Below are 288,358 nucleotides of genomic sequence, written 5' to 3' on the forward strand. Positions count from 1 at the left end.
CAGACTTAGTCCACTAGATGGAGGAATAGGGTGTAACACTGTCCTGCTGGTCAGACTTAGTCCACTAGATAGAGGAATAGGGTGTAACACTGTCCCCCTGATCAGACTTAGTCCACTAGATGGAGGAATAGGGTGTAACACTGTCCTGCTGGTCAGACTTAGTCCACTAGATGGAGGAATAGGGTGTAACACTGTCCTGCTGGTCAGACTTAGTCCACTAGATGGAGGAATAGGGTGTAACACTGTCCTCCTGGTCAGACTTAGTCCACTAGATGGAGGAATAGGGTGTAACACTGTCCTCCTGGTCAGACTTAGTCCACTAGATAGAGGAATAGGGTGTAACACTGTCCTGCTGGTCAGACTTAGTCCACTAGATGGAGGAATAGGGTGTAACACTGTCCTGCTGGTCAGACTTAGTCCACTAGATGGAGGAATAGGATGTAACACTGTCCTGCTGGTCAGACTTAGTCCACTAGATGGAGGAATAGGGTGTAACACTGTCCCCTGATCAGACTTAGTCCACTAGATGGTGAATAGGGTGTAACACTGTCCTGCCCTGGTCAGACCTAGTCCACTAGATGGAGGAATAGGGGTAACACTGTCCTGCTGGTCAGACTTAGTCCACTAGATGGAGGAATAGGGGAAACACTGTCCTCCTGGTCAGACTTAGTCCACTAGATGGAGGAATAGTCTCATGTGTAACACTGTCCTGCTGGTCAGACTTAGTCCACTAGATAGAGGAATCTGGTGTAACACTGTCCTTCTGGTCAGACTTAGTCCACTAGATTGAATTTAACACTGTCCTACAATCAGACTTAGTCCACTAGATGGAGGAATAGGGTGTAACACTGTCCTGCTGGTCAGACTTAGTCCACTAGATGGAGGAATAGGGTGTAACACTGTCCTGCTGGTCAGACTTAGTCCACTAGATGGAGGAATAGGGTGTAACACTGTCCTCCTGGTCATGTCTTAGTCCACTAGATGGAGGAATAGGGTGTAACACTGTCCCCCTGATCAGACTTAGTCCACTAGATGGAGGAATAGGGTGTAACATTGTCCTCCTGGTCAGACTTAGTCCACTAGATGGAGGAATAGGGTGTAACACTGTCCTCCTGGTCAGACTTAGTCCACTAGATGGAGGAATGGGGTGTAACACTGTCCTCCTGGTCAGACTTAGTCCACTAGATAGAGGAATAGGGTGTAACACTGTCCTCCTGGTCAGACTTAGTCCACTAGATGGAGGAATAGGGTGTAACACTGTCCTCCTGGTCAGAAGTAGTCCACTAGATAGAGGAATAGGGTGTAACACTGTCCTCCTGGTCAGACTTAGTCCACTAGATGGAGGAAAAGGATGTAACACTGTCCTGCTGGTCAGATTTAGTCCACTAGATGGAGGAATAGGGTTTAACACTGTCCTCCTGGTCAGACGTAGTCCACTAGATGGAGGAATAGGGTGTAACACTGTCCTGCTGGTCAGACTTAGTCCACTAGATGGAGGAATAGGGTGTAACACTGTCCTCCTGGTCAGACTTAGTCCACTAGATGGAGGAAAAGGATGTAACACTGTCTTCCTGGTCAGACTTAGTCCACTAGATGGAGGAATAGGGTGTAATTTAAGACCTAGCTATAGTCACTGATGGTGTCCCCTGTCCCTCCCTGCCCTAGGTGAACCTGTCCCATGCTGAGGCTTTTGCAGGGGCCTATAACGGAGAGTACTGGGCCGTCATCGGGTTTGGAAAGAATTTTACCAGCTACCTGACCAAGAGGTGAGACCTACCTCTGGACCTGTCTCTAGTCTAGTCTCATCTTCTTCCCTTGTTCTTCTGTTCTCCTCCCTTCTCTTCTGTTCTCCTGTCTTCTCTTCTGTTGATTTAATCAATTTTACAATAAGGCTGTAACGTAACAAAATGTAGAAAAAGAGAAGGTGTCTGAATACTTTACCAATGCACTGTAATGTTGCCAAGCCATAAAGTACTCATGTCTGTTCTGTGGTGTGTGTTGTATTATACAGGATCCTTACTGTATCATGTCTGTTCTGTGGTGTGTGTTGTATTATACAGGATCCTTACTGTATCATGTCTCTGTGGTGTGTGTTGTATTATACAGGATCCTTACTGTATCATGTCTGTTCTGTGGTGTGTGTTGTATTATACAGGATCCTTACTGTATCATGTCTGTTCTGTGGTGTGTGTTGTATTATACAGGATCCTTACTGTATCATGTCTCTGTGGTGTGTGTTGTATTATACATTATCCTTACAGTATCATGTTTGTTCTGTGTGGTATTATACAGGATCCTTACTGTATCATGTCTGTTCTGTGGTGTGTGTTGTATTATACAGGATCCTTACTGTATCATGTCTGTTCTGTGGTGTGTGTTGTATTATACAGGATCCTTACTGTATCATGTCTGTTCTGTGGTGTGTGTTGTATTATACAGGATCCTTACAGTATCATGTTTGTTCTGTGTGTTGTATTATACAGGATCCTTACTGTATCATGTCTGTTCTGTGGTGTGTGTTGTATTATACAGGATCCTTACTGTATCATGTCTCTGTGGTGTGTGTTGTATTATACAGGATCCTTACTGTATCATGTCTGTTCTGTGGTGTGTGTTGTATTATACAGGATCCTTACTGTATCATGTCTGTTCTGTGGTGTGTGTTGTACTATACAGGATCCTTACTGTATCATGTCTGTTCTGTGGTGTGTGTTGTATTATACAGGATCCTTACTGTATCATGTCTCTGTGGTGTGTGTTGTGTGTTGTTATACAGGATCCTTACTGTATCATGTCTGTTCTGTGGTGTGTGTTGTATTATACAGGATCCTTACTGTATCATGTCTGTTCTGTGGTGTGTGTTGTATTATACAGGATCCTTACTGTATCATGTCTCTGGTGTGTGTTGTATTATACAGGATCCTTACTGTATCATGTCTGTTCTGTGGTGTGTGTTGTATTATACAGGATCCTTACAGTATCATGTTTGTTCTGTGTTGTATTATGCAGGATGATCCAGAGGCAGGTCTCTAAGGAGGTGGTGGATGGAGGGTCGGTGCACGTCTGGTTGGACCTGACCAGTAAGCTTTCACTCCGCAGTCTGTTGGCATTTGTCAATGTGTGAAAGAATTCACCCTTAGAGAGACTAGAGTAGAATATAATACAATACAATACAATACAATACAATACAATACAATACAATACAATACAATACAATACAATACAATGGAATAGATACGTTGTCTGTGAAAATGACCACTAGGTGGTAGTGTAACTGTGGGTCTTCTGAATGATGGTTTATCTCCCAAATGATGGAGATTGGAAAAGGCATTTTAATGATGATTAATCTTGAGACGTTTTTTTTATGTTTATTAAATTGATCAATCAAAAGTGTTTTTTCAAGCGATAATAGACTTGATAATGATGCCATTGTTTTCACCTCGTAGTGTGTTTTTGTCACCAGATCAACAGATCGCCATGATGCTTCAGAAGAAACTAGCAGATGCCTTTGAGGTACAACCAGAGTTCCCTGTTGTTTCCACCCTGCAGATCAACCTGCTCTTTCTTCAATGTGAACGGAGCCTTATTGTTTAATGGCGCCGTCTGGCTTTCAAAACCTCATACAGATGATATCTTTATCTAGTGTAATACACACTGACTGCATGGCAGCAGGGTCTTTCTCTGTTCTGCTCATCTGGACTGATCTAAAAACACCATGGATGAAAGTAACATGGCAAATCAATGCCTACTAGAAACGCTTTCAACCTGTCCAGTTCTTTTTTACATCAGTGCAGATTCACTTGTTTAGACTGTTGAGATGCAGCCCAGCTGTTAAGGTAGCTTGTTCAGACTGTTGAGATGCAGCCCAGCTGTTGAAGTAGCTTGTTCAGACTGTTGAGATGCAGCCCAGCTGTTGAAGTAGCTTGTTCAGACTGTTGAGATGCAGCCCAGCTGTTGAAGTAGATTGTTCAGACTGTTGAGATGCAGCCCAGCTGTTGAAGTAGCTTGTTCAGACTGTTGAGATGCAGCCCAGCTGTTGAAGTAGCTTGTTCAGACTGTTGAGATGCAGCCCAGCTGTTGAAGTAGCTTGTTCAGACTGTTGAGATGCAGCCCAGCTGTTGAAGTAGCTTGTTCAGACTGTTGAGATGTAGCCCAGCTGTTGAAGTAGATTGTTCAGACTGTTGAGATGCAGCCCAGCTGTTGAAGTAGATTGTTCAGACTGTTGAGATGCAGCCCAGCTGTTGAAGTAGCTTGTTCAGACTGTTGAGATGCAGCCCAGCTGTTGAAGTAGCTTGTTCAGACTGTTGAGATGCAGCCCAGCTGTTGAAGTAGCTTGTTCAGACTGTTGAGATGCAGCCCAGCTGTTGAAGTAGCTTGTTCAGACTGTTGAGATGTAGCCCAGCTGTTGAAGTAGATTGTTCAGACTGTTGAGATGCAGCCCAGCTGTTGAAGTAGATTGTTCAGACTGTTGAGATGTAGCCCAGCTGTTGAAGTAGATTGTTCAGACTGTTGAGATGTAGCCCAGCTGTTGAAGTCGCTTGTTCAGACTGTTGAGATGCAGCCCAGCTGTTGAAGTAGCTTGTTCAGACTGTTGCGATGCAGCCCAGCTGTTGAAGTAGCTTGTTCAGACTGTTGAGATGCAGCCCAGCTGTTGAAGTAGCTTGTTCAGACTGTTGAGATGCAGCCCAGCTGTTGGAGTAGCTTGTTCAGACTGTTGAGATGCAGCCCAGCTGTTGAAGTAGCTTGTTCAGACTGTTGAGATGCAGCCCAGCTGTTGAAGTAGCTTGTTCAGACTGTTGAGATGCAGCCCAGCTGTTGATAAAGATACATCCAGTAGTGAAGTGAAACAGTCTGTTCCCTCCTCAGGACTTCGTCCAGTATAAGATGGGGAGCATGTCTTACCTGGTCTCTCTTCCTGTCAAGGTAGGACAACAATAACCCCTTAAAACACTCACTGCACCCTTAAAGGCACCCTATTTCCATAAGGCTCTGGTCAAAAGTAGTGCACAATGTAGGGAATAGGGTGCTATTTGGGGATCACACTCTGTTGATAGTATTTTGCCATCCCCATCCACTAGCCTTGATGCTAAGCTAGCTTCCTTATGCTATAGCAACATGTTGTTGTCTTGCCAAGACCATTGATTCTAACAAGGGCCATTGATGGTTGAAACGTCATGATTTTAACTCAAATTAGATGAAGTATGAAGTTCTTAAATGTGAGCGAGAGTCGCACCTATTCCTTCTGAAGGACTGTGATGTAGCCTGTGTTATTGAATGTATAACCGTGGTCCGTTCCACTGGTCCCTGATCAATACACAGATGCACACTGGGAGGAAAATATTCTACTGACTATTTCTCTTTGTCCCGTTTCTCTTTCCAGTTTGAGGAGCCCATCTATGGCAGCATGAACTCAGACTTCACCACGTTTGTGACGCCAGGCGCCGTTCTGAGGTAGAGATTCAGTCCACGTCTGAACGTTTATCCTCTCTTTTCCTGCTTTCCTTGTCTCTCATATTTCCCCCTCCCTTCTGCTCTCTCTCCCCCCTCCCTTCTCTCTCTCTCCCCTCTCCTCCTCCCTTCTCTCTCTCCCCCTCCCCTCTCTCTCTCCTCCTCCCTTCTCTCTCTCCCCCTCCCTTCTCTCTCTCCCCTCCCTTCTCTCTCTCCCCTCCTTCTCTCTCTCCCCCTCCCTTCTGCTCTCTCTCCCCCTCCCTTCTCTCTCTCTCCCCTCCCTTCTCTCTCCCCCTCCCTTCTCTCTCTCCCCCTCCCTTCTGCTCGCTCTCCCCTCCCTTCTCTCTCTCCCCCTCCCTTCTCTCTCTCCCCCTCCCTCCCTTCTGCTCTCTCCCCTCCCTCTCTCTCTCTCCCCCTTCCTTCTCTCTCTTACCCTCCCTTCTTTCTCTCCCTCCCCTCTCTCTCCCCTCCCTTCTCTCTCTCCCCTCCCTTCTCTCTCTCTCCCCTCCCTTCTCTCTCTCCCCTCCCTCCTCTCTCTCTCCCCCTCCCTTCTGCTCTCTCTCCCCCTCCCTCTCTCTCTCTCCCCCCTCTCCCTCCTTCTCTCTCTCCCCTCTCCTCCTTCTCTCTCCCCTCATTCTCTCCCTTCCCTCCTTCTCTCTCCCCTCATTCTCTCCCTTCCCTTCTTCTCTCTCCCGCACGCCTTCTTCTCTCCCCCCCTCCCTCCTTCTCTCTCTCCCCTCCCTTCTCCCTCATTCTCCCCTCCCTTCTCCCTCATTCTCTCCCTTCCCTTCTTCTCTCTCCCGCACGCCTTTTCTCTCTACACAGCATCACGTTCTACCTGGCAGTGGGCTTGACGGCTCTGTCCTTCGTGATAGAGAGGAAGGAGGGACTAATGGACAGGTGCTGGGTTGCAGGTAAGAGGTTCATCAAGTGGATAACAGACTGTGTTCCAAATGGCACCCTATACCCTATTTAGTGCACTACTGTTGACAAGGGCCCAATGCCACCCTGTTATCTATATAGCGCACCGGACAAAACTAGTGCACTATATAGCCCCGGGGTATTCAACTCTTACCCTGCTGGTTTTCTGTTCTACCTGATCATTAATATCACCCACCTGGTGTCCCAGGTCTAAACCAGTCCCTGATTAGAGGGGAATCACCCACCTGGTGTCCCAGGTCTAAACCAGTCCCTGATTAGAGGGGAATCACCCACCTGGTGTCCCAGGTCTAAACCAGTCCCTGATTAGAGGGGAATCACCCACCTGGTGTCCCAGGTCTAAACCAGTCCCTGATTAGAGGGGAATCACCCACCTGGTGTCCCAGGTCTAAATCAGTCCCTGATTAGAGGGGAATCACCCACCTGGTGTCCCAGGTCTAAATCAGTCCCTGATTAGAGGGGAACAATGACAAAACACAGTGAAACTGGCTTGGATATAGGGAATATGGTTCCATTTTTAGATGCATTGACAGTTTGTGGTCATTATCTATGTAGTGACCAGTACAGACCACTAGGGGGAGGTGGATTATCCTGACCAATAATCAGAACATCTGGTTAAATCACCATGGGCCAGTTTGTCAGAACATTAAATGATCTTCTCCCCACCTTCTTCTTCCTTTTCTCCTGTCCCACTATTCTCTCCCTCTCTCTCTCTCCCTCCCTTTCTCCTCTCTTCTATTTCACTCTCTCCTTTGTTCTCTCTCTCGCTGTCTCCTCTCTCTCTCCCTCCCTTTCTCCTCTCCTCTATTTCACTCTCTTCTTCGTTCTCTCTCTCTCTCTGTCTCCTCTCTCTCCCTCTCTCTCTCTCCTTTGTTCTCTCTCTCCCTGTCTCCTCTCTCTCTCTCCCTCCCTTTCTCCTCTCTATTTCACTCTCTCCTTCGTTCTCCCTCGCTCCCTTTCTCCTCTCTCTCCCTCTCTCTCTCTCCTTTGTTCTCTCTCTCCCTGTCTCCTCTCTCTCTCTCCCTCCCTTTCTCCTCTCTATTTCACTCTCTCCTTCGTTCTCTCTCTCGCTGTCTCCTCTCTCTCTCTCTCCCTCCCTCCCTTTCTCCTCTCCTCTATTTCACTCTCTCCTTCGTTCTCCTTCTCTCTCTCTGTCTCCTCTCTCTTCTTCGTTCTCCTTCTCTCTCTCTGTCTCCTCTCTCTCTCCAGGTGTTAGTTCGTTGGAGACTGTGCTGGCCCATCTCATCTCCCAGCTGTTTGTCATCAGCATCCAGGTCATTCTACTACTGCTCTTAATGCTGCTCGTCTTCAAGGTAACACACACACACACGTAGACACACACCCATACACACATACAAACACACACACACACGTAGGCACACACCCATACACACATACAAACACACACACACACACACACACACAGACACAGACACACACACACATACACAGCAGCCTCCATCCGTCTTCATCAGCAAGGCTTATCATGACTCCTGAATGATTGAAAATCCCTGTCTCATGTTCACATGGTGTGCCACTGGTGTTGTACACACACTGAGCAGCACGGTGTGACTGTGGAGATGTATATATGGTGTTGTACACACACTGAGCAGCACGATGTGACTGTGGAGATGTATATATGGTGTTGTACACACACTGAGCAGCACGGTGTGACTGTGGAGATGTATATATGGTGTTGTACACACACTGAGCAGCACGATGTGACTGTGGAGATGTATATGGTGTTGTACACACACTGAGCAGCACGGTGTGACTGTGGAGATGTATATATTGTGGAGTGTTAGGGAATATGGGGGATAGTCAGATGTTGACTTGTAATGCAGAGTTGACTTCAAAAGCTCCTCTGTGGCTGCAGAACCTGAGTTCTGGCTTGACTACTTCAATACCACACGGTACGGTACCCTGCATTACCTTATGTAATGGGGCGGCAGCGTAGCCTAGTGGTTAGAGCGTTGGACTAGTAACCGGAAGGTTGCAAGTTCAAACCCCCGAGCTGACAAGGTACAAATCTGTCGTTCTGCCCCTGAACAGGCAGTTAACCCACTGTTCCCAGGCCGTCATTGAAAATAAGAATGTGTTCTTAACTGACTTGCCTGGTTAAATAAAGGTAAAAAAAAAAAAATGTAGTGGTCCTACACCTCCATCTAGTGGCCGCTTGGTGGTATTACTGCACTGATACTGTAAATTGAGAAATTGTTCAGAAAAAGGGGAAGCAGGTCAAGTCTAATTAGTAAAATGTTGAAGGGACATTCTGTGTTTTCCACATCCATGTGTTTTATTTAAAAATGAATGATACACCCATTTCTTTTTGAAGAATATAACTGACTTGCCTAGTTAAAAAAATAAAATGTCTCACACACCAAACAATTAATGTTAAATGTCACCCAACAACAGTTCCATCCACGTGCCTATCGACAATCAATGGAGTCTGAAGTTTCTATTCATCCATTGACCTCAGGTTGACCTTTCCAGACCTGGGTTAAAATCTTTCACATTCTTTTACTTTCATTTTTCTAACACAGTGTTGAAGAAACGTTTTTAAATGTAATTACGCTGCCAGATTATATTGAGATTTATGGGGGAAAAAAAAAATCCAAGGTAGAGGAGAAAAGAATGTGTCTATTTTAAAGCTATAAATTATAGCAACGTTTTATAAAATAAACAAAGTATCTCTCATGCTATAAAGGAGAAGCGTGACATTGATCCTTAAGAGGTTATTAAGAACAAATTCTTATTTTCAATGACGGCCTAGTGGGTTAACTGCCTGTTCAGGGGCAGAACGACAGATTTGTACCTTGTCAGCTCTAAAGCCTCTAGGGGGCAGAATTTTCACTTTTGGATAAATAGAGTGCCCAATTTCAACTTTCTGCTACTCATGCCAAGAATATCAGATATGCATAGTATTATAGATTTGGATAGAAAACACTCTGAAGTTTCTAAAACTGTTTGAATCATGTCTGTGAGTATAACAAAACTTATGTAGCAGGCAAAACCCAGAGGACTAACTGTTCAGATTTTTTTTGTCTCTCTGTTCCCTGTGTTGTCATTGCCCAGGGATATTTCTTAGGAACCTGTTTTCAGTTCCTACCGCTTCCACTGGATGTCACCAGTCTTTGGAATTTGGTTGAGGTTATTCCTTTGTGCAATGAAGAAGTAGGCTAACTAGGAACTGGGTAACACTGTTGAGAGCGCTGGTTTGTTGTCTTCCTGTATTGAACAAGACTTTTGAAAATTTTGTAGCGTTGCATTTTTTTGGTTTTTTGTCTTCCTGTACTGACACTTTTGTGACAGATTGCTGGTTTGTTTTCCCTGTATTCTACAATTTGATCGGTTATTAACGTTTAAAAAATACCTAAAGTTGTATTACAAAGTAGTTTGAAATATTTTGGCCAAGTTTATAGGCAACTTTTGAAATATTTTGTAGTGACGTTGCGTTTTTTTGTAAGCTGTTTTTTTCTGGATCAAAAGCGCTTTATAAATGGACATTTAGGATACATATGGATGGAATGAATCAAACAAAAGGACCAATTGTGATGTTTATGGGACATATTGGAGTGCAAACAAAAGAAGCTTGTCAAAGGTAATGCGTGTTTTATATTTTATTTCAGTGTTTTGTGTAGCGCCTGCAGGGTTGTAATATGACTCCTTTGTTTACTGCTGGTGCAGATGGTGCAGGCTATCAGATAATAGCTTCTTATGCTTTCGCCAAAAAATATTTTTTAAATCTGACATGTTGGCTGGATTCACAACGAGTGTAGCTTTAATTGAGTATCTTACATGTGAGATTTAATGAACGTTTGAATTTTATAGTATTTTATTTGAATCTGGCGCTCTGCCATTGGCCAGTTGAGACATTTGCGTCCCGCCTCTCCCTAACTAGGCTACCCTGCCGCCACATAGTCCAAAGAGGTGTCTGGAGTATAGATTTATATTCTTACCCGTACCTGAGTCCATCATCTCCAAGGATCACTACTGAATCACCACGACAACAGCCTTTGATTGCTGTGGCAACCGAGCAGCCATGTGCTTTCTCCCTGCAGTCTATTTTTACACCTTGTCAGTGGAGACAGATACACACACACACACACACTCACATCCACACACACACACACACACACACACACACACACACACACACACACACACACACACACACACAGGTCTCTGTATTGTGACAATGTAACAGCTCTTTTACCTTCCTCTCTTGTTACCATCCCTCCTTTTCTGTCTTTCTCACTTTTTACTGTCTCCTCCCATACAACATATTCTCACTCTCTCTCTCTCTCTTTCTCTCTCTCTCCCCTTCCACCTCTCCCCATCCCACCCATCTTTCCCCTACACCTCCACCTCTCCACCCTCCCTCCCCCTCATCTGCCTCTCCCTCCCTCCCCCCTCCTCTGACTCTCCCCCTCCTCTGCCTCTCCCCCTCCCTCCCTCCCCCTCCCTCTGCCTCTCCCCCTCCCCTCCTCCGCCTCTCCCCCTCCCCCCCCCTCCCCCCCCCCTCCCTCCCTCCCCCTCCCTCTCCCCCTCCCTCTGCCTCTCTCCCTCCCTCCAGATCCCTAATGAGGGGAGCCTGGTGTTGGTTATAGCTCTGATCGGCCTGCAGGGTGTGACTGGAATCTCCTTTGGTCTGGTCATCTCATCTGCCATCGATGACGAACAGAACGCCAACCAGGCTGCTCTTGGTATCTTCTACCCCAACCTCATCGTTAGTGGTACGTCACACACGGACGCACATATACACACGCTAGCACACAGAGACACACGCACACACTGTCTTTTACCTCAACCTCATCGTTAGTGGTACGTCACACACGGACGCACATACACACGCTAGCACACAGAGGCACACGCACACACGGCCTTTTACCTCAACCTCATTGTTAGTGGTACGTCACACACGGACGCACATACACACGCTAGCACACAGAGACACACGCACACACTGTCTTTTACCTCAACCTCATCGTTAGTGGTACGTCACACACGGACGCACATACACACGCTAGCACACAGAGACACACGCACACACTGTCTTTTACCTCAACCTCATCGTTAGTGGTACGTCAAACACGGACAAACATACACACGCTAGCACACAGAGGCACACACACACACTCTAGCACGCACACACACCAAACCTGGGTTCAAATACATGTGTATTTGTTATTTAAATACTTATTTTCTGTGTATTTAATCATGTTGCCTGAATCAATTTCTGTTGAAAGTTTTTGAAAGTGTTTTCAAATGATTTCCTATAAATAGCCTACTATTTGCAAGTTTTTTCAAAAACTATTTTCAAATGCCCTGGTTAAATGCATGGGAGTGTTTGAGTATTTTCAGCTAATTGTCTTATCAAATACAAAATATCTCAATTATTCTAAATGTCTTTGAAAGTAATTCACATACCCTTAATATTATTTGAACCCAGGTCTTACACACACACACACACACACACACACACACACACACACACACCTCAGTAGTATTTTATGGGGGGGTCACTTTGTAAATCTACAATATTAGCTCTTACATGTTCTCACAATGAAGTTTAATAAAATGTTATTCAGTTAAATTCTAGTTAAGTTCTTTCAACTCTTTCTCTAAGTCTCTCTCTTTGTCTAAGTCTCTCTGTCTTTGTCTTTCTTTCTCTAAGACTCTCTCTTTCTCTAAGTCTCTCTTTCTCTAAGTCTCTCTCTTTCTCTAAGTCTCTCTCTCTTTCTCCGTCTCTCTCTTTCTCTGTCTCTCTCTTTCTCTGTCTCTCTCTCTTTCTCGAAGTCTCTCTCTCTGTCTCTCTCTTTCTCTAAGTCTTTCTCTTTCTCTGTCTCTCTCTCTTTCTCGAAGTCTCTCTCTCTGTCTCTCTCTTTCTCTAAGTCTTTCTCTAAGTCTCTCTCTTTCTCTAAGTCTCTCTCTTTCTCTGTCTCTCTCTTTCTCTGTCTCTCTCTTTCTCTAAGTCTCTCTCTTTCTCTAAGTCTCTCTCTTTCTCTAAGTCTCCCTCTTTCCTCCTCTAAGTCTCTCTCTCTTTCTCTAAGACAGTCTCTTTCCTCCTCTCTCTACAGGTATAATCTGGCCTGTGGAGTGCATCCCCTATCCACTACGTTACATCAGTCTGGCCCTGCCCCAGACCTACGCTTCTGAAGCCCTACGATGCATCATGTACAGAGGTAACACACACACACACACGTTATCCAATAGCAATTAGCTACACAACACAGTACATTGAAGCTTATATCTTGTCTGCACCGAGTCAGCCCTTAACACACACACACACAAACATGTGTTACCTGAGACTTTAGACACCTGATTTGTCCGGAATCAGCAGTGAACTGTTCTAAATGATTCACAATGCCAGTAGTCACACAGTGTTCTAAATGATTCACAATGCCAGTAGTCACACAGTGTTCTAAATGATTCACAATGCCAGTAGTCACAGTGTTCTAAATGATTCACAATGCCAGTAGTCACACAGTGTTCTAAATGATTCACAATGCAGTAGTCACACAGTGTTCTAAATGATTCACAATGCAGTAGTCACACAGTGTTCTAAATGATTCACAATGCAGTAGTCTCACAGTGTTCTAAATTATTCACAATGCCAGTAGTCACACAGTGTTCTAAATTATTCACAATGCAGTAGTCACACAGTGTTCTAAATTATTCACAATGCAGTAGTCACACAGTGTTCTAAATTATTCACAATGCAGTAGTCACACAGTGTTCTAAATTATTCACAATGCAGTAGTCACACAGTGTTCTAAATGATTCACAATGCAGTAGTCACACAGTGTTCTAAATGATTCACAATGCAGTAGTCACACAGTGTTCTAAATGATTCACAATGCAGTAGTCACATAGTGTTCTAAATTATTCACAATGCCAGTAGTCACACATTGTTCTAAATGATTCACAATGCAGTAGTCACACAGTGTTCTAAATGATTCACAATGCAGTAGTCACACAGTGTTCTAAATGATTCACAATGCAGTAGTCACACAGTGTTCTAAATGATTCACAATGCAGTAGTCACACAGTGTTCTAAATGATTCACAATGCAGTAGTCACACAGTGTTCTAAATGATTCACAATGCAGTAGTCACACAGTGTTCTAAATTATTCACAATGCCAGTAGTCAGACAGTGTTCTAAATTATTCACAATGAAAGTGACTTAGTCATGGGCTTCTAGTGGAGGACAGATATCCTGCTCTCTGTCTGTCTGTCTGTCTGTCTGTCTGTCTGTCTGTCTGTCTGTCTGTCTGTCTGTCTGTCTGTCTGTCTGTCTGTCTGTCTTGGCTTCTAGTGGAGGACAGATATCCTGCTCTCTGTCTGTCTGTCTGTCTGTCTGTCTGTCTGTCTGTCTGTCTGTCTGTCTGTCTGTCTTGCTTTCTAGTGGAGGAGATATCTGACAGTTCTAAAATATCTGCCAGTCTGTCTGTCTGTCTTCTGTCTGTCTGTCTGTCTGTCTGTCTGTCTGTCTGTCTGTCTGTCTGTCTGTCTTGGCTTCTAGTGGAGGACAGATATCCTGCTCTCTGTCTGTCTGTCTGTCTGTCTGTCTGTCTGTCTGTCTGTCTGTCTGTCTGTCTGTCTGTCTGTCTGTCTGTCTGTCTTGGCTTCTAGTGGAGGACAGATATCCTGCTCTCTGTCTGTCTGTCTGTCTGTCTGTCTGTCTGTCTGTCTGTCTGTCTGTCTGTCTGTCTCATCTTCACGTCACAGTAGGACCTGAGCTTCCATGTCAAACTGACACAACACACACATCATGTGATGACGTCTCTCCCTCAGGCTGGGGTCTCTCCAGGATGATGGTGTGGCGAGGCTTCGCTGTCACCCTGGGCTGGAACACTTTCTTCGTCATCCTGGCCATCGTCATCCTCAAGCTGAGGACCTGAGACGTCTACCTGGGGGGGGATTCCTAGTCTCGGGATGTCTGTGTCGGGGGACACTGTGCTTTAAGGGAGAAAGTGCTGGTTTTCCAGAGTTCATCTTGCAGACAGACCCACACCGACACGCACAATCACACCCCCTCCTCCCCCCTCCTGCTTGCCAACTAGCCAACCCTGAGAACCAGAGTCTATGGGTGAAGGACCACTAGGTGGGGCGATTCATTCCAAATCTTGCAGGTAGAAATCTACTTCATAGAAAGGATAGCGTTCTCTATTCCATTAGAGAGTTGTGGCTGCTCTTTTATGTTGTCGTCTTTCATGCTGCGATGCTTTGAATGTTTCAACCGCCTCAATCTGCCCTGCAGGCAATGTTTCTCAACCCAGTTGTTTTACAGCCTATTCTATTACATACAGCCCAGCTAGCACATTTGGTTCCTTTGAAGTTGTAGGAACGTATGTTTTTGGTTTCACATTGGTTGTGGGAAGGAAGCCATAGTTTCCTGACCGGTAAAACTGAAACGTTCTTCAAACATTCTGAGAAGAGAAGTTCCAGGAACAAGATGAATTGTCACGTCGTACTTCTCTGAACTATCTGAGAACGTTCCCAACGTCATACCAGTTGGAGAACATTACCAACATTGAAATGAAATGTAGCTGTATTTGAACTTATATGAAACGTTGAAATACATAACGTAATGAAATAACAAAATACGTTTTTGTTGTTGTCAAGTTCATTAAATGGGCTGAGAATGTTCCAAAGCCAAACAACTATCCTGCACCATTCCCAGGAAGTTGTGGGAAGGTTGTATGGTAAATAACCATAGGACAACCACTCTCTCACCAAGGTCTAAGATACATATGGTTCTCAGAACGTTGTGTGCTTGCTGGGAGTATTGTCTGATTCACAGTGCAGGGCCGGGCCAACTGTACTGGACTGACCTGATGACACGTCCACCATAGCTGCTGAAACCATGTTGGAAAGGATCATGTGAAGATAAAATATCAGAGCCAGTACAGTTCAGGTCGTTGCTATAGTGTGAATCAGACATCAGTCAAACGGCTGGTGGACCCAGAGAACTGAGGTTGAGAAACACTGTAGAGTAGAAGTGCTGATCTAGGGTCAGGTCCTCCCTGTCCATAATAATGATATATTATGATGCAAACGGCTAAACTGATCCTAGATCAACACCCTTACTCTGAGACGCTTGATAATAGGGTTCCTGATCACTGTCATGTATGATCTGCTCCAGAACACACTGTACACAGTACAGGTTATTATAGGCATGTTTAACTTGTACCACCTGTTCTCAACATAACAATGCATTGATTGGAGGTTTATATTTACAGTTGCTGTTGAGGGTTTATGAATAACCTCTTCTACAGTATATGTTGACTGTATTTACACAAATGATAGAGAGATATATTATACTATATATTTCATATTTTTTGAGGGAACTGTGTGTAAAAAAGAAATAATACAATTTGAATGTTTTTGGTATTGTGGTGTTACTAGATAGAGCTCTTCCTAGCTACTGGTGTGTGGGTAAAGAATGGCCACGACAAGAAGGACTCCCGTTTCACAGACGTTTTACTGAAGGATGTTCTCTGATGATGGGAATTCCTGTTCAGTAGATGTTCTTCTACAACTGGTGGCGACACCGGCTCTGTCCAGGGGCTCGGCCCGGCTCTGTCCAGGGGCTCGGTCCTGCTCTGTCCAGGCGCTCGGTCCTGCTCTGTCCAGGCGCTCGGTCCTGCTCTGTCCAGGTGCTCGGCCCGGCTCTGTCCAGGAGCCAGCTCGTTCAGGCTCTGTCCAGGGCTCGGCCCGGCTCTGTCCAGGGGCTCGGACCCTGCTCTGTCCAGGGCTGGCCCGGCTCTGTCCAGGGGCTCGGTCCGGCTCTGTCCAGGGGCTCGGCCCGGCTCTGTCCAGGGGCTCGGCCCGGCTCTGTCCAGGGGCTCGGTCCTGCTCTGTCCAGGGGCTCGGCCCGGCTCTGTCCAGGGGCTCGGCCCGGCTCTGTCCAGGGGCTCGGCCCGGCTCTGTCCAGGCCCGGCTCTGTCCAGGGGCTCGGTCCTGCTCTGTCCAGGGGCTCGGCCCGGCTCTGTCCAGGGGCTCGGCCCGGCTCTGTCCAGGGGCTCGGCCCGGCTCTGTCCAGGGGCTCGGTCCTGCTCTGTCCAGGGGCTCGGGCCCGGCTCTGTCCAGGGGCTCGGCCCGGCTCTGTCCAGGCCCGGCTCTGTCCAGGGGCTCGGCCCGGCTCTGTCCAGGCACCTGGCCCGGCTCTGTCCAGGGGCTCGGCCCGGCTCTGTCCAGGGGCTGGGCCCGGCTCTGTCCAGGGGCTCGGCCCGGCTCTGTCCAGGTGCTCGGCCCGGCTCTGTCCAGGGGCTCGGCCCGGCTCTGTCCAGGGGCTCGGCCCGGCTCTGTCCAGGGGCTCGGCCCGGCTCTGTCCAGGCACCTGGCCCGGCTCTGTCCAGACAACTGACTAACCTCATCATGGCACGCCCACCAACCAATGAGCGACTAGCAGAAGGTGGACAGTAGAACCCACGGGGGAGGAGCTATGCCATCTGCACTACAGTATGGATAGAAGTGTATTTTGATGAACTGAATTGCTAAACTCAATGTCGGACAAAAAAAACGAAACTTATTTTTGTCCTCCGCTATTTCCAGGGGCCTCTGAGTCTGAATTCATAAAGCAGAGTGGAAGTGCTGATCTAGGACCAGTTTTGCCATTTAAATCATAATGAATAAGATTACCTGGACAGGAGGGGACCTGATCCTAGACCAGCCTACCAATTCTGAGGTTATTTGTGGATATGAGCTCTGGTCTCATATCTGTATTTTGTTCTGTTTTGCTTCCTGTTGCCTGTTTTGACAGGAAGTGGTGACCCTGTCTCTATTGGTTACCAGGTGATCTAACCTCACAGTATTGGCTTGCTGCTGAAGTAGCCTTGGCTTCTGGTTATTGGTGGAATGCTGTATTTCTGGAGTGTGTTGTGTGCCTGTGCTTGCAGCATACCCCTTATAAAAAGGGCAGTTTGATTGATTGTCCTGATGGTGATTGCATTGTCCCGTCGTGGTTGACTGTTCTGTCAGTGATCGTGTTTGTTTATTGGGATCCCTGTTATCTTTTGCAGAAGCAGCAGCTACTCTTCCTGGGGTCCACCAAAAACACAAAACATGACAAGTAACAAAACACTGGTACACTGATAGACAAGGACAGTCACACACCTAAAATACATGAATATACAACAATAAAGTGTGTGTGTGTGTGTGTTACCTGAGAAGGTCATCAGCTTTTAATGACTTTTGTCTTCCCATCACCCCCCTGCTGCTGGACAGAGTGGTGGCTGCTGGGTAAAGCCCTTGGACATGTACCACAGCAAAGAGTATCCAGTCAGTTCTGTTTTAATGACATCTCTCCAGCATGTCCATTCATTGTGTTTTATTACTGCTGGTATTATAATGTATTATTCCATATGTGAAATCAAAGTGTCCAAAAACAGATATTGAGGTCTCTTAACTTCCCTGGGCGGGATCAATCAATTTCTCTGATCCAATGGGAGCTCTCTATATATTTCAGAGTTTCTATTGGGTTTGGGGATGATTGACAGCAGCCCGTGGTATTCCGGGGGTTCTGAGATTTCATATCTTGAATTTCTAGTGTCCATCCTTCAAAGTCGTGCCATTGACCACTATTACTGAATGAGAAATATGTTTACACGCATCGAACCGACAAAGTGCTGATGACTTGAACCGACAAAAGGCTGAAAATAGAAGGAGCTAGTTCACGTCACTCGGTTTGTGGTTTATAAATATGATAATAGAGAAGGTACCATGTTAAGTTATGAAGCTAAAGCATCTACACCAGCATGTGTGTTACTGTATGAATCACAATTGATTGATGTTTTCTGAAGAATTGTGAATGTTCGACCGTAAGGCAACTTTTCAAGGTGACTGCAGAAGTTACATTTACTGTGCTTCCCAAATGGCACCCTATTCCCTACATAGTGCACTATTTTTGACCAAACCCCTATGGGCCCTGGTCAAAAGTAGTGCACGATATATATATATAAGGAATAGGGTTGTCATTTGGGGTGCATTCCTAAACGTTCTTGTTTAACGTGGCATATTTTAGAAAAGTCAAGTTTGTATTATAGAGAGAGAGTGTTATACAAATCAAGTTTCAATTGAGGAAAGTGACATAAATATTTATATGTACCGCATTGGGGTCAAGAGGTCAAGGACCATCACGGCTGAACCTTTGAGTTTATTAAGTGTTAATTCCTGTGGAACTCCATATGTATTGTGTTTCCTGTATTGCTCACGGTCCGTTGCCTTTTATGTGTTTGCTTGTGCTGCTATTTCCCACATCTTAAGGGACACATCCACATTCATCTGGAATGTATGTGTCTTACAAATGACATAACAGGTGTTATAAACACGTGTGACTGCAAATGACTTATGACTTATCTTATGACGACTGACATAACACAAACTGGAGTTGGGGTTGGAAATCCATCAAATCCTTCATTAGATTGTAGCCCTGTTATAACAGACATAATATATATATATATATAACCTGTTATGTCAGCTTATGACAACTGACTTAACACTGTCATGACACCAAACTGTTATCTAGTTCAGCTAGTTACCACTAGCCAACTAGCTTATAGATCATTTTAAGACTATTCATGTCATTTGTTTTGTCAATGATATGTAGGCCTTATGCCAGGGCATAGGGTTCAGGTAACGTGTTAGCTGCCATAATGACACCTAGGTTGCGTCCCAAATGGCACCCTATTCTCTACATAGTGCACTCATTTTTACCAGAGGCCTATGGGTACTGGTCAAAGGTAGTGCACTATAAAGGCAATAGGGTGGCATTTGGAACACAGCCATAGCGTCAGCTCTGCTGGTGTCTGTGACCCTATACTTCTACCTCCTCCATGTTCCCCCCCAAAGGGCCTTTTATATATGTATCCATACCAGACCTGGGTTCAAATACTATTTGGAATCTTTCGAATCATTTCATCCTTTGCTTTTAGCCTGTCTGGAATGCGAGATGGGCGGGGTTTGCAGTTTTGCAACTATTCTATTGGTTCCATTGTGCCAGGCAAACATGATCGAGCCCTGCTAAAGGATTTTAAGTTACTGTATTTTGAATATACTGAACAAAAATAAGTGCAAGAAGTGTTGGTCCTATGTTTTATGAGCTGAAATAAAAGTTCCCAGAAATTTTCCATGTGCACAAAAAGCTTATTTCTCTCAAATTTTGTTCACTATTTTTTTCCCATCCCAGTTAGTGAGCATTTCTCTTTTGTCAAGATAATCCATCCACCTGACAGGCATATCAAGAAGCTGATTAAACAGCATGATCATTACACAGGTACACCTTGTGCTGGGGACAATAAAAGGCCACTCTAAAATGTTCAGTTTTGCCACAGATGTCTCAAGTTTTGAGGGAGCGTGCAATTGGCATGCTGACTGCAGGAATCTCCACCAGAGCTGTTGTTAGAGAATTTAATTTTAATTTCTCTACCATAAGCCGCCTCCAACATCATTTTAGAGAATTTGGCATTCCGTCCAACCGGCCTCACAACCACAGACCACGTGTAACCACGCTAGCCCAGGACCTCCACGTCCGGCTTCTTCACCTGTGGGATCGTCTGAGACCAGCCACCTGGACAGCTGAAGAAACTGGGTTTGCACCAAAAAAATATTTGTGCACAAACTGTCAGAAACCGCCTCAGGGTAGATCATCAGTATGCTCGTCGTCCTCACCAGGGTCCTGACCTGACTGCAGTTTGGCGTCGTAACCGACTTCAGTGGGCAAATGCTCACCTTCGATGGCCACTGGCACAATGGAGAAGTGTGCTCTTCACAGATGTATCCTGGTTTCAACTATACTGGGCAGATAGCAGACAGTGTGTATGGCTTCATGTGGGTGAGCAGTTTGCTGTCAATGTTGTGAACAGCGTGCCACATGGTGCTGGTGGTGTTGTGGTATGGGCAGGCCTAAGCTACGGACAACAAACACAATTGCATTTATTGATTGTAATTTGAATGCACAGATACCGTGACAACATCCTAAGGCCCATTGTCATGCCATTCATCCACCGCCATCACCTCATGTTTCAGCATGATAACGCACATCCCCATGTCACAAGGATCTGTACACAATTCCTGGAAGCTGAAAATGTTCCAGTTCCTCCATGGCCTGCATGCTCACCAGACATCTCACCACCCATTGAGCATCTTTGGGATGTGTGTTCCAGCTCCCGCCAATATTCATCAACTCCCCCCAGCCATGGAAGAGGAGCGGGAGAACATTCCTCTGGCCACAATCAACAACCTGATCAACTCTATGTGAAGGAGATGTGTCGCGCTGCATGAGGCAAACGATGGTCCCACCAGATACTGACTGGTTTAATGATCCACGCCTTACCTTTGTTTTTTAAAGGTATCTGTGACCAACAGATGCATATCTGTATTCCCAGTCATGTGAAATCTATAGATTAGGGCCTAATTAATATATTTCAATTGACTGATTTCCTTATATGAACTGTAACTCAGTAAAATCTTTGAAATTGTTGCATGTTGCATTTATATTCTGGTTCAGTGTAGTATTTGTACCCAGGTCTGATCCATACTCCTCTGTGACGTCATGTATATGCTGTGACAGCAAACGTGCTGAACCCAGGTCTGATCCACACTCCTCTGTGATGTCATGTATATGCTGTGACAGCAAACGTGCTCTGAAATACTCTTTATGTCTCTGAAACAATAAAACCTTCATGAGTAACGTGTCTTTTGTTGGGTTGTTTTTCCTGCTGATGGTGGTCTACTGACTCATGTTGCATGGTTTATACCTGGGGGTGTTTCTCTGTCAGGGTGTAGTCACCTGCATGGTTTATACCTGGGGGCGTTTCTCAGTCAGGGTGTAGTCACCTGCATGGTTTATACCTGGGGGCGTTTCACAGTCAGGGTGTAGTCACCTGCATGGTTTATACCTGGGGGCGTTTCACAGTCAGGTGTAGTCACCTGCATGGTTTATACCTGGGGGCGTTTCCCAGTCAGGTGTAGTCACCTGCATGGTTTATACCTGGGGGCGTTTCTCTGTCAGGGTTTAGTCACCTGCATGGTTTATACCTGGGGGCGTTTCTCAGTCAGGGTGTAGTCACCTGCATGGTTTATACCTGGGGGCGTTTCTCAGTCAGGGTGTAGTCACCTGCATGGTTTATACCTGGGGGTGTTTCTCTGTCAGGGTTTAGTCACCTGCATGGTTTATACCTGGGGGCGTTTCCCAGTCAGGTGTAGTCACCTGCATGGTTTATACCTGGGGGCGTTTCTCAGTCAGGGTTTAGTCACCTGCATGGTTTATACCTGGGGGCGTTTCCCAGTCAGGTGTAGTCACCTGCATGGTTTATACCTGGGGGCGTTTCCCAGTCAGGTGTAGTCACCTGCATGGTTTATACCTGGGGGCGTTTCTCTGTCAGGGTTTAGTCACCTGCATGGTTTATACCTGGGGGCGTTTCACAGTCAGGTGTAGTCAAATGCATGGTTTATACCTGGGGGCGTTTCACAGTCAGGTGTAGTCACCTGCATGGTTTATACCTGGGGGAGTTTCTCAGTCAGGTGTAGTCACCTGCATGGTTTATACCTGGGGGCGTTTCTCTGTCAGGGTTTAGTCACCTGCATGGTTTATACCTGGGGGCGTTTCTCAGTCAGGTGTAGTCAAATGCATGGTTTATACCTGGGGGCGTTTCACAGTCAGGTGTAGTCACCTGCATGGTTTATACCTGGGGGCGTTTCTCAGTCAGGTGTAGTCACCTGCATTGTTTATACCTGGGGGCGTTTCACAGTCAGGTGTGGTCACATGCATGGTTTATACCTGGGGGCGTTTCCCAGTCAGGTGTAGTCACCTGCATGGTTTATACCTGGGGGTGTTTCTCAGTCAGGTGTAGTCACATGCATGGTTCTATGTGAAATGGGGAGAGAGGCAAGGGGGGAGAGAAATAAAGAGGGATGGGGAGGAAGAGGGTAACAGGGGAGTGAGAAAGAGAAGGCGTGATCTTATTGCATAGAGAGGGTCATTGTGTTCTCCTCCAGTCTATGGCACCCTACAGATACTTGCTGGCTGCAAATATATGCGTGCCTCTATGGGGGTTAGGCCTGCCCTTATTGAGCTCTATGGGGGTTACTGTAGCAAACATTTTCAAAATGTGCAACAGAAAACAAAATTGTGGGTTTCTTACGGGCCTCCCGAGTGGCACAGCGGTCTAAGGCACCTCATTGCAGTGCTGGAGGTGTCACTACAGATCCGGGTTGGATCCTGGGCTGTGTTGCAGCCGGTTGCGACCGGGAGATCCATGAGGTGGCACACAATTGACCCAGCGTCATCCGGGTTATGGGAGGGTTTGGCCTAGCCGTCCTTACAGGAGTTTCAGCAATGGGACAAGACTGTAGCTACCAATTGGTTTTCATGAAAAAGAGGTCAAATGTTTTTAGAATGATAATGAGGGTTTGTTACTGGACAATTTCAGGCAGTCCTTGTCTGTTTGTTTACTCTTGTTTGGTGCCTATTGAGCCTTTAAAAGGGTATTCTGTAACTCATTCTGACCTGGTTTGATCTTATTCAAATCTAGATTTTGATTGGTCGTTGTTTCTGTTGATGTCTGACGGTATTGGTCCTGGATCAAAAGTCAAGGACACTTTATTTAAATTGGATGTCTTATTTAGAGCATGGGCTTTTCCTATTGGTGTGAATCCCTTGGTGTCATGTGATCTACAGACGACCAACACTTGAACTTCTACTAATAGCTTCTCTCTCACCAAACTGTGTTACACAAATACAGGTAGATCAGGTATGTGACTCTGCCCAGTCATCCGCATGCTCCCTGTAAATTCCCTGCATTATGCTAAACATTATAAAAACGTGTTCCTGGTTACGGTCTCCATGGCAGCCTGACAACAGTGCACGAGCCGGCCCCTAAACACCAGAGCCTGTGATAATCCTGTGACACCACCAGGCTTCCCTCCACACACACACACACACACACGTTCTTTAGGTGCCCTTTGCGCTGCTGAATGCAATCCTGTTGTTGCTATGTTTTGTCACTTTAGCCCCGAGAACAACAACAACACCCTGAAATGCACTCTTAGTACGAGCAGAACAGAACACAGTGGTCTCTTTGAATTGAGCCCCTTCAGGATGTAACTCCTGAGTTCCAATTTGATGTTTCACGAGTCCTCATACAGAGGAGTATTCACTTCAGTGGCCTTTTGGAAAGATAACTATTTGCTAAACATCCATCAGACCTGAAGCAGCCTGTGTGCTTTTGCATGTGGAGTCAAAGCGCCTGAGTCAGACCTGCTGTGTTCAAATACCATTTGCAACCTTTTAAATACTTGTAGCACTTTCCCCTAGCCTGCCTGGCGTTTCCCCCTAGCCTGCCTGGCGTTTTCCCCCTAGCCTGCCTGGCGTTTTCCCCCTAGCCTGCCTGGCGTTTTCCCCTAGCCTGCCTGGCGTTTTCCCCTAGCCTGCCTGGCGTTTTCCCCTAGCCTGCCTGGCGTTTCCCCCTAGCCTGCCTGGCGTTTTCCCCCTAGCCTGCCTGGCGTTTTCCCCTAGCCTGCCTGGCGTTTTCCCCCTAGCCTGCCTGGCGTTTTCCCCCTAGCCTGCCTGGCGTTTTCCCTAGCCTTCCCCTAGCCTGCCTGGCGTTTTCCCCTAGCCTGCCTGGCGTTTCCCTAGCCCCTAGCCTGCCTGGCGTTTTCCCCTAGCCTGCCTGGCGTTTCCCCCTAGCCTGCCTGGCGTTTTCCCCTAGCCTGCCTGGCGTTTCCCCTAGCCTGCCTGGCGTTTTCCCCTAGCCTGCCTGGCGTTCCCCCAGCCTGCCCCCTAGCCTGCCTGTTTCCCAGCCTGCCTGGCGTTTTCCCTAGCCTGCCTTTCCCCTAGCCTGCCTGGCTCCCTAGCCTGCCTGGCGTTTCCCCCTAGCCTGCCTGGCGTTTCCCCCTAGCCTGCCTGGCGTTTTCCCCTAGCCTGCCTGGCGTAGAGACCACGTGCCACATGGGTGAAGTTTGCATGTTGCAACTATTCTATTGGTCGATTGCGCCAGGCAAGCTCAATCAAGGACCAGCTAGTATTTACAATTATTTCAAATAGTATTTGAACCCAGGTCTTGACTCTAGAGGTGCTCTGTCCCAACGTTGGAAGTGTTAAAGGGAGGTGTTGTGTTGGTGTTGTAGCTATGGCAACATAAACAGGAGTAGCAGGTTGTTTGTCAACAGAGACTAGAACATGGGCCTATATACTGTATGTTCCCGTGTGGCTCGGTTGGTAGAGCGTGGCACTTGCAACGCCTGGGCTGTGGATTTGATTCTCACGGGGGACCAGTATGAAAATGTATGCACTCACTACTGTAAGTTGCAGAGCGTCTGATAAATGACTAAAATATACATTTTTATGTAAGCGTGTTAGGTAAAGGCTTAGAGAGAGAGTATGTGTGTAGTCCCTGCTGTAGTCCCATGTCCCATCCTATTCCCTATGTAGTGCCCAGAGCTCTGGTTAAAAGTAGGGAATAGGGGGCCGTAGCTGTCCCGACCCACAGTTTAGGAACCACTGGTGTAGGAGACACGCACGCACGCAGGCTAAGTTACTTTCTATAGTTATAGTTACTAGTTAGCTATCCAAATTATAATCAGTTACATATATTTTGCATTACCCAAACTCAGTAACGTAATCTTATTACTTTCAGTTACTTTCGGATTACTTTCCCCTTAAGAGGCATTAGAAGAAGAGAGAAAGGATCCATCTCAACACATTTGATGACTTGTGGTCAGACTCGCTCAGGTGGAGCAAACTTAAACTTGTATATTTTTTCAATGCTGAATTTGTCATTGACAAAACAGAAAGGTGTCATAATGTTGTTGTTTTTTCCCGCAAACATCCTTTCTGAATTTAAAAGTAATCCAAGAAGTAATCATCTAGTTTTTCAAAAGTATCTGTAATCTGATTACAATATTTTTTTCTGGTAGCAAAACTGATTACATTTACAGTTTTGTTTTGTAATCAGATGACATGTAACTGATGGTATGTAATGAGTTACTCCCCAACCCTGCACAGACGGACAAACGCTGGCATGGACACACACACACTATCTCACTCTCTCTCTCAAACACACACACACATGCATGTATGAGCCAGGGGACTGGGTAAGAGACATGATGTGATGAGGTAAACAAGGTAGTGATCAAAGGGATGATGGTGCATTCGTTCCCTTCACACAAACATTTCACACACTTTCCTTTTCACCTTCCTTTTACAGCTTTTGGATGCATTTTGTCTTTGTGTAACGGGACCAATGGAAGTGCATGGAAAAAATGCACACAAAAAGTCACAGAACAATGCAAGGAAAAAGTGACATACGCAGAAAAAGGCAAACACACACAAACAAGCACACACACCCTCCTAGGGAATGAGAAGGAAAGCCCTCTCTGCCTGTAGGCTTATGTTATGACTCCATTCAACTTCACCCTTCCAATGACATCTAGGCTGCTGGCATCTATAGAACAGGTTCACACGGGTGACATATTTGTCACACACGATGAGTGTCCACCATCGGCTGTGAGGGCAGTAAGACCGTGAGTCCCATGCAACCAGACTTCTGTCTCAAACTCCTCTGTGGGAGAAAGAGAGAGTCCCAAATGAAGTTAGCAGCCTAGTATTCCCTATATAGTATACTACATTTGAGGGAATTTGCCACGTATACAATGATACATCTGTGTGGCATGAAGGTCTGGAGTAGAGCGAGATTATATAACGGGCTAGGATCTATCGAACCCAAGATCTATACCTCAGCAAAAAGGGAGGGAGTTCTGTATCATGAATATGGTCACAGGTAGATGTTGTTCAGCCCGGCACAACAGCGGAGGGCCAGTCAACCCATAAAGTCCTTATACTCTTGCATAAGGGCCTTATCTTTTATATCAGTGAGAATTTATTAAAACATTTTTTAAAAAGGTTCAATTGATACACGCCCTCATAAGATTAGGGTTAGTGCTTCCACACATATCTCCATGTTACAGTGCTTGTTTATGGAAAACAGACGGAAGACTGAGGCGACCACCTGTGCTAAAATGGCTATCTAGTGTGCTCCGAACACCTGTGTGGAAGTGTTAACTGGAGAATAGTTCAGGCGGTTGGAGGCACCCATAGCTGTGTGGATCTGTGCAAAACTGTTGCAGTAAGTATCATTTTTATTTAAAAGATGATTCCTCGCTGATGAAAGGGCCATATGTTTCGAAAGCAGTATCGCAAGCAATGATTATTGACATTTCTCAACAGCATCGGGATTGTAGTTCACATGAGCCAATCATGGGCGAAGTTAACTGCTGAAAACTGTAGGGAGAAGGCAGAATTCTGCCTAGAGTTTGAGAGCTAGGATCTATCCACAGAAACATGCCCTGATGTTCAAGCGCCTACGGCTCACTACGAACAAGCACTGACAAAGAAACATACCATCTCAGAACACAGGACCACACCCCACAACATAAATGTACATAGCAACCATTCAGCATGGACGACACATCACAAAAACGTTCATCTGCACAAGTTCATGGGGTGTGGTTTAATTCCATTTTAAATGCTCCCCAGTAAGTAGCGTCCCTTGGGAAACACTGACCAAAACTTTGGTTCCTGCCTTGTCACATACGATTTGATTGACATAAGACCAGTAAATTACTAGGTTCACCTGAATGAGCAATATTATATTGCCCTTTTCTGCTTTTTAAAAAACTTTTACTTAACTAGGCAAGTCTGTTAAGAACAAATTCTTATTTACAATGAAGGCCTAACAAAATACCTACTGTGGGGACAGTGTTAAATAAAAAATAAAAATATAGGACAAAATACACATCACGACAAGAGAGACAACACTGCATAAAGAGAGACCTTAGACAACAACAATGCATGTCAACAACACATGACAACACAGCATGGTAGCAACACAACATGACAACACAGCATGGTAGAAACACAACATGACAACACAGCATGGTAGCAACACAACATGACAACACAGCATGGTAGAAACACAACATGACAACACAGCATGGTAGCAACACAACATGACAACATAGCATGGTAGCAACACAACATGACAACACAGCATGGTAGCAACACAACATGACAACATAGCATGGTAGCAACACAACATGACAACACAGCATGGTAGCAACACGACATGACAACACAGCATGGTATCAACACGACATGACAACACAGCATGGTAGCAACACGACATGACAACACAGCATGGTAGCAACACGACATGACAACAACATGGCAGCAGCACAAAACGTGGTACAAACATGATTGGGCACAGACAACAGCACAAAGGGCAAGAAGGTAGAGACAACAGCACAAAGGGCAAGAAGGTAGAGACAACAGCACAAAGGGCAAGAAGGTAGAGACAACAGCACAAAGGGCAAGAAGGTAGAGACAACAGCACAAAGGGCAAGAAGGTAGAGACAACAGCACAAAGGGCAAGAAGGTAGAGACAACAGCACAAAGGGCAAGAAGGCAGAGACAACAGCACAAAGGGCAAGAAGGTAGAGACAACAGCACAAAGGGCAAGAAGGTAGAGACAACAGCACAAAGGGCAAGAAGGTAGAGACAACAGCACAAAGGGCAAGAAGGTAGAGAGAACAGCACAAAGGGCAAGAAGGCAGAGACAACAGCACAAAGGGCAATAAGGTAGAGACAACAGCACAAAGGGCAAGAAGGCAGAGACAACAATGCATCAGGTGAAGCAGTCCAACTGTCACTAAGAGGGTCCATGATTGAGTCTTTGAATGAAGAGATACAACTGTCACTAAGAGGGTCCATGATTGAGTCTTTGAATGAAGAGATACAACTGTCACTAAGAGGGTCCATGATTGAGTCTTTGAATGAAGAGATACAACTGTCACTAAGAGGGTCCATGATTGAGTCTTTGAATGAAGAGATACAACTGTCACTAAGAGGGTCCATGATTGAGTCTTTGAATGAAGAGATACAACTGTCACTAAGAGGGTCCATGATTGAGTCTTTGAATGAAGAGATACAACTGTCCAGTGTGTGTTGCAGCTGGTTCCAGTCGCTAGCTGCAGAGAGCTGAAAAGAGGAGCACCGCAGGGATGTGTGCTTTGGGGACTAGAGGGCTGCAGTAGGTATCTCAGATAGGTGGGAGTTAGGCCTAAGAGGGTACATGATTTGTCGTCTTCTTTGACGGACTGCGTGGTTTTACTCAGTTTCATTACATTCGCTGTAGGCTACCACATGAATGCATAATATATAAACAACTTGCACGTCACATTTCAAAACAAGTACTTGCATGGTGGCTTCAATGACCGGTTTAGATACTCTGCGGTGCCTTGTTGGGTCGAGAGCTCAACTACGATATCCACAATCCCTTTCGCATCATACGCGGCAGGTTTTTCTCGGATCAGAGTACGCTACAATTCAAAACGAGACGTCTCTGTTTATGTTCAACACACCTCCAACATATTATTCTGCTGTCCGCACGGAGAGCGAAGCATTAAAAAAAAAACATTTTGGGGAATGTAACTTTGTACAGGAAGAGAGCTAACACGTCGTATGATTGGCCATTCTGACAGTTTTTTTTGTATCAAACATTGAGATTTGTTGACAAATTGCCTTTGTTAGCTGGTAAACAAGCTAACTCAACGAACTTGGTCTGAAGCGGCGGGTGGTAGATGGTTGTCACCCGCTCACTGAGCGGTGTGTCTCGGCAGGAGGAGCGCATCGACTCCGCTGTAAGTAAAACTACCTAACAATAACCTTCCTCTCATTTACACAAGATAACTAACCATATTAGCTTGCCAATCAGTTGACAATCTCCTGTTTTCCTTTGTGAACCCGCTGGCTAGCTAACACAAGGGACAGTAGGCTAGCTAGCAAATATGATTGCTTGCTGGTGGAGAGATGTGCCAGGTAACGTTAACGTTACAGTAGCTGGTTATTCTTCTCAAAAACCTAGCTAGCTAACTAATAATGGTCATAATTTAGGCTATAACCAAATATTCTCTTAACGTTAATCATAACTATTTATTTGTGGGTCACTGTAATGTATCCAAAGCTATTTAGTCATAAATCCTTACGTTTTTACGCATGGTGGTCCCGGGAATCGAACGCACTATTCCGGCTTTGTCTACCAACTGAGCTAACTAACAAACTAGGTTTTGCATGTCAAGTTGGAATGGGATATCATTCCTTCGATCAAACATCTGATCTGTTGGCTAGCCCTGCTTCTGCCTTTGTTGGTCCGGTCTGGCGATGACTTGGATCCGCCTTTTTGACATCCATGTCTCGTTGTCGTATCAATCATCCGGTTCCCCCTTTCCAATTATCTTATCTCTTATTTCTTTGCGGATCAATAGCTCGAATGGTGATTTGACTTGCCACTCAGCTATTGTTTAGCTACAAACGTTGTCGTCATTGCATTGCCACGGGTAAACATGTTGTTTACAAACTGATTTTTGGTCAGAATATGTTTTGTTTTTAAACTTGTGGATGTACACACCACCACCATATATTTTACTATCCTTGTGGGTACCTAGCCTTAACCTGACTCCTGAACTTAGCCCCAATTGTAACCAAAACAAAAAACCTAACCCCTAAACTTAAAATAGCGTTTGTCCTTCTGGGGATGTGGGAAATGTCCCCACTAGGGATAATGTGCCTTGTTTTACTATCCTAGTGGGGACTTGTTTTACTATCCTAGTGAGAACTTGTTTTACTATCCTAGTGAGGACTTATTTTACTATCCTACCGGGGACTTGTTTTACTATCCTACCGGGGACTTGTTTTACTATCCTACCAGGGACTTGTTTTACTATCCTAGTGGGGACTTGTTTTACTATCCTAGTGAGGACTTGTTTTACTATCCTAGTGAGGACTTGTTTTACTATCCTACCGGGGACTTGTTTTACTATCCTAGTGGGGACTTGTTTTACTATCCTAGTGAGGACTTGTTTTACTATCCTAGTGAGGACTTGTTTTACTATCCTACCGGGGACTTGTTTTACTATCCTAGCGGGGACTTGTTTTACTATCCTAGCGGGGACTTGTTTTACTATCCTAGTGGGGACTTGTTTTACTATCCTAGTGGGGACTTGTTTTACTATCCTAGTGGGGACTTGTTTTACTATCCTACCGGGGACTTGTTTTACTATCCTAGCGGGGACTTGTTTTACTATCCTAGCGGGGACTTGTTTTACTATCCAAGTGGCGACTTGTTTTACTATCCTACCGGGGACTTGTTTTACTATCCTACCGGGGACTTGTTTTACTATCCTACCGGGGACTTGTTTTACTATCCTACCGGGGACTTGTTTTACTATCCTAGCGGGGACTTGTTTTACTATCCTAGTGGGGACTTGTTTTACTATCCTAGCGGGGACTTGTTTTACTATCCTAGCGGGGACTTGTTTTACTATCCTAGTGGGGACTTGTTTTACTATCCTAGTGGGGACTTGTTTTACTATCCTAGTGGGGACTTGTTTTACTATCCTAGTGGGGACTTGTTTTACTATCCTAGTGGGGACTTGTTTTACTATCCTAGTGGGGACTTGTTTTACTATCCTAGTGGGGACTGGTTTTACTATCCCAGTGGGGACTGGTTTTACTATCCTAGCGGGGACTTGTTTTACTATCCTAGCGGGGACTTGTTTTACTATCCTAGCGGGGACTTGTTTTACTATCCTAGTGGGGACTGGTTTTACTATCCTAGCGGGGACTTGTTTTACTATCCTAGTGGGGACTTGTTTTACTATCCTAGTGGGGACTTGTTTTACTATCCTAGTGGGGACTTGTTTTACTATCCTAGTGGGGACTTTTGGGCATTTCCATTACCCTCAAGGATAGTAATACACACACCTTCCCACCCCAGAGGATCTGAGGGAGGGGGGGGGTCTGTCCCACTCCAGAGGGTCTGAAGGGGGGTCTGTCCCACTCCAAAGGCTCTGGGGGGTCTGTCCCACTAAAGATGGTCTGGGGGTCTGTCTCACTCCAGAGGGTCAGAGGGTCTGGGGGGGGGGTTGTCCTCTATTGAATCTGTAGGTCTGTAGGAACCCCCACCTATCCAGCGTGTCTGTAGGAACCCCCACCTATCCAGCGTGTCTGTAGGAACCCCCACCTATCCAGAGTGTCTGTAGGAACCCCCACCTATCCAGCGTGTCTATAGGAACCCCCACCTATCCAGAGTGTCTGTAGGAACCCCCACCTATCCAGAGTGTCTGTAGGAACCCCCACCTATCCAGAGTGTCTGTAGGAACCCCCACCCCAGCCTATCCAGAGTGTCTGTAGGAACCCCCACCTATCCAGCGTGTCTAGGAACCCCCACCTATAGGAACCCCCACCTATCCAGAGTGTCTGTAGGAACCCCCACCTATCCAGAGTGTCTGTAGGAACCCCCACCTATCCAGAGTGTAAGATATCCATCAATCCGGTTTTCAATTTGGGCATTCTGTGTATGTATGTACGTTATGTGTGCTGTTCTCTGGAGCTGTTGCGTCATGAGGCTTGGTACTGTGTGTTTGTGTTAACACACTGTAGGCCTGTGTGTTTTGGCCTGTGTGTGTGCACTCTGTATGTGCCTGGACTCTGAATGGAATGCCTGGGTAGTTCCCCAGGTCATAACTGTGGGTGTGTACGTGTGTGTTTTTTGCTTACGTTTGTGCATACTGTAAGCTTATGAATCTGTACTCTGAATGACATGCCTGGGTAAGTTCCCCAGGTCGTAACTGTGCGTGTATGAGGCTAGGGACATCTGAGCAGCTTAGGCTAGGCTGTAGGCCACACTCTGCACTGTATGTGAAGCTTGGCACACTACTACTCTTCAGTTCAGCTTATTCGCTCCATTCAGTGTGCTGGGTTTGTGCATGTGAGATGGAGGATTACCAGGGTTTGTCATGGAAAGTGGGTCAGACAGTGGGTATGTTTTTACTGTCGTTTCTGTTATAGTGGGGATAGAAAGACAAAGGCCTGGTAAAACATCATCAGACGTTTTTCCAAATTGCTGGGAGCAGATTAGACTGTTAGACTCAAGGTGTAGAGACTAAGAAAGAGAGACCATCTCAGTATCTCTCTCGGTCTCTCTCTCTCTCTCTACTTCTACCCTTCTAATTCTTTAGGTATATTCCAAACAGTCTCTCTCTCTGTCTCTCTCTACTTCTACCCTTCTAATTCTTTAGGTATATTCCAAACAGTCTCTCTCTGTCTCTCTCTACTTCTACCCTTCTAATTCTTTAGGTATATTCCAAACAGTCTCTCTCTCGGTCTCTGTCTCTCTCTACTTCTACCCTTCTAATTCTTTAGGTATATTCCAAACAGTCTCCCTCTCGGTCTCTCTACTTCTACCCTTCTAATTCTTTAGGTATATTCCAAACAGTCTCTCTCTCTCTCTCTCTCTCTCTACTTCTTCCCTTCTAATTCTTTAGGTATATTCCAGTCTCTCTCTCTCTCTACTTCTTCCCTTCTAATTACATTTACATTTACATTTAAGTCATTTAGCAGACGCTCTTATCCAGAGCGACTTACAAATTGGTGCGTTCACCTTATGACATCCAGTGGAACTGCCACTTTACAATAGTGCATCTAAATCTTTTAAGGGGGGTGGGAAGGATTACTTTATCCTATCCTAGGTATTCCTTAAAGAGGTGGGGTTTCAGGTGTCTCCGGAAGGTGGTGATTGACTCCGCTGTCCTGGCGTCGTGAGGGAGTTTGTTCCACCATTGGGGGGCCAGAGCAGCGAACAGTTTTGACTGGGCTGAGCGGGAACTGTACTTCCTCAGTGGTAGGGAGGCGAGCAGGCCAGAGGTGGATGAACGCAGTGCCCTTGTTTGGGTGTAGGGCCTGATCAGAGCCTGGAGGTACTGAGGTGCCGTTCCCCTCACAGCTCCGTAGGCAAGCACCATGGTCTTGTAGCGGATGCGAGCTTCAACTGGAAGCCAGTGGAGAGAGCGGAGGAGCGGGGTGACGTGAGAGAACTTGGGAAGGTTGAACACCAGACGGGCTGCGGCGTTCTGGATGAGCTGTAGGGGTTTAATGGCACAGGCAGGGAGCCCAGCCAACAGCGAGTTGCAGTAATCCAGACGGGAGATGACAAGTGCCTGGATTAGGACCTGCGCCGCTTCCTGTGTGAGGCAGGGTCGTACTCTGCGGATGTTGTAGAGCATGAACCTACAGGAACGGGCCACCGCCTTGATGTTATTTGAGAACGACAGGGTGTTGTCCAGGATCACGCCAAGGTTCTTAGCGCTCTGGGAGGAGGACACAATGGAGTTGTCAACCGTGATGGCGAGATCATGGAACGGGCAGTCCTTCCCGGGAGGAAGAGCAGCTCCGTCTTGCCGAGGTTCAGCTTGAGGTGATGATCCGTCATCCACACTGATATGTCTGCCAGACATGCAGAGATGCGATTCGCCACCTGGTCGTCAGAAGGGGGAAAGGAGAAGATTAATTGTGTGTCGTCTGCATAGCAATGATAGGAGAGACCATGTGAGGTTATGACAGAGCCAAGTGACTTGGTGTATAGCGAGAATAGGAGAGGGCCTAGAACAGAGCCCTGGGGACACCAGTGGTGAGAGCACGTGGTGAGGAGACAGATTCTCGCCACGCCACCTGGTAGGAGCGACCTGTCAGGTAGGACGCAATCCAAGCGTGGGCCGCGCCGGAGATGCCCAACTCGGAGAGGGTGGAGAGGAAGATCTGATGGTTCACAGTATCGAAGGCAGCCGATAGGTCTAGAAGGATGAGAGCAGAGGAGAGAGAGTTAGCTTTAGCAGTGCGGAGCGCCTCCGTGATACAGAGAAGAGCAGTCTCAGTTGAATGACTAGTCTTGAAACCTGACTGATTTGGATCAAGAAGGTCATTCTGAGAGAGATAGCGGGAGAGCTGGCCAAGGACGGCACGTTCAAGAGTTTTGGAGAGAAAAGAAAGAAGGGATACTGGTCTGTAGTTGTTGACATCGGAGGGATCGAGTGTAGGTTTTTTCAGAAGGGGTGCAACTCTCGCTCTCTTGAAGACGGAAGGGACGTAGCCAGCGGTCAGGGATGAGTTGATGAGCGAGGTGAGGTAAGGGAGAAGGTCTCCGGAAATGGTCTGGAGAAGAGAGGAGGGGATAGGGTCAAGCGGGCAGGTTGTTGGGCGGCCGGCCGTCACAAGACGCGAGATTTCATCTGGAGAGAGAGGGGAGAAAGAGTTCCAGCACAGGGTAGGGCAGTGTGAGCAGAACCAGCGGTGTCGTTTGACTTAGCAAACGAGGATCGGATGTCGTCGACCTTCTTTCCAAAATGGTTGACGAAGTCATCTGCAGAGAGGGAGGAGGGGGGGGGGAGGAGGATTCAGGAGGGAGGAGAAGGTGGCAAAGAGCTTCCTAGGGTTAGAGGCAGATGCTTGGAATTTAGAGTGGTAGAAAGTGGCTTTAGCAGCAGAGAGAGAAGAGGAAAATGTAGAGAGGAGGGAGTGAAAGGATGCCAGGTCCGCAGGGAGGCGAGTTTTCCTCCATTTCCGCTCGGCTGCCCGGAGCCCTGTTCTGTGAGCTCGCAATGAGTCGTCGAGCCACGGAGCGGGAGGGGAGGACCGAGCCGGCCTGGAGGATAGGGGACATAGAGAGTCAAAGGATGCAGAAAGGGAGGAGAGGAGGGTTGAGGAGGCAGAATCAGGAGATAGGTTGGAGAAGGTTTGAGCAGAGGGAAGAGATGATAGGATGGAAGAGGAGAGAGTAGCGGGGGAGAGAGAGCGAAGGTTGGGACGGCGCGATACCATCCGAGTAGGGGCAGTGTGGGAAGTGTTGGATGAGAGCGAGAGGGAAAAGGATACAAGGTAGTGGTCGGAGACTTGGAGGGAGTTGCAATGAGGTTAGTGGAAGAACAGCATCTAGTAAAGATGAGGTTGAGCGTATTGCCTGCCTTGTGAGTAGGGGGAAGGTGAGAGGGTGAGGTCAAAGAGGAGAGGAGTGGAAAGAAGGAGGCAGAGAGGAATGAGTCAAAGGTAGACGTGGGGAGGTTAAAGTCACCCAGAACTGTGAGAGGTGAGCCGTCCTCAGGAAATGAGCTTATCAAGGCATCAAGCTCATTGATGAACTCTCCGAGGGAACTTGGAGGGCGATAAATGATAAGGATGTTAAGCTTGAAAGGGCTGGTAACTGTGACAGCATGGAATTCAAAGGAGGCGATAGACAGATGGGTAAGGGGAGAAAGAGAGAATGACCACTTGGGAGAGATGAGGATCCCGGTGCCACCACCCCGCTGACCAGAAGCTCTCGGGGTGTGCGAGAACACGTGGGCGGACGAAGAGAGAGCAGTAGGAGTAGCAGTGTTATCTGTGGTGATCCATGTTTCCGTCAGTGCCAAGAAGTCGAGGGACTGGAGGGAGGCATAGGCTGAGATGAACTCTGCCTTGTTGGCCGCAGATCGGCAGTTCCAGAGGCTACCGGAGACCTGGAACTCCACGTGGGTCGTGCGCGCTGGGACCACCAGATTAGGGTGGCCGCGGCCACGCGGTGTGGAGCGTTTGTATGGTCTGTGCAGAGAGGAGAGAACAGGGATAGACAGACACATAGTTGACAGGCTACAGAAGAGGCTACGCTAATGCAAAGGAGATTGGAATGACAAGTGGACTACACGTCTCGAATGTTCAGAAAGTTAAGCTTACGTAGCAAGAATCTTATTGACTAAAATGATTAAAATGATACAGTACTGCTGAAGTAGGCTAGCTGGCAGTGGCTGCGTTGTTGACTTTGTAGGCTAGCTGGCAGTGGCTGCGTTGTTGACACTACACTAATCAAGTCGTTCCGTTGGGTGTGATAGTTTCGACAGTGCTGCTATACAGGGGGCTAGCTGGCTAGCTAGCAGTGTTGATTACGTTACGTTGCGTTAAAAGAACGACAATAGCTGGCTAGCTAACCTAGAAAATCGCTCTAGACTACACAATTATCTTTGATACAAAGACGGCTATGTAGCTAGCTATGTAGCTAGCTACGATCAAACAAATCAAACCGTTGTACTGTAATGAAATGAAATGAAAATGTGATACTACCTGTGGAGCGAAGCGGAATGCGACCGGGTTGTTGAGTGAGGAAGTTCAATTCGGTGGACGTTGGCTAGCTGTTGGCTAGCTAGCAGTGTCTCCTACGTTAAGGACGACAAATAGCTGGCTAGCTAACCTCGGTAAATTAAGATAATCACTCTAAGACTACACACTCTAAACTACACAATTATCTTGGATACGAAGACAGCAAAGACAACTATGTAGCTAGCTAACACTACACTAATCAGGTCATTCAGTTGAGTGTAATAGTTTTTAGTGCTGCTATTCGATAGACGGTGGACGTTGGCTAGCTGGCTAGCTGCTGGGCAGATAGCAGTGTAGACTGCGTTAGGACGACGAAATACGATAATTACGCAATTATCTTTGATACAAAGACGGCTATGTAGCTAGCTAAGAAGAAATTGCTAAGATTAGACAAATCAAACCGTTGTACTATAGTGAAATGTAATGAAATGTAATGAAAAGTTATACAACCTGCGGCCGAAGTGCGAATGCGACCGCTCGCTCCAACCCGGAAGTAATTCTTTAGGTATATTCCAAACAGTCTCTCTCTCGGTCTCTGTCTCTCTCTACTTCTTCCCTTCTAATTCTTTAGGTATATTCCAAACAGTCCCTCACCCTCTCTGCTTCCCTCTTTCCCCACTTCTCCATCCCTCTCGGTCTTAATTACGCACATGAGGTCATTCATACATGGAAGGACATACCTGCCAACACCTGAGCTGAAAGAAAATGTCAAATCTGGACACGGGGCAGTTTGCTTCTGCACCTGACTGGAGAAACATTCAACAGGGAAAACACAACTAAGTCTGTTTGTGTTCTGAAGCTCTACCTTTTAGTCTAATAGCAGTTCACAACATTACAAATGTTGCTCCTGTGAAGTTTCCCCTGGGTTTTATATATATTATTTAACCTTTATTTAACTAGGCAAGTCAGTTAAGAACATATTCTTATTTACAGTGACGGCCTACACCGACCAAATCCGAACGACACTGGGCAAGTTGTGCGCTGCCCTATGGGACTCCCAATCACGGCCGGTTTTGATATAGCCTGGATTCGAACCAGGGTGTCTCTAGTGATGCCTCTAAAACTGAGATGCAGTGTCTTAGACCGCTGCGCCACTCGGGTGCCCAAGGTACAGATCTAGGATCAGCTTTCCCTCCCCCAATGCTAACTAAAACCATTAGGGGGGATGCTAAACTGTCCCAAAATCAGCATTTAGGAACAACTTCACTCAACTCCAATAAGGTTAGCCTTACTGAAATGAAGTAGTTTGTATTGTGAACACAACATTTATGATGTTGTCTTTAACTTTCACCCCTCAGATTTGGAAAGTGAAAAACAAAGAGCTGGGTGGTGGTATTAGTAGTGAGGGCTGGTAGTAGTAGTTAGGGTTAGAGAGGAGGGCTGGTAGTAGTAGTTAGGGTTAGAGAGGAGGGCTGGTAGTAGTAGTTAGGGTTAGAGAGGAGGGCTGGTAGTAGTAGTTGGGGTTAGAGAGGAGGGCTGGGAGTAGTAGTTGGGGTTAGAGAGGAGGGCTGGGAGTAGTAGTTGGGGTTAGAGAGGAGGGCTGGGAGTAGTAGTTGGGGTTAGAGAGGAGGGCTGGGAGTAGTAGTTGGGGTTAGAGAGGAGGGCTGGGAGTAGTAGTTGGGGGTTAGAGAAGAGGGCTGGGAGAAGTAGTTGGGGGTTAGAGAGGAGGGCTGGGAGTAGTAGTTGGGGTTAGAGAGGAGGGCTGGTAGGAGTAGTAGTTGGGGTTAGAGAGGAGGGCTGGTAGGAGTAGTAGTTGGGGTTAGAGAGGAGGGCTGGTAGGAGTAGTAGTTGGGGTTAGAGAGGAGGGCTGGTAGGAGTAGTAGTTGGGGTTAGAGAGGAGGGCTGGTAGGAGTAGTAGTTGGGGTTAGAGAGGAGGGCTGGTAGGAGTAGTAGTTGGGGTTAGAGAGGAGGGCTGGTAGGAGTAGTAGTTGGGGTTAGAGGGCTGGTAGGAGTAGGCTGGGGTTAGAGAGGAGGGCTGGTAGGAGTAGTAGTAGTTGGGGTTAGTTGGGGTTAGAGAGGAGGGCTGGTAGGAGTAGTAGTTGGGGTTAGAGAGGAGGGCTGGTAGGAGTAGTAGTTGGGGGTTAGAGAGGAGGGCTGGTAGGAGTAGTAGTTGGGGGTTAGAGAGGAGGGCTGGTAGGAGTAGTAGTTGGGGTTAGAGAGGAGGGCTGGGAGTAGTAGTTGGGGTTAGAGAGGAGGGCTGGGAGTAGTTCTCTCCTCCCCATATCCCCCAGTCTCTCCTCCATCTCTCTCAGGGGCTGCTGCTGCCAGTACAGGCTGTGCTTTAGGCACAGATTTATGATCAGTCTTCTCCCATCAGGTCAGCCCCCCTCCCTGCTGTCTTCCTGTGCAGAGTGAGTCAAGTGAGCCACACTTTCCTCAAACTGCTGGTCACTGGAACGGTTGGTTGGTTTCTGGGAAGGTCACACAGTGTGTTTTCTACTGGCAGGAGGTAGTACCTAGGCAGGATGTGAGTGTGTCCATGTGGTTTTGAGTGCATGCGGTGTGTGTGTGTGTGCCGTTTGTTGTCTGTCTGCTGTCGGACTGTGTTCACCTCAGTGAATTATTGATGAGCCTGTAACTTGAACGCCTCCCCTCTCCATCTCCCAGTCTCTCCATCTGTCACCAGTAGCCTACATCCCAGTACTGCCTACTGGAGTCAGTACATCTCTCTCTCTCTCGGCCCTCTCTCTCTCTCTCTGCCCTCTCTCTCTCTCTCTCTCTCTCTCTCGGCCCCTCTCTCTCTCTCTCTCTCTCTCGGCCCCTCTCTCCCCTCCCCTGGGTGTGTTTGATGGGGATTACCTACCTAGTGACAATCATTTACTGTTAATGCGGCCACACACACACACACACACACATGGTGGTGGTATGGTGGGGCTGTATAATCGGTGCCAGATGGCCTTTGAAGATGGAAGGTGGGGGTCTCTGTACCTAATTACATTGACCTACACTGCGTTGTGTAGTTTTCATGCGTTTCAGGTCCATTACAGCATGTGACTGGGCTGAGTGGATAGAAACATTGCTCTGAATACGAGTTCAGGTCAGCTACAGCCCACGTTTCCATTCTATGGAATACAGTGTCTAAGATGAAGTCAACCTCTGCCTTTTGAGTAGTCCACAGAAACATGTCTGCTATTGGAAGTCTTTCTTCTGTTACTCTTATAGGCTATTAAATAGGATTCTGGGAAATTTCAATAAATTCCCTGGTTTTCCAGAAATCGCGTTTCCGGATTTCCCTCTTATTCCCTTCCGATTCCGTGAATCTTCCAGCCAGGATTTCTGGAAAACCAGGGAATTTATTGAAAGTACCATGAATTTTGCAGCCCTAGTTTTAGATATCTGGAGTGTGTTTTATAAATGTCTGAAAGCATTTGGGAACCAACCACTAGTGAAATTCACCCTCTGTTCAGTGTATTAGACCTTGTGATAATGTCTAGGTCATTTGACTCCCTCCTCTGTGGTCAATCTGTTACTGCTTGGCACTCAGCATTAAGGGGTGAACGCCCTGTGATAGACTAGTGTCCTGTCCAGGGGTGTACTGAGATGATAGACTAGTGTCTTGTCCAGGGGGTATACTGAGGTGATAGACTAGTGTCCTGTCCAGGGGGTGTACTGAGGTGATAGACTAGTGTCCTATCCAGGGGGTGTACTGAGGTGATAGACTAGTGTCCTGTCCAGGGGGTGTACTGAGGTGATAGACTAGTGTCCTGTCCAGGGGGTGTACTGAGGTGATAGACTAGTGTCCTGTCCAGGGGGTGTACTGAGGTGATAGACTAGTGTCCTGTCCAGGGGGTGTACTGAGGTGATAGACTAGTGTCCTGTCCAGGGGGTGTACTTGAACATCAAGCTGCCTCACTACAGAAACAGGAAATGGGCTCCGGCTCGTACAAGGCTACTTACTTACTGTGGTCAGTCAGTCCATTTCCCCCAATGGGCAAACGTCCAGTCATCCAAGACCTCAGCTGCCACGGATGACCCAGTTGTCGTGGGAATGGCACCGATTGGTCCCAGATTCTCTTGGCAAGCAGGTCCAGCTGGAACATGGTTTATTTAACCAAGCTAATTTAATACTGAGAAGTATTTCAACCTGCTCAGATAGATGGGGGTTATGTCAAACACAACAACAATCAGCATTACATTGGTAGATCATAGATCCGAGGATGAGGAAGATTCTGGCAATCACAGACACAGAGATTGATTGAAAGCCTGAGAAATGTTTGAAATTGTGAAAAGCGTCATTCAATTTTCATACATTCACCTACATTCAGGAAACCATTTTTTTTTTTAGGTCAGAGAGCTTGGCAATGGTCACAATGGACCTGTTCTGATACATTTCCCTTAGACAAGCTGGTGGCTGTGTGGGAGAATGTTCTGAGTTGAGTTGGCCACGTCTACTGCTGTTTAACCCTTTTCATCAGGTTAGTTCGGTTGAGATTAACATCTCTGTTTCCAGAGAGACCAGGATAGCAGCATCAGCACAGCAGTATCAGACAATCCACCACATGACATCAGCCAGAGGACAATGACATAAATACAATAAACTGCATGTTCCCATGTCTGGAGGCGAACTACGCCATCTAGACTCGCCCACAACAATGCATCTCATCCTTTGTAGTCACTGGGTGCCCACTGGTAGATTCCACTGTCTGTGTTGGTTAAAATGGACACTTCACCACTTTTTCACCTAATATTTACTATGCTGTCTTCAGCACCATACCAGTGTCTGTCTATTACATAGCCTAGCCTACGTGTAGGCCTATGTAACAAGAAGATTAGAACATAAAATATATTGAGTGTTGTTCTTGTGAGGTTTGTGCTCCAGTCTTCTGACCGTTAGGCTGGTTTGTGCTCCAGTCTTCTGACAGTTAGGCTGGTTTGTGCTCCAGTCTTCTGACAGTTAGGCTGGTTTGTGCTCCAGTCTTCTGACAGTTAGGCTGGTTTGTGCTCCAGTCGTCTGACAGTTAGGCTGGTTTGTACTCCAGTCTTCTGACAGTTAGGCTGGTTTGTACTCCAGTCTTCTGACAGTTAGGCTGGTTTGTGCTCCAGTCTTCTGACAGTTAGGCTGGTTTGTGCTCCAGTCTTCTGACAGTTAGGCTGGTTTGTACTCCAGTCTTCTGACAGTTAGGCTGGTTTGTACTCCAGTCTTCTGACAGTTAGGCTGGTTTGTACTCCAGTCTTCTGACAGTTAGGCTGGTTTGTACTCCAGTCTTCTGACAGTTAGGCTGGTTTGTACTCCAGTCTTCTGACAGTTAGGCTGGGTTGTGCTCCAGTCTTCTGACCGTTAGGCTGGTTTGTACTCCAGTCTTCTGACCGTTAGGCTGGTTTGTGCTCCAGTCTTCTGACAGTTAGGCTGGGTTGTGCTCCAGTCTTCTGACAGTTAGGCTGGTTTGTATTCCAGTCTTCTGACAGTTTGGCTGGTTTGTACTCCAGTCTTCTGACAGTTAGGCTGGTTTGTGCTCCAGTCTTCTGACAGTTAGGCTGGTTTGTACTCCAGTCTTCTGACAGTTAGGCTGGTTTGTGCTCCAGTCTTCTGACCGTTAGGCTGGTTTGTACTCCAGTCTTCTGACAGTTAGGCTGGTTTGTACTCCAGTCTTCTGACAGTTTGGCTGGTTTGTACTCCAGTCTTCTGACAGTTAGGCTGGTTTGTACTCCAGTCTTCTGACAGTTAGGCTGGGTTGTGCTCCAGTCTTCTGACCGTTAGGCTGGTTTGTACTCCAGTCTTCTGACCGTTAGGCTGGTTTGTGCTCCAGTCTTCTGACAGTTAGGCTGGGTTGTGCTCCAGTCTTCTGACAGTTAGGCTGGTTTGTATTCCAGTCTTCTGACAGTTTGGCTGGTTTGTACTCCAGTCTTCTGACAGTTAGGCTGGTTTGTGCTCCAGTCTTCTGACAGTTAGGCTGGTTTGTACTCCAGTCTTCTGACAGTTAGGCTGGTTTGTGCTCCAGTCTTCTGACCGTTAGGCTGGTTTGTACTCCAGTCTTCTGACAGTTAGGCTGGTTTGTACTCCAGTCTTCTGACAGTTAGGCTGGTTTGTACTCCAGTCTTCTGACAGTTTGGCTGGTTTGTGTGTGCAAGTGTTTGAGGCTATCTAACTTCCTGTCTCATTAAATGGCGCCCGTATTCACTTTCTTCTTGTTTCGGATACTCAGGGGGACATCACACAGACAGGCACACACATCCTCACCAAACTAAAAAAAAATAACTTCAACCAGTAAAATGGCTCTTTGGCTAGTTTTTGCTACAGCCTATATCAATGAGCGTTAGCATTCTAGCTAACAACTGCTGCATCCAAAACAGTTATTTTGCAAAAGATCACAACCGAATATAATTTTAGCGACTGTTCAAGCAAGAATCAAAACATCATTGTAAGCGTAAGTTATTTTGTTTAGCCTAAGATTGATGTTTTTATTTTTTTCTATGTTGAATGGGTGCAGAGTGCGATGGCTTCCTTACAGCCGCGTGCATCTGTGTGTGACGTCAGTGTGTCGTGTTCTGGAAAGTTGTCTATAGCCTGTTGTCCATCCTCTTTTTAAATAGTCATCATGTTTTCAGCACTATTATTTCCCTGATTGATCAACACGTTTTCTCGTGTTCTCTCTGTCTCTCTGAAGCAGTCATATAGTGAGCAATACGTTTCAACATCAAATTGCAATAAAATCGCAGTATCGAATTGTATCGACACCTAATTATGATGATATCACAGTGCCATCCGTTTTGTCACCAAAGCCCCATATACTACCCACCACTGTGACCTGTACGCTCTCGTTGGCTGGCCCTCGCTTCATACTCGTCGCCAAACCCACTGGCTCCAGGTCATCCACAAGACCTGTAGCACGCGCTCCAGCAGGTATATCTCTCTGGTCACCCCCAAAACCAACCGTAGCAATGGTAGATTTGCAGTAGAAGAATGTGCAAAGTAGAAATAATGGAGCTAGCTAAATAAATAAATAAATACAGTAGGGGAAGGGGTAGTTGTTTGGGCTAAATTATAGATGGGTTATGTACAGGTGCAGTAATCTGAGCTACTCTGACAGCTGGTGCTTAAAGCTAGTGAGGGAGATAAGTGTTTCCAGTTTCAGAGATTTTTGTAGTTCTTTCCAGTCATTGGCATTCCATTCATTTCCATTCTTATTTACAATGACGGTCTTCTGGGGAACAGTGGGTTAACTGCCTTGTTCAGGGGCAGAATGACAGATTTGAACCTTGTCAGCTCAGGGATTCGATCTAGCAAGTTACTAGTTACTGGTCCAACGCTCTAACCACTAGGCTACCTGCCGCCCCAATGCAGGGGGTCAGACGGCCTTCCTAACCCACAGGTTAGTTTCATAATACAGATGGCCTTCCTGCTCTCCCAGCCAGGCCCCAGTCCAGTGCTCCAGAACCCCATCCCAGTCCAGTGCTCCAGAACCCCATCCCAGTCCAGTGCTCCAGAACCCCATCCCAGACCAGTGCTCCAGAACCCCATCCCAGTCCAGTGCTCCAGAACCCCATCCCAGTCCAGTGCTCCAGAACCCCATCCCAGTCCAGTGCTCCAGAACCCCCAGTCCAGTGCCCCATCCCAGTCCAGTGCTCCAGAACCCCATCCCAGTCCAGTGCTCCAGAACCCCATCCCAGTCCAGTGCTCCAGAACCCCATCCCAGACCAGTGCTCCAGAACCCCATCCCAGACCAGTGCTCCAGAACCCCATCCCAGACCAGTGCTCCAGAACCCCATCCCAGACCAGTGCTCCAGAACCCCATCCCGGTCCAGAGTAAAAACATTGTTTATCATCCGTATGGAACATCACAGGAGACACAAGTAGCCTGCACACATCCCTTCTCCCTGTCTGGAACACGAATTCCCTCCCAAATCCCAGGTAGCCTACACACATCCCTTCTCCCTGTCTGGAACACGATTTCCCTCCCAAATCCCAGGTAGCCTACACACACACACATCCCTTCTCCCTGTCTGGAACACGATTTCCCTCCCAAATCCCAGGTAGCCTGCACACATCCCTTCTCCCTGTCTGGAACACGATTTCCCTCCCAAATCCCAGGTAGCCTACACACACACACATCCCTTCTCCCTGTCTGGAACACGATTTCCCTCCCAAATCCCAGGTAGCTTACACACATCCCCTTCTCCCTGTCTGGAACACGATTTCCCTCCCAAATCCCAGGTAGCTTACACACATCCCCTTCTCCCTGTCTGGAACACGATTTCCCTCCCAAATCCCAGGTAGCTTACACACATCCCCTTCTCCCTGTCTGGTACACCATTTCCCTCCCAAATCCCAGGTAGCCTACACACATCCCTTCTCCCTGTCTGGAACACAATTTCCCTCCCAAATCCCAGGTGACTGAGATATGATTCCTCCTCTCATTCTTCTCCTTCCCTCTCTTTTGATATTTTACACATCCCTGCTCATCGATTAGATGGGTTACACAGGAAGAATGAGGGAGGGAGGCAAAGACGGGGAGTCTGTTAGCGGGAGGGAAAGAGAGACTGTGAGAGGTATCGTTAGTGTCGATCTCCTTTCCCGAGAGTCCCCTCAGATCGATTACCTGGTCATCAGACTTGTAATCTTCAGCGTGTGCAAACCAATCCTCCTCCTCTGATCCCTCCATGCAACCAACACACTCAGGAGTCCAGACCGGACGCAGAGCGTAAGCAACAACCAACACACTCAGGAGTCCAGACCGGACGCAGAGCGCAAGCAACAACCAACACACTCAGGAGTCCAGACCGGACGCAGGGCGTAAGCAACAACCAACACACTCAGGAGTCCAGACCGGACGCAGGGCGTAAGCAACAACCAACACACTCAGGAGTCCAGACCGGACGCAGAGCGTAAGCAACAACCAACACACTCAGGAGTCCAGACCGGATGCAGGGCGTAAGCAACAACCAACACACTCAGGAGTCCGGACCGGACGCAGAGCGCGAGCAACAACCAACACACTCAGGAGTCCGGACCGGACGCAGGGCGTAAGCAACAACCAACAAACTCAGGGCGTAAGCAACAACCAACAAACTCAGGGCGTAAGCAACAACCAACACACTCAGGAGTCCAGACCGGACGCAGAGCGTAAGCAACAACCAACAAACTCAGGGCGTAAGCAACAACCAACAAACTCAGGGCGTAAGCAACAACCAACACACTCAGGGCGTAAGCAACAACCAACACACTCAGGAGTCCAGACCGGACGCAGAGCGCAAGCAACAACCAACACACTCAGGAGTCCAGACCGGACGCAGAGCGTAAGCAACAACCAACACACTCAGGAGTCCAGACCGGACGCAGGGCGTGAGCAACAACCAACACACTCAGGAGTCCAGACCGGACGCAGGGCGTGAGCAACAACCAACACACTCAGGAGTCCAGACCGGACGCAGGGCGTAAGCAACAACCAACACACTCAGGAGTCCAGACCGGACTCAGGGCGTAAGCAACAACCAACACACTCAGGAGTCCAGACCGGACGCAGGGCGTAAGCAACAACCAACACACTCAGGAGTCCAGACCAGACGCAGGGCGTAAGCAACAACCAACACACTCAGGAGTCCAGACCGGACGCAGGGCGTAAGCAACAACCAACACACTCAGGAGTCCAGACCGGACGCAGAGCGAGCAACAGCAATGCAGTGCCTTAGAGCGCTGCGCCACTTGGAGACCCGGCCCAATGCGCTTCACTGCTACCATACCTGCCGTTGTAGCAGCATCCCATCTAACAGTGCCTGTCCTGACTGGAGTAGCCTACGTTCTGCACCTTCTCCCCAACCCCATTCAGAGATCAATGTTCAACAGCAGCTTACCTCTTAGCCTGCTCGTTCTCATTTAACATCCACTAACGTTTGTAAGTGTGTAGTTTTAATTTCATCTTGCATTGCATTAGTGAACTCTTATATCACTTACTACACATGGAGTCTATTTTATGGGTGGTTTAACCCACTGTTCCCCGGTAGGCTGTTTTTTGGGTGGTTTAACCCACTGTTCCCCGGTAGGCTGTTTGTTGGGTGGTTTAACCCACTGTTCCCCGGTAGGCTGTTTGTTGGGTGGTTTAACCCACTGTTCCCCGGTAGGCTGTTTGTTGGGTGGTTTAACCCACTGTTCCCCGGTAGGCCGTCATTGTAAATAAGAATTTGTTCTTAACTGACTTGCCTAGTTAAATAAAAAAAATAATTTAGAAAATCCCTCATTTTTTTGTATATGTATCAATTATATATATATATATTTTCCCCTAACCCTACCATCCCTCCCTAATTGGAGTAAACTAATGGACAACACTTAGGCTTCCAGCTTATACATACTATATACATTTTACAGACACAGTATATGTTACGCTAGTTATCTTTTGTTTGTTTTTAGTCCCATCCTTCAACTACCCTCAACCCCTCCCATCTGTCTCTGAACACCATCCAGTCCCATCCTTCAGCTCCCCTCAACCCCTCCCATCTATCTCTGAACACCATCCAGTCCCATCCTTCAGCTCCCCTCAACCCCTCCCATCTGTCTCTGAACACCATCCAGTCCCATCCTTCAGCTACCCTCAACCCCTCCCATCCATCTCTGAACACCATCCAGTCCAATCCTTCAGCTCCCCTCAACCCCTCCCATCTATCTCTGAACACCATCCAGTCCCATCCTTCAGCTCCCCTCAACCCCTCCCATCTATCTCTGAACACCATCCAGTCCCATCCTTCAGCTCCCCTCAACCCCTCCCATCTATCTCTGAACACCATCCAGTCCCATCCTTCAGCTACCTTCAACCCTCCCATCTGTCTCTGAACACCATCCAGTCCCATCCTTCAGCTCCCCTCAACCCCTCCCATCTATCTCTGAACACCATCCAGTCCCATCCTTCAGCTCCCCTCAACCCCTCCCATCTATCTCTGAACACCATCCAGTCCCATCCTTCAGCTCCCCTCAACCCCTCCCATCTATCTCTGAACACCATCCAGTCCCATCCTTCAGCTATCTCTGAACCCTCAATCCTTCCTCCCCTCCCATCCCATCTATCTCTGAACACCATCCAGTCCCATCCTTCAGCTCCCCTCAACCCCTCCCATCTATCTCTGAACACCATCCAGTCCCATCCTTCAGCTCCCCTCAACCCTTCCCATCTATCTCTGAACACCATCCAGTCCCATCCTTCAGCTCCCCTCAACCCTTCCCATCTATCTCTGAACACCATCCAGTCCCATCCTTCAGCTCCCCTCAACCCCTCCCATCTATCTCTGAACATCATCCAGTTTTGATTTCTATTTGCCTGTGGTGTGATATTTCACCAATGTTCTGAACCTTTCTATTCTCATAGATTTTACCAATTTTAAATTAAACATCAACATTTTTGCTAAGAGTTTTATTGTATTATTGATCGATTTGACTATGACTTTTTACATCACCCAGCAGTGCTATTTGCAGAGTTGGCTCCAGTTAAATGTTGCAATTCTTCAGCCATTCCTGAACTTGTGACCAAAAACAAGAAAATCTCTTCCCAACTATTGTGGAGTCATATGGCACAGCTGTCAATTTTTTTGTCCCTAAATGAAAATGGTATACTTTTTTTTTATTTATCACTATTTTCTTTAACCAATTTTTGGTTTTTAATGTAGGGCCAACAGGCAAGGTCCTTACTTGCTCCCCCTTCCACTTGCCTCTTCCATTTCTGCCGTAATGCTGCAATTAGTTGGTTGTATTTTTGATTAGAGCAAACATTTACGTATTTTTATAATATACAAAGATTATACTCTTTTTAATATATATATATATATATTTTTTTAAATACATTTTTAATCCATTCGTATATTTGAGGTTAACCATAATATTTGTTTTGTCTTTTCTGATTAAACTGAAATTGCAACCAGCTTTCTATGGTTTGTTTTCAAAATAGCAATATTTTTATTTTTCATTTTCATTTTTTTTTTCATTTCATTTTTCATTTTTTAATAACCGAAAGTGAGAGGTTGTAATCTGAATAAATGGGGGAAAAAAAACATTCTTGAACATGGGGTGAGACATTCTTACTAATCTGCTATAGAAACAGTTCGGATTTAAGGTCTAATGCTTTGATATTGAATCATTTCTGCCTTCCAAATTCATATTCATTATATAAATAGGCCCATTTTAATTTTGTTTGGCTTGCTGTTCCAAATAAAATTGAATATTTCTGCAAATAGATAAACTGGGATATGACTAAAGAGTTAATCAGTTTTTCACGAATAGACAGGTATTTTCCTTTCCACGGCAGCAAGAGCTTCTCTATTTTTGCTAACTTCCTATTAAAATGTATTGTATTGAGCCTCTTTGACTGTAGGCCTAGTGAAGCTTTGATTGGCTAACAAAAACAATCATGTGTGAAGGCGCCTGTCTTTATGAGGTGCATGTCATAAAAATGACTTTTAAAAGTCGTTTTATTAAATTAAGAATTTGAAATATCGTGGTATATCCTTGTATGCAGCAATGTAACATGGATATTTTCATTTTTTTTTTTTTAAATAGGCCTGTAATTTTTACTTATGAATACTCACACAAGTAATCAAATACTAATGTCTGTTCAGATATTTCAATAACTGTGCCCATCCCCAGTTGAGAGTAAACAACCTAAGTACAGGAGTGTTCTCGCTGAAGGTTGAGAGTTGGTTGAGAGTTGCCCTTAATGGAGGCTGAAGTGCAGAGAGTTGATAGCCATCAACGAGACTGGCTTAACTATAATATATTCCGCTTAGCAGAACGTTTTGGGATTTGAACCCACTATCCTGCCGTTACAAGTGCCAGGCTCTACCAACTGAGCTGTAGAGGACCCCTGTTACTCATTTAACCAGCCAGCCAATTAGCCAGTCTACAAACCATTTAGACAGCGAGTCAGCTAACCAGCCAGGCCTCCAGCCAGCCAGCAGCACTAAGTGAAAGTAAGATGACTGATACTGACTTAGCTTAGTACTCTCTCTTAGTGGTGCTGGTAGACTGGGTGCCTGAAAGGTTCGCAGACTGACTAAATGGTTGACTGGCAGGCTGTCTGGTTGGTTGGTCGACTGGCAGGTTGACTGTGATTGACTGGTTAGCTGGCTGTCTGGCTAGTTTGTTGGCTGTCTGGTTGACTTATTGGCTGGTTAGCAGGCTGGCCTGTTGGATATCCCAGGAGGCAGCTGGGGCCACTGATGTGGTTCTCCTTCCCCATGGAGGTCCTCCACCACGCCTAGTCTATGTCTGCTTCCTCACCACCAGCCCTTCATCTGGAAACACGTCGCCTCTCTCTCTCTCTCTCTGTCTCTGTCTCTGTCTCTCACTCACACACTCACACACTCTCTCACTCACACACTCTCACTCCTATATGAAGGGACTTTTCTCTCTCTCTCTCATGAAATTACTTTTCTCCACTGAGCTGATAACCTAAAAGTTAATTGAGATTCAGACACTTCCTAAAAGAGAGTGTTTGGACTCCTGTCGTCAGATTTTGGGTGAGATCTTTGAGTTGAGTAGCTCCGACCCCTGAGCCTTAGGCTACCCCACACCAGGGGTTCACCAGTGTTTATGTTGATGTGGGCACTAGTGTTATTTTGGGGGGGGACTGTTTCCATCAGGAGGGTGTCGTTAAAGACTTGGGGTGAGCCGGATCAACAACCTCTGCATCATCAAGACAGTTGCTTTGTGAGAAGGTGTTAACAGTTAGCCATCTCAGTTGGAAGTTCTCCATTAGTGTTTTTGTGGTTAGTGTGGTGGGGAGTAACATTATTTTAACTTGATGTGAGTTGAGGCCTTCGCTTTTTGCAAATGATGCCTTGGCAGCTGAGAGGTATGAAATTGGTTGTGTGTGAATCTGTTTCTAGGAAACTGGCCTGATATATTCCATTTGTGAATCACCTCAACTCCCATTTGAAGTGACTTCATCATCGCAGTTCTCACAAGCGTCTCGATCAACAGCCAGTCCAGTGTGCATTCTGAACACTCAAAAGTGTGGTTGAAGAATAGCACACCTTTCCCTTTCCTTGAACTGTTGAAGGACGGGACTCAACCTGCGTGCCAAACAGGACACAGGCAAATTGTTGCTGTTGTTTTTAGGGGGGGGGGGGACTGCCTGGCTGCACAAAGGCACCGTTGTCTGAGGAAGTGAGGTCACTGTGAAATCCCTGGGTCGTATTCATTAGGGGAAACGGTAGCAAAACCTTTTGCAACTTGAAACTTTAAGCACCCCTTGTTTTTCTGCCGGGCGCATTTGGTGACCGCGTGGGGGAGTTTGGTGACCGCGTGGGGGGAGTTTGGTGACCGCGTGGGGGAGTTTGGTGACCGCGTGGGGGAGTTTGGTGACCGCGTGGGGGGAGTTTGGTGACCGCGTGGGGAGTTTGGTGACCGCGTGGGGGAGTTTGGTGACCGCGTGGGGGAGTTTGGTGACCGCGTGGGGGAAGTTTGGTGACCGCGTGGGGGGAGTTTGGTGACCGCGTGGGGGAGTTTGGTGACCGCGTGGGGGAGTATAAACCTATCCTAAGGGGATACACAGACACACAGCAGCAACCGTTTCAACCCCAGACCACATAGCGAACACACACACACACACACACACACACGTATGGGTGTAGTTATCCTTTAATGCAGGTGGCACCAGCCAGAGACCCTTGTTTGGTTAGCGGTGTTTCTGTAGCCCTCATGAGATTGCAGAGTTTTCTAAGCAAATGGCCACTGGGTTGATGCAAATAGTCATGGTATCATTCTGCCAGGTAGGTAGCAGATAGGCTGCTTTGTAGTTAACATTAAATTGAGAAGGTTTTTGGGAAAGCCTTTTCATCTACAGGTAGATGGTTATCATTAGCATCATCGCTAACGGCTACACTAAGTGTAGACTAGACATAAGAGCACCACAACACAGACAGGCATTCCTGAGCCCTTTCAGAAAGATGCAAGAAATTACTAATCAATGATTTTATTTTACCTTTATTGAACTAAGCAAGTCAGTTAAAGAACAAATTCTTATTTTCAACGACGGCCTAGAAACAGTGGGTTAACTGCCTGTTCAGGGGCTGAACGACAGATTTGTACCTTGTCAACTCGGGGGTTTGAACTTGCAACTAGTCCAACGCTCTAACCACTAGGCTACCCTGCCGCCCCGCTACCCTGATGCATTTTCTTCATGTCTTGTGAGTCACATGGGGCAATTTTTAAGGAATGTTCTAGTAAGTTCAATACATTTTTGGAGTATTGTTTAATTCGGGTTTAATGTCTGGATTCCAAGCTTGGCGCAACGCAGATGTTTTTTTTTCTAGGGCCCTATTTGTGTGTGTGTCTTAATGGGTGTGTGGTGGTGTAACTGTCAGTGACTTCCTGTTCAGTGTAAGGTGAGACCTGAGAGATCAGGTGACTTCCTGATGTTGTGAGCTGTGTTGTCCACGTGTGACTGACCTCACGCGCTCTCTCTCTCTTATCTCTATCTAGGGTTGCAGCGGCGACAACCAACAGGCACATGCAGGATGAGGAGGCGGAGCTGAAGCTCAGCTGACCCCACCCATTTAGTGTGACCTCCCTCCTACCCTCACCCATCCAGCCAGTCGGGCCCATGTTCTCTCCAGAGCAGGAAAATATCTCCCCCTCCTCCACCTCCTCCTCCAAAGTGCCGGTGAAATATGGAGAGCTCATGGTGCTGGGGTAAGGAGCCAACCACATTATAACACTGGATGTCATAAGGTGAAAGCACCAATTTGTAAGTCGCTCTGGATAAGAGCGTCTGCTAAATGACTTAAATGTAATGTAAATGATAACACTTCACCACTTAGATACTAACTCAGATACTTATGGCTGGTCCTCTATGTTGATGATACTCAGATACTTATGGCTGGTCCTCTATGTTGATGATACTCAGATACTTATGGCTGTTCCTCTATGTTGATGATACTCAGATACTTATGGCTGGTCCTCTATGTTGATGATACTCAGATACTTATGGCTGGTCCTCTATGTTGATGATACTAACTCAGATACTTATGGCTGTTCCTCTATGTTGATGATACTAACTCAGATGCTTATGGCTGTTCCTCTATGTTGATGATACTAACTCAGATGCTTATGGCTGTTCCTCTATGTTGATGATACTAACTTAGATGTTATGGCTGTTCCTCTATTTGTTGATGATAGACTTTCAGATACTTATTACTGGTAGCCTCCATGTTGATGATACTCAGATACTTATGGCTGTTCCTCAGGTAGATGATTGTATGATGGTCTCAGATACTTATGGCTGTTCCTCCAGGGAGATGTATGATGATACTCAGATATTATAACAGGCTGTTGGTCTCTAGGGAGTTGATTATAACTAGATGCTTTGGTCTCCAGGTCCAGGTGATGATTATAACAGTAGTGTTGGTCTCCATGTTGAGATACTTATAACTTAGTAGTGTTGGTCTCTAGATGATTATGAGTGTTGGTCTCCAGGTAGATGATTATAACAGTAGTGTTGGTCTCCAGGAGATGATTATGAGTGTTGGTCTCAGGTAGATGATTATAACAGTAGTGTTGGTCTCCAGGGAGATGATTATAACAGTAGTGTTGGTCTCAGATGATTATAACAGTAGTGTTGGTCTCAGGGAGATGATTATGATGTTGGTCTCAGGGAGATATTATAACAGTGTGTTGGTCTCCAGGGAGATGATTAGAACAAAGTGTTGGTCTCAAATTTCAGTAGTGTTGGTCTACATGGAGATGATTATAAAAGTGTTGGTCTCCAGGGAGATGATTATAACAGTAGTGTTGGTCTCCAAGATGATTATAACAGTAGTGTTGGTCTCAGGGAGATGATTATAACAGTAGTGTTGGTCTCCAGGAGATGAAAAGTGTTGGTCCCAGGGAGATGATTATAACAGTAGTGTTGGTCTCAGGTAGATGATTATAACAGTAGTGTTGGTCTCCAGGTAGATGATTATAACAGTAGTGTTGGTCTCCAGGGAGATGATTATAACAGTAGTGTTGGTCTCCAGGGAGATGATTATAACAGTAGTGTTGGTCTCCAGGGAGATGATTATAACAGTAGTGTTGGTCTCCAGGGAGATGATTATAACAGTAGTGTTGGTCTCCAGGGAGATGATTATAACAGTAGTGTTGGTCTCCAGGGAGATGATTATAACAGTAGTGTTGGTCTCCAGGGAGATGATTATAACAGTAGTGTTGGTCTCCAGGGAGATGATTATAACAGTAGTGTTGGTCTCCAGGGAGATGATTATAACAGTAGTGTTGGTCTCCAGGGAGATGATTATAACAGTAGTGTTGGTCTCCAGGGAGATGATTATAACAGTAGTGTTGGTCTCCAGGCTGTCAGGTAGATGATTATAACAGTAGTGTTGGTCTCCAGGGAGATGATTATAACAGTAGTGTTGGTCTCCAGGGAGGTGATTATAACAGTAGTGTTGGTCTCCAGGGAGATGATTATAACAGTAGTGTTGGTCCTGGTCTCCAATGGAAAACAGTGATGAGATATCAGCAGAGCTGGATCACACACACTCATATCTTAAACCTATCTTTAAATCTAGCCTTTGTACTCATGGGGACCTGGGAAATACTTTTGGGGATTTCCAGTACCCACAAAGATAGTAATGCACACACACACACAATACAGGCATGTCTGTGAACTCACAGCAACTCTCCCTGCCTGCTCTAGGAACACTTCTTGCTTCCAACATGGCATCCTATCCCCTTGTTTATCTCTCTCTCGGTGTGTCTGTCTCTTTAGGTACAATGGCTCTCTACCCAACGGTGATCGAGGCAGGAGGAAAAGCCGTTTCAGTCTGTCTAAGAGACCCAAGGCTAATGGGGTCAAACCCAGCACAGTGCACGCTGCCTGCACCGCACAGGCAGCTAAGGTAAGACACACACACACACACACACCCCTACCAGTATCTCTTGTCGTGATTTGTGTTTTGTCTTATATTTGTATTTTTAATTCCAGCACCCTGTCCCTGCAGGAGGCCTTTACCCTGTCCCTGCAGGAGGCCTTTACCCTGTCCCTGCAGGAGGCCTTTACCCTGTCCCTGCAGGAGGCCTTTACCCTGTCCCTGCAGGAGGCCTTTACCCTGTCCTTGCAGGAGGCCTTTACCCTGTCCCTGCAGGAGGCCTTTCTACCCTGTCCTTGCAGGAGGCCTTTACCCTGTCCCTGCAGGAGGCCTTTACCCTGTCCCTGCAGGAGGCCTTTACCCTGTCCCTGCAGGAGGCCTTTACCCTGTCCCTGCAGGAGGCCTTTACCCTGTCCCCTGCAGGAGGCCTTTACCCTGTCCCTGCAGGAGGCCTTTTACCCTGTCCCTGCAGGAGGCCTTTTACCCTGTCCCTGTAGGAGGCCTTTTACCCTGTCCCTGTAGGAGGTATTTTACCCTGTCCCTGCAGGAGGCCTTTCTACCCTGTCCCTGCAGGAGGCCTTTCTACCCAGTCCCTGCAGGCCTTTCTACCCTGTCCTTGCAGGAGGCCTTTCTACCCTGTCCTTGCAGGAGGCCTTTCTACCCTGTCCTTGCAGGAGGCCTTTCTACCCTGTCCCTGCAGGAGGCCTTTCTACCCTGTCCTTGCAGGAGGCCTTTCTCCCCTGTCCCTGCAGGAGGCCTTTCTCCCCTGTCCCTGCAGGAGGCCTTTCTCCCCTGTCCCTGCAGGAGGCCTTTCTCCCCTGTCCCTGCAGGAGGCCTTTCTCCCCTGTCCCTGCAGGAGGCCTTTCTCCCCTGTCCCTGCAGGAGGCCTTTCTCCCCTGTCCCTGCAGGAGGCCTTTCTCCCCTGTCCCTGCAGGAGGCCTTTCTCCCCTGTCCCTGCAGGAGGCCTTTAACCCTGTCCCTGCAGGAGGCCTTTAACCCTGTCCCTGCAGGAGGCCTTTAACCCTGTCCCTGCAGGAGGCCTTTAACCCTGTCCCTGCAGGAGGCCTTTCTACCCTGTCCCTGCAGGAGGCCTTTCTACCCTGTCCCTGCAGGAGGCCTTTCTACCCTGTCCCTGCAGGAGGCCTTTCTACCCTGTCCCTGCAGGAGGCCTTTCTACCCTGTCCCTGCAGGAGGCCTTTCTACCCTGTCCCTGCAGGAGGCCTTTCTACCCTGTCCCTGCAGGAGACCTTTCTACCCTGTCCCTGCAGGAGGCCTTTCTACCCTGTCCCTGCAGGAGGCCTTTCTACCCTGTCCCTGCAGGAGGCCTTTCTACCCTGTCCCTGCAGGAGGCCTTTCTACCCTGTCACTGCAGGAGGCCTTTCTACCCTGTCACTGCAGGAGGCTTTTCTACCCTGTCCCTGCAGGAGGCCTTTCTACCCTGTCACTGCAGGAGGCCTTTCTCCCCTGTCCCTGCAGGAGGCCTTTGTGTCCTTTGTTAGGCCGTCGTTGTATATAAGATTTTTTTCTTAACTGACTTGACTAGTTAAATAAAGGTAATAAAAAAAAATTGTAATTAAATTAAAAACCTACACACAACACCATAACACTCCTGCCTTGGTTAACAGTGGAAGTATGTGAACCATGCCTTTACGAACACACGGAACACCCTGGCTGTTTACGCCAGAGTTAAGTGTGAACTGACCAATGAAGGGCAGCAGAGAGATGTCCTACAAAGTGTGTGTGTGTCCTTGGAAACACATGTCTGTTTCCATCCTCTTAATTAATTCTTTAAACAGGCCTGTTAAACCACAAGGCTGGGATTGTTGGGGACCATTTGGATTAGTGATTGAGGTGTGTGGGTGGGAGGGGAAAATGTTTAGAACACTACTTAGCAGATAGAAATTTAACAAAAAGAGCTGAGGACAGAACCTTCTCTGTTCAACATTTCTATACTGATCGTTCCTCATTTCTCCATTCCTCCCCCGTCTTTCCCTGTCTCCGTCCCCCCCTATCCCGCCCTCCCTCTGTCCCTCCCTCCCTCTGTCCCTCCCTCCCCTCTCCAGGCTATCAGCAACAAGGACCAACACAGCATCTCCTACACGTTATCCAGAGGTCAGACGGTGGTGGTGGAATATACTCATGATAACAGCACAGACATGTTCCAGGTAACTACAAACTCATCCTTCTGGGCCCAGTTGCAGAAAACATCCTTAAGGACATTTTCTCTTAAACTTTCCTTCACTTTTAAGTCGGTTGCAAAAAAACAAACATTTTAAGGCAAATGTCCCCTCTTAAATGAAGTGAAAAAGTTTCGGGTGTCCGTGAGGTCTCTTTTTCTAAGTGCTTCATTCAGTATGGATATCAATGTAAACAGTGTTTTGTGGAGGGGACTGTTGCTTTCATTTGCCCACCAGCAGATTTGCAACTTAGTAGTGTTTCTGTTGTCTATACAAAATACTCAGATATCAGTTCAATTAGCCTACCTTTAAAAGCATAGATATATATTATAGTCGTATCAAGTGTAGGCTGTTATTTAGTCTGGATCATCAGGGTGGGGGGAAGAGGGGGGGGGAGAGGGGATGAGGGGGGGGAGAGGGGATGGGGGGAAGAGGGGATGGGGGGAACCTGTTAGGGCAGATCTGAGATGTTACACTGCTTTGGTGCTCTTCACTCTTTCTACATGTTGGAGAGGGGAGAGGGGGGGGAGAGGGGATGGGGGGGAGAGGGGATGGGGGGGGGGAACCTGTTAGGGCAGATCTGAGATGTTACACTGCTTTGGTGCTCTTCACTCTTTCTACATGTTGGAGAGGGGAGAGGGGATGGGGGAGAGGGGATGGGGGGGGGGGAGAGGGGATGGGGGGAAGAGGGGATGGGGGAGAGAGGGGATGGGGAGGAGAGGGGATGGGGGGGGAACCTGTTAGGGCAGATCTGAGATGTTACACTGCTTTGGTGCTCTTCACTCTACATGGTTCTGTTGCTTTATGTTAATAACTACCACATATTTTGAACATTTCGGCAGTTAGGTAAAAAGGGCATTTGGCATGTCGCCGTGATGTCAGACTCTGGTGCTGCGGTCCAGTTTTAAATATAACGATAGCTGTCACACATCGATAGACGATAAAATCTTAGTCACCCAACCCTAATGTAGTGCACATCTTTTAACCAGGGCCCATAGGGCTCTGTAGTGCACCCTATTCCAAGTAGTGCACTTCTTTCAACCAGGGGCCATAGGACTATTAGGGAATAGAGCGCCATTTGGGACCTATCCATATTCTTATATATTTATGTGAATGTATTGGCTTGTGTTTGTACTTTCAAATGTGTTGTGTGTTAACTAGTTACAGTATGAAGTTAGTAAGTATTGTCTGAGTCAGAATGACCCATAGGGCAGGAGCCTGTTTCTGTGAGGCAGTCTGAAGTATAAGTAAACCCCCTTGATAAGACATGAGTTATGAGCATAAATAACATACTACCTGTTTTGAATGGAATTAGATTTAAATCTACCTGTGCGGTCAATGTCTCTAAACACATTTACGTCCTCTGTCTTTCTCTCTCCCCATTTCTCTCCCTCTCTCTGTCTGTCTCCCACATAAAGTCAACCTACTTGTAACATATTGTCTTTTCTCTCCCACCGTTCCCCTCCCTCCTCCTGTCAGATTGGTCGTTCCACAGAGAGCCCCATAGACTTTGTGGTAACCGACACGGTGGCAGGGAGCCAGAGTAACTCAGACACCCAGTCAGTCCAGAGCACCATCTCTCGCTTCGCCTGCCGTGTCATGTGTCAGAGGACGCCCCCCTACACCGCACGCATCTACGCTGCCGGCTTCGACAGCTCCAAGAACATCTTCCTAGGGGTGAGTGGGGAGGGGGGAGGTGTGTGTGGGTCGGGGGAGTGGTGAGTGGGTCGGGGGAGGTGTGAGTGGGTCGGGGGAGTGGGGAGGGGGGCAGGTGTGTGTCACTAAAATGAAAATGGGGGGGATTTTCACCTCCCTCTTTGATTTGTTAAAATGTTCAGAAAGGTACATGCATACCACACAGTACAGTAAATCTTGACACTAAATTAACAATTTACTTTCTATTTCCCTCTCTAAACCCCCCCGCCCCCGTCAGGAGAAGGCGGCTAAATGGAAGACGTGTGACGGTCAGATGGACGGGCTGACCACCAACGGCGTGCTGGTGATGCACCCTCGCCACGGCTTCACGGAGGACTCCAAACCGGGCGTCTGGAGAGAGATCTCCGTCTGCGGTAACGTCTTCACCCTCCGAGAGACCCGCTCCGCTCAGCAGCGGGGCAAGATGGTGAGACACACACACACACACACACACACACACACACACACACACACACACACACACACAGGGCAAGATGGTGAGACACACACACAGGGCAAGATGGTGAGACACACACACACACACAGGGCAAGATGGTGAGACACACACACACACACACACACAGGGCAAGATGGTGAGACACACACACACAGGGCAAGATGGTGAGACACACACACACACACAGGGCAAGATGGTGAGAGACACACACACAGGGCAAGATGGTGAGACACACACACACACACACACACAGGGCAAGATGGTGAGACACACACACACAGGGCAAGATGGTGAGAGACACACACACACACACACACACACACACAGGGCAAGAAGGTGAGACACACACACAGGGCAAGATGGTGAGAGACACACACACACACACACACACACAGGGCAAGATGGTGAGACACACACAGGGCAAGATGGAGAGGGGTAACGTGAAAACACATTCTACTCTAAAGAGAGAGGGATAGAGAGAGAATGAGAGAGAGAGAGATATATGATTCCACAAGCGTTTTTTTCACGACTTGTTAGCAATTCCAAATGGCAGCACAGGTCTTTATCAAGCATCATCCCACTCTTTCACCTCTCTTCCTCTCATCCCTCTCCGTCTCTCATCCCTCTCTTCATGTCTCCCAATGCAGAAACAAATGAAGGAGAACATTATGTGGAGCTTTCAATAGTGAAGAGTTAACCATGTGCTCCAGCATTAAAGAACCCACTTCCTATTTCACAGCTGATTGGCTGTTTTAGATACTGGGCGGGCACCAATAGAAACATCTTCATATTTATCTGTCTCAAAAGGAAATCTAAAAAGGCATTAAATTAGATTTGTGTCCTTTCCGATCTACACAACCTATTTTTCCAAATGAATAAAAAGGAAGATGTATTGATTGTGTGTCTTCACAGCCCAGAGTTCATACTTGGTGAAAGCACCGTTTGACAGTCGCTACAGCTGTGAATCCTTCTGAATAAGATTCTACCGAGCTTGAACAACTCTTAGCCCACATGAAAGTAAGGCCTGAGGGAGTGTGGTATATGACCAATATACCATGGCTAAGGGCTGTTCTTAGACACAAAGCAACGCGTCAGAAAGAGAAAAATGTAGCTCCGGTCTTGTAGTTTTGAACGGGTTTGGGCTGGAGACGAGCGGTGTCCTGCATTGTAAAGGTGCAACCACGGAGACACAGACATTCTCTGTGTGTTTCTATGGCAGTGGCTCTGGTATAGCTAAGCCCAGACCCATACAGTACCAGAGGCTCTGGTATAGCTAAGCCCAGAGCCATACAGTACCAGAGGTTCTGGTATAGCTAAGCCCAGACCCATACAGTACCAGAGGCTCTGGTATAGCTAAGCCCAGACCCATACAGTACCAGAGGCTCTAGTATAGCTAAGCCCAGAGCCATACGGTACCAGGGGTTCTGGTATAGCTAAGCCCAGACCCATACAGTACCAGAGGTTCTGGTATAGCTAAGCCCAGACCCATACAGTACCAGAGGCTCTGGTATAGCTAAGCCCAGACCCATACGGTACCAGAGGTTCTGGTATAGCTAAGCCCAGACCCATACAGTACCAGGGTTAAGCCCAGACCCTGGTACCAGAGGTTCTAAGCTAAGCCCAGAGCCAGACCCATACAGTACCAGAGGTTCTGGTATAGCTAAGCCCAGACCCATACAGTACCAGAGGTTCTGGTATAGCTAAGCCCAGACCCATACAGTACCAGAGGTTCTGGTATAGCTAAGCCCAGACCCATACAGTACCAGAGGTTCTGGTATAGCTAAGCCCAGACCCATACAGTACCCCAGTACCAGGTTCTGGTATAGCTAAGCCCAGACCCAGACCAGAGGTTCTGGTATAGCTAAGCCCAGAGCCATACGGTACCAGGGGTTCTGGTATAGCTAAGCCCAGACCCATACAGTACCAGAGGTTCTGGTATAGCTAAGCCCAGACCCATACAGTACCAGAGGTTCTGGTATAGCTAAGCCCAGACCCATACAGTACCAGAGGTTCTGGTATAGCTAAGCCCAGACCCATACGGTACCAGAGGCTCTGGTATAGCTAAGCCCAGACCCATACAGTACCAGAGGTTCTGGTATAGCTAAGCCCAGACCCATACAGTACCAGAGGTTCTGGTATAGCTAAGCCCAGACCCATACGGTACCAGAGGTTCTGGTATAGCTAAGCCCAGACCCATACAGTACCAGAGGTTCTGGTATAGCTAAGCCCAGACCCATACAGTACCAGAGGTTCTGGTATAGCTAAGCCCAGACCCATACAGTACCAGAGGTTCTGGTATAGCTAAGCCCAGACCCATACAGTACCAGAGGTTCTGGTATAGCTAAGCCCAGACCCATACAGTACCAGAGGTTCTGGTATAGCTAAGCCCAGACCCATACAGTACCAGAGGTTCTGGTATAGCTAAGCCCAGACCCATACAGTACCAGAGGTTCTGGTATAGCTAAGCCCAGACCCATACAGTACCAGAGGGTTCTGGTATAGCTAAGCCCAGACCCATACAGTACCAGAGGTTCTGTATAGCTAAGCCCAGACCCATACAGTACCAAGGTTCTGGTATAGCTAAGCCCAGACCCATACAGTACCAGAGGTTCTGGTAGCTAGCTAAGCCCAGACCCATACAGTACCAGAGGTTCTGGTATAGCTAAGCCCAGACCCATACAGTACCAGAGGTTCTGGTATAGCTAAGCCCAGACCCATACAGTACCAGAGGTTCTGGTATAGCTAAGCCCAGACCCATACAGTACCAGAGGTTCTGGTATAGCTAAGCCCAGACCCATACAGTACCAGAGGACCCTCTACCAGAGGTTAGCTAAGCCCAGAGCCATACAGTACCAGAGGTTCTGGTATAGCTAAGCCCAGACCCATACAGTACCAGAGGTTCTGGTATAGCTAAGCCCAGACCCATACAGTACCAGAGCCATATATTAAGAAATGAATGACTCTGGCTAAATCTCATCAGACTTGTCTGTGCTAACAGTTTTCACAGACAAAGTAAAATTATACAAATTACTTTTGCTCCTGATGCTCACCTCTCAAATGTAACATCAGCCTGAGAACACTGGACCTAAAACAACCACACAGATATAACCAAGTGACGTCTAATGTTTCACCTGACCGCCACTAGTGCTCCCAAATCAAAAGTCCACTGGTCTCGTTAATAAGTGAGTGTTTAAAAAAGAAAGTTTCCCAGCACACCTGAGACTTCCTCAAGGCCTCGGCACACCGGTTGGGAACCACGGATCTACAGAATGCCACAGGAAAATGACCTCTTGTGTAAAGTAGTGCAGTCACCTACCTTCCCTGTACCCTCCTGTATAATGTAGTGGAGTCACCTACCTTCCCTGTGTTCTCCTGTATAAAGTAGTGTAGTCACCTACCTTCCCTGTACCCTCCTGTATAATGTAGTGGAGTCACCTACCTTCCCTGTACCCTCCTGTATAATGTAGTGGAGTCACCTACCTTCCCTGTTTTCTCCTGTATAAAGTAGTGTAGTCACCTACCTTCCCTGTTCCCTCCTGTATAAAGTAGTGTAGTCACCTACCTTCCCTGTACCCTCCTGTATAAAGTAGTGTACTCCCTCACCTTCCCTGGTCCCTCCTGTATAATATAGTGCAGTCACCTACCTTCCCTGTACCCTCCTGTATAAAGTAGTGTACTCCCTCACCTTCCCTGGTCCCTCCTGTATAAAGTAGTGTAGTCACCCACCTTCCCTGTACCCTCTTGTATAAAGTAGTGTAGTCACCTACCTTCCCTGTACCCTCCTGTATAAAGTAGTGTAGTCACCTACCTTCCCTGTACCCTCCTGTATAAAGTAGTGCAGTCACCCACCTTCCCTGTACCCTCCTGTATAAAGTAGTGTAGTCACCCACCTTCCCTGTACCCTCCTGTATAATGTAGTGTAGTCACCTACCTTCCCTGTACCCTCCTGTATAATGTAGTGTAGTCACCTACCTTCCCTGTACCCTCCTGTATAGTGTAGTGTAGTCACCTACCTTCCCTGTACCCTCCTGTATAGTGTAGTGTAGTCACCTACCTTCCCTGTACCCTCCTGTATAATGTAGTGTAGTCACCTACCTTCCCTGTACCCTCCTGTATAAAGTAGTGTAGTCACCTACCTTCCCTGTACCCTCCTGTATAATATAATGCAGTCACCCACCTTCCCTGTACCCTCCTGTATAATGTAGTGTAGTCACCTACCTTCCCTGTTCCCTCCTGAATAATGTAGTGTAGTCACCTACCTTCCCTGTACCCTCCTGTATAATGTAATGCAGTCACCCACCTTCCCTGTACCCTCCTGTATAATGTAGTGTAGTCACCTACCTTCCCTGAGCCCTCCTGTATAATGTAATGTAGTCACCTACCTTCCCTGTACCCTCCTGTATACCCTCCTGTAGCCTATGGCAGTATACCCAGCCTGTAGTTGATTTGAGGCTGTAGCCTATGGCAGTATACCCAGCCTGTAGTTGATTTGAGGCTGGCTGTATACCCAGCCTGTAGTTGATTTGAGGCTGTAACCTATGGCAGTATACCCAGCCTGTAGTTGATTTGAGGCTGTAGCCTATGGCAGTATACCCAGCCTGTAGTTGATTTGAGGCTGTTTGAGTATACCCAGCCTGTAGTTGATTTGAGGCTACCCAGCCTGTAGTTGATTTGGCAGTATACCCAGCCTGTAGTTGATTTGAGGCTGTAGCCTATGGCAGTATACCCAGCCTGTAGTTGATTTGAGGCTGTAGCCTATGGCAGTATACCCAGCCTGTAGTTGATTTGAGGCTGTAGCCTATGGCAGTATACCCAGCCTGTAGTTGATTTGAGGCTGTAACCTATGGCAGTATACCCAGCCTGTAGTTGATTTGAGGCTGTAGCCTATGGCAGTATACCCAGCCTGTAGTTGATTTGAGGCTGTAGCCTATGGCAGTATACCCAGCCTGTAGTTGATTTTAGCCTATGGCAGTATACCCAGCCTGTAGTTGATTTGAGGCTGTAGCCTATGGCAGTATACCCAGCCTGTAGTTGATTTGAGGCTGTAGCCTATGGCAGTATACCCAGCCTGTAGTTGATTTGAGGCTGTAACCTATGGCAGTATACCCAGCCTGTAGTTGATTTGAGGCTGTAGCCTATGGCAGTATACCCAGCCTGTAGTTGATTTGAGGCTGTAACCTATGGCAGTATACCCAGCCTGTAGTTGATTTGAGGCTGTAGCCTATGGCAGTATACCCAGCCTGTAGTTGATTTGAGGCTGTAGCCTATGGCAGTATACCCAGCCTGTAGTTGATTTTAGCCTATGGCAGTATACCCAGCCTGTAGTTGATTTGAGGCTGTAGCCTATGGCAGTATACCCAGCCTGTAGTTGATTTGAGGCTGTAACCTATGGCCCAGCCTGTAGTTGATTTGAGGCTGTAACCTATGGCAGTATACCCAGCCTGTAGTTGATTTTAGCCTGTAGCCTATGGCAGTATACCCAGCCTGTAGTTGATTTGAGGCTGTAGCCTATGGCAGTATACCCAGCCTGTAGTTGATTTGAGGCTGTAGCCTATGGCAGTATACCCAGCCTGTAGTTGATTTGAGGCTGTAGCCTATGGCAGTATACCCAGCCTGTAGTTGATTTGAGGCTGTAACCTATGGCAGTATACCCAGCCTGTAGTTGATTTGAGGCTGTAGCCTATGGCAGTATACCCAGCCTGTAGTTGATTTGAGGCTGTAACCTATGGCAGTATACCCAGCCTGTAGTTGATTTGAGGCTGTAGCCTATGGCAGTATACCCAGCCTGTAGTTGATTTTAGCCTATGGCAGTATACCCAGCCTGTAGTTGATTTGAGGCTGTAGCCTATGGCAGTATACCCAGCCTGTAGTTGATTTGAGGCTGTAACCTATGGCCCAGCCTGTAGTTGATTTGAGGCTGTAACCTATGGCAGTATACCCAGCCTGTAGTTGATTTGAGGCTGTAACCTATGGCCCAGCCTGTAGTTGATTTGAGGCTGTAGCCTATGGCAGTATACCCAGCCTGTAGTTGATTTTAGCCTATGGCAGTATACCCAGCCTGTAGTTGATTTTAGCCTGTAGCCTATGGCAGTATACCCAGCCTGTAGTTGATTTGAGGCTGTAGCCTATGGCAGTATACCCAGCCTGTAGTTGATTTGAGGCTGTAGCCTATGGCAGTATACCCAGCCTGTAGTTGATTTGAGGCTGTAGCCTATGGCAGTATACCCAGCCTGCCCAGTTGATTTGAGGCTGTAGCCTATGGGCCCAGCCTGTAGTTGATTTGAGGCTGTAGCCTATGGCAGTATACCCAGCCTGTAGTTGATTTGAGGCTGTAGCCTATGGCAGTATACCCAGCCTGTAGTTGATTTTAGCCTGTAGCCTATGGCAGTATACCCAGCCTGTAGTTGATTTTGAGGCTGTAGCCTATGGCAGTATACCCAGCCTGTAGTTGATTTGAGGCTGTAGCCTATGGCAGTATACCCAGCCTGTAGTTGATTTGAGGCTGTAGCCTATGGCAGTATACCCAGCCTGTAGTTGATTTGAGGCTGTAGCCTATGGCAGTATACCCAGCCTGTAGTTGATTTGAGGCTGTAGCCTATGGCAGTATACCCAGCCTGTAGTTGATTTGAGGCTGTAGCCTATGGCAGTATACCCAGCCTGTAGTTGATTTGAGGCTGTAGCCTATGGTAGTATACCCAGCCTGTAGTTGATTTGAGGCTGTAGCCTATGGCAGTATACCCAGCCTGTAGTTGATTTGAGGCTGTAGCCTATGGCAGTATACCCAGCCTGTAGTTGATTTGAGGCTGTAACCTATGGCCCAGCCTGTAGTTGATTTGAGGCTGTAGCCTATGGCAGTATACCCAGCCTGTAGTTGATTTGAGGCTGTAGCCTATGGCAGTATACCCAGCCTGTAGTTGATTTTAGCCTGTAGCCTATGGCAGTATACCCAGCCTGTAGTTGATTTTAGCCTGTAGCCTATGGCAGTATACCCAGCCTGTAGTTGATTTGAGGCTGTAGCCTATGGCAGTATACCCAGCCTGTAGTTGATTTGAGGCTGTAGCCTATGGCAGTATACCCAGCCTGTAGTTGATTTGAGGCTGTAACCTATGGCCCAGCCTGTAGTTGATTTGAGGCTGTAGCCTATGGCAGTATACCCAGCCTGTAGTTGATTTGAGGCTGTAGCCTATGGCAGTATACCCAGCCTGTAGTTGATTTGAGGCTGTAACCTATGGCCCAGCCTGTAGTTGATTTGAGGCTGTAGCCTATGGCAGTATACCCAGCCTGTAGTTGATTTGAGGCTGTAGCCTATGGCAGTATACCCAGCCTGTAGTTGATTTGAGGCTGTAACCTATGGCCCAGCCTGTAGTTGATTTGAGGCTGTAGCCTATGGCAGTATACCCAGCCTGTAGTTGATTTGAGGCTGTAACCTATGGCCCAGCCTGTAGTTGATTTGAGGCTGTAGCCTATGGCAGTATACCCAGCCTGTAGTTGATTTGAGGCTGTAGCCTATGGCAGTATACCCAGCCTGTAGTTGATTTTAGCCTGTAGCCTATGGCAGTATACCCAGCCTGTAGTTGATTTTAGCCTGTAGCCTATGGCAGTATACCCAGCCTGTAGTTGATTTGAGGCTGTAACCTATGGCAGTATACCCAGCCTGTAGTTGATTTGAGTCTGTAGCCTATAGCAGTATACCCAGCCTGTAGTTGATTTGAGGCTGTAGCCTATGGCAGTATACCCAGCCTGTAGTTGATTTGAGGCTGTAGCCTATGGTAGTATACCCAGCCTGTAGTTGATTTGAGGCTGTAGCCTATGGCAGTATACCCAGCCTGTAGTTGATTTGAGGCTGTAGCCTATGGCAGTATACCCAGCCTGTAGTTGATTTGAGGCTGTAACCTATGGCCCAGCCTGTAGTTGATTTGAGGCTGTAGCCTATGGCAGTATACCCAGCCTGTAGTTGATTTGAGGCTGTAGCCTATACCCAGCCAGTTGTATACCCAGCCTGTAGTTGATTTTAGCCTGTAGCCTATGGCAGTATACCCAGCCTGTAGTTGATTTGAGGCTGTAGCCTATGGCAGTATACCCAGCCTGTAGTTGATTTGAGGCTGTAGCCTATGGCAGTATACCCAGCCTGTAGTTGATTTGAGGCTGTAACCTATGGCCCAGCCTGTAGTTTATTTGAGGCTGTAGCCTATGGCAGTATACCCAGCCTGTAGTTGATTTGAGGCTGTAGCCTATGGCAGTATACCCAGCCTGTAGTTGATTTGAGGCTGTAACCTATGGCCCAGCCTGTAGTTGATTTGAGGCTGTAGCCTATGGCAGTATACCCAGCCTGTAGTTGATTTGAGGCTGTAGCCCAGCCTGGCAGTATACCCAGCCTGTAGTTGATTTTAGCCTGTAGCCTATGGCAGTATACCCAGCCTGTAGTTGATTTTAGCCTGTAGCCTATGGCAGTATACCCAGCCTGTAGTTGATTTGAGGCTGTAGCCTATGGCAGTATACCCAGCCTGTAGTTGATTTGAGGCTGTAGCCTATGGCAGTATACCCAGCCTGTAGTTGATTTGAGGCTGTAACCTATGGCCCAGCCTGTAGTTGATTTGAGGCTGTAGCCTATGGCAGTATACCCAGCCTGTAGTTGATTTGAGGCTGTAGCCTATGGCAGTATACCCAGCCTGTAGTTGATTTGAGGCTGTAACCTATGGCCCAGCCTGTAGTTGATTTGAGGCTGTAGCCTATGGCAGTATACCCAGCCTGTAGTTGATTTGAGGCTGTAACCTATGGCCCAGCCTATAGGTGATTTGATGCTGTAGCCTATTGCAGTATACCCAGCCTGTAGTTGATTTTAGCCTGTAGCCTATGGCAGTATACCCAGCCTGTAGTTGATTTTAGCCTGTAGCATATGGCAGTATACCCAGCCTGTAGTTGATTTGAGGCTGTAGCCTATGGCAGTATACCCAGCCTGTAGTTGATTTGAGGCTGTAGCCTATGGCAGTATACCCAGCCTGTAGTTGATTTGAGGCTGTAACCTATGGCCCAGCCTGTAGTTGATTTGAGGCTGTAGCCTATGGCAGTATACCCAGCCTGTAGTTGATTTGAGACTGTAACCTATGGCCCAGCCTGTAGTTGATTTGAGGCTGTAGCCTATGGCAGTATACCCAGCCTGTAGTTGATTTGAGGCTGTAGCCTATGGCAGTATACCCAGCCTGTAGTTGATTTGAGGCTGTAACCTATGGCCCAGCCTGTAGTTGATTTGAGGCTGTAACCTATGGCAGTATACCCAGCCTGTAGTTGATTTGAGGCTGTAACCTATGGCCCAGCCTGTAGTTGATTTGAGGCTGTAGCCTATGGCAGTATACCCAGCCTGTAGTTGATTTGAGGCTGTAGCCTATGGCAGTATACCCAGCCTGTAGTTGATTTTAGCCTGTAGCCTATGGCAGTATACCCAGCCTGTAGTTGATTTTAGCCTGTAGCAGTATACCCAGCCTGTAGTTGATTTGAGGCTGTAACCTATGGCAGTATACCCAGCCTGTAGTTGATTTGAGGCTGTAGCCTATGGCAGTATACCCAGCCTGTAGTTGATTTGAGGCTGTAGCCTATGGCAGTATACCCAGCCTGTAGTTGATTTGAGGCTGTAGCCTATGGCAGTATACCCAGCCTGTAGTTGATTTGAGGCTGTAGCCTATGGCCTGTAGTTGATTTGAGGCTGTAGCCTACCCAGCCTGTAGTTGATTTGAGGCTGTAGCCTATGGCAGTATACCCAGCCTGTAGTTGATTTGAGGCTGTAGCCTATGGCAGTATACCCAGCCTGTAGTTGATTTGAGGCTGTAGCCTATGGCAGTATACCCAGCCTGTAGTTGATTTGAGGCTGTAACCTATGGCCCAGCCTGTAGTTGATTTGAGGCTGTAGCCTATGGCAGTATACCCAGCCTGTAGTTGATTTGAGGCTGTAGCCTATGGCAGTATACCCAGCCTGTAGTTGATTTGAGGCTGTAGCCTATGGCAGTATACCCAGCCTGTAGTTGATTTTAGCCTGTAGCCTATGGCAGTATACCCAGCCTGTAGTTGATTTGAGGCTGTAGCCTATGGCAGTATACCCAGCCTGTAGTTGATTTGAGGCTGTAACCTATGGCAGTATACCCAGCCTGTAGTTGATTTGAGGCTGTAGCCTATGGCAGTATACCCAGCCTGTAGTTGATTTGAGGCTGTAACCTATGGCCCAGCCTGTAGTTGATTTGAGGCTGTAGCCTATGGCAGTATGTATACCCAGCCTGTAGTTGATTTGAGGCTGTAGCCTATGGCAGTATACCCAGCCTGTAGTTGATTTGAGGCTGTAGCCTATGGCAGTATACCCAGCCTGTAGTTGATTTGAGGCTGTAACCTATTGCCCAGCCTGTAGTTGATTTGAGGCTGTAGCCTATGGCAGTATACCCAGCCTGTAGTTGATTTGAGGCTGTAGCCTATGGCAGTATACCCAGCCTGTAGTTGATTTGAGGCTGTAGCCTATGGCAGTATACCCAGCCTGTAGTTGATTTGAGGCTGTAGCCTATGGCAGTATACCCAGCCTGTAGTTGATTTGAGGCTGTAACCTATGCAGCCCAGCCTGTAGTTGATTTGAGGCTGTATAGCCCATTTGAGGCTGTAGCCTACCCAGCCTGTAGTTGATTTGAGGCTGTAGCCTATGGCAGTATACCCAGCCTGTAGTTGATTTGAGGCTGTAACCTATGGCCCAGCCTGTAGTTGATTTGAGGCTGTAGCCTATGGCAGTATACCCAGCCTGTAGTTGATTTGAGGCTGTAGCCTATGGCAGTATACCCAGCCTGTAGTTGATTTGAGGCTGTAGCCTATTGCCCAGCCTGTAGTTGATTTGAGGCTGTAGCCTATGGCAGTATACCCAGCCTGTAGTTGATTTGAGTCTGTAGCCTATGGCAGTATACCCAGCCTGTAGTTGATTTGAGGCTGTAGCCTATGGCAGTATACCCAGCCTGTTGTTGATTTGAGGCTGTAGCCTATGGCAGTATACCCAGCCTGTAGTTGATTTTAGCTGTAGTTGATTTGAGGCTGTAGCCTATGGCAGTATACCCAGCCTGTAGTTGATTTGAGGCTGTAGCCTATGGCAGTATACCCAGCCTGTAGTTGATTTGAGGCTGTAACCTATGGCAGTATACCCAGCCTGTAGTTGATTTGAGGCTGTAGCCTATGGCAGTATACCCAGCCTGTAGTTGATTTGAGGCTGTAACCTATGGCCCAGCCTGTAGTTGATTTGAGGCTGTAGCCTATGGCAGTATACCCAGCCTGTAGTTGATTTGAGGCTGTAGCCTATGGCAGTATACCCAGCCTGTAGTTGATTTTAGCCTGTAGCCTATGGCAGTATACCCAGCCTGTAGTTGATTTGAGTCTGTAGCCTATGGCAGTATACCCAGCCTGTAGTTGATTTGAGGCTGTAGCCTATGGCAGTATACCCAGCCTGTAGTTGATTTGAGGCTGTAGCCTATGGTAGTATACCCAGCCTGTAGTTGATTTGAGGCTGTAGCCTATGGCAGCCCAGCCTGTAGTTGATTTGAGGCTGTAGCCTATGGCAGTATACCCAGCCTGTAGTTGATTTGAGGCTGTAACCTATGGCCCAGCCTGTAGTTGATTTGAGGCTGTAGCCTATGGCAGTATACCCAGCCTGTAGTTGATTTGAGGCTGTAGCCTGTAGTTGATTTGAGGCTGTAGGCAGTATACCCAGCCTGTAGTTGATTTGAGCCTGTAGCCTATGGCAGTATACCCAGCCTGTAGTTGATTTTAGCCTGTAGCCTATGGCAGTATACCCAGCCTGTAGTTGATTTGAGGCTGTAGCCTATGGCAGTATACCCAGCCTGTAGTTGATTTGAGGCAGTATACCCAGCCTGTAGTTGATTTGAGGCTGTAGCCTATGGCAGTATACCCAGCCTGTAGTTGATTTGAGGCTGTAGCCTGTAGTTGATTTAGGCTGTAGCCTATGGCAGTATACCCAGCCTGTAGTTGATTTGAGGCTGTAGCCTATGGCAGTATACCCAGCCTGTAGTTGATTTGAGGCTGTAGCCTATGGCAGGCCCAGCCTGTAGTTGATTTGAGGCTGTAGCCTATGGCAGTATACCCAGCCTGTAGTTGATTTGAGGCTGTAGCCTATGGCAGTATACCCAGCCTGTAGTTGATTTGAGGCTGTAGCCTATGGCAGTATACCCAGCCTGTAGTTGATTTGAGGCTGTAGCCTATGGCAGTATACCCAGCCTGTAGTTGATTTGAGGCTGTAACCTATGGCCCAGCCTGTAGTTGATTTGAGGCTGTAGCCTATGGCAGTATACCCAGCCTGTAGTTGATTTGAGGCTGTAGCCTATGGCAGTATACCCAGCCTGTAGTTGATTTGAGAGCCTGTAACCCCTATGGCCCAGCCTGTAGTTGATTTGAGGCTGTAGCCTATGGCAGTATACCCAGCCTGTAGTTGATTTGAGGCTGTAGCCTATGGCAGTATACCCAGCCTGTAGTTGATTTGAGGCTGTAACCTATGGCAGTATACCCAGCCTGTAGTTGATTTGAGGCTGTAGCCTATGGCAGTATACCCAGCCTGTAGTTGATTTTAGGCTGTAGCCTATGGCAGTATACCCAGCCTGTAGTTGATTTGAGGCTGTAGCCTATGGCAGTATACCCAGCCTGTAGTTGATTTGAGGCTGTAGCCTATGGCAGTATACCCAGCCTGTAGTTGATTTGAGGCTGTAGCCTATGGCAGTATACCCAGCCTGTAGTTGATTTGAGGCTGTAGCCTATGGCAGTATACCCAGCCTGTAGTTGATTTGAGGCTGTAACCTATGGCCCAGCCTGTAGTTGATTTGAGGCTATGGCAGTATACCCAGCCTGTAGTTGATTTGAGGCTGTAGCCTATGGCAGTATACCCAGCCTGTAGTTGATTTGAGGCTGTAACCTATGGCCCAGCCTGTAGTTGATTTGAGGCTGTAACCTATGGCAGTATACCCAGCCTGTAGTTGATTTTAGCTGTAGCCTATGGCAGTATACCCAGCCTGTAGTTGATTTGAGGCTGTAGCCTGCAGTATACCCAGCCTGTAGTTGATTTGAGCAGCCTATATACCCCCAGCCTGTAGTTGATTTGAGGCTGTAGCCTATGGCAGTATACCCAGCCTGTAGTTGATTTGAGGCTGTAGCCTATGGCAGTATACCCAGCCTGTAGTTGATTTGAGGCTGTAGCCTATGGCAGTATACCCAGCCTGTAGTTGATTTGAGGCTGTAGCCTATGGCAGTATACCCAGCCTGTAGTTGATTTGAGGCTGTAGCCTATGGCAGTATACCCAGCCTGTAGTTGATTTGAGGCTGTAGCCTATGGCAGTATACCCAGCCTGTAGTTGATTTGAGGCTGTAGCCTATGGCAGTATACCCAGCCTGTAGTTGATTTGAGGCTGTAGCCTATGGCAGTATACCCAGCCTGTAGTTGATTTGAGGCTGTAGTTGATTTGAGGCTGTAGCCTATGGCAGTATACCCAGCCTGTAGTTGATTTGAGGCTGTAACCTATGGCCCAGCCTGTAGTTGATTTGAGGCTGTAGCCTATGGCAGTATACCCAGCCTGTAGTTGATTTGAGGCTGTAGCCTATGGCAGTATACCCAGCCTGTAGTTGATTTGAGGCTGTAGCCTATGGCAGTATACCCAGCCTGTAGTTGATTTGAGGCTGTGGCAGTATACCCAGCCTATTTGGCAGTATACCCAGCCTGTAGTTGATTTGAGGCTGTAGCCTATGGCAGTATACCCAGCCTGTAGTTGATTTGAGGCTGTAGCCTATGGCAGTATACCCAGCCTGTAGTTGATTTGAGGCTGTAGCCTATGGCAGTATACCCAGCCTGTAGTTGATTTGAGGCTGTAGCCTATGGCAGTATACCCAGCCTGTAGTTGATTTGAGGCTGTAGCCTATGGCAGTATACCCAGCCTGTAGTTGATTTGAGGCTGTAGCCTATGTATACCCAGCCTGTAGTTGATTTGAGGCTGTACCCAGCTGTAGTTGATTTGTAACCTATGGTATACCCAGCCTGTAGTTGATTTGAGGCTGTAACCTATGGTATACCCAGCCTGTAGTTGATTTGAGGCTGTAGCCTATGGCAGTATACCCAGCCTGTAGTTGATTTGAGGCTGTAACCTATGGCCCAGCCTGTAGTTGATTTGAGGCTGTAGCCTATGGCAGTATACCCAGCCTGTAGTTGATTTGAGGCTGTAGCCTATGGCAGTATACCCAGCCTGTAGTTGATTTTAGCCTGTAGCCTATGGCAGTATACCCAGCCTGTAGTTGATTTGAGGCTGTAGCCTATGGCAGTATACCCAGCCTGTAGTTGATTTGAGGCTGTAGCCTATGGCAGTATACCCAGCCTGTAGTTGATTTGAGGCTGTAGCCTATGGCAGTATACCCAGCCTGTAGTTGATTTGAGGCTGTAACCTATGGCCCAGCCTGTAGTTGATTTGAGGCTGTAGCCTATGGCAGTATACCCAGCCTGTAGTTGATTTGAGGCTGTAGCCTATGGCAGTATACCCAGCCTGTAGTTGATTTGAGGCTGTAGCCTATGGCAGTATACCCAGCCTGTAGTTGATTTTAGCCTGTATACCCAGCCTGTAGTTGATTTGAGGCTGTATATGGCCCAGCCTGTAGTTGATTTTGAGGCTGTAGCCTATGGCAGTATACCCAGCCTGTAGTTGATTTGAGGCTGTAACCTATGGCAGTATACCCAGCCTGTAGTTGATTTGAGTCTGTAGCCTATGGCAGTATACCCAGCCTGTAGTTGATTTGAGGCTGTAGCCTATGGCAGTATACCCAGCCTGTAGTTGATTTGAGGCTGTAGCCTATGGCAGTATACCCAGCCTGTAGTTGATTTGAGGCTGTAGCCTATGGCAGTATACCCAGCCTGTAGTTGATTTGAGGCTGTAGCCTATGGCAGTATACCCAGCCTGTAGTTGATTTGAGGCTGTAACCTATGGCCCAGCCTGTAGTTGATTTGAGGCTGTAGCCTATGGCAGTATACCCAGCCTGTAGTTGATTTGAGGCTGTAGCCTATGGCAGTATACCCAGCCTGTAGTTGATTTTAGCCTGTAGCCTATGGCAGTATACCCAGCCTGTAGTTGATTTGAGGCTGTAGCCTATGGCAGTATACCCAGCCTGTAGTTGATTTGAGGCTGTAGCCTATGGCAGTATACCCAGCCTGTAGTTGATTTGAGGCTGTAGCCTATGGCAGTATACCCAGCCTGTAGTTGATTTGAGGCTTTAGGCCCAGCAGTATACCCAGCCTGTAGTTGATTTGAGGCTGTAGCCTATGGCAGTATACCCAGCCTGTAGTTGATTTGAGGCTGTAGCCTATGGCAGTATACCCAGCCTGTAGTTGATTTGAGGCTGTAGCCTATGGCAGTATACCCAGCCTGTAGTTGATTTGAGCCTGTAGCCTATGGCAGTATACCCAGCCTGTAGTTGATTTGAGGCTGTAGCCTATGGCAGTATACCCAGCCTGTAGTTGATTTGAGGCTGTAGCCTATGGCAGTATACCCAGCCTGTAGTTGATTTGAGGCTGTAACCTATGGCCCAGCCTGTAGTTGATTTGAGGCTGTAGCCTATGGCAGTATACCCAGCCTGTAGTTGATTTGAGGCTGTAGCCTGGCAGTATACCCAGCCTGTAGTTGATTTGAGGCTGTAACCTATGGCCCAGCCTGTAGTTGATTTGAGGCTGTAGCCTATGGCAGTATACCCAGCCTGTAGTTGATTTGAGGCTGTAGCCTGGCAGTATACCCAGCCTGTAGTTGATTTGAGGCTGTAACCCCAGCCTGTAGTTGATTTGAGGCTGTAGCCTATGGCAGTATACCCAGCCTGTAGTTGATTTGAGGCTGTAACCTATGGCCCAGCCTGTAGTTGATTTGAGGCTGTAGCCTATGGCAGTATACCCAGCCTGTAGTTGATTTGAGGCTGTAGCCTATGGCAGTATACCCAGCCTGTAGTTGATTTTAGCCTGTAGCCTGTAGTTGATGGCAGTATACCCAGCCTGTAGTTGATTTTAGCCTGTAGCCTATGGCAGTATACCCAGCCTGTAGTTGATTTGAGGCTGTAACCTATGGCAGTATACCCAGCCTGTAGTTGATTTGAGTCTGTAGCCTATAGCAGTATACCCAGCCTGTAGTTGATTTGAGGCTGTAGCCTATGGCAGTATACCCAGCCTGTAGTTGATTTGAGGCTGTAGCCTATGGTAGTATACCCAGCCTGTAGTTGATTTGAGGCTGTAGCCTATGGCAGTATACCCAGCCTGTAGTTGATTTGAGGCTGTAGCCTATGGCAGTATACCCAGCCTGTAGTTGATTTGAGGCTGTAACCTATGGCCCAGCCTGTAGTTGATTTGAGGCTGTAGCCTATGGCAGTATACCCAGCCTGTAGTTGATTTGAGGCTGTAGCCTATGGCAGTATACCCAGCCTGTAGTTGATTTTAGCCTGTAGCCTATGGCAGTATACCCAGCCTGTAGTTGATTTTAGCCTGTAGCCTATGGCAGTATACCCAGCCTGTAGTTGATTTGAGGCTGTAGCCTATGGCAGTATACCCAGCCTGTAGTTGATTTGAGGCTGTAGCCTATGGCAGTATACCCAGCCTGTAGTTGATTTGAGGCTGTAACCTATGGCCCAGCCTGTAGTTGATTTGAGGCTGTAGCCTATGGCAGTATACCCAGCCTGTAGTTGATTTGAGGCTGTAGCCTATGGCAGTATACCCAGCCTGTAGTTGATTTGAGGCTGTAACCTATGGCCCAGCCTGTAGTTGATTTGAGGCTGTAGCCTATGGCAGTATACCCAGCCTGTAGTTGATTTGAGGCTGTAGCCTATGGCAGTATACCCAGCCTGTAGTTGATTTTAGCCTGTAGCCTATGGCAGTATACCCAGCCTGTAGTTGATTTTAGCCTGTAGCCTATGGCAGTATACCCAGCCTGTAGTTGATTTGAGGCTGTAGCCTATGGCAGTATACCCAGCCTGTAGTTGATTTGAGGCTGTAGCCTATGGCAGTATACCCAGCCTGTAGTTGATTTGAGGCTGTAACCTATGGCCCAGCCTGTAGTTGATTTGAGGCTGTAGCCTATGGCAGTATACCCAGCCTGTAGTTGATTTGAGGCTGTAGCCTATGGCAGTATACCCAGCCTGTAGTTGATTTGAGGCTGTAACCTATGGCCCAGCCTGTAGTTGATTTGAGGCTGTAGCCTATGGCAGTATACCCAGCCTGTAGTTGATTTGAGGCTGTAACCTATGGCCCAGCCTGTAGTTGATTTGAGGCTGTAGCCTATGGCAGTATACCCAGCAGTATACCCAGCCTGTAGTTGATTTTAGCCTGTAGCCTATGGCAGTATACCCAGCCTGTAGTTGATTTGAGGCTGTAGCCTATGGCAGTATACCCAGCCTGTAGTTGATTTGAGGCTGTAGCCTATGGCAGTATACCCAGCCTGTAGTTGATTTGAGGCTGTAGCCTATACCCAGCCTGTAGTTGATTTGAGGCTGTAGCCAGCCTGTAGTTGATTTGAGGCTGTAACCTATGGCCCAGCCTGTAGTTGATTTGAGGCTGTAGCCTATGGCAGTATACCCAGCCTGTAGTTGATTTGAGGCTGTAGCCTATGGCAGTATACCCAGCCTGTAGTTGATTTGAGGCTGTAACCTATGGCCCAGCCTGTAGTTGATTTGAGGCTGTAGCCTATGGCAGTATACCCAGCCTGTAGTTGATTTGAGGCTGTAGCCTATGGCAGTATACCCAGCCTGTAGTTGATTTGAGGCTGTAACCTATGGCCCAGCCTGTAGTTGATTTTAGCCTGTAGCCTATGGCAGTATACCCAGCCTGTAGTTGATTTGAGGCTGTAGCCTATGGCAGTATACCCAGCCTGTAGTTGATTTGAGGCTGTAGCCTATGGCAGTATACCCAGCCTGTAGTTGATTTGAGGCTGTAGCCTATGGCAGTATACCCAGCCTGTAGTTGATTTGAGGCTGTAGCCTATGGCAGTATACCCAGCCTGTAGTTGATTTGAGGCTGTAGCCTATGGCAGTATACCCAGCCTGTAGTTGATTTGAGGCTGTAACCTATGGCCCAGCCTGTAGTTGATTTGAGGCTGTAGCCTATGGCAGTATACCCAGCCTGTAGTTGATTTGAGGCTGTAGCCTATGGCAGTATACCCAGCCTGTAGTTGATTTGAGGCTGTAGCCTATGGCAGTATACCCAGCCTGTAGTTGATTTTAGGCTGTAGCCTATGGCAGTATACCCAGCCTGTAGTTGATTTGAGGCTGTAGCCTATGGCAGTATACCCAGCCTGTAGTTGATTTGAGGCTGTAACCTATGGCAGTATACCCAGCCTGTAGTTGATTTGAGGCTGTAGCCTATGGCAGTATACCCAGCCTGTAGTTGATTTGAGGCTGTAACCTATGGCAGCCCAGCCTGTAGTTGATTTGAGGCTGTAGCCTATGGCAGTATACCCAGCCTGTAGTTGATTTGAGGCTGTAGCCTATGGCAGTATACCCAGCCTGTAGTTGATTTGAGGCTGTAACCTATGGCCCAGCCTGTAGTTGATTTGAGGCTGTAGCCTATGGCAGTATACCCAGCCTGTAGTTGATTTGAGGCTGTAGCCTATGGCAGTATACCCAGCCTGTAGTTGATTTGAGGCTGTAACCTATGGCCCAGCCTGTAGTTGATTTGAGGCTGTAGCCTATGGCAGTATACCCAGCCTGTAGTTGATTTGAGGCTGTAACCTATGGCCCAGCCTGTAGTTGATTTGAGGCTGTAGCCTATGGCAGTATACCCAGCCTGTAGTTGATTTGAGGCTGTAGCCTATGGCAGTATACCCAGCCTGTAGTTGATTTGAGGCTGTAGCCTATGGCAGTATACCCAGCCTGTAGTTGATTTTAGCCTGTAGCCTATGGCAGTATACCCAGCCTGTAGTTGATTTGAGGCTGTAACCTATGGCAGTATACCCAGCCTGTAGTTGATTTGAGTCTGTAGCCTATAGCAGTATACCCAGCCTGTAGTTGATTTGAGGCTGTAGCCTATGGCAGTATACCCAGCCTGTAGTTGATTTGAGGCTGTAGCCTATGGTAGTATACCCAGCCTGTAGTTGATTTGAGGCTGTAGCCTATGGCAGTATACCCAGCCTGTAGTTGATTTGAGGCTGTAGCCTATGGCAGTATACCCAGCCTGTAGTTGATTTGAGGCTGTAACCTATGGCCCAGCCTGTAGTTGATTTGAGGCTGTAGCCTATGGCAGTATACCCAGCCTGTAGTTGATTTGAGGCTGTAGCCTATGGCAGTATACCCAGCCTGTAGTTGATTTTAGCCTGTAGCCTATGGCAGTATACCCAGCCTGTAGTTGATTTGAGGCTGTAGCCTATGGCAGTATACCCAGCCTGTAGTTGATTTGAGGCTGTAGCCTATGGCAGTATACCCAGCCTGTAGTTGATTTGAGGCTGTAACCTATGGCCCAGCAGCCTGTAGTTGATTTGAGGCTGTAGCCTATGGCAGTATACCCAGCCTGTAGTTGATTTGAGGCTGTAGCCTATGGCAGTATACCCAGCCTGTAGTTGATTTGAGGCTGTAACCTATGGCCCAGCCTGTAGTTGATTTGAGGCTGTAGCCTATGGCAGTATACCCAGCCTGTAGTTGATTTGAGGCTGTAGCCTATGGCAGTATACCCAGCCTGTAGTTGATTTGAGGCTGTAACCTATGGCCCAGCCTGTAGTTGATTTGAGGCTGTAGCCTATGGCAGTATACCCAGCCTGTAGTTGATTTGAGGCTGTAACCTATGGCCCAGCCTGTAGTTGATTTGAGGCTGTAGCCTATGGCAGTATACCCAGCCTGTAGTTGATTTGAGGCTGTAGCCTATGGCAGTATACCCAGCCTGTAGTTGATTTTAGCCTGTAGCCTATGGCAGTATACCCAGCCTGTAGTTGATTTTAGCCTGTAGCCTATGGCAGTATACCCAGCCTGTAGTTGATTTGAGGCTGTAACCTATGGCAGTATACCCAGCCTGTAGTTGATTTGAGTCTGTAGCCTTGCAGTATACCCAGCCTGTAGTTGATTTGAGGCTGTAGCCTATGGCAGTATACCCAGCCTGTAGTTGATTTGAGGCTGTAGCCTATGGCAGTATACCCAGCCTGTAGTTGATTTGAGGCTGTAGCCTATGGCAGTATACCCAGCCTGTAGTTGATTTGAGGCTGTAGCCTATGGCAGTATACCCAGCCTGTAGTTGATTTGAGGCTGTAACCTATGGCCCAGCCTGTAGTTGATTTGAGGCTGTAGCCTATGGCAGTATACCCAGCCTGTAGTTGATTTGAGGCTGTAGCCTATGGCAGTATACCCAGCCTGTAGTTGATTTTAGCCTGTAGCCTATGGCAGTATACCCAGCCTGTAGTTGATTTTAGCCTGTAGCCTATGGCAGTATACCCAGCCTGTAGTTGATTTGAGGCTGTAGCCTATGGCAGTATACCCAGCCTGTAGTTGATTTGAGGCTGTAGCCTATGGCAGTATACCCAGCCTGTAGTTGATTTGAGGCTGTAACCTATGGCCCAGCCTGTAGTTGATTTGAGGCTGTAGCCTATGGCAGTATACCCAGCCTGTAGTTGATTTGAGGCTGTAGCCTATGGCAGTATACCCAGCCTGTAGTTGATTTGAGGCTGTAACCTATGGCCCAGCCTGTAGTTGATTTGAGGCTGTAGCCTATGGCAGTATACCCAGCCTGTAGTTGATTTGAGGCTGTAGCCTATGGCAGTATACCCAGCCTGTAGTTGATTTTAGCCTGTAGCCTATGGCAGTATACCCAGCCTGTAGTTGATTTTAGGCTGTAGCCTATGGCAGTATACCCAGCCTGTAGTTGATTTGAGGCTGTAGCCTATGGCAGTATACCCAGCCTGTAGTTGATTTGAGGCTGTAGCCTATGGCAGTATACCCAGCCTGTAGTTGATTTGAGGCTGTAACCTATGGCCCAGCCTGTAGTTGATTTGAGGCTGTAGCCTATGGCAGTATACCCAGCCTGTAGTTGATTTGAGGCTGTAGCCTATGGCAGTATACCCAGCCTGTAGTTGATTTGAGGCTGTAACCTATGGCCCAGCCTGTAGTTGATTTGAGGCTGTAGCCTATGGCAGTATACCCAGCCTGTAGTTGATTTGAGGCTGTAACCTATGCAGTATACCCAGCCTGTAGGTGATTTGATGCTGTAGCCTATTGCAGTATACCCAGCCTGTAGTTGATTTTAGCCTGTAGCCTATGGCAGTATACCCAGCCTGTAGTTGATTTTAGCCTGTAGCATATGGCAGTATACCCAGCCTGTAGTTGATTTGAGGCTGTAGCCTATGGCAGTATACCCAGCCTGTAGTTGATTTGAGGCTGTAGCCTATGGCAGTATACCCAGCCTGTAGTTGATTTGAGGCTGTAACCTATGGCCCAGCCTGTAGTTGATTTGAGGCTGTAGCCTATGGCAGTATACCCAGCCTGTAGTTGATTTGAGGCTGTAGCCTATGGCAGTATACCCAGCCTGTAGTTGATTTGAGACTGTAACCTATGGCCCAGCCTGTAGTTGATTTGAGGCTGTAGCCTATGGCAGTATACCCAGCCTGTAGTTGATTTGAGGCTGTAGCCTATGGCAGTATACCCAGCCTGTAGTTGATTTGAGGCTGTAACCTATGGCCCAGCCTGTAGTTGATTTGAGGCTGTAGCCTATGGCAGTATACCCAGCCTGTAGTTGATTTGAGGCTGTAGCCTATGGCAGTATACCCAGCCTGTAGTTGATTTGAGGCTGTAGCCTATGGCAGTATACCCAGCCTGTAGTTGATTTGAGGCTGTAGCCTATGGCAGTATACCCAGCCTGTAGTTGATTTGAGGCTGTAGCCTATGGCAGTATACCCAGCCTGTAGTTGATTTGAGGCTGTAGCCTATGGCAGTATACCCAGCCTGTAGTTGATTTGAGGCTGTAACCTATGGCAGTATACCCAGCCTGTAGTTGATTTGAGGCTGTAGCCTATGGCAGTATACCCAGCCTGTAGTTGATTTTAGCCTATGGCAGTATACCCAGCCTGTAGTTGATTTTAGCCTATGGCAGTATACAGCCAGCCTGTAGTTGATTTGAGGCTGTAGCCTATGGCAGTATACCCAGCCTGTAGTTGATTTGAGGCTGTAGCCTATGGCAGTATACCCAGCCAGCTGTAACCTATGGCCCAGCCTGTAGTTGATTTGAGGCTGTAGCCTATGGCAGTATACCCAGCCTGTAGTTGATTTGAGGCTGTAGCCTATGGCAGTATACCCAGCCTGTGTTGATTTAGGCTGTAGCCTATGGCAGTATACCCAGCCTGTAGTTGATTTGAGGCTGTAGCCTATGGCAGTATACCCAGCCTGTAGTTGATTTTAGCCTGTAGCCTATGGCAGTATACCCAGCCTGTAGTTGATTTTAGGCTGTAGCCTATGGCAGTATACCCAGCCTGTAGTTGATTTGAGGCTGTAGCCTATGGCAGTATACCCAGCCTGTAGTTGATTTGAGGCTGTAGCCTAGGCTGGCAGTATACCCAGCCTGTAGTTGATTTGAGGCTGTAACCTATGGCCCAGCCTGTAGTTGATTTGAGGCTGTAGCCTATGGCAGTATACCCAGCCTGTAGTTGATTTGAGGCTGTAGCCTATGGCAGTATACCCAGCCTGTAGTTGATTTGAGGCTGTAACCTATGGCCCAGCCTGTAGTTGATTTGAGGCTGTAGCCTATGGCAGTATACCCAGCCTGTAGTTGATTTGAGGCTGTAGCCTATGGCAGTATACCCAGCCTGTAGTTGATTTGAGGCTGTAACCTATGGCCCAGCCTGTAGTTGATTTGAGGCTGTAGCCTATGGCAGTATACCCAGCCTGTAGTTGATTTGAGGCTGTAACCTATGGCCCAGCCTGTAGTTGATTTGAGGCTGTAGCCTATGGCAGTATACCCAGCCTGTAGTTGATTTGAGGCTGTAGCCTATGGCAGTATACCCAGCCTGTAGTTGATTTTAGCCTGTAGCCTATGGCAGTATACCCAGCCTGTAGTTGATTTTAGCCTGTAGCCTATGGCAGTATACCCAGCCTGTAGTTGATTTGAGGCTGTAACCTATGGCAGTATACCCAGCCTGTAGTTGATTTGAGGCTGTAGCCTATGGCAGTATACCCAGCCTGTAGTTGATTTGAGGCTGTAGCCTATGGCAGTATACCCAGCCTGTAGTTGATTTGAGGCTGTAGCCTATGGCAGTATACCCAGCCTGATTTGAGGCTGTAGTTGACCCAGCCTGTAGTTGATTTGAGGCTGTAGCCTATGGCAGTATACCCAGCCTGTAGTTGATTTGAGGCTGTAGCCTATGGCAGTATACCCAGCCTGTAGTTGATTTGAGGCTGTAGCCTATGGCAGTATACCCAGCCTGTAGTTGATTTGAGGCTGTAGCCTATGGCAGTATACCCAGCCTGTAGTTGATTTGAGGCTGTAGCCTATGGCAGTATACCCAGCCTGTAGTTGATTTTGGCAGTATACCCAGCCTGATTTTAGCTGTAGCCTATGGCAGTATACCCAGCCTGTAGTTGATTTGAGGCTGTAGCCTATGGCAGTATACCCAGCCTGTAGTTGATTTGAGGCTGTAGCCTATGGCAGTATACCCAGCCTGTAGTTGATTTGAGGCTGTAACCTATGGCCCAGCCTGTAGTTGATTTGAGGCTGTAGCCTATGGCAGTATACCCAGCCTGTAGTTGATTTGAGGCTGTAGCCTATGGCAGTATACCCAGCCTGTAGTTGATTTGAGGCTGTAACCTATGGCCCAGCCTGTAGTTGATTTGAGGCTGTAGCCTATGGCAGTATACCCAGCCTGTAGTTGATTTGAGGCTGTAGCCTATGGCAGTATACCCAGCCTGTAGTTGATTTTAGCCTGTAGCCTATGGCAGTATACCCAGCCTGTAGTTGATTTTAGCCTGTAGCCTATGGCAGTATACCCAGCCTGTAGTTGATTTGAGGCTGTAGCCTATGGCAGTATACCCAGCCTGTAGTTGATTTGAGGCTGTAGCCTATGGCAGTATACCCAGCCTGTAGTTGATTTGAGGCTGTAACCTATGGCCCAGCCTGTAGTTGATTTGAGGCTGTAGCCTATGGCAGTATACCCAGCCTGTAGTTGATTTGAGGCTGTAGCCTATGGCAGTATACCCAGCCTGTAGTTGATTTGAGGCTGTAACCTATGGCCCAGCCTGTAGTTGATTTGAGGCTGTAGCCTATGGCAGTATACCCAGCCTGTAGTTGATTTGAGGCTGTAACCTATGGCCCAGCCTATAGGTGATTTGATGCTGTAGCCTATTGCAGTATACCCAGCCTGTAGTTGATTTTAGCCTGTAGCCTATGGCAGTATACCCAGCCTGTAGTTGATTTTAGCCTGTAGCCTATGGCAGTATACCCAGCCTGTAGTTGATTTGAGGCTGTAGCCTATGGCAGTATACCCAGCCTGTAGTTGATTTGAGGCTGTAGCCTATGGCAGTATACCCAGCCTGTAGTTGATTTGAGGCTGTAACCTATGGCCCAGCCTGTAGTTGATTTGAGGCTGTAGCCTATGGCAGTATACCCAGCCTGTAGTTGATTTGAGGCTGTAGCCTATGGCAGTATACCCAGCCTGTAGTTGATTTGAGGCTGTAACCTATGGCCCAGCCTGTAGTTGATTTGAGGCTGTAGCCTATGGCAGTATACCCAGCCTGTAGTTGATTTGAGGCTGTAGCCTATGGCAGTATACCCAGCCTGTAGTTGATTTGAGGCTGTAACCTATGGCCCAGCCTGTAGTTGATTTGAGGCTGTAGCCTATGGCAGTATACCCAGCCTGTAGTTGATTTGAGGCTGTAACCTATGGCCCAGCCTGTAGTTGATTTGAGGCTGTAGCCTATGGCAGTATACCCAGCCTGTAGTTGATTTGAGGCTGTAGCCTATGGCAGTATACCCAGCCTGTAGTTGATTTTAGCCTGTAGCCTATGGCAGTATACCCAGCCTGTAGTTGATTTTAGCCTGTAGCCTATGGCAGTATACCCAGCCTGTAGTTGATTTGAGGCTGTAGCCTATGGCAGTATACCCAGCCTGTAGTTGATTTGAGGCTGTAGCCTATGGCAGTATACCCAGCCTGTAGTTGATTTGAGGCTGTAGCCTATGGCAGTATACCCAGCCTGTAGTTGATTTGAGGCTGTAGCCTATGGCAGTATACCCAGCCTGTAGTTGATTTGAGGCTGTAGCCTATGGCAGTATACCCAGCCTGTAGTTGATTTGAGGCTGTAGCCTATGGCAGTATACCCAGCCTGTAGTTGATTTGAGGCTGTAGCCTATGGCAGTATACCCAGCCTGTAGTTGATTTGAGGCTGTAGCCTATGGCAGTATACCCAGCCTGTAGTTGATTTGAGGCTGTAACCTATGGCCCAGCCTGTAGTTGATTTGAGGCTGTAGCCTATGGCAGTATACCCAGCCTGTAGTTGATTTGAGGCTGTAGCCTATGGCAGTATACCCAGCCTGTAGTTGATTTGAGGCTGTAGCCTATGGCAGTATACCCAGCCTGTAGTTGATTTTAGCCTGTAGCCTATGGCAGTATACCCAGCCTGTAGTTGATTTTAGGCTGTAGCCTATGGCAGTATACCCAGCCTGTAGTTGATTTGAGGCTGTAACCTATGGCAGTATACCCAGCCTGTAGTTGATTTGAGGCTGTAGCCTATGGCAGTATACCCAGCCTGTAGTTGATTTGAGGCTGTAACCTATGGCCCAGCCTGTAGTTGATTTGAGGCTGTAGCCTATGGCAGTATACCCAGCCTGTAGTTGATTTGAGGCTGTAGCCTATGGCAGTATACCCAGCCTGTAGTTGATTTGAGGCTGTAGCCTATGGCAGTATACCCAGCCTGTAGTTGATTTGAGCCTGTAGCCTATGGCAGTATACCCAGCCTGTAGTTGATTTGAGGCTGTAACCTATGGCAGTATACCCAGCCTGTAGTTGATTTGAGGCTGTAGCCTATGGCAGTATACCCAGCCTGTAGTTGATTTGAGGCTGTAGCCTATGGCAGTATACCCAGCCTGTAGTTGATTTGAGGCTGTAGCCTATGGCAGTATACCCAGCCTGTAGTTGATTTGAGGCTGTAGCCTATGGCAGTATACCCAGCCTGTAGTTGATTTGAGGCTGTAGCCTATGGCAGTATACCCAGCCTGTAGTTGATTTGAGGCTGTAGCCTATGGCAGTATACCCAGCCTGTAGTTGATTTGAGGCTGTAGCCTATGGCAGTATACCCAGCCTGTAGTTGATTTGAGCCTGTAGCCTATGGCAGTATACCCAGCCTGTAGTTGATTTTAGCCTGTAGCCTATGGCAGTATACCCAGCCTGTAGTTGATTTGAGGCTGTAGCCTATGGCAGTATACCCAGCCTGTAGTTGATTTGAGGCTGTAGCCTATGGCAGTATACCCAGCCTGTAGTTGATTTGAGGCTGTAACCTATGGCCCAGCCTGTAGTTGATTTGAGGCTGTAGCCTATGGCAGTATACCCAGCCTGTAGTTGATTTGAGGCTGTAGCCTATGGCAGTATACCCAGCCTGTAGTTGATTTGAGGCTGTAACCTATGGCCCAGCCTGTAGTTGATTTGAGGCTGTAGCCTATGGCAGTATACCCAGCCTGTAGTTGATTTGAGGCTGTAACCTATGGCCCAGCCTATAGTTGATTTGAGGCTGTAGCCTATGGCAGTATACCCAGCCTGTAGTTGATTTTAGCCTTAGCCTATGGCAGTATACCCAGCCTGTAGTTGATTTTAGCTGTAGCCTATGGCAGTATACCCAGCCTGTAGTTGATTTGAGGCTGTAGCCTATGGCAGTATACCCAGCCTGTAGTTGATTTGAGGCTGTAGCCTATGGCAGTATACCCAGCCTGTAGTTGATTTGAGGCTGTAACCTGGCAGTGGCCCAGCCTGTAGTTGATTTGAGGCTGTAGCCTATGGCAGTATACCCAGCCTGTAGTTGATTTGAGGCTGTAGCCTATGGCAGTATACCCAGTGATACCCAGCCTGTAGTTGATTTGAGACTGTAACCTATGGCCCAGCCTGTAGTTGATTTGAGGCTGTAGCCTATGGCAGTATACCCAGCCTGTAGTTGATTTGAGGCTGTAGCCTATGGCAGTATACCCAGCCTGTAGTTGATTTGAGGCTGTAAGTATGGCCCAGCCTGTAGTTGATTTGAGGCTGTAGCCTATGGCAGTATACCCAGCCTGTAGTTGATTTGAGGCTGTAACCTATGGCCCAGCCTGTAGTTGATTTGAGGCTGTAGCCTATGGCAGTATACCCAGCCTGTAGTTGATTTTAGCCTGTAGCCTATGGCAGTATACCCAGCCTGTAGTTGATTTTAGCCTGTAGCCTATGGCAGTATACCCAGCCTGTAGTTGATTTGAGGCTGTAACCTATGGCAGTATACCCAGCCTGTAGTTGATTTGAGGCTGTAGCCTATGGCAGTATACCCAGCCTGTAGTTGATTTGAGGCTGTAGCCTATGGCAGTATACCCAGCCTGTAGTTGATTTGAGGCTGTAGCCTATGGCAGTATACCCAGCCTGTAGTTGATTTGAGGCTGTAGCCTATGGCAGTATACCCAGCCTGTAGTTGATTTGAGGCTGTAGCCTATGGCAGTATACCCAGCCTGTAGTTGATTTGAGGCTGTAGCCTATGGCAGTATACCCAGCCTGTAGTTGATTTGAGGCTGTAGCCTATGGCAGTATACCCAGCCTGTAGTTGATTTGAGGCTGTAACCTATGGCCCAGCCTGTAGTTGATTTGAGGCTGTAGCCTATGGCAGTATACCCAGCCTGTAGTTGATTTGAGGCTGTAGCCTATGGCAGTATACCCAGCCTGTAGTTGATTTGAGGCTGTAGCCTATGGCAGTATACCCAGCCTGTAGTTGATTTTAGCCTGTAGCCTATGGCAGTATACCCAGCCTGTAGTTGATTTTAGGCTGTAGCCTATGGCAGTATACCCAGCCTGTAGTTGATTTGAGGCTGTAACCTATGGCAGTATACCCAGCCTGTAGTTGATTTGAGGCTGTAGCCTATGGCAGTATACCCAGCCTGTAGTTGATTTGAGGCTGTAGCCTATGGCAGTATACCCAGCCTGTAGTTGATTTGAGGCTGTAGCCTATAGCAGTATACCCAGCCTGTAGTTGATTTTGAGGCTGTAGCCTATGGCAGTATACCCAGCCTGTAGTTGATTTGAGGCTGTAGCCTATGGCAGTATACCCAGCCTGTAGTTGATTTGAGGCTGTAGCCTATGGCAGTATACCCAGCCTGTAGTTGATTTGAGGCTGTAGCCTATGGCAGTATACCCAGCCTGTAGTTGATTTGAGGCTGTAGCCTATGGCAGTATACCCAGCCTGTAGTTGATTTGAGGCTGTAACCTATGCCCAGCCTGTAGTTGATTTGAGGCTGTAGCCTATGGAGTTACCCAGCCTGTAGTTGATTTGGCTGTACCTATGGCCCAGCCTGTAGTTGATTTGAGGCTGTAGCCTATGGCAGTATACCCAGCCTGTAGTTGATTTGAGGCTGTAGCCTATGGCCCAGCCTGTAGTTTATTTGAGGCTGTAGCCTATGGCAGTATACCCAGCCTGTAGTTGATTTGAGGCTGTAGCCTATGGCAGTATACCCAGCCTGTAGTTGATTTGAGGCTGTAACCTATGGCCCAGCCTGTAGTTGATTTGAGGCTGTAGCCTATGGCAGTATACCCAGCCTGTAGTTGATTTGAGGCTGTAGCCTATGGCAGTATACCCAGCCTGTAGTTGATTTGAGCCTGTAGCCTATGGCAGTATACCCAGCCTGTAGTTGATTTGAGCCTGTAGCCTATGGCAGTATACCCAGCCTGTAGTTGATTTGAGGCTGTAGCCTATGGCAGTATACCCAGCCTGTAGTTGATTTGAGGCTGTAGCCTATGGCAGTATACCCAGCCTGTAGTTGATTTGAGGCTGTAACCTATGGCCCAGCCTGTAGTTGATTTGAGGCTGTAGCCTATGGCAGTATACCCAGCCTGTAGTTGATTTGAGGCTGTAGCCTATGGCAGTATACCCAGCCTGTAGTTGATTTGAGGCTGTAACCTATGGCCCAGCCTGTAGTTGATTTGAGGCTGTAGCCTATGGCAGTATACCCAGCCTGTAGTTGATTTGAGGCTGTAACCTATGGCCCAGCCTATAGGTGATTTGATGCTGTAGCCTATTGCAGTATACCCAGCCTGTAGTTGATTTTAGCCTGTAGCCTATGGCAGTATACCCAGCCTGTAGTTGATTTGAGGCTGTAGCCTATGGCAGTATACCCAGCCTGTAGTTGATTTGAGGCTGTAGCCTATGGCAGTATACCCAGCCTGTAGTTGATTTGAGGCTGTAGCCTATGGCAGTATACCCAGCCTGTAGTTGATTTGAGGCTGTAACCTATGGCCCAGCCTGTAGTTGATTTGAGGCTGTAGCCTATGGCAGTATACCCAGCCTGTAGTTGATTTGAGGCTGTAGCCTATGGCAGTATACCCAGCCTGTAGTTGATTTGAGACTGTAACCTATGGCCCAGCCTGTAGTTGATTTGAGGCTGTAGCCTATGGCAGTATACCCAGCCTGTAGTTGATTTGAGGCTGTAGCCTATGGCAGTATACCCAGCCTGTAGTTGATTTGAGGCTGTAACCTATGGCCCAGCCTGTAGTTGATTTGAGGCTGTAGCCTATGGCAGTATACCCAGCCTGTAGTTGATTTGAGGCTGTAACCTATGGCCCAGCCTGTAGTTGATTTGAGGCTGTAGCCTATGGCAGTATACCCAGCCTGTAGTTGATTTTAGCCTGTAGCCTATGGCAGTATACCCAGCCTGTAGTTGATTTTAGCCTGTAGCCTATGGCAGTATACCCAGCCTGTAGTTGATTTGAGGCTGTAGCCTATGGCAGTATACCCAGCCTGTAGTTGATTTGAGGCTGTAGCCTATGGCAGTATACCCAGCCTGTAGTTGATTTGAGGCTGTAGCCTATGGCAGTATACCCAGCCTGTAGTTGATTTGAGGCTGTAGCCTATGGCAGTATACCCAGCCTGTAGTTGATTTGAGGCTGTAGCCTATGGCAGTATACCCAGCCTGTAGTTGATTTGAGGCTGTAGCCTATGGCAGTATACCCAGCCTGTAGTTGATTTGAGGCTGTAGCCTATGGCAGTATACCCAGCCTGTAGTTGATTTGAGGCTGTAGCCTATGGCAGTATACCCAGCCTGTAGTTGATTTGAGGCTGTAACCTATGGCCCAGCCTGTAGTTGATTTGAGGCTGTAGCCTATGGCAGTATACCCAGCCTGTAGTTGATTTGAGGCTGTAGCCTATGGCAGTATACCCAGCCTGTAGTTGATTTGAGGCTGTAGCCTATGGCAGTATACCCAGCCTGTAGTTGATTTTAGCCTGTAGCCTATGGCAGTATACCCAGCCTGTAGTTGATTTTAGCCTGTAGCCTATGGCAGTATACCCAGCCTGTAGTTGATTTGAGGCTGTAGCCTATGGCAGTATACCCAGCCTGTAGTTGATTTGAGGCTGTAGCCTATGGCAGTATACCCAGCCTGTAGTTGATTTGAGGCTGTAACCTATGGCCCAGCCTGTAGTTGATTTGAGGCTGTAGCCTATGGCAGTATACCCAGCCTGTAGTTGATTTGAGGCTGTAGCCTATGGCAGTATACCCAGCCTGTAGTTGATTTGAGACTGTAACCTAGTGGCCCAGCCTGTAGTTGATTTGAGGCTGTAGCCTATGGCAGTATACCCAGCCTGTAGTTGATTTGAGGCTGTAGCCTATGGCAGTATACCCAGCCTGTAGTTGATTTGAGGCTGTAACCTATGGCCCAGCCTGTAGTTGATTTGAGGCTGTAACCTATGGCAGTATACCCAGCCTGTAGTTGATTTGAGGCTGTAACCTATGGCCCAGCCTGTAGTTGATTTGAGGCTGTAGCCTATGGCAGTATACCCAGCCTGTAGTTGATTTTAGCCTGTAGCCTATGGCAGTATACCCAGCCTGTAGTTGATTTTAGCCTGTAGCCTATGGCAGTATACCCAGCCTGTAGTTGATTTGAGGCTGTAACCTATGGCAGTATACCCAGCCTGTAGTTGATTTGAGGCTGTAGCCTATGGCAGTATACCCAGCCTGTAGTTGATTTGAGGCTGTAGCCTATGGCAGTATACCCAGCCTGTAGTTGATTTGAGGCTGTAGCCTATGGCAGTATACCCAGCCTGTAGTTGATTTGAGGCTGTAGCCTATGGCAGTATACCCAGCCTGTAGTTGATTTGAGGCTGTAGCCTATGGCAGTATACCCAGCCTGTAGTTGATTTGAGGCTGTAGCCTATGGCAGTATACCCAGCCTGTAGTTGATTTGAGGCTGTAGCCTATGGCAGTATACCCAGCCTGTAGTTGATTTGAGGCTGTAACCTATGGCCCAGCCTGTAGTTGATTTGAGGCTGTAGCCTATGGCAGTATACCCAGCCTGTAGTTGATTTGAGGCTGTAGCCTATGGCAGTATACCCAGCCTGTAGTTGATTTGAGGCTGTAGCCTATGGCAGTATACCCAGCCTGTAGTTGATTTTAGCCTGTAGCCTATGGCAGTATACCCAGCCTGTAGTTGATTTTAGCCTGTAGCCTATGGCAGTATACCCAGCCTGTAGTTGATTTGAGGCTGTAACCTATGGCAGTATACCCAGCCTGTAGTTGATTTGAGGCTGTAGCCTATGGCAGTATACCCAGCCTGTAGTTGATTTGAGGCTGTAACCTATGGCCCAGCCTGTAGTTGATTTGAGGCTGTAGCCTATGGCAGTATACCCAGCCTGTAGTTGATTTGAGGCTGTAGCCTATGGCAGTATACCCAGCCTGTAGTTGATTTGAGGCTGTAGCCTATGGCAGTATACCCAGCCTGTAGTTGATTTGAGGCTGTAGCCTATGGCAGTATACCCAGCCTGTAGTTGATTTGAGGCTGTAGCCTATGGCAGTATACCCAGCCTGTAGTTGATTTGAGGCTGTAGCCTATGGCAGTATACCCAGCCTGTAGTTGATTTGAGGCTGTAGCCTATGGCAGTATACCCAGCCTGTAGTTGATTTGAGGCTGTAGCCTATGGCAGTATACCCAGCCTGTAGTTGATTTTAGCCTGTAGCCTATGGCAGTATACCCAGCCTGTAGTTGATTTTAGCCTGTAGCCTATGGCAGTATACCCAGCCTGTAGTTGATTTGAGGCTGTAGCCTATGGCAGTATACCCAGCCTGTAGTTGATTTGAGGCTGTAGCCTATGGCAGTATACCCAGCCTGTAGTTGATTTGAGGCTGTAGCCTATGGCAGTATACCCAGCCTGTAGTTGATTTGAGGCTGTAGCCTATGGCAGTATACCCAGCCTGTAGTTGATTTGAGGCTGTAGCCTATGGCAGTATACCCAGCCTGTAGTTGATTTGAGGCTGTAGCCTATGGCAGTATACCCAGCCTGTAGTTGATTTGAGGCTGTAGCCTATGGCAGTATACCCAGCCTGTAGTTGATTTGAGGCTGTAGCCTATGGCAGTATACCCAGCCTGTAGTTGATTTGAGGCTGTAACCTAATGCCCAGCCTGTAGTTGATTTGAGGCTGTAGCCTATGGCAGTATACCCAGCCTGTAGTTGATTTGACGCTGTAACCTATGGCCCAGCCTGTAGTTGATTTGAGGCTGTAGCCTATGGCAGTATACCCAGCCTGTAGTTGATTTGAGGCTGTAGCCTATGGCAGTATACCCAGCCTGTAGTTAATTTTAGCCTATGGCAGTATACCCAGCCTGTAGTTGATTTTAGCCTGTAGCCTATGGCAGTATACCCAGCCTGTAGTTGATTTGAGGCTGTAGCCTATGGCAGTATACCCAGCCTGTAGTTGATTTGAGGCTGTAGCCTATGGCAGTATACCCAGCCTGTAGTTGATTTGAGGCTGTAGCCTATGGCAGTATACCCAGCCTGTAGTTGATTTGAGGCTGTAGCCTATGGCAGTATACCCAGCCTGTAGTTGATTTGAGGCTGTAACCTATTGCCCAGCCTGTAGTTGATTTGAGGCTGTAGCCTATGGCAGTATACCCAGCCTGTAGTTGATTTGAGTCTGTAGCCTATGGCAGTATACCCAGCCTGTAGTTGATTTGAGGCTGTAGCCTATGGCAGTATACCCAGCCTGTAGTTGATTTGAGGCTGTAGCCTATGGCAGTATACCCAGCCTGTAGTTGATTTGAGGCTGTAACCTATGGCCCAGCCTGTAGTTGATTTGAGGCTGTAGCCTATGGCAGTATACCCAGCCTGTAGTTGATTTGAGGCTGTAGCCTATGGCAGTATACCCAGCCTGTAGTTGATTTGAGACTGTAACCTATGGCCCAGCCTGTAGTTGATTTGAGGCTGTAGCCTATGGCAGTATACCCAGCCTGTAGTTGATTTGAGGCTGTAGCCTATGGCAGTATACCCAGCCTGTAGTTGATTTGAGGCTGTAACCTATGGCCCAGCCTGTAGTTGATTTGAGGCTGTAGCCTATGGCAGTATACCCAGCCTGTAGTTGATTTGAGGCTGTAACCTATGGCCCAGCCTGTAGTTGATTTGAGGCTGTAGCCTATGGCAGTATACCCAGCCTGTAGTTGATTTGAGGCTGTAGCCTATGGCAGTATACCCAGCCTGTAGTTGATTTTAGCCTGTAGCCTATGGCAGTATACCCAGCCTGTAGTTGATTTGAGGCTGTAACCTATGGCAGTATACCCAGCCTGTAGTTGATTTGAGGCTGTAGCCTATGGCAGTATACCCAGCCTGTAGTTGATTTGAGGCTGTAGCCTATGGCAGTATACCCAGCCTGTAGTTGATTTGAGGCTGTAGCCTATGGCAGTATACCCAGCCTGTAGTTGATTTGAGGCTGTAGCCTATGGCAGTATACCCAGCCTGTAGTTGATTTGAGGCTGTAGCCTATGGCAGTATACCCAGCCTGTAGTTGATTTGAGGCTGTAGCCTATGGCAGTATACCCAGCCTGTAGTTGATTTGAGGCTGTAGCCTATGGCAGTATACCCAGCCTGTAGTTGATTTGAGGCTGTAGCCTATGGCAGTATACCCAGCCTGTAGTTGATTTGAGGCTGTAACCTATGGCCCAGCCTGTAGTTGATTTGAGGCTGTAGCCTATGGCAGTATACCCAGCCTGTAGTTGATTTGAGGCTGTAGCCTATGGCAGTATACCCAGCCTGTTGTTGATTTGAGGCTGTAGCCTATGGCAGTATACCCAGCCTGTAGTTGATTTTAGCCTGTACCCTATGGCAGTATACCCAGCCTGTAGTTGATTTTAGCCTGTAGCCTATGGCAGTATACCCAGCCTGTAGTTGATTTGAGGCTGTAACCTATGGCAGTATACCCAGCCTGTAGTTGATTTGAGGCTGTAGCCTATGGCAGTATACCCAGCCTGTAGTTGATTTGAGGCTGTAACCTATGGCCCAGCCTGTAGTTGATTTGAGGCTGTAGCCTATGGCAGTATACCCAGCCTGTAGTTGATTTGAGGCTGTAGCCTATGGCAGTATACCCAGCCTGTAGTTGATTTTAGCCTGTAGCCTATGGCAGTATACCCAGCCTGTAGTTGATTTTAGCCTGTTGCCTATGGCAGTATACCCAGCCTGTAGTTGATTTGAGGCTGTAGCCTATGGCAGTATACCCAGCCTGTAGTTGATTTGAGGCTGTAGCCTATGGCAGTATACCCAGCCTGTAGTTGATTTGAGGCTGTAACCTATGGCAGTATACCCAGCCTGTAGTTGATTTGAGGCTGTAGCCTATGGCAGTATACCCAGCCTGTAGTTGATTTGAGGCTGTAGCCTATGGCAGTATACCCAGCCTGTAGTTGATTTGAGGCTGTAGCCTATGGCAGTATACCCAGCCTGTAGTTGATTTGAGGCTGTAGCCTATAGCAGTGTACCCAGCCTGTAGTTGATTTTAGGCTGTAGCCTATGGCAGTATACCCAGCCTGTAGTTGATTTGAGGCTGTAGCCTATGGCAGTATACCCAGCCTGTAGTTGATTTGAGGCTGTAGCCTATAGCAGTATACCCAGCCTGTAGTTGATTTGAGGCTGTAGCCTATGGCAGTATACCCAGCCTGTAGTTGATTTGAGGCTGTAGCCTATGGCAGTATACCCAGCCTGTAGTTGATTTGAGGCTGTAACCTAATGCCCAGCCTGTAGTTGATTTGAGGCTGTAGCCTATGGCAGTATACCCAGCCTGTAGTTGATTTGACGCTGTAACCTATGGCTCAGCCTGTAGTTGATTTGAGGCTGTAGCCTATGGCAGTATACCCAGCCTGTAGTTGATTTGAGGCTGTAGCCTATGGCAGTATACCCAGCCTGTAGTTAATTTTAGCCTATGGCAGTATACCCAGCCTGTAGTTGATTTTAGCCTGTAGCCTATGGCAGTATACCCAGCCTGTAGTTGATTTGAGGCTGTAGCCTATGGCAGTATACCCAGCCTGTAGTTGATTTGAGGCTGTAGCCTATGGCAGTATACCCAGCCTGTAGTTGATTTGAGGCTGTAGCCTATGGCAGTATACCCAGCCTGTAGTTGATTTGAGGCTGTAACCTATTGCCCAGCCTGTAGTTGATTTGAGGCTGTAGCCTATGGCAGTATACCCAGCCTGTAGTTGATTTGAGTCTGTAGCCTATGGCAGTATACCCAGCCTGTAGTTGATTTGAGTCTGTAGCCTATGGCAGTATACCCAGCCTGTAGTTGATTTTAGCCTGTAGCCTATGGCAGTATACCCAGCCTGTAGTTGATTTTAGCCTGTAGCCTATGGCAGTATACCCAGCCTGTAGTTGATTTGAGGCTGTAACCTATGGCAGTATACCCAGCCTGTAGTTGATTTGAGGCTGTAGCCTATGGCAGTATACCCAGCCTGTAGTTGATTTGAGGCTGTAGCCTATGGCAGTATACCCAGCCTGTAGTTGATTTGAGGCTGTAGCCTATGGCAGTATACCCAGCCTGTAGTTGATTTGAGGCTGTAGCCTATGGCAGTATACCCAGCCTGTAGTTGATTTTAGGCTGTAGCCTATGGCAGTATACCCAGCCTGTAGTTGATTTGAGGCTGTAGCCTATGGCAGTATACCCAGCCTGTAGTTGATTTGAGGCTGTAGCCTATGGCAGTATACCCAGCCTGTAGTTGATTTGAGGCTGTAGCCTATAGCAGTGTACCCAGCCTGTAGTTGATTTGAGGCTGTAGCCTATGGCAGTGTACCCAGCCTGTAGTTGATTTGAGGCTGTAGCCTATGGCAGTATACCCAGCCTGTAGTTGATTTGAGGCTGTAGCCTATGGCAGTATACCCAGCCTGTAGTTGATTTGAGGCTGTAGCCTATGGCAGTATACCCAGCCTGTAGTTGATTTGAGGCTGTAGCCTATGGCAGTATACCCAGCCTGTAGTTGATTTGAGGCTGTAGCCTATGGCAGTATACCCAGCCTGTAGTTGATTTGAGGCTGTAACCTAATGCCCAGCCTGTAGTTGATTTGTGGCTGTAGCCTATGGCAGTATACCCAGCCTGTAGTTGATTTGACGCTGTAACCTATGGCCCAGCCTGTAGTTGATTTGAGGCTGTAGCCTATGGCAGTATACCCAGCCTGTAGTTGATTTGAGGCTGTAGCCTATGGCAGTATACCCAGCCTGTAGTTAATTTTAGCCTATGGCAGTATACCCAGCCTGTAGTTGATTTGAGGCTGTAGCCTATGGCAGTATACCCAGCCTGTAGTTGATTTTAGCCTGTAGCCTATGGCAGTATACCCAGCCTGTAGTTGATTTTAGGCTGTAGCCTATGGCAGTATACCCAGCCTGTAGTTGATTTGAGGCTGTAACCTATGGCAGTATACCCAGCCTGTAGTTGATTTGAGGCTGTAGCCTATGGCAGTATACCCAGCCTGTAGTTGATTAGAGGCTGTAGCCTATGGCCCAGCCTGTAGTTTTACATTTAGATAGTAGTATTTACAGGATATATGACAGCATGTGTCTATGTTAAATGGGATGTGACTGGTTCTGTGTGTGTGTCCGTCGGTCGGTCAGTAGAGGACTCTGTCCACCAGGCAGGTGACTGGGGAAAACAGAAGAGGTCAACACTGCAGCATAGTGTCCTACAGTATGCCCTTCATGCACAGATCATCCACACAGATATGCACATGCAGACATGTTCACACACACCACCAGAACCCAGTGCCAGTGGGCCTGTTTGTCCTTCCCCAGTCTGAGTGTTCAGGGTTGAAGTGATTGTAATTAAGGATAGACCCATAGGAGAAGACACTCACACCCTCCCCAGGGCCTGGAGTCCTTACAGTATGTGTTGATAAAAGTCTGCCTTGATTTATAATGAGAGTGTGACATGATTAATGTGTGTGTGTGTGCAGGAGATGCCAGTACTAGTGTGTGTTTGAGACAGGATGTGAGTTTGGTGCAGGATGTGAGTTGGGTGTAGTGTCGTGTCGTGTAAGAGACAGGATGTGAGTTGGGTGTAGTGTCGTGTAAGAGACAGGATGTGAGTTGGGTGTAGTGTCGTGTTTGAGACAGGATGTGAGTTGGGTGTAGTGTCGTGTTTGAGACAGGATGTGAGTTGGGTGTAGTGTTTGAGACAGGATGTGAGGTGGTTGTGTTGTCGTGTTTGAGACAGGATGTGAGGTGGTTGTGTTGTCGTGTTTGGGACGGGATGTGAGTTGGTTGTGTTGTCGTGTTTGGGACAGGATGTGAGTTGGGTGTAGTGTCGCGTTTGAGACAGGATGTGAGTTGGTTGTGTTGTTGTGTTTGGGACAGGATGTGAGTTGGTTGTGTTGTTGTGTTTGAGACAGGATGTGTGTGTGTGTTTGTCAGTAATGTGTACCAGCTCTCCAACCTCCATACAGAGATGTGGAGAACAGATGGGCTAGCCTGCCATCTACAGGGCTATACGAGACACTACACCCCTTCAACACTGTGCTCCTTAAAAGTCAGAGATGGGGGGAGATGCTCAGAGATGCACAACGTAAACAGCAATATTGTCCGGTCCATTTCCTCAACAACTAATAGCGTTGAAGCGCGCGGCTAAACTTCTCCGCTGTTTTGGTCCCGTAGCTCACACCTTGTAGCAGCGTGAAGAGCACCTGTGTACATGCACAGATAGTGTGTGTGACTGAGAGAGTGGAGTCATGCACAGATAGTGTGTGTGACTGAGAGAGTGGAGTCATGCACAGATAGTGTGTGTGACTGAGAGAGTGGAGTCATGCACAGATAGTGTGTGTGACTGAGAGAGTGGAGTCATGCACAGATAGTGTGTGTGACTGAGAGAGTGGAGTCATGCACAGTGTGACTCAGTGTGAGTCATGCACAGATACTCAGTGTGACAGAGAGTGGAGTCATGCACAGATAGTGTGTGTGACTGAGAGAGTGGAGTCATGCACAGATAGTGTGTGTGACTGAGAGAGTGGAGTCATGCACAGATACTCAGTGTGACTGAGAGAGTGGAGTCATGCACAGATACTCAATGTGACTGAGAGAGTGGTCATGCACAGATAGTGTGTGTGACTGAGAGAGTGGAGTCATGCACAGATAGTGTGTGTGACTGAGAGAGTGAAGTCATGCACAGATAGTGTGTGTGACTGAGAGAGTGGAGTCATGCACAGATAGTGTGTGTGACTGAGAGAGTGGAGTCATGCACAGATACTCAGTGTGACTGAGAGAGTGGAGTCATGCACAGATACTCAGTGTGACTGAGAGAGTGGAGTCATGCACAGATAGTGTGTGTGACTGAGAGAGTGGAGTCATGCACAGATAGTGTGTGTGACTGAGAGAGTGAAGTCATGCACAGATAGTGTGTGTGACTGAGAGAGGGGAGTCATGCACAGATACTCAGTGTGACAGAGAGGGGAGTCATGCACAGATACTCAGTGTGACAGAGAGTGAAGTCATGCACAGATACTCAGTGTGACAGAGAGTGAAGTCATGCACAGATAGTGTGTGTGACTGAGAGAGTGAAGTCATGCACAGATAGTGTGTGTGACTGAGAGAGTGAAGTCATGCACAGATAGTGTGTGTGACTGAGAGAGTGAAGTCATGCACAGATACTCAGTGTGACAGAGAGTGAAGTCATGCACAGATACTCAGTGTGACAGAGAGTGAAGTCATGCACAGATACTCAGTGTGACTGAGAGAGTGAAGTCATGCACAGATAGTGTGTGTGACTGAGAGAGTGAAGTCATGCACAGATACTCAGTGTGACAGAGAGTGAAGTCATGCACAGATACTCAGTGTGACTGAGAGAGTGAAGTCATGCATTGTGCTCATCTCAATATCTGCTCTGCTATTCGTGGCAACGTCATATCGCTGAGTCTCAGTTTACATTTTGTTAAAGTGTAATCATCTGAACGTTTTGAAAGTAGGTTTAATGTGTGATGTTACTTTAACGCATTCTGATGAAATGACGCGTATTGTTGTGTATATTGTTGCGTGTTTTGAAGATTGTCCCCTCTCCCCTCAGGTAGAGGCAGAGAGCCAGGAGCTGGTGGATGGCTCTCTGATAGACCTGTGTGGAGCCACGCTCCTGTGGCGCACGGCCGAGGGCCTGAGCCGCACCCCCACCATCAAACACCTGGAGGCGCTACGTCAGGAAATCAACGCAGCCCGGCCCCAGTGTCCCGTCGGCTTCAACACCCTGGCCTTCCCCTCCATGAGACGCAAGGCAAGTTCCCTCCCTAATACAATGACAATACAATAGAAAATATGCCCCCCCCCCAAAAAAAAAATAAAATTGTTTTGCACATGTTCTTATCCAAAGCAACTTACAGCAGTTATTACATACATTTTCCTATTGGTTGCCCCAGCGGGAATCAAACTCACGACCCTGGTGTTAATGGCACCATGCTCTATCAACTGAGCCAGACATTTAGTCATTTAGCAGACCCTCTTATCCAGAGTCACTACAGTAGGGAGTCATTTAGCAGACTCTCTTATCCAGAGTCACTACAGTAGGGAGTCATTTAGCAGACTCTCTTATCCAGAGTCACTACAGTAGTGAGTCATTTAGCAGTGACTTATATCCAGAGCCACTACAGTTAGTGGCTAGGTGGGACAACCACATCTCAGTCATAGTCAGTACATTTCTCCTTAATAAAGTAGCAATCAGTAAAGTCAGAGCTAGTAGGGAAAGACCAGTTGTAGAGAAGGCAGCAGGAGGTTTCTGTAGGGAAAGACCAGTTGTAGAGCAGAGAAGGTAGCAGGGGGTTTCTGTAGAGAAAGACCAGTTGTAGAGCAGAGAAGGTAGCAGGGGGTTTCTGTAGAGAAAGACCAGTTGTAGAGAAGGCAGTAGGGGGTTTCTGTAGGGAAAGACCAGTTGTAGAGAAGGCAGCAGGGGGTTTCTGTAGGGAAAGACCAGTTGTAGAGAAGGCAGCAGGGGGTTTCTGTAGGGAAAGACCAGTTGTAGAGAAGGTAGCAGGGGTTTCTGTAGGGAAAGACCAGTTGTAGAGTAGAGAAGGCAGCAGGGGGTTTCTGTAGAGAAAGACCAGTTGTAGAGAAGGTAGCAGGGGGTTTCTGTAGAGAAAGACCAGTTGTAGAGAAGGCAGCAGGGGGTTTCTGTAGGGAAAGACCAGTTGTAGAGAAGGTAGCAGGGGGTTTCTGTAGGGAAAGACCAGTTGTAGAGAAGGTAGCAGGGGGTTTCTGTAGGGAAAGACCAGTTGTAGAGAAGGCAGCAAGGGGTTTCTGTAGGGAAAGACCAGTTGTAGAGAAGGTAGCAGGGGGTTTCTGTAGGGAAAGACCAGTTGTAGAGAAGGCAGCAGGGGGTTTCTGTAGGGAAAGACCAGTTGTAGAGAAGGCAGCAGGGGGTTTCTGTAGGGAAAGACCAGTTGTAGAGAAGGCAGTAGGGGGTTTCTGTAGGGAAAGACCAGTTGTAGAGAAGGCAGCAGGGGTTTCTGTAGGGAAAGACCAGTTGTAGAGAAGGCAGCAGGGGTTTCTGTAGGGAAAGACCAGTTGTAGAGAAGGTAGCAGGGGGTTTCTGTAGGGAAAGACCAGTTGTAGAGAAGGCAGCAGGGGGTTTCTGTAGGGAAAGACCAGTTGTAGAGAAGGCAGCAGGGCGTTTCTGTAGGGAAAGACCAGTTGTAGAGCAGAGATAGCAGCAGGGGTTTCTGTAGGGAAAGACCAGTTGTAGAGAAGGAAGCAGCAGGGGTTTCTGTAGAAAGAAAGACCAGTTGTAGAGTAGAGAAGGCAGCAGGGGTTTCTGTAGAGAAAGACCAGTTGTAGAGAAGGCAGCAGGGGTTTCTGTAGAGAAAGACCAGTTGTAGAGAAGGGCAGGGGGTTTCTGTAGGGAAAGACCAGGGGGTTTCTGTAGAGAAAGACCAGTTGTAGAGTAGAGAAGGCAGCAGGGGGTTTCTGTAGAGAAAGACCAGTTGTAGAGAAGGCAGCAGGGGGTTTCTGTAGGGAAAGACCAGTTGTAGAGAAGGCAGCAGGGGGTTTCTGTAGGGAAAGACCAGTTGTAGAGAAGGCAGCAGGGGGTTTCTGTAGGGAAAGACCAGTTGTAGAGAAGGCAGCAGGGGGTTTCTGTAGGGAAAGACCAGTTGTAGAGAAGGCAGTAGAGGGTTTCTGTAGAGAAAGACCAGTTGTAGAGAAGGCAGCAGGGGGTTTCTGTAGGGAAAGACCAGTTGTAGAGAAGGCAGCAGGGGGTTTCTGTAGGGAAAGACCAGTTGTAGAGAAGGCAGCAGGGGGTTTCTGTAGGGAAAGACCAGTTGTAGAGAAGGCAGCAGGGGGTTTCTGTAGGGAAAGACCAGTTGTAGAGAAGGCAGCAGGGGGTTTCTGTAGGAAAGACCAAGAGAAGGCAGCAGGGGGTTTCTGTAGGGAAAGACCAGTTGTAGAGAAGGCAGCAGGGGGTTTCTGTAGAAAGAAAGACCAGTTGTAGAGAAGGCAGCAGGGGGTTTCTGTAGGGAAAGACCAGTTGTAGAGAAGGCAGCAGGGGGTTTCTGTAGGGAAAGACCAGTTGTAGAGAAGGTAGCAGGGGGTTTCTGTAGGGAAAGACCAGTTGTAGAGAAGGCAGCAGGGGGTTTATGTTCTATATGTTTTCTGATGTATCCGGGTGTTTTTGTTGTTGCTGTATGTGTTGCTGGTGACTCTTCCATTCTCCCCTTATGGGATTACTTACAATGTATCTCACCTACTGTAGGACACCCCAGATGAGAAGCAGCCGTGGGTCTATCTCCAGTGTGGCCACGTCCATGGTTACCACAACTGGGGAAGCCACCGGGACAGAGACAGGCTGGACCGGGACAGAGACAGGCTGGACCAGGACCAGGAGGAGAGGGAGCAGGGCTGGAGCAGGGAGTGTCCTATGTGTCGAGCCACTGGGCCGTACGTTCCCCTCTGGTTGGGCTGCGAGGCAAGCTTCTATCTGGACACGGCTCCGCCCACCCACGCCTTCTCACCGTGTGGTCACGTGTGTTCCGAGAAGACTGCTGTGTTCTGGAGTCAGATCCCGCTGCCGCACGGAACACACACCTTCCACGCCTCCTGTCCCTTCTGCGCCCAGCAACTGAGTGGCGAGCAGGGATACGTTAGACTCATCTTCCAGGGCCCTCTCGACTAGGGGGACTATTTGTCCTTGGTCGGAACTACTTTCCTTTTGGTCGCAAAGGAACGACGCTTAGAACCTCCAACTGCCTGGGATTTTGGGGCGGGGGGGATTTCTGGAATGTTCTCTCCGTTTCTGTTTGACTCTGTGCTTTTAAGTGACCTTTTGTATTTTTGATTTTTATTGGGAATGAAAACAAAGATTTCTATATTTTCATGTGAAACTAGAAGAGAAAGAAACCAACACTACTGGGTGATATCATTTAGTTTTCTGAAAGAACTGTAAACTGTATTTATCCATTATACTAACATATGACCACACATGGGTTTATTCTCCTTTACTGTTGCAATATCCATCCGTATACGTCTTTAAGACTTCAAGTCCTTTATTTCTGCCCAGACTTCATAGTAACTCAACCAGAAAATGAAGATAAAGCTACATTAGTTGTCCTCCTTTACTCTTCTTGGTCAATATGCTTCACTTCAATACTCTTTTTAACATTTTTATTGTGCTATTAGACTATAATAATCGCAGATCTCAAGTTCAAGGGTCGTATTCACTGGAAGCTGAACGGAAGCAAACAGGAAGGGACCTACCTCCATTGGTCTAATGAGAAACGTTTGTTTTCCGTTGCAAACCGTTTTGCTACGGTATGCAGTAATGAGTACGACCAAGGTGTGTTTTCGGGGTTCAGTTTTGTGTATAGTGGTATGCGTCGTGCCCCCCCCCGTCATGGATCTATTGAGTATCCATGACAACGTCCTGTCGTATTGAAACCTCTGTGTTGTCTGTCTGATGGGGAGTTCTGGCTGTGTGTAAGGGGGTGAAGTTTCCCCTAAGTACAGATCTAGGAGCTGCTTCTCCTCCCCCAATCCTAACCTTAACCATTAGTGGGGAAAATGTGAAACTGACTTAAGATCAGCATCTAGGGGCAACTCCACCCAACACCGTGTTATAACTGTTCATTTTTTCCCACAAGGCATTGCCATGACCTTTCACAGTTGAAGCAATAGATTTGGATGCAGACTTCCTACTTTTCGAGCAACCTGGGGTTTGTAGTCCCATGAGTGAGTATGATTGACAGCTATGTGATTGCTGTCTGTAGTTTTGATTGAGTGTTGAACACACACACACACTGTTGCCTGTGTAAAGACAGACTGGTCATGTTGAATGTCATTCTCTTCTTGAGTATCTAGACGTCACGATAATTCTGAATGAAACAGTATTTATAGGGACAAAATACCTCAGTGTAAAGTAGTCCTGAACTTCAATCTTCAGGATTTAGTGGTGGAGGGGGGGGGGGGGGGGCATTACATAGTATTTGTCTATGGATGGTATTTGATCATGTTTTCACTGTATGGGAGTGTATTTAGTGTACAGTGTGTACAGTATGGGTGTGTGTGTTGTATTGTATACAGAGGTATCTCCACTGTCTCTGAATCTGACTGATACTCACCTCAGGGAGAACACACACACCTCTGTCTGCCGTATAGACACACCACACACACACACACCTCTGTCTGCCGTATAGACACACCACACACACACACAACTCTGTCTGCCGTATAGACACACCACACACACACACACCTCTGTCTGCCGTATAGACACACCACACACACACACACAACGCTGTCTGATCTATAGACACACACACACACCTGTCTGTCCCATAGATACACACACACACCTCTGTCTGCCGTATAGACATTCAAACAGACACTCCTCTGTCTGGCCCATAGACGTCCTAACAGACACTCCTCTGTCTGGCCCATAGACGTCCTAACAGACACTCCTCTGTCTGGCCCATAGACGTCCTAACAGACACTCCTCTGTCTGGCCCATAGACGTCCTAACAGACACTCTCTCCTTGCAACAGACTTCAGAGGATACCTCATCGGTAGTTAAAGGTGTCTGTCTTGTCTTCTACAGCCCACTGTCCAAAGCCTCATGTTTATACTCTATGTAAGTACGCAACACAAGCCGAGCCAAATGGCTGTTAGGGTTTATGGTGTAGCAAAAATATGCAAACGTGTTCAGCCCTGCAATTTGTAAATACACAGGATCACCATGTTGTGGTGTTGCGTTGTTGTGTATAATACTCTTAACATCTTGTCTGTCAGCTGTTCTATGGACTTGACAAAGGCACTGTGTTCCTCTTATTGGGGAACATGTGTAAGTAAGGGCTTTACTCTCTGGTCGTCCCTAATGGCACCCTGTTCCCTTCATAGGCCTCTGGTCGTCCCTAAAGGCACTGTGTTCCTCTTATTGGGGAACATGTGTAAGTAAGGGCTTTACTCTCTGGTCGTCCCTAATGGCACCCTGTTCCCTTCATAGGCCTCTGGTCGTCCCTAAAGGCACTGTGTTCCTCTTATTGGGGAACATGTGTAAGTAAGGGCTTTACTCTCTGGTCGTCCCTAATGGCACTCTGTTCCCTTCATAGGCCTCTGGTCAATAGTAGTGCATTGTATAGTACAGCTGGGACGTTAAACCGATCATTATCGACACCGGAAATACCGATCATTATTGACACCGGCAATACCGATCACTTAGCTGATTAAACCGATCATTATCGACACTGGCATTACCGATCACTTAGCTGATTAAACCGATCATTATCGACACTGGCATTACCGATCACTTAGCTGATTAAACCGATCATTATCGACACTGGCATTACCGATCACTTAGCTGATTAAACCGATCATTATCGACACTGGCATTACCGATCACTTATCGTAGGCAGTAACTTATTCTAGAGAAATGTGAAGTTTGAAATGAAGTAAGTTTGCCAATATGATTTGTTAATGGGACAATTGACTGCTACAACCATCTAACTAGTAGTTTAAAGGAGAATAATAGAAACTGTGGTGCAGATTAATGTTATAAACAGATTGTTATATTTATCAGTATCGCATCAATTCAGGCAATTTATCACCATATGTATTTTGGTCCACGTCACCCAGCTCTACTATATAGGGAACAGGATGCCGTTTTGGACTCGGCCAATGTCTGTGTCTGTATACTGTCTGCATGGTGTCTCTGTTTCTCCATCCCTCTCTCTAGCTCTGGTCCCGGGCGTTAGTGAAGGAAGGCTGAGCAGTAACACCCTGGACCAGAGCTAGAGTATCTCTTCTGTCCGTTGGATTTCTGATGCTTTAAGGCAAAAGCTGAGAATGTTTTCCGATTTTAACAGTTTTTCTACCGACTTTTAACAATAAAGTTTAAAACATGATTCATATTTTCATTTGTATTGTTTACTCAAACGTTGCCATTGTATTGTGAATAGCGTTAGCTCAACTCTGTCCTCTTGTGGTTGAAATGGTCGGTGTTATTTCATAGTCACATGATACTAGAGTCGTTCTCCCTCTCAGCATTAATACATTCATAATCTCTTGTGGAGAGATTCAATTATTCTTAATTGTTGTAGTTCCGGGTTTCCGAGATTAACAAGTTCTTTCAACTTCTCTGTGAGAAGAAAACCAGGACATCTCCCCCCGGATGAGTTCTGACATCTACATCTTTTCCTCCCTTCGTTTCTACCTCTTTCCTTTCTTCCCTCCGGCCTGTCAGAGCTGCTCCAGACAGTCAATAAAGATCAGCTGCTCCAGAGAGTCAATAAAGATAAGCTGCTCCAGAGTCAATAAAGATAAGCTGCTCCAGAGTCAATAAAGATGAGCTGCTCCAGAGTCAATAAAGATGAGCTGCTCCAGAGTCAATAAAGATAAGCTGCTCCAGAGTCAATAAAGATAAGCTGCTCCAGAGTCAATAAAGATAAGCTACTCCAGAGTCAATAAAGATAAGCTGCTCCAGAGTCAATAAAGATAAGCTGCTCCAGAGAGTCAATAAAGATAAGCTGCTCCAGAGTCAATAAAGATAAGCTGCTCCAGAGTCAATAAAGATAAGCTGCTCCAGAGTCAATAAAGATAAGCTGCTCCAGAGTCAATAAAGATAAGCTGCTCCAGAGAGTCAATAAAGATGAGCTGCTCCAGAGTCAATAAAGATGAGCTGCTCCAGAGAGTCAATAAAGATAAGCTGCTCCAGAGAGTCAATAAAGATAAGCTGCTCCAGAGTCAATAAAGATAAGCTGCTCCAGAGAGTCAATAAAGATGAGCTGCTCCAGAGTCAATAAAGATGAGCTGCTCCAGAGTCAATAAAGATAAGCTGCTCCAGAGTCAATAAAGATAAGCTGCTCCAGAGTCAATAAAGATAAGCTGCTCCAGAGTCAATAAAGATAAGCTGCTCCAGAGTCAATAAAGATAAGCTGCTCCAGAGAGTCAATAAAGATAAGCTGCTCCAGAGAGTCAATAAAGATAAGCTGCTCCAGAGTCAATAAAGATAAGCTGCTCCAGAGTCAATAAAGATAAGCTGCTCCAGAGAGTCAATAAAGATAAGCTGCTCCAGAGAGTCTGTAAAGATAAGCTGCTCCAGAGAGTCTATAAAGATAAGCTGCTCCAGAGAGTCAATAAAGATAAGCTGCTCCAGAGTCAATAAAGATAAGCTACTCCAGAGTCAATAAAGATAAGCTGCTCCAGAGAGTCAATAAAGATGAGCTGCTCCAGAGTCAATAAAGATAAGCTGCTCCAGAGAGTCAATAAAGATAAGCTGCTCCAGAGAGTCAATAAAGATAAGCTGCTCCAGAGAGTCAATAAAGATGAGCTGCTCCAGAGTCAATAAAGATAAGCTGCTCCAGAGTCAATAAAGATAAGCTGCTCCAGAGTCAATAAAGATAAGCTGCTCCAGAGTCAATAAAGATAAGCTGCTCCAGAGTCAATAAAGATAAGCTGCTCCAGAGTCAATAAAGATAAGCTGCTCCAGAGTCAATAAAGATAAGCTGCTCCAATAAAGAGCTGCTCCAAGTCAAAAGATAAGCTGCTCCAGAGTCAATAAAGATAAGCTGCTCCAGAGAGTCAATAAAGATAAGCTGCTCCAGAGTCAATAAAGATAAGCTGCTCCAGAGAGTCAATAAAGATGAGCTGCTCCAGAGTCAATAAAGATACTACTAAAGCCTCCGTCCTGTCAGAGTGGATGCCAGTGTCTTGTGATGTCAGAGTGGATGCCATAAATTAGCCGCGTCATTGTATAAACCGCGAGGTTCAAAGCGTGGGAAAAAAGTAGCGGCTTATAGTCCGGAAATTACGGTAGTCTTCTACACACGTCAGGAGTGAAAGATAAGCATTCAGGAGTGTATGTGTGTGTGTGTGTGAGAGAGAGATCAGACAGGTGTTTGTTTTTGTGTGGGATGTCTAAGTGGGATATGGGGCTGGGATTTTCTCTCTTTAAAAATGATTGTATGTAGTACACAACAGGACAGTAGTGTCTGTCTGGAATCTATCAGTGATTAGCAGAACATATAGAGTCCCAGCTGTTCAGTCTCTCTGGAGAGGAATGGGACCTCTGATTTGATTCTCTCTCACTGGAGAGAAATGGGACCTCTGCTTTGATTCAGTCGCTCTGGAGAGGAATGGGACCTCTACTTGGATTTGTGATTAGCTCAAAGCAACCATGTCTACTGGAGAAGATCTTCTCTCATCACGACAATGCTGGAGGTTTAATATCACATCGATCAGCAGAGTATCTGTTATATCTGACTGATAGATGATCTGTTATATCTGTCTGATAGATGATCAACAGAGTATCTGTTATATCTGACTGATCAGCAGAGTATCTGTTATATCTGTCTGATCAGCAGAGTATCTGTTATATCTGTCTGATCAACAGAGTATCTGTTATATCTGACTGATAGATGATCAGTTATATCTGTCTGATAGATGATCAACAGAGTATCTGTTATATCTGTCTGATAGATGATCAGCAGAGTATCTGTTATATCTGACTGATAGATGATCAGTTATATCTGTCTGATAGATGATCAGTTATATCTGTCTGATAGATGATCAACAGAGTATCTGTTATATCTGTCTGATAGATGATCAGTTATATCTGTCTGATAGATGATCTGTTATATCTGTCTGATAGATGATCAACAGAGTATCTGTTATATCTAGTTTCGTATTACTCTTGTGGAGGCCACTCCTCTTCCTCTGCACAAACAAGGAAATCGAAAGTTATCTCTGATACTCCTCCGTGCCGTTTGTTAGTGAATGTCAAAATGGCAGAGGCATTTTTTGAAGATCGGGATTCATTTAGCTGTTCAATCTGCTTGGATATACTGAAGGATCCGGTGACTACTTCCTGTGGACACAACTACTGTATGTGCTGTATTGAGGGCTGCTGGGATCAGGACGATCTGAAAGGTGTTTACAGCTGCCCAGAGTGCCGACAGACCTTCGTACAAAGGCCTGTTCTGAACAGAAACACGTTGCTGGCTAAAGTGGTGGAGAAACTGAAACATACTGCTCCTCCTGCTGCTCCTCCTGCTGCTCCTCATGCTGCTGCTCCTCCTGCTGCTCCTCCTGCTCTCTGTTATGCTGGACCTGGAGAGGTGGAGTGTGATTTCTGCACTGGGAGAAAACACAAAGCCATCATGTCCTGTCTGGCGTGTCTGGTCTCTTACTGTGAGACTCACCTCCAGCCTCACTATAATTTCCCCGCCTTAAAGACCAGCACATGCTGGTCAAAGCCTCCACGCAACTACAGGAGAAGATCTGCTCTCAACATGACAAACTGTTGGAGGTTTACTGTCGTACCGATCAGCAGTGTATCTGTCTGCTGTGTGTGATGGATGAACATAAAGGCCATGATACAGTCTCAGCTGCAGCAGAGAGGACTGAGAAACAGAAGCAGGTGGGGGAGAAACAACAGAAATCCCAGCAGAGAATCCAGGGAGAGAGAAGGAGATGCAGGAGCTGAGACGGGCTGTGGACTCTCTGAAGCTCTCTGCACAGGCAGCCGTGGACGTCAGCGAGAAGATCTTTGCTGAGCTGATCAGCACCATGGAGACAAGGTGCTCTGAGGTGAAGGAGCTGATCAGAGACCAGGAGAAGGCTGAAGTGAGTCAGGCTGAAGGCCTCCTGGAGCGACTGGAGCAGGAGGTGGCTGAGCTGAGGAGGAGAGATTCTGAGCTGGTGCAGTTCTCTCACACAGAGGACAACATCCACTTCCTCCAGAGGTTCAAAGACCACAGTGCCCCCCCTGTTTCTGAAGAGATGCCTGCCATCATCCTTAACCAAAGTCATGCTTTTAAGACGGTGAGGACCTCTGACCTCCAGAAAAAGCTGATGCTCCGCTGTAAGGAGGGAGTGGTGAAGATATCAGCAGCAGTGAAAGCTGTCCACATACTGCATTCAGCAAAGCCAAGCACCAGAGCAGCAGCACCTGAACCACAGTATTACGGAACGTATTATCAAGAATACCCTTTAGGAAAATATTTAGATCCAATGAGACTATGTTTTCATTGTGGGAATATAGACATATGTCATGGCCCCATGGGTGAATGTTCCTAGTTATATTAAGGAGCGATAATACTATTCTCATCTTGTAGATAAACTGTGTTTCCTTAAAAGGAGCAGGAGAGAGTGTGTGTCACAGAACACAGTGTCTGTATATTCTATAATTCTATATATTCTATAGTTACATGTGAAGTCACACACACCTTATCTGTTTATGTTCACCATCTTCACCATCACCACCTTCACCATCTAAAGTAGACCTAAAGCCAGTGGTGTAAAAATACTTCAAAGTACTTCTTAAATAGTTTTTTGAGGTATCTATACTTCATTTTACTTTTTTTTTTTGTGACAACTTTTACTTTTACTTCAATATAATCCTAAATAAAATGATGTACTTTTTACTCCATACATTTTCCCTGACACCCAAAAGTACTTGTTACATTTAGAATGCTTAGGACAGGATCATGGTCCAATTCACACACTTATCAAGAGAACATCCCTGGTCCTCCCTACTGCCTCTGATCTGGTGGACTCACTAAACAGAGAACATCCCTGGTCCTCCCTACTGCCTCTGATCTGGTGGACTCACTAAACACAAATGCTTTGTTTGTAAATGATGTCTGAGTGTTGGAGTGTGACCCTGGCTATCTGTAAATTAAAAATAAAAAAATGGTGCCGTCTGGTTTGCTTTAAATAAATCATTTGAAATGATTTATACTTTTACTTTTGATACTTAAGTATATTTAAAACCAAATACTTTTAGACTTTTACTCAAGTCCTATTTTACTGAATGACTTTTATATACTCAAGTATGGCAATTGGGTCCTTTTTCCACCACAGGTTAAAGCACTAAATAGTGTTTGTGTTTTTGCTGACCAACTGCCTGGGCAGGTCTTATTTCCACTGACCAGTGCTTATCTTTATGTTCCCAGGACTCTGCACACACACTGCCCTGTTCCTGCCACGGCTCAGGCCATTAACAGTGAAGGTTTACCGGATCACTGGCTCTGCATTACCTTGTGACTGCAGTAGAACTGCCTTCAGCCTGCGGAGATTCTCAAAGACCTTGAGTCGTCAGAGTGGAAATAGATTTCTGCAGAATGTTGACTGTGGACATGGACTGTGTTCAGAAGGACTCAATTGTGTGCAGCTCTCTCAGGTACTGCATCTCAGTGCAAGAGGCGACGCTACAGTCCCCGGTTCGAATCCGTGATTTGGAGTCGCACAATTGGCCCAGCGTCATCCGGGTTTGGCCGGGGTAGACCGTCAGTGTAAATAAGAATTTGTTCTTAACTGACTTGCCTAGTTACATAAAGGTTAAATAAAAACATATCTGTTGAACGGTTTCTACTGTAGAGGATAATTGTGTTGTTGAGGACAAACCGGCCAATCACGAAGCAAACACTTTAGAAAAAATGTAAAATAGGGCCCCTACGTAACCACCAGGGAAGACCCCCTACGTAACCACCAGGGAAGACCCCCTACGTAACCACCAGGGAAGACCCCCTACGTAACCACCAGGGAAGACCCCCTACGTAACCACCAGGGAAGACCCCCTACGTAACCACCAGGGAAGACCCCCCCCCTCACGTAACCACGTAACCACCAGGGAAGACCCCTACATAACCACCAGGGAAGACCCCCTACGTAACCACCAGGGAAGACCCCCTACGTAACCACCAGGGAAGACCCCTACGTAACCACCAGGGAAGACCCCCTACGTAACCACCAGGGAAGACCCCCTACGTAACCACCAGGGAAGACCCCCTACGTAACCACCAGGGAAGACCCCCTACATAACCACCAGGGAAGACCCCCTACGTAACCACCAGGGAAGACCCCAGGAAGACGTAACCACCAGGAAGACCCCAACGTAACCACCAGGGAAGACCCCCTACGTAACCACCAGGGAAGACCCCTACGTAACCACCAGGGAAGACCCCCTACGTAACCACCAGGGAAGACCCCTACGTAACCACCAGGGAAGACCCCCTACGTAACCACCAGGGAAGACCCCCTACGTAACCACCAGGGAAGACCCCCTACGTAACCACCAGGGAAGACCCCTACGTAACCACCAGGGAAGACCCCAGATGTAACCACCAGGAAGAAGACCCCTCACGTAACCACCAGGGAAGGAAGACCCCCTACGTAACCACCAGGGAAGACCCCTACGTAACCACCAGGGAAGACCCCTACGTAACCACAGGGAAGTAACCACCAGGGAAGACCCCCACCAGGGAAGTAACCACCAGGGAAGACCCCCCTACGTAACCACCAGGAAGACCCCCCCCACAGGAAGTAACCACCAGGGAAGACCCCTACGTAACCACCAGGGAAGACCCCTACGTAACCACCAGGGAAGACCCCTACGTAACCACCAGGGAAGACCCCTACGTAACCACCAGGGAAGACCCCTACGTAACCACCAGGGAACCCCCTAACCACCAGGGAAGTACGTAACCACCAGGGAAGAAGAACGTAACCACCAGGGAAGACCCCCAGAAAACCACCAGGGAAGACCCCTGGACGTAACCACCAGGGAAGAAGTAACCACCAGGGAAGACCCCCTACGTAACCACCAGGGAAGACCCCACGTAACCACCAGGAAGGAAGTAACCACCAGGGAAGACCCCTACGTAACCACCTGGAAGACCCCTACGTAACCACCTGGGAAGACCCCTCTAACGTAACCACCAGGAAGACTGACGTAACCACAGGAAGCACGTAACAGGGAAGCCCTCGTAACCACCAGGGAAGACCACCTGAGAAGGGTTGACCACCAGGAAGACCCCTACGTAACCACCAGGGAAGACCCCCTAACCACCAGGAAGTTAACCACCAGGAAGATCCCCTGGGCTAACCACCAGGAAGGTAAGTTGGTGGTTGAAGACCCCTACGTAACCACCAGTGGGTGGGGTTAAATCCTTCCTGTTTAACCACCAGGGAAGACCCCTACGGATAACCACCAGGGAAGACCCCTACGTAACTCAGCCCAGGAAGCTGCACCACCAGAAGACCCCCAGGGGCTGGAAGGTCAGTTTGTAATATCTGGAAGACCCCTTATCCAGGAAGACCCCTCCAGGGAAGACCCCTACGTAACCACCAGGAAGAACGTAACCACCAGGGAAGACCCCTACGTAACCACCAGGAAGACCCCTACGCAACCACCAGGAAGACCCCCCCCTACTAACCACCAGGAAGACCCCCTACGTAACCACCAGGGAAGCCCCAGGACTACCTGACATGATGACTCCTTGCTGTCCGTAACCACCTGGGTGCTGCTGACCCAGTTTCAACTGTTCTGCCTTATTATTATTCACCATGCTGGAAGAACATTTAACCACCATGTTCTGGAAGACCCCACCCGTAACCACCAGAAGAAGACTGGCCACGTAACCACCAGCCTGGTTCCTCTCTAGGTTTAACCACCAGGGAAGACCCCTAGGTTTTAACCACCAGGGAAGACCCCTAGCCACCGTAACTTCACACCTGCAGGGCTTGCTGTCCCAGGGTTTTAGGCTGGGTTAAAATGTAACCACCTTTGAAGATATCAGCTGACGTAACCACCAGGGAAGATACAATTTGATTTGATTTGAAGATGTCCCAGAAAACCACTAATGTGAAGGAAAGGAGTTTGAGAATGAAAGAGCAGTACAGATGACTTTATTGTAACCACCAGAGGAACCTCTGGGTTCAATGACCAACAGTGTGTTGCAGTACAGGCCACTGAAAATGTGCCTCCCCTTTCCACTGGGATTTCTCTGCCTCTAACCCAATTACAGGGGCTGGTCACTGGCTAACTTACCTCTCTCATGCCTTGTCCCTGGAAGGGGTGGTTGAAGATACCTGAGTGGGTTGATTCACTGATGTGGTCATCCTGTCCTGGGTTGGCCCCCTCCTTGGGTGTGCCATGGGGAGATCTTTGTGGGCTCCTGTCTCAGCCCAGTATTTGTCTCAGGATGGTAAGTTCGGGGCTGGTTTGTTAAGATATCCCTGTCTAGTGGTGTCCTGTGCTTTGAATCAAAGTGGGTGGGGTTAAATCCTTCCTGTTTGGCCCTGTCCAGAGGACCTGAGCCCTCGGATGGGGCCCCAGGACTACCTGACATGATGACTCCCTCCTGTCTCAGCCTCCAGTATTTATGCTGCTGTAGTTTATGTGCCTGGGGCTGGACCATGTCCCAGGACTTTGACATGATGACTCTGCTGTCCCCAGTCCACCTGACTGTCCTACTCCAGTTTCAACTGTTCTGTGACAGCCAGAAGAGGACTGGCCACTCTAATATCTCTCTCTAATTCTCTCTTTCTTTCTCTCTCTCGGAGGACCTGAGCCCTAGGACCGTGCCCCAGGACTACCTGACATGATGACTCCTTGCTGTCCCCAGTCCACCTGACTGTGCTGCTACTCCAGTTTCAACTGTTCTGCCTTATTATTATTCGACCATGCTGGTCATTTATGAACATTTGAACATCTTGGTCATGTTCTGTTATAATCTCTACCCGGCACAGCCAGAAGAGGACTGGCCACCCCACATAGCCTGGTTCCTCTCTAGGTTTCTTCCTAGGTTTTGGCCTTTTCTAGGGAGTTTTCCCTAGCCACCGTGCTTTTACACCTGCATTGTTTGCTGTTTGGGGTTTTAGGCTGGGTTTCTGTACAGCACTTTGAGATATCAGCTGATGTACGAAGGGCTATATAAATAAATTTGATTTGATTTGATTTCAAGTCTAAATTCCCATAGTAGTCCTGTAAAACAGTTAAACACAGACAAGAGGCTTGAGCTAATTTCATATTGCACTTTATTCAGCTTGAGAATAGCATCAGCTGCAGCTGGGACTCCCTTTCAGTCTCAGGACAACACTCGTACTGCTTTCAGTCTCAGGACAACACTCGTACTGCTTTCAGTCTCAGGACAACACTCGTACTGCTTTCAGTCTCAGGACAACACTCGTACTGCTTCAGTTTCAGTCTCAGGACAACACTCGTACTGCTTTCAGTCTCAGGACAACACTCGTACTGCTTTCAGTCTCAGGACAACACTCGTACTGCTTTCAGTCTCAGGACAACACTCGTACTGCTTTCAGTCTCAGGACAACACTCGTACTGCTTTCAGTCTCAGGACAACACTCGTACTGCTTTCAGTCTCAGGACAACACTCGTGATTTGACTGCTTTCAGTCTCAGGACAACACTCGTACTGCTTTCAGTCTCAGGACAACACTCGTACTGCTTTCAGTCTCAGGACAACACTCGTACTGCTTTCAGTCTCAGGACAACACTCGTACTGCTTTCAGTCTCAGGACAACACTCGTACTGCTTTCAGTCTCAGGACAACACTCGTACTGCTTTCAGTCTCAGGACAACACTCGTACTGCTTTCAGTCTCAGGACAACACTCGTATTTCTTTCAGTCTCAGGACAACACTCGTATTTCTTTCAGTCTCAGGACAACACTCGTATTTCTTTCAGTCTCAGGACAACACTCGTACAGCTTTCAGTCTCAGGACAACACTCGTACTGCTTTCAGTCTCAGGACAACACTCGTACTGCTTTCAGACTCCCGTTCTGCAGACAGTAGGCCCCTCAGACGTTGAGTTGTCATTCAACCGTCTGATAGCAGGGACTTGATTCAATCCATTGTGCTGAAGATCTGCGCTACAGCGCAATAGAAATGTAAAAGCAACGTTAGCGGGTTAGCGGAGACCGCATTCACCGTTTCCTCATTTAAATCACGCTATAACGCTGAACTTCTGTGATATGAGATGAATCCAGCCCTAGGTCTCTGTGTGTTATCAACTCTCCTACAGTAGGTCTCTGTGTGTCATCAACTCTCCTACAGTAGGTCTCTGTGTGTTATCAACTCTCCTACAGTAGACCTCTGTGTGTCATCAACTCTCCTACAGTAGGCCTCTGTGTGTCATCAACTCTCCTACAGTAGGTCTCTGTGTGTCATCAACTCTCCTATAGTAGACCTCTGTGTCATCAACTCTCCTATAGTAGACATCTGTGTGTCATCAACTCTCCTACAGTAGACCTCTGTGTGTAAGAACAACACTTGAGCAGAAAATTCAACTGTTCTCTCTCTTTCTAGACAGAGAGCTATTGAAGAGAGGGATGGAGAGAGGGATGGAGAGAGGAATGGAGAGAGGAATGGAGAGAGGGATGGGGAGAGGAATGGAGAGAGGAATGGAGAGAGGGATGGGGAGAGGGATGGAGAGAGGGGTGGAGAGAGGGATATATAGAGGGATGGAGAGAGGGATGGAGAAAGGGATATATAGATAGAGGGATGGAGAGAGGGATAGAGAGGGATGGAGAGAGGGAATACCTAGGATAGGATAAAGTAATCCTTCTCACCCCCCCTTAAAAGATTTAGATGCACTATTGTAAAGTGGCTGTTCCACTGGATGTCATAAGGTGAATGCACCAATGTGTAAGTCGCTCTGGATAAGAGCGTCTGCTAAATGACTTAAATGTAAATGTAATGGATGGAGAGAGAGAGGGGTGGAGAGAGAGAGGGATGGAGAGAGAGAGAGAGAGGGGTGGAGAGAGGGATAGAGAGAGAGAGGGGTGGAGAGAGAGAGGGGTGGAGAGAGGGAGAGAGGGATGGGAGAGAGAGAGAGAGAGGGTGGAGAGAGAGAGGGATGGAGAGAGGGATGGAGAGAGGGAGAGAGAGAGGGGTGGAGAGAGGGAGAGAGAGAGAGAGAGAGGGGTGGAGAGAGAGGGAGAGAGAGGTGGAGAGAGAGAGAGAGAGAGAGGGGTGGAGAGAGGGAGAGAGAGAGAGAGCGGGGTGGAGAGAGAGGGAGAGAGAGAGGTGGAGAGACAGTAAGGTACAAGTGGAATAAGATTACAGTGAAATAATCATTTTGATGTAAAAAAAACTTTTTAAAAAGACAAACTCCTTCAAAATAACAATGACAAGTATTTCATAATATTGTTGACTGGTATTCCTTCGGTATTGTTGTGGACATTATAGAATATTGAATGGTCAATTAGGGCCGGGATGCAATCCGATCCCGCTTTGTCTGTGATGCATGTTTTAAAGGCAAAGTTCCCACGTTCATGGTCACTAAATTCACGGTAAACACTGTATCTGTCGGCTCAATCAGGAGTTACCTTTAAATGGTGCAATGTCCAAATCCCCGATCGGATTGAATCCCAGTCTAAGACTGTACTGACATGTACAGTAGATATTGAATCCCAGTCTAAGACTGTACTGACATGTACAGTAGATATTGAATCCCAGTCTAAGACTGTACTGACATGTACAGTAGATATAGAATCCCAGTCTAAGACTGTACTGACATGTACAGTAGATATTGAATCCCAGTCTAAGACTGTACTGACATGTACAGTAGATATTGAATCCCAGTCTAAGACTGTACTAACATGTACAGTAGATATTGAATCCCAGTCTAAGACTGTACTGACATGTACAGTAGATATTGAATCCCAGTCTAAGACTGTACTAACATGTACAGTAGATATTGAATCCCAGTCTAAGACTGTACTAACATGTACTGTAGATATTGAATCCCAGTCTAAGACTGTACTGACATGTACAGTAGATATTGAATCCCAGTCTAAGACTGTACTGACATGTACAGTAGATATTGAATCCCAGTCTAAGACTGTACTGACATGTACAGTAGATATTGAATCCCAGTCTAAGACTGTACTGACATGTACAGTAGATATTGAATCCCAGTCTAAGACTGTACTGACATGTACTGTAGATATTGAATCCCAGTCTAAGACTGTACTGACATGTACAGTAGATATTGAATCCCAGTCTAAGACTGTACTGACATGTACAGTAGATATTGAATCTCCCATTGACATCACATCCATATGACTTCTATCACGATTCTCATACAGTAAGGGAATCTAATGGGCAGGGATCTGAAATACTACAGGTATAGTATAGCATGGATATCACATCACAATCTGTTGGGTATGACACCCCTCTCTTAGGAGTTTATTTAAAGGAGTCTGGATCAAGTCTGGCTCGGTCACATGATTGGGGTGAATGTGCCTGGTCACATGATGGTGGTGGATGTGTCTGGCTCGGTCACATGATGGTGGTGGGTGTGTCTGGCTCGGTCACATGATTGGGGTGAATGTGTCTGGCTCGGTCACATGATTGGGGTGAATGTGTCTGGTCACATGATGGTGGTGGATGAGTCTGGCTTCGTCACATGATGGTGGTGGATGTGGTGCTGGAGGAGTAGTTAAAGGCTTCAGTGGTCCAGGATGCGAAGGTTGCCCGACACAATCTTGTTCTCCAGTATCGTTCCAGCCGGGATGTCGATACGATCTCCGTGATTGGCTATGATGATGACCGTTCCCTACAGGGAGGAGAGGAGGGGCGTAAAGGGGTTAAAAAGGCAGGTTCAGGTTCAGTTTATTTGCTTTTTAATTAAAAAAAACAACTTTATTTTATATTTTCAGATATAGCAACAAAAACAGTACAACCCCTCCCTCCCTCCCTCCCGGCTACACTTGACCACCTGGTTAATTCCTTTGACGTGCCAGCTGATATAGCATGTGGAGTCCAGAGTATGTTAATTAGGCGTAGTCATAGTAATCAGAAAGGAATGTTAGTACGATCACATGGTCAGTGTGCTGAAAGGTCAGAGTAAGAAAATACAAGGAGAACCTTGGACCCCTATGCTGTCCTTCCCCCTGTTGGAAGACTGCATCTACCTCACCTAGACTAGAGCAAAATACTACCATGTTAAACTGATCCTCAGTAGAGCTCTATCCGGGGCCAAAATAATTAAGTTTACACTTAGGGAAGGGCATTCTGGAGGGAACCACCTCAGCCATCCAAGGTATCTTATGCATTACGTATATTTCAAGTCGGGAAGTTTACATACACCTTAGCCAAATACAGTGGGGCAAAAAGTATTTAGTCAGCCACCAATTGTGCAAGTTCTCCCACTAATTGTCATCATAGGTACACTTCAACTATGGCAGACAAAAATGAGAAAAAAAATCTAGAAAATCACATTGTAGGATTTTTAATGAATTTATTTGCAAATTATGGTGGAAAATAAGTATTTGGTCAATAACAAAAGTTTATCTCAATACTTTGTTATATACCCTTTGTTGGCAATGACAGAGGGCAAACGTTTTCTCTAAGTCTTCAAGGTTTTCACACACTGTTGCTGGTATTTTGGCCCATTCCTCCATGCAGATCTCCTCTAAAGCAGTGATGTGTTGGGGCTGTTGCTGGGCAACACGGACTTTCAACTCCCTCCAAAGATTTTCTATGGGGTTGAGATCTGGAGACTGGCTAGGCCTCTCCAGGACCTTGAAATGCTTCTTACGAAGCCACTCCTTCGTTGCCCGGGCGGTGTGTTTGGGATCATTGTTATGCTGAAAGATCCAGCCACGTTTCATCTTCAATGCCCTTGCTGATGGAAGGAGGTTTTCACTCAAAATCTCACAATACATGGCCCCATTCATTCTTTCCTTTACACGGATCAGGCGTCCTGGTCCCTTTGCAGAAAAACAGCCCCAAAGCATGATGTTTCCACCCCCATGCTTCACAGTAGGTATGGTGTTCTTTGGATGCAACTCAGCATTCTTTGTCCTATAAACACGACGAGTTGAGTTTTTACCAAAAAAGTTATATTTTGGTTTCATCTGACCATATGACATTATCCCTATCTTCTTCTGGATCATCCAAATGCTCTTTAGCAAACTTCAGACGGGCCTGGACATGTACTGGCTTAAGCAGGGGGACACATCTGGCACTGCGGGATTTGAGTCCCTGGCGACGTAGTGTGTTACTGATGGTAGGCTTTGTTACTTTGGTCCCAGCTTTCTGTAGGTCATTCACTAGGTCCCCCCGTGTGGTTCTGGGATTTTTGCTCACCGTTCTTGTGATCATTTTGACCCCACGGGGTGAGATCTTGCGTGGAGCCCCAGATCGAGGGAGATTATCAGTGGTCTTGTATGTCTTCCATTTCCTAATAATTGCTCCCACAGTTGATTTCTTCAAACCAAGCTGCTTACCTATTGCAGATTCAGTCTTCCCAGCCTGGTGCAGGTCTACAATTTTGTTTCTGGTGTCCTTTGACAGCTCTTTGGTCTTGGCCATAGTGGAGTTTGGAGTGTGACTGTTTGAGGTTGTGGACAGGTGTCTTTTGTACTGATAACAAGTTCAAACAGGTGCCATTAATACAGGTAACGAGTGGAGGACAGAGGAGCCTCTTAAAGAAGAAATTACAGGTCTGTGAGAGCCATAAATCTTGCTTGTTTGTAGGTGACCAAATACTTATTTTCCACCATAATTTGCAAATAAATTCATTAAAAATCCTACAATGTGATTTTCTGGAATTCTTTTTCTCATTTTGTCTGTCATAGTTGAAGTGTACCTATGATGAAAATTACAGGCCTCTCTCATCTTTTTAAGTGGGAGAACTTGCACAATTGGTGGCTGACAATACTTTTTGCCCCACTGTACATTTAAACAAAGTTTTTTTAAATTCCTGACATTTAATCATAGTATAAATTCCCTGTTTTAGGTCAGTTAGGATCACCACTTTATTTTAAGAATGTGAAATGTCAGGATAATAGTAGAGAGAATGATTTATTTCAGCTTTTATTTCTTTCAACACATTCCCAGTGGGTCAGAAGTTTACATACACTCAATTAGTATTTGGTAGCATTACATTTACATTACATTTAAGTCATGTAGCATTGCCTTTAAATTATTTAACTTGGGTCAAACGTTTCGGGTAGCCTTCCACATGCTACCCACAATAAGTTGGGTGAATTTTGGCCCATTCCTCCTGACAGAGCTGGTGTAACTGAGTCAGGTTTATAGGCCTCCTTGCTCACACACACTTTTTCAGTTCTGCCCACACATTTTCTATAGGACTGAGGTTAGGGCTTTGTGATGGCCACTCCAATACTTTGACTTTGTTGTCCTTAAGCCATTTTGCCACAGCTTTGGAAGTATGTTTGGGGTCATTTTCCATTTGGTAGACCCATTTGCGACCAAGCTTTAATTTCCTGACTGATGTGGTACCTTCATGCCTTTGGAAATTGCTCCCAAGGATGAATCAGACTTGTGGAGGTCTACACATTTTTTTTCCTGAGGTCTTGGCTGATTTCTTTTGATTTTCCCATGATGTCAAGCAAAGAGTTGAAATACATCCACAGGTACACCTCCAATTGACTCAAATGATGTCAATTAACCTATCAGAAGCTTCTAAAGCCATGAATTTTCAAAGCTGTTTTAAGGCACTGTCTATTTAGTGTATATAATCTTCTGACCCACTGGAATTGTGATACATTATTTAACTTATAAATCAATGTGTCTGTAAACAATTGTTGGAAAATTACTTGTGTCATGCACAAAGTAGAGGCCCTAACCGACTTGCCAAAACTATAATTTGTTAACAAGAAATTTGTGGAGTGGTTGAAAAACGAGTTTTAATGACTCCAACCTAAGTGTATGTAAACTTCTAACTTCAACTGTATCATTGTTATTGTAAAGTTCCTTCATTCCATCTGGGCCCATCACAGATGTTTCTCTGAGATAATAGAGGACTAAGAATCTCCCTGACCATGTGACCTAGCCAGAAAAACCTCAGGGGCCTGTGAACTCACCTTGAGAGAAACTTGTTTTCCAAACGTGACGTCACCGGACACAGTCAGGTGATCCAGCTCCAGCATATCAGGGATGCTCTCGAACCGCGTCTGGTATTCCTGGACCTTAGAACACACAGACACACACACAGTCAGGTGATCCAGCTCCAGCATATCAGGGATGCTCTCGAACCGCGTCTGGTATTCCTGGACCTTAGAACACACAGACACACACACAGTCAGGTGATCCAGCTCCAGCATATCAGGGATGCTCTCGAACCGCGTCTGGTATTCCTGGACCTTAGAACACACAGACACACACACAGTCAGGTGATCCAGCTCCAGCATATCAGGGATGCTCTCGAACCGCGTCTGGTATTCCTGGACCTTAGAACACACAGACACACACACAGTCAGGTGATCCAGCTCCAGCATATCAGGGATGCTCTCGAACCGCGTCTGGTATTCCTGGACCTTAGAACACACAGACAGACAGACAGACAGACGGGTATGTCATGCTGAGTTTAAAGCAGTAACACATACTTTGAGGAGAGAGAGCTCTCTCTCTCCCTCCATCTTGGTATGTTTATTCCCACTGGATGACCTATAGAAACAGAGGGTGAATGTATGGTAGTACAACAATAGAGCACCAGCTCAACACCAACAGAACATCTATGCAGAGTTTGGTGTGTTTAGCTTTAGTTCAACTGTAGGAGGATACAGTCAGAAGAAAAGGATCTTAGATTCCCTACTTATGTACTGTGAATAAAGGTCAGCATGCCCCATTCATATGTACTGTGAATAAAGGTCAGCATGCCCCATTCATATGTACTGTGAATAAAGGTCAGCATGCCCCATTCATATGTACTGTGAATAAAGGTCAGCATGCCCCATTCATATGTACTGTGAATAAAGGTCAGCATGCCCCATTCATATGTACTGTGAATAAAGGTCAGCATGCCCCATTCATATGTACTGTGAATAAAGGTCAGCATGCCCCATTCATATGTACTGTGAATAAAGGTCAGCATGCCCCATTCATATGTACTGTGAATAAAGGTCAGCATGCCCCATTCATATGTACTGTGAATAAAGGTCAGCATGCCCCATTCATATGTACTGTGAATAAAGGTCAGCATGCCCCATTCATATGTACTGTGAATAAAGGTCAGCATGCCCCATTCATATGTACTGTGAATAAAGGTCAGCATGCCCCATTCATATGTACTGTGACTGTGAATAAAGGTCAGCATGCCCCATTCATATGTACTGTGAATAAAGGTCAGCATGCCCCATTCAAATGTACTGTGAATAAAGGTCAGCATGCCCCATTCAAATGTACTGTGAATAAAGGTCAGCATGCCCCATTCATATGTACTGTGAATAAAGGTCAGCATGCCCCATTCAAATGTACTGTGAATAAAGGTCAGCATGCCCCATTCAAATGTACTGTGAATAAAGGTCAGCATGCCCCATTCAAATGTACTGTGAATAAAGGTCAGCATGCCCCATTCAAATGTACTGTGAATAAAGGTCAGCATGCCCCATTCAAATGTACTGTGAATAAAGGTCAGCATGCCCCATTCAAATGTACTGTGAATAAAGGTCAGCATGCCCCATTCAAATGTACTGTGAATAAAGGTCAGCATGCGTCCATTCAAATATACTGTGAATAAAGGTCAGCATGCCACCAAACACAAAGATACTGTGAATAAATCTCAGCATGCTATTCAAATGTACTGTGAAACATTTGTTTTTCCTTCTCTCCTAATCAGGGACTGATTCAGACCGCACACATGTTGAGTGAATTCTTTCACCAATCAGAATTGTTGTGAATTAAAGGTCAGGATTCCATTCAATATACTGTGAATAAAGGTCAAGATGGTTCCTCACCCTGAAAGTAGTCTATGGGCCAGGAGAAACTGTAATCCATGGTTTAAACATCTAACACAAACTTCAGCAACATTACATTTTTTTAAATGTAACTTTTATTTAACTAGGCAAGTCAGTTAAGAACAAATTCTTATTTACAATGACCGGGGAACAGTGGGTCAACTGCCTTGTTCAGAGGCAGATTTTTACCTTGTCAGCTCGGGGATTTAACCACTAGGCTACCTGCCGCCACTAACTTTAGCCACTAGGCTACCTGCCGCCACTCACTTTAACCACCAAACTAACTTTAACCAGAGGCTACCTGCCGCCACTAACTTTAACCACTAGGCTACCATCTGCCACTAACTATTAACCACTGGCTCCTGCCGAAACATTTGTTTAACCACTAGGCTCCTAATCAGGGACTAATTTAGCCACTAGGCTACCTGAGCCACTAACTTTAACCAATCAGGACATTCATTAAACTTTAGCCAAGGGAAGTCCACTAATTTTACAACTTGATGTAAGATGGTTCCTCACCCTGAAAGTAGTCTATGGGCCAGGAGAAACTGTAATCCATGGTTTAAACATCTACCACAAACTTCAGCAACATTACATTTTTTTAAATGTAACTTTTATTTAACTAGGCAAGTCAGTTAAGAACAAATTCTTATTTACAATGACCGGGGAACAGTGGGTCAACTGCCTTGTTCAGAGGCAGATTTTTACCTTGTCAGCTCGGGGATTTAACCACTAGGCTACCTGCCGCCACTAACTTTAACCACTAGGCTACCTGCCGCCACTAACTTTAACCACTAGGCTACCTGCCGCCACTAACTTTAACCACTAGGCTACCTGCCGCCACTAACTTTAACCACTAGGCTACCTGCCGCCACTAACTTTAACCACTAGGCTACCTGCCGCCACTAACTTTAACCACTAGGCTACCTGCCGCCACTAACTTTAACCACTAGGCTACCTGCCGCCACTAACTTTAACCACTAGGCTACCTGCCGCCACTAACTTTAACCACTAGGCTACCTGCCGCCACTAACTTTAGCCACTAGGCTACCTGCCGCCACTAACTTTAGCCACTAGGCTACCTGCCGCCACTAACTTAACTTTAACCACTAGGCTACCTGCCGCCACTAACTTTAACCACTAGGCTACCTGCCGCCACTAACTTTAACCACTAGGCTACCTGCCGCCACTAACTTTAGCCACTAGGCTACCTGCCGCCACTAACTTTAACCACTAGGCTACCTGCCGCCACTAACTTTAGCCACTAGGGCTACCTAGGCCGCCACTAACTTTAACCACTAGGCTACCTGCCGCCACTAACTTTAGCCACTAGGCTACCTGCCGCCACTAACTTTAGCCACTAGGCTACCTGCCGCCACTAACTTTAACCACTAGGCTACCTGCCGCCACTAACTTTAACCACTAGGCTACCTGCCGCCACTAACTTTAACCACTAGGCTACCTGCCGCCACTAACTTTAACCACTAGGCTACCTGCCGCCACTAACTTTAGCCACTAGGCTACCTGCCGCCACTAACTTTAGCCACTAGGCTACCTGCCGCCACTAACTTTAACCACTAGGCTACCTGCCGCCACTAACTTTAGCCACCTAGGCTACCTGCCGCCACTAACTTTAACCACTAGGCTACCTGCCGCCACTAACTTTAACCACTAGGCTACCTGCCGCCACTAACTTTAGCCACTAGGCTACCTGCCGCCACTAACTTTAACCACTAGGGCTAACCCTGCCGCCACTAACTTTAGCCACTAGGCTACCTGCCGCCACTAACTTTAACCACTAGGCTACCTGCCGCCACTAACTTTAACCACTAGGCTACCTGCCGCCACTAACTTTAGCCACTAGGCTACCTGCCGCCACTAACTTTAACCACTAGGCTACCTGCCGCCACTAACTTTAGCCACTAGGCTACCTGCCGCCACTAACTTTAACCACTAGGCTACCTGCCGCCACTAACTTTAACCACTAGGCTACCTGCCGCCACTAACTTTAACCACTAGGCTACCTGCCGCCACTAACTTTAACCACTAGGCTACCTGCCGCCACTAACTTTAACCACTAGGCTACCTGCCGCCACTAACTTTAGCCACTAGGCTACCTGCCGCCACTAACTTTAACCACTAGGCTACCTGCCGCCACTAACTTTAACCACTAGGCTACCTGCCGCCACTAACTTTAGCCACTAGGCTACCTGCCGCCACTAACTTTAACCACTAGGCTACCTGCCGCCACTAACTTTAGCCACTAGGCTACCTGCCGCCACTAACTTTAACCACTAGGCTACCTGCCGCCACTAACTTTAGCCACTAGGCTACCTGCCGCCACTAACTTTAACCACTAGGCTACCTGCCGCCACTAACTTTAACCACTAGGCTACCTGCCGCACACTAACTTTAGCCACTAGGCTACCTGCCGCCACTAACTTTAACCACTAGGCTACCTGCCGCCACTAACTTTAGCCACTAGGCTACCTGCCGCCACTAACTTTAACCACTAGGCTACCTGCCGCCACTAACTTTAGCCACTAGGCTACCTGCCGCCACTAACTTTAACCACTAGGCTACCTGCCGCCACTAACTTTAACCACTAGGCTACCTGCCGCCACTAACTTTAGCCACTAGGCTACCTGCCGCCACTAACTTTAACCACTAGGCTACCTGCCGCCACTAACTTTAACCACTAGGCTACCTGCCGCCACTAACTTTAACCACTAGGCTACCTGCCGCCACTAACTTTAGCCACTAGGCTACCTGCCGCCACTAACTTTAGCCACTAGGCTACCTGCCGCCACTAACTTTAGCCACTAGGCTACCTGCCGCCACTAACTTTAGCCACTAGGGCTACTTTAACCACTAGGCTACCTGCCGCCACTAACTTTAACCACTAGGCTACCTGCCGCCACTAACTTTAACCACTAGGCTACCTGCCGCCACTAACTTTACCACTAGGCTACCTGCCGCCACTAACTTTAACCACTAGGCTACCTGCCGCCACTAACTTTAACCACTAGGCTACCTGCCGCCACTAACTTTAGCCACTAGGCTACCTGCCGCCACTAACTTTAGCCACTAGGCTACCTGCCGCCACTAACTTTAGCCACTAGGCTACCTGCCGCCACTAACTTTAACCACTAGGCTACCTGCCGCCACTAACTTTAACCACTAGGCTACCTGCCGCCACTAACTTTAGCCACTAGGCTACCTGCCGCCACTAACTTTAACCACTAGGCTACCTGCCGCCACTAACTTTAGCCACTAGGCTACCTGCCGCCACTAACTTTAACACTAGGCACCACTAGGCTACCTGCCGCCACTAACTTTAGCCACTAGGCTACCTGCCGCCACTAACTTTAACCACTAGGCTACCTGCCGCCACTAACTTTAGCCACTAGGCTACCTGCCGCCACTAACTTTAGCCACTAGGCTACCTGCCGCCACTAACTTTAGCCACTAGCAAACAATCTTCCCACTAACAGTGTTTAACCACTAGGCTACCTGCCGCCACTAATTTTTTGTTACCTGACCAAATCAACTAACCACAAGGCTAAAAACTAACTTTAACCATAGGCTGGTTTGGCATTAAAGGCCAGCAGGCAACATTCATATTTTTCTCTGTTTTGTATTACATTTTAACTTTAACCATTTAACCTGGCAAGTAAGTTAATTAGGCTACAAATTATAATTTAACCAAGGCTAGCCTACCAAAACTTTAACCACTAGGCTACCTGCGGGGGACTAATTAAAATATATAAATGCCGCCACTAACTTAACCAATATAGGCAAAACACACATCACTAACTTTAACCACTAGGCTAAAGAGAGACCTAAAGACAACAACTTTAACCAAGGCAGCAACTACATGACAACCACAGCATGGCCACACAACATGAAACCAACATGGTAGCAAAACAACGTGGTAGCTTACCATTAACTTTACCATTAGGCTACAAAGATGCCGCCACTAACTTTAACCACTAGTCATACCTGCTTCTAAAGGGGGACCACTAGGACCCAAACTGCTACAGACCTATATCTAATTTAACCACTAAGGCTCGAAAGCCGCCACTAACTTTAACAAACAGATTACCTGCCGCCATTTAATCTTCAACCACTAGGCTACCTGCTTCTGCCATGCAATTTGGTTTCAGCTACCTGCCGCCACTCAACTTTAACCACTCAGCTACCTCAAGCCACTAACTTTAACCCTAAACGATATCTTAACCGCCATCGATAAGAAACCTGTCATCTAATCGCCACTAGGCTACCTGCCGCCACTAACTTTAACCACTAGGCTACCTGCATCGCCACTAACTTTAACCACTAGGCTACCTGCCGCAACTAACTTTAACCACTAGGCTACCTCAACCACTAATCCTTTAGCCAGAGGCTACCTGACAGCCTTGGTTTAACCACAAATGATTACCTGCCGCCACTTCACTTTAGCCACTCAAGGCTATCTGATACTAGTTCTTTGTCAAATATAGGGTCTGCTGTCCGCCACTAACTTTAGCCACAGGTACTCTGGGGGTGCTAACAGGGTTCAACCACTCAGGTTTTGCAACCACTCTCTTAGCCACTCTGTATAACATCAATGAGGTCGCTCTTGCTGCTGGTGAGTCTCTGATCCAGTTCTATGCACGACACCATTCTGTATACTCCGCCCCTTTTCTTTGGACACTGTGTTAACAACCCTCCAGGCAAGCTTCAATGCCATTTACTCTCCTTCCGTGGCCTCCAATTGCTCTTAAATACAAAACTAAATGCAACTCTTCAACCACTAGGCTACCTGCCGCCACCTCAACTTTGTCCACATCAGGCTACCTGACGGCCACTAACTTTAGATACTGTAACAACTACCTGCTCTGCCACTTAACTGTAACCAAACTAGGCTTCCTGACCCTTCCAGACCATTATCAAACATAAAAAACCTCCAAAGTTAAATTTAGACCATTGGCTTCCTCAAATGACAAAGCATCCTTCACTCATGCTGCCAAACAGCTCTGACTTAGAATACGTGGCTACAAATACTTAGGTGTCTGGTTAGACTGTAAACCTCCTTCCAGACCCATATCAAACATCTCCAATCCAAAGTTAAATCTAGAATTGGCTTCCTTTAGCCACTAAAGCATCCTTCTAACTCCCAAACTACCTGTACAACTTTAGACCATAGGCTACCTTCCGCCACTAACTTTAGCCACTAAGGCTGTCTTTACAACTTTAGCCACCAGGCTACCCGCCACCAACTTTATGCCACTATCTACCTGCCGCCACTAACTTTAGCCACTAGGCTACCTGCCCCACTAACTTTCACCACCAGGCAAACCTGCCCCACTAACTTTAGCCACTTGGCTACCTGCCCGCCGCAACTTAGCCACTAGGCTACCTGCCGCCACTAACAAACCCACTAGGCTACCATGTCATAACTTTTTAGACCACTAGGCTACCTGTCGCCACTAAGTCCCACTAGGCTACCTCAGCACTGCTTCACCACTAGGCTACCTCTGCCACTAACTGTTAGCCACTAGGCTACCTCTCACTAGTCACCCACAAGGCTACCTGCCGCCTTAACTTTAACCACTAGGCTGGCTCCATGTCACTAACAAGACCACTGGCTAACTCCCCCTTAGCCACTCAGGAAACCTCACCATAGCTTCCACCTAGGTACCACACGCTCCAGCAGGTATACAGGCTAGTCACCCCCACTAATTCTTTCTTAGCAAGCCTCTCCTTCCAGGCTACCTGCCGCCACTAACTTTAGCCACTTGCTGTCCTAACTTTAGCCACTATTTAATTTATTCCATTTATCTGCTAAATTGGAAACAACCCCATTTTTTTTTTGACCAAATCAACTAAAATCAACTGAAAAAAATAACTCAATATTTTTAGCCATTAAAGGCCCAGAGCAACTGTAACATTTATTTATTTTTTTGTTTTGTATTACATTTTTTTATTTCTACTTTTACACCATTGCAATACTACCATTCCAGTGTTTTATTGAACAAATTATTATTTACTTTGACAGCCTACCATGGCCTTTTTGCCTTTTACATCCCTTCTCACCTAATTTAAACATTATATATAGACTTGTTTTTTTTTTTTTTTTTTTTTACACACATTATTGACTGTATGTTTGTTTTACTCCATGTGTAACTCTGTGTCGTTGTATGTGTCGAACTGCTTTGCTTTATCTTGGCCAGGTCATGAAATGAGAACTTGTTCTCAACTTGCATACCTGGTTAAATAAAGGTGAAATAAAATTTAAAAAAATAAAAAGTACAACAGCTGTAGAAACAAACACTGTAAAAGTGTGAACAATTTATGAGTATTATTTCCTGATAGTTGCTGGTAGAGAATAATCTACACAGGCCCTTCTAATCAGCAGGTCTTGCATGGGTGGAGTTTTGGCTTGCCTGGTGACATCACCAGTCTGTATTTGAGTTTAATAGACCAATGAGAAAAAGAGTTCCAAACCTCTCTGCCAATAACAGCTAGTTTTCCGTTTTCAGAGATCACTCCCAGACAGTCCAAGCAAAATTCTTGCGTGAGAAATAGTTTTTGGCTAAAATGTTAATTTGTTTATTTTTGACCATTTTAATCTAAAACTATTACAGTAAGGTACTTAATTGTTACCCAGAAATGATATGATACTGAGATATATATAAAAATAAAAACGGCTGCATGAGGCCTTAATAAAGGTGACTTGGCCATAGAGATCCACAGTATGATATCGAATCAGAGTAAATAGAGCCAAATATATTTAAAAGTCACCTTGTCCAAGAGATGGTCATCAAAACGTCACCCCAGGGTAAGAATACACGAAACACAGCCCTTATTTTAAGTGTTTCTAAAATCCCCTACGGGAAAAATGTATGGTGGAAAAACGATTGGAACCATTTCCCAGTTTGACTGCTAGGTTTTATGGGTATTATTACACCTCCACCGTGGGGCTCTATTTAAGATTAAAACCAATAATTATTGGTTGCTCAAATGCAATGCGCTTGTCAACAAAGCACCTTTGATTAAATATTGCCCTCAGCAGTGGAAATCCAGCCTTACCTTAGTAAAGGAGGTTAGTTAGTAGTTATAGTAAGGTTAGGGTTATGTTAGTTACCTTAGTAAAGGAGCTGCCCAGCTTGACGTGGGGCGTGGTTAAGGTTAGTTAGTAGTTATAGTAAGGTTAGGGTTACGTTAGTTACCTTAGTAAAGGAGCTGCCCAGCTTGACGTGGGGTGTGGTTAAGGTTAGTAAGTAGTTATAGTAAGGTTAGGGTTACGTTATAGTTACCTTAGTAAAGGAGCTGCCCAGCTTGACGTGGGGTGTGGTTAAGGTTAGTTAGTAGTTATAGTAAGGTTAGGGTTACGTTAGTTACCTTAGTAAAGGAGCTACCCAGCTTGACGTGGGGCGTGGTTAAGGTTAGTAAGTAGTTATAGTAAGGTTAGGGTTATGTTAGTTACCTTAGTAAAGGAGCTGCCCAGCTTGACGTGGGGTGTGGTTAAGGTTAGTTAGTAGTTATAGTAAGGTTAGGGTTACGTTAGTTACCTTAGTAAAGGAGCTACCCAGCTTGACGTGGGGTGTGGTTAAGGTTAGTTAGTAGTTACAGTAAGGTTAGGGTTACGTTAGTTACCTTAGTAAAGGAGCTACCCAGCTTGACGTGGGGCGTGGTTAAGGTTAGTTAGTAGTTATAGTAAGGTTAGGGTTACGTTAGTTACCTTAGTAAAGGAGCTACCCAGCTTGACGTGGGGCGTGGTAGGGAACTCTCTCTTCTGGCTCATGGTGAGAGAGCCCGCCTCCAGGCTGTAGAGGTTGGACATGACCAATAGGAGGTCGGAGACGGTCTTGACCGCATTATCGGGCCAAGGAATTCGGGATCGATTATAATCACAGCCGTTGATGCCCAGGGCATCGATGGCTCTGAATGAACTCTTGATTTAACTCTTTGCAAACCGAAACCATTTCTCCAGCTGGATCACGTTTGACCTGAAAACAAGACTCCAGTGTCTGGCAGGAGAACAGGTGGTAAAACCATCATTGTTACTCTAACTTCACACACACACACACACACACACACACACACACACACACACACACACACACACACACACACACACACACACTAAAGGATGTAGGTAGTGGATTCATATACAGATACACATGCACACATACACAAACAAACTGAATAATGTACTGTAGGCCTCAGGTAGTGGGTTCACCTCTGAGCTAGTCACGAGACAAGTTTTAGGCTGCTTCACTAGGATCTGAATGATCCACTTAATATCAAAGAGAGAGAGTATCACAGTGAGTTATGTAATGAAATAACACATCACCACATGCAGCGTGTTCTGTTACCTACATCTACTAGCTAACAACATCAGGTCAGTAGTTCTATAATATACAGTAGTGTTCTGTTACCTACATCTACTAGCTAACAACATCAGGTCAGTAGTTCTATAATATACAGTAGTGTTCTGTTACCTACATCTACTAGCTAACAACATCAGGTCAGTGGTTCTATAATATACAGTAGTGTTCTGTTACCTACATCTACTAGCTAACAACATCAGGTCAGTAGTTCTATAATATACAGTAGTGTTCTGTTACCTACATCTACTAGCTAACAACATCAGGTCAGTAGTTCTATAATATACAGTAGTGTTCTGTTACCTACATCTAACAACATCAGGTCAGTAGTTCTATAATATACAGTAGTGTTCTGTTACCTACATCTACCTCACAGTAGTTCTATAATATACAGTAGTGTTCTGTTACCTACATCTAACAACATCAGGTCAGTGGTTCTATAATATACAGTAGTGTTCTGTTACCTACATCTAACAACATCAGGGCAGTAGTTCTATAATATACAGTAGTGTTCTGTTACCTACATCTACTAGCTAACAACATCAGGTCAGTGGTTCTATAATATACAGTAGTGTTCTGTTACCTACATCTACTAGCTAACAACATCAGGTCAGTAGTTCTATAATATACAGTAGTGTTCTGTTACCTACATCTACTAGCTAACAACATTGTTCAGTAGTTCTATAATATACAGTAGTGTTCTGTTACCTACATCTACTAGCTAACAACATCAGGTCAGTAGTTCTATAATATACAGTAGTGTTCTGTTACCTACATCTACTAGCTAACAACATCAGGTCAGTAGTTCTATAATATACAGTAGTGTTCTGTTACCTACATCTAACAACATCAGGTCAGTAGTTCTATAATATACAGTAGTGTTCTGTTACCTACATCTACTAGCTAACAACATCAGGTCAGTAGTTCTATAATATACAGTAGTGTTCTGTTACCTACATCTACTAGCTAACAACATCAGGTCAGTGGTTCTATAATATACAGTAGTGTTCTGTTACCTACATCTACTAGCTAACAACATCAGGTCAGTAGTTCTATAATATACAGTAGTGTTCTGTTACCTACATCTACTAGCTAACAACATCAGGTCAGTGGTTCTATAATATCTACAGTAGTGTTCTGTTACCTACATCTACTAGCTAACAACATCAGGTCAGTAGTTCTATAATATACAGTAGTGTTCTGTTACCTACATCTACTAGCTAACAACATCAGGTCAGTGGTTCTATAATATACAGTAGTGTTCTGTTACCTACATCTACTAGCTAACAACATCAGGTCAGTAGTTCTATAATATACAGTAGTGTTCTGTTACCTACATCTACTAGCTAACAACATCAGGTCAGTAGTTCTATAATATACAGTAGTGTTCTGTTACCTACATCTACTAGCTAACAACATCAGGTCAGTAGTTCTATAATATACAGTAGTGTTCTGTTACCTACATCTACTAGCTAACAACATCAGGTCAGTAGTTCTATAATATACAGTAGTGTTCTGTTACCTACATCTACTAGCTAACAACATCAGGTCAGTAGTTCTATAATATACAGTAGTGTTCTGTTACCTACATCTACTAGCTAACAACATCAGGTCAGTAGTTCTATAATATACAGTAGTGTTCTGTTACCTACATCTACTAGCTAACAACATCAGGTCAGTGGTTCTATAATATACAGTAGTGTTCTGTTACCTACATCTAACAACATCAGGTCAGTGGTTCTATAATATACAGTAGTGTTCTGTTACCTACATCTACTAGCTAACAACATCAGGTCAGTAGTTCTATAATATACAGTAGTGTTCTGTTACCTACATCTACTAGCTAACAACATCAGGTCAGTGGTTCTATAATATACAGTAGTGTTCTGTTACCTACATCTACTAGCTAACAACATCAGGTCAGTAGTTCTATAATATACAGTAGTGTTCTGTTACCTACATCTACTAGCTACACGAGCCACTTTAAACAATGCTACTAGCTAACAACATCAGGTCAGTAGTTCTATAATATACAGTAGTGTTCTGTTACCTACATCTACTAGCTAACAACATCAGGTCAGTAGTTCTATAATATACAGTAGTGTTCTGTTACCTACATCTACTAGCTAACAACATCAGGTCAGTAGTTCTATAATATACAGTAGTGTTCTGTTACCTACATCTACTAGCTAACAACATCAGGTCAGTGGTTCTATAATATACAGTAGTGTTCTGTTACCTACATCTACTAGCTAACAACATCAGGTCAGTAGTTCTATAATATACAGTAGTGTTCTGTTACCTACATCTACTAGCTAACAACATCAGGTCAGTAGTTCTATAATATACAGTAGTGTTCTGTTTACACTACTAGCTAACAACATCTCAGTAGTTCTATAATAACAGTAGTGTTCTGTTACCTACATCTACTAGCTAACAACATCAGGTCAGTAGTTCTATAATATACAGTAGTGTTCTGTTACCTACATCTACTAGCTAACAACATCAGGTCAGTAGTTCTATAATATACAGTAGTGTTCTGTTACCTACATCTACTAGCTAACAACATCAGGTCAGTAGTTCTATAATATACAGTAGTGTTCTGTTACCTACATCTACTAGCTAACAACATCAGGTTCAGTAGTTCTATAATATACAGTAGTGTTCTGTTACCTACATCTACTAGCTAACAACATCAGGTCAGTAGTTCTATAATATACAGTAGTGTTCTGTTACCTACATCTACTAGCTAACAACATCAGGTCAGTAGTTCTATAATATACAGTAGTGTTCTGTTACCTACATCTACTAGCTAACAACATCAGGTCAGTAGTTCTATAATATACAGTAGTGTTCTGTTACCTACATCTACTAGCTAACAACATCAGGTCAGTAGTTCTATAATATACAGTAGTGTTCTGTTACCTACATCTACTAGCTAACAACATCAGGTCAGTAGTTCTATAATATACAGTAGTGTTCTGTTACCTACATCTACTAGCTAACAACATCAGGTCAGTAGTTCTATAATATACAGTAGTGTTCTGTTACCTACATCTACTAGCACTAACAACATCAGGTCAGTAGTTCTATAATATACAGTAGTGTTCTGTTACCTACATCTACTAGCTAACAACATCAGGTCAGTAGTTCTATAATATACAGTAGTGTTCTGTTACCTACATCTACTAGCTAACAACATCAGGTCAGTAGTTCTATAATATACAGTAGTGTTCTGTTACCTACATCTACTAGCTAACAACATCAGGTCAGTGGTTCTATAATATACAGTAGTGTTCTGTTACCTACATCTACTAGCTAACAACATCAGGTCAGTAGTTCTATAATATACAGTAGTGTTCTGTTACCTACATCTACTAGCTAACAACATCAGGTCAGTAGTTCTATAATATACAGTAGTGTTCTGTTACCTACATCTACTAGCTAACAACATCAGGTCAGTAGTTCTATAATATACAGTAGTGTTCTGTTACCTACATCTACTAGCTAACAACATCAGGTCAGTAGTTCTATAATATACAGTAGTGTTCTGTTACCTACATCTACTAGCTAACAACATCAGGTCAGTAGTTCTATAATATACAGTAGTGTTCTGTTACCTACATCTACTAGCTAACAACATCAGGTCAGTAGTTCTATAATATACAGTAGTGTTCTGTTACCTACATCTACTAGCTAACAACATCAGGTCAGTAGTTCTATAATATACAGTAGTGTTCTGTTACCTACATCTACTAGCTAACAACATCAGGTCAGTAGTTCTATAATATACAGTAGTGTTCTGTTACCTACATCTACTAGCTAACAACATCAGGTCAGTAGTTCTATAATATACAGTAGTGTTCTGTTACCTACATCTACTAGCTAACAACATCAGGTCAGTGGTTCTATAATATACAGTAGTGTTCTGTTACCTACATCTACTAGCTAACAACATCAGGTCAGTAGTTCTATAATATACAGTAGTGTTCTGTTACCTACATCTACTAGCTAACAACATCAGGTCAGTAGTTCTATAATATACAGTAGTGTTCTGTTACCTACATCTACTAGCTAACAACATCAGGTCAGTAGTTCTATAATATACAGTAGTGTTCTGTTACCTACATCTACTAGCTAACAACATCAGGTCAGTAGTTCTATAATATACAGTAGTGTTCTGTTACCTACATCTACTAGCTAACAACATCAGGTCAGTAGTTCTATAATATACAGTAGTGTTCTGTTACCTACATCTACTAGCTAACAACATCAGGTCAGTAGTTCTATAATATACAGTAGTGTTCTGTTACCTACATCTACTAGCTAACAACATCAGGTCAGTGGTTCTATAATATACAGTAGTGTTCTGTTACCTACATCTACTAGCTAACAACATCAGGTCAGTAGTTCTATAATATACAGTAGTGTTCTGTTACCTACATCTACTAGCTAACAACATCAGGTCAGTAGTTCTATAATATACAGTAGTGTTCTGTTACCTACATCTACTAGCTAACAACATCAGGTCAGTAGTTCTATAATATACAGTAGTGTTCTGTTACCTACATCTACTAGCTAACAACATCAGGTCAGTAGTTCTATAATATACAGTAGTGTTCTGTTACCTACATCTACTAGCTAACAACATCAGGTCAGTAGTTCTATAATATACAGTAGTGTTCTGTTACCTACATCTACTAGCTAACAACATCAGGTCAGTAGTTCTATAATATACAGTAGTGTTCTGTTACCTACATCTACTAGCTAACAACATCAGGTCAGTAGTTCTATAATATACAGTAGTGTTCTGTTACCTACATCTACTAGCTAACAACATCAGGTCAGTGGTTCTATAATATACAGTAGTGTTCTGTTACCTACATCTACTAGCTAACAACATCAGGTCAGTAGTTCTATAATATACAGTAGTGTTCTGTTACCTACATCTACTAGCTAACAACATCAGGTCAGTAGTTCTATAATATACAGTAGTGTTCTGTTACCTACATCTACTAGCTAACAACATCAGGTCAGTAGTTCTATAATATACAGTAGTGTTCTGTTACCTACATCTACTAGCTAACAACATCAGGTCAGTAGTTCTATAATATACAGTAGTGTTCTGTTACCTACATCTACTAGCTAACAACATCAGGTCAGTAGTTCTATAATATACAGTAGTGTTCTGTTACCTACATCTACTAGCTAACAACATCAGGTCAGTAGTTCTATAATATACAGTAGTGTTCTGTTACCTACATCTACTAGCTAACAACATCAGGTCAGTAGTTCTATAATATACAGTAGTGTTCTGTTACCTACATCTACTAGCTAACAACATCAGGTCAGTAGTTCTATAATATACAGTAGTGTTCTGTTACCTACATCTACTAGCTAACAACATCAGGTCAGTAGTTCTATAATATACAGTAGTGTTCTGTTACCTACATCTACTAGCTAACAACATCAGGTCAGTAGTTCTATAATATACAGTAGTGTTCTGTTACCTACATCTACTAGCTAACAACATCAGGTCAGTGGTTCTATAATATACAGTAGTGTTCTGTTACCTACATCTACTAGCTAACAACATCAGGTCAGTAGTTCTATAATATACAGTAGTGTTCTGTTACCTACATCTACTAGCTAACAACATCAGGTCAGTAGTTCTATAATATACAGTAGTGTTCTGTTACCTACATCTACTAGCTAACAACATCAGGTCAGTAGTTCTATAATATACAGTAGTGTTCTGTTACCTACATCTACTAGCTAACAACATCAGGTCAGTAGTTCTATAATATACAGTAGTGTTCTGTTACCTACATCTACTAGCTAACAACATCAGGTCAGTAGTTCTATAATATACAGTAGTGTTCTGTTACCTACATCTACTAGCTAACAACATCAGGTCAGTAGTTCTATAATATACAGTAGTGTTCTGTTACCTACATCTACTAGCTAACAACATCAGGTCAGTAGTTCTATAATATACAGTAGTGTTCTGTTACCTACATCTACTAGCTAACAACATCAGGTCAGTAGTTCTATAATATACAGTAGTGTTCTGTTACCTACATCTACTAGCTAACAACATCAGGTCAGTAGTTCTATAATATACAGTAGTGTTCTGTTACCTACATCTACTAGCTAACAACATCAGGTCAGTAGTTCTATAATATACAGTAGTGTTCTGTTACCTACATCTACTAGCTAACAACATCAGGTCAGTAGTTCTATAATATACAGTAGTGTTCTGTTACCTACATCTACTAGCTAACAACATCAGGTCAGTAGTTCTATAATATACAGTAGTGTTCTGTTACCTACATCTACTAGCTAACAACATCAGGTCAGTAGTTCTATAATATACAGTAGTGTTCTGTTACCTACATCTACTAGCTAACAACATCAGGTCAGTAGTTCTATAATATACAGTAGTGTTCTGTTACCTACATCTACTAGCTAACAACATCAGGTCAGTAGTTCTATAATATACAGTAGTGTTCTGTTACCTACATCTACTAGCTAACAACATCAGGTCAGTAGTTCTATAATATACAGTAGTGTTCTGTTACCTACATCTACTAGCTAACAACATCAGGTCAGTAGTTCTATAATATACAGTAGTGTTCTGTTACCTACATCTACTAGCTAACAACATCAGGTCAGTAGTTCTATAATATACAGTAGTGTTCTGTTACCTACATCTACTAGCTAACAACATCAGGTCAGTAGTTCTATAATATACAGTAGTGTTCTGTTACCTACATCTACTAGCTAACAACATCAGGTCAGTAGTTCTATAATATACAGTAGTGTTCTGTTACCTACATCTACTAGCTAACAACATCAGGTCAGTAGTTCTATAATATACAGTAGTGTTCTGTTACCTACATCTACTAGCTAACAACATCAGGTCAGTAGTTCTATAATATACAGTAGTGTTCTGTTACCTACATCTACTAGCTAACAACATCAGGTCAGTAGTTCTATAATATACAGTAGTGTTCTGTTACCTACATCTACTAGCTAACAACATCAGGTCAGTAGTTCTATAATATACAGTAGTGTTCTGTTACCTACATCTACTAGCTAACAACATCAGGTCAGTAGTTCTATAATATACAGTAGTGTTCTGTTACCTACATCTACTAGCTAACAACATCAGGTCAGTAGTTCTATAATATACAGTAGTGTTCTGTTACCTACATCTACTAGCTAACAACATCAGGTCAGTAGTTCTATAATATACAGTAGTGTTCTGTTACCTACATCTACTAGCTAACAACATCAGGTCAGTAGTTCTATAATATACAGTAGTGTTCTGTTACCTACATCTACTAGCTAACAACATCAGGTCAGTAGTTCTATAATATACAGTAGTGTTCTGTTACCTACATCTACTAGCTAACAACATCAGGTCAGTAGTTCTATAATATACAGTAGTGTTCTGTTACCTACATCTACTAGCTAACAACATCAGGTCAGTAGTTCTATAATATACAGTAGTGTTCTGTTACCTACATCTACTAGCTAACAACATCAGGTCAGTAGTTCTATAATATACAGTAGTGTTCTGTTACCTACATCTACTAGCTAACAACATCAGGTCAGTAGTTCTATAATATACAGTAGTGTTCTGTTACCTACATCTACTAGCTAACAACATCAGGTCAGTAGTTCTATAATATACAGTAGTGTTCTGTTACCTACATCTACTAGCTAACAACATCAGGTCAGTAGTTCTATAATATACAGTAGTGTTCTGTTACCTACATCTACTAGCTAACAACATCAGGTCAGTAGTTCTATAATATACAGTAGTGTTCTGTTACCTACATCTACTAGCTAACAACATCAGGTCAGTAGTTCTATAATATACAGTAGTGTTCTGTTACCTACATCTACTAGCTAACAACATCAGGTCAGTAGTTCTATAATATACAGTAGTGTTCTGTTACCTACATCTACTAGCTAACAACATCAGGTCAGTAGTTCTATAATATACAGTAGTGTTCTGTTACCTACATCTACTAGCTAACAACATCAGGTCAGTAGTTCTATAATATACAGTAGTGTTCTGTTACCTACATCTACTAGCTAACAACATCAGGTCAGTAGTTCTATAATATACAGTAGTGTTCTGTTACCTACATCTACTAGCTAACAACATCAGGTCAGTAGTTCTATAATATACAGTAGTGTTCTGTTACCTACATCTACTAGCTAACAACATCAGGTCAGTAGTTCTATAATATACAGTAGTGTTCTGTTACCTACATCTACTAGCTAACAACATCAGGTCAGTAGTTCTATAATATACAGTAGTGTTCTGTTACCTACATCTACTAGCTAACAACATCAGGTCAGTAGTTCTATAATATACAGTAGTGTTCTGTTACCTACATCTACTAGCTAACAACATCAGGTCAGTAGTTCTATAATATACAGTAGTGTTCTGTTACCTACATCTACTAGCTAACAACATCAGGTCAGTAGTTCTATAATATACAGTAGTGTTCTGTTACCTACATCTACTAGCTAACAACATCAGGTCAGTAGTTCTATAATATACAGTAGTGTTCTGTTACCTACATCTACTAGCTAACAACATCAGGTCAGTAGTTCTATAATATACAGTAGTGTTCTGTTACCTACATCTACTAGCTAACAACATCAGGTCAGTAGTTCTATAATATACAGTAGTGTTCTGTTACCTACATCTACTAGCTAACAACATCAGGTCAGTAGTTCTATAATATACAGTAGTGTTCTGTTACCTACATCTACTAGCTAACAACATCAGGTCAGTAGTTCTATAATATACAGTAGTGTTCTGTTACCTACATCTACTAGCTAACAACATCAGGTCAGTAGTTCTATAATATACAGTAGTGTTCTGTTACCTACATCTACTAGCTAACAACATCAGGTCAGTAGTTCTATAATATACAGTAGTGTTCTGTTACCTACATCTACTAGCTAACAACATCAGGTCAGTAGTTCTATAATATACAGTAGTGTTCTGTTACCTACATCTACTAGCTAACAACATCAGGTCAGTAGTTCTATAATATACAGTAGTGTTCTGTTACCTACATCTACTAGCTAACAACATCAGGTCAGTAGTTCTATAATATACAGTAGTGTTCTGTTACCTACATCTACTAGCTAACAACATCAGGTCAGTAGTTCTATAATATACAGTAGTGTTCTGTTACCTACATCTACTAGCTAACAACATCAGGTCAGTAGTTCTATAATATACAGTAGTGTTCTGTTACCTACATCTACTAGCTAACAACATCAGGTCAGTAGTTCTATAATATACAGTAGTGTTCTGTTACCTACATCTACTAGCTAACAACATCAGGTCAGTAGTTCTATAATATACAGTAGTGTTCTGTTACCTACATCTACTAGCTAACAACATCAGGTCAGTAGTTCTATAATATACAGTAGTGTTCTGTTACCTACATCTACTAGCTAACAACATCAGGTCAGTAGTTCTATAATATACAGTAGTGTTCTGTTACCTACATCTACTAGCTAACAACATCAGGTCAGTAGTTCTATAATATACAGTAGTGTTCTGTTACCTACATCTACTAGCTAACAACATCAGGTCAGTAGTTCTATAATATACAGTAGTGTTCTGTTACCTACATCTACTAGCTAACAACATCAGGTCAGTAGTTCTATAATATACAGTAGTGTTCTGTTACCTACATCTACTAGCTAACAACATCAGGTCAGTAGTTCTATAATATACAGTAGTGTTCTGTTACCTACATCTACTAGCTAACAACATCAGGTCAGTAGTTCTATAATATACAGTAGTGTTCTGTTACCTACATCTACTAGCTAACAACATCAGGTCAGTAGTTCTATAATATACAGTAGTGTTCTGTTACCTACATCTACTAGCTAACAACATCAGGTCAGTAGTTCTATAATATACAGTAGTGTTCTGTTACCTACATCTACTAGCTAACAACATCAGGTCAGTAGTTCTATAATATACAGTAGTGTTCTGTTACCTACATCTACTAGCTAACAACATCAGGTCAGTAGTTCTATAATATACAGTAGTGTTCTGTTACCTACATCTACTAGCTAACAACATCAGGTCAGTAGTTCTATAATATACAGTAGTGTTCTGTTACCTACATCTACTAGCTAACAACATCAGGTCAGTAGTTCTATAATATACAGTAGTGTTCTGTTACCTACATCTACTAGCTAACAACATCAGGTCAGTAGTTCTATAATATACAGTAGTGTTCTGTTACCTACATCTACTAGCTAACAACATCAGGTCAGTAGTTCTATAATATACAGTAGTGTTCTGTTACCTACATCTACTAGCTAACAACATCAGGTCAGTAGTTCTATAATATACAGTAGTGTTCTGTTACCTACATCTACTAGCTAACAACATCAGGTCAGTAGTTCTATAATATACAGTAGTGTTCTGTTACCTACATCTACTAGCTAACAACATCAGGTCAGTAGTTCTATAATATACAGTAGTGTTCTGTTACCTACATCTACTAGCTAACAACATCAGGTCAGTAGTTCTATAATATACAGTAGTGTTCTGTTACCTACATCTACTAGCTAACAACATCAGGTCAGTAGTTCTATAATATACAGTAGTGTTCTGTTACCTACATCTACTAGCTAACAACATCAGGTCAGTAGTTCTATAATATACAGTAGTGTTCTGTTACCTACATCTACTAGCTAACAACATCAGGTCAGTAGTTCTATAATATACAGTAGTGTTCTGTTACCTACATCTACTAGCTAACAACATCAGGTCAGTAGTTCTATAATATACAGTAGTGTTCTGTTACCTACATCTACTAGCTAACAACATCAGGTCAGTAGTTCTATAATATACAGTAGTGTTCTGTTACCTACATCTACTAGCTAACAACATCAGGTCAGTGGTTCTATAATATACAGTAGTGTTCTGTTACCTACATCTACTAGCTAACAACATCAGGTCAGTAGTTCTATAATATACAGTAGTGTTCTGTTACCTACATCTACTAGCTAACAACATCAGGTCAGTAGTTCTATAATATACAGTAGTGTTCTGTTACCTACATCTACTAGCTAACAACATCAGGTCAGTAGTTCTATAATATACAGTAGTGTTCTGTTACCTACATCTACTAGCTAACAACATCAGGTCAGTGGTTCTATAATATACAGTAGTGTTCTGTTACCTACATCTACTAGCTAACAACATCAGGTCAGTAGTTCTATAATATACAGTAGTGTTCTGTTACCTACATCTACTAGCTAACAACATCAGGTCAGTAGTTCTATAATATACAGTAGTGTTCTGTTACCTACATCTACTAGCTAACAACATCAGGTCAGTAGTTCTATAATATACAGTAGTGTTCTGTTACCTACATCTACTAGCTAACAACATCAGGTCAGTAGTTCTATAATATACAGTAGTGTTCTGTTACCTACATCTACTAGCTAACAACATCAGGTCAGTAGTTCTATAATATACAGTAGTGTTCTGTTACCTACATCTACTAGCTAACAACATCAGGTCAGTAGTTCTATAATATACAGTAGTGTTCTGTTACCTACATCTACTAGCTAACAACATCAGGTCAGTAGTTCTATAATATACAGTAGTGTTCTGTTACCTACATCTACTAGCTAACAACATCAGGTCAGTAGTTCTATAATATACAGTAGTGTTCTGTTACCTACATCTACTAGCTAACAACATCAGGTCAGTAGTTCTATAATATACAGTAGTGTTCTGTTACCTACATCTACTAGCTAACAACATCAGGTCAGTAGTTCTATAATATACAGTAGTGTTCTGTTACCTACATCTACTAGCTAACAACATCAGGTCAGTGGTTCTATAATATACAGTAGTGTTCTGTTACCTACATCTAACAACATCAGGGCAGTAGTTCTATAATATACAGTAGTGTTCCGTTACCTACATCACTAGCTAACAACATCAGGTCAGTGGTTCTATAATATCAGTAGCTGTTCATTACCTACATCTACTAGCTAACAACATCAGCAGTAGTTCTATAATATACAGTCCCCAAAACATCTCACAGCCACATGACAGCCCGCTCTGGTCAGTTTGCCAAAAGGCACCTAAAGACTTTCAGATCATGAGAAACAAGACTCTCTGGTCTGATCAAACCAAGATTGAACTCTTTGGCCTGAATGCAAAGCGTCACATCTGGAGAAAACCTGGCACCATCCCTACGGTGAAGCATGGTGGTGGCAGCATCATGCCGTGGGGATGTTTTTCAGCGGCAGGGACTGGGAGACTAGTCAGGAACAAGGAAAAGATGAACGGAGCAAAGTACAGAGAGATCCTTGATCCTGCTCCAGAGTGCCCATGACTTCAGACTGTGGCGAAGGTTCACCTTCTAACGGGACAATGACCCTAAGCACACAACTAAGACAAAGCAGACGTGGCTTGAATGTCCTAAATGTCCTTGTGTGTGGCCCAGCCAGAGCCCGGACTTGAACATCTCTGGAGAGACCTAAAAATAGCTGTGCAGCAACGCTCCCCATCCAACCTGACAGAGCTTGAGAGAATTTCAGAGAAGAATGGGAGAAACTACATCTACTAGCTAACAACATCAGGTCAGTGTTCTATAATATACAGTTCTCAAATACAGGTGTGCCAAGCCTAGAGTCCTACCCAAGAAGAATGGGAGAAACTCCCCAAATACAGGTGTGCCAAGCTTGTAGAGTCCTACCCAAGAAGAATGGGAGAAACTCCCCAAATACAGGTGTGCCGAGCTAGCTAACAACTCAACAAATCAGAGTCATAGTTCCAAGAAGAATGGGAGAAACTCCCCAAATACAGGTGTGCCGAGCTTGTAGAGTCATACCCAAGAAGAATGGGAGAAACTCCCCAAATACAGGTGTGCCGAGCTTGTAGAGTCTCCTACCCAAGAAGAATGGGAGAAACTCCCCAAATACAGGTGTGCCGAGCTTGTAGAGTCCTACCCAAGAAGAATGGGAGAAACTCCCCAAATACAGGTGTGTACAGTCCGTTCTAAATGTAGAGTCAGTACCCAAGAAGAATGGGAGAAACTCCCCAAATACAGGTGTGCCGAGCTTGTAGAGTCATACCCAAGAAGAATGGGAGAAACTCCCCAAATACAGGTGTGCCGAGCTTGTAGAGTCATACCCAAGAAGAATGGGAGAAACTCCCCAAATACAGGTGTGCCGAGCTTGTAGAGTCTACCCAAGAAGAATGGGAGAAACTCCCCAAATACAGGTGTGCCGAGCTTGTAGAGTCATACCCAGAAGAATGGGAGAAACTCCCCAAATACAGGTGTGCCAGAGCTTGTAGAAATACAGGGGAGAAACTCCCAAATACGAGCTTGTAGAGTCTACCCAAGAAGAATGGGAGAAACTCCCAAATACAGGTGTGAGTCTACCCAAGAAGACATGGGCAAATTGTAGAGTCATACCCAAGAAGAATGGGAGAAACTCCCCAAATACAGGTGTGCCGAGCTTGTAGAGTCCTACCCAAGAAGAATGGGAGAAACTCCCCAAATACAGGTGTGCCGAGCTTTAGAGTCCTACCCAAGAAGAATGGGAGAAACTCCCCAAATACAGGTGTGCCGAGCTTGTAGAGTCTACCCAAGAAGAATGGGAGAAACTCCCCAAATACAGGTGTGCCGAGCTTGTAGAGTCATACCCAAGAAGAATGGGAGAAACTCCCCAAATACAGGTGTGCTCCGAGCTTGTAGAGTCATACCCAAGAAGAATGGGAGAAACTCCCCAAATACAGGTGTGCCGAGCTTGTAGAGTCATACCCAAGAAGAATGGGAGAAACTCCCCAAATACCCAGGTGGGAGAAACTCCCCAAATACCCCGAGCTTGTAGAGTCATACCCAAGAAGAATGGGAGAAACTCCCCAAATACAGGTGTGCCGAGCTTGTAGAGTCATACCCAAGAAGAATGGGAGAAACTCCCCAAATACAGGTGTGCCGAGCTTGTAGAGTCATACCCAAGAAGAATGGGAGAAACTCCCCAAATACAGGTGTGCCGAGCTTGTAGAGTCATACCCAAGAAGAATGGGAGAAACTCCCCAAATACAGGTGTGCCGAGCTTGTAGAGTCATACCCAAGAAGAATGAGGAGAAACTGGGAGAAACCCCAAATACAGGTGTGCCGAGCTTGTAGAGTCATACCCAAGAAGAATGGGAGAAACTCCCCAAATACAGGTGTGCCGAGCTTGTAGAGTCATACCCAAGAAGAATGGGAGAAACTCCCCAAATACAGGTGGGAGAAACTCCCCGAGCTTGTAGAGTCATACCCAAGAAGAATGGGAGAAACTCCCCAAATACAGGTGTGCCGAGCTTGTAGAGTCATACCCAAGAAGAATGGGAGAAACTCCCCAAATACAGGTGTGGCTGAGCTTGTAGAGTCATACCCAAGAAGAATGGGAGAAACTCCCCAAATACAGGTGTACCAAGCTTGTAGAGTCATACCCAAGAAGAATGGGAGAAACTCCCCAAATACAGGTGTGCCGAGCTTGTAGAGTCATACCCAAGAAGAATGGGAGAAACTCCCCAAATACAGGTGTGCCGAGCTTGTAGAGTCATACCCAAGAAGAATGGGAGAAACTCCCCAAATACAGGTGTGCCGAGCTTGTAGAGTCATACCCAAGAAGAATGGGAGAAACTCCCCAAATACAGGTGTGCCGAGCTTGTAGAGTCATACCCAAGAAGAATGGGAGAAACTCCCCAAATACAGGTGTGCCGAGCTTGTAGAGTCATACCTGTCCCAAGAAGAATGGGAGAAACTCCCCAAATACAGGTGTGCCGAGCTTGTAGAGTCATACCCAAGAAGAATGGGAGAAACTCCCCAAATACAGGTGTGCCGAGCTTGTAGAGTCATACCCAAGAAGAATGGGAGAAACTCCCCAAATACAGGTGTGCCGAGCTTGTAGAGTCATACCCAAGAAGAATGGGAGAAACTCCCCAAATACAGGTGTGCCGAGCTTGTAGAGTCATACCCAAGAAGAATGGGAGAAACTCCCCAAATACAGGTGTGCCGAGCTTGTAGAGTCATACCCAAGAAGAATGGGAGAAACTCCCCAAATACAGGTGTGCCGAGCTTGTAGAGTCATACCCAAGAAGAATGGGAGAAACTCCCCAAATACAGGTGTGCTGAGCTTGTAGAGTCATACCCAAGAAGAATGGGAGAAACTCCCCAAATACAGGTGTGCCGAGCTTGTAGAGTCATACCCAAGAAGAATGGGAGAAACTCCCCAAATACAGGTGTGCCGAGCTTGTAGAGTCATACCCAAGAAGAATGGGAGAAACTCCCCAAATACAGGTGTGCCGAGCTTGTAGAGTCATACCCAAGAAGAATGGGAGAAACTCCCCAAATACAGGTGTGCCGAGCTTGTAGAGTCATACCCAAGAAGAATGGGAGAAACTCCCCAAATACAGGTGTGCCGAGCTTGTAGAGTCATACCCAAGAAGAATGGGAGAAACTCCCCAAATACAGGTGTGCCGAGCTTGTAGAGTCATACCCAAGAAGAATGGGAGAAACTCCCCAAATACAGGTGTGCCGAGCTTGTAGAGTCATACCCAAGAAGAATGGGAGAAACTCCCCAAATACAGGTGTGCCGAGCTTGTAGAGTCATACCCAAGAAGAATGGGAGAAACTCCCCAAATACAGGTGTGCCGAGCTTGTAGAGTCATACCCAAGAAGAATGGGAGAAACTCCCCAAATACAGGTGTGCCGAGCTTGTAGAGTCCTACCCAAGAAGAATGGGAGAAACTCCCCAAATACAGGTGTGCCGAGCTTGTAGAGTCATACCCAAGAAGAATGGGAGAAACTCCCCAAATACAGGTGTGCCGAGCTTGTAGAGTCATACCCAAGAAGAATGGGAGAAACTCCCCAAATACAGGTGTGCCGAGCTTGTAGAGTCATACCCAAGAAGAATGGGAGAAACTCCCCAAATACAGGTGTGCCGAGCTTGTAGAGTCATACCCAAGAAGAATGGGAGAAACTCCCCAAATACAGGTGTGCCGAGCTTGTAGAGTCATACCCAAGAAGAATGGGAGAAACTCCCCAAATACAGGTGTGCCGAGCTTGTAGAGTCATACCCAAGAAGAATGGGAGAAACTCCCCAAATACAGGTGTGCCGAGCTTGTAGAGTCATACCCAAGAAGAATGGGAGAAACTCCCCAAATACAGGTGTGCCGAGCTTGTAGAGTCATACCCAAGAAGAATGGGAGAAACTCCCCAAATACAGGTGTGCCGAGCTTGTAGAGTCCTACCCAAGAAGAATGGGAGAAACTCCCCAAATACAGGTGTGCCGAGCTTGTAGAGTCATACCCAAGAAGAATGGGAGAAACTCCCCAAATACAGGTGTGCCGAGCTTGTAGAGTCATACCCAAGAAGAATGGGAGAAACTCCCCAAATACAGGTGTGCCGAGCTTGTAGAGTCCTACCCAAGAAGAATGGGAGAAACTCCCCAAATACAGGTGTGCCGAGCTTGTAGAGTCATACCCAAGAAGAATGGGAGAAACTCCCCAAATACAGGTGTGCCGAGCTTGTAGAGTCATACCCAAGAAGAATGGGAGAAACTCCCCAAATACAGGTGTGCCGAGCTTGTAGAGTCATACCCAAGAAGAATGGGAGAAACTCCCCAAATACAGGTGTGCCGAGCTTGTAGAGTCCTACCCAAGAAGAATGGGAGAAACTCCCCAAATACAGGTGTGCCGAGCTTGTAGAGTCATACCCAAGAAGAATGGGAGAAACTCCCCAAATACAGGTGTGCCGAGCTTGTAGAGTCTACCCAAGAAGAATGGGAGAAACTCCCCAAATACAGGTGTGCCGAGCTTGTAGAGTCCTACCCAAGAAGAATGGGAGAAACTCCCCAAATACAGGTGTGCCGAGCTTGTAGAGTCCTACCCAAGAAGAATGGGAGAAACTCCCCAAATACAGGTGTGCCGAGCTTGTAGAGTCCTACCCAAGAAGAATGGGAGAAACTCCCCAAATACAGGTGTGCCGAGCTTGTAGAGTCCTACCCAAGAAGAATGGGAGAAACTCCCCAAATACAGGTGTGCCGAGCTTGTAGAGTCCTACCCAAGAAGAATGGGAGAAACTCCCCAAATACAGGTGTGCCGAGCTTGTAGAGTCCTACCCAAGAAGAATGGGAGAAACTCCCCAAATACAGGTGTGCCGAGCTTGTAGAGTCCTACCCAAGAAGAATGGGAGAAACTCCCCAAATACAGGTGTGCCGAGCTTGTAGAGTCATACCCAAGAAGAATGGGAGAAACTCCCCAAATACAGGTGTGCCGAGCTTGTAGAGTCATACCCAAGAAGAATGGGAGAAACTCCCCAAATACAGGTGTGCCGAGCTTGTAGAGTCATACCCAAGAAGAATGGGAGAAACTCCCCAAATACAGGTGTGCCGAGCTTGTAGAGTCCTACCCAAGAAGAATGGGAGAAACTCCCCAAATACAGGTGTGCCGAGCTTGTAGAGTCCTACCCAAGAAGAATGGGAGAAACTCCCCAAATACAGGTGTGCCGAGCTTGTAGAGTCCTACCCAAGAAGAATGGGAGAAACTCCCCAAATACAGGTGTGCCGAGCTTGTAGAGTCATACCCAAGAAGAATGGGAGAAACTCCCCAAATACAGGTGTGCCGAGCTTGTAGAGTCATACCCAAGAAGAATGGGAGAAACTCCCCAAATACAGGTGTGCCGAGCTTGTAGAGTCCTACCCAAGAAGAATGGGAGAAACTCCCCAAATACAGGTGTGCCGAGCTTGTAGAGTCCTACCCAAGAAGAATGGGAGAAACTCCCCAAATACAGGTGTGCCGAGCTTGTAGAGTCATACCCAAGAAGAATGGGAGAAACTCCCCAAATACAGGTGTGCCGAGCTTGTAGAGTCCTACCCAAGAAGAATGGGAGAAACTCCCCAAATACAGGTGTGCCGAGCTTGTAGAGTCATACCCAAGAAGAATGGGAGAAACTCCCCAAATACAGGTGTGCCGAGCTTGTAGAGTCCTACCCAAGAAGAATGGGAGAAACTCCCCAAATACAGGTGTGCCGAGCTTGTAGAGTCCTACCCAAGAAGAATGGGAGAAACTCCCCAAATACAGGTGTGCCGAGCTTGTAGAGTCCTACCCAAGAAGAATGGGAGAAACTCCCCAAATACAGGTGTGCCGAGCTTGTAGAGTCCTACCCAAGAAGAATGGGAGAAACTCCCCAAATACAGGTGTGCCGAGCTTGTAGAGTCATACCCAAGAAGAATGGGAGAAACTCCCCAAATACAGGTGTGCCGAGCTTGTAGAGTCCTACCCAAGAAGAATGGGAGAAACTCCCCAAATACAGGTGTGCCGAGCTTGTAGAGTCCTACCCAAGAAGAATGGGAGAAACTCCCCAAATACAGGTGTGCCGAGCTTGTAGAGTCCTACCCAAGAAGAATGGGAGAAACTCCCCAAATACAGGTGTGCCGAGCTTGTAGAGTCATACCCAAGAAGAATGGGAGAAACTCCCCAAATACAGGTGTGCCGAGCTTGTAGAGTCCTACCCAAGAAGAATGGGAGAAACTCCCCAAATACAGGTGTGCCGAGCTTGTAGAGTCCTACCCAAGAAGAATGGGAGAAACTCCCCAAATACAGGTGTGCCGAGCTTGTAGAGTCCTACCCAAGAAGAATGGGAGAAACTCCCCAAATACAGGTGTGCCGAGCTTGTAGAGTCCTACCCAAGAAGAATGGGAGAAACTCCCCAAATACAGGTGTGCCGAGCTTGAAACTCCCCAAATACAGGTGTGCCGAGCTTGTAGAGTCCTACCCAAGAAGAATGGGAGAAACTCCCCAAATACAGGTGTGCCGAGCTTGTAGAGTCCTACCCAAGAAGAATGGGAGAAACTCCCCAAATACAGGTGTGCCGAGCTTGTAGAGTCCTACCCAAGAAGAATGGGAGAAACTCCCCAAATACAGGTGTGCCGAGCTTGTAGAGTCCTACCCAAGAAGACTGGGAGAAACTCCCCAAATACAGGTGTGCCGAGCTTGTAGAGTCCTACCCAAGAAGAATGGGAGAAACTCCCCAAATACAGGTGTGCCGAGCTTGTAGAGTCCTACCCAAGAAGAATGGGAGAAACTCCCCAAATACAGGTGTGCCGAGCTTGTAGAGTCCTACCCAAGAAGAATGGGAGAAACTCCCCAAATACAGGTGTGCCGAGCTTGTAGAGTCCTACCCAAGAAGAATGGGAGAAACTCCCCAAATACAGGTGTGCCGAGCTTGTAGAGTCCTACCCAAGAAGAATGGGAGAAACTCCCCAAATACAGGTGTGCCGAGCTTGTAGAGTCCTACCCAAGAAGAATGGGAGAAACTCCCCAAATACAGGTGTGCCAAGAAGAATGGGAGCTTGTAGAGTCATACCCAAGAAGAATGGGAGAAACTCCCCAAATACAGGTGTGCCGAGCTTGTAGAGTCCTACCCAAGAAGAATGGGAGAAACTCCCCAAATACAGGTGTGCCGAGCTTGTAGAGTCATACCCAAGAAGAATGGGAGAAACTCCCCAAATACAGGTGTGCCGAGCTTGTAGAGTCATACCCAAGAAGAATGGAGGCTGTGATCACTGCTTTAACAAAGTACTGAGTAAAGTAAATACTTATGTAAATATGATATTTCAATTTCTAAAACCCTGTTTTTGCTTTGTCATTATGGAGTACGTAGATTGATGATGAAAAAACAATAATTTAATCAATTTTAGAATAAGGCTGTAACGTAACAAAATGTGTAAAAAGTCAAGGGATCTGAATACTTTCCCAAGGCATTGTATATCCAATAGAAGTAGCAGTCTCTGTAATGTCTCAGGACAGCTCCACTCTGTAATGTCTCAGGGCAGCTCCACTCTGTAATGTCTCAGGGCAGCTCCACTCTGTAATGTCTCAGGGCAGCTCCACTCTGTAATGTCTCAGGGCAGCTCCACTCTGTAATGTCTCAGGGCAGATCCACTCTGTAATGTCTCAGTGCAGAGCCCCTCTGTAATGTCTCAGGGCAGAGCCCCTCTGTAATGTCTCAGGGCAGCTCCACTCTGTAATGTCTCAGGGCAGAGCCCCTCTGTAATGTCTCAGGGCAGCTCCACTCTGTAATGTCTCAGGGCAGAGCCCCTCTGTAATGTCTCAGGGCAGCTCCACTCTGTAATGTCTCAGTGCAGCTCCACTCTGTAATGTCTCAGGGCAGCTCCACTCTGTAGTGTCTCAGGGCAGCTCCACTCTGTAATGTCTCAGGGCAGCTCCACTCTGTAATGTCTCAGGGCAGCTCCACTCTGTAATGTCTCAGGGCAGCTCCACTCTGTAGTGTCTCAGGGCAGCTCCACTCTGTAATGTCTCAGGGCAGCTCCACTCTGTAATGTCTCAGGGCAGCTCCACTCTGTAATGTCTCAGGGCAGAGTCACTCTGTAATGTCTCAGGGCAGATCCACTCTGTAATGTCTCAGGGCAGCTCCACTCTGTACTGTCTCAGGGCAGCTCCACTCTGTAATGTCTCAGGGCAGAGTCACTCTGTAATGTCTCAGGGCAGCTCCACTCTGTAATGTCTCAGGGCAGCTCCACTCTGTAATGTCTCAGGGCAGCTCCACTCTGTAATGTCTCAGGTCAGAGCCACTCTGTAATGTCTCAGGACAGAGTCACTCTGTAATGTCTCAGGGCAGAGTCACTCAGTAATGTCTCAGGGCAGCTCCACTCTGTAATGTCTCAGGGCAGAGCCACTCTGTAATGTCTCAGGGCAGAGCCACCCTGTAATGTCTCAGGGCAGCTCCACTCAGTAATGTCTCAGGGCAGCTCCACTCTGTAATGTCTCAGGGCAGCTCCACTCTGTAATGTCTCAGGGCAGAGCCACTCTGTAATGTCTCAGGGCAGCTCCACTCTGTAATGTCTCAGGGCAGCTCCACTCTGTAATGTCTCAGGGCAGCTCCACTCTGTAATGTCTCAGGGCAGAGCCCCTCTGTAATGTCTCAGGGCAGAGCCCCTCAGTAATGTCTCAGGGCAGCTCCACTCTGTAATGTCTCAGGGCAGAGTAACTCAGTAATGTCTCAGGGCAGAGCCCCTCAGTAATGTCTCAGGGCAGAGTCACTCAGTAGTGTCTCAGGGCAGAGCCCCTCAGTAATGTCTCAGGGCAGAGTCACTCAGTAATGTCTCAGGGCAGAGCCACTCAGTAATGTCTCAGGGCAGAGTCACTCAGTAGTGTCTCAGGGCAGCTCCACTCTGTAATGTCTCAGGGCAGCTCCACTCTGTAATGTCTCAGGGCAGAGCCACTCAGTAATGTCTCAGGGCAGCTCCACTCTGTAATGTCTCAGGGCAGCTCCACTCTGTAATGTCTCAGGGCAGCTCCACTCTGTAATGTCTCAGGGCAGAGTCACTCTGTAATGTCTCAGGGCAGATCCACTCTGTAATGTCTCAGGGCAGCTCCACTCTGTACTGTCTCAGGGCAGCTCCACTCTGTAATGTCTCAGGGCAGCTCCACTCTGTAATGTCTCAGGGCAGAGCCACTCTGTAATGTCTCAGGGCAGAGCCACTCTGTAATGTCTCAGGGCAGAGTCACTCTGTAATGTCTCAGGGCAGCTCCACTCTGTAATGTCTCAGGGCAGCTCCACTCTGTAATGTCTCAGGTCAGAGCCACTCTGTAATGTCTCAGGACAGAGTCACTCTGTAATGTCTCAGGGCAGAGTCACTCAGTAATGTCTCAGGGCAGCTCCACTCTGTAATGTCTCAGGGCAGAGCCACTCTGTAATGTCTCAGGGCAGAGCCACTCTGTAATGTCTCAGGGCAGCTCCACTCTGTAATGTCTCAGGGCAGCTCCACTCTGTAATGTCTCAGGGCAGCTCCACTCTGTAATGTCTCAGGGCAGCTCCACTCTGTAATGTCTCAGGGCAGAGCCCCTCTGTAATGTCTCAGGGCAGAGCCCCTCAGTAATGTCTCAGGGCAGCTCCACTCTGTAATGTCTCAGGGCAGAGTAACTCAGTAATGTCTCAGGGCAGAGCCCCTCAGTAATGTCTCAGGGCAGAGTCACTCAGTAGTGTCTCAGGGCAGAGCCCCTCAGTAATGTCTCAGGGCAGAGTCACTCAGTAATGTCTCAGGGCAGAGCCCCTCAGTAATGTCTCAGGGCAGAGTCACTCAGTAGTGTCTCAGGGCAGCTCCACTCTGTAATGTCTCAGGGCAGCTCCACTCTGTAATGTCTCAGGGCAGAGCCACTCAGTAATGTCTCAGGGCAGAGCCACTCAGTAATGTCTCAGGGCAGCTCCACTCTGTAATGTCTCAGGGCAGCTCCACTCTGTAATGTCTCAGGGCAGCTCCACTCTGTAATGTCTCAGGGCAGCTCCACTCTGTAATGTCTCAGGGCAGAGCCACTCTGTAATGTCTCAGGGCAGCTCCACTCTGTAATGTCTCAGGGCAGCTCCACTCTGTAATGTCTCAGGGCAGATCCACTCTGTAATGTCTCAGGGCAGCTCCACTCTGTAATGTCTCAGGGCAGCTCCACTCTGTAATGTCTCAGGGCAGCTCCACTCTGTAATGTCTCAGGGCAGCTCCACTCTGTAATGTCTCAGGGCAGCTCCACTCTGTAATGTCTCAGGGCAGAGTCACTCAGTAATGTCTCAGGGCAGCTCCACTCTGTAATGTCTCAGGGCAGAGCCCCTCTGTAATGTCTCAGGGCAGCTCCACTCTGTAATGTCTCAGGGCAGCTCCACTCTGTAATGTCTCAGGGCAGCTCCACTCTGTAATGTCTCAGGGCAGCTCCACTCTGTAATGTCTCAGGGCAGCTCCACTCTGTAATGTCTCAGGGCAGCTCCACTCTGTAATGTCTCAGGGCAGCTCCACTCTGTAATGTCTCAGGGCAGCTCCACTCTGTAATGTCTCAGGGCAGAGCCCCTCTGTAATGTCTCAGGGCAGCTCCACTCTGTAGTGTCTCAGGGCAGCTCCACTCTGTAATGTCTCAGGGCAGCTCCACTCTGTAATGTCTCAGGGCAGAGCCCCTCAGTAATGTCTCAGGGCAGCTCCACTCTGTAATGTCTCAGGGCAGCTCCACTCTGTAGTGTCTCAGGGCAGCTCCACTCTGTAATGTCTCAGGGCAGCTCCACTCTGTAATGTCTCAGGACAGAGCCCCTCTGTAATGTCTCAGGGCAGAGCCACTCTGTAATGTCTCAGGACAGCTCCACTCTGTAATGTCTCAGGGCAGCTCCACTCTGTAGTGTCTCAGGGCAGCTCCACTCTGTAATGTCTCAGGGCAGCTCCACTCTGTAATGTCTCAGGACAGAGTCACTCTGTAATGTCTCAGGGCAGCTCCACTCTGTAATGTCTCAGGACAGAGTCACTCTGTAATGTCTCAGGGCAGAGTCACTCTGTAACTCTGTAAAGAACATTCCAGAACATGAGTTAATGTTTCTGTTCTATACCGTACCAGGAAGAGATGGCTCCAGTTTGGAGTCGGAGGGCCAGACACTGGTCTATACAATGAAAACTGTTGACACAGCAGATACTGTCTGCTATGAATTATATATCATACAGATCTTAACCTTGTGACCCGTCCTATATATCTGTTGTTCGTCATGTAGGTTTAAAGGAGTGTATCTTGGCTTTAAAAGACCTTTGTACTTTTGTCTCGTGGCTCTCAACGAATCATTTGATCGTGATTCGTCGGCCAGCCATCCTTATCGTAGAGCACTCAATCGATTCACTTTGAATGAGAAGTGTAATCTTAGTTAATACAGCCATGCACACACACCCCCACCCCCCACCCCTGCCCACATGCAGACTCACACACCCATCCACACAAACACTCTTTATCTGCAGTAAAGAGGTTTTAGAATGTGGGCTTTAGTGAGACTGCAGGGCATCATTTATTGAGAAGGGTTGTCCTCTGGGCTTTAGTGAGACTGCAGGACATCATTTATTGAGAAGGGTTGTCCTCTGGGCTTTAGTGAGACTGTAGGACATCATTTATTGAGAAGGGTTGTCCTCTGGGCTTTAGTGAGACTGTAGGACATCATTTATTGAGAAGGGTTGTCCTCTGGGCTTTAGTGAGACTGTAGGACATCATTTATTGAGGAGGGCTGTCCTCTGGGCTTTAGTGAGACTGCAGGACATCATTTATTGAGAAGGGTTCTCCTCTGGGCTTTAGTGAGACTGTAGGACATCATTTATTGAGGAGGGTTGTCCTCTGGGCTTTAGTGAGACTGCAGGACATCATTTATTGAGAAGGGTTCTCCTCTGGGCTTTAGTGAGACTGCAGGGCATCATTTATTGAGGAGGGTTCTCCTCTGGGCTTTAGTGAGACTGCAGGGCATCATTTATTGAGGAGGGTTCTCCTCTGGGCTTTAGTGAGACTGCAGGGCATCATTTATTGAGGAGGGTTGTCCTCTTGGCTTTAGTGAGACTGCAGGACATCATTTATGGAGAAGGGCTGTCCTCTGGAATGGCATGGTGGTGTCCCTCTATAGGCAGCATTTTGCTATACATACAGGGAGCTCTAATAGTTCTGGGACAGTGACAACTGTTTTGCTGTTTTGTCTCTGTACTCCAGCACTTTGGATTTGAAATTATACAGTGACTATGAGGTTAAAGTGCAGACTGTCAGCTTTAATTTGAGGGTATTTGATAAATAATGATGAGTGAGAAAGTTTACTGACGAATAAATATCACAACCCCAAGACATGCTAACATCTCAGCCTTACAATAACAGGGGAGGTTAGCATACCCCCCAAGACATGCTAACATCTCAGCCTTACAATAACAGGGGATGTTAGCATACCCCTAAGACATGCTAACATCTCGCCCTTACAATAACAGGTGAGGTTAGCCTACCCCTAAGACATGCTAACATCTCAGCCTTACAATAACAGGGGAGGTTAGCATACCCCCAAGACATGCTAACATCCCACCCTTACAATAACAGGGGAGGTTAGCATACCCCTAAGACATGCTAACCTCGTCCTTACAATAACAGGGGAGGTTAGCATACCCCCAAGACATGCTAACATCCCACCCTTACAATAACAGGGGAGTTTAGCATACCCCCAAGACATGCTAACATCTCACCCTGACAATAACAGGGGAGTTTAGCATACCCCCAAGACATGCGAACACCTCACCCTTACAATAACAGGGGAGGTTAGCATATCCCCAAGACATGCTAACATCTCACCCTTACAATAACAGGGGAGGTTAGCATATCCCCAAGACATGCTAACATCTCACCATTACAATAACAGGGGAGTTTAGCATACCCCCAAGACATGCTAACATCTCACCCTTACAATAACAGGGGAGTTTAGCATACCCCCAAGACATGCGAACACCTCACCCTTACAATAACAGGGGAGGTTAGCATATCCCCAAGACATGCTAACATCTCACCATTACAATAACAGGGGAGTTTAGCATACCCCCAAGACATGCTAACATCTCACCATTACAATAACAGGGGAGTTTAGCATACCCCCAAGACATGCGAACACCTCACCCTTACAATAACAGGGGAGGTTAGCATACCCCCAAGACATGCTAACATCTCACCATTACAATAACAGTGGAGGTTAGCATTTTTGGGAGGGTATGATATTTGTGCATCTGTAACTTTCTCACTCATCATTATTCATGATTAATTCAGGACTATCTGTAATCATGGTAGAATCCACATTAATGTAGAAGTGTTTAGAAACATATTATGTTCTTATTTACAATAAAAGTGACTCCAAAATGACACAATACATTATTTACCGTTCATTTCTATTGGGCACAAAGCTTGATGTAGTCATTGCGTGTTATGAATATGGGACCAAATACTTAACTTGTTCCTACTTTACGGGATGAGAGGTGTGGGAACAGAGCAGGTGTTTTGAGTCGGAGTGTAACTGAAGAGAAATTGCGCACCACGTCTCTCTGCCTCCTCATTGACAAGTTTACAGTTGATTTATTCAAAATTGTCAGCTGTTGAAATTAGACTTCTACAGATGCACAATCGAGAGCATCCTGTCGGGCTGTATCACCGCCTGGTACGGCAACTGCACCGCCCACAACCGCAAGGCTCTCCAGAGGGTAGTGAGGTCTGCACAACGCATCAACGGGGGCAAACTACCTGCCCTCCAGGACACCTACACCACCCGATGTCACAGGAAGGCCATAAAGATCATCAAGGACAACAACCACCCGAGCCCATGCCTGTTCACCCCGCTATCATCCAGAAGGCGAGGTCAGTACAGGTGCATCAAAGCTGGGACCGAGAGACTGAAAAACAGCTTCTATCTCAAGGCCATCAGACTGTTAAACAGCCACCACTAACATTGAGTGGCTGCCGCCAACATACTGACTCAACTCCAGCCACTTTAATAATGGAAAAATTGATATAAAAAATGTATCACTAGCCACTTTAAACAATGCCACTTAATATAATGTTTACATACCCTACATTACTCATCTCATATGTATATACTGTACTCGATACCATCTACTGCATCGTGCCTATGCCGTTCGGCCATCACTCATTCATATATTTGTATGTACATATTCTTCATCCCTTTACACTTGTGTGTATTAGGTAGTTGTTGTGGAATTGTTAGGTTAGATTACTTGTTGGTTATTACTGCATTGTCGGAACTAGAAGCACAAGCATTTCGCTACACTCCCATTAACATCTGTTAACCATGTGTATGTGACAAATAAAATTTGATTTGATTTTGACTATTAACCATTTGGTGGATCCAACATATGGATAAGGGGCTCAGTCGATTCTATTAGTCATTCTGAGACAGAATATATACATTCAGCTGGTCTGACCTGAGCTGGACTGCCTTGACCGAAACAGCATCAAACTGTACCGAGCTAAGTGGGTTTTGTGTGTGTATGTTGACCTATGCACAACCTGCACGGTGTGTGTGTGTGTGTGTGTGTGTGTGTGTGTGTGTGTGTGTGTGTTGACCTATGCACAACCTGCACTGTGTGTGTGTGTGTGTGTGTGTTGACCTATGCACAACCTGCACTGTGTGTGTGTGTGTGTGTGTGTTGACCTATGCACAACCTGCACTGTGTGTGTGTGTGTGTGTGTGTGTGTGTGTGTTGACCTATGCACAACCTGCACGGTGTGTGTGTGTGTGTTGACCTATGCACAACCTGCACTGTGTGTGTGTGTGTGTGTGTTGACCTATGCACAACCTGCACGGTGTGTGTGTGTATATGTGTGTGTGTGTGTATGCCTGCCCGTCTGGTCTCTCACCTTGGGGTTAACGATGATCTCCATGTCCATGGCGTTCAGCTCCTGCAGCCTCTTGATGGCGCCCAGAGAGATCCACAGGTTGTTGGTGTTGAAGATCTTGAACTTGGTGACTGATTTGAACTCATCTACATGGGCCTTGGGGACCTGGGCTATCTCCAGCAGACGCAGCTTGTTATCATACTGAATAAGAGTACCGCCCTGGAGAGACAGAGACAGAGAGACAGAGACACAGAGAGACAGAGACACAGAGACAGAGAGAGACAGACAGAGACACAGAGACACAGAGAGACAGAGACAGAGAGAGACAGACAGAGACACAGAGACACAGAGAGACAGAGACAGAAACACAGAGAGACAGAGACACAGAGAGACAGAGACAGAAACACAGAGAGACAGAGACACAGAGAGACAGAGAGAGAGAGAGAGAGAGAGAGAGAGAGAGAGAGAGAGAGAGAGAGAGAGAGAGAGACAGAGAGACAGAGAGACAGAGAGAGACAGAGAGACAGAGAGAGAGAGAGAGAGAGAGAGAGAGAGAGAGAGAGAGAGAGAGAGAGAGAGAGAGAGAGAGAGAGAAAGAGGTTATTTTGGGTTCTGATGGGGTAGTACAGTTTAACTAAAGCTCATTATTTATTTATACGTTATATTCTTTAAAAGTAAATGGCTATATATAATTAATTTAAAAGTAAAAAAAAGAAGATATATCAATTCCACATTAATGAATTAACAACAATTGAATCAACTGTTTATAAAGTCTGAATAAAATGATGACAAAGTGTTAATAGTGAAAGGTGAATAAAGAAGACAGAATAAACCACTAACAGAGACCACAACATGGCCATCCGCCTCCCTCCTCCTGCCACCCACCTTGACGTCAGCGCGGGTCTTGTCGGTGACCTCCATGATGAACTCACAGCGTTTCCCGTTGGGCTGGCTCACCAGGTGATGCAGGATGTTCAGGTCCACCGTAGCACCCAGGTTATCAATGTTAGACACAAAGATGTACTCCTGAGGAGGGGGTGGGGGGTATTTTATTAGGATCCACAAAGATGTACTCCTGAAGAGGAGGGGGGCGTATTTTATTAGGATCCACAAAGATGTACTCCTGAAGAGGGGGGTACTTTATTAGGATCCACAAAGATGTACTCCTGAAGGGGGGTATTTTATTAGGATCCACAAAGATGTACTCCTGAAGAGGGGGGTTATTTTATTAGGATCCACAAAGATGTACTCCTGAAGAGGGGGGAGGGGAGAACGGCTCGTAATAACGACCGGAACGGAGCAGATGGAATGGCATCAAACACCTGGAAACCATGGAAACCAATGATTCTGCTCCAGCCATTACCACGAGCCCCTCCTCCCCGATTAATGTGCCACCAACCTCCTGTGGTATATTGGTGCCTTGGAACTCGATTGTTTGACTTTGCTCCCCTGTGGTTTTACAACGTTATGGAATTAACATTTTACACAAGAGAAGAAACATAGTATCGATAGCAGCGACGGCTGAATTATTTAATATAATTTACAAATTGTATAAATAAAATAACTATTTTCCTTAAAAAGTGGTGAGTGCTGCAGATAGGGTGGTTAACTTTATTTATTTATTTCACCTTTATTTAACCAGGGAGGCCAGTTGAGAACAACTCATTTACAACTGTGACCTGGCCAAGATAAAGCAAAGCAGTGCGACACAAACAACAACACAGAGTTACACATGGAATAAACAAACACACAGTCGATAATACAATAGAAAAGAAAGAAAGTCTATATACAGTGTGTGCAAATGTTGTGAGGAGGTTGGCAATAAATAGGCCGTAGGAGCGAATAATTACAATTTAGCAGATTAACACTGGAGTGATAGATGAGCAGATGATGGTGTGTAAGTAGTGATACTGGTGTGCAAAAGAGCAGAAAAGTTAATAAAAACAATATGGGGATGAGGTAGGTAGACTGGATGGGCTATTTATAGATGGACTATGTACAGCTCCAGCGATCGGTTAACTGCTCAGATAGCTGATGTTTAAAGTTAGTGAGGGAAATGTAAGTCTCCAGCTTCAGCGATTTTTGCAATTCGTTCCAATCACTGGCAGCAGAGAACTGGAAGGAAAGGCGGCCAAAGGAGGTGTTGGCTTTGGGGATGATCAGTGAGATATACCTGCTGGAGCGCATGCTACGGGTGGGTGTTGTTATCGTGACCAGTGAGCTGAGGTAAGGCGGAGCTTTACCTAACATAGACTTATAGATGACCTGGAGCCAGTGGGTCTGGCGACGAATATGTAGCGAGGGCCAGCCAACGAGAGCATACAGGTCTCAGTGGTGGGTGGTATAGGGGCCTTTGGTAACAAAACGGATGGCACTGTGATAGACTGCATCCAGTTTGCTGAGTAGAGTATTGGAAGCTATTTGTAGATGCCGAAGTCGAGGATCGGTAGGATAGTCAGTTTTACTAGGGTAAGTTTGGCAGTGTGAGTGAAGGAGGCTTCGTTGCGAAATAGAAAGCCGATTCTAGATTTGATTTTGGATTGGAGATGTTTGATATGAGTCTGGAAGGAGAGTTTACAGTCTAGCCAGACACCGAGGTATTTGTAGTTGTCCACATATTTGTAGTTGTCCACATATTCTAGGTCAGACGGGCGGGTCCGGGCAGCGAACGGTTGAAAAGCATGCATTTGGTTTTACTAGCGTTTAAGAGCAGTTGGAGGCCATGGAAGGAGTGTTGTATGGCATTGAAGCTTGTTTGGAGGTTAGTTAACACAGTGTCCAAAGAAGGGCCAGATGTATACAGAATGGTGTCGTCTGAGTAGAGGTGGATCAGGGAATCACCCGCAGCAAGAGCGACATCATTGATATATACAGAGAAAAGAGCCGGCCCGAGAATTGAACCCTGTGGTACCCCCATAGAGACTGCCAGAGGTCCGGACAACAGGACACAACAGGACACACTGAACTGAACACACTGTCTGCGAAGAAGTTGGTGAACCAGGCGAGGCAATCATTTGAGAAACCAAGGCTATTGAGTCTGCCGATAAGAATACGGTGATTGACAGAGTTGAAGGCCTTGGCCAGGACGATGAAGACGGCTGCACAGTACTGTCTTTTATCGATGGCGGTTATGATATCGTTTAGTACCTTGAGCATGGCTGAGGTGCACCCGTGACCGGCTCGGAAACCGGATTGCACAGCGGAGAAGGTACGGTGGGATTCGAAATGGTCAGTGATTTGTTTATTAACTTTGATTTCGAAGACTTTAGAGAGGCAGGAAAGCATGGCCAGCCGTTGAGAAATGCTTATTGAAATGTTTGATTATAATGGATTTATCAGTGGTGACCGTGTTACCTAGCCTCAGTGCAGTGGGCAGCTGGGAGGAGGTGCTCTTGTTCTTCATGGACTTTAGTGTCCCAGAACTTTTTGGAGTTAGAGCCACAGGAAGCGAATTTCTGTTGGAAAAGGTAGCCTTTGCTTTCCTGACTGACTGCATGTATTGGTTCCTGACTTCCCTGAAAAGTTGCATATCGCGGAGACTATTCCATGCTATTGCAGTCCGCCACAGGATGTTTTTGTGCTGGTCGAGGGCAGTCAGGTCTGGAGTGAACCAAGGGCTATATCTGTTCTTAGTTCTAGATTTTTTGAAAGGGGCATGCTTATTTAAGATGGTGAGGAAAGCACTTTGAAAGAACCTTGCCTCTGTGTGTGTGTGTGTGTGTGTGTGTGTGTGTGTGTGTGTGTGTGTGTACCTTGCCCTCTGTGATGAGCTGATCCAGCAGACCAGAGTTGTAGAAGCTGGCGTAGATGTCCCCGTGGCCAGGAGGGTACCACACGTCAGCGTTCTCACCCGTCATACCAATGTCTGTGGCCACAGGCAGGAGGGACTCTTTATTAATACGGGGGTACCTGGGACAGAGGGCAGGAGGGACTCTTTATTAATACGGGGGTACCAGGGACAGAGGGCAGGAGGGACTCTTTATTAATACGGGGGTACCTGGGACAGAGGGCAGGAGGGACTCTTTATTAATACGGGGGTACCTGGGACAGAGGGCAGGAGGGACTCTTTATTAATACGGGGGTACCTGGGACAGAGGGCAGGAGGGACTCTTTATTAATACGGGGGTACCTGGGACAGAGGGCAAGAGGGACTCTTTATTAATACGGGGGTACCTGGGACAGAGGGCAGGAGGGACTCTTTATTAATACGGGGGTACCTGGGACAGAGGGTAGGAGGGACTCTTTATTAATACGGGGGTACCTGGGACAGAGGGCAGGAGGGACACTTTATTAATACGGGGGTACCTGGGACAGAGGGCAGGAGGGACTCTTTATTAATACGGGGGTACCTGGGACAGAGGGCAGGAGGAACTCTTTATTAATACGGGGGTACCTGGGACAGAGGGCAGGAGGGACTCTTTATTAATACGGGGTACCTGGGACAGAGGGCAGGAGGGACTCTTTATTAACCTGGGACAGAGGGCAAGAGGGGGGGTACCTGGGACAGAGGGCAGGAGGGACTCTTTATTAATACGAGGGTACCTGGGACAGAGGGCAGGAGGGACTCTTTATTAATACGGGGGTACCTGGGACAGAGGGCAGGAGGGACTCTTTATTAATACGGGGGTACCTGGGACAGAGGGCAGGAGGGTGGGAGAGGAGAGAGAGGGTGAATTAACTTAGTTAAATAACACAGTTGTAGGCTACTTCCAGGTTTCATGTGGATCCTGTTAGGAATGGGTCAATGACGGGATGACCAACTGAACAGATCAAGGAGCCGTCATCACTTAACGTTACAGAGCTGAGGATGGTCTGAGATCTGTCTGTCTGTCTGTGTCTGTCTGTCTGTCTGTCTGTCTGTCTGTCTGTCTGTCGGTCTGTCTGTCCATGAGAGGGGATAATTACCTGAGATATGTCTGTCTGTCTGGCCATGAGAGGGAAAGATGACCTAAGATCTGTCTGTCTGGCCATGAGAGGGGAGAATTACCTGAGATATGTCTGTCTGTCTGGCTATGAGAGGGGAGGATGACCTGATATCTGTCTGTCTGGCCATGAGAGGGAAGGATGGTCTTGCTAGGGGGTGAGGGGTTATGGCTCACTGGTCTGTGTAGAGTACAGCCTGAGTACAGCCTGTCAATGCCACAGAATCCTACTCTGATGCATTCTGCCTATAACAACATCTCTTGCATATTTTGTTTTGCATATTAAGTCTTGCATAGTTAGTTTAGTTTCGGTATGTTGCATTGAAAGTGTCTAATATTGCAGTGATTCGACCTTAACTCCCACAGTAAAGGGAAACGTTGATAGTGTTAACTAAAGGGGAAAACTCTAGAGGGCTCATATTTCTTCTGCATGGCAGTCCGAGGGGAGCTGCACACACTGGAGCAGCTTAGGAGGAACATTGGAGAAGAGGACAGGAGAGCAGAGGAGAGGAGTGGGTAGGAGAGGGAAGGGGGAGGAGAGGGAAGGGGGAGGAGAGGGAAGGGGGGGAGGAGAGGAGAGGGAAGGGGGAGGAGAGGGAAGGGGGAGGGAGGGAAGGGGGAGGGAGGGAGGGGGAAGGGGAGGAGAGGGAGTGGGAAGGGGGAGGAGAGGGAAGGGGAGGAGAGGGAAGGGGGAGGAGAGGGAAGGGGGAGGAGAGGGGAAGGGGGAGGAGAGGGAAGGGGGAGGAGAGGGAGTGGGAAGGGGGGGAGGGAAAGGAGAGGGAAGGGGAAGGGGGAGGAGAGGGAAGGGGGAGGAGAGGGAGAGGGGAAGGGGAGGAGAGGGAAGGGGGAGGAGAGGGAAGGGGAGGGGAGGGGGAAGGGGCAGGAGAGGGAAGGGGAGGAGAGGGAAGGGGAGGAGAGGGAAGGGGCAGGAGAGGGAAGGGGGAGGAGGGAGGGGGGAAGGGGGGAGGAGAGGAGAGGGGAAGGGGGGAGGAGAGGGAAGGGGGAGGAGAGGGAAGAGGGAAGGGGGGGAGGGAAGGGGGAGAGGGGAAGGGGGAGGAGAGGGAAGGGGGAGGAGAGGAGGGGGAGGGGGAGGAGAGGGGGAGGGAGGAGGGAAGGGGGGAGGGGGAGGAGGGAAGGGGAGGAGGGAGGGAAGGGGAGGAGAGGGAAGGGGGAGGAGAGGGAAGGGGGAGGAGAGGAAGGGGGGGGAGGAGAAGGGGGGAAGGGGGGGAGGAGAGGAGGGGAGGGGAGGAGAGGGAAGGGGGGAGGAGAGGGAGTGGGGAAGGGGGAGGGGAGGAGTGGGAAGGAGGGGAGGGAAGGGGGGGGGAGGAGAGGGAAGGGGGGGGAGGAGAGGGGAGGGAGAGGGAAGGGGAGGGAGGAGGGGAAGGGGGGAGGAGAGGGAAGGGGGAGGAGAGGGAAGGGGGGAGGAGAGGGAAGGGGAGGAGAGGGAAGGGAGGAGGGAGGGAGGGAAGGGGGAGGGGAAGGGGGAGGGAGAGGGAAGGGGGAGGAGAGGGAAGGGGGGAGGGAGAGGGGGGAGGGAAGGGAAGGGGAGGAGAGGGAGGGGAGGAGGGGAAGGGGAGGAGAGGGAAGGGGGAGGGAGAGGGAAGGGGGAGGAGAAGGGGGAGGAGAGGGAAGGGGGGGGAGGGAAAGGAGGGAAGGGGAGGAGAGGGAAGGGGAGGGGAGGAGGGAAGGGGAAGAGGGAGGGGAGGAGAGGAGAGGGGAGGGGGGGGAGAGGGAAGGGGAGGGGGAGGAGAGGGAAGGGGAGGAGAGGGAAGGGGGGGGAGGAGGGGAGGGGAGGAGAGGGAAGGGGGAGGAGAGGGAGGGGAGGGGGGAGGGGAGGGGAGAGGAGGGGGAAGGGAGAGGAAGGGGGGGAGAGGGGAAGGGGGAGAGGGGAGGGGAAGAAGGGGGGGGAGGAGAGGGAAGGGGCAGGAGAGGGAAGGGGGAGGAGAGGGAGGGGAGGGGAAGGGGAGGAGAGGGAAGGGGGAGGAGAGGGAAGGGGAGGGAGAGGGGAAGGGAGGGAGGGGGGAGGGAAGGGGGGGAGGAGAGGGAAGGGGAGGAGAGGAAGGGGAGGAGAGGGAAGGGGAGGGGGAGGGAGAGGGAGGGAAGAGGGAAGGGAGGGAGGAGAGGAAGGGAAGGGGAGGAGGGGAAGGGAGAGGGAAGGGGGAGGAGAGGAGAGGGAGGAGAGGAGGGGAGGGGGGGAAGGGGAGGGGAGGGGAGGAGGAGGGGAGGAGAGGGAGAGGGAAGGGGAGGAGAGGGAAGGGGGAGGAGAGGGGGAAGGGGAGGGAGGGAAGGGGGAGGGAGGGAAGGGGGAGAGGAGGGAAGGGGGAGGGAGGAGGGGAAGGGGAGGAGAGGAAGGGGGGAGGAGGAGGGGAAGGGGGAGGGAGGAGGGAAGGGGGAGGAGAGGGAAGGGGGAGGAGAGGGAAGGGGGAGGAGGAGAGGGAAGGGGCAGGAGAGAGGGAAGGGGGAGGAGAGGGAGGGGAGGGGAGGGGAGGAGAGGAGAGGGAAGGGGGAGGAGAGGGAAGGGGAGGAGAGGGAAGGGGGGAGGAGGAGGGGAGGGGGAGAGGGAAGGGGCAGGAGAGGGAGGGGGGAGGAGAGGGAAGGGGGAGGAGAGGAGTGGGGAGGGGGAGGGGAGGGAGAGGGAGGGGAAGGGGGAGGGGAGAGGGAAGGGGGAGGAGAGGGAAGGGGGAAGGGGAGGGGAGGAGAGGGAAGGGGGAGGGGGAGGGAAGGGGGAGGGAAGGGAGAGGGGGGAGAGGGAGGGAAGGGGAGGGGGGAGGGGAAGGGGAGGAGAGGAGAGGGAGGAGAGGGGAGGGAGGGAAGGGGAGGAGAGGGAGGGAGAGGGAGAGGGGAGGGGAGGAGGGGGAAGGGGGAGGAGAGGGAAGGGGGGGGGGGAGGAGAGGGAAGGGGAGGAGAGGGAGGGGAGGAGAGGGGGGGAGGGAGAGGGAAGGGGGAGGAGAGGGAGGGGGGGAGGAGAGGAGGGGGGAGGAGAGGGAAGGGGGAGGAGAGGAGGGGGGAAGGGGGAAGGAGAGGGAAGGGGGAGGAGAGGAGTGGGCAGGAGAGGGAAGGGGGAGGAGAGGGAAGGGGGGGGAGGAGAGGAGTGGGCAGGAGAGGGAAGGGGGGAAGAGGAGGGGAGGGAGGGAAGGGGGGGAGGAGAGGGAAGGGGAGGAGGGAGGGGGAGGAGAGGGAAGGGGGAGGAGAGGGAGAGGGGAGGAGAGGGAGAGGGAGGGGAGGAGGAGGAGGGGGAGAGAGAGGGGAGGAGAGGGAAGGGGGAGGAGAGGGGAGAGGAGGGGGAGGGGGAGAGGGAAGGGGGGGAGGAGAGGAGGGGGAAGGAGAGGGAAGGGGGAGGAGAGGGAAGGGGGAGGAGAGGAGGGGGGGGGAAGGGGAAGGGGGAGGAGAGGAGTGGGAAGGAGAGGGAAGGGGGAGGAGAGGGAAGGGGGAGGAGAGGAGGGGGAGGAGAGGGGGGAGGAGAGGGAAGGGGGAGGGGGAAGGAGAGGGAAGGGGGAGGAGAGGGAAGGGGAGGAGAGGGGGGAAGAGGGGAGGAGAGGGAAGGGGGAGGGAGAGGAGGGGGAAGGGGGGGAGGAGAGGGAAGGGGGAGGGGGAGGAGAGGGAAAGGGGGAGGAGAGGGAAGGGGGAGGAGAGGGAGGGGGAGGGAAGGGGAGGAGAGGGAAGGGGGGGAGGAGAGGGAAGGGGGAGGAGAGGAGAGGGAAGGGGGAGGAGAGGGAAGGGGAGGAGGGAGGGGGAGGAGGGGAGGGGAGGGAAGGGGGAGGAGAGGGAAGGGGGAGGAGAGGGAAGGGGGAGGAGAGGAGGGAGGGAAGGGGGAGGAGAGGGAAGGGGGAGGAGAGGAGTGGGCAGGAGAGGGAAGGGGGAGGAGAGGGAAGGGGAGGAGAGGAGTGGGCAGGAGAGGGAAGGGGGAGGAGAGGGAAGGGGGAGGAGAGGAGTGGGAAGGGGGAGGAGAGGGAAGGGAAGGGGCCTCATTAAAAGAGAATTAAGTTGTCATCTGACCAGGCTTTTTGACAGACTCCAGCTTGATCCTCACTTTGTGTTTGATTGTATTCCAAAGGCGTAGGAGCTTCTGAGGTAAAGCCCTCCTTGAGGAGGCTGATAAAATATTAACACTACAAGCCTTTTAGTCTACAGTCCAATTCAACAGACAGTCCACTGCTAAAAAGGAAAGGTTCACCCATGTTGAAAGTTATATTGTTTTTGTGCATCTCTGAGGGATGTTCTATGGATTCTCCGGGTCAATTCCTGTTTTCACGTGTATCTGAGTTATTGGTGTTGAAGCAGGCAGAACTCCGGCCGCTATGACGTAGCACTGTGATAGAGTCGCTCTGACTACACTGGAAGTTAATAGGAAAACGACTTTTAGATCACCAAAACGTCTCTCATACACGTCAGATTTCAATACTGGACGATGTCATAACTCCGGAGAATGTCTTCTCTCAAATAAGACTTTGATTATATTTTTGCGATATTCCTACCTCGAGAAATGTGTAATTTAACGGAGGGTCTATGTAGCACATTTTTCCTGTTTGTCTGCCTCTTTATCCCAGGGTGCATTGCATGGTGCTGTTGCCTGAGATACTATAGAAAGAAGATGAATAAAGGAAAATATAACGCCCCACCCAGCAGACTGTGACAAATCACATTCACGTTGTCATGCTGCGTCACGCGGTTTCTAAGCTAATTGTAACGCAATCCCTTCAAAGTCAGTGTATATATCAAGAAACTTGCCTATTTCCCTCAAAAGTACGTAATATCACAATTCTAAAGCTATATGATATTACAGATAGCAAGTGAATTATCTCACATCTCTGAAAAGTATTGAATGTTCAACTTCTGGTTGATGAAATTGGTGCTAAAGTTGGGTTTTTGAGCTAGCGCCCAATAGAATCCCATTCACACCTTGAAGGAGAGCTCTCCTTGTCCAGGAATTTCCCAGAATACACCGTGGAGCCCAATGATGTAGCATGGCAGAAATGCCTTCTGGAACATGTCAACTTCCATGTGCACTTAATGGTTGTACAGTCGTCTCAAATAAAACTATGAAGGACCTCGGCGTTACTCTGGACCCTGATCTCTCTTTTGAAGAACATATCAAGACCATTTCAAGGACAGCTTTTTTCCATCTACGTAACATTGCAAAAATCAGAAACTTTCTGTCCAACAATGATGCAGAAAAATTAATCCATGCTTTTGTCATGCTTTTGTTATGGAATGGTCTGCCTACCCATGTGAGAGACGCAAACTCGGTCTCAACCTTTAAGGGTTCATATGATTGAGTGTAGTCTGGCCCAGGAGTGGGAAGGTGAACGGAAAGGCTCTGGAGCAACGAACCGCCCTTGCTGTCTCTGCCTGGCCGGTTCCCCTCTTTCCACTGGGATTCTCTGCCTCTAACCCTATTACAGGGGCTGAGTCACTGGCTTACTAGGGCTCTTTCATACCGTCCCTAGGAGGGGTGCGTCACTTGAGTGGGTTTAGTCACTGATGTGATCTTCCTGTCTGGGTTGGCGCCGCCCCTTGGGTTGTGCCGTAGCGGAGATCTTTGTGGGCTATACTCTGCCTTGTCTCAGGATGGTAAGTTGGTGGTTGAAGATATCCCTCTAGTGGTGTGGGGGCTGTGCTTTGGCAAAGTGGGTGGGGTTATATCCTTCCTGTTTGGCCCTGTCCGGGGGTGTCATCAGATGGGGCCACAGTGTCTCCTGACCCCTCCGGTCTCAGCCTCCAGTATTTATGCTGCAGTAGTTTATGTGTCGGGGGGCTAGGGTCAGTCTGTTATATCTGGAGTATTTCTCCTGTCTTATCCGGTGTCCTGTGTGAATTTAAGTATGCCCTCTCTAATTCTCTCTTTCTTTCTCTCTCTCGGAGGACCTGAGCCCTAGGACCATGCCTCAGGACTACCTGGCATGATGACTCCTTGCTGTCCCCAGTCCACCTGGCCGTGCTGCTGCTCCAGTTTCAACTGTTCTGCCTGTGATTATTATTATTTGACCATGCTGGTCATTTATGAACATTTGAACATCTTGGCCATGTTCTGTTATAATCTCCACCCGGCACAGCCAGAAGAGGACTGGCCACCCCACATAGCCTGGTTCCTCTCTAGGTTTCTTCCTAGGTTTTGGCCTTTCTAGGGAGTTTTTCCTAGCCACCGTGCTTCTACACCTGCATTGCTTGCTTTTTAGGGTTTTAGGCTGGGTTTCTGTACAGCACTTTGAGATATCAGCTGATGTACGAAGGGCTATATAATTTGATTTGATTTGATTTGCATTAATAACAAACTTGTATTCCATCTGTAAATATGAATAAAATTGTTAAATTATGAGCCTAGTTGGTTTAGCCACGGAAAAAAACAGGAACCTAACTAGTAGCCATGATTGGCTGACATAATGAATGGGCTGGACATGCCGGGAGATGAGATTCGATTGGTCTGCCATATAGCATACTTCTGTCTATAACGTGAGCTGCTCAATACTGTATATGTTGATAGTCCTTTCTTCTGTAGCGTTTTTGAAAGATATAATGTTAGCCATGAAGAACTACAAATGTTTAGCTACTTTTCTCTTTAATGGCCTGAATTTAGCAGGCGCTATCGGCAGGTCAGTTTCTGCACACGCCACGGTCTGTGTGAACCGGAGTGACTTGACACAACGCTGACAAACAAGATATAGCTACAAACCAATCTGAGTTACATGGTTCCGGTCTACCGTGAAGCGTTCATTAGTGTATACCGTTAAGAGTTCAGCTACAATTTCAGATATTCGAAGTTTCTAATTTAGTCAGAAAGTTGTTTTCATTGCAAGTTAAAGCATACTGTTAGCTAGCTAGTGAACGTTAGCATGCTGGCTCGCTATCTAACGTTATGTGTATAATCTGTGCAGTAATATTATTTGAATCAGAAATCCATTCGCATTGCTAGTTATAGACTAATGTTAGCTAGCTAACATTGAACCTAGTTGGTTAGCTTTAGCTACCTGCAGATTCATACTACAGCAATGACAATGTTTGTATTGATAGTAGTATGATATACAATTTTCTAGCCCAGTCTCTACTTTTATCCAATGTAAATAAAATAAAAAAGTCAAATGTTGCTACATAGGACCGATTCCAGGTGATGGGTCACAATTGATAGTGCCGTTTATTTAGTCAATTTTACAGCTAACTATCTACTCTACATGCTGATATTGTCTTTGGTATTATTGTGTGTAGCTAAGTTTCCTTGCTAGCTAGCCAGCCAGCCCATAGAGAGAGCGTTGCATTGTGGACTTTGTAGTTGATTTGAACTGCAACAGATTTCCACAATGATTTTCCATGTTGCTACCAACCTTATTATAACGGCAAAATTAAATATTTAAATACTCACAAGTTTAGCTACTTTTCTCACACATACTCACATGTTAGTGTTATTTAACACTGTCAATTAGAGGAATTTGTGGTTTTGGGTGGATTTTTCCTTCAAGTCCTTAGAGTCCATTCATTACCGCTACAGACAGGATTTCCAGTTTTATGTCCAGTATGTCTCATATATTGTGATCAAGCAAGATATGAGACATACTGTGGTGCGTGTGTTACCTGCTCTGGTTGAAGGTGTGTATCTTGACACGGTGGTGTGTGTATTTCTGAAGGATCTTCTTGGTGTCTTCATCCGTGTTGAAGGAGTTCATCAGGACCAGAGGAACGTCTGTGTTGTACTTCTTGTTCAAGTGCTGAGGGAAAAAGATATTGGATTGAGAACAGGTGAAAGGAGTGCTTGGCGGCCATATTGGATTGAGAACAGGTGAAAGGAGTGCTTGGCGGCCATATTGGATTGAGAACAGGTGAAAGGAGTGCTTGGCGGCCATATTGGATTGAGAACAGGTGAAAGGAGTGCTTGGCGGACATATTGGATTGAGAACAGGTGAATGGAGTGCTTGGTGGCCATATTGGATTGAGAACAGGTGAATGGAGTGCTTGGTGGCCATATTGGATTGAGAACAGGTAAAAGGAGGGCTTGGCGGCCATATTGGATTGAGAACAGGTGAAAGGAGTGCTTGGCGGCCATATTGGATTGAGAACAGGTGAAAGGAGTGCTTGGCGGCCATATTGGATTAAGAACAGGTGAAAGGAGTGCTTGGTGGCCATATTGGATTGAGAACAGGTGAAAGGAGTGCTTGGCGGCCATATTGGATTAAGAACAGGTGAAAGGAGTGCTTGGCGGCCATATTGGATTGAGAACAGGTGAAAGGAGTGCTTGGCGGCCATATTGGATTGAGAACAGGTGAAAGGAGTGCTTGGCGGCCATATTGGATTGAGAACAGGTGAAAGGAGTGCTTGGCGGCCATATTGGATTGAGAACAGGTGAAAGGAGTGCTTGGTGGCCATATTGGATTGAGAACAGGTGAAAGGAGTGCTTGGCGGCCATATTGGATTGAGAACAGGTGAAAGGAGGCCATATTGGATTGAGAACTTGGTGGCCATATTGGATTGAGAACAGGTGAAAGGAGTGCTTGGTGGCCATATTGGATTGAGAACAGGTGAAAGGAGTGCTTGGCGGCCATATTGGATTGAGAACAGGTGAAAGGAGGGCTTGGCGGCCATATTGGATTGAGAACAGGTGAAAGGAGTGCTTGGCGGCCATATTGGATTGAGAACAGGTGAAAGGAGTGCTTGGTGGACATACTGGCCACAGCAAACCAAGCGACAGGCTGTTTGGAGCTAATGCAATGGCAGTGTTGGAGAGCATCCAATCCGAGATGCATTGTGACTGACTGATAGACAAATCATAATGAGTAGTTATTTATGATGCAAGGTGATTTGTAGCTCAGTTAGTCGGCAGTCTGGCTGCCCAGTCGGCTGCAATGCTGAACAAGCCCGAAGACTCTAGAGTCCAGACTTTAACGAGGGAGGGGTTGTTACGGTAAACTGTTAAAAAATCTGTGTGGGTGTGGTGGAGTTTATGAAGCAACCGGGCTGGTCGAGGTTCGTCTCGGCTTTAGGAGGTCATTAAGGGTGGGACTGTCCTAGGAGAGGTGGGGTCGTGTGAAGTTCAGCTCCACTACCAACCAATGTAACTACCAGGATATGAAACAAACAACGTAACTATCAGGAAATCACACACTGTCTGACTGGCATAACAGGATCTATTCCACTGTAGGATGTTGGTTTAGATTTAGTGCAACCATTTTAAGTTTTGTTTTATGAATTTTGGGAAGTTATGAACTCCCATTTCCTCAGAGGACCCCAGGACAGAGTTGAAAGGTCAGCAGGCTAGAGAGGAGGGATAAAGAGGTCCTGTGGATTAAGAACAGTCCTTCTCTCCCTCACCCTCTCTCCAAATTACAAGCACATTCTCTCTCTCTCTCTCTCTCTCTCTCTCTCTCTCTCTCTCTCTTCTCTCTCTTTCTCTCTCTCTCTCTCTCTCTCTCTAAGAATAAAGACATTATAAATGTTATATTATGTATCTCTCAAGTAGATTAAACAGCATGATCATTATATTTAGTATATTATAAGATCAGCTGAGGGTCTGTGTAAAGCTCTCTAATGTCTTCAGGCAGTCTGACTGAAAGGAGAGCTGTTATTCTATGGGGCAGGTCTGTGGGTTTGGCCAGGCAGAGGGGGGACAGAGAGTGCAGTGTGCTGGAACTGAGAGGTGTGTGTGTGTGTGTCAGAGCAAGAGAGAGGCGGTATTTGTTTGTGGACTTGTGTGTGGTTGTCTGTATATGTGTGTGTGTGTGTGTGGTTGTCTGTATATGTGTGTGTGGTTGTCTGTATATGTGTGTGTGGTTGTCTGTATATGTGTGTGTGTGTGTGTGTGTGTGTGTGTGTGTGTGTGTGTGTTGTGTAACGGCTGCAAGCAAAGGGAAAGGGAAAGGAAAAGGGAACAACTGAAAGCATTCAACTGAAATATGTCTTCCACATGTCTCCCAACCCGCTCTGAATCAGAGAGGTGTGGGGGGCTGCCTTCATCAACATCATGAACCCACCTCCACACACTGTGTCCTGTGTCTGTCTCCCAACCCGCTCTGAATCAGAGAGGTGTGGGGGGGGGGGGGCTGCCTTCATCAACATCAACATCATGAACACTCTCCCCACCTCCACACACTGTGTCCTGTGTCTGTCTCACATCCCAGTGGTTCTGGGACAGTCATTTTACCCTCCAGATATAGGCATATTACCTCCACTGTGAATCAAGCCATTTAGAGAGAAAATGGATACCAACTCACATTAATGTTCACCAACTCCCATGTCTGCCCTCTCCCCTGAGTAAAGGTTCTCAGTCATCTCTCTCTCTGTGTGTGTGTGTGTGTGTGTGTGTGTGTGTGTGTGTGTGTGTGTGTGTGTGTGTGTGTGTGTGTGTACCTTGCCCTCTGTGATGAGCTGATCCAGCAGACCAGAGTTGTAGAAGCTGGCGTAGATGTCCCCGTGTGTGTGTGTGTGTGTGTGTGTCCAGTCGTCTCTCCCTCATTAAAGTCATAATCTGGAGTCCCGACAGCCCAGCCCAGTCTTTTGGTTTGGTACGTTTTCAGAAATGGGGCTGAGGGTTGATGAAATGTAACCACTATACAATTCTTATGATGTCTCTTATGTCATGCGTACAACACTCTTGTGGCACATATCTGTTATAACAAGTCATTATGAGTTATAATGATATAATGACAGTTATGACAACTCTTATGTCATTTTTAACCTTTATTTAACTAGGCAAGTCAGTCAAGAACAAATTATTTTTACAATGACGGCCTACCCCAGCCAAACCCGGACGACGCTGGGCCAATTGTGCACCGACCTATGGGACTCCCAATCAAGGCCGGTCGTGATGCAGCCTGGGATCGAACCAGAGTCATTAGGGACGCCTCAAGCACTAAGATGCAGTGCCTCAGACCGTTGAGATGCAGTGCCTCAGACCGCTGAGGTGCAGTGCCTCAGACCGCTGAGATGCAGTGCCTCAGACCGCTGAGATGCAGTGTGCTGAGATGCAGTGCCTCAGACCGCTGAGATGCAGTGCCTCAGACTGCTGAGATGCAGTGCCTCAGACAGCTGAGATGCAGTACCTCAGTCCGCTGAGACGCAGTCCGCTGAGACGCAGTGCGCTGAGATGCAGTGCCTCAGGCAGCTGAGATGCAGTGCCTCAGTCCGCTGAAATGCAGTGCCTCAGTCCGCTGAGATGCAGTGCCTCAGTCCGCTGAGATGCAGTGCCTCAGTCCGCTGAGATGCAGTGCCTCAGTCCGCTGAGATGCAGTGCCTCAGTCCGCTGAGATGCAGTGCCTCAGTTCGCTGAGATGCAGTGCCTCAGTCCGCTGCGATGCAGTGCCTCAGACGGCTGAGATGCAGTGCCTCAGTCCGCTGAGATGCAGTGCCTCAGACCGCTGAGATGCAGTGCCTCAGTCCGCTGAGATGCAGTGCCTCAGGAGCCAGATATGCCCATGACTGCTCATGACATGTCTATGACTGCTGATGACATTCTAACAACATATTGACGACAGGTACCTCTATCTGCTGCACGGTGAGGTCCAGGAAAGTGTTCTCGTTGCGGACGCTGATGAGGCTCTTGGGGCCTTTACAGCCCATGCTGGTCCCCAGGCCTCCATTCAACTTGACGACCACCAGCTTGTTGAGACTGTCTGCCAGGCTGTCCGGCAGGGGCAGCGCTGCTATCTTATCATAGGGCTGGATCTGTGGAGAGAGAGAGGAGAGACATTTAATATGTTCCCTTTGGTATTGTATGTGGTAACACTTCTGATGTGGGCGGAGGGGGATCTTATCTTGATATTTAATCTATGGAGACTCAGGGACTGAAAAAGGACTGAAAAAGGACTAGGGAAGAAATGAAACCACAGAACTGTAGCACACCCAGGGCCCTGCATTCAGCTTGAATCAATAAGGTCTGGCATCTTAAACAGATAGCTGGAGATAACACAATGAGTAGGAGCACCCAGGACATCAAATCTGAAACAGATGTCCTATGTGTGTGTGTGTGTGTGTGTGTGTGTGTGTGTGTGTGTGTGTGTGTGTGTGTGTGTGTGTGTGTGTGTGTGTGTGTGTGTGTGTGTGTGTGTGTGTGTGTGTGTGTGTGTGTGAGTGTGAATGGGCACAATAGTATGTGTGTGTGTTGCATGTGTGATTGACCCTAAGTAACTGAAGGGTCATAGGGTCATGGCTCATCCTGTGAGGTGATGACTCATGTCCTGCTCATTGCTTTGAGACATCAGAGCCTGGATATGAGGCCTAACACAGTGTCTCCTGACCCCTCCTGTCTCAGCCTCCAGTATTTATGCTGCAGTAGTTTATGTGTCGGGGGGCTGGGGTCAGTTTGTTATATCTGGAGTACTTCTCCTGTCCTATTCGGTGTCCTGTGTGAATCTAAGTGTGCGTTCTCTAATTCTCTCCTTCTCTCTTTCTTTCTTTCTTTCTCTCTCTCGGAGGACCTGAGCCCTAGGACCATGCCCCAGGACTACCTGACATGATAACTCCTTGCTGTCCCCAGTCCACCTGGCCATGCTGCTGTTCCAGTTTCAACTGACCTGAGCCCTAGGACCATGCCCCAGGACTACCTGACATGATGACTCCTTGCTGTCGCCAGTCCACCTGGCCATGCTGCTGCTCCAGTTTCAACTGTTCTGCCTTATTATTATTCGACCATGCTGGTCATTTATGAACATTTGAACATCTTGGCTATGTTCTGTTATAATCTCCACCCGGCACAACCAGAAGAGGACTGGCCACCCCACATAGCCTGGTTCCTCTCTAGGTTTCTTCCTAGGTTTTGGCCTTTCTAGGGAGTTTTTCCTAGCCACCGTGCTTCTATACCTGCATTGCTTGCTGTTTGGGGTTTTAGGCTGGGTTTCTGTACAGCACTTTGAGATATCAGCTGATGTACGAAGGGCTATATAAATAAATTTGATTTGATTTGATTTGATAACACACACTAGATACAGCCCAACACACTGGATACAGCCCAACACACACTGGACACAGCCCAACACACACTGGACACAGCCCAACACACTGGATACAGCCCGACACACACTAGATACAGCCCAACACACTGGATACAGCCCAACACACACTGGATACAGCCTAACACACACTAGATACAGCCCAACACACACTGGATACAGCCCGACACACACTGGATACAGCCCAACACACACTGGATACAGCCCAATACACACTGGATACAGCCCAATACACACTGGATACAGCCCAACACACACTGGATACAGCCCAATACACACTGGATACAGCCCAACACACTGGATACAGCCCAACACACACTGGATACAGCCCAACACACACTGGATACAGCCCAACACACTGGATACAGCCCGACACACTGGATACAGCCCAACACACACTGGATACAGCCCAACACACACTGGATACAGCCCAACACACACTGGATACAGCCCAACACACTGGATACAGCCCAACACACACTGGACACAGCCAAACACACTGGACACAGCCCAACACACTGGATACAGCCCAACACACACTGGACACAGCCCAACACACACTGAATACAGCCCAACACACTGGATACAGCCCGACACACACTGGACACAGCCAAACGCACTGGATACAGCCCAACACACTGGATACAGCCCAACACACACTGGATACAGCCAAACACACACTGGATACAGCCCGACACACACTGTATACAGCCCGACACACACTGGATACAGCCAAACACACTGGACACAGCCCAACACACTGGATACAGCCCGACACACTGGATACAGCCCAACACACACTGGATACAGCCCAACACACACTGGATACAGCCCGACACACACTGTATACAGCCCGACACACACTGGATACAGCCAAACACACTGGACACAGCCCAACACACTGGATACAGCCCGACACACTGGATACAGCCCGACACACACTGGATACAGCCCAACACACACTGGATACAGCCCAACACACTGGATACAGCCCAACACACACTGGACACAGCCAAACACACTGGACACAGCCCAACACACTGGATACAGCCCAACACACACTGGATACAGCCCAACACACACTGGATACAGCCCAACACACACTGGATACAGCCCGACACACACTGGATACAGCCCGACACACACTGGACACAGCCAAACACACACTGGATACAGCCCAACACACACTGGATACAGCCCAACACACACTGGATACAGCCCAACACACACTGGATACAGCCCAACACACACTGGATACAGCCCGACACACACTGGATACAGCCCGACACACACTGGACACAGCCCAACACACACTGGATACAGCCCAACACACATTGGATACAGCCCGACACACACTGGACACAGCCCAACATACACTGGATACAGCCCAACACACACTGGATACAGCCCAATACACACTGGACACAGCCCAACACACACTGGATACAGCCCAATACACACTGGACACAGCCCAACACACACTGGATACAGCCCAACACACACTGGACACAGCCCAACACACACTGGATACAGCCCAACACACTGGATACAGCCCAATACACACTGGACACAGCCCAACACACACTGGATACAGCCCAACACACTGGATACAGCCCAATATACACTGGACACAGCCCAACACACACTGGATACAGCCCAACACACTGGATACAGCCCTATACACACTGGACACAGCCCAACACACTGGATACAGCCCAACACACACTGGACACAGCCCAACACACTGGACACAGCCCAACACACTGGATACAGCCCAACACACACTTGACACAGCCCAACACACTGGACACAGCCCAATACACACTGCATACAGCCCAACACACTGGACACAGCCCAACACACACTGGACACAGCCCAACACACTGGATACAGCCCAACACACACTGGACACAGCCCAACACACTGGACACAGCCCAATACACACTGGATACAGCCCAACACACTGGACACAGCCCAACACACACTGGACACAGCCCAACACACTGGATACAGCCCAACACACTGGACACAGCCCAACACACTGGATACAGCCCAACACACTGGATACAGCCCAACACACTGGATACAGCCCAACACACACTGGATACAGCCCAACACACTGGACACAGCCCAACACACACTGGATACAGCCCAACACACTGGATACAGCCCAACACACTGGACACAGCCCAACACACACTGGATACAGCCCAACACACACTGGATACAGCCCACACACACTGGATACAGCCCAACACACTGGATACAGCCCAACACACACTGGATACAGCCCACACACACTGGATACAGCCCAACACACTGGACACAGCCCAACACACTGGATACAGCCCAACACACACTGGACACAGCCCAACACACTGGACACAGCCCAACACACTGGATACAGCCCAACACACTGGATACAGCCTGAAAAAAAATATTAGGGAGATACTGTATATGGTTGGCTGGAGCTGCTCTAACCTCATTTCTGGTGGGCAGAAATGGTACTGTAGGTCAGTCTTTATACTGTGGCCACCAATAGCTAAAGAGCAGCAAATCCTTCCGGACGAATCACGATTCCACAGATAGATAGGCATCTTTCTAATTTCAGAAGGGGAGGTGACATTCAGCCCATAGACTGGCCCTTAACTTGCAAAGATAGAGGGGGAGGTGACATTCAGCCCATAGACTGGCCCTTAACTTGCAAAGACAGAGGGGGAGGTGACATTCAGCCCATAGACTGGCCCTTAACTTGCAAAGACAGAAGGGGAGGTGACATTCAGCCCATAGACTGGCCCTTAACTTGCAAAGATAGAGGGGGAGGTGACATTCAGCCCATAGACTGGCCCTTAACTTGCAAAGACAGAGGGGAGGTGACATTCAGCCCATAGACTGGCCCTTAACTTGCAAAGACAGAAGGGGAGGTGACATTCAGCCCATAGACTGGCCCTTAACTTGCAAAGATAGAGGGGGAGGTGACATTCAGCCCATAGACTGGCCCTTAACTTGCAAAGATAGAGGGGGAGGTGACATTCAGCCCATAGACTGGCCCTTAACTTGCAAAGACAGAAGGGGAGGTGACATTCAGCCCATAGACTGGCCCTTAACTTGCAAAGACAGAAGGGGAGGTGACATTCAGCCCATAGACTGGCCCTTAACTTGCAAAGACAGAGGGGGAGGTGACATTCAGCCCATAGACTGGCCCTTAACTTGCAAAGATAGAAGGGGAGGTGACATTCAGCCCATAGACTGGCCCTTAACTTGCAAAGACAGAGGGGGAGGTGACATTCAGCCCATAGACTGGCCCTTAACTTGCAAAGACAGAGGGGGAGGTGACATTCAGCCCATAGACTGGCCCTTAACTTGCAAAGATAGAGGGGGAGGTGACATTCAGCCCATAGACTGGCCCTTAACTTGCAAAGACAGAGGGGGAGGTGACATTCAGCCCATAGACTGGCCCTTAACTTGCAAAGATAGAAGGGGAGGTGACATTCAGCCCATAGACTGGCCCTTAACTTGCAAAGACAGAGGGGGATCTCCTCGTTCCAGCATCCCTTCACTCACTGAGGATAGAGAGGGGGATCTCCTCGTTCTAGCATCCCTTCACTCACTGAGGATAGAGAGGGGGATCTCCTCGTTCTAGCATCACTTCACTCACTGAGGATAGAGAGGGGGATCTCCTCGTTCTAGCATCCCTTCACTCACTGAGGATAGAGAGGGGGATCTCCTCGTTCTAGCATCCCTTCACTCACTGAGGATAGAGAGGGGGATCTCCTCGTTCTAGCATCCCTTCACTCACTGAGGATAGCTATACCAAAACAACAATAAAACAATCACCTGCTCCCCGCTCTCCTCTGTATCCTAAAGCTCATCTTATGTGTAAGAGAGATATGTGTGTGTTTATGTGTGTGTGTGTGTGTGTGTGTGTGTGTGTGTGTGTGTGTGTGTGTGTGTGTGTGTGTGTGTGTGTGTGTGAAGCACCGCTGCAACGTGTAATATTTTAACGTGAACACTGCAGCAAAAGCAAACTCATTCCTCCACTGCTCTTTGGTCCGCGTGTGGCCACAATACGTTGAGTTTCCCGGGGAAGCTGTGAAGCCCCGGGAAGCTGTGAAACACCGGGGAAGCTATGAAGCCCCGGGGAAGCTATGAAACACCGGGGAAGCTATGAAGCCCCGGGGAAGCTATGAAGCCCGGGAAGCTGTGAAGCGGGAAGCTGTGAAGCCCGGGAAGCTGTGAAACACCGGGAAGCTATGAAGCCCCGGGGAAGCTATGAAACACCGGGGAAGCTATGAAGCCCCGGGGAAGCTGTGAAACACCGGGGAAGCTATGAAGCCCCGGGGAAGCTATGAAACACCGGGGAAGCTATGAAGCCCCGGGGAAGCTGTGAAACACCGGGGAAGCTATGAAGCCCCGGGGAAGCTGTGAAGCCCCGGGGAAGCTGTGAAACCCCGGGGAAGCTGTGAAACACCGGGGAAGCTGTGAAGCCCCGGGGAAGCTATGAAGCCCCGGGGAAGCTGTGAAACACCGGGGAAGCTATGAAGCCCCGGGGAAGCTGTGAAACACCGGGGAAGCTGTGAAGCCCTGGGGAAGCTATGAAGCCCCGGGGAAGCTGTGAAACACCGGGGAAGCTATGAAGCCCCGGGGAAGCTGTGAAGCCCCGGTGAAGCTGTGAAGCCAAGGGGAAGCTGTGAAGCCCCGGGAAGCTAGAAGCCCCGGGAAGCTGTGAAACACCGGGAAGCTATGAAGCCCCGGGAAGCTATGAAACACCGGGAAGCTATGAAGCCCCGGGGAAGCTGTGAAACACCGGGGAAGCTATGAAGCCCCGGGGAAGCTGTGAAACACCGGGGAAGCTATGAAGCCCCGGGGAAGCTGTGAAGCCCCGGGGAAGCTATGAAGCCCCGGGGAAGCTGTGAAACACCGGGGAAGCTATGAAGCCCCGGGGAAGCTGTGAAGCCCCGGGGAAGCTGTGAAGCCCCGGGGAAGATGTGAAACACCGGGGAAGCTGTGAAGCCCCGGGGAAGCTATGAAGCCCCAGGGAAGCTATGAAGCCCCAGGGAAGCTGTGAAGCCCCGGGCCCGGGGAAGCTGTGAAGCCCGGGGAAGCTGTGAAACACCGGGAAGCTGTGAAGCCCCGGGAAGCTATGAAGCCCGGGGAAGCCCCGGGAAGCTGTGAAGCCCGGGAAGCTGTGAAGCCAGGGAAGCTATGAAGCCCGCCGGGAAGCTGTGAAGCCCCGGGAAGCTATGAACCCGGGGAAGCTGTGAAACCCGGGAAGCTATGAAGCCCGGGAAGCTGTGAAACACCGGGGAAGCTGTGAAGCCCGGGAAGCTGTGAAACACCGGGAAGCTATGAAGCCCCGGGGAAGCTGTGAAACCCCGGGGAAGCTGTGAAGCCCCGGGAAGCTGTGAAGCCCGGGAAGCTGTGAAACCCGGGAAGCTGTGAAACACCGGGGAAGCTGTGAAGCCCCGGGGAAGCTGTGAAACACCGGGGAAGCTGTGAAGCCCTGGGGAAGCTATGAAGCCCCGGGGAAGCTATGAAGCCCCGGGGAAGCTGTGAAACACCGGGGAAGCTATGAAGCCCCGGGAAGCTATGAAACACCGGGAAGCTATGAAGCCCGGGGAAGCTGTGAAACACCGGGGAAGCTATGAAGCCCCGGGGAAGCTGTGAAACACCGGGGAAGCTGTGAAGCCCTGGGGAAGCTATGAAGCCCCGGGGAAGCTATGAAGCCCCGGGGAAGCTGTGAAACACCGGGGAAGCTATGAAGCCCCGGGGAAGCTATGAAACACCGGGGAAGCTATGAAGCCCCGGGGAAGCTGTGAAACACCGGGGAAGCTATGAAGCCCCGGGGAAGCTGTGAAACACCGGGGAAGCTATGAAGCCCCGGGGAAGCTGTGAAGCCCGGGAAGCTATGAAGCCCGGGAAGCTGTGAAACACCGGGGAAGCTGAAGCCCCGGGAAGCTGTGAAGCCCGGGAAGCTGTGAAGCCCGGGAAGCTGTGAAAGCAGCCCCGGGGAAGCTATGAAGCCCCGGGAAGCTATGAAGCCCCAGGGAAGCTGTGAAGCCCCGGGAAGCTGTGAAGCCCGGGAAGCTGTGAAACACCGGGGAAGCTGTGAAGCCCGGGGAAGCTATGAAGCCCCGGGAAGCTGTGAAACACCGGGGAAGCTGTGAAGCCCGGGGAAGCTGTGAAGCCCGGGAAGCTGTGAAGCCGGGGAAGCTGTGAAGCCCGGGAAGCTGTGAAACACCGGGAAGCTATGAAGCCCGGGAAGCTGTGAAACACCGGGAAGCTATGAAGCCCGGGAAGCCCCGGGGAAGCTGCTGAAGCCCCGGGAAGCTGTGAAGCCCGGGAAGCTGTGAAGCCCCGGGGAAGCTGTGAAACACCGGGGAAGCTGTGAAGCCCCGGGGAAGCTATGAAGCCCCAGGGAAGCTATGAAGCCCCAGGGAAGCTGTGAAGCCCCGGGGAAGCTGTGAAGCCCCGGGGAAGCTGTGAAACACCGGGGAAGCTGTGAAGCCCCGGGGAAGCTATGAAGCCCCGGGGAAGCTGTGAAACACCGGGGAAGCTGTGAAGGCCCGGGGAAGCTGTGAAGCCCCGGGGAAGCTGTGAAACCCCGGGGAAGCTGTGAAGCCCCGGGGAAGCTGTGAAACACCGGGGAAGCTACGAAGCCCCGGGGAAGCTGTGAAACACCGGGGAAGCTATGAAGCCCCGGGGAAGCTGTGAAGCCCCGGGGAAGCTGTGAAACACCGGGGAAGCTGTGAAGCCCCGGGGAAGCTGTGAAGCCCCGGGGAAGCTGTGAAGCCCCGGGGAAGCTGTGAAGCCCCGGGGAAGCTGTGAAACCAGCTGTAGACTAGTGTGTGATCGTGTTAATGAGTCTGTTATTAAATGTGTATGTTTACTGATTTTCATTCAATCCCATATTCATTCATACAGTACTGTACATGTAGTGTTCATATGGGCAGAATACTGTACATGTAGTGTTCATATGGGCAGAATACTGTACATGTAGTGTTCATATGGGCAGAATACTGTACATGTAGTGTTCATATGGGCAGAATACTGTACATGTAGTGTTCATATGGGCAGAATACTGTACATGTAGTGTTCATATGGGCAGAATACTGTACATGTAGTGTTCATATGGGCAGAATACTGTACATGTAGTGTTCATATGGGCAGAATACTGTACATGTAGTGTTCATATGGGCAGAATACTGTACATGTAGTGTTCATATGGGCAGAATACTGTACATGTAGTGTTCATATGGGCAGAATACTGTACATGTAGTGTTCATATGGGCAGAATACTGTACATGTAGCTTACAGACTTAATTATGGCCTAAAATAAACGTGTTCATATGGGCAGAATACTGTACATGTAGCTTACAGACTTAATTATGGCCTAAAATAAACGTGTTCATATGGGCAGAATACTGTACATGTAGCTTACAGACTTAATTATGGCCTAAAATAAACGTGTTCATATGGGCAGAATACTGTACATGTAGCTTACAGACTTAATTATGGCCTAAAATAAACGTGTTCATATGGGCAGAATACTGTACATGTAGCTTACAGACTTAATTATGGCCTAAAATAAACGTGTTCATATGGGCAGAATACTGTACATGTAGCTTACAGACTTAATTATGGCCTAAAATAAACGTGTTCATATGGGCAGAATACTGTACATGTAGCTTACAGACTTAATTATGGCCTAAAATAAACGTGTTCATATGGGCAGAATACTGTACATGTAGCTTACAGACTTAATTATGGCCTAAAATAAACGTGTTCATATGGGCAGAATACTGTACATGTAGCTTACAGACTTAATTATGGCCTAAAATAAACGTGTTCATATGGGCAGAATACTGTACATGTAGCTTACAGACTTAATTATGGCCTAAAATAAATGTGTTCATATGGGCAGAATACTGTACATGTAGCTTACAGACTTAATTATGGCCTAAAATAAATGTGTTCATATGGGCAGAATACTGTACATGTAGCTTACAGACTTAATTATGGCCTAAAATAAACGTGTTCATATGGGCAGAATACTGTACATGTAGCTTACAGACTTAATTATGGCCTAAAATAAACGTGTTCATATGGGCAGAATACTGTACATGTAGCTTACAGACTTAATTATGGCCTAAAATAAACGTGTTCATATGGGCAGAATACTGTACATGTAGCTTACAGACTTAATTATGGCCTAAAATAAACGTGTTCATATGGGCAGAATACTGTACATGTAGCTTACAGACTTAATTATGGCCTAAAATAAACGTGTTCATATGGGCAGAATACTGTACATGTAGCTTACAGACTTAATTATGGCCTAAAATAAACGTGTTCATATGGGCAGAATACTGTACATGTAGCTTACAGATTTAATTATGGCCTAAAATAAACGTGTTCATATGGGCAGAATACTGTACATGTAGTGTTCATATGGGCAGAATACTGTACATGTAGCTTACAGATTTAATTATGGCCTAAAATAAACGTGTTCATACAGGCAGAATATTGTACATGTAGCTTACAGATTTAATTATGGCCTAAAATAAATGTGTTCATACGGGCAGAATATTGAAGCCTCGGCCCACAGTGCCGTGAAAAGTTATTTTCCGCGTTTTTGATTTTCTCTATTTTTGCAGTTTTGATACTGAATGTTATCAGATCTTCAACCAAAACCTAATATTAGATAAAGGGAACCTGAGTTTACAAATATTTAATTTAATTAAACAAAGTTATGCAACCCACAATTCCCGTGTGAAAATGTAATTTCCCCCTTACACTCAATAACTGGTTGTGCCACCATTAGCGCCGATGACTGAAACCAAATGCTTCCTGTAGTTGTTGATCAGTCTCTCACATCGCTGTGGAGGAATTTTGGCCCACTCTTGTATGCAGAACTGGTTTAACTCTGCAACATTTGTGGGTTTTTAAGCATGAACTGCTTGTTTCAAGTCCTGCCACAACGTCTCCTAGGCTGGTGTCTGTCACGCCCTGACCTTAGAGAACCTTTTTATGTCTCTATTTTGGTTTGGTCAGGGTGTGATTTGGGTGGGCATTCTATGTTTTGTTTTCTATGTTTTTGTACTTCTATGTTTTGGCCGGGTATGGTTCTCTATCAGGGACAGCTGTCTACCGTTGTCTCTGATTGGGAATCATACTTAGGCAGCCTTTTTCCCTTTGTTATTTGTGGGAAGTTGACTTTGTTAGTGGCACTATAGCCCTCTTAAGCGTCACGGTCGGTTGGTATTGTTTATTGTTGGCGACATTAGAAATAAAGTAGTGTACGGTCACCACGCTGCGCTATGGTCCATTTCTTCTGACGGTCGGGACAGTGTCTTCATAGTTTCTACGATGTATTTTCGTTTTAAAGAATGTATTTTTGTTTGATCTAGTTTTTACACCATCCATTAACACCAATTATTCAATATAAAACATTTATCAACAAAAATAAACATTTTAAACCATCCATTAACACCAAACATTCGATATAAACCAATTTTAAAAACGTTTGCAAAATACAAACATTTATGGGCCAAAAATAAGTAGGCCTAAAACATGTATTTAAAATAACAATAACAAAACAAAAAAATCCTCAAAGAATGTTCTTAGTGTTCTGGGCCCAGATTTACAAAACACTTCTTACACAAAAATAAAATAAGCTTCTTAAGAAAAGAATAACAAGTTCATAAGTGCAATTCGATATCTTAAGATTTAATGATTTTCTTCCAAACTTCTCAAATATCTTCTTACAGATCTACTTATGATGTTTGTTGCTAGGCAACCGTTTTAGCTAGCTATCTAGCTAGCAATGGCAATCATGTTAGAATATTTCTTACTAAGATTACTGTTCTAAAACATGTTCTTGGGTTTAAAATAATCAATATTGAAACTTTCAGATGAAGTTTGCGTCACGACTTCCGCCGAAGTCGGCTCCTCTCCTTGTTGGGGCGGCGTTCAGCGGTCGACGTCACCGGCTTTCTAGCCATCACCGCTCCATTTTTCATGTATCCATTTGTTTTGTCTTGTTCCCTGCACACCTGGTTTTCATTCACCAATCAATCTACATGTATTTATTCCTCTGTTCCCCCTCATGTCTTTGTGTGATTGTTACGTGTCATTTTTGGATGTGCTTTTCTGGTGCTTTTTCCTAAATGGCTCCAGGGGAGCCATACTACTATTGCTGGCCATGTAAAACAACACATTTCACTGCACCTATCCGGTGTGACAAAATATTTAAAATAATTCTCTCCTTCCCCCCTCCCCTCCTCCCTCTACCTCTCCCATAAGACGTACTCTGTTTGAGAGGAGTGAGTGTAAGTGTGATTCTCTCTCTCTAATAAATGAGAAGGCCCAGCAGTGAGGGTCTGCTACTGAGGGGGAAACAACCCGGGATTTGTGTTGTGTGTATGTGACAGTGTGTGTGTGTGACAGTGTTTGTGACAGTGTGTATGTGTATATGTTAGTGTGTGTGTGTGTGTGTGTGTGTGTGCGCTAGCTAGGCCCAATTTAGCATCAGGTCGTCCATAGCACTTAGCCTCCTCTCCCTCTCTACCCAACGTAAACTCTGCTTCCAGACTCAGTGTTTTTCCCAAACAGCCGGAGTTCTATCAGAACAGCAACAAGACATCAGAGAGGATACAGAGGCATCCAGACAGAGAGAACACACTGAAACCAAACTACAGTGTCTCCTCAGAACTTCTCCACACACACATCTTGGATTCCTTCACTTTCCTTTCCTTCATTCTCCATCCCTCCCCAACTGTGACTGAGTTCAAGGTAAAGTCTCAAGGAAAGTGTGCTATAAAGGGAATAGGGTGCCATTTGGGACGTGCATTTGGAACCCAGACCATACCCCCCATTTCAAAATGGCACCCTATTCCCTATATAGTGCACTGCTTTTGACCAGAGTCCACTATAGAGGGAATTAGGGTTCCCTTTGGGATGCAGCCTGTGTGTTGATGCTGGATCTGAATACTCAGTAGTACGACTGACGCACACAGCTGAGAGAATGGACTTCAAAGAGCATCCCTAGAGACATGGCAACCCTGTGGTTTAAAACAGAGAAAACTATGGCAACCCTGTGGTTTAAAACAGAGAACTATGGCAACCCTGTGGTTTAAAACAGAGAAAACTATGGTAATACTGGAATTCTACATGGCAACACTGTGGTTTTATACTGAGGGAGAATATGGCAATACTGTGGTTTTATACTGAGGAGAAACTGTGGCAACACTGTGGTTTTATACTGAGGGAGAATATGGCAACACTGTGGTTTTATACTGAGGGAGAATATGGCAACCCTGTGGTTTTATACTGAGGGAGAATATGGCAACACTGTGGTTTTATACTGAGGAGAAACTGTGGCAACACTGTGGTTTTATACTGAGGGAGAATATGGCAACACTGTGGTTTTATACTGAGGGAGAATATGGCAACACTGTGGTTTTATACTGAGGGAGAATATGGCAACCCTGTGGTTTTATACTGAGGGAGAATATGGCAATACTGTGGTTTTATACTGAGGGAGAATATGGCAACACTGTAATTTTATACAGAGGAGAAACTATGGCAACCCTGTGGTTTTATACTGAGGGAGAATATGGCAATACTGTAATTTTATACTGAGAAGAAACTATGGCAACCCTGTGGTTTTAAACCGAGGGAGAATATGGCAATATTGTAATTTTATACTGAGAAGAAACTATGGCAACCCTGTGGTTTTAACCCGAGGGAGAATATGGCAATACTAATTTTATGCTGAGAGAAAACTATGGCAACCCTGTGGTTTTAAGTTTTAAACCGAGGGAGAATATGGCAACACTAATTTTATACTGAGAGAAAACTATGGCAACCCTGTGGTTTTAAACTGAGGGAGAATATGGCAACACTAATTTTATACTGAGAGAAAACTATGGCAACCCTGTGGTTTTAAACTGAGGGGGAATATGACAACACTAATTTTATACTGAGAGAAAACTATGGCAACCCTGTGATTTAAAACCCTATTCCTGAGTACCTGTATGTTGGCAGGTAGCCTAGTGGTTAGAGCGTTGGACTAGTAACCAAAAGGTTGCAAGATCGAATCCCTGAGCTGACAAGGTAAAACATCTGTTGTTCTGCCCCTGAACAAGGCAGTTAACTCACTGTTCCTAGGCCATTACTGTTCGTAAGTGACTTGCCTAGTTAAAAAAAGAAATGTCTGAGTCATCAACTCAACATCAGACCTGACAGAAATGTCTGAGTCCTCAACTCAACATCAGACCTGACAGAAATGTCTGAGTCCTCAACTCAACATCAGACCTGACAGAAATCTCAGTGGGATGGAAATGTTGTCTGTGTGTCTAAATAAGAATTGGTTGTTAACTTGACTTGTCTGGTTAAATAAACACGACAGCTGAACAAGTTGGATGTTTGAGATATTCATTGAGTAAGATGGCGCCGGAGAATATGGCAGATGTTTTACGTGCCTCCAGCCGATTGTGTTTTGTTGTTCGTTTATTTGCGTTGTAACTTTTTTTTAAACTTATTTTGTACATAACGTTGCCTCTACCGTCTCTTATGACCGAAAATAACTCCTAGACATCAGGACTGCGATTACTCACCATGGACTAGCAGAATCCTTTTTCTTCTTTCACGAGCCTGACGCAAAAGATACACTGCTTCCTCGGGAACAGGCCCCTCCCCAATCCCTGTGATCTGCGTGAAGAGGAGGCGGGAAAATAGAGAGTCCAAAAGTCGGGCTGCCTTCTGAGAATTCGTAGGCGATCGAATAAACCCCCACCTCCCTCCATTCTGCTAGCAAACGTGCAATCTTTGGACAATAAAATCGACGAGTTACGCGGAAGATTAAACTACCAATGGGGACATTAAAAACTGTAACATCTTATGCTTAACGTAGTCGTGGCTGAACGATGACAATATCAACATACAGCTGGCTGGTTATACGATGTACCGGAGGGATAGAACAGCGGTGTCTGGTAAAACAAGGGGCGGCAGTCTATGTATTTTTGTAAACAACAGCTGGTGCACGATATCTAAGGAAGTCTCGAGCTATTGCTCACCTGAGGTTGAGTATCTCATGATAAGCTGTAGACCACACTACCTACCAAGAGAATTTTCATCTGTATTCTTTGTAGCTGTTTATACAAACCACCACAGTCAGAGGCACTAAGATGGCGGAATACAGCTTATTCAATGCTATAAGCAAACAAGAAAACCCTCACCCAGAGGCGGCGCTCCTGGTAGCTGGGGACTTTAATGCAGGGAAACTTAATTCCGTTTTACCAAATTTCTATCAGCATGGTAAATGTGGAACCAGAGGAAGAAGAACTCTGGACCACCTTTACTCCACACACAGAGACACATACAAAGCTCTGGACCACCTTTACTCCACACACAGAGACGCATACAAAGCTCTGGACCACCTTTACTCCACACACAGAGACGCATGCAAAGCTCTGGACCACCTTTACTCCACACACAGAGACACATACAAAACTCTCCCTCGCCCTCCATTTGGCAAATCTGACCATAATTATATCCTCCTGATTCCTGCTTACAAGCAAAAATTAAAGCAGGAAGCACCAATGACTCGGTCAATAAAAAAGTGGTCAGATGAAGCAGATGCTAAGCTACAGGACTGGTTTGCTAGCACAGACTGGAATATGTTCTGGGATTCCTCCGATGGCATTGAGGAGTACACCACATCAGTCATTGGCTTCATCAATAAGTGCATCAATGACTTCGTCCCCACAGTGACCGTAAGTACATACCCCAACCAGAAGCCATGGATTACAGGCAGCATCCACACTGAGCTAAAGGATAGAGCTGCAGCTTTCAAGGAGCGGGACTCTAACCCGGGAAGCTTATAAGAAATCCACTATGCCCTCCGACGAACGGTAAAACAGGCAAAGCGTCCATACAGGACTAAGATCGAATCGTACTCCACCGGCTCTGATGCTCGTTGGATGTGGCAGGGCTTGCAAACCATTACAGACTACAATGGGAAGCACAGCCGAGAGCTGCCCAGTGACACTAGCCTACCAGACGAGCTAAACTAGTTCTATGCTCGCTTCGAGGAAAATAACACTGAAACATGCATGAGAGCACCAGCTGTTCCGGAAGACTGTGTAATCACGCTCACCGCAGCTGATGTGAGTAAGACCTTTAAACAGGTCAACATTCACAAGGCCGCAGGGCCAGACGGATTACCAGGACGTGTACTGCGAGCATGCGCTGACTAACTGGGAAGTGTCTTGACTGACATTTTCAACCTCTCCTTGTCCAAGTCTGCAATACCAACATGCTTTAAGCAGACCACCATAGACCCTGTGCCCAAGAACACTAAGGTAATCTGCCTAAACGACTACAGACCTGTAGCACTCACATCTGTAGCCATGAAGTGCTTTCAAAGGCTGGTCATGGCTCACATCAACACCATCATCCCAGAAACACTAGACCCACTCCAATTTGCATACCGCCCCAACAGATCCACAGATGATGCAATCTCCATTGCACTCCACACTGCCCTTTCCCACCTGGACAAAAGGAACACCAATGTGAGAATGCTATTCATTGACTACAGCTCAGCATTCAACGCCACAGTGCCCTCAAAGCTCATCAATAAGCTAAGGACCCTGGGACTAAACACCTCCCTCTGCAACTGGATCCTGGACTTCCTGATGGGACGCCCACAGGTGGTAAGGGTAGGTAACAACACATCCACCACGCTGATCCTCAACACAGGGGCCCCTCGGGTGCATGCTCGGTCCCCTCCTCTACTCCCTGTTCACTCATGACTGCACGACCAGGCACGACTCCAACACCATCATTAAATTTGCCGATGACACAAGTGGTAGGCCTGATCACCGACAACGACGAGACAGCCTATAGGGGGGAGGTCAGAGACCTGGCCATGTGGTGCTAAGACAACAACCTCTTCCTCAACACGATCAAGACTAAGGAGATGATTGTGGACTACAAGAAAAAGAGGACCGAGCACGCCCCCATTCTCATTGTCGGGTCTGTAGTGGAGCAGGTTGAGAGCCTCAAGTTCCTTTGTGTCCACATCATCAACAAACTAACCTATTACCACTCAGGAGACTGAAAAGATTTGGCATGTGTCCTCAAATCCTCAAAAGTTTCTACAGCTGCACCATCGAGAGCATCCTGACTGGTTGTGTCACTGGTTGCCTGGTATGGCAACTGCTCGGCCTCCGACCACAAGGCACTACAGTGGGTAGTGCGAACGGCCCAGTTCATCACTGGGGCCAAGCTTCCTGTCATCCAGGACCTCTGTAACAGGCGGTGTCAGAGGAAGGCCCTAAAAATGGTCAAAGACTCTGGCCACCCTAGTCATAGACTGTTCTCTCTGCTACCGCACGGCAAGCGGTACCAGAGCGCCAAGTCTAGGTCCAAGAGGCTTCTAAACAGCTTCTTCCCCCAACCCATAAAGACTCCTGAATGGTGTCAAGATGAGAGAAATGAGAAACCTGGTCCTGAATGGTGTCAAGATGAGGATGTGAGCTGAAGTGGCCCTCTCTACACTCTCGCTCCCTATTACCTGTCATCACTACTACATGACATAATGCTCCTTAAAAAAGGGGCAATCAGCATCCATTTTTGAACATACAAATGAATGATATGCCTCATGAGCTTGTCGCACCCCATCAGAACCCAAAATATAAGCTTGTTTTTACTCCAATGTTTGTAATCAAAAGTAAACAAACACTATATAGCATCAAAACATGGTTAAAGCTATACTTTTGATATCATGGATGCTACGTCTATGAATTTGAGAGTGGTTCCATTTCTCCAGCCCCCATCCTTCAGCTTTTTACCAAAACAGGGGCGGGGAATTCACTTTGTTATTGTTTCTACTGCTGATTGTTGCTTTAACATTTGTACTGACCTTTTAATAATCTCACAGTGAAGCTGATATGTCAGAAACAGGATAAACAGGTTACCAGATACCTGATCTTAAACTAGTATGATAATGTGGATAATTATAAAACAATATTCCACAAGAAAGGAACCTGCAAATCAGGTAAGATAAGTGAGGTAAGGCAATAAATAGGCCATGGTGGCGAAGTACAGCAATTAAACACTGGAGTGATTGATGTGCAGAAGATGAATGTGCAAGTAGAGATACTGGGGTGCAAAGGAGCAAGATAAATAAATAAATAAATACAGTATGGGGATGAGGTAGGTAGATTGGCTATGTACAGGTGCAGTGATCTGTGAGCTGCTTAAAGCTAGTGAAGGAGATATGAGTTTCCAGATTCAATGATTTTTGCAGTTCGTTCCAGTCATTGGCAGCAGAGAACTATAAGGAAAGGCGGCCAAAGGAGGAATAGGCTTTGGGGGTGACCAGTGAGATATACGTGCTGGAGCATGTGGTACGGGTGAGTGCTGCTATGGTGACCAGTGAGCTGAGATAAGGCGGGGCTTTACCTAGCAGAAAGGGCTTGTAGATAACCTGTAGCCAGTGGGTTTGGCGACGAGTATGAAGCGAGGGCCAGCCAACGAGAGAGTATAGGTCGCAGTGGTAGGTAGTATATGGGGCTTTGGTGACTAAACGGATGGCACTGTGATAGACTGCATCCAATTTGTTGAGTAGAGTGTTGGAGGCTATTTTGTAAATTACATTGACAAAGAATAGTGGAACCCTCCAAATAATAGTGGAACACTCCAAATAATAGTGGAACACTCCAAATAATAGTGGAACACTCCAAATAATAGTGGAACACTCCAAATAATAGTGGAACACTCCAAATAATAGTGGAACCCTTCAAAGAATAGTGGAAACCTTCAAAGAATAGTGGAACACTCCAAATAATAGTGGAACCCTCCAAAGAATAGTGGAAACCTTCAAAGAATAGTGGAACCCTTCAAAGAATAGTGGAACCCTCCAAAGAATAGTGGAACCCTTCAAAGAATAGTGGAACCCTCCAAAGAATAGTGGAACACTCCAGAGAATAGTGGAACACTCCAAAGAACAGTGGAACCCTTCAAAGAATAGTGGAACCCTCCAAAGAATAGTGGAACCCTCCAAAGAATAGTGGAACCCTCCAAATAATAGTGGAACCCTTCAAAGAATAGTGGAACCCTCCAAAGAATAGTGGAACCCTCCAAAGAATAGTGGAACACTCCAAAGAATAGTGGAACACTCCAAAGAATAGTGAGCTCTTCCTATCTCCCAGAAGGTTCCTGAATCCTGTTTCCCAGCAAGCCTATGTCATCCAATCCCTCTGTCCTTCACTCTCCCTAGCTTCAGCTTGGAACACATTGCAAACAATCATTATTATGCAACTGAGGCCAAGAAGGAAAATAAGCCAGGACAGTCCCAATCCACAGGGCAAACACTGACACGTTGTCAACGCCTGGTTATCAGGTTGGGTTACTTTAATGCATCACTCATATCACCCATCAAGGATGGGATGGATTGTTTTGTATTCAAACTAGTTGAATGAATAAGTAAGGTTTGCAAAACATTTCCACCTGGCCCACTGGTCAGTCATCTGGACCACAGAGTTCCTGCTTGCTGAAGCAGTGCAGTTTCACTCGCTCTTTCCTTTGTGAAATGCTTTCGGATTGAAATGTTTCAAAATGGAGGCTGAACGCCAGGGGAAAACCCTGTGTTGAAAGCAACCACTGTTCTTACTGTTGGGGGGGTCCCAGCTTTCTGGTCTGAATTGTATTTACTATTGAACAAAGAGCACTACTCCCGACTGCCATTCAAGGTGGTTGCATGGGCCTATACATCACATGAACTGTTATATACCAATAACACGGCTAACCATCACTAATAGGCTACATTTAGCTAACCACTTCCTCAGTTGGGGAATTAGTCCCAAATGAATGAACCTATGTGATATTATGTGAATTAAAGGATGTTTAGGTTCTGCTCTCACACTAGTCCCCATTTGGAATGTAGTATGGAACCACGTGACTAGACTCTGATTCATAGAGCAGAACATGTGAGTTAAAGGATGTTTAGGTTCTGCTCTCACACTAGTCCCCATTTGGAATGTAGTATGGAACCACGTGACTAGACTCTGATTCATAGAGCAGAACATGTGAGTTAAAGGATGTTTAGGTTCTGCTCTCCTCACGTATACAGAACACACACCCTCACGACATAAATCACTCAAACATGCACACAAACATCCATCATCACACACACACACATACTACTCATCACTCATTTTGAAGACTGCTGGTTCATAGGAACAAAGCCATCAAAGGTAATTTCAACATGAACAAACTACGACACACCCACACCCAGCCCCACCTCACACACACACACACACACACATGTATATGTGCAGTCCTACACGTAAACAAAACTGCACGAAAAATGTATCTTACGGTGCCCTCTGTCACTTTCTTTCCCTATCCACAAAACCTAATGAGACATCCCTCTCTCTCTATTCTGTCCCTCTCTCTCTATTCTGTCCCTCTCTATTCTGTCCCTCTCTCTCTATTCTGTCTCTCTCTCTATTCTGTCCCTCTCTCTCTATTCTGTCTCTATTTCTTTCCCTATCCACAAAACCTAATGAGACATCCCTCTCTCTCTATTCTGTCCCTCTCTCTCTATTCTGTCCCTCTCTATTCTGTCCCTCTCTCTCTATTCTGTCTCTATTTCTTTCCCTATCCACAAAACCTAATGAGACATCCCTCTCTCTCTATTCTGTCCCTCTCTCTCTATTCTGTCCCTCTCTCTCTATTCTGTCTCTATTTCTTTCCCTATCCACAAAACCTAATGAGACATCCCTCTCTCTCTATTCTGTCCCTCTCTCTCTATTCTGTCTCTATTTCTTTCCCTATCCACAAAACCTAATGAGACATCCCTCTCTCTCTATTCTGTCCCTCTCTCTCTATTCTGTCTCTATTTCTTTCCCTATCCACAAAACCTAATGAGACATCCCTCTCTCTCTATTCTGTCCCTCTCTCTCTATTCTGTCTCTATTTCTTTCCCTATCCACAAAACCTAATGAGACATCTCTATTCTGTCTCTCCCTCTCTCTCTATTCTGTCTCTATTTCTTTCCCTATTAATGAGACATCCCTCTCTCTCTCTATTCTGTCCTCTCCTCTCTATTCTGATTCTGTCCCTCTCTCTCTATTCTGTCTCTATTTCTTTCCCTATCCACAAAACCTAATGAGACATCCCTCTCTCTCTATTCTGTCTCTATTTCTTTCCCTATCCACAAAACCTAATGAGACATCCCTCTCTCTCTATTCTGTCTCTATTTCTCTATTCTGTCTCTCTCTATTCTGTCCCTCTCTCTCTATTCTGTCTCTATTTCTTTCCCTATCCACAAAACCTAATGAGACATCCCTCTCTCTCTATTCTGTCTCTCTCTCTCTATTCTGTCTCTCTCTATTCTGTCCCTCTCTCTCTATTCTGTCTCTATTTCTTTCCCTATCCACAAAACCTAATGAGACATCCCTCTCTCTCTATTCTGTCCCTCTCTCTCTATTCTGTCCCTCTCTATTCTGTCCCTCTCTCTCTATTCTGTCTCTCTCTCTATTCTGTCCCTCTCTCTCTATTCTGTCTCTATTTCTTTCCCTATCCACAAAACCTAATGAGACATCCCTCTCTCTCTATTCTGTCCCTCTCTCTCTATTCTGTCCCTCTCTATTCTGTCTCTCTCTATTCTGTCTCTATTTCTTTCCCTATCCACAAAACCTAATGAGACATCCCTCTCTCTCTATTCTGTCCCTCTCTGTGAAATGTCCCTGTCTCTCTCTATTCTGTCTCTATTTCTTTCCCTATCCACAAAACCTAATGAGACATCCCTCTCTCTCTATTCTGTCCCTCTCTCTCTATTCTGTCTCTATTTCTTTCCCTATCCACAAAACCTAATGAGACATCCCTCTCTCTCTATTCTGTCCCTCTCTCTCTATTCTGTCTCTATTTCTTTCCCTATCCACAAAACCTAATGAGACATCTGTCCTCTCTCTCTATTCTGTCTCTCTCTATTCTGTCTCTATTTCTTTCCCTATCCACAAAACCTAATGAGACATCCTCTCTCTCTCTATTCTGTCCCTCTCTCTCTATTCTGTCCTCTCTCTATTCTGTCTCTATTTCTGTCTCTCTATTCTGTCCCTCTCTCTCTATTCTGTCTCTATTTCTTTCCCTATCCACAAAACCTAATGAGACATCCCTCTCTCTCTATTCTGTCTCTATTTCTTTCCCTATCCACAAAACCTAATGAGACATCCCTCTCTCTCTATTCTGTCTCTATTTCTCTATTATGTCTCTCTCTATTCTGTCCCTCTCTCTCTATTCTGTCTCTATTTCTTTCCCTATCCACAAAACCTAATGAGACATCCCCTCTCTCTATTCTGTCTCTCTATTCTGTCTCTCTCTATTCTGTCCCTCTCTCTCTATTCTGTCTCTATTTCTTTCCCTATCCACAAAACCTAATGAGACATCCTATTCTCTCTCTATTCTGTCCCTCTCTCTCTATTCTGTCTCTATTTCTTTCCCTATCCACAAAACCTAATGAGACATCCCTCTCTCTCTATTCTGTCCCTCTCTCTCTATTCTGTCTCTATTTCTTTCCCTATCCACAAAACCTAATGAGACATCCCTCTCTCTCTATTCTGTCCCTCTCTCTCTATTCTGTCCCTCTCTCTCTATTCTGTTCTATTTCTTTCCCTATCCACAAAACCTAATGAGACATCCCCTCTCTCTCTATTCTGTCTCTATTTCTTTCCCTATCCACAAAACCTAATGAGACATCCTCTCTCTCTATTCTGTCTCTCTCTCTCTATTCTGTCTCTCTCTATTCTGTCCACCCTCTCTCTATTCTGTCTCTATTTCTTTCCCTATCCACAAAACCTAATGAGACATCCTCTCTCTCTATTCTGTCTCTCTCTCTCTATTCTGTCCTCTCTATTCTGTCTCTCTCTATTCTGTCTCTATTTCTTTCCCTATCCACAAAACCTAATGAGACATCCCTCTCTCTCTATTCTGTCCCTCTCTCTCTATTCTGTCTCTATTTCTATTTCCCTATCCACAAAACCTAATGAGACATCCTCTCTCTCTATTCTGTCCCTCTCTCTCTATTCTGTCTCTATTTCTTTCCCTATCCACAAAACCTAATGAGACATCCCTCTCTCTCTATTCTGTCCTCTCTCTCTATTCTGTCTCTATTTCTTTCCCTATCCACAAAACCTAATGAGACATCCCTCTCTCTCTATTCTGTCCCTCTCTATTCTGTCTCTATTTCTATTCTGTCTCTATTCTGTTCTTTCCCTATCCACAAAACCTAATGAGACATCTATTCTCTCTCTCTATTCTGTCTCTATTTCTCTATTCTGAGACATCTCTGTCCTATTCTCCCTCTCTCTATTCTGTCTCTATTTCTTTCCCTATCCACAAAACCTAATGAGACATCCTCTCTCTCTCTATTCTGTCCCTCTCTCTCTATTCTGTCCCTCTCTCTCTATTCTGTTCTATTTTTCCCTATCCACAAAACCTAATGAGACATCCCTCTCTCTCTATTCTGTCCCTCTCTCTCTATTCTGTCTCTATTTCTTTCCCTATCCACAAAACCTAATGAGACATCCCTCTATTCTGTCTCTATTTCTTTCCTTCCACAAAACCTGAGTCTCCTCTCTCTCTATTCTGTCCCCTCTCTCTATTTCTTTCCCTATCCACAAAACCTAATGAGACATCTATTCCTCTATTCTCTCTATTCTGTCCCTCTCTCTATTCTGTCCCTCTCTCTCTATTCTGTCTCTATTTCTTTCCCTATCCACAAAACCTAATGAGACATCCCTCTCTCTCTATTCTGTCTCTATTTCTTTCCCTATCCACAAAACCTAATGAGACATCCCTCTCTCTATTCTATTCTGTCTCTCTCTCTATTCTGTCCCTCTCTCTCTATTCTGTCTCTATTTCTTTCCCTATCCACAAAACCTAATGAGACATCCTCTCTCTATTCTGTCTCTCTCTCTCTGACATCCCTCTCTCTCTATTCTGTCCCTCTCTCTCTATTCTGTCTCTATTTCTTTCCCTATCCACAAAACCTAATGAGACATCCCTCTCTCTCTATTCTGTCCCTCTCTCTCTATTCTGTCTCTATTTCTTTCCCTATCCACAAAACCTAATGAGACATCCCTCTCTCTCTATTCTGTCCCTCTCTCTCTATTCTGTCTCTATTTCTTTCCCTATCCACAAAACCTAATGAGACATCCCTCTCTCTCTCTATTCTGTCCCTCTCTCTCTATTCTGTCCCTCTCTCTCTATTCTGTCCCTCTCTCTCTATTCTGTCTCTATTTCTTTCCCTATCCACAAAACCTAATGAGACATCCCTCTCTCTCTATTCTGTCTCTATTTCTTTCCCTATCCACAAAACCTAATGAGACATCCCTCTCTCTCTATTCTGTCTCTATTTCTCTATTCTGTCTCTCTCTATTCTGTCCCTCTCTCTCTATTCTGTCTCTATTTCTTTCCCTATCCACAAAACCTAATGAGACATCCCTCTCTCTCTATTCTGTCTCTCTCTCTCTATTCTGTCTCTCTCTATTCTGTCCCTCTCTCTCTATTCTGTCTCTATTTCTTTCCCTATCCACAAAACCTAATGAGACATCTCTATTCTGTCTCTCTCTATTCTGTCCCTCCCTCTCCACAAAATTCTGTCTCTATTCTGTCCCTCTCTCTCTATTCTGTCTCTATTTCTTTCCCTATCCACAAAACCTAATGAGACATCTGTCCCTCTCTCTCTATTCTGTCTCTATTTCTTTCCCTATCCACAAAACCTAATGAGACATCCCTCTCTCTCATTCTGTCCCTCTCTCTTTCTCTCTATTCTGTCCCTCTCTCTCTATTCTGTCTCTATTTCTTTCCCTATCCACAAAACCTAATGAGACATCCCTCTCTCTCTATTCTGTCCCTCTCTCTCTATTCTGTCCCTCTCTCTCTATTCTGTCTCTATTTCTTTCCCTATCCACAAAACCTAATGAGACATCCCTCTCTCTCTATTCTGTCTCTCTATTCTGTCTCTATTTCTTTCCCTATCCACAAAACCTAATGAGACATCCCTCTCTCTCTATTCTGTCCCTCTCTCTATTCTGTCTCTATTTCTTTCCCTATCCACAAAACCTAATGAGACATCTGTCCCCTCTCTCTCTGTATTCTGTCTCTCTCTATTCTCTATTCTCTATTTCTTTTCCACAAAAACAAAACTCTCTATTCTGTCCCTATTCTCTCTCTATTCTGTCTCTATTTCTTTCCCTATCCACAAAACCTAATGAGACATCTCTCTCTATTCTGTCTCTATTTCTTTCCCTATCCACAAAACCTAATGAGACATCCCTCTCTCTCTATTCTGTCTATTCTGTCTCTCTCTATTCTGTCCCTCTCTCTCTATTCTGTCTCTATTTCTTTCCCTATCCACAAAACCTAATGAGACATCCCTCTCTCTCTATTCTGTCTCTCTCTCTCTATTCTGTCTCTCTCTATTCTGTCCTCTCTCTCTATTCTGTCTCTATTTCTTTCCTATCCACAAAACCTAATGAGACATCCCTCTCTCTCTATTCTGTCCCTCTCTCTCTATTCTGTCTCTATTTCTTTCCCTATCTAATGAGACATCCCTCTCTCTCTATTCTGTCCCTCTCTCTCTATTCTGTCTCTATTTCTTTCCCTCAAAACCTAATGAGACATCCTCTCTATTCTCTCTATTCTGTCCCTCTCTATCTCTATTCTATTCTGTCTCTATTTCTTTCCCTATCCACAAAACCTAATGAGACATCCCTCTCTCTATTCTCTATTCTGTCCCTCTCTCTATTCTGTCTCTATTTCTTTCCCTATCCACAAAACCTAATGAGACATCCCTCTCTCTCTATTCTGTCTCTATTCTTTCTTTCCCTATCCACAAAACCTAATGAGACATCCCTCTCTCTCTATTCTGTCTCTATTTCTTTCCCTATCCACAAAACCTAATGAGACATCCCTCTCTCTCTATTCTGTCCCTCTCTCTCTATTCTGTCTGTCCTCTCTCTCTATTCTGTCTCTATTTCTTTCCCTATCCACAAAACCTAATGAGACATCCCTCTCTCTCTATCTATTCTGTCTCTATTTCTTTCCCTATCCACAAAACCTAATGAGACATCCCTCTCTCTCTATTCTGTCCCTCTATTCTGTCTCTCTATTCTGTCTCTATTTCTTTCCCTATCCACAAAACCTAATGAGACATCCCTCTCTCTCTATTCTGTCTCTCTCTCTATTCTGTCCCCTCTCTCTATTCTGTCTCTATTTCTTTCCCTATCCACAAAACCTAATGAGACATCCCCTCTCTCTCTATTCTGTCTGTCTCTCTCTCTATTCTGTCTCTCTCTCTATTCTGTCTGTCTCTCTATTCTGTCTCTCTCATTCTGTCTCTTTCCTATCCACAAAACCTAATGAGACATCTCTCTCTATTCTGTCTCTCTCTCTATTCTGTCTCTATTTCTTTCCCTATCCACAAAACCTAATGAGATTCATCCCTCTCTCTATTCTGTCTCTATTCTGTCTATTTCTTTCCCTATCCAAAACCTAATGAGACATCCCTCTCTCTATTCTGTCTCTATTCTCTCTATTTCTTTCTGTCCACAAAACCTAATGAGACATCTCTCTCTATTTCTGTCTATTTCTTTCCCTATCCACAAAACCTAATGAGACATCCTCTCTCTCTATTCTGTCTCTCTCTATTCTGTCTCTATTTCTTTCCCTATCCACAAAACCTAATGAGACATCCCTCTCTCTCTATTCTGTCCTCTCTCTCTATTCTGTCTCTATTTCTTTCCCTATCCACAAAACCTAATGAGACATCCCTCTCTCTCTATTCTGTCCCTCTCTCTCTATTCTGTCTCTCTGTCTATTCTGTCTCTCTCTATTCTGTCTCTATTTCTTTCCTATCCACAAAACCTAATGAGACATCCCTCTCTCTCTATTCTGTCTCTATTCTGTCTCTCTCTATTCTGTCCCTCTCTCTCTATTCTGTCTCTATTTCTTTCCCTATCCACAAAACCTAATGAGACATCCCTCTCTCTCTATTCTGTCCCTCTCTCTATTCTGTCTCTATTTCTTTCCCTATCCACAAAACCTAATGAGACACATCCCTCTCCTCTCTATTCTGTCCCTCTCTCTATTCTGTCTCTATTTCTATTTCCCTATCCACAAAACCTAATGAGACATCCCTCTCTCTCTATTCTGTCCTCTCTCTCTATTCTGTCTCTCTCTATTCTGTCCCTCTCTCTCTATTCTGTCTCTATTTCTTTCCCTATCCACAAAACCTAATGAGTCCTCTCTCTCTATTCTGTCTCTATTTCTTTCCCTATCCACAAAACCTAATGAGACATCCCTCTCTCTCTATTCTGTCTCTATTTTCTCTATTCTGTCTCTCTCTATTCTGTCCTCTCTCTCTATTCTGTCTCTATTTCTTTCCCTATCCACAAAACCTAATGAGACATCCCTCTCTCTCTATTCTGTCTCTCTCTCTCTATTCTCTCTATTCTGTCTCTCTATTCTGTCTCTATTTCTTTCCCTATCCACAAAACCTAATGAGACATCCCTCTCTCTCTATTCTGTCCTCTCTCTCTATTCTGTCTCTCTATTCTTTCTATTTCTTTCCTATCCAAAACCTAATGAGACATCCCTCTCTCTCTATTCTGTCCCTCTCTCTCTATTCTGTCTCTGAGTCTCTCTCTATTCTGTCCCTCTCTCTCTATTCTGTCTCTCTGTCTCTATTTCTGTTCTATTTCTTTCCCTATCCACAAAACCTAATGAGACATCCCTCTCTCTCTATTCTGTCTCTCTTTCTTTCCCTATTCTTTCTTTTTCCACAAAACCTAATGAGACATCCCTCTCTCTCTATTCTGTCTCTATTTCTTTCCCTATCCACAAAACCTAATGAGACATCCCTCTCTCTATTCTGTCCCTCTCTCTCTATTCTGTCTCTATTTCTTTCCCTATCCACAAAACCTAATGAGACATCCCTCTCTCTCTATTCTGTCCCTCTCTCTCTATTCTGTCTCTATTTCTTTCCCTATCCACAAAACCTAATGAGACATCCCTCTCTCTCTATTCTGTCCCTCTCTCTCTATTCTGTCTCTATTTCTTTCGCTATCCACAAAACCTAATGAGACATCCCTCTCTCTCTATTCTGTCTCTCTCTATTCTGTCCCTCTCTCTCTATTATGTCTCTATTTCTTTCCCTATCCACAAAACAAAATGAGACATCCCCCTCTCTCTATTCTGTCTCTCTCTCTCCTTCTGTCTCTCTCTCTATTCTGTCTCTCTCTCCTTCTGTCTCTCTCTCTATTCTGTCTCTCTCATTCTGTCTCTGTCTCTCTCTCTATTCTGTCTCTCTCTCTATTCTGTCTCTATTTCTTTCCCTATCCACAAAACCTAATGAGACATCCCTCTCTCTCTATTCTGTCTCTATTTCTTTCCCTATCTAATGACATCTCTCTCTCTATTCTGTCTCTCTCTATTCTGTCTCTCTCTATTCTGTCTCTATTTCTTTCCCTATCCACAAAACCTAATGAGACATCCTCTCTCTCTATTCTGTCCCTCTCTCTCTATTCTGTCTCTATTTCTTTCCCTATCCACAAAACCTAATGAGACATCTCTCTCTCTATTCTGTCCCTCTCTCTCTATTCTGTCTCTATTTCTTTCCTATCCACAAAACCTAATGAGACATCCCTCTCTCTCTCTTCTGTCCCCTCTCTCTCTCTATTCTGTCTCTCTATTCTGTCCCTCTCTCTCTATTCTGTCCCTCTTCTCTATTCTGTCTCTATTTCTTTCCTATCCACAAAACCTAATGAGACATCTGTCTCTCTATTCTCTATTTCTGTATTCTCATCTCTCTATTCTGTCTCTATTTCTTTCCCTATCCACAAAACAAAATGAGACATCCCCTCTCTCTATTTCTGTCTCTCTCTCTATTCTGTCTCTCTTTCTGTCTCTTTCTCTATTCTGTCTCTCTCTATTCTGTCTCTGTCTCTCTCTATTCTGTCTCTATTCTGTCTCTATTCTGTCTGTCTCTCCTCTATTCTGTCTCCTCTCTATTCTGTCCTCTCTATTCTCTGTCTCTATTCTCTCTCTCTATTCTGTCTCTATTCTGTCTCTCTCTCTATTCTGTCTGACATCCCTCTCTTCTTCTGTCTCTCTCTCTATTTCTATTCTGTCCCTCTCTCTATTCTGTCCCTCTCTCTATTCTGTCTCTCTCTCTATTCTGTGTCTCTCTCTCTATTCTGTCTCTCTCTCTATCCCTCTCTCTCTATTCTCTCTCTCTCTCTATTCTGTCTCTCTCTCTCTCTATTCTGTCTCTCTCTCTATTCTGTCTCTCTCTCTCTATGAGACATCTCTCTCTCTATTCTGTCTCTCTTCTATTCTGTCTCTCTCTCTAGTCTGTCTCTCTCTTCTGTCTGTCTCTCTAGTCTCTATTTTCTAGTCTGTCTCTCTTCTTCTGTCTCTCTCCTTCTGTCTCTCTCTCCTTCTGTCTCTCTCTCCTTCTGTCTCTCTCTCTAGTCTGTCTCTCTCTAGTCTGTCTCTCTCTATTCTGTCTCTATTTTTCTCTCTATCTATTCTGTCTCCTCTATTCTAATGACATCTCTCTCTCTATTCTGTCCTCTCTATTCTGTCTCTCTCTCTATTCTGTCTTCTAATGTCTCTCTCTATTCTGTCTCTCTCTATTCTCTAATGAGACATCTCTCTCTATTCTGTCTCTCTCTCTATTCTGTCTCTATTTCTTTCTCTCATTCTGTCTCTGTCTCTCTCTATTCTGTCTCTCTCTCCTTCTGTCTGTCTCTCTCTCTCTATTCTGTCTCTCTATTCTGTCCCTCTCTCTATTCTGTCTCTATTTCTTTCCCTATCCACAAAACAAAATGAGACATCTCTATTCTGTCTCTCTCTTCTGTTCTGTCTCTATTCTCCTTCTGTCTCTCTCTCTATTCTGTCTCTACTCTGTCTCTCTCTTCTGTCTCTTCTGTCTCTCTCATTCTGTCTCTGTCTCTGTCTCTCTCATTCTGTCTCTCTCTCTTCTGTCTGTCAGGTCTCTATTCTGTCTCTGTCTCTGTCTCTCTCTTCTCTATTCTGTCAGTCTGTCTCTCTCTATTCTGTCTCTCTCTCCTTCTGTCTGTCTCTATTCTGTCTCTCTTCTATTTCTAGGTCTCTATTCTCTCTCTCTCTCTAGTTCTGTGTCTCTCTCTCTATTCTGTCTCTTCTGTCCTCAGGTCTCTCTCTCTCTCTCTTTCTGTCTCTCTCTCTCTATTCTGTCTCTCTCTCTATTCTGTCTCTCTCTCTATTCTGTCTCTCTCTCTCTCTCTATTCTGTCTCTCTCTCCTTCTGTCTAGTCTGTCTCTCTCTAGTCTGTCTCTCTCTTCTGTTCCCTCTAGCTCTATTCTGTCTCTCTCTTTCTTTCTTCCCCAGGTCTCTGTTTATCTCTCTTCCCCAGGTCTCTCTCTCTCTCTTCCCCAGGTCTCTGTTTCTCTCTTTCTTCCCCAGGTCTCTCTCTCTCTCTTCTTCCCAGTCTCTGTTTCTCTCTCTTCCCCAGGTCTCTCTCTTCTATTCTTCCCCAGGTCTCTGTTTCTCTCTATTCTTCCCCAGGTCTCTCTCTCTCTCTTTCTTCCCCAGGTCTCTCTCTCTTCCCCAGGTCTCTGTCTCTCTCTCTCTCTTCCCCAGGTCTCTCTCTCTTTCTTCCCCAGGTCTCTGTTTATCTCTTTCTTCCCCAGGTCTCTCTCTCTTTCTTCCCCAGGTCTCTCTCTCTTTCTTCCCCAGGTCTCTCTCTCTTTCTTCCCCAGGTCTCTGTTTCTCTCTCTTCCCCAGGTCTCTCTCTCTTTCTTCCACAGGTCTCTCTCTCTCTCTTCCCCAGGTCTCTGTTTCTCTCTCTTCCCCAGGTATCTCTCTCTCTCTTCCCCACGTATCGCTCTCTCTCTCTTCCCCAGGTCTCTCTCTTTCTTCTCAGGTCTCTCTCTTCCCCAGGTCTCTCTCTTTCTTCCCCAGGTCTCTCTCTTCCCCACTCTCTCTCTTCCCAGGTCTCTCTCTTTCTTCCCCAGGTCTCTCTCTCTTTCTTCCCCAGGTCTCTCTCTCTTTCTTCCCCAGGTCTCTCTCTCTTTCTCCCCCAGGTCTCTGTTTCTGGGCCCAGTCAGCTGTAAGAGAAAGCTTGGGGGTTGTGGAGGGAGCCCTGGAGCTCTAGCAGAGACAGGGGGAGCCAGCTGGCTGCGTGCCCAGAGGAAGAGACCCAAAGCTGGCCACACCGTGTGAGCTCTCCCCCTGGCCTCCACTGTTCCCATCTGCCTGAGAGAGTCCACTTCATCACACCATATTACTGGATCACTCACTGATGAGCTAACAGATACACACACAATGTACAGTATACACACACACACACACACACACACACACACACACACACACACACACACACACACACACACACACACACACACACACACACAGGGTTTTTATTTGAGTCTTACTGAGTCTTCTGGAGGTCTGTGTATCTTGGGCCAGTCCACCGATGGCCCCTTCACCTGCAGAAACCTGTGGAACAGCTTCTTGAATCCATCAAAGTCCTTCTTGGAGACCTGGAATACACAAGGAGTATATGTTAGAACAACACCATGACTTTATCCCCAGTAGGCATACAAACAGACAGAGATATGCTGGGTTACTGGTTGTACCAAATACTGTATCGGTGTTTGATTGAGCTGCCTGTTGCAATGGAACCAATAAATAAAAACATCTCAAAAAACAAAGCTCTGTCCTCCCGTCACTCCAGACAGACTAAAACAAACTGTCCTCCTGTCACTCCAGACAGACTAAAACAAACTGTCCTCCTGTCACTCCAGACAGACTAAAACAAACTGTCCTCCTGTCACTCCAGACAGACTAAAACAAACTGTCCTCCTGTCACTCCAGACAGACTAAAACAAACTGTCCTCCTGTCACTCCAGACAGACTAAAACAAACTGTCCTCCTGTCACTCCAGACAGACTAAAACAAACTGTCCTCCTGTCACTCCAGACAGACTAAAACAAACTCCAGACAGACTAAAACAAACTGTCCTCCTGTCACTCCAGACAGACTAAAACAAACTGTCCTCCTGTCATTCCAGACAGACTAAAACAACCTCTGTCCTCCTGTCACTCCAGACAGACTAAAACAAACTGTCCTCCTGTCACTCCAGACAGACTAAAACAAACTGTCCTCCTGTCACTCCAGATAGACTAAAACAACCTCTGTCACTCCAGACAGACTAAAACAAACTGTCCTCCTGTCACTCCAGACAGACTAAAACAAACTCTGTCCTCCTGTCACTCCAGACAGACTAAAACAACCTCTGTCCTTCTGTCACTCCCAGACTAAAACAAACTGTCCTCCTGACTCCAGACAGACTAAAACAAACTCTGTCCTCCTGTCACTCCAGACAGACTAAAACAACCTCTGTCACTCCAGACAGACTAAAACAAACTGTCCTCCTGTCACTCCAGACAGACTAAAACAAACTCTGTCCTCCTGTCACTCCAGACAGACTAAAACAACCCTGTCACTCCAGACAGACTAAAACAAACTGTCCTCCTGTCACTCCAGACAGACTAAAACAAACTCTGTCACTCCAGACAGACTAAAACAAACTCTGTCCTCCTGTCACTCCAGACAGACTAAAACAAACTCTGTCCTCCTGTCACTCCAGACAGACTAAAACAAACTCTGTCCTCCTGTCACTCCAGGCAGACTAAAACAAACTGTCCTCCTGTCACTCCAGACAGACTAAAACAACCTCTGTCACTCCAGACAGACTAAAACAAACTGTCCTCCTGTCACTCCAGACAGACTAAAACAAACTGTCCTCCTGTCACTCCAGACAGACTAAAACAAACTGTCCTCCTGTCACTCCAGACAGACTAAAACAAACTGTCCTCCTGTCACTCCAGACAGACTAAAACAAACTGTCACTCCAGACAGACTCCTGTCTCCTGTCACTCCAGACAGACTAAAACAAACTCTGTCCTCCTGTCACTCCAGACAGACTAAAACAAACTGTCCTCCTGTCACTCCAGACAGACTAAAACAAACTGTCCTCCTGTCACTCCAGACAGACTAAAACAACCTCTGTCCTCCTGTCACTCCAGACAGACTAAAACAAACTCTGTCCTCCTGTCACTCCAGACAGACTAAAACAAACTGTCCTCCTGTCACTCCAGACAGACTAAAACAAACTGTCCTCCTGTCACTCCAGGCAGACTAAAACAACCTCTGTCCTCCTGTCACTCCAGACAGACTAAAACAAACTCTGTCCTCCTGTCACTCCAGACAGACTAAAACAAACTAAAACAAACTGTCCTCCTGTCACTCCAGACAGACTAAAACAAACTGTCCTCCTGTCACTCCAGACAGACTAAAACAAACTCTGTCCTCCTGTCACTCCCAGACAGACTCCAGACAGACTAAAACAAACTGTCCTCCTGTCACTCCAGACAGACTAAAACAAACTGTCCTCCTGTCCTCCAGACAGACTAAAACAAACTCTGTCCCTCCTGTCACTCCAGACAGACTAAAACAAACTCTGTCCTCCTGTCACTCCAGACAGACTAAAACAAAAAGACAGACTAAAACAAACTGTCCTCCTGTCACTCCAGACAGACTAAAACAAACTGTCCTCCTGTCACTCCAGACAGACTAAAACAAACTGTCCTCCTGTCACTCCAGACAGACTAAAACAAACTCTGTCCTCCTGTCACTCCAGACAGACTAAAACAAAACACAACTAAAACAAACTGTCCTCCTGTCACTCCAGACAGACTAAAACAAACTCTGTCACTCCAAAGTCACTCCAGACAGACTAAAACAAACTCTGTCCTCCTGTCACTCCAGACAGACTAAAACAAACTGTCCTCCTCTGTCCTCCTGTCACTCCAGACAGACTAAAACAAACTCTGTCCTCCTGTCACTCCAGACAGACTAAAACAAACTCCAGACAGTCCTCCTGTCACTCCAGACAGACTAAAACAAACTCTGTCCTCCTGTCACTCCAGACTAAAACAAACTGTCCTCCTCACTACAGACTAAAACAAACTCTGTCCTCCTGTCACTCCAGACAGACTAAAACAAACTCCAGACTGTCCTCCTGTCACTCCAGACAGACTAAAACAAACTGTCCTCCTGTCACTCCAGACAGACTAAAACAAACTGTCCTCCTGTCACTCCAGACAGACTAAAACAAAACTCCAGACAGTAAAACCTCCTCCTGTCACTCCAGACAGACTAAAACAAACTCTGTCCTCCTGTCACTCCAGACAACTAAAATAAACTGTCCTCCCGTCACTCCAGACAGACTAAAACAAACTGTCCTCCTGTCACTCCAGACAGACTAAAACAAACTGTCCTCCTGTCACTCCAGACAGACTAAAACAAACTGTCCTCCTGTCACTCCAGACAGACTAAAACAAACTGTCCTCCTGTCACTCCAGACAGACTAAAACAAACTGTCCTCCTGTCACTCCAGACAGACTAAAACAAACTGTCCTCTCGTCACTCCAGACAGACTAAAACAAACTCTGTCCTCCTGTCACTCCAGACAGACTAAAACAAACTCTGTCCTCCTGTCACTCCAGACAGACTAAAACAACCTCTGTCCTCCAGACAGACTAAAACAAACTGTCCTCCTGTCACTCCAGACAGACTAAAACAAACTGTCCTCCTGTCACTCCAGACAGACTAAAACAAACTGTCTCCTGTCACTCCAGACAGACTAAAACAAAACTCCAGACAGACTAAAACAAACTCTGTCCTCCTGTCACTCCAGACAGACTAAAACAAACTCTGTCCTCCTGTCACTCCAGACAGACTAAAACAAACTCTGTCCTCCTGTCACTCCAGACAGACTCTCCTGTCACTCCAGACAGACTAAAACAAACTGTCCTCCTGTCCTCCAGACAGACTGTCAAACTCCAGACAGACTAAAACAAACTGTCCTCCTGTCACTCCAGACAGACTAAAACAAACTGTCCTCCTGTCACTCCAGACAGACTAAAACAAACTCTGTCCTCCTGTCACTCCAGACAGACTAAAACAAACTGTCCTCCTGTCACTCCAGACAGACTAAAACAAACTCTGTCCTCCTGTCACTCCAGACAGACTGTCCTCCTGTCACTCCAGACAGACTAAAACAAACTGTCCTCCTGTCACTCCAGACAGACTAAAACAAACTCTGTCCTCCTGTCACTCCAGACAGACTAAAACAAACTGTCCTCCTGTCACTCCAGACAGACTAAAACAAACTCTGTCCTCCTGTCACTCCAGACAGAACTGTCCTCCTGTCACTCCAGACAGACTAAAACAAACTGTCCTCCTGTCACTCCAGACAGACTAAAACAAACTCTGTCCTCCTGTCACTCCAGACAGACTAAAACAAACTGTCCTCCTGTCACTCCAGACAGACTAAAACAAACTGTCCTCCTGTCACTCCAGACAGACTAAAACAAACTCTGTCCTCCTGTCACTCCAGACAGACTAAAACAAACTGTCCTCCCGTCACTCCAGACAGACTAAAACAAACTCTGTCCTCCTGTCACTCCAGACAGACTAAAACAAACTGTCCTCCTGTCACTCCAGACAGACTAAAACAAACTCTGTCCTCCTGTCACTCCAGACAGACTAAAACAAACTCTGTCCTCCTGTCACTCCAGACAGACTAAAACAACCTCTGTCCTCCAGACAGACTAAAACAAACTGTCCTCCTGTCACTCCAGACAGACTAAAACAAACTGTCCTCCTGTCACTCCAGACAGACTAAAACAAACTGTCCTCCTGTCACTCCAGACAGACTAAAACAAACTGTCCTCCTGTCACTCCCAGACAGACTAAAACAAACTGTCCTCCAGACAGACTAAAACAAACTGTCCTCCTGTCACTCCAGACAGACTAAAACAAACTGTCCTCCTGTCACTCCAGACAGACTAAAACAAACTGTCCTCCTGTCACTCCAGACAGACTAAAACAAACTCTGTCCTCCAGACAGACGAAAACAAACTCTGTCACTCCAGACAGACCAGGTAGACTAAAACACTCCAGACAGACTAAAACAAACTGTCCTCCTGTCACTCCAGACAGACTAAAACAAACTCTGTCCTCCTGTCACTCCAGACAGACTAAAACAAACTGTCCTCCTGTCACTCCAGACAGACTAAAACAAACTCTGTCCTCCTGTCACTCCAGACAGACTAAAACAAACTGTCCTCCTGTCACTCCAGACAGACTAAAACAAACTGTCCTCCTGTCACTCCAGACAGACTAAAACAAACTGTCCTCCTGTCACTCCAGACAGACTAAAACAAACTGTCCTCCTGTCACTCCAGACAGACTAAAACAAACTGTCCTCCTGTCACTCCAGACAGACTAAAACAAACTCTGTCCTCCTGTCACTCCAGACAGACTAAAACAAACTCTGTCCTCCTGTCACTCCAGACAGACTAAAACAAACTGTCCTCCTGTCACTCCAGACAGACTAAAACAAACTCTGTCCTCCTGTCACTCCAGACAGACTAAAACAAACTGTCCTCCTGTCACTCCAGACAGACTAAAACAAACTGTCCTCCTGTCACTCCAGACAGACTAAAACAAACTCTGTCCTCCTGTCACTCCAGACAGACTAAAACAAACTGTCCTCCCGTCACTCCAGACAGACTAAAACAAACTCTGTCCTCCTGTCACTCCCAGACAGACTCACTCCAGAAACAAACTGTCCTCCTGTCACTCCAGACAGACTAAAACAAACTGTCCTCCTGTCACTCCAGACAGACTAAAACAAACTCTGTCCTCCTGTCACTCCAGACAGACTAAAACAAACTGTCCTCCCGTCACTCCAGACAGACTAAAACAAACTCTGTCCTCCTGTCACTCCAGACAGACTAAAACAAACTCTGTCCTCCTGTCACTCCAGACAGACTAAAACAACCTCTGTCCTCCTGTCACTCCAGACAGACTAAAACAAACTGTCCTCCTGTCACTCCAGACAGACTAAAACAAACTGTCCTCCTGTCACTCCAGACAGACTAAAACAAACGCTCAAGATGTTGAAAGATTTAAACCCAGTTCTACATAGTGTCGATGAAAAAGCAGATCTCATCTCGGAGGCTGAATGTTTTCATCGTTCATGTAATATGGTTGATTTATTGATGAGTACATGTATAAACACATCATCAAACAGCATTTCTGTTCAAAGCCCAACCGATATCATCATGGCTTTCATGTGTATAAACACTCATTAATGTGAAATGCTTATAGGTGTGGGTGTGTGTGTGTGTGTGTGTGTGTGTGTGTGTGTGTGTGTGTGTGTGTGTGTGTGTGTGTGTGTGTGTGTGTGTGGACTCTCTTTGACACTCTGCTACAGTATGTGTCACTCGCCTGATTTCCCCTCCCCTCATCTTGGGAACACAATCACTACCAGACGGACCCAGGGAGAGTGAGAAGTGTGTGTGTGTGTGTGTGTGTGTACCTCCTTGTCGACCCCCGTGGCAGTGTCCAGTAGTTTGTCCAGCTCTGCGTGCATGGAGGTCTCCAGCTGCTGCCTCATCTCCTCCTGAAACTGGGCCATCCCTCCGTTAGGCACACCCTTACTGAGACCTGAAACACAACGTCAACTCTGTTAGATACACCCTTACTGAAACCTGAAACACCATGTCAACTCTGTTAGACAAGCCCTTACTGAGACCTGAAACACCATGTCAACTCTGTTAGACAAGCTCTTGCTCAAACCTATAAAACCTGCATTTCCTGGACCTGACTTAGTCACTCAGACCTGGACCAGGAAATACAGGGGAGACACCTTAGTCACTCAGACCTGGACCCAGGGGAGACAAGTCACTCAGACCTGGACCAGGAAATACAGGAGAGACACCTTAGTCACTCAGACCTGGACCAGGAAATACAGGAGAGACACCTTAGTCACTTAGACCAGGAAATACAGGGGAGACACCTTAGTCACTCAGACCTGGACCAGGAAATACAGGGGAGACACCTTAGTCACTCAGACCTGGACCAGGAAATACAGGGGAGACACCTTAGTCACTCAGACCTGGACCAGGAAATACAGGAGAGACACCTTAGTCACTCAGACCTGGACCAGGAAATACAGGAGAGACACCTTAGTCACTCAGACCTGGACCAGGAAATACAGGAGAGACACCTTAGTCACTCAGACCTGGACCAGGAAATACAGGGGAGACACCTTAGTCACTCAGACCTGGACCAGGAAATACAGGGGAGACACCTTAGTCACTCAGACCTGGACCAGGAAATACAGGGGAGACACCTTAGTCACTCAGACCTGGACCAGGAAATACAGGGGAGACACCTTAGTCACTTAGACCTGGACCAGGAAATACAGGGGAGACACCTTAGTCACTCAGACCTGGACCAGGAAATACAGGAGAGACACCGTAGTCACTTAGACCTGGACCAGGAAATACAGGAGAGACACCTTAGTCACTCAGACCTGGACCAGGAAATATAGGAGAGACACCTTAGTCACTCAGACCTGGACCAGGAAATACAGGAGAGACACCGTAGTCACTTAGACCTGGACCAGGAAATACAGGAGAGACACCTTAGTCACTCAGACCTGGACCAGGAAATATGGGAGAGACACCTTAGTCACTCAGACCTGGACCAGGAAATACAGGAGAGACACTTTCTACTCTTTAAAATCACATGCCATATTTTAAATAAAGTGTTATCAACAGCACTATTAAGCAGATTTGGTTGATTTTGTGGTCTCAAACCAGTGAGCTTGCCACCATTCGCCATATGAGCTATATGGAGTTATATACAATGGAAGAGGTGGTCATTTTGATCCCTTGTCATATAATTGTAACAACAAAAAAATAGATGTAAAACATCATTACAATGTGGTTAAATGTGGGTTCCGAGGCAAAGGGGGCGGATCCTGCAGGCATCACGGTTTAGAACCTGCTCTACTGAGATACTCTACAACGTTAATCTAGCCTGGTACTAGAATGTGGTTTGACTTGACTCCTGTCAGGTTATGGAATGTCGTGCTTTCCAATAAGTTACCATATGTTTGATTTGCATGTTGTCATCCACTTTAATTCCCAACAATGTAGGCTATAAATGTCACTGAACAGCTGGCATGGACTAGTACCTGTTGTGAGTTCTGGGTCATGTTCATTTGGCAACAAACTGAGAAAAATAGCTGTGAAACAGGGAGGGACTACCTGGACTTGTCCAATGAGAAAATGAGTGCACAGATAAATCTGGCGCATGAAACCCTCTCATTTTCCAGGGTGGGAAGCCTTCCTTAGAGAGAAGTAATCATAGAAGGTGTGCCACTGCCGCAGCACAGTAGTGTGTGTGTGTGTGTGTGTGTGTGTGTGTGTGTGTGTGTGAGAAATCTAACTTAACCACAAGCCATGGACAAACAGAACACTGTGCCTCGGCCAACAGTGAGATGGATGAAAGAGAAACTAAATCCCATTGCTACCAAACTCAACCCCATTGACCCTTGTGTTTACGTTTATTCACTTAAAGAGTGTTTCCCAAAGGCTGGGTCAGGAGGTGTGGAGAGACTAGGGACACAATCCTGGGTCAGGAGGTGTAGAGAGACTAGGGACACAATCCTGGGTCAGGAGGTGTAGAGAGACTAGGGACACAATCCTGGGACAGGAGGTGTAGAGAGACTAGGGACACAATCCTGGGTCAGGAGGTGTAGAGAGACTAGGGACACAATCCTGGGTCAGGAGGTGTGGAGAGACTAGGGACACAATCCTGGGTCAGGAGGTGTAGAGAGACTAGGGACACAATCCTGGGTCAGGAGGTGTGGAGAGACTAAGGGACACAATCCTGGGTCAGGAGGTGTAGAGAGACTAAGGGACACAATCCTGGGTTGCTTTTGTCCAGTTCTTGAGCCTTGTAGGTGATATCCTAGCTCTTGTAAACACCTTGGACCAGAGCAAGTGATATCCTTCTGTAGGCTATTGTAAAACGCCTTGGACCAGAGCTAGTGATATCCTTCTGTAGGCTATTGTAAAACGCCTTGGACCAGAGCTAGTGATATCCTTCTGTAGGCTATTGTAAAACGCCTTGGACCAGAGCTAGTGATATCCTTCTGTAGGCTATTGTAAAACGCCTTGGACCAGAGCTAGTGATATCCTTCTGTAGGCTATTGTAAAACGCCTTGGACCAGAGCTAGTGATATCCTTCTGTAGGCTATTGTAGCTGTGCCTCTAGCCCTAGAGTGGAATTTGGAATAAATAGATTACCCCACCAATTTCTATTCACTCTGATGGGTTGTGGCTAAAGCTTGAGGTTGTAGATGATGTTGTGATGATGGGTCTCCTTATAACATGGGGTTGTAGATGATGGGTCTCCCTATAACATGGGGTTGTAGATGATGTTGTGATGATGGGTCTCCTTATAACATGGGGTTGTAGATGATGTTGTAGATGATGGGTCTCCCTATAACATGGGGTTGTAGATGATGGGTCTCCCTATAACATGGGGTTGTAGATGATGGGTCTCCTTATAACATGGGGTTGTAGATGATGGGTCTCCCTATAACATGGGGTTGTAGATGATGTTGTAGATGATGGGTCTCCCTATAACATGAGGTTGTAGATGATGGGTCTCCTTATAACATGGGGTTGTAGATGATGGGTCTCCTTATAACATGAGGTTGTAGATGATGGGTCTCCTATAACATGGGGTTGTAGATGATGGGTCTCCCTATAACATGAGGTTGTAGATGATGGGTCTCCCTATAACATGGGGTTGTAGATGATGGGTCTCCTTATAACATGGGGTTGTAGATGATGTTGTAGATGATGGGTCTCCTTATAACATGGGGTTGTAGATGATGGGTCTCCTTATAACATGGGGTTGTAGATGATGGGTCTCCTTATATGGGGTTGTAGATGGGGTTGTAGATGAGTTGTAGATGATGGGTCTCCTTATAACATGGGGTTGTAGATGATGGGTCTCCTTATAACATGGGGTTGTAGATGATGGGTCTCCCTATAACATGAGGTTGTAGATGATGTTGTAGATGATGGGTCTCCTTATAACATGAGGTTGTAGATGATGGGTCTCCTTATAACATGATGTTGTAGATGATGGGTCTCCTTATAACATGAGGTTGTAGATGATGGGTCTCCCTATAACATGGGGTTGTAGATGATGGGTCTCCCTATAACATGAGGTTGTAGATGATGTTGTAGATGATGGGTCTCCTTATAACATGAGGTTGTAGATGATGGGTCTCCTTATAACATGAGGTTGTAGATGATGGGTCTCCTTATAACATGGGGTTGTAGATGATGGGTCTCCCTATAACATGAGGTTGTAGATGATGTTGTAGATGATGGGTCTCTCTATAACATGGGGTTGTAGATGATGGGTCTCCTTATAACATGAGGTTGTAGATGATGGGTCTCCTTATAACATGGGGTTGTAGATGATGGGTCTCCCTATAACATGGGGTTGTAGATGATGTTGTAGATGATGGGTCTCCCTATAACATGGGGTTGTAGATGATGGGTCTCCCTATAACATGGGGTTGTAGATGATGGGTCTCCTTATAACATGGGGTTGTAGATGATGGGTCTCCTTATAACATGGGGTTGTAGATGATGGGTCTCTCTATAACATGGGGTTGTAGATGATGGGTCTCCTTATAACATGGGGTTGTAGATGATGGGTCTCCTTATAACATGGGGTTGTAGATGATTGGGTCTCCCTATAACATGGGGTTGTAGATGATGTTGTAGATGATGGGTCTCCCTATAACATGGGGTTGTAGATGATGGGTCTCCTTATAACATGGGGTTGTAGATGATGGGTCTCCCTATAACATGGGGTTGTAGATGATGGGTCTCCCTATAACATGGGGTTGTAGATGATGTTGTGATGATGGGTCTCCTTATAACATGGGGTTGTAGATGATGTTGTAGATGATGGGTCTCCCTATAACATGGGGTTGTAGATGATGGGTCTCCCTATAACATGGGGTTGTAGATGATGGGTCTCTCTATAACATGGGGTTGTAGATGATGGGTCTCCCTATAACATGGGGTTGTAGATGATGGGTCTCCCTATAACATGGGGTTGTAGATGATGGGTCTCCCTATAACATGGGGTTGTAGATGATGGGTCTCCCTATAACATGGGGTTGTAGATGATGGGTCTCCCTATAACATGGGGTTGTAGATGATGGGTCTCCCTATAACATGGGGTTGTAGATGATGGGTCTCCTTATAACATGGGGTTGTAGATGATGTTGTAGATGATGGGTCTCCTTATAACATGGGGTTGTAGATGATGTTGTAGATGATGGGTCTCCTTATAACATGGGGTTGTAGATGATGGGTCTCCTTATAACATGGGGTTGTAGATGATGTTGTGATGATGGGTCTCCCTATAACATGGGGTTGTAGATGATGGGTCTCCCTATAACATGGGGTTGTAGATGATGGGTCTCCCTATAACATGGGGTTGTAGATGATGGGTCTCCCTATAACATGAGGTTGTAGATGATGTTGTAGATGATGGGTCTCCCTATAACATGGGGTTGTAGATGATGGGTCTCCCTATAACATGGGGTTGTAGATGATGGGTCTCCTTATAACATGGGGTTGTAGATGATGGGTCTCCTTATAACATGGGGTTGTAGATGATGTTGTAGATGATGGGTCTCCCTATAACATGGGGTTGTAGATGATGGGTCTCCCTATAACATGGGGTTGTAGATGATGGGTCTCCCTATAACATGGGGTTGTAGATGATGGGTCTCCTTATAACATGGGGTTGTAGATGATGTTGTAGATGATGGGTCTCCTTATAACATGGGGTTGTAGATGATGGGTCTCCTTATAACATGGGGTTGTAGATGATGTTGTGATGATGGGTCTCCCTATAACATGGGGTTGTAGATGATGGGTCTCCCTATAACATGAGGTTGTAGATGATGTTGTAGATGATGGGTCTCCTTAACATGGGGTTGTAGATGATGGGTCTCCCTATAACATGGGGTTGTAGATGATGGGTCTCCCTATAACATGAGGTTGTAGATGATGTTGTAGATGATGGGTCTCCTTAACATGGGGTTGTAGATGATGGGTCTCCTTATAACATGGGGTTGTAGATGATGGGTCTCCCTATAACATGAGGTTGTAGATGATGGGTCTCCTTATAACATGGGGTTGTAGATGATGGGTCTCCCTATAACATGAGGTTGTAGATGATGGGTCTCCTTATAACATGGGGTTGTAGATGATGGGTCTCCCTATAACATGGGGTTGTAGATGATGGGTCTCCTTATAACATGGGGTTGTAGATGATGGGTCTCCTTATAACATGGGGTTGTAGATGATGTTGTAGATGATGGGTCTCCCTATAACATGAGGTTGTAGACGATGGGTCTCCTTATAACATGGGGTTGTAGATGATGGGTCTCCCTATAACATGGGGTTGTAGATGATGGGTCTCCTTATAACATGAGGTTGTAGATGATGGGTCTCCCTATAACATGGGGTTGTAGATGATGTTGTAGATGATGGGTCTCCTTATAACATGATGTTGTAGATGATGGGTCTCCCTATAACATGATGTTGTAGATGATGGGTCTCCTTATAACATGGGGTTGTAGATGATGTTGTAGATGATGGGTCTCCCTATAACATGGGGTTGTAGATGATGGGTCTCCCTATAACATGGGGTTGTAGATGATGGGTCTCCTTATAACATGGGGTTGTAGATGATGGGTCTCCCTATAACATGGGGTTGTAGATGATGGGTCTCCCTATAACATGGGGTTGTAGATGATGGGTCTCCTTATAACATGAGGTTGTAGATGATGTTGTGATGATGGGTCTCCTTATAACATGGGGTTGTAGATGATGGGTCTCCCTATAACATGAGGTTGTAGATGATGTTGTAGATGATGGGTCTCCCTATAACATGGGGTTGTAGATGATGGGTCTCCCTATAACATGGGGTTGTAGATGATGGGTCTCCCTATAACATGGGGTTGTAGATGATGTTGTGATGATGGGTCTCCCTATAACATGGGGTTGTAGATGATGGGTCTCCTTATAACATGGGGTTGTAGATGATGTTGTAGATGATGGGTCTCCCTATAACATGGGGTTGTAGATGATGGGTCTCCCTATAACATGGGGTTGTAGATGATGGGTCTCCCTATAACATGGGGTTGTAGATGATGGGTCTCCCTATAACATGGGGTTGTAGATGATGGGTCTCCCTATAACATGGGGTTGTAGATGATGGGTCTCCCTATAACATGGGGTTGTAGATGATGGGTCTCCCTATAACATGGGGTTGTAGATGATGGGTCTCCCTATAACATGGGGTTGTAGATGATGGGTCTCCCTATAACATGAGGTTGTAGATGATGTTGTAGATGATGGGTCTCCCTATAACATGGGGTTGTAGATGATGGGTCTCCCTATAACATGGGGTTGTAGATGATGGGTCTCTCTATAACATGGGGTTGTAGATGATGGGTCTCCCTATAACATGGGGTTGTAGATGATGGGTCTCCCTATAACATGGGGTTGTAGATGATGGGTCTCCCTATAACATGGGGTTGTAGATGATGGGTCTCTCTATAACATGGGGTTGTAGATGATGGGTCTCCCTATAACATGGGGTTGTAGATGATGGGTATCTCCTTAACATGGGGTTGTAGATGATGGGTCTCCTTATAACATGGGGTTGTAGATGATGGGTCTCCTTAACATGGGGTTGTAGATGATGGGTCTCCCTATAACATATCTATGAGATTAGTAACAGTCTAGTAGCTCCTCATCTCCCTATAACATATCTATGAGATTAGTAACAGTCTAGTAGCTCCCCATCTCACTATAACATATCTATGAGATTAGTAACAGTCTAGTAGCTCCTCATCTCACTATAACATATCTATGAGATTAGTAACAGTCTAGTAGCTCCTCATCTCACTATAACATATCTATGAGATTAGTAACAGTCTAGTCTAGTAGCTCCTCATCTCCCTATAACATATCTATGAGATTAGTAACAGTCTAGTAGCTCCCCATCTCCCTATAACATATCTATGAGATTAGTAACAGTCTAGTAGCTCCTCATCTCCCTATAACATATCTATGAGATTAGTAACAGTCTAGTAGCTCCTCATCTCCCCATAACATATCTATGAGATTAGTAACAGTCTAGTAGCTCCTCATCTCCCTATAACATATCTATGAGATTAGTAACAGTCTAGTCTAGTAGCTCCTCATCTCCCTATAACATATCTATGAGATTAGTAACAGTCTAGTAGCTCCCCATCTCCCTATAACATATCTATGAGATTAGTAACAGTCTAGTAGCTCCTCATCTCCCTATAACATATCTATGAGATTAGTAACAGTCTAGTAGCTCCTCATCTCCCTATAACATATCTATGAGATTAGTAACAGTCTAGTCTAGTAGCTCCTCATCTCCCTATAACATATCTATGAGATTAGTAACAGTCTAGTCTAGTAGCTCCTCATCTCCCTATAACATATCTATGAGATTAGTAACAGTCTAGTCTAGTAGCTCCTCATCTCCCTATAACATATATATGAGATTAGTAACAGTCTAGTAGCTCCTCATCTACCTATAACATATCTATGAGATTAGTAACAGTCTAGTAGCTCCTCATCTCCCTATAACATATCTATGAGATTAGTAACAGTCTAGTAGCTCCTCATCTCCCTATAACATATCTATGAGATTAGTAACAGTCTAGTAGCTCCTCATCTCCCTATAACATATCTATGAGATTAGTAACAGTCTAGTCTAGTAGCTCCTCATCTCCCTATAACATATATATGAGATTAGTAACAGTCTAGTCTAGTAGCTCCTCATCTCACTATAACATATCTATGAGATTAGTAACAGTCTAGTAGCTCCTCATCTCCCTATAACATATCTATGAGATTAGTAACAGTCTAGTCTAGTAGCTCCTCATCTCCCTATAACATATCTATGAGATTAGTAACAGTCTAGTCTAGTAGCTCCTCATCTCACTATAACATATCTATGAGATTAGTAACAGTCTAGTCTAGTAGCTCCTCATCTCACTATAACATATCTATGAGATTAGTAACAGTCTAGTAGCTCCTCATCTCCCTATAACATATCTATGAGATTAGTAACAGTCTAGTAGCTCCTCATCTCACTATAACATATCTATGAGATTAGTAACAGTCTAGTAGCTCCTCATCTCACTATAACATATCTATGAGATTAGTAACAGTCTAGTCTAGTAGCTCCTCATCTCACTATAACATATCTATGAGATTAGTAACAGTCTAGTAGCTCCTCATCTACCTATAACATATCTATGAGATTAGTAACAGTCTAGTAGCTCCCCATCTCCCTATAACATATCTATGAGATTAGTAACAGTCTAGTAGCTCCTCATCTCACTATAACATATCTATGAGATTAGTAACAGTCTAGTAGCTCCCCATCTCCCTATAACATATCTATGAGATTAGTAACAGTCTAGTAGCTCCTCATCTCACTATAACATATCTATGAGATTAGTAACAGTCTAGTAGCTCCTCATCTCACTATAACATATCTATGAGATTAGTAACAGTCTAGTAGCTCCTCATCTCCCTATAACATATCTATGAGATTAGTAACAGTCTAGTCTAGTAGCTCCTCATCTCCCTATAACATATCTATGAGATTAGTAACAGTCTAGTAGCTCCTCATCTCCCTATAACATATCTATGAGATTAGTAACAGTCTAGTAGCTCCCCATCTCCCTATAACATATCTATGAGATTAGTAACAGTCTAGTCTAGTAGCTCCTCATCTCCCTATAACATATCTATGAGATTAGTAACAGTCTAGTAGCTCCTCATCTCCCTATAACATATCTATGAGATTAGTAACAGTCTAGTAGCTCCTCATCTCCCTATAACATATCTATGAGATTAGTAACAGTCTAGTCTAGTAGCTCCTCATCTCCCTATAACATATCTATGAGATTAGTAACAGTCTAGTCTAGTAGCTCCCCATCTCCCTATAACATATCTATGAGATTAGTAACAGTCTAGTAGCTCCCCATCTCCCTATAACATATCTATGAGATTAGTAACAGTCTAGTCTAGTAGCTCCTCATCTCACTATAACATATCTATGAGATTAGTAACAGTCTAGTAGCTCCTCATCTCCCTATAACATATCTATGAGATTAGTAACAGTCTAGTCTAGTAGCTCCTCATCTCACTATAACATATCTATGAGATTAGTAACAGTCTAGTAGCTCCCCATCTCCCTATAACATATCTATGAGATTAGTAACAGTCTAGTCTAGTAGCTCCTCATCTCCCTATAACATATCTATGAGATTAGTAACAGTCTAGTAGCTCCTCATCTCCCTATAACATATCTATGAGATTAGTAACAGTCTAGTAGCTCCTCATCTCCCTATAACATATCTATGAGATTAGTAACAGTCTAGTAGCTCCTCATCTCCCTATAACATATCTATGAGATTAGTAACAGTCTAGTCTAGTAGCTCCTCATCTCCCTATAACATATCTATGAGATTAGTAAAGTCAGTCTAGTAGCTCCTCATCTCCCTATAACATATCTATGAGATTAGTAACAGTCTAGTCTAGTAGCTCCTCATCTCCCTATAACATATCTATGAGATTAGTAACAGTCTAGTAGCTCCTCATCTACTATAACATATCTATGAGATTAGTAACACAGTCTAGTAGCTCCTCATCTCCCTATAACATATCTATGAGATTAGTAAGCTCCTCATCTCCCTATAACATATCAGTCTAGTAGCTCCTCATCTCCCTATAACATATCTATGAGATTAGTAACAGTCTAGTAGCTCCTCATCTCCTATAACATATCTATGAGATTAGTAACAGTCTAGTAGCTCCTCATCTCCCTATAACATATCTATGAGATTAGTAACAGTCTAGTCTAGTAGCTCCTCATCTCCCTATAACATATCTATGAGATTAGTAACAGTCTAGTCTAGTAGCTCCTCATCTCCCTATAACATATCTATGAGATTAGTAAGTCAGTCTAGTAGCTCCTCATCTCCCTATAACATATCTATGAGATTAGTAACAGTCTAGTAGCTCCTCATCTCCCTATAACATATCTATGAGATTAGTAACAGTCTAGTAGCTCCTCATCTCCCTATAACATATCTATGAGATTAGTAACAGTCTAGTAGCTCCTCATCTCCCTATAACATATCTATGAGATTAGTAACAGTCTAGTAGCTCCTCATCTCCCTATAACATATCTATGAGATTAGTAACAGTCTAGTAGCTCCTCATCTCCCTATAACATATCTATGAGATTAGTAACAGTCTAGTAGCTCCTCATCTCCCTATAACATATCTATGAGATTAGTAACAGTCTAGTAGCTCCCCATCTCCCTATAACATATCTATGAGATTAGTAACAGTCTAGTCTAGTAGCTCCTCATCTCCCTATAACATATCTATGAGATTGAGATTAGTAACAGTCTAGTCTAGTAGCTCCTCATCTCCCTATAACATATCTATGAGATTAGTAACAGTCTAGTCTAGTAGCTCCTCATCTCCCTATAACATATCTATGAGATTAGTAACAGTCTAGTAGCTCCTCATCTCCCTATAACATATCTATGAGATTAGTAACAGTCTAGTCTAGTAGCTCCTCATCTCCCTATAACATATCTATGAGATTAGTAACAGTCTAGTCTAGTAGCTCCTCATCTCCCTATAACATATCTATGAGATTAGTAACAGTCTAGTCTAGTAGCTCCTCATCTCCCTATAACATATCTATGAGATTAGTAACAGTCTAGTAGCTCCTCATCTCCCTATAACATATCTATGAGATTAGTAACAGTCTAGTAGCTCCTCATCTCCCTATAACATATCTATGAGATTAGTAACAGTCTAGTAGCTCCTCATCTCCCTATAACATATCTATGAGATTAGTAACAGTCTAGTAGCTCCTCATCTCCCTATAACATATCTATGAGATTAGTAACAGTCTAGTCTAGTAGCTCCTCATCTCCCTATAACATATCTATGAGATTAGTAACAGTCTAGTCTAGTAGCTCCTCATCTCCCTATAACATATCTATGAGATTAGTAACAGTCTAGTCTAGTAGCTCCTCATCTCCCTATAACATATCTATGAGATTAGTAACAGTCTAGTCTAGTAGCTCCTCATCTCCCTATAACATATCTATGAGATTAGTAACAGTCTAGTCTAGTAGCTCCTCATCTCCCTATAACATATCTATGAGATTAGTAACAGCCTCGTGTAGTGCAACAGTAATACAACAGCTCTATTCCACTACCAGGAAATAGACTTTGACCGGTGAGATCCATTTTGAATAGGCTACATGTCAACACTGTGACTTGTTCTATGGTTTTGGGACATCTGACACTGTCATTTCTAATAAGCTATCACCAGGCAGTGGTTCCTGTATGGTGTGAGTCACTGACAGGGAAATGTTTTAAATTGAACCTTTATTTAACTAGGCAAGTCAGTTAAGAACAAATTATTATTTACAATGACGGCCTAACCCAAACCCAAGACCAAGACCCAAAATGAATGGGTATATGGCAGGCTGGGGCTACCAAACTGCTGGCCTGATTGGACAACTACAGCCATGAGTAGCCCAACTAGAGGCTGGGGCTACCAAACTGCTGCCCTGATTGGACAACCACAGCCATGAGTAGCCCAACTAGAGGCTGAGGATACCAAACTGCTGCCCTGATTGGACAACCACAGCCATGAGTAGCCCAACTAGAGGCCGAGGATACCAAACTGCTGCCCTGATTGGACAACCACAGCCATGAGTAGCCCAACTAGAGGCTGAGGATACCAAACTGCTGCCCTGATTGGACAACCACAGCCATGAGTAGCCCAACTAGAGGCCGAGGATACCAAACTGCTGCCCTGATTGGACAACCACAGCCATGAGTAGCCCAACTAGAGGCTGAGGATACCAAACTGCTGGCCTGATTGGACAACCACAGCCATGAGTAGCCCAACTAGAGGCTGAGGATACCAAACTGCTGCCCTGATTGGACAACGGCAATGAGTAGCCCAACTACTGCATTCTCAAATAACATAAGCTACTATTGTTATATTACTCTAATTATGTCAGAGGAGAAAGAACAGCTATCTCTGGTATGGAGGATTTAGTGGGGGTACCCATTCTTGATCTGTCAGCGTGCAAGTTTGGAATTGGACATGACAGTAAGAAGTGGGAGCACATTTGTTAGGCCCAGCCTGAGGTCCAATGGTACTAAGGTATCTTTCAAGTGATAGCAACATTCAACCAAGTAGCCCAAGACAATTCATTGTTATTGAATTAAATTGAATTCATTTGGGTAAAAATATATATATATATACAACAATGTGTACATTGTATTCCCAGAGGATAGTACTTCAAATTATAACACTAGTTGGTACTTTAGACCGTGTCTCCAGACAATGTACAAGTAGAAGCTGTTAAACTTATTTTCAATACATTCATTGTGGTATTCATTCTTCATCATTGTAGTAGGCTGCATCCACACAATCACTTACCTTCAAAATAACGTGCCATATTCCAAAATGTTATAAATGCTCAATAATCAGAAATCACCTATGGAGGTCAAATGTTCTGTACAAATCCAAAATCGGTATTTCCACTAGGCAGCCTGTCAAGTTATCAAGGATATTCAACTATAACTATATTGAAACGAAATTGGTCAAATAATCCAATCAAATGTAAGACATATTCCAGAAGAAAAATAACGTTTTTTTTGTTGTTTTTTTGTCAAACCCTAAATGGTCATTCAGTCATTCATCTATATGGCCACCCCAGTGCAGAATGGACTGCTGAAGCCATAACTTGCTAGAGCACTCCTCTCTCACAAATGAAATCCTTTTCGCAATTCCTCCACCGCCAGCACTTTCCAAAGCGTGACAACCCGACCTTTATTCCATCAATCGTTTATCTCACTTGACTTCAGCCTAATGAAACGCACCCCGCGGCCCGACTGTAGCCTACCTATTGGTATTTATGTAGACTATATTTCACAAATACAATTAGCCTATGCCTTGTACGGATTTCGGGTCTGCCCCTTTCCCAGGCAAATAAACCACGTCACATTTCCTCCCGGACTGGCTATGGACCTTTTGGTGCTTTCAAGACAACATGGAACTATAAAAAATAATTTAAAAATATATATTAAAAAAAGGCCAAATAATGACGTTAGTGATCTTTAGGTCAAAAAGTCGCACCTCAACAAAGATGCCCTAGTTTCCCACTTGGAATTTCAAGTTGGATGACGATTCAAAACTATTTTTTTCCAGTAGGAGCTAGTTTTCTCCCCCCGAGATCCCAGTTGTCATGAACGCACTGAAGGCGGTGATTTCACAAGTTCCCAGTGGGTTTGAACGCGGCATTTGCCTCTACTAATATACTCCCTCTCTTGCTTTAGCCTCGCCCCCATGATATTTTATATATATATATATTAAGATAGCCTAGCGTATACAATCAGATAGATACAGTAAATCAGTAACATATTAAAGCCAGCATAGACCCGGGCCACACGAATAACCGATCTATAGGTCTAGCCTAACCTTAAAATAAATGTCGCCTAGTGGCATATCGAATGTTAGTTACATTCCCGAATGCAGAACGATGGATGCGGAAATGATGGGGACAGGTTATTACGGGTTTTTCCACTGTATAGCATAGCCTACACATCAAACACGAATTATACATGATTGAAAAAATAACATTGCAACATTATTACCAGATCAACTGGCTATTGTTTCTATTCGTTTTCCAATACATTCAGAATATGCTATGACAATGTAGATAGCCTACCCAATAATAGGCCTACAAAGATCAAACCACTCGTAGTGCTATTGGGCTACTCTTGTAACTTCTCTTTTACGACGACAGTTATGATTATTGGCACCCAGCAAGGTATTGGACCATTTATTTGAGCTAATAAATGCATTTCCTTACTGTTTGGCTTGTAGGATGTTGGCGACAGGAAAATCATGCGATAGGCTTGTCCAAGTATGGACACAACCGCGGAGACCGGTGAAATTAGCGCAACTAATGTCCCTTTGGGAGTTTATTTACATTAAAATGACATGCAACACACTGTATTGAATATTGGGCAGGTATTTTAGTAATTAGTTCACACAAAACACTATAATAGATTAATTTGATCAAAATGATATTCCAAAACAAGGACCAATGAAAAGCTTGTATCCGAATGCTGTGGCCAATGAAAATGCAGTTTTTCACGACGTTCCTGAACTCCAAACACCAAAACCACGACATTGATGCCACGTCAATGAACACATTCATACTAGTGGGTTCATAGCTAGGAGGCCTGATTAGTGTCATGTCATACCCCCCTCCAGCTAAAACACAGGACTCCAATGATCATCTTCAGTTTAAAACGCAAATAAAGTTATCCGCGGTGTTTGCTAGGGACAGGGGGGGGGACACCACTCCGGCCTGGAGTTGCCCATCCCGGAGTTAGGCCTAGGGGTATTTGGGTTAGAAACCAGACTATTAACATGGAACGTAAAGTAAAAATTTCAGGTACAGAATGCTTAGGAACATGGTCACTCAGTGATTTTAAATCATGTTCTGATTGAATTGCAGTACACAAGTCCTTACGACTCAAATGAAAGGACGACTTTCTTTTTTACTACAGGTGACAAAGCAATGCAAGGCAAGGAAAATCTGATATAGGACATTCTGGGTGTAAACTATATATAATTTAACATTTATGGATCACACTCCCTCCGGCTAATCTTAATATTTGTTTTACTAAATACTTTATAATAGATGCTGCACTGTTGAAAGGAGAGCTGGCAAGCTAGCACGTCATTATACTGTGGCTAGCTACACTATTCATAGGACTAATAAAATGTTGATTTGTGCAGAAATTGTGAAATTTACTGAATCAGTTGATAAATGTTTTATTGTTTCGTCAGGAGTGAGTCCAGGGAGATTAATATCCAGAGGTTTGAAACATAATTAACCATAGATACATTTTACTGTCCTGGGTTTTACAGGTTAGAATGTGCTACCCCCTAGTGGCAGGACTATGCCATAACCACCTGCTACAATTATAAATAGTAGGATTACAGGTAGTGATCACATTCAGATTGTCAAATATCATAATGGGAAAATGCCAAATAGTAAACAAAAAAATGAGGGTAAATATTAATTTAGCCAAGAGTTGTTTCACAAAAATATTAAGTTAAATCTAGAAACACTATAAAGGATTATACATTGTTTGCTGATTTTATTGTTCTGACTGAGCAACAATTTAACAGTTGAACAATGATCGTCATAGTAACTAGTGCATCAACTACCCATAACAATTCTCCATTCCATGGTAAGCATGGTAACCATCCAAACAGGGATAACCTGTTCAGAAGTGTGTAACATTAATGTTTAGGACACAGAGCTGCAGCAGTGAGTGTATCATACCATGTTCATGTGCCATCAGAATGACCAGAAACTCAGGTCTAAAAAAAAAAAAAAAAAATGCTGTAAAACATATGAAGTTAAACCGTTCATATGGAACTTCCAAGTTGGATATTCCAGAGTTTCCTAAGTTCCGAGTAGCACGTGAATGCAGCATCACAGACGTGAGTCTGGAGGTGTGGGTTCTGTGTCCAAGTGCTGTTGCCGTGGCTGGGAGCGTAGTCAAGCGCTGAGGAAGGTGACGGCGGTGTCCCTCTCCTCCACCAGCTCGGCTGCCGTGGCGTCCATCTTGCCTCGGGAGAAGTCGTTGATGACCAACCCGTCCACAATCTTCCACTGCTTGTCCTGAGGATAACAAAGACAGGAGAATAATGTATATTGAATAATAGGCCAAAGTGATCAACTTCCCACTGCAATAGGTAGTTGGTGGTAGACTAAAGCACCTGTTTATAGTCAATAGAAGCAGAGCTCTCTCTGGTTAAGTGGTGATGACAGCTGATCTTAGAGCACAATTATGATCTTTCGCCCAAATCAGATAAGATCTTTCGCCAATAATTGGTTAAAAGATCAGAATTGTGCTGACAATGTAAACGCAGCCTTATAGTATAGAGAGTAGAGAGCAGGTGTAGAAAGCAGAGTGTCAGGGATCTGTCTCACCTTGATGTGAACAGGGAATGAGTAGATGAGGTCTTCAGCGACACCATAGGAGTTACTGCTGGAGTAGACACCCATGGAGACAAACTCTCCCTGCAAACACAAGAGGTCAGAGGTTAGGGCTGAGTTCAGGAGCCATTAACCTAAAGACAGGCTGCTCCACACTTCAGGAGCCATTAACCTAAAGACAGGCTGCTCCACACTGTGTTCAGGAGCCATTAACCTAAAGACAGGCTGCTCCACACTGTTCAGGAGCCATTAACCTAAAGACAGGCTGCTCCACACTGTCCAGGAGCCATTAACCTAAAGACAGGCTGCTCCACACTGTTCAGGAGCCATTAACCTAAAGACAGGCTGCTCCACACTGTCCAGGAGCCATTAACCTAAAGACAGGCTGCTCCACACTGTCCAGGAGCCATTAACCTAAAGACAGGCTGCTCCACACTGTCCAGGAGCCATTAACCTAAAGACAGGCTGCTCCACACTGTCCAGGAGCCATTAACCTAAAGACAGGCTGCTCCACACTGTCCAGGAGCCATTAACCTAAAGACAGGCTGCTCCATACTGTTCAGGAGCCATTAACCTAAAGACAAGCTGCTCCACACTGTGTTCAGGAGCCATTAACCTAAAGACAGGCTGCTCCACACTGTCCAGGAGCCATTAACCTAAAGACAAGCTGCTCCACACTGTTCAGGAGCCATTAACCTAAAGACAAGCTGCTCCACACTGTTCAGGAGCCATTAACCTAAAGACAAGCTGCTCCACACTGTTCAGGAGCCATTAACCTAAAGACAAGCTGCTCCACGATTCTACACCCTCTTCCCAAAGTGTGCAACTGCACACATCTAAGCAATGTAACAATGGCCTCCAGCCAAATATTACACCATCCATGACTGTGGAATTGTAGGAGTGCACATTCTGGGAGAAGGGTGAAGAATTGAGATTCATCTATACTTTAAATAGTAGAGTGCCCTATAGATTAGGAGTAATTAAATATAGCCTTAAAATGGTTCCAATGTAGATTTGGGTAGGGTAAACTAATCCTAAATCTGCATCTTAAAGCCACAGAATTGTCCCACTTAGCTGACCTCAGGAGTGCCTGACCAGATGTCCCTCATGTGATCACAGATGGCCTTGGCTGCAGACATGGCACTGGACAGCTTCCTGGCCGCGATAACCGCAGCACCCCTCTGCTGCACTGTCTGAGAGGGGGGAAGAGGAGAGGGGGGGAAGAGCGATGCCTTATAAAATGTCTCATCCCTACTCCAAAAGTCTCCTTCAGCCGTCTCAATTCATCTTTCCAGGATTCCTCTCCCCTTATCAAAACACATGGAGAAGGTCAGAGGTCACTTTCCCTTGGACCGTCTCCAATGAGAAGGGGGGGGGGGGGTTAAAGTTCACACAGCCAGATGAACATGTGTTTTACAGTAGAGTAAACTCACAGAAATGAAGGCCCCTTTGAGCCAGTCATCGTCCTTAACAGCGGCGAAGCAGGCCAGGTCGCTGCCCGCCATGTTGACCTTGGCGTAGTAAAATAATAATGACATATTGTTAAATAATATTACACATAGTATTCACTACTGCCTTGCAGTGGTATAATAATACTTCATTATTACATTGTGATAAATGATATATTACCTTGCAGTGGTGGACATCTGGGTACTGGGTGGACGAATGGTTACCCCAGATGATCACGTTCTTTACCTGGGTGGCTGGCACGCCGCAGCGCATCGCAACCTGGAGGGGAGGGAGGCAAGAGAGCTGTGTAAGGATGACACCATCTATTAAGATAATCCACACACACCATTTGTCCCCCCAATGAAACTTAAACACCCACTACAGTTCAAGTACAGACAGACTCAGTCATCATCAGGGATTGGGGTAACTATTCATTCAGGGGGTTCAAGGGAACAAAACCCACTTCTCCACACAGGTACCTGAGAGCGGGCGCGGTTGTGGTCCAGACGGGTCAGGCAGGAGAAGTTCTCTTTGGGGATGGACGGGGCAGACTTGGCTGCGATCAGACAGTTGGTGTTGGCTGGGTTACCTACCACCAGGACCTGACGGAGACAAGGAGAGGCCATGTTATAAAACAGTCGTACACCACACACACACAGAGAGCAAGACAGAAAACACCATGGTCATGGGGAGAATCTCCCCTTTCCACTGGGGTCAGTTTGTAGCCCAAACGGTTCAGACACTACAAACAGAAGGTACAGATGAGTCCCATCAGGCTTGTAGAACAAAACTGAGACCACCCATCATGTTCCTGCGAGTCTCATCGGAGAGTTTCCAAACAGTTTGGATGCTACAGCCGTTTGTGAGAAGAATTATTTTCAGAGTGTCTCATGGTCTGACAAACATTACTGCAGATGTGAAAGACTGCCATAGGTGGATTGAGATGCACCACACATTTTAACTTACCCTTCCTGGGAACAGGGTTAGTATTGAGTAGTTTGAATGAACAAGGAGCCCTATGTAAACTGCTTGTTACTCAGGCCCAGAAGGCAGGATATGCATGGTAGTATTAGATAGAAAACATTAAAGTTTCCAAAACTGTTAAAAATAATGTCTGTGTATAACAGAACTGAAATGGCAGGCGAAAACATGAGGAAAATCCAGCCAGGAAATGCTATTATATTGAAATGGCTGTTTTCCCATTGAAAGCCTATCCACCATACAAACGACGCATGACCCAGTTCACGATCTCCATGGCTTCCTCAACATGTGGCCAGTCTTTAGGCATTATTTCAGGCTTTTACTCTGGAAAATGAGGGAGAAACACCACTTTCAATAAGGACAGTGGACATTTCCAGAGATGTGTCCTGCGCCTTTGTTTGTCCTTTTTTTATTGAAGCTATTCTCCGGTTGAGATATGGATCATTCATGACAAAAACAGATTGATTATAAACATCGTTTGACATTTTCAAGCTTTTACGGTACTTTTGATTTTGTCTGCCTGCTGTGACAGCGCTTTGTACCAATGGATTACTGAACAAAGAGGTTTATGGACATAAAGAGGGACTTGTGAGTGCAACCATGTGAAGATCAAAAGGTAAGTGATTAATTTTAATCGCCATTTCTGACTTTTGTTCCTCCTCTACTTGGCTGGGTACTGTTTGTAATGTGTGCTGGGCCCGTCCTCAGATAATCACATGGTTTGCTTTCGCCGTAAAGTCTTTTTGAAATCTGACACTGGTTGGATTAACAAGAAGTTTCTCTTTAAACCGATGTATAACACTTGTATGTTTTAGGAAGTTTTATTATGAGTTTCTGTTTTTGAATTTGGCGCTCTGCAATTTCACTGGCTGTTGGCCAGGCTATCCCTAATAGTTCACAGCAGAGTGATGAGACGCTGAAGGCAACGAGAGACTAAGAGGTCATACCATGAGATTAGTCCATTGGTATATAGCCCACCCAATCTACCTACCTCATCCCCAAACTGTTTTTACTTTATTTACTTTTCTGCTCTTTTGCACACCAGTATCTCTACCTGCACATGTTCATCTGATCATTTATCACTCGTGTTAATCTGCTAAATTGTAATTATTCGCTCCTATGGCCTATTTACTGCCTACCTCTTCATGCCTTTTGCACACACTGTATATAGACTCTTTTTTTCTACTGTGTCATTGATTTGTTTATTGTGTTATTGACTTGTTAATTGTTTACTCCATGTGTAACTCTGTGTTGTCTGTTCACACTGCTATGCTTTATTTTTGCCAGGTCGCAGTTGCAAATGAGAACCTGTTCTCAACTAGCCTACCTGGTTAAATAAAGGTGAAAAATAAATATATATATATGAAAGTAATAAAATGTACGTAGTCATAGTTCGCACTTTTAGTCCAACTTAAACGTTTTGTCCTTATCAATGCAATATAGCCATGTATTGCAGTGTCTGATTACCATGTAGTAAAAAAAATATTTTAAAGTTACTTGAAACTGGAGCCACCTGTGAGTAGAGGGAAAATTCCAAAGCCTCGCTGCCTGACGGGCAAGGTTGAAGACGCCACGCTAGACAGTCAGGCAGAGTGTAAGGTTGAAGACGCCACGCTAGACAGTCAGGCAGAGTGTAAGGTTGAAGACGCCACGCTAGACAGTCAGGCAGGCAGAGTGTAAGGTTGAAGACGCCACGCTAGACAGTCAGGCAGGCAGAGTGTAAGGTTGAAGACGCCACGCTAGACAGTCAGGCAGGCAGAGTGTGAAGACGGTAGACAGTCAGGCAGGCAGAGTGTAAGGTTGAAGACGCCACGCTAGACAGTCAGGCAGGCAGAGTGTAAGGTTGAAGACGCCACGCTAGACAGTCAGGCAGGCAGAGTGTAAGGTTGAAGACGCCATGCTAGACAGTCAGGCAGAGTATAAGGTTGAAGACGCCATGCTAGACAGTCAGGCAGAGTATAAGGTTGAAGACGCCATGCTAGACAGTCAGGCAGAGTGTAAGGTTGAAGACGCCATGCTAGACAGTCAGGCAGAGTGTAAGGTTGAAGACGCCATGCTAGACAGTCAGGTAGTGTGTAAGGTTGAAGATGTTCTATCATGGCAGCTTCAGCCTTGCACGCTGCCTGAAGACAAGTTAAGTTTTTGCAACAAGGTCACTTGGGGAAGAAATGACAAGGGTGCAGGACAAGTGCCAGCACACACACAAGCAGTCGCACTCGTCAGTCTGACAGCCCAACACCTGTTGCTAGATCAGTGTCCGAGGTCAAAAGGCCTCCTCACAACACACCCACAGTTCCACTGGCACTAGTCGGGACATTCCAGTCCTTGGCGGAGTTCCTATTCTCTACTATTAAAATGACTCATTATAATTCTCTAGTTTCCACCATATTCCTCACACCAGTCCATTTATTTTGTAAATCCATGAAGTTGAGGGCACACTTTGGGAGCAGGAGAGAATCAGAATGTCTTCCTTGACTCCAGGGATGGAACACAACCAGACTGGATACAATGTGAGGCTTCTAGACAGAAGTGGACTAACTCCTGGGATGGAACCCAGCCAGACTGGATACAATGTGAGGCTTCTAGACAGAAGTGGACCAACTCCTGGGATGGAACCCAGCCAGACTGGATACAATGTGAGGCTTCTAGACAGAAGTGGACCAACTCCTGGGATGGAACCCAGCCAGGGTGGATACAACCAAAGCAGACCAGATAGGTGAGGTAGTGTTAAGACAGGCAGTCAGTTTGATTTTTTAAAAATCAAAACACGCGCTCACAAAACAAACCCACAAACAATGCACACACACAATGGCATTCCAGGCCAGTCTTTCCATAGGAATTAAGAGCCCAACACGTGGTGAACTGAATTTCAACAGCTCTGAGGTGCAGCATCACGAGTCCTCTATGTCTAAGGACACATGGCTTACACTATACCACAAACACAGGGTACCTGCTAGTGTTGAAGGACAGCTAAGTCTGCATTGACATTTAGGGACACATTGACAGTCACCAGACACCCCACACAGACAACAAACCCTGTCTGTTGGGCTCTGGCTATAATCTCACCTTGACAGTTTTCTTGGCATACTTCTCCAGCGCGGCCCCCTGGCTCTTAAAGATGGCCACGTTAGCCTTGAGCAGATCCTTCCTCTCCATACCCTCTCTCCTGGGCATGGAGCCCACCAGGATAGCAGCGTCCAGGTCCTTAAAGGCAACCTCCTCCTTGTCCGTGGGGATGACCTCTGAAAACAGATGGAATAAACAGGGGCTTGTTCAGTCGGTATCAAGTAGTCAGAAAAAAGAAGCATGAAAGGAGAGGGACTATCTGAACTATCCTATAAGACACTTGTAGGTTTCTTTCCTTGTTTGTGGGAATGACCTCTAGACAAATCAAAAATACAACAGACCAGGGTTGGTTCAATGGGCAGCACATGGACCACCAACAGAAGGAAAAACTGGATGATAAAGACCACTTAATCGTTTAAGGTTTTACTACAGTGCTGTCTAATTAATCTCTACAGGCTCGGTGAGTCCCCTACAGGACGGTTGAGCTAACATGGGCTAATGTGATTAGCCTGAGGTTGTAAGTAACAAGAACATTTCCCAGGACAGACATATCTGATATTTGCAGAAAACTTCAAATCTTGTTAATCTCTAACTGCACTGTTCAATTTACAGTAGCTTTTACTGAAATAATACCATGCTATTGTTTGAGAGCACGCAGTTATGAACTTAAATGTATGAATAAACCAATCAGGCACATTTGGGCAGTCTTGATACAACATTTTGACCAGCAATGCAATATTCATTGGATCAGTCTAAAACTTAACACATACACCACTGCCATCTAGTGGCCAAAATCTAAATTGCACCTGGGCTGGAATAAAACATGGCCTTTGTCTTGCATTTAAAGATGGTACAAAAACAGGATCTTTTTTTCTTTGTATTGTCTTTAACCAAATATAATGTGTTATATTCTCCTACATTAATTTGACATTTCCACAAACTTCAAAGTGTTTCCTTTCAAATGGTAGCAAGAATACACATATCCTTGCTTCAGGTCCTGAGCTACATGCAGTTCGATTTGGGTATGTCATTTTAAGCAAAAATAGAAAAAATAAAGAAAATGGGAAGATAACTATGATCGAGGACAGCAGGAAGTTGTTTTTAAGGAGTGCTTTATTAGGCTCAGTCCTTCAAGCACAATGTTTTAGACGTGATCTCTTGACAAAGAAAGTGGCCTCTATGGAGAAACAAAGGCTTGGGTTTGTTTTCCCATCACATTGTCTGTGGTTTTCCCTGTTTCAAACCCCATTTTGTCACAACACTTTACATTCTCATCAGCTCAGTCACACGGTTTTTGCTTTTACGGTTAGCTTCAGCAAACCCCGTTTTGATCCCTTTGTTCTGCTACTGTTGTCTGTGGGACATAGACTGTTGCCAGTTAACTGCTTTAAAGGGATACTGCGAGATTCTGGCAATTCTGAAAATCCCACCGATCTGGTGAACACCTTAAAAATATTTGAAAGAATTTAGTTAGTGCTTGAAGCCAGATCTGGTTGGGACACAGGGTCACCACACTATAGACACCCCCCCACCCCACATTGAAAATTGTCTTTGCAACACACCATACACAGAGAGAACATTGTCTTTGCAGCCCTGAGCGTTAATACAGGGGCCTCACAGCCGAGGTGAGAACAAAGCAAGGACACCACCAATTGACAACAGAAAAAAAACAGTCACAATGGAGATGGAGATACTACTGGTGCCTCACAACTAAAGCAAAGCCACGTCAATCCAGTGAGAGTCGTCTGCCCCATGGTTTACCTCTGAGGAGTGGGAGGGCACAGTCCTGTAGCTCCATGACCACGCCATCCAGGACTGGCAACATGGGGGTGATGTCCAGCAAGATCAGGGTGATTGGCTGAGAGGAGAGACCATGAAATGACAGGAGTAGATACATGAGTAGGATCTATTGATCTTTCCGCTGACTTACAGGCTGGTAGATTGCTAACTGAACAGATGTGTATGGTTCATATGATTACTACATTGACAACACTGCTTGTATTGACTATTTGAAGGGACAGTGTTAGGCCTATGAACCTGCCAGTAGGCTGTATGCTAGTGGTTCCATTTCAGGCAATTCAAGGACACTAAAGTCTTGAGTGAAGCTCTGCAGGTTGTGTGACTGAAGGGGTAGTGTGTGATGCTGCATGTTGCCCATCAGTCATGATTTTAAATTGTATTTAACTGACAGGAGGTATCTGACATGGCACCCTATTCCCTATATTGTGCACTCATTTTGACCAGAGCAAATAGGGTAAGTAGTGGACTATATAGGGTGTAATTTCAGACAATAGACAACCCCTAACAGGATCAGCTGGGATATTACGTAATGCAAGTCAAGCCAAAGCTTCTTCCTTCCCTCTACCTGATCTTTGCCAAACACATCTCCCTTGGCGATGCCAAACAACAAGGAGTAGGCAATCTGCCCAGCAGCGCCAGTCACCAGAACACGAACAGGTTCAGCAGACTGCAACACAAGACAGAAACACAGATCTGGGTCCTATTCATTAGGGCACATTACACCTAGGTTATTTAGACACTTATCCAGAGTGAATTAGCCTAAAAACCTGTAGTAAAATGTTTCACAATAGAATACAAATGTGTATTTATTTTTGGACAAGTTCGGGTAGTAAGTCCCCGTTTCAGTTTATTTTCTTCCATTTGTTGACAAAATAACAACCAAGCACTGACAAATGTTTGGTCCTTGTCACTGAAATTTCATGGGCACATTTTAAAACGTTGGAGGTGAACCAGGCATTACTTTGGAGTTTGAGGAAATTATCGAGCTAGGGAAAACATTTGGGAAGTTTTACAATAATATTAATGTTATGTAATAGGCTTGTATAGGAATAACAGTCAACAACAGTCATGTAAAAATGAGGTGTACATGAAATGGGAATGAGGTGAGTGGGATACCTTTGAGGAATTGGCTGAGAGTTCACTCGTAAAGTGACAGTCAGTGACAATACTAGAGAGAACTGTACTAGAATTGTAGCTCTTCTCCAACAATGATATTCCATATGGGATCCGTGACCGGACAATGTCGGAGTGGGGATTTATTAACTCACGAGGTAAGCCACGGTGAATTTAAAAATAGAACTCACTCCTCGAGCCATCTGAGACGAGATATTTATAGCTACTGTAGAAAACTGTCACTATTCAACCTTTTCCCTTTCACACAAATCTAGAGTCCAAAAACAAGCAATTGCATTTTGTTGGGGAGAAAGTCGCATGCCATAATTAGACAACTTACTTAGATAACGGTAGGCCACATTAACACATTCTGACAATTTGACCTTGTCAAAGAAATGTAGACACATGTGCATACTACACAACTGTCGAAATGAGATTATAATAGAACGTGCCAAATTGACTGGCAACACTGCCAACAAGAAATTAGAGATTGTACTCCCTCCAACTTGTCTTTAGACATATCACAAACAAAAGTCGTTTAACAAACATGTTTGAATAGTTACAAAAGTTGGTTACCGGTAGCTAACTAGCTACTGTATAAATTAGGTTAGCTAAATTACTTGCAGAAGCAAACGTTGGTTGTTGGCAACAAGCGAACGAAAAGCCACCTCGCTGTCAGCGTACTACTATAGCAGGTGTGTACATTTATCATTTCAGTAAAGCTAAAGTTCCGTAAACAAAGTTAATACAACTTTTTGTTTGTTACTCACCATCTTTGTATGGTAACTTGGACTATTCTCCCACTGTTCTAGCAACAAGAGGTCACCCCTATTTCTTGAAATCAGAGTGGTCACGAGGTGGCCAGTAAATCGTTTATAGGCATGCGCCGCAAAGCTGGTGGCTCTCGGGAAATGTAGTCGGAAATCCTTCAGCCAAAGAAAGTAGTACCAAATATTTATATAACTAACTCTCATTGTTCTATCTGTGATAGTACCAAAGACAGTACAGTACGCTGGGTTAGTTTTACACATCTTTGACAGTACAGTATGCTTCAGCTGTGTACGTTGACCTTTTTAAAGTTAATGAGGTTGACAGGGGAATAAATAACTACTTTACCCATTATTCAGTACTAACGTTTAAAGTCCCCTTTTATTGACTAATTACATAAAGTCCCAAACTGTCTCTTGCATATTTGTATTTGATTGATTTATTCAGTTGAAATAAGGATACTTTAACTTCTGTTGTAAAGCTATACTTTTTATGTATATTTTTTATAGAGCTCCGCTGCTAGCCAAAGGTGTCGGAGCAAGTGATGCCAATTTAGCGACTTTGTTGTTAGATTTAGAGAGTTTTCATTCCCCTTTAGCGGCTTTTATTCGTAAAAGAGTATAGCGACAAATGTAGCTACTTTTTAAGGCTGCCCCAGCGACTTTTTGATGATTTAGCTACTTCCCTGTTTGTGTGTGTGAGTGAGTTCAGCTATGCGCCTCCGCCGGCTGCTGCGTGTGTCACTTGCGCCCCTTCTCCCACCTCCATGTCCTCTTCAGCCTCTCCGTCCTCTTCAGCCTCTCCGTCCTCTCCCCTCTGCAGCAGCGAGTTAATTGATTAAATCGGTTCCTTTGTTGTTAAATGACACCACAGCTCTCCAAGGGATACATAATAAAAGCAAAACGAAATATATATTTTTTAAATTATATACTTTAATCTGTTTTTTTTCTGTGCTTTTAATTAGTTCAATTTTGTTCTCCTTCAAACATTCCATTTAGCAGTAGTGGTGAATGGATAAAATCACTGAGGAAGCCAAGCCAGGAGAAAAACCCATATTACATGTGTTGTTATAATTAAGATAATTGTGTTGTGATAATTAAGATAATTGTGTTGTGATAATTGTGTTGTGATAATTGTGTTGTTTGCTCTATAACCTGTTATATCCCTTGCCACTCTGATATACAGGCCTAAAGGCCTAAAGGCCGAGACAATAAGAAGACACAGTGGCAGAATAAATTCAACCACACCTTTGTTTCATCACAAAACCAGAGAGCGAGATCTGTATGCTGAAGTACACAAACAGTTACGTGACCTACTACAGTATGGTAAAGCAAGTTCATGTTTACAACCGTTCTGGACGACTCAACAGCTATGGATTTAAAACCACGGAGAGTTACTGCAACAGGAGCTGCCCGCCACTATTCCAGCACCATTTCAACTTCAATATTTCAACATCCTCCTCTCTTTCATGACTCTGTCATACAGTACATGCTTTTAGTTTGTGTTGTCTACCTGGCTCAAATGTTTGCACGCTAGCCTAACTTCCTTTCATGGGAAATTATGTGCCAGGCCAGCTAGTTAACATTAGCCTACTCAGGGGCACAATGTATGCATTTATGGTTAGATCAGAATCTCTGTTATAATCATTGGCCAGTACAGAGAATTAAGTAAAGCCACAGCCAAATCCTTATCTCCATCCATGGCTAATTTAGGAAAGGGATGATTTTAGCTAGCTGGCTAGCCAACCGGAGGACAATGACACAATGAGATGCAACAATTCAAGTTTTTTTCTGTAAATGAGTTTAGCACGTGATTGGTGGGAAGCCAAATCTAAACTGGCTCCAGGTCCATTCAAGCTTACTCAGTTTACCTCAACGCTGATTGGCTTTATAAATATATATCTATTTTAAGGCTACTCTTTTTGACGAGACAGATAGATGGCCTACACATACAGAGACAGAAGGGTACTGTTTCACTCGCTCGGATGCTTTTCCTGGAGGGATACATTCAGCGTCTAAGAAAATTGAAGGAAAATGATCAAACACAGACAGATGAAAGATACTTTTTCAAAATTATTATTATTATTTCTTGATCAATTTCTTGGGGAAGCCTGACTTCCCTTGGCATCCATGAATACACACTACTGCTATTTAGTTGTACTTTTGAGAATGTATCATTGCATGAGAGACAGGGACAGCATAAGCCTAAAACAAACCTTTAAAAAACTACTACGTCATGACGTAATCTAGCGATTAATGGAGCATCCAACGGCTATGGGGAGGGAGGGAAGAGGAGGAGGCATGGAAGATGAGGAAGGATGGAAGATGAGGAGGGAGGGAAGAGGAGGAGGGAGAGAAGATGAGGAGGGAGGGAAGAGGAGGAGGGATGGAAGAGGAGGAGGGAGAGAAGATGAGGAGGGAGGGAAGATGAGGAGGGATGGAAGAGGAGGAGGGATGGAAGAGGAGGAGGGAGAGAAGAGGAGGAGGGAGAGAAGATGAGGAAGGATGGAAGATGAGGAGGGAGGGAAGAGGAGGAGGGAGAGAAGGGGTTGAGGTGATAAGAGAGAGAAAGGTGCATGGGTGTTGTGGAGGGAACGTTGTCGATAAGATGGCGGACAGGAAAAAAGGAGAAAAGTGGAACATATTATGAGTAATATTATGAGTACATTTGATTTGAGTAAATATGGAGTGGGGAAATGCACAAACCTTCTGGAAGACCTGATGAAGGTGGAGGACAGAAAAAAAGGAGAAAAGTAGAATATATTTTGAGTGAATTTGGAATGGGGAATTACACAGAACTTCTGGAAGAGTTGCAGAAGGAAATTGATCGTGGCGATAGTGAGGATGAATTAACTGCGGTGGCAGGTGCGGTAAAGACCGCCGAGTTTGAGCCTCACGCAGACAAAGTGATGGAGAGAAGTTAGAGAAGCAACAGATGTGCTGGAATGAGATCAATATGTCTGACAGTTCTGATTATATAGATCGGGAGGATAAGGGTCAAGGATCTGAGTGGTCTGTAGTGGAAGAACATAGGAAGAGGAGAGATCGCGACACTGAAAGGAGTGGTGTGTATAGTATAGAAAGCTTAAAGAGGGCCAGTGTAGGGAGCAAGGATGAATTACCTGTGGTGGCAGGTGAGGTGAGGACGGCCGAGGTCGAGCCTTGTCCCAATGATGATGAAGATGATTCTGTCCCAGTGGGAGTGAGAATTTAGGGTGGAGAAGAGGCTGGGGACTGTTGGGTTGGTGAAAATGACTCAAAGTGGACATGTGCAGATTTTTTTAGTTTCTACTGTCCAGAAGGAGCGCGGCGCTCCACACCACACGACTAGGGTCAATAACTATGAATTGCTTTTCTCTAAGGAGCAGGGAACCATTAAAAAGAGTGATACCTAGAGTGGCGTTAAGTGTTTAGGAGGATCAACTGAGGTTTCGTGCGACCCAGACCCGGTGGAGAGCGTGGTGAAACAGAGAAGACACTGTCCGTTTTGATGCAGAGTCTTTACCCAACAAAGTCAGGTTAGAATGTGTCAGTTATCCCGTGAGAGCTTTTGTCCCAAACCTATTACAGTGTTTTAGGTGCCGAGCTTATGATCATGTTGCAGCAGTTAGTAGGAGGGAGATTCCTAGATGTGAGAAGTGGGCAGGAGAGCATGAGACAGAGTAATGTGTAGTATCGGTGGAAAAAGCTGTGTGTGTAAACTGTAGGAGTACCCACGGTGCTGGAGATCAGAAGTGTCCGGTGAGAGAAAGGCAGGTTGAGGTAAATGGTGGTCACACCAGATACTGACTGGTTTTCTCATCCACGCCTCTACCTTTTAAAAAAAAAGGTATCTGTGACCAACAGATGAATATCTGTATTCCCGGTTATGTGAAATCCATAGATTAGGGCCTAATGAATTTATTTCAATTGACTGATTTCCTTATATGAACTGTGACTCAGTAAAATCTTAGAATTTGTTGCATGTTGTGTTTATATTTGTTCAGTGTATACATCCAATCCTCGTTCTGAGTAAGGGCTAGGGTTTTGTAAGGGTAAGGGTTTTGGATCAATGTTGTTACCTGGGAGATCCGATTGAAGTATCTATAAGAAATTGTGGATGTGTCAGATGAGGTGGCATCGATGAGAGTAACAAGAAGTGGGCTTATTTTTTTGTGTATCTATGGAATAGAAGGAGAATTCTCTGCGCCTCAAGAAGATATCGGATTGGAATGCATCATGTGTGGATCTTTGAAGTAGGGCGCCTATCAAGGGTGTTATCAGAGAACATCTGAGAAAATAGGCATCATTGTGAGTGTGGCTTTTGAGTATGGCATTGTTAGTGTGTTTTTTGGGACTCTGGGATTTTACAGCAGAGGCATTACAAGGAAACCTGTGGATGAATGCTCTGTCCTCACAGGCACCTGATCCTGTTTAGGGATGGGATTTGAACTGTGACTGATAGAGTGTTATGTTTTTGAAATATTTTGTTTGTATTTTGTATGATGTCAGGTCCCCCCCTTCCTGTAATGGAACACTCTTTAAAAAAGACCCTGTTCTGTAGATGGTGTCAATATTTCAATAGGGGTAGTCTGCCAGAAAACCTTGAAGAAGAAGAACCAATAGCTACTGTTATTTGACTTCAGAAGAGTAATAGGGTGTGTTGGGTGTTGGTGTCCTGTCCTCACAGGCCGCTGGCGTGGTGCAGGAGAAGATACAAAGTATAATTAATTCATATAATAGGCCAGCTGGGGGCGGTAATGCAACATAATGGACGCCAACCAAACTTAAACTCTGAAGAAGAAGCAGATGACGAAGAAGAACAGCAGCTACTGTCCTTGAAAAACAGTTGGCAACACTGGCCAGTGTTCAGGATGAAAATGAAAACGGTATCAGGGTTCCGGGAGGAGGGGGGAGGGCGGAGGGAGGAGGCCGGATGCTTCGGCGGAAGTGGAGTCCCTAGAGAAAGCAAGAACAAGATGGTTGTCAGGAGTAGTGCAGTATTATCATAAGGAGACGAATACTTGGAAAACGGAGGAGGAATGGAGGGAAAAAGAGAGGGAGAGGAGGTCTGTGAGGGAAGAAGGGGGTGAGCTTGAGTCGGATAAAAATGGTGGGAAAAGGGAGATGGTTTGTTAAAGAAGACTGGTAGAAAGTGTAAGCAGCGGGAGCTGAAGACAGGACAAGAAATTGAAATGAACGAGGGTGATGTATTGGAGGTGGTAAGTGTGGTGAATCAAATCAAATCAAATCAAATTGATTTATATAGCCCTTCGTACATCAGCTGATATCTCAAAGTGCTGTACAGAAACCCAGCCTAAAACCCCAAACAGCAAACAATGCAGGTGTAAAAGCACGGTGGCTAGGAAAAACTCCCTAGAAAGGCCAAAACCTAGGAAGAAACCTAGAGAGGAACCAGGCTATGTGGGGTGGCCAGTCCTCTTCTGGCTGTGCCGGGTAGAGATTATAACAGAACATGACCAAGATGTTCAAATGTTCATAAATGACCAGCATGGTCGAATAATAATAAGGCAGAACAGTTGAAACTGGAGCAGCAGCACAGTCAGGTGGACTGGGGACAGCAAGGAGTCATCATGTCAGGTAGTCCTGGGGCACGGTCCTAGGGCTCAGGTCCTCCGAGAGAGAGAAAGAAAGAGAGAATTAGAGAGAGCATATGTGGGGTGGCCAGTCCTCTTCTGGCTGTGCCGGGTGGAGATTATAACAGAACGTGGCCAAGATGTTCAAATGTTCATAAATGACCAGCATGGTTGAATAATAGTAAGGCAGAACAGTTGAAACTGGAGCAGCAGCATGGCCAGGTGGACTGGGGACAGCAAGGAGTCATCATGTCAGGTAGTCCTGGGACATGGTCCTAGGGCCCAGGCCAGTTGAAACTGGAGCAGCAGCATGGCCAGGTGGACTGGGGACAGCAAGGAGTCATCATGTCAGGTAGTCCTGGGGCATGGTCCTAGGGCTCAGGTCCTCCGAGAGAGAGAAAGAAAGAGAGAAGGAGAGAATTAGAGAACGCACACTTAGATTCACACAGGACACCGAATAGGACAGGAGAAGTACTCCAGATATAACAAACTGACCCTAGCCCCCGACACATAAACTAATGCAGCATAAATACTGGAGGCTGAGACAGGAGGGGTCAGGAGACACTGTGGCCCCATCCGAGGACACCCCGGACAGGGCCAAACAGGAAGGATATAACCCCACCCACTTTGCCAAAGCACAGCCCCACACCACTAGAGGGATATCTTCAACCACCAACTTACCATCCTGAGACAAGGCCGAGTATAGCCCACAAAGATCTCCGCCACAGCTCAACCCAAGGGGGCGCCAACCCAGACAGGCCGACCACAACAGTGAATCAACCCACCCAGGTGACGCACCCCCCCAGGGACGGCATGAGAGAGCCCCAGTAAGCCAGTGACTCAGCCCCGTAACAGGGTAGAGGCAGAGAATCCCAGTGGAAAGAGGGGAATCGGCCAGGCAGAGACAGCAAGGGCGGTTCGTTGCTCCAGAGCCTTTCCGTTCACCTTCCCACTCCTGGGCCAGACTACACTCAATCATATGACCCACTGAAGAGATGAGTCTTCAGTAAAGACTTAAAGGTTGAGACCGAGTTTGCGTCTCTGACATGGGTAGGCAGACCGTTCCATAAAAATGGAGCTCTATAGGAGAAAGCCCTGCCTCCAGCTGTTTGCTTAGAAATTCTAGGGACAATTAGGAGGCCTGCGTCTTGTGACCGTAGCGTACGTGTAGGTATGTACGGCAGGACCAAATCAGAGAGATAGGTAGGAGCAAGCCCATGTAATGCTTTGTAGGTTAGCAGTAAAACCTTGAAATCAGCCCTTGCTTTGACAGGAAGCCAGTGTAGAGAGGCTAGCACTGGAGTAATATGATACATTTTTTGGTTCTAGTCAGGATTCTAGCAGCCGTATTCAGCACTAACTGAAGTTTATTTAGTGCTTTATCCGGGTAGCCGGAAAATAGAGCATTGCAGTAGTCTAACCTAGAAGTGACAAAAGCATGGATTAATTTTTCTGCATCATTTTTGGACAGAAAGTTTCTGATTTTTGCAATGTTACGTAGATGGAAAAAAGCTGTCCTCGAAATGGTCTTGATATGTTCTTCAAAAGAGAGATCAGGGTCCAGAGTAACGCCGAGGTCCTTCACAGTTTTATTTGAGACGACTGTACAACCATTAAGATTAATTGTCAGATTCAACAGAAGATCTCTTTGTTTCTTGGGACCTAGAACAAGCATCTCTGTTTTGTCCGAGTTTAATAGTAGAAAGTTTGCAGCCATCCACTTCCTTATGTCTGAAACACATGCTTCTAGCGAGGGCAATTTTGGGGCTTCACCATGTTTCATTGAAATGTACAGCTGTGTGTCATCCGCATAGCAGTGAAAGTTTACATTATGTTTTCGAATAACATCCCCAAGAGGTAAAATATATAGTGAAAACAATAGTGGTCCTAAAACAGAACCTTGAGGAACACCGAAATTTACAGTTGATTTGTCAGAGGACAAACCATTCACAGAGACAAACTGATATCTTTCCGACAGATAAGATCTAAACCAGGCCAGAACATGTCCGTGTAGACCAATTTGGGTTTCCAATCTCTCCAAAAGAATGTGGTGAAGTTATCGGAGACGGAGGTATGCACCGAGGATCAGGAGAAAGATGAGTCTGTGACAGTAGAAGTGAAGTTTATGGAAAAAGTGGACTCTTGCCTTTTGGCTGATCCATTTGTGGTTCCACGGTGGGTGGAAAAGAGTTGAGTAATGTGGAATCGGAGGGGGTAACCAGAAGGGGTCTAGTGATAATTGTAATGTGGAATCGGAGGGGGTAACTAGAAGTGGTCTCCGGGCAGCCGAGCGGAAATGGAGGAAAACTCGCCTCCCTGCGGACCTGGCATCCTTTCACTCCCTCCTCTCTACATTTTCCTCCTCTGTCTCTGCTGCTAAAGCCACTTTCTACCACTCTAAATTCCAAGCATCTGCCTCTAACCCTAGGAAGCTCTTTGCCACCTTCTCCTCCCTCCTGAATCCTCCTCCCCCTCCCCCCCTCCTCCCTCTCTGCAGATGACTTCGTCAACCATTTTGAAAAGAAGGTCGACGACATCCGATCCTCGTTTGCTAAGTCAAACGACACCGCTGGTTCTGCTCACACTGCCCTACCCTGTGCTCTGACCTCTTTCTCCCCTCTCTCTCCAGATGAAATCTCGCGTCTTGTGACGGCCGGCCGCCCAACAACCTGCCCGCTTGACCCTATCCCCTCCTCTCTTCTCCAGACCATTTCCGGAGACCTTCTCCCTTACCTCACCTCGCTCATCAACTCATCCCTGACCGCTGGCTACGTCCCTTCCGTCTTCAAGAGAGCGAGAGTTGCACCCCTTCTGAAAAAACCTACACTCGATCCCTCCGATGTCAACAACTACAGACCAGTATCCCTTCTTTCTTTTCTCTCCAAAACTCTTGAACGTGCCGTCCTTGGCCAGCTCTCCCGCTATCTCTCTCAGAATGACCTTCTTGATCCAAATCAGTCAGGTTTCAAGACTAGTCATTCAACTGAGACTGCTCTTCTCTGTATCACGGAGGCGCTCCGCACTGCTAAAGCTAACTCTCTCTCCTCTGCTCTCATCCTTCTAGACCTATCGGCTGCCTTCGATACTGTGAACCATCAGATCCTCCTCTCCACCCTCTCCGAGTTGGGCATCTCCGGCGCGGCCCACGCTTGGATTGCGTCCTACCTGACAGGTCGCTCCTACCAGGTGGCGTGGCGAGAATCCGTCTCCTCACCACGCGCTCTCACCACTGGTGTCCCCCAGGGCTCTGTTCTAGGCCCTCTCCTATTCTCGCTATACACCAAGTCACTTGGCTCTGTCATAACCTCACATGGTCTCTCCTATCATTGCTATGCAGACGACACACAATTAATCTTCTCCTTTCCCCCTTCTGATGACCAGGTGGCGAATCGCATCTCTGCATGTCTGGCAGACATATCAGTGTGGATGACGGATCACCACCTCAAGCTGAACCTCGGCAAGACGGAGCTGCTCTTCCTCCCGGGGAAGGACTGCCCGTTCCATGATCTCGCCATCACGGTTGACAACTCCACTGTGTCCTCCTCCCAGAGCGCTAAGAACCTTGGCGTGATCCTGGACAACACCCTGTCGTTCTCAACTAACATCAAGGCGGTGGCCCGTTCCTGTAGGTTCATGCTCTACAACATCCATGAGAGTACGACCCTGCCTCACACAGGAAGCGGCGCAGGTCCTAATCCAGGCACTTGTCATCTCCCGTCTGGATTACTGCAACTCGCTGTTGGCTGGGCTCCCTGCCTGTGCCATTAAACCCCTACAACTCATCCAGAACGCCGCAGCCCGTCTGGTGTTCAACCTTCCCAAGTTCTCTCACGTCACCCCGCTCCTCCGCTCTCTCCACTGGCTTCCAGTTGAAGCTCGCATCCGCTACAAGACCATGGTGCTTGCCTACGGAGCTGTGAGGGGAACGGCACCTCAGTACCTCCAGGCTCTGATCAGGCCCTACACCCAAACAAGGGCACTGCGTTCATCCACCTCTGGCCTGCTCGCCTCCCTACCACTGAGGAAGTACAGTTCCCGCTCAGCCCAGTCAAAACTGTTCGCAGCTCTGGCCCCCCAATGGTGGAACAAACTCCCTCACGACGCCAGGACAGCGGAGTCAATCACCACCTTCCGGAGACACCTGAAACCCCACCTCTTTAAGGAATAAGAGCGTCTGCTAAATGACTTAAATGTAATGTAATGTAAATGTGATAATTGTTTGTGTTTCTGTTGGTCAGATGGAGAATGCGCTCGGAATAAAATGAATGGGAAGCAAGAAAAGTGAATTGTTTTGTTCTCAAGAAAAGGGCACCAATGAAAGGAGTGATAACTGGGGAAGCAGGACATATAAAAGTTGACCAGCTGAGGGGAAATATTCCCGGTGTTTGTGATGCTCGCCGTTTGATGTGACGCAGACAGGGTGACAAGAGTGGGGAAACAGAAGAGTCATTGTCTGTTCTTTTGAGTTTTGATGTTGAGTCTTTGCCCGACAAAGGGAGGTTAGGATATATAAGTTATCCTGTACGATTGTTTGTACCGAATACATTACGTTGTTACAGGTGTCAAGCTTATGGGCATGTAGCAGCAGTGTGTAGGAGGGAGGTTCCAAGGTGTGAGAAATGTGCAGAAGGGCATGAGACAAAGGAATGTGTAGTATTGGGGAAAGTAGTGGAATGTGTTAATTGTCGGGTGCCCATGGAGCTGGGGATCAGAAATGTCTCGTGCGAGAGAGGCAGGTTGGGGTTTTCAGGGTTAGAGTAGTGCAGAAGTTGTCATATGCTGAGGCAGTGAAGACAGTAGAGGAAGATGGATTAAGGGGGAGGAGTGGGGAGAGTAGTAGAGGTATACCAGTACAGAGGGATAGGACAAAACGTGATATAAGTTTCAGTAAGATTGGATTTTTAGCATTTATAGCAATGGTTATCAACTGTACTGCAGGGATGGAACTGAAGTTTTAGAAAATGGAGGTTGTGGCGGCAGCTGTAGAGAGGTATTTGGGTGTGCCAGACCGGAGAGTTACAGGGTGTGCTAAGTGGTGTTGTCCCATACTTTCAGGATGATGGCATGAGGTAGGAATAAATACATGTAATTAGTGGAGTAGGGTGGTGTTCATTTATTTTATATCATTTTAAAAGCAAAGTATAAGGGAGTACTCCGGTCTAGTAGGTGGCGGTAATGCAACAAATTGGATGCCAACTGCCGTTAAACTTCATAGAAGAAGAAGAAGCAGCAGGCGGCCAGCGTTCCTTCCCGAGTGTCGCGAGAACAAACATCTAGATTTCACGTGGCCAGTTTTGCTGAAAATAAATGCATTATTATAAAAATGTTCCAAAATTGTTGTAACAAACAAGCCAAATTATGGGGAAAAGGCCAAAATACTAATGTGTAGATTATTTTCTCTTGGTACACGGAACCAGATAGCTAGCGTCGTTGCTTACAAGCTAAGCAGCTGTGCTCAGCTGAAAAATTGAGGGTGAAGCTTGTGGTTGCCTAGAGACGGCACTGAAATCTCCTTTCCGCCCCAAAACACATACAGCTAGCGGTTTCTTTCTAGCACGCTGGCTAAGCGGTCTTGGATGTTCGTTTGTGAAGATTTATTTCATTTTTGTTTATATGAAACACGTCGGGAAATCCTTACAGCCTGGAAATATGTCTGCTTCACAAGCAGTCCATAGCTTGCTGAATTTGTAGTTACAGATATCTAGAAAACAAGTTGCTGTTATTAGCTAGTGTTAGCTGTCTAGCCAGAACTTCAGTCTTCATGTTGTGATTTCATATCAGGGGAACATCGAATCTTCAGCATCATCACAGTGTAAGTTGATGCCTGCATATATCAATAAACGTTTGAGACAACAGTGGCATTGTGTATATAGCTGCATTTGCATACAGTTTGCATGCAAGTTTTAGCATAATCTAACGTTATTCCAGAGACAATGCAAATAGTTGGTTTGTTTTTGCCTCAAAACAGATTCAAGAGAGCTGATTGAGGTTAGTGAGTAGCCTAAACAACATGTTGCATTTTTTTGTGTTTTAAATTGAGTCGGCTTTTGACAGCTGAAAGTTGTGTGTGTGAGAGAGAGGATGTTGCCCATCCACCACACTCCACAAAGTCAATATTATGAAAGAGTGGATTAAACCAAACTAATGATGGAATTGAATTGGCCGGGGGAATTAGGATAAAGTCACCACAGATGAAAGGGGAAGTATCTTTGGTTTCACTATTCCTGCTCCTACAATTGAATGTTTTCACCAAAACGTATCATGGAGATTGTTTAATTCATTAGAATAGACTTTTATTGATAATGTAGCGAATTCGGTAGGTAACGCCAACCGGGACTCGAACCTGTGTCCAATGACTGGCAAGCCAACACCTCAACCATTACGCAAAGAGGTGAACCTCTTGACTAGGTTAGTGTTGGGTTAAGGTCGCTACATTGTACATTACCCCCTTCCTTTGGGAAAGCGTGATCCCACGCTTCTCTGTACCATGCCCCTCATGTGTACATGCCTCTCCGATGGCCATCCCACTTCTGACACCAATGTAGGGAATTCTGGGGGTAATCCTGACCAGATCTCGAACACGGGTCCAGAGACTGTCAAGCCAACACCTTAACCGTTACGAAGAGGTTCAAATGTCTTGACGAGGTCGCTAGGTGTTGGGTTAAGGACGCAACAAGAATACATTCAAACATCTTGATGTATGCCTTCACTTGGATCCTTCCTGTGTCTTTCCATTTCACCATTTTGTTTTGATTGTATGGAGACTGAGAGGACCCCCTGTATAGTACTGTGTGTGTGGGGTGCATGCACAGATAGTATCTCAGTCTCTGTCAGCCGATCCTAGTGATGAATATTATAGTACCCTCATTACAGGGTCATTACATCAGTTGGACAAAGGGACCAGAGTTGTAGGTTACATCCTACATCAACCCTTAGTCTTCTGCGCCTCTACATGCAGAAGTGACTTTACACAGCAGGTTAAGAGAATTAACGCAGCAGGTTAGGAGAATTAACTCAGCAGGTTAAGAGAATTAACGTAGCAGGTTAGGATAATTAACATAGCAGGTTAGGATAATTAACTCAGCAGGTTAGGATAATTAACTCAGCAGGTTAGGATAATTAACTCAGCAGGTTAGGATAATTAACTCAGCAGGTTAGGATAATTAACTCAGCAGGTTAGGAGAATTAACGCAGCAGGTTAGGATAATTAACGCAGCAGGTTAGGAGAATTAACGCAGCAGGTTAGGAGAATTAACGCAGCAGGTTAGGAGAATTATTGTAGCAGGTTAGGAGAATTATTGTAGCAGGTTAGGAGAATTAAGGTAGCAGGTTAGGAGAATTAACGCAGCAGGTTAGGATAATTATTGTAGCAGGTTAGGAGAATTAAGGTAGCAGGTTAGGAGAATTATTGTAGCAGGTTAGGATAATTATTGTAGCAGGTTAGGAGAATTATTGTAGCAGGTTAGGAGAATTAAGGTAGCAGGTTAGGAGAATTAACGCAGCAGGTTAGGATAATTATTGTAGCAGGTTAGGATAATTATTGTAGCAGGTTAGGAGAATTATTGTAGCAGGTTAGGAGAATTAAGGTAGCAGGTTAGGAGAATTATTGTAGCAGGTTAGGAGAATTAAGGTAGCAGGTTAGGAGAATTAAGGTAGCAGGTTAGGAGAATTAAGGTAGCAGGTTAGGAGAATTAAGGTAGCAGGTTAGGAGAATTAACGCAGCAGGTTAGGAGAATTAACGCAGCAGGTTAGGAGAATTAGCGCAGCAGGTTAGGAGAATTAGGTTAATAGGAAAAGGTTAGGGAATGCAAAAATTCTCCCCGACATGGCCGGTGACACTTTGCTTCTTGAATGTCTAATATTTAGAAAACTTGACTGCTGACATGCAAAACATTTTGGGACTGTATCAACCGTGGATTAAGGGACAGATTGAAATGTACAGAATGGAGGGAAATGGAGAGGGTCATGTAATGAATGAAATGTCAATATTTCTCAGTGTTTTTTAATGAGTTGCTTATTAGGCTATATGTGAATGTGTTCCTGATGCCGCCCCTCATCTCCGATTCCCTCTGGTTGTGCTATATCAATTGCACCTATAGGCTATTTAGTGTGGTCTCAATCAAATGATCCATAGCCCACACTAGGCTATGAAGTGCATGCTCAGTGAAGCACAGAGCAAAGTTATATTTCCAAGATAGCTGCTGGGATGGTGTAAATAAAACTAGGCTGAATTACACTGCAAAGGATATTCCAACCCTGAGCCCCGGCCTGTTCTGCTCTTGCTGATAAAGGTTTTTCCGTGTGCTGCCTAACCAGTGGCTGTGTAGGGCTACGGTGGCAGTTCAGGAGGAGAGGGAAAGGTTTTTCCATGTGCTGCCTAACCAGTGACTGTGTAGGGCTACGGTGGCAGTTCAGGAGGAGAGGGAAAGGTTTTTCCTAGTGCTGCCTAACCAGTGGCTGTGTAGGGCTACGGTGGCAGTTCAGGAGGAGAGGGAAAGGTTTTTCCATGTGCTGCCTAACCAGTGGCTGTGTAGGGCTACGGTGGCAGTTCAGGAGGAGAGGGAAAGGTTTTTCCGTGTGCTGCCTAACCAGTGGCTGTGTAGGGCTACGGTGGCAGTTCAGGAGGAGAGGGAAAGGTTTTTCCGTGTGCTGCCTAACCAGTGGCTGTGTAGGGCTACGGTGGCAGTTCAGGAGGAGAGGGAAAGGTTTTTCCCAGTGCTGCCTAACCAGTGGCTGTGTAGGGCTACGGTGGCAGTTCAGGAGGAGAGGGAAAGGTTTTTCCATGTGCTGCCTAACCAGTGGCTGTGTAGGGCTACGGTGGCAGTTCAGGAGGAGAGGGAAAGGTTTTTCCCAGTGCTGCCTAACCAGTGGCTGTGTAGGGCTACGGTGGCAGTTCAGGAGGAGAGGGAAAGGTTTTATCCGCAAATCTTTGATTGAGGCAGTGTCCAAAAAATGTGCAACTACTAGCCTATAGCCTACGTTCTGTTCAGTTTGAGAAGGAGAGTGTGAAGATGAGGAGGACCAGAGGTCAACTACTAGCCTATAGCCTACGTTCTGTTCAGTTTGAGAAGGAGAGTGTGAAGACGAGGAGGACCAGAGGTCAACTACTAGCCTATAGCCCACGTTCTGTTCAGTTTGAGAAGGAGAGTGTGAAGATGAGGAGGACCAGAGGTCAACTACTAGCCTATAGCCTACGTTCTGTTCAGTTTGAGAAGGAGAGTGTGAAGATGAGGAGGACCAGAGGTCAACTACTAGCCTATAGCCCACGTTCTGTTCAGTTTGAGAAGGAGAGTGTGAAGATGAGGAGGACCAGAGGTCAACTACTAGCCTATAGCCCACGTTCTGTTCAGTTTGAGAAGGAGAGTGTGAAGATGAGGAGGAGAGCGTGAAGATGAGGAGGACCAGAGGTCAACTACTAGCCTATAGCCTATGCTCTGTTCAGTTTGAGAAGGAGGGTGTGAAGACGAGGAGGACCAGAGGTCAACTACTAGCCTATAGCCTATGCTCTGTTCAGTTTGAGAAGGAGAGTGTGAAGATGAGGAGGACCAGAGGTCAACTACTAGCCTATAGCCCACGTTCTGTTCAGTTTGAGAAGGAGAGTGTGAAGATGAGGAGGACCAGAGGTCAACTACTAGCCTATAGCCCACGTTCTGTTCAGTTTGAGAAGGAGAGTGTGAAGATGAGGAGGACCAGAGGTCAACTACTAGCCTATAGCCCACGTTCTGTTCAGTTTGAGAAGGAGAGTGTGAAGATGAGGAGGACCAGAGGTCAACTACTAGCCTATAGCCCACGTTCTGTTTAGTTTGAGAAGGAGAGTGTGAAGATGAGGACCAGAGGTCAACTACTAGCCTATACCCTACGTTCTGTTCAGTTTGAGAAGGAGAGTGTGAAGATGAGGAGGAGAGCGTGAAGATGAGGAGGACCAGAGGTCAACTACTAGCCTATAGCCTACGTTCTGTTCAGTTTGAGAAGGAGAGCGTGAAGATGAGGAGGAGAGCATGAAGATGAGGAGGACCAGAGGTCAACTACTAGCCTATAGCCTACGTTCTGTTCAGTTTGAGAAGGAGAGTGTGAAGATGAGGAGGACCAGAGGTCAACTACTAGCCTATAGCCTACGTTCTGTTCAGTTTGAGAAGGAGAGTGTGAAGATGAGGAGGACCAGAGGTCAACTACTAGCCTATAGCCCACGTTCTGTTCAGTTTGAGAAGGAGAGCGTGAAGATGAGGAGGACCAGAGGTCAACTACTAGCCTATAGCCTATGCTCTGTTCAGTTTGAGAAGGAGAGTGTGAAGATGAGGAGGACCAGATGTCAACTACTAGCCTATAGCCTACGTTCTGTTCAGTTTGAGAAGGAGAGTGTGAAGATGAGGAGGACCAGAGGTCAACTACTAGCCTATAGCCTACGTTCTGTTCAGTTTGAGAAGGAGAGTGTGAAGATGAGGAGGAGAGCGTGAAGATGAGGAGGACCAGAGGTCAACTACTAGCCTATAGCCTATGCTCTGTTCAGTTTGAGAAGGAGAGTGTGAAGATGAGGAGGACCAGATGTCAACTACTAGCCTATAGCCTACGTTCTGTTCAGTTTGAGAAGGAGAGTGTGAAGATGAGGAGGACCAGAGGTCAACTACTAGCCTATAGCCTACGTTCTGTTCAGTTTGAGAAGGAGAGTGTGAAGATGAGGAGGACCAGAGGTCAACTACTAGCCTATAGCCCACGTTCTGTTCAGTTTGAGAAGGAGAGTGTGAAGATGAGGAGGACCAGAGGTCAACTACTAGCCTATAGCCCACGTTCTGTTCAGTTTGAGAAGGAGAGTGTGAAGATGAGGAGGAGAGCGTGAAGATGGGGTGGAAAGGTAGGAGTAGGGCACAGTGACCCTACAGTCAAGATAGCTAGCACCCTCCACAGTAGCTTCTCTACTATTTAGCCAGCCTGGACAGAAGCACAAAATAATCTATAATATATATAACAAGTCATCATTACTCATTTATTCCTGTTTACAGTGTCAGTTTCAACCAGGCACTGACGTTATCCCCCTAAGAAACACTGATAAGCAGATGTGGGAGCAGCTGACCCGTAATAATGTTCACGCTGTGAGGATATTTACAGAATGTGTTATAAGAATGAATAAAAACCAGTCAATCATAATCATGGATTGTGATCTATTTCACACTGAGATTTTCTACATGACAGAGGGCAGACTATAGCTACCACTCTTATCTCCCTCTCAGCCCAGATAGCCTAGCGTTCCATAAACCGTCCTGATAGCAGCGCAACCAGTCTTCCACACACACCACGTCTGCATCCCAAATGGCACCCTATTCTCTATATAGTGCTCTACTTTTGACCAGGGCCCATAGGGTGCCATTTTGAGACTCATTCTAAAAACTATCTACATCCCCCATGGCTGATTTATATCACCATCGCTGTCCTGCCAGACATCGTAGACATCACCACCATTATCACTGATCTGATTTATATCACCATCGCTGTCCTGCCGGACATCGTAGACATCATTATCACTGATCTGATTTATATCACCATCGCTGTCCTGCCGGACATCGTAGACATCATCACCATTATCACTGATCTGATTTATATCACCATCGCTGTCCTGCCAGACATCGTAGACATCACCAGCATTATCACTGATCTGATTTATATCACCATCGCTGTCCTGCCGGACATCGTAGACATCATCACCATTATCACTGATCTGATTTATATCACCATCGCTGTCCTGCCGGACATCGTAGACATCATTATCACTGATCTGATTTATATCACCATCGCTGTCCTGCCAGACATCGTAGACATCATCACCATTATCACTGATCTGATTTATATCACCATCGCTGTCCTGCCAGACATCGTAGACATCACCAGCATTATCACTGATCTGATTTATATCACCATCGCTGTCGTGCCAGACATCGTAGATATCATCACCATTATCACTGATCTGATTTATATCACCATCGCTGTCCTGCCGGACATCGTAGACATCACCACCATTATCACTGATCTGATTTATATCACCATCGCTGTCCTGCCAGACATCGTAGACATCATTATCACTGATCTGATTTATATCACCATCGCTGTCCTGCCGGACATCGTAGACATCACCACCATTATCACTGATCTGATTTATATCACCATCGCTGTCCTGCCAGACATCGTAGACATCATTATCACTGATCTGATTTATATCACCATCGCTGTCCTGCCGGACATCGTAGACATCATCACCATTATCACTGATCTGATTTATATCACCATCGCTGTCCTGCCGGACATCGTAGACATCATTATCACTGATCTGATTTATATCACCATCGCTGTCCTGCCAGACATCGTAGACATAATCACCATTATCACTGATCTGATTTATATCACCATCGCTGTCCTGCCAGACATCGTAGACATCATTATCACTGATCTGATTTATATCACCATCGCTGTCCTGCCAGACATCGTAGACATCACCACCATTATCACTGATCTGATTTATATCACCATCGCTGTCCTGCCAGACATCGTAGACATCACCACCATTATCACTGATCTGATTTATATCACCATCGCTGTCCTGCCGGACATCGTAGACATCATTATCACTGATCTGATTTATATCACCATCGCTGTCCTGCCAGACATCGTAGACATCATCAGCATTATTACTGATCTGATTTATATCACCATCGCTGTCCTGCCAGACATCGTAGACATCATTATCACTGATCTGATTTATATCACCATCGCTGTCCTGCCAGACATCGTAGACATCACCACCATTATCACTGATCTGATTTATATTACCATCGCTGTCCTGCCAGACATCGTAGACATCATTATCACTGATCTGATTTATATCACCATCGCTGTCCTGCCAGACATCGTAGACATCATTATCACTGATCTGATTTATATCACCATCGCTGTCCTGCCAGACATCGTAGACATCACCACCATTATCACTGATCTGATTTATATTACCATCGCTGTCCTGCCAGACATCGTAGACATCATCACCATTATTACTGATCTGATTTATATTACCATCGCTGTCCTGCCAGACATCGTAGACATCATCACCATTATCACTGATCTGATTTATATCACCATCGCTGTCCTGCCAGACATCGTAGACATCACCATTATCACTGATCTGATTTATATTACCATCGCTGTCCTGCCAGACATCGTAGACATCATCACCATTATCACTGATCTGATTTATATCACCATCGCTGTCCTGCCAGACATCGTAGACATCATTATCACTGATCTGATTTATATCACCATCGCTGTCCTGCCAGACATCGTAGACATCATCACCATTATCACTGATCTGATTTATATTACCATCGCTGTCCTGCCAGACATCGTAGACATCATCACCATTATCACTGATCTGATTTATATCACCATCGCTGTCCTGCCAGACATCGTAGACATCATCACCATTATCACTGATCTGATTTATATTACCATCGCTGTCCTGCCGGACATCGTAGACATAATCACCATTATCACTGATCTGATTTATATCACCATCGCTGTCCTGCCGGACATCGTAGACATCATTATTACTGATCTGCATCTCAACAATGTAACGTATTCCGTCGTCACATTCTCTTGAATTGGATGAGGTATTAGATGGAAGATGCCCTAGGAAGAGGACCAGGATCAGAGCCTGTATCCACGAAGAGGTGATCTAGGATCTGTTTTCTTTTAGATCATAAGGAATAAGACTATGGACAGCCAGGGGGTGGGACCTGATCCTAGATCAGCACTCGGACTTGAAGCTTTTTAAATACAGGCCCTGGACCAGGCACTATTTTATCCAGTATTGCAGTGCAGACAGTGACAGACAGTGGCTCAATTGTTTGGTATAGAGTAGGTTATCTATGTGTCCCCTGTTATTGACTGGTAGACAAATGCAGTAACTTCATGAGAACACTAGATGTCAGTGTTGGGCTGTGTTGAACTCTGGTGTTTGTGCTTGCATGTTGCTGGGTTTGGCCTGCAGGGCTGGGTAACTCCAGTCCTCCGGGCCTGATTGGGTGTCACACTTTCCCTCCATACTAGTAAACACATCTGATTTAAACTAATTCCATTCTAAAGTGAAGATCATGATTAGTTGATTATGGGAGTCAGGTGTGTTAGCTGGGACTGGGGCAAACCGGTAACACCAATCAGGCCCCTGAGGACTGGAGTTGCCCAGGCCTGCCGGCTATGTATGGTGTATTTACGGCCTAGTCTGAGTACACAGCATGAGGAAAATGCATGAATAATCTGTTTTCTAAAATAGTGTAGCATTCACAACTGTCTTCACCAGGTTTCCCTAAGGTGAGAACATTCTGTGTCGAGATAGTTTTGGAGTCTGTGAGGTTGTTTGGTGGACTATATTTATAGTCTAGTATAGGGTCCCCCTACTGGTGGTTCTGTTTGTTAGACTATATTTATAGTCTAGTATAGGGTCCCCTACTGGTGGTTCTGTTTGTTATACTATATTTATAGTCTAGTATAGGGGCCCTACTGGTGGTTCTGTTTGTTATACTATATTTATAGTCTAGTATAGGGGCCCTACTGGTGGTTCTGTTTGTTAGACTATATTTATAGTCTAGTATAGGGTCCCCTACTGGTGGTTCTGTTTGTTATACTATATTTATAGTCTAGTATAGGGTCCCCTACTGGTGGTTCTGTTTGTTATACTATATTTATAGTCTAGTATAGGGTCCCCTACTGGTGGTTCTGTTTGTTATACTATATTTATAGTCTAGTATAGGGTCCCCTACTGGTGGTTCTGTTTGTTATACTATATTTATAGGGTCCCCCTACTGGTGGTTCTAGTATAGTATAGGGTCCCCTACTGGTGGTTCTGTTTGTTATACTATATTTATAGTCTAGTATAGGTCCCCTACTGGTGGTTCTGTTTGTTAGACTATATTTATAGTCTAGTATAGGGTCCCCTACTGGTGGTTCTGTTTGTTAGACTATATTTATAGTCTTATGGTGGTTCTGTTTGTTATCCCCTACTGGTGGTTCTGTTTGTTAGACTATATTTATAGCCTAGTATAGGGTCCCCTACTGGTGGTTCTGTTTGTTAGACTATATTTATAGTCTAGTATAGGGTCCCCTACTGGTGGTTCTGTTTGTTATACTATATTTATAGCCTAGTATAGGGTCCCCTACTGGTGGTTCTGTTTGTTATACTATATTTATAGCCTAGTATAGGGTCCCCTACTGGTGGTTCTGTTTGTTATACTATATTTATAGTCTAGTATAGGGTCCCCTACTGGTGGTTCTGTTTGTTATACTATATTTATAGTCTAGTATAGGGTCCCCTACTGGTGGTTCTGTTTGTTATACTATATTTATATATTTATAGTTCTGTTTGTTATACTATATTTATAGTATAGGGTCCCCCTACTGGTGGTTCTGTTTGTTATACTATATTTATATATTTATGGTGGTTCTGTTTGTCTAGTATAGGGTCCCCCTACTGGTGGTTCTGTTTGTTATACTATATTTATAGTCTAGTATAGGGTCCCCTACTGGTGGTTCTGTTTGTTATACTATATTTATAGTCTAGTATAGGGTCCCCTACTGGTGGTTCTGTTTGTTATACTATATTTATAGTCTAGTATAGGGTCCCCTAGGGTCCCCTACTGGTGGTTCTGTTTGTTATACTATATTTATAGCCTAGTATAGGGTCCCCTACTGGTGGTTCTGTTTGTTATACTATATTTATAGTCTAGTATAGGGTCCCCTACTGGTGGTTCTACTGGTGGTTCTGTTCTTTGTTATACTATATTTATAGTCTAGTATAGGGTCCCCTACTGGTGGTTCTGTTTGTTATACTATATTTATAGTCTAGTATAGGGTCCCCTACTGGTGGTTCTGTTTGTTATACTATATTTATAGTTCTGTTTGTTATACTATATTTATATAGGGTCCCCTACTGGTGGTTCTGTTTGTTACTATATTTATAGCCTAGTATGGTTCTGGTGGTTCTGTTTGTTATACTATATTTATAGCCTAGTATAGGGTCCCCTACTGGTGGTTCTGTTTGTTATACTATATTTATAGTCTAGTATAGGGTCCCCTACTGGTGGTTCTGTTTGTTATACTATATTTATAGTCTAGTATAGGGTCCCCTACTGGTGGTTCTGTTTGTTATACTATATTTTATAGCCTAGTACTGGTGGTTCTGGGTCCCCTACTGGTGGTTCTGTTTGTTATACTATATTTATAGTCTAGTATAGGGTCCCCTACTGGTGGTTCTGTTTGTTCTGTTTGTTACTGGTGGTTCTGTTTGTTACTATATTTATAGCCTAGTATAGGTCCCCTACTGGTGGTTCTGTTTGTTATACTATATTTATAGTCTTATAGGGTCCCCTACTGGTGGTTCTGTTTGTTATACTATATTTATAGTCTAGTATAGGGTCCCCTACTGGTGGTTCTGTTTGTTATACTATATTTATAGTCTAGTATAGGGTCCCCTACTGGTGGTTCTGTTTGTTATTTATAGCCTAGTATAGGGTCCCCTACTGGTGGTTCTGTTTGTTATACTATATTTATAGCCTAGTATAGGGTCCCCTACTGGTGGTTCTGTTTGTTAGACTATATTTATAGTCTAGGTTCTGTTTGTTATACTATATTTATAGTATAGGGTCCCCTACTGGTGGTTCTGTTTGTTATACTATATTTATAGCCTAGTATAGGGTCCCCTACTGGTGGTTCTGTTTGTTATACTATATTTATAGTCTAGTATAGGGTCCCCTACTGGTGGTTCTGTTTGTTATACTATATTTATAGCCTAGTATAGGGTCCCCTACTGGTGGTTCTGTTTGTTAGACTATATTTATAGCCTAGTATAGGGTCCCCTACTGGTGGTTCTGTTTGTTAGACTATATTTATAGCCTAGTATAGGGTCCCCCTACTGGTGGTTCTGTTTGTTATACTATATTTATAGCCTAGTATAGGGTCCCCTACTGGTGGTTCTGTTTGTTATACTATATTTATAGTCTAGTATAGGGTCCCCTACTGGTGGTTCTGTTTGTTAGACTATTTATTTATAGCCTACTGGTGGTTCTGTTTGTTATACTATATTTATAGCCTAGGGCCCCTACTGGTGGTTCTGTTTGTTAGACTATATTTATAGCCTAGTATAGGGTCCCCCTACTGGTGGTTCTGTTTGTTATACTATATTTATAGCCTAGTATAGGGGCCCCTACTGGTGGTTCTGTTTGTTATACTATATTTATAGTCTAGTATAGGGTCCCCTACTGGTGGTTCTGTTTGTTAGGGTCCCCTACTATATTTATAGTCTAGTATATACTGGTGGTTCTGTTTGTTATACTATATTTATAGGTATAGGGTCCCCTACTGGTGGTTCTGTTTGTTAGACTATATTTATAGCCTAGTATAGGGTCCCCTACTGGTGGTTCTGTTTGTTATACTATATTTATAGCCTAGTATAGGGTCCCCTACTGGTGGTTCTGTTTGTTAGACTATATTTATAGCCTAGTATAGACTATATTTATAGCCTAGTATAGGGTCCCCCCTACTATATTTATAGTCTAGTATAGGGTCCCCTACTGGTGGTTCTGTTTGTTATACTATATTTATAGTCTAGTATAGGGTCCCCCTACTGGTGGTTCTGTTTGTTATACTATATTTATAGTCTAGTATAGGGGCCCCTACTGGTGGTTCTGTTTGTTAGACTATATTTATAGCCTAGTATAGGGGCCCCTACTGGTGGTTCTGTTTGTTATACTATATTTATAGTCTAGTATAGGGTCCCCCTACTGGTGGTTCTGTTTGTTATACTATATTTATAGTCTAGTATAGGGTCCCCCTACTGGTGGTTCTGTTTGTTATACTATATTTATAGTCTAGTATAGGTCCCCCTACTGGTGGTTCTGTTTGTTATACTATATTTATAGCCTAGTATAGGGTCCCCTACTGGTGGTTCTGTTTGTTAGACTATATTTATAGCCTAGTATAGGGGCCCCTACTGGTGGTTCTGTTTGTTATACTATATTTATAGTCTAGTATAGGGTCCCCTACTGGTGGTTCTGTTTGTTATACTGGTGGTTCTGTTTGTTATACTATATTTATAGTCTAGTATAGGGTCCCCCTACTGGTGGTTCTGTTTGTTATACTATATTTAGGGTCCCCTACTAGTATAGGGTCCCCCTACTGGTGGTTCTGTTTGTTATACTATATTTATAGCCTAGTATAGGGTCCCCTACTGGTGGTTCTGTTTGTTATACTATATTTATAGCCTAGTATAGGGTCCCCCTACTGGTGGTTCTGTTTGTTATACTATATTTATAGCCTAGTATAGGGTCCCCCTACTGGTGGTTCTGTTTGTTATACTATATTTATAGCCTAGTATAGGGTCCCCTACTGGTGGTTCTGTTTGTTATACTATATTTATAGCCTAGTATAGGGTCCCCTACTGGTGGTTCTGTTTGTTAGACTATATTTATAGCCTAGTATAGGGTCCCCTACTGGTGGTTCTGTTTGTTATACTATATTTATAGCCTAGTATAGGGTCCCCTACTGGTGGTTCTGTTTGTTATACTATATTTATAGCCTAGTATAGGGTCCCCTACTGGTGGTTCTGTTTGTTATACTATATTTATAGCCTAGTATAGGGTCCCCTACTGGTGGTTCTGTTTGTTAGACTATATTTATAGCCTAGTATAGGGTCCCCTACTGGTGGTTCTGTTTGTTATACTATATTTATAGCCTAGTATAGGGTCCCCCTACTGGTGGTTCTGTTTGTTAGACTATATTTATAGCCTAGTATAGGGTCCCCTACTGGTGGTTCTGTTTGTTATACTATATTTATAGCCTAGTATAGGGTCCCCCTACTGGTGGTTCTGTTTGTTATACTATATTTATAGCCTAGTATAGGGTCCCCTACTGGTGGTTCTGTTTGGTGGTTCTGTTTGTTATACTATATTTATAGCCTAGTATAGGGTAGCCTAGTATAGGGTCCCCTACTGGTGGTTCTGTTTGTTATACTATATTTATAGCCTAGTATAGGGTCCCCTACTGGTGGTTCTGTTTGTTAGACTATATTTATAGTCTAGTATAGGGTCCCCTACTGGTGGTTCTGTTTGTTATACCCTAGTATAGGGGCCCCTACTGGTGGTTCTGTTTGTTAGACTATATTTATAGCCTAGTATAGGGTCCCCCTACTGGTGGTTCTGTTTGTTAGACTATATTTATAGTCTAGTATAGGGTCCCCTACTGGTGGTTCTGTTTGTTAGACTATATTTATAGCCTAGTATAGGGTCCCCCTACTGGTGGTTCTGTTTGTTAGACTATATTTATAGCCTAGTATAGGGCCCCTACTGGTGGTTCTGTTTGTTAGACTATATTTATAGTCTAGTATAGGGTCCCCCTACTGGTGGTTCTGTTTGTTAGACTATATTTATAGTCTAGTATAGGGTCCCCCTACTGGTGGTTCTGTTTGTTGAACATAAAAGACTAAAAAGTCCAGTCCAAAGTGATTCAAACATTTGGAAATCTGTTCCAAGTTGTTCTGCCGGTCAATTTTCAGTTTACTAATTATTTGTAATAATGTCCCGGCTCCCTGACCATCTGCTCAAGAAAGAATCGTCCCGCGGCTGATTGAGGAAAATGATTGTTTTTAGACTATAAATTGTCTTCATCAGGATTCCCTTAGCTGAGAACAGCCTAGTCTGTGAAAGCTTGTATGCATTTTCCCTATAATTTGCGGTAACCAAGATCCTTACCTCACCCCAACTCCTCTGTATGCAAGAGGCCTACTCTTAACTGAAGTAACCATTGCACATTGCTGAGTTGATCTCACCTAAATGGCTTTTGACCAGAAATAGCCTTCAGTTCCCTTTGAGCTGCTGTGGTTGTTCCGTGGTGCATTTAAGACATGTCTGCAGGGTTCTAAGTGTGTCCTCTGCTCGCTCATTAACTGAAAACCCAAGCAGGTTGGAATCAACTTGGTGCCAAGTGTCAGTTTGCACCAAACACTCACTTAGACTGCATCCCAGATCTGAAGGAGACCGAGAGGGGTATGTCCAGAGTGACACCCTATTCCCTAAACCCTAGAGCTACAGGAAACTGAGTGTATGTCCCAAATAGCACCCTAGTCAAAAGTAGTGCACTTTATGGTGCCATTTGGGATGCAAAAAATAACTCAAGAAGACAACCCCAGGCATTCTGTTAGAGAAGCTGCCAGTCTCCACACGCACACACACACGCACACACACACACACACACACACACACACACACACACACACACACACACACACACACACACACACACACACACACACGCAGGCTCTTGGCAGAGATACAGGCCAATTCATACTGAATAATAATAACACACACCTCATTTTCACTTTAGAAGTGTGTTCCCCCTAGCAACCTCCCCCCTCTATCCTTCTCTCTCGCTTTCTTTCTCTGTTCGTCTCTCCCTCTCTCTTCATCTCTCTCTCTTTCTGTCGCTCTCTGTCTCTTTCAACAGAATTCAATTCAATGGTTGTCGTGGGAAACATATGTTTACCTTGCCGAAGTAAGTGGACTAATGTGTAAATAGTTGAAGCATGAAAGTTAAAATAAACAGATACATATGGGTTGTATTTACAATGGTGTTTGTTCTTCACTGGTTGCCCTTTTCTTGTGTCAACAGGTCACACACCTTGCTGCTGTGATGGCACACTGTGGTATTTCACCCAGTAGATATGGGAGTTTATCAAGATTGGATAAGTTTTCAAATTCTTCAGGGATCTGTGTAATCTGAGGGAAATATGTGTCTCTGAAATGGTCATACGTTGGACAGGAGGTTAGGAAGTGCAGCTCAGTTTCCACCTCATTTTGTGGGCAGTGAGCACATAGCCTGTCTTCTCTTGAGAGCCAAGTCTGCCGATGGCAGCTCTCTCAATAGCAAGGCTATGCTCACTGAGTCTGTACATAGTCAAAGTTTTCCTTCAATTTGGCTCAGTCACGGTGGTCAGGTATTCTGCCACTGTGTACTCTCTGTTTAGGGTCAGTCACGGTGGTCAGGTATTCTGCCACTGTGTAGTCTCTGTTTAGGGCTCAGTCACGGTGGTCAGGTATTCTGCCACTGTGTAGTCTCTGTTTAGGGCCAGTCACGGTGGTCAGGTATTCTGCCACTGTGTAGTCTCTGTTTAGGCTCAGTCACGGTGGTCAGGTATTCTGCCACTGTGTAGTCTCTGTTTAGGGCTCAGTCACGGTGGTCAGGTATTCTGCCGCTGTGTAGTCTCTGTTTAGGGCCAGTCACGGTGGTCAGGTATTCTGCCACTGTGTAGTCTCTGTTTAGGGCCAGTCACGGTGGTCAGGTATTCTGCCACTGTGTAGTCTCTGTTTAGGGTCAGTCACGGTGGTCAGGTATTCTGCCACTGTGTAGTCTCTGTTTAGGGCCAAATAACACTCCAGTTTCCTCTGTTTTTTGTTAATTTATTAGACAAAATTGGAAAGAATCATCTTTTTGTTTACTGATGATTTGGTTGTGAGTAGAGTCCCTGTACCAGCTGGCAGAGGGGACTCAGAGGGGACTCTTCTAGGTTCCAGGCTCTTCCAGGTTCATCTCTCTGTAGGTGAGGGCTTTGTTATGGAAGATTTGGTAATCACTTATGTTTAGGTGGTTGTAGTATTTAACGTCTCTTTTCTGGATTTGGATAATTAGCTGGAATAGTCCTAATTCTTCACTGCGTGCATTATTGAGTTTTTTACGTTGTACACTGAGGATGTTTTTGCAGAATTCTGCATGCAGAGTCTCAATTTGGTGTTTGTCCCATTTTGTGAATTCTTAAAGGGCAATGAGTTTTATGACTGATTCAAGTATTTTTTGCCAGATCCTATTTGGTATGTCAAATTTTATGTTCCTTTTGATGGCGTTGAAGGCCCTTCTTGCCTTGTCTCTCAGATCGTTCACATCTTTGTGGAAGTTACCTGTGGTGCTATGTACAGCTGCAGTGATTGGTTAACTGCTCAGATAGATAAGTTGGTGAGGGAAATAAAAGTCTCCAACTTCAGCGAATTTTGCAATTCGTTCCAGTCACTGGCAGCAGAGAACTGGAAGGAAAGGCGGCCAAATGAGGTGTTGGCTTTGGGGATGATCAGTGACATATACCTGCTGGAACGTGTGCAACGGGTGGGTGTAGTTATCGTGACCAGTGAACTGAGATAAGGAGGAGCTTTATCTAGCATAGATTTACAGATGACCTGGAGCCAGTGGGTCTGGCGACAAATATGTAGCGAGGGCCAGTACATGTACTAGTACATGAACATTGCTCTGTTCAAGTAAGCTGGGATTTTGCTGTGATCTGATAGGGGTGTCAGTGGGCTGACTGTGAACGCTCTGACTGTGAACGCTCTGACTGTGAACGCCCTGACTGTGAACGCCCTGACTGTGAACGCCCTGACTGTGAACGCCCTGACTGTGAACGCCCTGACTGTGAACGCCCTGACTGTGAACGCCCTGACTGTGAACGCCCTGACTGTGAACGCCCTGACTGTGAACGCTCTGACTGTGAACACGTTTAGGTCGCCACATACTAGTACATGTCCCTGGGTCTGGAATGATTGATCTCTATCTCTCTCTCTCTCTCTCTCTCTCTCTCTACCACTCTCTCTCTCTCTCTACCACTCTCTCTCTCTCTGTCTCTCTCATTAGCCTCTCTCTTGCTCTCTTTACCACTCTCTTACTCTCTTTCTCTCTACCACTCTCTCTCTCTGTCTCTCTCATTAGCCTCTCCCTCTCTCTCTCTCTACCACTCTCTCTCCCTCTCTGTCTCTCTCATTAGCCTCTCTCTCGCTCTCTCTACCACTCTCTTACTCTCTCTACCTCTCTACCCCATTTAACACTAATACAGACTACCTCTCTCTACCTCCAGACCCCATTTAACACTAATACAGACTACCAGACCCCATTTAACACTAATACAGACTACCAGTCCCCATTCAACACTAATACAGACTACCAGACCCCATTTAACACTAATACAGACTACCAGTCCCCATTTAACACTAATACAGACTACCAGACCCCATTTAACACTAATACAGACCCATCCCATTCAACACTAATACAGACTACCAGACCCCATTTAACACTAATACAGACTACCAGACCCCATTTAACACTAATACAGACTACCAGTCCCCATTTAACACTAATACAGACTACCAGTCCCCATTTAACACTAATACAGACTATCAGTCCCCATTTAACACTAATACAGACTACCAGACCCCATTTAACACTAATACAGACTACCAGACCCCATTTAACACTAATACAGACTACCAGACCCCATTTAACACTAATACAGACTATCAGTCCCCATTTAACACTAATACAGACTACCAGTCCCCATTTAACACTAATACAGACTACCAGTCCCCATTTAACACTAATACAGACTATCAGTCCCCATTTAACACTAATACAGACTACCAGTCCCCATTTAACACTAATACAGACTACCAGTTCTCATTCAACACTAATACAGACTACCAGTCCCCATTTAACACTAATACAGACTACCAGTCCCCATTTAACACTAATACAGACTACCAGTCCCCATTCAACACTAATACAGACTATCAGTCCCCATTTAACACTAATACAGACTACCAGTTCTCATTTAACACTAATACAGACTATCAGTCCCCATTTAACACTAATACAGACTACCAGTTCTCATTCAACACTAATACAGACTACCAGTCCCCATTTAACACTAATACAGACTACCAGTTCTCATTTAACACTAATACAGACTACCAGTTCTAGAAAGGTGAGAAAAATGAGGTTTGTGTCTCTTTTTGTTTCACTTCAGTGATTGTTGATGAGTTCTTTCATCTTGGGGTGTGTCCCAAATGGCACCCTACCATACATATTCCCTCTGGACCCTGGTCAAAAGTAGTGCCCTCTGTAGGGAATAGGGTGCCATTTGGGATGTACTGTAGGTCCTTGGTATGTGTCACTCCAAGACTCAGCAGCTTCTTCCTGCCAACACAAGAGGGCGCCAGACAGCCACAAGTCCAAGATGTTCCGTTGTATCTTTCCAGCTGCTCGTTTCCCTTTGCCCTCTGTGTTTTTGACACTCCCGACACAAACAACACTTGTTTTTTTCTAAAGGCAGCAGAGGATAACGGAGAATGTGACAACAGCGTGTTGTGATGTGGCAGCAGGCAGCGCCTCATGTCGACTTAAAGGTTTTTTTTGTTTTTTTTTCCCCATTTCATCGTTGTTGTTGTTGTGGGTTTAACAACGAAAATCAAGCAAGTACCCCACTCAACATGTGTCTCCCAAATGTTACCATATTCCCTACATAGTGCACCACTTTTAAGTCCACGAGACCTGGTCAAAAGTAGTGCACAACGTAGGAATAGTGTGCCCTTTGTGACTCAAAGCAACGTCACTCCACCACCACCTTTTCATTAGCCCAAATCCATCCAACTGGACAGTCAGGTCAGAGATTCAGGGGGCTGTTGGGTCTCGTCTGGCTTTCACACCTCCTTGCACAGCCATAAAGGGCCACAGGGTCCTGCCGAGTGTTTGTCGCCGAAGTGTGTGTGTGTGTGTGTGTGTGTGTGTGTGTGTGTGTGTGTGTGTGTGTGTGTGTGTGTGTGTGTGTGTGTGTAAGGAATGGTTTCCCCCACAACAAGACAGCGGTTTAGATTAAGGGCCATTTTGACTACTGCCCAGGGTCACACCACAGATCATAGCCAGGATAGTTTGGGTTGCTGTGCCAACGGGATAGGCCCGACCCGTTGTCCTGGCGGCGGGAAACCTGTGTACACGTGCAGGAGGGGAGGACAGGGAGGAAGGTAAGGAGGAAAGACGAGGTGGCCACTCGGTGTCACGTGTCAGAGAAATGGGGGCTTGTGGTTTTCACCAGGACGGACACACACGCACACATACACACGCACACGCACGCACACATACACACACACACACACACACACAGACGCACGGCCTAGCCCAATGAAGCAGCAACTCACATGGCTGATCCAGGTTAGAGGCGGGGTGTGTGTTGTGTGTGTGTGTGTGTGTGTGTGTGTGTGTGTGTGTGTGTTCTCACACAATAGCCTGAGAGGGTGTAGTGTAGATTGTGTGTCTTGATCAGGGCAGGGTGAGTCAGTGTGACGGTGATGATGACTTAAGCCTTCTACATCTCCAGCTAGCCATGGAATTACTCATAGGACCTATTCCCTACATAGTGCACTACTCTTAAAGTCATGCCAAATGGCAACCTATTCCCTACATAGTGCACTACTCTTAAAGTCATGCCAAATGGCACCCTATTCCCTACATAGTGCACTACTTTTAAAGTCATGCCAAATGGCACCCTATTCCCTACATAGTGCACTACTTTTAAAGTCATGCCAAATGGCACCCTATTCCCTACATAGTGCACTAATTTTAAAGTCATGCCAAATGGCACCCTATTCCCTTTCAAAAGTAGTGCACTGTATAGGGAATAGGGTCCCCTTTGGGATGCACCCAGAGCCACCCTCACAGCAGTGGAGACAGACGAGACCCTGAGAGAAGTTGTCGTTTTGAGACATTGATGTTATTAAGTATGATGTTCACAAGTTGTTGTAGTCAAATGCTGATTTTATGTATTGAGAACGGACACATCTGTTTGTCCCATAAGCCCAACTAACAGGGTTAACCATAAGCCCAACTAACAGGGTTAACCATAAGCCCAACTAACAGGGTTAACCATAAGCCCAACTAACAGGGTTAACCATAAGCCCAACTAACAGGGTTAACCATAAGCCCAACTAACAGGGTTAACCATAAGCCCAACTAACAGGGTTAACCATAAGCCCAACTAACAGGGTTAACCATAAGCCCAACTAACAGGGTTAACCATAAGCCCAACTAACAGGGTTAACCATAAGCCCAACTAACAGGGTTAACCATTAGGGTTAACCATAAGCCCAACTAACAGGGTTAACCATAAGCCCAACTAACAGGGTTAACCATAAGCCCAACTAACAGGGGCCCAACTAACAGGGTTAACCATAAGCCCAACTAACAGGGTTAACCATAAGCCCAACTAACAGGGTTAACCATAAGCCCAACTAACAGGGTTAACCATAAGCCCAACTAACAGGGTTAACCATAAGCCCAACTAACAGGGTTAACCATAAGCCCAACTAACAGGGTTAACCATAAGCCCAACTAACAGGGTTAACCATAAGCCCAACTAACAGGGTTAACCATAAGCCCAACTAACAGGGTTAACCATAAGCCCAACTAACAGGGTAAGCCCAACTAACAGGGTTAACCATAAGCCCATAACAGGGTTAACCATAAGCCCAACTAACAGGGTTAACCATAAGCCCAACTAACAGGGTTAACCATAAGCCCAACTAACAGGGTTAACCATACTAACAGTTAACCCCAACTAACAGGGTTAACCATAAGCCCAACTAACAGGGTTAACCATAAGCCCAACTAACAGGGTTAACCATAAGCCCAACTAACAGGGTTAACCATAAGCCCAACTAACAGGGTTAACCATAAGCCCAACTAACAGGGTTAAACCATAAGCCCAACTAACAGGGTTAACCATAAGCCCAACTAACAGGGTTAACCCCAACTTTAAACCATAAGCCCAACTAACAGGGTTAACCATAAGCCCAACTAACAGGGTTAACCATAAGCCCAACTAACAGGGTTAACCATAAGCCCAACTAACAGGGTTAACCATAAGCCCAACTAACAGGGTTAACCATAAGCCCAACTAACAGGGTTAACCATAAGCCCAACTAACAGGGTTAACCATAAGCCCAACTAACAGGGTTAAACCATAAACACAGTGGAAGATACATTTACCTAAAATGGCCACGCTTCTTGAAGTTGCCAAAAGTCGTTCAGCCCAGAGCCAGTCGACCAATAATGTATTTACCCTCCACATAACACAACGGGTTTCTCAACCGATGTTCTAGGTGCTGTTGGTCGTACGCGCTCAAGTGGCTATTGCACAGTCTTCTAATAAAGGTGACTAAATGTACAGATGGTTAACAGGCTGGAGGGAAAAGCTCCATGAAATCACAAACACACCGCGGGTCTCTGGGGAACTGAACAGGCCAGAACCTCCCAAATGGAGCCCTATTCCCTGTAGAGTGCACTACTTTTGACCAGGACCTAAAGGGTTTGAGACTCTGATGTAGACTATACGTGGTAAAGGAAAAGGGACATTGTCTAAGACTTAGTGGGGGTACGGTACGCTCCGACGGCAGACTAGCATAAACCTGTGGAAAATCAGGTTTGGAATGGGTGGGCCTTAAAGCTGCTCCACAATGAAGGAGAGGGTCAGATCTAGAGGTCTGGAGGAAGAAGGAAACAATATGGTGTCTCTTATGTGGCCTGGAAAGGGACAGACTGTTAGGTTATGGTGATTTACAAAGAATGGATTCTTAAAAGATTTGTGTACGCAATAGCATGCATCTAATTTTGGGTTTAGGCTAATTTCTGATTACTTGTTCAAAGTTGATAGAATATGTTCCAGATTTGTCACAATATATTATAATTATTATAGATTACACCTTTATTTATGAGAATGAGGGAGTCCTCATTCCCATAATGCAGCACAACATTACAAAGTACATCATAAGGAATTACTGCCAGACACAATCTGACCAAGCAAAGGCTCATTATGAGATATTCTGACAAGCCAGGGCAGGACCTGCCAAGACAGGACCGGACAAGACAGGACCTGACAAAGACGGGAGCTGACAAGACAAGACAGGACCTGACAAGACAGGACAGGACCTGACAAAGACGGGTCCCGACAAGACAAGACAGGACCTGCCAAGACAGAACAGGACAGGACCTGACAAGACAGAACAGGACCTGACAAGACAGGACCCGACAAGACAAGACCTGCCAAGACAGAACAGGACAGGACCTGACAAGACAGGACCCGACAAGACAGGACAGGACCTGCCAAGACAGGACCTGACAAGACAGGACCCAACAAGACAAGACAGGACCTGACAAAGACGGGACCTGACAAGACAGGACCTGACAAGACAAGACAGGACCTGACAAGACGGGACCTGACAAGACGGGACCTGACAAGACAGGACAGGACCTGACAAGACAGGACCTGACAAGACAGGACCTGACAAGACGGGACCTGACAAGACAGGACCTGACAGGGCAGGACAGGACAGGACCTGGCAAGACAGGACCTGACAAGACAGGGCAGGACAGGACAGGACCTGACAAGACAGGACCCGACAAGACAGGACCTGACAAGACAGGACAGGACAGGACCTGACAAGCCAGGACAGGACCTGACAAGCCAAGACAGGACCTGACAAGACAGGACAGGACGTGACAAGCCAGGGCAGGACCTGACAAGACAGGACAGGACCTGACAAGACAGGGCAGGAACTGACAAGACAGGGCAGGAACTGACAAGACAGGGCAGGACCTGACAAGACAAGACAGGACCTGACAAGACAGGGCAGGACCTGACAAGCCAGGACAGGACCTGACAAGACAGGGCAGGACCTGACAAGACAAGACAGGACCTGACAAGACAAGACAGGACCTGACAAGATAGGGCAGGACTTGACAAGACAGGGCAGGACCTGACAAGACAGGGCATGACCTGACAAGACAGGGACAAGACAGGACCTGACCTGACAAGATAGGGCAGGACTTGACAAGCTAGGGCAGGACCTGACAAGACAGGGCAGGACCTGACAAGCCAGGACAGGACCTGACAAGACAGGGCAGGACCTGACAAGACAAGACAGGACCTGACAAGACAAGACAGGACCTGACAAGATAGGGCAGGACTTGACAAGCTAGGGCAGGACCTGACAAGACAGGGCATGACCTGACAAGACAGGACCTGACAAGACGGGACCTGACCTGACAAGATAGGGCAGGACTTGACAAGCTAGGGCAGGACCTGACAAGACAGGGCAGGACCTGACAAGCCAGAACAGGACCTGACAAGACAGGGCAGGACCTGACAAGACAAGACAGGACCTGACAAGACAAGACAGGACCTGACAAGATAGGGCAGGACCTGACAAGCTAGGGCAGAACCTGACAAGACAGGACCTGACAGGGCAGGACAGGACCTGGCAAGACAGGACCTGACAAGACAGGGCAGGACAGGACCTGACAAGACAGGACCCGACAAGACAAGACCTGACAAGACAGGACAGGACAGGACCTGACAAGCCAGGACAGGACAGGACCTGACAAGCCAGGACAGGACCTGACAAGACAGGACAGGACAGGACGTGACAAGCCAGGGCAGGACCTGACAGGACAGGACCTGACAAGACAGGGCAGGAACTGACAAGACAGGGCAGGACCTGACAAGACAGGGCAGGACCTGACAAGACAAGACAGGACCTGACAAGACAGGGCAGGACCTGACAAGCCAGGACAGGACCTGACAAGACAGGGCAGGACCTGACAAGACAAGACCTGACAAGACAAGACAGGACCTGACAAGATAGGGCAGGACTTGACAAGCTAGGGCAGGACCTGACAAGACAGGGCATGACCTGACAAGACAGGACAGGACCTGACAAGACAGGACAGGACCTGACAAGACGGGACCTGACAAGACAGGACCTGACAAGACAGGACCTGACAAGACGGGACCTGACAAGACGGGACCTGACAGGACAGGACCTGACAAGACAGGACCTGACAAGACGGGACCTGACAAGACAGGACCTGACAAGACAGGACAGGACCCGACAAGACAGGACAGGACCTGACAAGCCAGGACAGGACAGGACCTGACAAGCCAGGACCTGACAAGACAGGACAGGACAGGACGTGACAAGCCAGGGCAGGACCTGACAAGACAGGAGATGACCTGACAAGACAGGGCAGGACCTGACAAGACAGGGCAGGACCTGACAAGACAGGGCAGGACCTGACAAGACAGGGCAGGACCTGACAAGCCAGGACAGGACCTGACAAGACAGGGCAGGACCTGACAAGACAATACCTGACAAGACAAGACAGGACCTGACAAGATAGGGCAGGACTTGACAAGCTAGGGCAGGACCTGACAAGACAGGGCATGACCTGACAAGACAGGACAGGACCTGACAAGACAGGACCTGACAAGACGGGACCTGACAGGACAGGACCTGACAAGACAGGACCTGACAAGACGGGACCTGACAAGACAGGACCTGACAAGACAGGACAGGACAGGACCTGACAAGACAGGACCCAACAAGACAGGCCAGGACCTGACAAGCCAGGACAGGACCTGACAAGCCAGGACCTGACAAGACAGGACAGGACAGGACGTGACAAGCCATGGCAGGACCTGACAAGACAGGAGATGACCTGACAAGACAGGGCAGGACCTGACAAGACAGGGCAGGACCTGACAAGACAGGGCAGGACCTGACAAGACAGGACCTGACAAGACAGGGCAGGACCTGACAAGCCAGGACAGGACCTGACAAGACAGGGCAGGACCTGACAAGACAGGGCAGGACCTGACAAGACAAGACCTGACAAGACAAGACAGGACCTGACAAGATAGGGCAGGACTTGACAAGCTAGGACAGGACCTGACAAGACAGGGCATGACCTGACAAGACAGGACAGGACCTGACAAGACAGGACAGGACCTGACAAGACGGGACCTGACAAGACAGGACCTGACAAGACAGAACCTGACAAGACGGGACCTGACAAGACGGGACCTGACAGGACAGGACCTGACAAGACAGGACCTGACAAGACGGGACCTGACAAGACAGGACCTGACAAGACAGGACAGGACCTGACAAGACAGGACCCGACAAGACAGGACAGGACCTGACAAGCCAGGACAGGACAGGACCTGACAAGCCAGGACCTGACAAGACAGGACAGGACAGGACGTGACAAGCCAGGGCAGGACCTGACAAGACAGGAGATGACCTGACAAGACAGGGCAGGAACTGACAAGACAGGGCAGGACCTGACAAGACAGGGCAGGACCTGACAAGACAGGGCAGGACCTGACAAGCCAGGACAGGACCTGACAAGACAGGGCAGGACCTGACAAGACAGGGCAGGACCTGACAAGACAGGACCTGACAAGACAAGACAGGACCTGACAAGATAGGGCAGGACTTGACAAGCTAGGGCAGGACCTGACAAGCCAGGACAGGACCTGACAAGACAGGACAGGACGTGACAAGCCAGGGCAGGACCTGACAAGACAGGACAGGACCTGACAAGACAGGGCAGGAACTGACAGGGCAGGAACTGACAAGACAGGGCAGGACCTGACAAGACAGGGCAGGACCTGACAAGACAAGACAGGACCTGACAAGACAGGGCAGGACCTGACAAGCCAGGACAGGACCTGACAAGACAGGGCAGGACCTGACAAGACAGGACCTGACAAGACAAGACAGGACCTGACAAGATAGGGCAGGACTTGACAAGCTAGGGCAGGACCTGACAAGGCAGGGCAGGACTTGACAAGCCAGGACAGGACCTGACAAGACAGGGCAGGACCTGACAAGACAGGACAGGACCTGACAAGACAGGGCAGGACCTGACAAGACAGGACAGGACCTGACAAGACAGGGCAGGACCTGACAAGACAGGACCTGACAAGACAGGACAGGACCTGACAAGACAGGGCAGGACCTGACAAGACAGGGCAGGACCTGACAAGACAGGACAGGACCTGACAAGACAGGGCAGGACCTGACAAGACAGGACCTGACAAGACAGGGCAGGACCTGACAAGACAGGACCTGACAAGACAGTGCAGGACCTAGCAAAGAACTGCACCACTACCATTGTCTGGAGAAGTTTTCTCTGCTAGAAGTCTGTGAGTGTGAGGTGTAGTAGGGTGGACGCAGGCCATGGCATTGCTTGGAGTGCTGAAGCTTTGTGCCCGCTGAGGAGGGTTGTTGGATGTGTGTGTGTTTACACATGGCTGGGCACTTGGACCTTCCGTCAGATGGACGGCCGCCAGGTGTGTGTCTGTGTGTGTCGCTCTGTAGGGTGGACGCGTTTCAGACCTCTGCAGCTTCTCAGGCTGAGAGATGAAAGGGCTAAAAGAGATACCTGGTCCGTCTCAGGCTGAGAGGTGAAAGGGCTAAAAGAGGTACCTGGTCCGTCTCAGGCTGAGAGGTGAAAGGGCTAAAAGAGGTACCTGGTCCGTCTCAGGCTGAGAGGTGAAAGGGCTAAAAGAGGTACCTGGTCCGTCTCAGGTAGAGAGGGGAAAGGGCTAAAAGAGGTACCTGGTCCGTCTCAGGCTGAGAGGTGAAAGGGCTAAAAGAGGTACCTGGTCCGTCTCAGGTAGAGAGGTGAAAGGGCTAAAAGAGGTACCTGGTCCGTCTCAGGCTGAGAGGTGAAAGGGCTATGACATATTATTATATTATATTGGCGATACATAGGCAGGAATGGAAATTCATAATATACACTCATTCCCATGACCATGAAAGAGTGAAGACTGTCAGCTTTTTTACATTGCATTCTGACATTATGCTACTTGTTTAACAGCAACCAGAAACAGATTAGGTAGATCTGTCATTTTCATGACAGAGTTTCTGCTGAAACGTCCCTTTCTACTTTAGAATGGACCTACGGTTTCCTGGGTTATTTGAGGCCTAGGAGAGAGGTGAGGTAGATTCCTCAGTGAGCAGCTTTCTGTTCGCCTGCTCCAACATGTTGTTTTGTAGAGTCTGTCGTGAACCTTGGCTTTAAGGTTCCATCATTAATAACAGTAGACCTGAGTCTGTCGTGAACCATGGCTTTAAGGTTCCATCATTAATAACAGTAGACCTGAGTCTGTCGTGAACCTTGGCTTTAAGGTTCCATCATTAATAACAGTAGACCTGAGTCTGTCGTGAACCTTGGCTTTAAGGTTCCATCATTAATAACAGTAGACCTGAGTCTGTCGTGAACCTTGGCTTTAAGGTTCCATCATTAATAACAGTAGACCTGAGTCTGTCGTGAACCTTGGCTTTAAGGTTCCATCATTAATAACAGTAGACCTGAGTCTGTCGTGAACCTTGGCTTTAAGGTTCCATCATTAATAACAGTAGACCTGAGTCTGTCGTGAACCATGTGGCTTTAAGGTTCCATCATTAATAACAGTAGACCTGAGTCTGTCGTGAACCTTGGCTTTAAGGTTCCATCATTAATAACAGTAGACCTGAGTCTGTCGTGAACCTTGGCTTTAAGGTTCCATCATTAATAACAGTAGACCTGAGTCTGTCGTGAACCTTGGCTTTAAGGTTCCATCATTAATAACAGTAGACCTGAGTCTGTCGTGAACCTTGGCTTTAAGGTTCCATCATTAATAACGGTAGACCTGAGTCTGTCGTGAACCTTGGCTTTAAGGTTCCATCATTAATAACGTAGTAGACCTGAGTCTGTCGTGAACCTTGGCTTTAAGGTTCCATCATTAATAACAGTAGACCTGAGTCTGTCGTGAACCTTGGCTTTAAGGTTCCATCATTAATAACGGTAGACCTGAGTCTGTCGTGAACCTTGGCTTTAAGGTTCCATCATTAATAACAGTAGACCTGAGTCTGTCGTGAACCTTGGCTTTAAGGTTCCATCATTAATAACAGTAGACCTGAGTCTATCGTGAACCATGGCTTTAAGGTTCCATCATTAATAACAGTAGACCTGAGTCTGTCGTGAACCTTGGCTTTAAGGTTCCATCATTAATAACAGTAGACCTGAGTCTGTCGTGAACCATGGCTTTAAGGTTCCATCATTAATAACAGTAGACCTGCTATTCTGACCGGTTTGTTGTCTCATGACGCAATTGTTGGAACCAACCGCCGGTCAACAATAACTTAACATCTTATTCTCCCTCCTTGGTAACGGTCCATGACAATAACTTAACATCTTATTCTCCCTCCCTGGTAATGGTCCATGACAATAACTTAACATCTTTATTCTCCCTCCTTGGTAACGGTCCATGACAATAACTTAACATCTTATTCTCCTTCCTGGTAACGGTCCATGACAATAACTTAACATCTTATTCTCCTTCCTGGTAACGGTCCATGGCAATAACTTAACATCTTATTCTCTCTCCTTGGTAACGGTCCATGACAATAACTTAACATCTTATTCTCCTTCCTGGTAACGGTCCATGACAATAACTTAACATCTTATTCTCCTTCCTGGTAACGGTCCATGACAATAACTTAACATCTTATTCTCCTTCCTGGTAACGGTCCATGACAATAACTTAACATCTTATTCTCCTTCCTGGTAACGGTCCATGACAATAACTTAACATCTTATTCTCCTTCCTGGTAACGATCCATGACAATAACTTAACATCTTATTCTCCCTCCTTGGTAACGGTCCATGACAATAACTTAACATCTTATTCTCTCTCCTTGGTAACGGTCCATGACAATAAATTAACATCTTATTCTCCTTCCTGGTAACGGTCCATGGCAATAACTTAACATCTTATTCTCCCTCCTTGGTAACGGTCCATGACAATAACTTAACATCTTATTCTCCTTCCTGGTAACGGTCCATGGCAATAATGTCATCTTATTCCTCTACCTGGTAACGATCCTTAGTAATGTCAGTTTATTCTCCTACCTGGTAACGGTCCTTAGTAATGTCAGTTTATTCTCTCTACCTGGTAACAATCCTTAGTAATGTCAGTTTATTCCTCTCCTAGTAACGTTTATTCCTCTAGTAATGACAATGTCAGCTTTATTCCTCTACCTGGTAAAGGTCCTTAGTAATGTCAGTTTATTCCTCTACCTGGTAAAGGTCCTTAGTAATGTCAGTTTATTCTCAATCCTTAGTAATGTCAGTTTATTCTCCTACCTGGTAAAGGTCCTTAGTAATGTCAGTTTATTCTCCTACCTGGTAACAATCCTTAGTAATGGTCCTTAGTAATGTCAGTTTATTCTCTACCTGGTAATGTCAATTCCTTAGTAATGTCAGTTTATTCTCTCTACCTGGTAACGATCCTTAGTAATGTCAGTTTATTCCTCTACCTGGTAAAGGTCCTTAGTAATGTCAGTTTATTCTCTCTACCTGGTAACGGTCCTTAGTAATGTCAGTTTATTCTCTACCTGGTAAGGTCCTTAGTAATGTCAGTTTATTCTCCTACCTGGTAAAGGTCCTTAGTAATGTCAGTTTATTCCTCTACCTACCTGGTAACCTGGGTCCTTAGTAATGTCAGTTTATTCTCCTACCTGGTAACGGTCCTTAGTAATGTCAGTTTATTCCTCTACCTGGTAGCGATCCTTAGTAATGTCAGTTTATTCCTCTACCTGGTAACGCTCCTTAGTAATGTCAGTTTATTCCTCTACCTGGTAAGGTCCTTAGTAATGTCAGTTTATTCTCCTACCTGGTAGCGATCCTTAGTAATGTCAGTTTATTCCTCTACCTGGTAGCGGTCCTTAGTAATGTCAGTTTATTCCTCTACCTGGTAACGCTCCTTAGTAATGTCAGTTTATTCCTCTACCTGGTAAAGGTCCTTAGTAATGTCAGTTTATTCCTCTACCTGGTAAAGGTCCTTAGTAATGTCAGTTTATTCTCCTACCTGGTAAAGGTCCTTAGTAATGTCAGTTTATTCTCCTACCTGGTAAAGGTCCTTAGTAATGTCAGTTTATTCTCCTACCTGGTAAAGGTCCTTAGTAATGTCAGTTTATTCCTCTACCTGGTAAAGGTCCTTAGTAATGTCAGTTTATTCTCCTACCTGGTAAAGGTCCTTAGTAATGTCAGTTTATTCTCCTACCTGGTAAAGGTCCTTAGTAATGTCAGTTTATTCTCCTACCTGGTAAAGGTCCTTAGTAATGTCAGTTTATTCCTCTACCTGGTAACAATCCTTAGTAATGTCAGTTTATTCCTCTACCTGGTAAAGGTCCTTAGTAATGTCAGTTTATTCTCCTACCTGGTAACGGTCCTTAGTAATGTCAGTTTATTCTCCTTCCTGGTAAAGGTCCTTAGTAATGTCAGTTTATTCTCCTACCTGGTAAAGGTCCTTAGTAATGTCAGTTTATTCCTCTACCTGGTAACAATCCTTAGTAATGTCAGTTTATTCCTCTACCTGGTAACGGTCCTTAGTAATGTCAGTTTATTCCTCTACCTGGTAAAGGTCCTTAGTAATGTCAGTTTATTCCTCTACCTGGTAAAGGTCCTTAGTAATGTCAGTTTATTCTCCTACCTTGGTAGCGATCCTTAGTAATGTCAGTTTATTCTCCTACCTGGTAAAGGTCCTTAGTAATGTCAGTTTATTCTCCTACCTGGTAAAGGTCCTTAGTAATGTCAGTTTATTCTCCTACCTGGTAAAGGTCCTTAGTAATGTCAGTTTATTCCTCTACCTGGTAACAATCCTTAGTAATGTCAGTTTATTCCTCTACCTGGTAACGGTCCTTAGTAATGTCAGTTTATTCCTCTACCTGGTAAAGGTCCTTAGTAATGTCAGTTTATTCTCCTACCTGGTAAAGGTCCTTAGTAATGTCAGTTTATTCTCCTACCTGGTAAAGGTCCTTAGTAATGTCAGTTTATTCTCCTACCTGGTAAGGTCCTTAGTAATGTCAGTTTATTCTCCTTCCTGGTAAAGGTCCTTAGTAATGTCAGTTTATTCCTCTACCTGGTAAAGGTCCTTAGTAATGTCAGTTTATTCCTCTACCTGGTAAAGGTCCTTAGTAATGTCAGTTTATTCTCCTACCTGGTAAAGGTCCTTAGTAATGTCAGTTTATTCTCCTACCTGGTAAAGGTCCTTAGTAATGTCAGTTTATTCTCCTACCTGGTAAATGGTCCTTAGTAATGTCAGTTTATTCTCTACCTGGTAAAGGTCCTTAGTAATGTCAGTTTATTCTCCTACCTGGTAACAATCCTTAGTAATGTCAGTTTATTCTCCTACCTGGTAAAGGTCCTTAGTAATGTCAGTTTATTCTCTCTACCTGGTAAAGGTCCTTAGTAATGTCAGTTTATTCCTACCTGGTAAAGGTCCTTAGTAATGGTTTATTCTCCTAAGGTCCTTAGTAATGTCAGTTTATTCTCCTACCTGGTAAAGGTCCTTAGTAATGTCAGTTTATTCTCTACCTGGTAAGGTCCTTAGTAATGTCAGTTTATTCTCCTACCTGGTAAAGGTCCTTAGTAATGTCAGTTTATTTCTCCTACCTGGTAAAGGTCCTTAGTAATGTCAGTTTATTCCTCTACCTGGTAAGGTCCTTAGTAATGTCAGTTTAATGATCCTTAGTAATGTCAGTTTATTCTCCTACCTGGTAAAGGTCCTTAGTAATGTCAGTTTATTCTCCTACCTGGTAAAAGGTCCTTAGTAATGTCAGTTTATTCTCCTACCTGGTAAAGGTCCTTAGTAATGTCAGTTTATTCTCCTACCTGGTAAAGGTCCTTAGTAATGTCAGTTTATTCTCCTACCTGGTAAAGGTCCTTAGTAATGTCAGTTTATTCTCCTCTACCTGGTAAAGGTCCTTAGTAATGTCAGTTTATTCTCCTACCTGGTAAGGTCCTTAGTAATGTCAGTTTATTCTCCTACCTGGTAAAGGTCCTTAGTAATGTCAGTTTATTCTCCTACCTGGTAAAGGTCCTTAGTAATGTCAGTTTATTCTCCTACCTGGTAAAGGTCCTTAGTAATGTCAGTTTATTCTCCTACCTGTTTACCTGGTAAAGGTCCTTAGTAATGTCAGTTTATTCCTCTACCTGGTAACAATCCTTAGTAATGTCAGTTTATTCCTCTACCTGGTAAAGGTCCTTAGTAATGTCAGTTTATTCCTCTACCTGGTAAAGGTCCTTAGTAATGTCAGTTTATTCTCTACCTGGTAAAGGTCCTTAGTAATGTCAGTTTATTCTCCTACCTGGTAAGGTCCTTAGTAATGTCAGTTTATTCTCCTACCTGGTAAAGGTCCTTAGTAATGTCAGTTTATTCTCCTACCTGGTAACAATCCTTAGTAATGTCAGTTTATTCTCCTACCTGGTAACCTGGTAAAGGTCCTTAGTAATGTCAGTTTATTCTCCTACCTGGTAAAGGTCCTTAGTAATGTCAGTTTATTCTCCTACCTGGTTAAGGTCCTTAGTAATGTCAGTTTATTCCTCTACCTGGTAACAATCCTTAGTAATGTCAGTTTATTCTCCTACCTGGTAAAGGTCCTTAGTAATGTCAGTTTATTCCTCTACCTGGTAACAATCCTTAGTAATGTCAGTTTATTCCTCCTACCTGGTAAGGTAATGTCAGTTTATTCTCCTACCTGGTAAGCGTTTATTCTCCTATCCTTAGTAATGTCAGTTTATTCTCTCTACCTGGTAAAGGTCCTTAGTAATGTCAGTTTATTCTCCTACCTGGTAAGGTCCTTAGTAATGTCAGTTTATTCTCCTACCTGGTAAAGGTCCTTAGTAATGTCAGTTTATTCTCCTTCCTGGTAAAGGTCCTTAGTAATGTCAGTTTATTCTCCTACCTGGTAACGCTCCTTAGTAATGTCAGTTTATTCTCCTACCTGGTAACGCTCCTTAGTAATGTCAGTTTATTCTCCTTCCTGGTAAAGGTCCTTAGTAATGTCAGTTTATTCCTCTACCTGGTAAAGGTCCTTAGTAATGTCAGTTTATTCTCCTACCTTGGTAGCGATCCTTAGTAATGTCAGTTTATTCTCCTACCTGGTAAAGGTCCTTAGTAATGTCAGTTTATTCTCCTACCTGGTAAAGGTCCTTAGTAATGTCAGTTTATTCTCCTACCTGGTAAAGGTCCTTAGTAATGTCAGTTTATTCCTCTACCTGGTAACGGTCCTTAGTAATGTCAGTTTATTCTCCTACCTGGTAAAGGTCCTTAGTAATGTCAGTTTATTCTCCTACCTGGTAAAGGTCCTTAGTAATGTCAGTTTATTCTCCTACCTGGTAACGGTCCTTAGTAATGTCAGTTTATTCTCCTACCTGGTAAAGGTCCTTAGTAATGTCAGTTTATTCCTCTACCTGGTAACGATCCTTAGTAATGTCAGTTTATTCCTCTACCTGGTAACGATCCTTAGTAATGTCAGTTTATTCTCCTACCTGGTAAAGGTCCTTAGTAATGTCAGTTTATTCCTCTACCTGGTAACAATCCTTAGTAATGTCAGTTTATTCCTCTACCTGGTAACAATCCTTAGTAATGTCAGTTTATTCTCCTACCTGGTAACGATCCTTAGTAATGTCAGTTTATTCCTCTACCTGGTAACAATCCTTAGTAATGTCAGTTTATTCCTCTACCTGGTAACGATCCTTAGTAATGTCAGTTTATTCCTCTACCTGGTAACAATCCTTAGTAATGTCAGTTTATTCCTCTACCTGGTAAAGGTCCTTAGTAATGTCAGTTTATTCCTCTAAAGTTTATTCCTCTACCTGGTAACAATCCTTAGTAATGTCAGTTTATTCCTCTACCTGGTAAAGGTCCTTAGTAATGTCAGTTTATTCCTCTACCTGGTAACGGTCCTTAGTAATGTCAGTTTATTCTCCTACCTGGTAAAGGTCCTTAGTAATGTCAGTTTATTCTCCTACCTGGTAAAGGTCCTTAGTAATGTCAGTTTATTCTCCTACCTGGTAAAGGTCCTTAGTAATGTCAGTTTATTCTCCTTCCTGGTAAAGGTCCTTAGTAATGTCAGTTTATTCCTCTACCTGGTAACGATCCTTAGTAATGTCAGTTTATTCCTCTACCTGGTAACGGTCCTTAGTAATGTCAGTTTATTCTCCTACCTGGTAAAGGTCCTTAGTAATGTCAGTTTATTCTCCTACCTGGTAAAGGTCCTTAGTAATGTCAGTTTATTCTCCTACCTGGTAAAGGTCCTTAGTAATGTCAGTTTATTCTCCTACCTGGTAACGATCCTTAGTAATGTCAGTTTATTCCTCTACCTGGTAACGGTCCTTAGTAATGTCAGTTTATGCCTCTACCTGGTAACGGTCCTTAGTAATGTCAGTTTATTCTCCTACCTGGTAAAGGTCCTTAGTAATGTCAGTTTATTCTCCTACCTGGTAAAGGTCCTTAGTAATGTCAGTTTATTCTCCTACCTGGTAAAGGTCCTTAGTAATGTCAGTTTATTCCTCTACCTGGTAACAATCCTTAGTAATGTCAGTTTATTCTCCTACCTGGTAGCGGTCCTTAGTAATGTCAGTTTATTCCTCTACCTGGTAAAGGTCCTTAGTAATGTCAGTTTATTCTCGTTCCTGGTAAAGGTCCTTAGTAATGTCAGTTTATTCCTCTACCTGGTAACAATCCTTAGTAATGTCAGTTTATTCCTCTACCTGGTAAAGGTCCTTAGTAATGTCAGTTTATTCTCCTACCTGGTAACGGTCCTTAGTAATGTCAGTTTATTCTCCTTCCTGGTAAAGGTCCTTAGTAATGTCAGTTTATTCTCCTACCTGGTAAAGGTCCTTAGTAATGTCAGTTTATTCCTCTACCTGGTAAGGTCCTTAGTAATGTCAGTTTAATGTCCTTAGTAATGTCAGTTTATTCCTCTACCTGGTAAAGGTCCTTAGTAATGTCAGTTTATTCCTCTACCTGGTAAAGGTCCTTAGTAATGTCAGTTTATTCCTCTACCTGGTAAAGGTCCTTAGTAATGTCAGTTTATTCTCCTACCTTGGTAGCGATCCTTAGTAATGTCAGTTTATTCTCCTACCTGGTAAAGGTCCTTAGTAATGTCAGTTTATTCTCCTACCTGGTAAAGGTCCTTAGTAATGTCAGTTTATTCTCCTACCTGGTAAAGGTCCTTAGTAATGTCAGTTTATTCCTCTACCTGGTAACAATCCTTAGTAATGTCAGTTTATTCTCCTACCTGGTAGCGGTCCTTAGTAATGTCAGTTTATTCCTCTACCTGGTAACGCTCCTTAGTAATGTCAGTTTATTCCTCTACCTGGTAACGATCCTTAGTAATGTCAGTTTATTCTCCTACCTTGGTAGCGATCCTTAGTAATGTCAGTTTATTCTCCTACCTGGTAAAGGTCCTTAGTAATGTCAGTTTATTCCTCTACCTGGTAAAGGTCCTTAGTAATGTCAGTTTATTCTCCTACCTGGTAAAGGTCCTTAGTAATGTCAGTTTATTCTCCTTCCTGGTAAAGGTCCTTAGTAATGTCAGTTTATTCTCCTTCCTGGTAAAGGTCCTTAGTAATGTCAGTTTATTCTCCTACCTGGTAACGCTCCTTAGTAATGTCAGTTTATTCTCCTACCTGGTAACGCTCCTTAGTAATGTCAGTTTATTCTCCTACCTGGTAAAGGTCCTTAGTAATGTCAGTTTATTCTCCTACCTGGTAACGGTCCTTAGTAATGTCAGTTTATTCTCCTACCTGGTAACGCTCCTTAGTAATGTCAGTTTATTCTCCTACCTGGTAGCGATCCTTAGTAATGTCAGTTTATTCTCCTACCTGGTAACGCTCCTTAGTAATGTCAGTTTATTCCTCTACCTGGTAACGCTCCTTAGTAATGTCAGTTTATTCTCCTTCCTGGTAAAGGTCCTTAGTAATGTCAGTTTATTCCTCTACCTGGTAAAGGTCCTTAGTAATGTCAGTTTATTCTCCTACCTTGGTAGCGATCCTTAGTAATGTCAGTTTATTCTCCTACCTGGTAAAGGTCCTTAGTAATGTCAGTTTATTCTCCTACCTGGTAAAGATCCTTAGTAATGTCAGTTTATTCCTCTACCTGGTAACGGTCCTTAGTAATGTCAGTTTATTCCTCTAACTGGTAATGATCCTTAGTAATGTCAGTTTATTCTCCTTCCTGGTAACGCTCCTTAGTAATGTCAGTTTATTCTCCTACCTGGTAAAGGTCCTTAGTAATGTCAGTTTATTCCTCTACCTGGTAACAATCCTTAGTAATGTCAGTTTATTCCTCTACCTGGTAACAATGCCTGCTTAACCCGGAAGCCAGCCTGGTACACCTGGTAACCATATCAGCGTGCATAGCGCCCGGTCCGCCACAGGAGTCGCTAGAGCGAGATGGGACAAAAGCATCCCAGCCGGCCAAACCCTCCCCTAACCCAGACAACGCTGGGCCAAACCCTCCCCTAACCCAGACGATGCTGGGCCAAACCCTCCCCTAACCCAGACCACGCTGGGCCAAACCCTCCCCTAACCCAGACCACGCTGGGCCAAACCCTCCCTAACCCAGACCACGCTGGGCCAAACCCTCCCTAACCCAGACCACGCTGGGCCAAACCCTCCCCTAACCCAGACCACGCTGGGCCAAACCCTCCCCTAACCCAGACCACGCTGGGCCAAACCCTCCCCTAACCCAGACCACGCTGGGCCAAACCCTCCCCTAACCCAGACCACGCTGGGCCAAACCCTCCCCTAACCCAGACGACGCTGGTCCAAACCATCCCCTAACCCAGACCACGCTGGGCCAAACCCTCCCCTAACCCAGACCACGCTGGGCCAAACCCTCCCTAACCCAGACCACGCTGGGCCAAACCCTCCCCTAACCCAGACGACGCTGGTCCAAACCATCCCCTAACCCAGACCACGCTGGGCCAAACCCTCCCCTAACCCAGACGACACTGGGCCAAACACGACGCTGGGCCAAACCCTCCCCTAACCCAGACGACGCTCACGCTCTACATGAGGTGTCAGTTCCTAGAACCGAGGGTCAGGCCCCCCTCTACATGATGTCATTCTCTAGAACAGAGGGTCAGGCCCCCCTCTACATGATGTCAGTCTCTAGAACAGAGGGTCAGGCCCCCCTCTACATGAGGTGTCAGTTCCTAGAACCGAGGGTCAGGCCCCCCTCTACATGATGTCAGTCACTAGAACAGAGGGTCTGAGGTCCGTCTACATGATGTCAGTCTCTAGAACGGAGGGTCTGAGGTCTGTCTACATGATGTCAGTCTCTAGAACGGAGGGTCTGAGGTCCGTCTACATGATGTCAGTCACTAGAACGGAGGGTCTGAGGTCCGTCTACATGATGTCAGTCACTAGAACGGAGGGTCTGAGGTCTGTCTACATGATGTCAGTCACTAGAACAGAGGGTCAGGCCCCCCTCTACATGATGTCAGTCTCTAGAACAGAGGGTCAGGCCCCCCTCTACATGATGTCAGTCTCTAGAACGGAGGGTCTGAGGTCCGTCTACATGATGTCAGTCTCTAGAACGGAGGGTCTGAGGTCCGTCTACATGATGTCAGTCACTAGAACGGAGGGTCTGAGGTCCGTCTACATGATGTCAGTCACTAGAACGGAGGGTCTGAGGTCCGTCTACATGATGTCAGTCTCTAGAACGGAGGGTCTGAGGTCTGTCTACATGATGTCAGTCACTAGAACAGAGGGTCAGGCCCCCCTCTACATGATGTCAGTCTCTAGAACGGAGGGTCTGAGGTCCGTCTACATGATGTCAGTCACTAGAACGGAGGGTCTGAGGTCCGTTCTGATGATGTGTCAGTCTCTAGAACAGAGGGTCTGAGGTCCGTCTACATGATGTCAGTCACTAGAACGGAGGGTCTGAGGTCCGTCTACATGATGTCAGTCTCTAGAACGGAGGGTCTGAGGTCCGTCTACATGATGGCAGTCTCTAGAACGGAGGGTCTGAGGTCCGTCTACATGATGTCAGTCTCTAGAACGGAGGGTCTGAGGTCAGTCTCTAGAACAGAGGGTCTGAGGTCCGTCTACATGATGTCAGTCTCTAGAACGGAGGGTCTGAGGTCCGTCTACATGATGTCAGTCACTAGAACGGAGGGTCTGAGGTCCGTTCTGATGATGTGTCAGTCACTAGAACGGAGGGTCTGAGGTCAGTCTACATGATGTCAGTCACTAGAACGGAGGGTCTGAGGTCCGTTCTGATGATGTGTCAGTCTCTAGAACAGAGGGTCTGAGGTCCGTCTACATGATGTCAGTCACTAGAACGGAGGGTCTGAGGTCCGTCTACATGATGTCGGTCTCTAGAACGGAGGGTCTGAGGTCCATTCTGATGATGTGTCAGTCACTAGAACGGAAGGTCAAAACCACTGCCATACATCGCCATGGCTACAGTGTCACACACACACAAAGACACACAGTGACGGTGTCTGGGCAGTGACAGGAGGACAGACAGGATGTTACCGTGGTAATAATGCAGCTGGGTAGTCTGGGATCTGGGAACACAGATCCTGACCTTTCTGTCCCACAGGGTCTGTACCACACACACAAGTAAACACACATACACACCCACCGGAGTAGACACACACACACACACAACACACACACACACACACACACACACACCAGTCAAAGAACACATTGGGAAAACCTTTAACTGGTGTGAGTTTGTTTGTGTCACAGGCCATGGAGAAGAGCCTTAACCGTGTGTGTGTGTGTCTGTGTGTGTGTGTGTGTGTGTGTGTGTGTGTGTGTCTACTCCGTGTGTGTGTGTGTGTGTGTGTGTGTGTGTGTCTACTCCGGTGTGTGTGTGTGTGTGTGTGTGTGTGTGTGTGTGTGTGTGTGTGTGTGTGTGTGTGTGTGTGTGTGGTTGACGGTTGAGGGGTGAACAACAGGCAGCAGTAAATCCCAGAACAGAAACAAAGACACGGTCTTTGTGACACATGTCGCCTTTAATCCCTGACAGAGGACACTGAGGGGACATCTCTGGGAGTGTGGGAGTCCTTTTTAATCTGTGTAGCCGCCAGCAGTGTTGATGTTTTGGAAATACTTCCTCTTCACGTGCCGATGACCAAAGCTTTGGGGTCTCTGTTCTCTCCTCTCCTCTCGTTTCCTCTTATCTCCTCTCCTGTCTCTTCTCCTCTCCTCTCTCTTCTCCTCTCTCTTCTCCTCTCCCTCGTTTCCTCTTATCTCTCATTTCCTCTTATCTCCTCTCCTCTCTCTTCTCCTCTCCTCTCATTTCCTCTTATCTCCTCTCCTCTCTCTTTTCATCTCCTCTCTCCTCTCCTCTCATTTCCTCTTATCTCCTCTCCTCTCTCTTCTCCTCTCCTCTCTCTTCTCCTCTCCTCTCTTCTCCTCTCCCCTCGTTTCCTCTTATCTCTTATCTCCTCTTATCTCCTCTCTTCTCCTCTCTCTCTCTCTTCTCCTCTCTCTTCTCCTCTCCTCTCTCTTCTCCTCTCCCCTCGTTTCCTCTTATCTCTTATCTCACCTCTTCTCCTCTCCTCTCGTTTCCTCTTATCTCCTCTCTCTTCTTCTCTCCTGTCTCTTCTCCTCTCGTTTCCTCGTATCTCTCCTCTCCTCTCCTCTTCTCTCATTTCCTCTCCTCTCATTTCCTCTCCTCTCCTCTCCTCTCCTCGTTTCCTCTCCTCTCATCTCCTCTCTCCTCTCTTCTCTTCTCCTCTCCTCTCCTCTCCTCTCTCCTCTCATTTCCTCTCTTCTCTCCTCTTTCTCCTCTCCTCTCCTCTCCTCTTGTTTCCTCTCCTCTCCTCTCCTCTTGTTTCCTCTCCTCTCCTCTCTCTTCTCTCATCCTCTCTTCTATCCTCCTTACTCCCTCCATTACCTCCTCTAATGATGTTTGCTGATGTGCTTAGGGAACCTGAGAGTCAGTGTACACACACAGATACCCGGAGAATGGTGGCTCATATGATGCTGAAGTAAAACCTTAATCTCTTTGTGTGTGTTTGTGAAGAACACAGTGTGTGTTTAATTTTATTTGCTGTGATTGATTGAAATGTGACCTAAGATTAGACAGACCCTCAGAAACAGGATGTAGATAGACAATGTTATATAGGCCCAGCTGTTTAGCGCAAATAACCGCAGAAGTTCAAATAACCAAATACTTTGAAATTGAGCCTTGTTATACTGGAAGGAAAAGTGTTAGCGTAGGAGTACTGATATAGGATCAGGTCCCACCCGTCCATATGTCATATTCATTATGATCTGAAAGGCTTAACTGATCCGAGATCAGCTCTTCTACTCTTCTGCCCTGAGCAGTGTTGAGAGTATACCTCACTATTGTACTATGTTGCATGTCAAATGGTACCCCTATTCCCTACGTAGTGCACTACTCTTGACCAGGGTACATAGGGCTCTGAAATAGTGAAT

At 45.9% G+C, this 288,358-nt stretch overlaps 3 protein-coding genes and 2 pseudogenes across 3 annotated transcripts in view; 3 read left to right on the forward strand and 2 right to left on the reverse strand.

Moving 5' to 3' along the window:
* The window catches only part of LOC115134944 (ABC transporter G family member 20-like), a gene marked incomplete at its 5' end in the record, with an annotated part of 22,729 nt that extends 6,945 nt beyond the window's left edge, over positions 1-15,784 (forward strand). Inside the window, 10 exons of the mRNA XM_065022885.1 lie at positions 1,666-1,766; positions 3,010-3,080; positions 3,464-3,513; positions 4,867-4,923; positions 5,381-5,451; positions 6,274-6,362; positions 7,597-7,700; positions 10,964-11,123; positions 12,468-12,572; positions 14,186-15,784. Coding sequence (XP_064878957.1) covers positions 1,666-1,766; positions 3,010-3,080; positions 3,464-3,513; positions 4,867-4,923; positions 5,381-5,451; positions 6,274-6,362; positions 7,597-7,700; positions 10,964-11,123; positions 12,468-12,572; positions 14,186-14,292 — 915 coding nt within the window. The remainder of the gene's footprint in view (positions 1-1,665; positions 1,767-3,009; positions 3,081-3,463; positions 3,514-4,866; positions 4,924-5,380; positions 5,452-6,273; positions 6,363-7,596; positions 7,701-10,963; positions 11,124-12,467; positions 12,573-14,185) is intronic.
* Positions 15,785-28,758: 12,974 nt separating this feature from the next.
* peli1b (pellino E3 ubiquitin protein ligase 1b) lies at positions 28,759-104,323 on the forward strand. Its single transcript, XM_065023020.1, has 8 exons — positions 28,759-29,089; positions 51,811-52,020; positions 54,095-54,224; positions 56,258-56,359; positions 57,851-58,048; positions 58,305-58,493; positions 98,017-98,217; positions 100,684-104,323. The coding sequence occupies exons 2-8, from the start codon at positions 51,932-51,934 to the stop codon at positions 101,101-101,103; spliced, it is 1,329 nt and encodes a 442-aa protein (XP_064879092.1). The 5' UTR covers positions 28,759-29,089; positions 51,811-51,931; the 3' UTR covers positions 101,104-104,323.
* A 2,784-nt stretch (positions 104,324-107,107) lies between these two features.
* LOC115117949 (E3 ubiquitin-protein ligase TRIM47-like) lies at positions 107,108-109,786 on the forward strand (annotated as a pseudogene).
* A 5,511-nt stretch (positions 109,787-115,297) lies between these two features.
* On the reverse strand, positions 115,298-226,347 carry LOC115125816 (UTP--glucose-1-phosphate uridylyltransferase-like; annotated as a pseudogene).
* Positions 226,348-226,435: 88 nt separating this feature from the next.
* Positions 226,436-237,026, reverse strand: LOC115126823 (malate dehydrogenase, cytoplasmic-like). The gene is made up of 10 exons (XM_065023021.1): positions 236,808-237,026; positions 235,490-235,591; positions 234,886-234,982; positions 233,125-233,300; positions 229,557-229,679; positions 229,258-229,356; positions 229,062-229,139; positions 228,708-228,821; positions 227,623-227,712; positions 226,436-227,310 (listed from the first exon to the last, which is right to left on the reverse strand). The coding sequence occupies exons 1-10, from the start codon at positions 237,009-237,011 to the stop codon at positions 227,188-227,190; spliced, it is 1,206 nt and encodes a 401-aa protein (XP_064879093.1). The 5' UTR covers positions 237,012-237,026; the 3' UTR covers positions 226,436-227,187.
* Positions 237,027-288,358: the final 51,332 nt, after the last annotated feature.

This window comes from Oncorhynchus nerka, linkage group LG10 (genome assembly GCF_034236695.1).
Source record: "Oncorhynchus nerka isolate Pitt River linkage group LG10, Oner_Uvic_2.0, whole genome shotgun sequence".
Lineage (NCBI taxonomy): Eukaryota > Metazoa > Chordata > Actinopteri > Salmoniformes > Salmonidae > Oncorhynchus > Oncorhynchus nerka.

Bases quoted from the DNA above. Each gene is read 5' to 3' on its own strand.
- peli1b (XM_065023020.1), top strand. From the start codon at position 51,932: ATGTTCTCTCCAGAGCAGGAAAATATCTCCCCCTCCTCCACCTCCTCC. The intron at 54,225-56,257 runs GTAAGACACACA...TCCCCTCTCCAG, and splicing joins GCACCGCACAGGCAGCTAAG to GCTATCAGCAACAAGGACCA. The intron at 58,494-98,016 runs GTGAGACACACA...CTCTCCCCTCAG, and splicing joins CTCAGCAGCGGGGCAAGATG to GTAGAGGCAGAGAGCCAGGA.
- LOC115126823 (XM_065023021.1), bottom strand. From the start codon at position 237,011: ATGAGAGTTAGTTATATAAATATTTGGTACTACTTTCTTTGGCTGAAG. The intron at 235,592-236,807 runs GTGAGTAACAAA...CTTGTGTTGCAG, and splicing joins CAAGTTACCATACAAAGATG to TCTGCTGAACCTGTTCGTGT. The intron at 229,680-233,124 runs GTGAGATTATAG...TGTCTCCGTCAG, and splicing joins ATGCCAAGAAAACTGTCAAG to GTCCTGGTGGTAGGTAACCC.